Source organism: Hyperolius riggenbachi, chromosome 6, assembly GCF_040937935.1.
Source record: "Hyperolius riggenbachi isolate aHypRig1 chromosome 6, aHypRig1.pri, whole genome shotgun sequence".
NCBI lineage: Eukaryota > Metazoa > Chordata > Amphibia > Anura > Hyperoliidae > Hyperolius > Hyperolius riggenbachi.
This window is the reverse complement of record NC_090651.1, coordinates 97,149,106-97,372,692: the sequence shown is the minus strand read 5'-3', so window position 1 is coordinate 97,372,692 and position 223,587 is coordinate 97,149,106. Positions and strand designations below refer to the sequence as shown.

The following is a 223,587-nucleotide window of genomic DNA, read 5'->3' as shown; positions in this document are numbered from 1 at the left end:
TACAAGAAAACTATCCTTAATCTGTTTACATACCAGTTACTTAAGCCCTAAGGAAGCCTAATAGGGATCTACAGTATATTATACTTCCAGACCCCCGTAAATGGCTCCTATCTATTTGATGGAGCTGAAAGGATCATTGGTTATGAACAGGCACAAATAAGCCATTTACTAATGGTTGCAATATAATATTTCAGTCTGTGCAAAGCTAACAGGTTTTGCACCGACTCATATTTTTTGCTGCTAAAATATTGTACAGTTTAAAATAAAAAAAATGCATTTCCTATAGATATGGAACTTCCATATTCCATGATATGTAGTGACTTCATGCAGCACTTCAGAATTGGGCTGTCCTCTCATTGTTGACCACACCAGCATTGCAGGTAGTCCTGGATTTCAGCTTGATCTCATTCCCTCACTGGGATGATCTGTACATTATTATAATCCAGCCTCTTTCTTTTTATTGGGATTATGAAATCAATCAGTAATATTAAAAGCTGCATTAAGCCAGAGGCTGGGCTGCACACCAGATGCCAGGATGAAGCTGTATCTATGAGGAAAATAGACTGATGAGTACATCTGGGTATATCATGATTACAACTACAACTCCCATCATGAGTTTCTAGCAAATGATAGAACCGGAGGCTCACCTGACGGCAATCACCAAGTAAGAACATAATTGAATCTGCAGCTATACAGAGGTTCTTTTTGGTCTGGTAGTGTCTTTATAAAGAATCTATTTGATATGTATAACTGGATGTAAAGTTGCTGAATATTTAGTGCATTTTCTCTGTTCAGTAGGTATACAAGTGGGATTTTGATTTTATCTTTACGGATTTAGCTGTACAGTACGTGTATCTGCAGCATGTTGTGTTGTTATACAGTGGGATGCGAAAGTTTGGGCAACCTTGTTAATCGTCATGAGTTTCCTGTATAAATCGTTGGTTGTTACGATGAAAAATGTCAGTTAAATGTATCATATAGGAGACACACAGTGATATTTGAGACGTGAGATGAAGTTTATTGCATTTACAGAAAGTACACAATAATTGTTTAAATACAATTAGGCAGGAGCATACATTTGGGCACTGTTGTCATTTTATTGATTCCAAAACCTTTAGAACTAATTATTAAAACTCAAATTGGCTTGTTAAGCTCAGTGACCCATGACCTACATACACAGGTGAATCAAATTATGAGAGAGAGTATTTAAGGGGGTCAATTGCAAGTTTCCCTCCTCTTTTAATTTTCTCTGAAGAATAGCAACATGGGGGTCTCAAAACCACCCTCAAATGACCTGAAGACAAAGATTGCTCACCATCATGGTTTTGTGGAAGTATACAGAAAGCTGTCTCGGAGATTTCAGCTGTCTGTTTCCACAGTTAGGAACATATTGAGGAAATGGAATACCACAGGCTCAGTTCAAGTTAAGGCTCGAAGTGGCAGACCAAGAAAAATCTCGGATAAACAGAAGCGACGAATGGTTAGGTCAGTCAACCCACAGACCAGCACCAAAGACCTACAACATCATCTTGCTGCAGATGGAGTCACTGTGCATCGTTCAACCATTTGGCGCACTTTACACAAGGAGATGCTGTATGTGAGAGTGAAGCAGAGGAAGCCTTTTCTCCGCCCACAACACAAACACAGCCACTAAAGCACATTTGGACAAACCAGCTTCATTTTGGAATAAGGTGCTGTGGACTGATGAAACTAAAATTTAGTTATTTGGGTGTTGTGCATGGAGGACAAACAAAACCGCATTCCAAGAAAAACACCCGCTACATAAAGTAAAATATGGTGGTGGTTCCATCATGCTGTGGGGCTGTGTGGCCAGTGCAGGGACTGGGAATCTTGTCAAAGTTGAGGGACACATGGATTCCATTCAGTATCAGCAGATTCTGGAGACCAATGTCCAGGAATCGGTGACAAAGCTGAAGCCGTGTCGGGGCTGGATCCTTCAACAAGACAACAACCCTAAACACTGCTCAAATCCGCTAAGGCATTCATGCACAGAAACAAGTACAACGTTCTGGAATGGCCATCTCAGTCCTCAGACCTGAATATCTGTGGTGTGAGTTAGAGAGCTGTCCATGCTCGGAAGCCATCAAACCTGAATGAATTTCAGATGTTTTGTAAAGAGGAATGGTCTAAAATACCTTCAACCAAAATCCAGAATCTTATTGGAACTTACCGGAAGTGTTTAGAGGCTGTAACTTCTGCAAAAGGAGGATCTACTATATATTGATTTCATTTCTTTTTTGCGGTGCCCAAATTTATGCACCTGCCTAATTATGTTTTAACTATTGCGCACTTTCTGTAAATCCAATAAACTTCATTTCACTTCTCAACTATCACTGTGTGTGTCTCCTATATGGTATATTTAACTGACATTTTTTATTCTAACAACCAACGATTTATACAAGAAAATCATGACGATTACCAAGGTTGCCCAAAATGTTGCATCCCACTGTACATAGCTACAGCTTGATGAATACAGTTCACAGGGTAAACAGTCAGAAAAGTTAGACCTGCAGTTAGAAGTGGATTATCAAATTAACAGTGCACCTAATTTAAAAAAATGGATTTATAGTATTCTTATGTTTTTACAACTATTGCACTAAAATATTTTAAAAGATCCTTAAACCTGTCTCCAGATTTGTACAAATGTTACATTTGTTAAAATTCCTGTGATTTTTTTTCTTTTATTAATGAACAGTTGGTGACAAGATTATATACTCCATACAGTACTGCAGAAGATGTCAGCGCTATTTAAATACCTAATAATAATAATAATATAAATCAATAGTAATGTTGTATTCAGTTGCGTCTTAGATTTTACTGTGCAATTTTGTATGTGGCCACTAGAGGGTGAATCACAGCATAATAATCTACAATGTTCTGGCAGGCTGCATGCCTACACTCAACATTATCTCTGCTGCTATTACTAGCAGTGTGAAGAGAACTCTGAGCCACTCCTTTCACCTATTAACCTATATAATTTTGCGCTCCAATTGGATTAATGTACCAACATGTCATCAAGCTTGGGGGGGAAAAAAAACAAAAAACAAAGGCATTTGTTCTGCATTTAAAATAAACCTGTGACGTTTAGAAATTAAAGATTCCTCAGGAGAGAGAAGCTGCTGGATCCTCCTGAGGCTTCCCATGTCCTTCTCCAGGTCCCTCCTGGACCGCCTGGAACTTTGTGGCCACGCTCCTGTATGTGAATGGGCGTGACCGCACTGCACTTGCTGAGAAGCACAAACCGTCTTGGGCTTTGACAGAAGAAGTTGAGTTTGATCGGGTTCAAGCTGCTGCACAGGCGTGAGCCATTGACGAGGGCTTTTTGACTGTTTTCCATGGGTCCACCTGCCAAGCAAGACGAGTTGATGTATGCCATTCACAAACACCTGCACAGAATTCCCATATCTACTTCCCTGAAAGATAAAACTCTGCCATGACGACATGTACTAAGTTCTTCCAATTGCTGTTAAACACTGAAGAAGAACATTGGGCCACCTGCCATTCATAAACACCTGCACAGCATTCCCATATCTGCTTCCCTGAAAGAAAAACCAGGATGGTTTCATTATCCTTCAATCACCCCTCCTATTTCATTGATAATGTGTAAAAACATCTCATATGCGTTAACAAAGGAGAAAAGTTTATTAAATTAAGGCCACAGTCTCTGTACCTTAGCAAAATTATAGTATAACCAGGAAGGTTTTGGTGGGAGTCAAAAGGTTCACAACCCCTTCATTAGAACAATGAGATGAGCAGCTTTTTGCTGGATAGAAAGCTGTGACATTCATCTTGTAAACTGATACACCAGCCTATATTAGTCAAAACAATATTATGATGTTGAACCTTCCCTTGGTGGAGATTGACTTTCAGCAGTGCCAAGCTAATTAGGAATGTCACAGTCTGCTAATGGTGTGTGACAGCAGTGGGCTGAAGTGGATAGGCTGAGCTTTGTTGTAGGAGAAGGGAGATAAATATAGCATGACATGCCATGCTGCTTTCTTAGAATACATCATACATGGGCTCTGTTTCTGGGCCTTACAAGTGCTCACTTGTTTCAGATGACAATATTGGACTTATTTAATAAGGAAGTGTAATGATACGCTGTAATCCATAACAGACAGATTTCACTTTTCATCAGTTTACAGTAGGCTGAGACAAAGGAAGGTGATTCATTGCTTTGGATTGCCACGCATCCTCTAAATTAAGTGGAGTGGTGATGCTTCATATCCTGGAGCCTAACCGATCTCAAATCCAGGTAACTGTGAGCCCACCCTTGTGCTTCCCAAACTTAATTTAGATTATCATTATTTATATAGCGCTGACATCCTCTGCAGCGCTGTACAGAGTATTTTGTCTTGTAACTAACTGTCCCTCAGAGGGGCTCACAATCTAATCCTTACTATAGTCGTATGTCTTTGTATGTATCGTGTAGTGTATGTATTGTAGTCTAGGGTCAATTTCTTTTAGTGGCAAGCCAATTCACTTATCTGTATGTTTTGGGGATTTGGGAGGAAATCCTGAGACACAGGGAGAACATACAATCTCTGCAGATAATGCCCTAGCTGGGATTTGAACTCGGGACCCAGTGGTGCATGGTTAGAGCGCTAACCGCCACCGTGCTGCTCATGTAAACCATGCTGGAATTAGAGGATTAACGCAAGGCATGTTGTACAGTTCCAGATAATGTGCAGCATACAGTTGCAGTGAAGCATACTTTTCATGAACTGTATGCTTCATATCGCACATGCAGCACATGATGCAACTTTTTTCCTCCTCTGTTGTGATCCTGTTCTTACAGGGTATGCAACACAATGTCCAGTGTCATCTTAGCCCTTGAAGTGCCTGCTGTTTGTAGCCGCAGTTAGTATATCAGTCGGCCCCAACGCCCACTATTTTATCGGAGGCCGCCATCACCCAAATGACCTGTAATAGCTGCTACTCGCAGCTACTAAGATAGGCACCTATAGTGGTGCCCATATTGGTAAATAGGGTTGGGTATTGGCACGGGGGTTTCTTCAGGTAAAGATTACCAATATTTTACTATTGGAAATAAGTAGTGGAATATCAGTAATTTTATTGATATTCCATTAGCAGTTTTCTCCTACGCCCAAATTACCAAGGCACCCTTTTTAAATGTACGTAGTAAGTGGGCGTGAGCTAAGGTACATTATTCCATATTGATCAATGAAACCACCAATCACAAAAAATTACCAAAAGGCAGGTCCAAAAGGCTAAAAATGGTTATCACTGAAGGAAGCTACTGCATATTTGCCTCCTCATTGTGTGCTTACCTCATATCACTGTCACTATAAAGTAAGTCTCCAGTTAAAACTTTCATGTTGGTTTTGGGCAGAGAAGGGGGCTGTTGGAATCTCACTCAGGTCCCACTGAAGATCTTTCCCTTAATCCTCTTCTTCACTTGTGCGCGGCTGATCGAGTGTTCAGCAACGCGGTGTGTATGCAATCGAAGGACATCAGTGCATAGACTGCACTGTCTCTTTCCATCCATGTGTTATGATTCACTGCGAATCGCAGTGCATAGTTGCGTTCATTTTTGCGCAAATGCAGGGTGATTTCATCCATTATAAATTAATTGGATCGCAGCCACATTGGGGAGAATCGCACAGCAAAGTGCCACACATTGCGACAGCTGCCTGCGTTGCACGCAGCATGCGAGTGAGGAAGGGACCTTACTTCCTGCCTAAGGTGTCTCTTTTTTTTGTTTTTAAACTAATGTCCATCTTTAGTGGTCTTAATTGCTGTGATGCAGGTTGCTGTGTGTATGTATTTGGAGTGCAAAGGGATAATATTGGCAGGTTTTCATGCGTACGAGAAGTATCGGCGCAGGAGACTTGGGCGCAGTACACAGCCGGTATATGGCTGATCCTGCTGCTGCACAAGTCCCGGCCATGTTAAATACTATTCCCCCTCCAGGCCACCATGGATGGTGGGGAATGAAATAATTCCGCTTCCAGCAACTGGAAGCCGAATTATTGTGTTTTAAAAGTAACTTCAGCTCCGTTTTCTGACGGCGCCGAAGTTACTCCCTGTGCACCAAAGTCGTCTCTGCTGAAATGGCAATGTTCAGGTTTTTATTGCTGTCCCTGACTTCCTGCCCTGGTGACACCTGGGGCTCACAGTAGGTTGTAACATTTTATGTTCTTTCACAACCCCATGGGAAAAAAGTTTATTTTGCAATGTGAATTCAGATGATGATTGTATTAATGACGTACGCTAAGTCAAAAGAAAATCCCCTTCACCCAATAAGTAATGCAAGTACAACACATTACATTCAATGCATCCGGTGTTTTTGGTATGCTGCTACATTCGTGTCGTCAAGCAACACTGAGGAGACTACTATTACAAAAACAAAAAAAATGAAATATTGTATTGATGCAAATATTCATAGATCCTTTACACAGCACGCGTACATGCAAAAAGAGCGCCAAGGAATTTTGGGGCCCGAAAACCCAATAGTAGAATATCGGTAAATTTACAGATATTCTATTTCAGTGCAAATGACGATGGTAGTATATCGGTAAAAAATACTGATTTTACTACAGCCATTTACAACCCTGTTCTCATACGGAAACCTTCCACTACCGATGCCTCACCTTAACCACACACACACACACACCCCACACACATGCCTAACCTTAACCACTCCACCGCCCAACACACACACACATGCGCGCACACATGCCTAACCTTAACCCCCACCTCTACCCCACACACATGCCTAACTTTAAAGTGGATCCGAGATTAACTTTTACTCATTGCATAATTGTGTTCCTTTCATATAGTTTATAGGACATTCTTCAAGCCAAATACTTTTTGTTTTGTTTTAATACTCTAATTCCCTATACACTAAACAAGCCCCGCCCACAGCTCCTTTTGTGCCTTGTCACTGTAGCAAGGGCTTATGGGAGCCCAGTCGGGGCAGGAGGAGGATGAGGTTACTAGCCATTGATTTCAGAGGCAGAGTGGAGGAGGAGAGGGGACTGAATTTACACACAGGCAAGCTGATAGCATCTCCTGCCCTCAGCCTGTGACAATGTGAACATTGCTGCCCTCATTGTATCACAGGAATAAATAATCATAAACTTTTGAAGCTGTTTGCAGCTAGATATGATGTGTAAACTATCTAAACTTGAGATAAGATATATAGACAAGTTACTGGTTATAGTTAGTTTTTCATCTCCGATCCGCTTTAACACACACACGCCTAACCTTAACCACCCCCCCTCACACACACACACACACATACACACACCTAACCTTAACCACCCCCCCACCCCACACACATGCCTAACCTTAACCACCCTCCCCTCACACACACACACGCCTAACCTTAACCACCACCCTCCCCACACACATGCCTAACCTTAACCACCCCTCCCCCCCCCCACACACACACACATACCTAGCCTTAACCCCGCCCCCAACCCCACACTCATGCTTAACCCTAACCACCACGCCAACCTTAACCCATTCCCCACCACCTAATGCTGATCGGTGTTAAGATGGTGGCTCCCCCAGGACCACTTAACCCTGATCAGCATCAAGTCCTGGAGGCGGAAATTAGCTGGGATCGTGCATCCCCACTGAGTTAAGAAGCTCCGTTCAGTAAACAAGTCATTTTAATAGAAAAAAAGAACATTTAAATTAATAAAATAAGCAGCAATCAGATGCCACCAACAGAAAGCTGCTGGTGGCAAGGAAAAGGGGGCAAGATTAATTTGTGTGCGAAGTTGTGTGGCCGTGCAGCACACTGTTAAAGCTGCAGTGGCCTGAATTGTACAAAATGGCCTGTTCGCTAGGGAGGTGTAAGCCTGTGGTCCTCAAGCGGTTAACTAACTCAACACCTAACTTTATAAAGCAGGTGGTTTCAGCGCACAGATCTCCCCACAGGACACCAAAACCAGGCACCCCATAGCAACAATGTAATGCTGTGCGGGGCATGTAAGGGTAATTCTGGCGGTTGCCAGACCCCAAATTATATTTCCCTCCAAGTTGCGACAGCTCGTAGGGGGAATATTATTATTTATTATAAGTATTTATTATTTGTATTAGTGCTAACCTTAACTACCCACCCCCACACCTAACCTTAACCACCCCCCACCGCCAACTGCCGCAAAAAACACGGCCCCACCTTAGGTGCCCATTGAAATACCGGCATTGAGGGGTGATTTCTGGGATATGGCTAAATCGATACATGAGATTTCAAGCATATTAACCACTTCAGCCTACAGTGTTGTTCACCTTATGCATCCGAGCAACTTTCACCTCCCATTCATTCGCCAATAACTTTATAACTACTTATCACAATTAATTGATCTATATCTTGTTTTTTCCGCCACTGATTAGGCTTTCTTTGGGTGGTACATTTTGCTAAGAATAATTTTTTTCTAAATCCATTTCAACAGGAAGAGTAAGAAAGAAATGGAAAAAAATAATTATTTCTCAGATTTTGACCGTTAAAGTTTAAAATTAATGCATGCTACTGTAATTACAACTCATGTATTTTATTTGCCCATTTGTCCCGGTTATAACACAATTTAAATGATGTCCCTATCACAATTTATAGTGCCGATATTTTATTTAGAATTAAAGGGGCATTTTTTCAATCTGCGTCCATCACTATTTACAAGCTTATAATTAAAAAAATATATACTCTCTTGACATGCATCTTTAAAAAGTTCAGACCCTTAGGTAACTATTTATGATGTTGTTTTTTTAATTGTAATTTTTTAAATTATTTTTTTTCTTAAAAAATGTATTTGGGCAATTTTTGGTGTGGGAGGTAAACCGCTAATTTTAAATGTAATATAATGTAATTATTTAATAAAAAAAAATATGTGGGTGTAGTTTACTATTTGGCCACAAGATGGCCACAGTCAAAAAGTCCTGGAAGCGACGATCTCGCTTCCAGGAACTAGAAAGAGGATGGAAAACTTACTTTTTTTTATTTTTTTGCAGAAAGACCGGGGCCTGTGGGGGACTTAGATCGATGAATGGGAAGTATATTCCCATTCATTGATCGGGGGGCTATTGGCAAGCGGCGGTAGCACGCCTCAGGCAGCAGCAGCTGCACAGTCTATCTGGACGGATATATCCATCCAGATAGACTTAAGTGGTTAAAAAATTGTTCTATATTCCAGAAGATAGAGTTAATGTAACTTTATACAGTTAAAATGAAGGGAGTCAAATATTGTAAAACTAATATTTTTGTTGTATGTTACGTCAAAAAATATTATGAGGTGCCCAAATTTCCACTTCAGCCCCCGCTTGCTGCTACTTTTATATTGGTGTCAATGTCGGTGCCCATTATGTCCACTAGCCGCTGGCGTCCAAATTGTCAGCTTCCACTCAGCAATAAGTGTAAGCACCTCCAGCAGCAATTACAGCCTGGAGTCCTGCCCGGCTGATGCCAGAAGCTTTGCACACTTGGATTTGGGGATTTTCTGCTTCTTTCTCTGCAGATCCTTCTAAGATCTGTCTGGTTGGAAGGAGACCATTAATGAGCAGCTACTGTATACGCTTCAGTATAAGTTCAAGGAAACTCTGTGACCCCTGTAACTTGCAGATAGCAAAGACCAAAGAAAAATATGACATAGGAAACAGATATAGATATGCTCCCCTTTTTTTCCCCCTACCTTAATATAGGAAGTCTGTCCATGTCTCAACCTTTCTATAAAAATAATAGAGCAATGTCAGAGCCCTCATAACAGTTATAAACACATTCACTTCATAATTACTTTTGCCTCCCCCACCATACATAAAATGTTATTCCACTTCCCTTCCTCCCATAAGGAGTACAACCATATCCTTCATGCCTTCTCCCTCCGTTCTCTCACCATACTGCAGGGAGAGGCATCTAGCAGGGTATAGTTATCTGTTTTATATGTTTCCTGGTGATCCTTCTTAATGTGGCCATTTCCAACTGCAGTCAGCCATCTTGTGATGTCACATGACAGCCAACGGTAGCTGGGAATATATGCAGGAGAGAAGCTCACCACAAGGATCTGCACAGAACCAATAACTATAAATTGTTTAACACCTGAAACCCACTACAAAGCGCTATCGCTAATTGCAATCGCTAGCGTTTTTAATGGATGTTTTGTAAGCGATTTCATAAGTGTTTTCTGGTGATTTTGGCAGCGATTGTGTAGCGATTTGCGATTTTAATTCTGATTGGTCCTGTCAATTCGTTTTCATTTTATTTACAGTGTGCAGTAATTTAAAAACGTTAGCAAATCGCTCTGTGTAGGTTTTGACGAGCGATTACACCAGCATTTATATACTTTACATTGCAGAAACACTAACGCTAATTGCAAACGTTCCAGTGGAATTTGGCCCATCCATTAATTTTAGCTGAGAGTTTAGGGAAATCGCTAGCGTTTTGAAACCCCTCTTAAACGCCCAAAAAAATCGCTCTATCTAGTGGGTTCCAGCCCTGATGCATGGACAGGAGGTGCATGGACAGACACAACTGACAGACTAGAAGTAGAAACATTTAAATGACACAAATAGGATCTGGTCTTCCAATTCCTTATCGCCTTAGGCCTTGCTCACATCTACTAGCGCAGATGGCTGTGCGATCAGAATGCAGCGCGTACAATCGCACGCCATCTGCACCGCTTCCCGCTGCGCTGCTGATCCCATCCACTGACAGTGATGTGTCAGCTCTGTGATAGCGGGTAAAACTCAGGCAGAAATACGCAAGCGCATCGTACTGCTGCGCAGCGCAGTAGATGTGAACGTCAGAAGGGCTGTCACCATGTCATACGCACTTCCAAATGCGCACGGAAGCGTGTATGATGTGAACGAGGCCTTACAGTTTTCCTACCTGCCTATGTCCTCAAATACTGTAAAAAACCCAATTCTCCCACAAGTTTAATTCTGTTAGCAATTAAAACAAATGGTGAACTCATCCTGTTCAAGCACCTGTACATGTGAGGAAAATGGCAATCTGTTGCTTAGGACCAGTCCAGCTATCAGGCAAAATGTTCCTCCTTTGTAAGCAAACAAAAGCTTATCTTCTCCTCTCTACATATCAATGTGTATTTTCCTCTCAGCAGAAAGTGCTGGATGAGTGCTGGAGTTCTTGTTGGAGCAATCAAATGAAAGACCAATTTAAAAGTAAGCATATTGACAGTTTCAGACACTTTGTAATGAAAACTGTTTTTGTTCTTTGACTTGCTCTGGCAATAGATTGGCAGATGTGTCGGAGCAAAAGGGAAATTTTGACTGTTAGTCCCCTCGAGGCCCAGGACCCACAGGGGTGGAGTTTCCATTTTCAGAAAACACAACAATTTCTGGATTTGAATAGTACCACGATTTTCCAATAAAATTGCAATCGTTTCTGTGGGTTCACCTCCATTGGCTTTCATTAGCCCAGCGCTAATTGCCACTGACTCCAAAGCCTGGCAGAAAGCACTTCTGATGGCCCCAGCCCTTAAAGGACAACTCAAGTGAGAAGAATATGGAGGCTGCCATATTTTTCCTTTTAAACAATACCAGTTGCCTGCCAGCCCTGCTGATCTATTTGTCTGCAGTAGTGTCTGAATAACACCAGAAACAAGCATGCAGCTAATCTTGTCAGATCGGATAATAATGTCAGAAACACCTGATCTGCTGCATGCTTGTTCAGGGTCTATGGCTAATAGTATTAGAGGCAGAGGATCAGCAGGACTGTATGGGGCTGGAGGAAGCCCCAGGCAGGGCCGGCCCGCCCATGAGGTGGGGTGAGGCGGGTTCCTCAGGCGGCAGGAAGTGGAGGGGCGGCACCAGGCATTGAGAGGAAGTGCCTGCGCCTGGTTTTTGCCGCCTTTCCGGAGAGACTGACCGGTCACACTGGAGTGTGCTACCTACCGGCCACCGCCGCCGCCCGCCTCAATTTGCCTGCGCTGCAGACAGTGAAGTCTCCCTGCCTGGCAGTGGCAGCACGCAGCACACCGAATCGGTGAGTGACCCTCACCCTGTGTGCACAGTGACGCCAGCCCTGCCACTTGCGTGACGTGCCGCCCACGCCCACCCACCATGCCGGACTTCCGAGTCCGAGGTGAGCTCTGCCGCCTACTAGGCCTCTGTGAGGCTGTCCTGGCTGCTGCGCTGCCTCCCGCTCCGCCTGCAGAATCCGGGACCGGAAGTGACTGGAGGAGTCACGCTGCCTGCTGCCCGCCATCGCCATGATAGTCACGGTCACTGAGTGCTGCCGTGACCGTGACAATGATGAGCCCGCCGTTGCCCCCTGGCCTTGCCCGCCGGCGAGAGAGGGAGGAGCAAGCTCGCTGCCTTTTGCCCGCCAGCGCAAGATGGATGCTGGCTCGTGCCCGACGCCTGGCCTGCCCTCCGCCATCGTCGTCGCCGGACCCCACCATCCCCGGTGAGTCACTTTGCTGCGGCTGCCCCAGGCTCTGGCTCTGTCCTTTGGCTGCTCTTCACGGTCGGGTCGGTCGGATTCCTTTTTGTATGTTCTAATGTTATTTTATGTAGTCAGACTGACACTGACTGGTGGTATATTTATTTGGAATGTGGTAGTAGACTGCAGGGCCGGTTCTAGCTACAATGGGGCCCCTGGGCAAAAGTAACCTGCCCCCCCCCCCCCCCTCCAGACCCTGAGACAAGTCAGGAGGAGACCTAGCAGGGCCCAGCAGCACTTACAGGCTCTGGAGCATTTGCTCAATTTGCTCACTGCCCCCCTCCCCTAAGTATTATAGCCAAATGAACCCCTAATTACCCCCTACCAATATTATAGCTATATGTGCCCCTAATAACCACCCCTCCCACAGTATTATAGCCATATGCACCCCTAATTACCCCCCTCCCAATATTATAGCCATATGTGCCCCTAATGATCACCCCTCCTCCAGTATGATAGCCATATGTGTCCCTAACAAACAATGATAATTATATGTGCCCCTATTGTCCACTCCCCTTCCCCCAATATGATAGCCATATGTGCTCCTAATGCCCCCCCTCCCCACAATATGATAGCCGTATGTGCTCCTAATGCCCCCCCCTCCCCCAATATGATAGCCGTATGTGCTCCTAATGCCCCCCTCCCCCAATATGATAGCCATATGTGCTCCTAATGCCCCCCCTCCCCCAATATGATAGCCGTATGTGCTCCTAATGCCCCCTCCCCACAATATGATAGCCGTACGTGCTCCTAATGCCCCCCTCCCCCAATATGATATCCGTATGTGCTCCTAATGCCCCCCTCCCCCAATATGATAGCCGTATGTGCTCCTAATACCCCCCTCCCCACAATATGATAGCCGTATGTGCTCCTAATGCCCCCTCCCCCAATATGATAGCCGTATGTGCTCTAATGCCCCCTCCCCACAATATGATAGCCGTATGTGCTCCTAATACCCCCCTCCCCACAATATGATAGCCGTATGTGCTCCTAATGCCCCCCTCCCCCAATATGATAGCCGTATGTGCTCCTAATGCCCCCTCCCCACAATATGATAGCCGTATGTGCTCCTAATACCCCCCTCCCCACAATATGATAGCCGTATGTGCTCCTAATGCCCCCCTCCCCCAATATGATAGCCGTATGTGCTCCTAATGCCCCCCTCCCCCAATATGATAGCCGTATGTGCTCCTAATGCCCCCCTCCCCCAATATGATAGCCGTATGTGCTCCTAATGCCCCCCTCCCCCAATATGATATCCGTATGTGCTCCTAATGCCCCCCTCCCCACAATATGATATCCGTATGTGCTCCTAATGCCCCCCTCCCCCAATATGATAGCCGTATGTGCTCCTAATGCCCCCTCCCCACAATATGATAGCCGTATGTGCTCCTAATGCCCCCCTCCCCCAATATGATATCCGTATGTGCTCCTAATGCCCCCCTCCCCCAATATGATAGCCGTATGTGCTCCTAATGCCCCCCTCCCCCAATATGATATCCGTATGTGCTCCTAATGCCCCTCTCCCCCAATATGATAGCCGTATGTGCTCCTAATGCCCCCCTCCCCACAATATGATAGCCGTATGTGCTCCTAATGCCCCCCTCCCCCAATATGATAGCCGTATGTGCTCCTAATGCCCCCCTCCCCCAATATGATAGCCGTATGTGCTCCTAATGCCCCCCTCCCCACAATATGATAGCCGTATGTGCTCCTAATGCCCCCCTCCCCCAATATGATATCCGTATGTGCTCCTAATGCCCCCTCCCCACAATATGATAGCCGTATGTGCTCCTAATACCCCCCTCCCCCAATATGATAGCCGTATGTGCGGGGGAGGGGGGGGGCCCGGGGGGGGGGGCGCCTTCATGATCTTTGCCTCAGGCAGCAGAAAGTCCAGGACCAACAGTAAGTATGCATCGTTTCTAGTTTCCTTTAACCACTTCGTATCCAGACTTGTTTTCCCCTTCTGGACCAGAGCAGTTTTGACATTGTAGCTATGTCCCTATTTAAACAGCCATAACTTTATCCCTACTCACGACACCTAAATGATCTGGATATCTTTTTCTTTTTCAGTATAAACTAGACTTCCATTGGGGGATATTTTGTCCCGAGAATTTTTTTTTCGCCGCATTTTAGTGGGAAAAAAAGAGGGAAAACCGTTAAAATTGCATTATTTCTCAGGTTTTTTTTCCCCCCAATTCTAGTAAAAAATGAAAAGTGCTACAGTAGGTAAAATGCCATCAGTATTATGTCCCCCAAGGCCAGATGTGTGCCCAATATCACCCCCCCCCCCCCCCAGTATAGCCAGATGTGCCTCCCAATATTAGCCTCCATTATAGCCAGATGTGTCTCTGCATTTGCCACTATATATATATATATATATATATATATATATATATATATATATATATATATATATATATATATATATATATATATATATATATATATATACATACACCAAGGGATGAGCAGCACGAACCAAATTATATTCAATACTATGCAAAGTATGCACGCAGCCTGGAGATCCCCAGTCTCCCTCTCTCTCTCTCTCTGTATGTATATATATATATATATACACACACACACACACACACACACACACACACACACACACACACACACACACACACACACACACACACACACACACACACAGATGCGTACCCCAATAAAGCACCCCTCATTATAGCCAGATGTGTCCCCAGGATCAGTGTTCCCCATTATAGCCAGATGTGCCCACAGGATAAGCGCCCCACCCCATTATAGCCATGTGTGTCCCCAGTATTAAGTTATGTCCCTCAGGACCATCAGATGTGCCCTCCATTATGAAATCCCCCACCCCCGTTACCCTGATGGGCCCCAATAATCATTTAAAACCCCCCTTCCGATTTAGAATCCCCACCCTCTGTTATGGATAGCCAGATGACCCCCCCCCCTTCCCCCCATGGCCAGATTGTTCATAAAAATGACCCTGCAAGTTGAATATCTCACCTGAACTGGTTCCTGCGATCATCCTGCAGCAGCTCCAGCCTCCATTCACCAGGCACGCAGCCCTGTGATACCGAACACCCGGTTGACGTCATCAAGCCGGGACACGGATATTCAGCGTCACAGGGCTGAGTGAAGATCGGTGGACGGAGGCTGGAGCTGCAGCATGATCGCAGGAACCAGGTAAGGTGAGATATTCAACTTGCAGGGGCATTTTTTGAACGATCCAACCACGGAGGGGGAGAGATGAAGGGGGGGGGGGCGCTCTGAAGCGCACCCGATCGTGCACAGCAGGGCTGCAAGCAGGTCAGTATATCTACCTTATGGTGGCTTGGAGGGTGCCACAGATGACGTAGATATACTGTAGCAGCTAGCAGGGCAAAAAGTGGTTAAAGGGGCACTATCGCGAAAATCGTAAAATTTAAAGTACATGTAAACATATACAAATAAGTACTTTTTTTCTCTGAGTAAAATGAGCAATAAATTACTTTTCTCCTATTTTGCTGTCACAGTAGGAAATAGAAATCTGACAGAACCGACAGGTTTTAGACCAGCTCATCTCCTCATGGGGGATTTGCAGGGTTTTCTTTATTTTCAAGAGCACTTAGTGAATGGCAGTTGCTCCATCCAAATGCCAAAAAAGTGTGCAGCAAACGTTGAGGCTGTTCAGCATCTTTGTATAAATCTTTTTCAGGGAATCCTTTATACTAATCCCTAAGTGTCTCTGCGCCCCATGTCCATGTGTGTGTCCCTTTTGCGCTCTGCACATGTGCAGTGAGGCAGAGACACTAAGGGGGAGTGACGAGCAGCAAGCGATGGCGTGCGTGCGCGGCGGGCGCATGCGCAGTGACAGACCTAGCCCGTTTTTAAACAGGCTAAGGTCACTAGTGTCTTTATAAAGAATAAAGGCCATGCTGAGAATCCCCTATGGAGAGATAGACTAGCTGAAAACCTGTAAGTAATGTCAGATTTCTACTACTTATTGTAAGTGACAGCAACATCGGAGAAAGGTAGTTTATGTCTTCTACTCTGCAGGAAATGTACGTCTGTACAACTGATCATTTTTATTGAATTGCCATATAGTCAAATATTTTATTGTATCATGTGTTACCTTTAACTTCTTAGCGGTAATAAGCATACCTATGAAACTGCCACTGGGAGATTTGGGCGCAGGGTAAAGCCATTGAAAGGCGTACCCTGCAGCTGCACAAGTCGCGGGGGTATTAATCTCTATTTCCCCTCCAGGCTGCCATGGATTCAGTCACACAATGCAATCGCATACAAAAACTACAAACTTCACTGCAAACTGCACATGGCAGAAAACTCATAGTTTTCCTCACAGACAAGTGTGCTCCCAGTCTAATGCATCACTGATCAGGGGGCAGCTTGTGTGCAAGTTAACATATTTGATGCACATTCACAAATCCTGTATACAATCATTTACATTTCTGTACAACAGTAGGCTTTAGCAAAGGTAACCTCGATATTTGAAATCAACTATCACATTGCAGTCTATCTCTACTACTAAGATACAATGCAGTCTACAAAATTTACAAATAGTGCTTTTCCTTCTGCACGCAGAGCAGAGTGATCGTAAACTAAGGTACCATCTTTTTTTTTCCTTTTGAAGCTCCAGAGACATGTTAATATACAAATGTTCCTGTAGAAAATGATATAAATTGCAATTTGCTATTTGAACACTAGATGTCCTCATGGCTATTAGCTGCACTTCCATACATGAGGCGCCTGCAATCAGCAAGTGCTGTTGTATTTTCCCCTTCCCTTCAGTAGGTAGCTTGCACCAATCCTGAGAGTGAACTGAGGCTATTCAGGGCTGGGGTGTTGCCACGAGAATTGTTCTCAATAACTGGGAGATTGTGAGGTTTTCTCCTCCACAGGCTGGTATTGATTGCATGAGTTTTTGTGATTGTTATACCTGGGTATATCCATAGGGGAATCCCTGTATTTTTGCTATATTGCTGGATACAGTGCAGTATTGCAATAACTGCAGAGGGTGTTTTACGGCTTAATCTTTGCAAATTTTACCCCACCAGCAGATAGGTCTAGGCCACTACATAATTGATATGACCTGCTTACATTACTGCTGTTTTCTGATGCTTGTGAATGTATCCAAGTGTATCTGTGAGCAAAAGACTAATGGAGCTGACAGCGGTAGAACAGAGGGGTGTACTCTTTGGGAGAACAGTGTACTGGGAGCTAAAGGGGCCATCAGGTAAGTATAAATTATTTTGATTGCAATGTGTCGGGTTTACTTTAATAGCTCAGAGCATACCTCCCAACATTTTAAGCCCAGAAAACGGGACACTTAGGCCACACCCTAACCACACCCCCAATACCCCCTAGACACGCCCACCATTTTTTTTATTTTTTATTTATTTTTTTTAAATTTAATTTTTTATTTATTTATTTTTTACAAACATTTTTCTTTTAATTAATAGAACTCCTGAAAGGGGTGGAGGGGAGCGTGAGGGTGCCAGTGGGTGTGGGGGAGCGTGAGGGTGCCCATGGGTGTGGGGGGAGCGGCGAGAAAAAAACTGATCGAGGCACCAGCCCTGGGGATCTGTGTATGCAGGATGGATTGCCGCCGCTATTTCTCCCTCCCTCCCTCCTAATGTGCCCCCCAGTGTCGCCCCCACCTGCCTGCAGAGAGTTCAATGCGGAGCGGGCTGTCATTAAATGATCTTACTATTGCCGCTCCGTGCGTTTCATCTGCTCTTCTTGGCTTCCTGCTTCCTATGACGTCACAGGAAGCCAAGAGGAGCAGATGAAACGCACGGAAAGGCAATTGCCAGATCATTAATTTAATTAAATGACAGCCCGCTCCACATTGAACTCTCTGCAGGCAGGTGGGGGCGACACTGGGGGGCACATTAGGAGGGAGGGAGGGAGAAATAGCGGCGGCAATCTATGCTGCATACAGATCCCCGGGGCTGGTGCCTCGATCAGTTTTTTCTTTTCTTCTCTCTGCCCAGCGGCCGGGACAGAAGGGGGGCAGCGCGGGATGGCGGGAGGGGCCACCCAAATCGGTACAGTCCCGATCAAATCGGGACTGTTGGGGACTATGGCTCAGAGGAAGTGTGTAGCAATATATGTTACAGGCAAAGTTTGAAAGCAGGCGTTCTATAGAATGCCTAGGCAATGTATACAATGTCTGAAGTGTTTAGGCAAGGTATGAAATAGCTGTGTTGTTACATACATTAGGCATTCTATGCAATGCCAGAAGGTAAACCAGCAGAGTATAGAATACGACAGTCTCGTAAGTGATTGCCAAGGCATTCTATAGAATTCACGATGAACAAAGCAAAAATGTCAGTGAAGACCTGGATATTGAAGAGTCTTCCTTTTCTGCCACGTGTTGTGTCTGTTACTTTAAAGGGACTCCGAGCAGTGCAGAAACTATGGAAAGATGCATATCATTTTAAAGCTCTCTTTTTCCTCTTTCCAATGATCTATAAACCGCTGCCCTACGCCTTTTAGTTTTCGCTATTTCCGCGATTGAAATTGCCGCGGCCGTGATTTCAATCGCGAAAATAAAGAAAACTAAAAGGCGTAGGGAAACAATTTAGGTGTCGCCAGAAAGAGGAAAAAGAGAGCTTTAAAATGATATCCATCTTTCCATAGTTACAATGTATTACACAGGCCGACTTTTTCTGCTGAATGGAGCTGCTGACACTGGGGAAAGTGTCGTCCTGTGTAATACAAGCAGTGGCGTAGCTAAGGAGCTGTGGGCCCCCGATGCAAGTTTTACAATGGGGCCCCCCAGGCACTCTATACATAACAATTGATAAGGCGCACCAAAACCTGCCAATGGCAACTACAGTGTCAGAGGTGCAAGAAGGGGATGGGGAAGAGCTTGTTAATGTTTATCACTACTCAATGTATATGTTACGGCCAGAACCCGAAGTTTGGCCACTTTGCGTTCTGGCCGGCCACTTCGGGTTCTGGCCGGCCAATGTGCGAACTGGCTGCTGCGCTGCGGCCAATGTGAGGAATGAAATGATTGCAGTAAAGATGAATGTGTGTTCTGGCCGTCTCGCTGCGGCCAAATGTGTCAAAAGTGCATTCATTCATTTAATGAAATTAAGCCGGAGGCTTTCTCTCCTCCCCCCCCCCCCCCCCCCGCCTCTCTCTCTCTCTCTCTCTCTCTCTCTCTCGGTCAGCCGGCGGGGACACGCGTGTCCCCAAGATTCGTTCGTCGCGCCAGGGCAGCAGAGCGGGGAGGCTGCAGACATTTCTTCTGCCAGCACCCGCTCTGCAGAAACGAACAGCAGGATTCCCTGCTGCGACGAACGACTCCGGGGGGACACGCATGTCCCCGCCGGATGCCAGGAGAGAGAGAGAGAGGCAGGGGGGAGGAGAGAAAGCCGGCGGCTTCATTTGCTACATTGCCGCCGGCTTAATTTCATTAAAAATGAATGGACGCATTTTTGACACATTTGGCCGCAGCGAGACGGCCAGAACACACATTCATCTTTACTGCAATCATTTCATTCCTCACATTGGCCGCAGCGCAGCGGCCAGTTCGCACATTGACCGGCCAGAACCCGAAGTGGCCGGCCAGAACGCAAAGTGGCCAAACTTCGGGTTCTGGCCGTAACATATATATAGAAGTGATTATTATGAGCACAGGACCAATAGAGAGCTAATACTGTAGTTGAGGGAGGGCCCTTCGGGGCCCTTTTGGCCCAAGGGCCCTGATGCGGTCGCTACCGCTGCACCCCCTATTGCTACGCCCCTGAATACAAGTAACTATGGAAAGATGGATATCATTTTAAAGCTCTCTTTCTCCTCTTTCTGGCGACACCCAAATCGTCACTCTACGCCTTTTAGTTTTCTTTATTTTCGGCGGCCGCGGCAATTTCAATCACGAAAATAGCGAAAACTAAAAGGCGTAGGGCGGCGGTTTATTTATCATTGGAAAGAGGAGAAAGAGAGCTTTAAAATGAAATGCATCTTTCCATAGTTTCTGCACTGCTCGGAGTCCCTTTAAAGGAAAGCAGCGGTGCCCATGCATGCAGAGAGTGTGGGCGAATCATTCACACTATCTGTTGGCATTCTACTAAAGACGATGGAGGTGAGGAAATGGAAGGTTATGGGGCTCATGTTTTGTGCAACATTTGCTTCAACATTGAGAATGCTGTCGAAGGTAGAAGACAATCGACATTGAATCTGGAAGTACAGGCCAAAAAAATGAAAATTAACTGTGCGAGTTCCCATCCCTGACTTCAACAAGGGACGCGGCGACTCGCTCAATCTGTTGTCAGTTGTTATGAATGTGACAGAAGACGGCTTTTACCGACTTGGAACAGCACAAGGAATTTTAAACCAACTATATGCAAGATCACAATTCACAGTTTGTCCGAAGAGCTTACTGAGAGTTGAAGATGTTTCTGACCACGAAATACCTCTTCGATCTGTTGCTACCGCTCAGTCCACGGAAAGAGGGCAAGGGTTTCTGAGGTGTATGCGCAAAACTAAGTGCCAAAGTATGAAATGCCTTTGTGTAAAGAAGAAAATTAAGTACAATTCAAAATTCGTTCTCGCAAACTTTTTTTTTTTTAAATGTCCTTTCATTCTCAGGCATTTCGTTGGGGGAAAAAAAACCTCTCTGATATCCCATTTTACACTTTGCCAAATGAGTACTTGTCATTATTTAGAATGCTTAGGCATTGTATAGAATGCCTAGGAAAGGTATGTAACAACACAGGTATTTCATACCTTGCCAAAAAACTCCAGGTATTGTATATATTGCCTAGGCATTCTATAGAATGCCTGCTTTTCACACATCACCTGTAACATACACTCACACACTTGGGTACATTTTTACGATGTACAGTGGGTTGCAAAAGTATTCGGCCCCCTTGAAGTTTTCCACATTTTGTCATATTATTGCCACAAACATGAATCCATTTTATTGGAATTCCACGTGAAAGACCAGCACAAAGTGGTGTACACGTGAGAAGTGGAATGACAATCATACATGATTCTAAACATTTTTTAAAAAATAACTGCAAAGTGGGGTGTGCGTAATTATTCAGCCCCGAGTCAATACTTTGTAGAACCACCTTTTGCTACAATTACAGCTGCCAGTCTTTTAGGGTATGTCTCTACCAGCTTTGCACATCTAGAGACTGAAATCCTTGCCCATTCTTCTTTGCAAAACAGTTCCAGCTCCGTCAGATTAGATGGACAGCGTTTGTGAACAGCAGTTTTCAGATCTTGCCACAGATTCTCAATTGGATTTAGATGTGGACTTTGACTGGGCCATTCTAACACATGGATATGTTTTGTTTTAGACCATTCCATTGTTGCCCTGGCTTTATGTTTAGGGTCGTTGTCCTGCTGGAAGGTGAACCTCCACCCAAGTCTCAAGTCTTTTGCAGATTCCAAGAGGTTTTCTTTCAAGATTGCCCTGTATTTGGCTCCATCCATCTTCCCATCAACTCTGACCAGCTTCCCTGTCCCTGCTGAAGAGAAGCACCCCCAGAGCATGATGCTGCCACCACCATATGTGACAGTGGGGATGGTGTGTTCAGAGTGATGTGCAGTGTTAGTTTTCTGCCACACATAGTGTTTTGCATTTTGGCCAAAAAGTTCATTTTGGTCTCATCTGACCAGACCACCTTCTTCCAAATGGTTGCTGTGTCCCCCACATGGCTTGTGGCGAACTGGAAATGAGACTTCTTATGCTTTTCTGTTAACAATGGCTTTCTTCTTGCCACTCTTCCATAAAGACCAACTTTGTGCAGTGCACGACTAATAGTTGTCCTATGGGGTGTAAACTTTTGTTTAGGAGTAAACTCAGTTTGGCTCCCCATTTGGAAATTGGCAAGCATTTTTTCCGCTGGACTGTTTTTCGTGTTTGTGAAAGATAAGCATTCCACAGTGCTTCTAACTGAAACCGGTAGATATGAGGTGTCAACGTTTGCTGCCAGTTAATGGATTAGTGCAGACACTAAAAAAGAGTAACAAAGCCCCTTGCCCCATGCGGCTAATTACTGCTGCTGAAGGTGGGAATTTCTGGCCTGTCTCCTAGCAACAGTACTAACAGAGTACAGAGGTTACTGTTCCCAAGACTACAGAGATCAATCTGACCTCATTGTCAGTTTTGAAAATATTAAGCTGGCTGCAGATTGGATGGAAAGTTAATTTAATAACATTAGAACGCAACAAAAAGAAATGTGTACACTGATGTAGATTTGTCTTTTTTTTAAAAACAAAAGGAACATTTTTCCTTTAAGGTAGCCACAGATAAGGTTTGCCAAGAATGTGTGGAACAGCAGAAACACAACCTGAAGGATCAGTGATCTGATTGTAACAGCAACTCAGAAGTTACCACAAGTTAAACTTTACAGCCTACCAAACAAGTTTTTAATGTATTCACTCATTAACCCTTAGAGTGACACTCCTTTAAAAAAAAAAAAAAAAAAAAAAAGCTAAGTGCCTGTGCCAGTAATTTTGAAATACTGGTCTTAAAGTGTAACTGAGATAAAACTAACAAATTAATATATACTTACCTGGGGCTTCCTTCAGCCCCCTTCAGGCTGTGGGCTCCCTCTCCTTCTCTTGAGGCTGCTCCAATCCCCTGCTGGCCGCATTGGTAACATGCTTCAATTGCTATTTCCCACGCATGTGAGGACCATCGCGCTCCCGTAATCAGGAGCATTATGTGCCTTGCGAGGGAGCCCACAGCCGGAAGGGGACTGGAGGAAGCCCTGGGTAAGTATAAATTCATTCATTAGTTTTATCTCAGATTCAATTTAAGATGTTTATGAATCTTTGCCTCCTTTCATCACTGATGTCTAAAAGCACACCTGAAGTGAGATTATACATCAATAGTGTCTGAACTGCACACCTGAAACAAGCATGCAGCAAATCCAGTTAAACTTGAGGCAGAGAATCAGCAGGACAGCCAGACAACATGCATGGTTTAAAAGGAAATAAATATGACAGCCTCCATATCGCGTATCTATGAATCGGCCGCCGGGAGACTTGGGCACAGGATAAAGCCGATATAAGGCTTACTCTGCTCCTGCACAAGTCCTGGTGGCATTAATTACTATTGCCCCTCCAGGTCAACGTGGATAGTGGGGAATGACTATCACTGGCAAATTACAGTGTTTTAAAAGTAACTTAAAGTGGATCCGAGGTGAACTTTTACTCATGGCATAATTGAGTTCCTTTCCTATTGTTTGTAGGGCATTCCTCAAGCCAAATACTTTTTTGTTTTAACCTCCTGGGCGATAATCCCGAGCTGAACTCGGGGTAGGTCGCGTAGGAGGAGTTCTCAGGCCCTGGTGGGCCGATTTGCAGAATTTTTTTTTGTTACACGCAGCTAGCACTTTGCTAGCTGCATGTAACTTCCGATCCGCCGCTACCCGCCGTGCCGCACAGCCCCCCCTCCACGACCCCCTTGCGCAGCCTGGCCAATTAGTGCCAGGCAGCGCTGAGGGGTGAATCGGGACTCCCTCTGACGTCACGATGTCCATGACGTCATCCTGCCCCGTCGCCATGGCGACCGGGGAAGCCCAGCAGGAAATCCCGTTCTGAACGGGATTTCCTGCTTACTCTGATCGCCGAAGGCCATCGGAGTGGGTGGGGGGAGGCCGCTGCGCAGCGGCTATCATGTAGCGAGCCCAGGGCTCGCTACATGATTTAAAAAATTAAAAAAAATGGTGCTGCACCCCCTCCTGGGTGATGTAATTGTATCGCCCAGAGGGTTAATACTCTAATTCCCTATAAACTAAATAAACCACGCCCACAGGTTTTCAGAGAGCCTTGGCAGTAGCAAGGGCTCATGTGAGCTCAGTCTGGGCAGGAGGAGGAGGAGGAGATGTTACTAGCCATTGATTTCAGAGGCAGAGGGGAGGAGGGGGGTTAGTTTTTTTCCACAGGCTGAGTGCTCAAGATACAGATAAGCCTGCCTCTGTGTAATGTTTACAAACATGGCTGCTGTCATTTTATCACAGGAAGAAATAATCATTTTCTATTAAAGCTGTTTGCAGCTAGATTTGCTGTGTAAACTATCTAAACTTTAGATAAAATATATGGACAAGTTACATGTTATAGTTAGTTTTTCATCTCGCATCCGCTTTAACCACTTTCCCGAGCCAGTACAGTATATCTACGCCCTTTAAACTTTACTTTTGTTCCTGGGGAGTAGATATAGGTGCTCCCGCTAACTTTCTGACTTTAGGGGGAAGGGGGGGGATTTTGAATCACCCCAGCGCCAAATTGACTAAAGTTTATTTACAATTTGGATCACTTAGAGTATTTACTTTTAATTGTGTTTCTCTATGGAAAAGGGCCCTTACAAGTGGGTCCATCCCTTCGGCACGCCCTCCTCGAATATGGAGCAATATAGCAATAGTCTGAAAGTATATTCCCACCTCCAACAATCGTTCCTTCTCTGCTGTGCAGCGGCCGGCCTGCTGTTAATTTTATTTTTTTATTATTCCTATTTTTAATATAATGGGTTCATCGAGGGCCCGTTTCCACTAGCCACCACGCGCGGCTGCGAACCGTGCGGCGGCACTTCTGGGTCTGCAGGTACGCAGATGAATCCTAGAAGCCTTGCCATGCACGGCTATGGGATTCGCTGCCTCCTGCACAAAAACTGATGGCAATGTCGGCTGAGTCGCTAGGGCAAGCGATTTGGCAGGCGGCGCTATTATTTCCTATAGTAGAGTTTTCCTGAGCGATTCGCCTGCGGGGAAACTGCGGGTTCGGCCTGGTTTCTGCACTAGTGGAAATGGGCCCTAGAGGGAAACTGAAGGCAAGAGGTATATAGAGGCTGCCCTATTTATTTCTATTTAATTAATACCAGCTGCCTGGCAGCCCTGCTGATCCTCTGCCTCTAATATGTTTAGCCATAGACCCTGAAGAAGCATGCGGCAGATCAGCTGTTTCTGACATTTTTGTTAAATCTGGCAAGATTAGCTGCATGCTTGTTTCAGGTGTGCGATTCAGACACTACTGCAGCCAAATAGCTCCGCAGGGCTGCCAGGCAACTGGTATTGCTTAAAAGGAAATAAATATGGCAGCCTCCATATACTCACTTTAGGTTCCCTTTAAATGAATTCTGTAATAAAGTAAAAAAAAAGTTGAGTTGAACTTACCTGGGGCTTTTACCGGTCCCCTGCAGATGTCCTTTGCCTGCGTCGGGACGAAACGATCCTCCGGTCCCCCTTCGCGGCTCACTTTCGGGTTTCGCAGTCGGCGGGCCGCTGCGTCTGGAGGCCCTAGCTACGCGCATTCTCGCTCCTGCTGCTGGGGGCGAGGTTTTGCTCGTACTCCACCTGAGCAAGATGCTCCTGGCAACGGAAGCATGTGCCAGCCCAGCGGCCGTTGACTTGTAAGTCGGCAAAGCCGAAAGCATAGCTCCCAACTGTCCCTCTTTTGGAGCCCTGTCCGCATAGCCTTTGCATTGCTATGCGTCTCTCTTTCTTTCTCAATTGTCCCTCTTTCAGGACTTTGTCCCTCTTTCTATGTAAATATATATTTCTCTACTAAAAAAATGTTTAATTGACTCTAAACTTTATTCCCATCCTGTAAATTGATATATTACTAATTTTAAAATGTTGATATGAAGGAAAATGAACCAGGATAGAAAGGACCAGTGTGGTTTGAATTATAAAACATATTTTTCTTATGAAATCTTTATGGTATGCATGACTAGGGTTGTGTCAGGGGAGTGGTTAGAGGTGTGGCTTAAGAGTCCTTCTTTTTCTCATCTCAAAAAGTTGGGAGGTATGCGAAAGTAAGCCACTGCGTGGGACTGGAGGATCGTTTTGTCCCGCTGCGGGCACAGGACGTTTGTAGGGGGTCAGTAGAAGCTCCAGGTTAAGTTCAACTTTTTTAAATTATCTTATTACAGGTCTATTTCAAGTACCCCTTGTTCCACGGACAAGGTGCTGAGACCTAGCAGAGTAGCAGATGAATGCCCTGCCTGAGTGCCTGTGGGTGGGTGACACCATTATGGTAACTGAGGGGGAGGAAAAAAATATACCCCTATTCCTGTTCACACCACCACTCAATAAAGTTTCTAAAAAATCAATGGGAAATGTATAGCAATGTGGTAATAAACTTGTTTCAGGCAAATTTAATAATCTAGAATAATCTACCGCTTTGGCGGGCTTTACTGTCCTGATGAGGCCCTACTTCTGTATGACCGCCACAGCATAGTCTATATAGCGGATCGTCGCCTTCCAGCTGTGCCTTGTCTCTTCAGGCACTTCTAGCATTATTCAGCTGCCTAGAGAGTAGCTCCTCCCCCTAGCCTTTCCTCAGTGTGGAGACGCTGCCTGTAACCCCCTGTGTCCATGTGTCATAGGAAGAGCCCCCCCTCCAGCACTCTGCGGGCAGACAGCCTCCCTGAGCAAACTGCCTGGAGGACTGGTGGTTAGCTATTGACTGAGAAGAAGTGTAGCCAAACGGAGGGCAGAGGGGGGTGAGAGAGCTGCAGCCAGGCAGAGGAGGAGTGAGTGAGGGAGAGGAGGTCATACACTCATCATTCTGAGGAGGGAGGGAATAGTGGAGGAGAAAGGCAGAGTGGAACTGGGGGCTGCAGAGTGGAAGCTGGGGGGTCACACAGAAGAGGCATCAGCCACTGACAGAGGACAGTTACTCTTCCTCAACTTCCTGCAACATCTGGCAAGTTTAGTGCATTCCTGGAGCTGGGATGGGAAGAAACAGCTGAAACTGCCAAAGTTTAGAGAGAGCTTCAGAACAAGCAGCCCACTGTGTGCCCTCCTCCCTGAGATGTGACTGGCCCAGCACCCCACAACTGCAGCCAGGTGTGTGAATTGGGGTACAGGGGGCTGGGGAGGCCGCAGTGACACATGGAGACAGACAAGAGCTGCAGGGAGACTGGACTGCACTGCCAACAACTGGTAAGTGATATAACACTGCTGCCTTGGAATTAACCCCTCGGATGCTGCTTTATACCAGCTCCTTTTCAGCAGAGAGAAAGGCTGTGTGCCTTTCATATAGTACCGTTATATATTTATAGTGCTGACACTGGCTGCAGGGCTGCACAGATCAAATAATTTCATTCACCGTAATGCTGAGGAGCTCACAGTCTAATCCCTATCATAATCATAGTCTATTGTTCGTATCACTGTTAGGCTAATTTTGTGAGTCATCCACCATGCAGTATGTTTTCGGGATGTGAGATGAAAAAAAAAAAAAAGAGTACCTGGCGTAAACCCACAAGAAAAGGGGGTGAACATATTATTTATTAAGCAACAACCTCTTCCGTAACGTTGTACAGAGTATATTGTCTTGTCACTACTGTCCCCTCAGAAGGGCTCACAGTCTAATCCCTACCATAGTCGTGTGTCTAGATCAGCCTTTCTCAATCTTTTTACCTTGGAGGAACCCTGTAAATAACTTTTGGATCTCAAGGAACCCCTGCAAATAATTTTTTGGTCTCGAGGAACCCCTTCATTTATTTTTCAGGAGGCATGGTCTTTAAATAGGTTAGGGTGCTAATTTCACTATCTCCTATTACACTACCGCTCATTATACTGTCTCCTGACCCCCCAATTTAGTGCTTCTTGTTACAGTACCACCTATTATAGTGTGTTCTATTATACTTCCCCCACGATGGGGTAAAATGCCAAGGAACCCCTGCAGAGTCCTCAAGGAACCCTGGGGTTCCAGGGAACCCTGGTTCGAGAAAGCCTGGTCTAGATCGTGTAGTGCATGTATCGTAGTATATGGACATTTTTAGAGGGAAGCCAATTAACGTATCTGTATGTTTTTGGGATGTGGGAGGAAACCTGAGTGCCCAGAGGAAACCCACACAAACACGATATGAACATACAAATTCCGTGCAGACAATGCCCCGGCTGGGAACCGGGGACCCAGCACTGCAAGTCGAGGTTGCTATACACTACTATGCCACCGTGCTGCCTGTACATACAAACTTTATGCAGCTAATGTTTTGGCCAAGACTCCAACCAGGAATCCCCACTACGAGTGATTAGGAGCTGTAGCTGGATTTCAGTTGTCGCCCCCACAATACTTCTAGTGGGCCGTCCCATGATCACAGATGTTTGTGGCTCTACAGATCTATGCTTGTTTCCTGTATTTGGCATACTACAGTATATACAGGTATTCATATTAATACTTGCCCAAACTAATTTGCCTTCTCGCTCATACACAGATGAGAGCAAGCTTAGCCGGACACTAGTTATAGAGCCTGTAATCATTATTTTATTTTAAGACAGTGCTGCTGGGTCACATAAATTGGGCACAATACGCGCCGTTACATTTGGATGCAGAACTCTCCCAATAAAAAAAGCGGACACCAGGGCCACCCACAATGCAAATTAGGGCTATAAATAGCAGGCAGGGTTAAAGTTAGTGGTGCACCTAGGGTTAGGTGTGGAGCGACTTTAAGGTTGGGTGCCTACCAAGGGAGTTTTAGTATTAGGCACCACCTGGGGCGATCGGTTAGCTTTAGGCATCAAGAGAAAGGGTTCTAAGTAAGAGCAGAACTAGGTTAGGCAATAGTAAAATATTGGTAAAATTACCCATATTATACTATAGTGAATAATAGAATATTGGTAAAATTACCAAAACTCTATATTCTAAACTCTATATATTCTATACTCTATATATAAAATTATTTTCGGCTCATTTTTACTCACAGCACTATTGTAAGTATGCATGCTACTTGCCTATTTGTTGCGCTGATGCTTTGCCTCTGATACTGTCTGTCACTGAGCTAGAAAGGATGCAGATCAGGTAATCTGACCCCACTGACTGCATGCTGGTTCCAGGGTGTGACTATCACTACAGGTGCCAGAGAATTTGTATGACTGCCCAGCGACTGGCATTTTTAAAAGAAAATAATGCCGGTAGCCTTCATTTTTCTGTCCTTGTGAGGCTCCAACTCCACCTCACAAATATATTTCCATTTTGTGCTCTTGGTGGCATGTGAAAGCCTAACTGCCAAATCACCTCTTTTGGGGTTGAGTAGAGAAAAGAAGGGTTAGAATCTTTCTTGGTATTATTGCAGAAGGCAGGAAGTGAAAGGCCCTTTCCTAAGAGTACACAGACAACAATAACAAATGACCAATAGTTCTATTCTTTTCTCACTCTAACATAAAAAGGAAAATAAACAAGCAATTGTCTTTCAAAGTTGTAATGGCATGCTGATTTCTTGTATCACAAGAGTTTTGTCACCCAAGTGATCTTTTGTGATCATTTTGGATGACCGTTAATGAGGGATAGTCATACAGAGATGCTACTGCTGAGTAGACAGGCAAGTGGTATCGCTACATGGGATGTTATTGAAGAGGAATACACTGACTTTAGCACACACTTGTACCCCTAGAGTGTACGTATTAGTACGCCGCGGGTCAGTTGGGCACCGGGAGATACTACAGTGAATGGGATCTGCGCTGCGATTCCTGAAAATGCACAATAGCACATCACATTGCTGCGCAGCACATATGATGGGAAAGATAGAAGGGATGTCTATTCCCTTCTACCGTTCTTGCGCGTCGCACACTATGCACGCTGCCAAAATGCACACGGCAGCACGAATAGTCTGAACGAGCCCTAAATAGTATTCCCCCTCCAAGTTGTCTCTACTCGGAATGAAGTTTAATTTAGGGTCTGGCACCTGCTGGAGCCCCGTATTACCCTTATGTACCCCGCACAGCATTACATTGCCAAAAACACCTGCTTTGCCCATAGAGGCTATTGCCCTAAACAGTGTGTGTGTGTGGGGGGGGGGGGGGGGGGGGATGAATATTGTGTGTACATGGCTTAAAGCATATTTCTACTTTCCCCAACAAAAAAATAATCCTCGTCAGATTATCTCCATATTTCAATAGGATGTCCTGACATATATACTATTACTGTAGTGTTTTCGCCAGGTCTCTCTCTATTCTACAGTGAGTTTCTGGGAAAGCTTTCCTCCATCGCTTAGCTGTTACTGAGATGGGAGTTCCTGCCTCCAACCACTGCTTGCACAGACAGGAATCTGTTTAAATGTGAGGATCCCTCCACCTTGTGACAATGCCAGATTTTCACTTTTTGTGTCACTAGGGGTATCTTGGGGCACCCCTTTTTTGTGCAGCCCCCTCTTCTATGTGTATCATCCATGTACTAACAAGAGATCCTTTTTTGTTACCTGGGACTCATTCCCAACCATATTGAAACATATCATCCATGTACAGCAGGTCATTTCTGTACCGGCCTTTGCCCTTTCTGCCTTTTGACATTTGTGAAAGACAGACTGTAAATTAATGTTTTTTCATATTATGAACCAAGATGGCAATACAGAAACTTGAGAAGTTCTAATCCTTACCTGTGTGCCCTAACAGTTTGGGGTTTAGCAAGGCCACAAGTCCCTTGACATGTGATATTAAAAGGGACCCTGAACAGAAGAAATACATGGAATCTGGACTTGGCTCTGTTAACTCGGCATCTTCGGCTGAAGTCGCTCATGTGCGGCCTGTCCGCACACCCGTCGTGATTACGCACCTGTCGTTGCAAGCATCCTGTGCATGCGTGGATCAGGACCCTTACGGCAACCGGCACGGATGGGCTGCGCATGCGTGGCTTCAGCCTAAGTTACAGAGTTAACAGGGGAACAGAGGACGACGAGGGACCACGCAGGCCAGTGGGGGAGGGGTAGGGGCATTGGGCTGGAGGAAGCCTCAGGTAAGTTCAGATTCCATTTAATTCTTCTGTTCAGGGTCCCTTTAACTAGAGGCCACTCTTAAAGGGAACCTAAAGCAAGCAATACCAGTTGCCTGGCTATCCTGCTGATCTCTTTGGCTGCAATAGTATCTGAATCACACACCTGAAACACACATGCAGCTAATCCAGTCAGCTGCAGTCACAGCACCTGATCTGCATTTGTTCAGGGTCTATGGCTAAAATAATTAAAGACAGAGGATCAGCAGGGAAACAAGGCAATATGCACTGTTTAACCTCCCTGGCGGTTAATTTTTTTTTGCAAATGGGCAAAAATCCTTTTTTTTTTTAAATTTTTTTTTTTTGGTTTCATGTAAAGCTACCAGAGTGGTAGCTACATGAAACACCACTAGAGGGTGCATGTGTCCCTCTAGTGCGATCGTCGCCGGCATCAATAACAAACAGGGGAACGCGTATATAACGCGCTCCCCTGTTTGGCTTCTCCTGTCGCCATGGCGACGATCGGAATGACGTCATGGACGTCAGCCACACCAGATCCAGCCCATAGCGCTGCCGGGAACTCATTGGTCCGGGCAGCGCAGGGCTTTGGCGGGGGGGGGGGGCCTCTTCCGCCGCTGCGTGCGGACGATCGCCGCAGAGCGGCGGCAATCAAGCTGTGCGCGCGGCTAGCAAAGTGCTGGCTGCGCGCACAGCACTTTGAATGGTGAAAATCGCCCCACCAGGGGCTGAGATCTCCCCCTGCACGGCATAGCCCGAGCACCGCTCAGCTCGGGCTTACCGCCAGGGAGGTTAAAAGGAAATAAATACGGCAGGCTCTATATCTCTCTCGCTTTAAAACCCATAACACAAACCTAGCAGTCAAGGTTGGTGTGGGGCGCTAGCATAGCTTTGGTTTTAGTAAGGCCCCATTCACACTGCACGCGTTTCCAGCCGCGTTTTGGAAACGCGTGCAGGTGGCCGACACGCACGACATCAGACATTGCATAGAGTGCAATGTCTGATGTTCACACTGCATGCGTTCCGGACCTTTGCGGTCCGGGAACGCATGCTGCACGCATTTTTTGCAAAAACGCGTGGCTGTCCCATTCACTTTTCAGTGATGGGATCAGCCACGCAACGCATACAAACGCGGATGGCGTGCGTTCGTACGCGTTCCGTTTCGCGTGCGTGCCCGTCCGCGTTTGTAATGTGAACGGGGCCTAAGGGGGCTTTCGTTTTAGCCCCTTACAAAATTCTAGTGAATCTGGTCCAGCATGATTTATACTGGGTACTACTGTATATCCCAAGTCCTACCTACCGGTATAGAGCTCTACAGAGCCCAAAACAGCTGCTGTCTGCAAGTATGGCTCTGTAAAATGATTGCAGTTTTAGAAAGAAACATACTACATGCAGGCTGCATTGTTTATTTCACTGTAGTTCTGCTTTAATTATAATCTTTCTCAATCCTGAAAAATCTTCTAGGAATTGATTTATCTTCCTTCAGAAAAAGAAATAACTTGGTTAATGAATCCAGTTTCTCTCTCCTCTCCCCCCATATAATGCTGCTAAGGAGCGCCTACCTAGTGTTTACGGCCTTTCCACAGATCTACGTAAGCAGATTGACGAGTACTTTGCGTGTAATGTGTCTGTGCTTTTGCTTGGAATGGTTAGAGCTGCTGGCTCTGATCTTATGTGCATGAATGTGTCATGTGTGCATTATTGCCACTATCCAGGGCAGGTCAGGGCCTGGTCATGTGTGTGCAGCTCTCCTCTGTGTACTGCCATGCTGATACCAGAGTAATACCACTGCACAGGATTATTGCCTGCTTCATTCATTCTCTTTTCCTGCAGTCAGCCTGTTGCAGAAATTTGCTTCCTTCTTTGGGAATATATTGAGAGCTGCTGGATTTAAAGTGCAAGTTGCCTCTTATACGATATTTGTGAATACAAGCAACTTACTGCTTACTATTGTTTTCTTTTTTCACTTCACACTTTTAGCAGTTTATGCAACTTAAAAACTCTAGCACTCATGTCTTGTAACACCAGGGCCCTGGATTTCACTCCCACATTATGGGATATATGCAGAAAAGTCCAATAACGTTGCCATGCGTAGCTCATGACAATTTTACTGTTAGTTATATTTTGGACTATAAGACTAAATTTTTCTCCCCCAAAAGTGGGGGGAAAAAGTCATTACGTCTTATAGTTCAAATGCAGGGAATTCCTGACTTGTGAACGCCTTCCAATGCGAACCTCCAACCCGCCGCAATGTCGGGGACTCCCTGTACTGTGGTCATGCAGGGGAGGACACGGGGACAAACGGAGGACACAGGAGGACACAAAGGGGAATAGAGGAGGATACAAGGAGGACAAAAGGACAGTGGTGGACACATGGGGATACAGGATGACACAAGGAGGAAACAGGAGGGCACAGGGAGACACAAGATGTACAAGGGGGCATGAGATACAGTGGGGGCACAATCCACAAGTTGCCCCTTCACCATGGCACCAAGTTTAGTATATATTTTTTCCCCCTGGTTTTTGTCCTCTAAACCTAGGTGTGTCTTACGGTCAGGAGCATCTTATAGTCCAAAAAATACAGTAATTACGTAATGACTTGCGTTACCTAGATAGCACGATTATTGCTATGGTAATGTGCACTATGCTACTTGTGTAGCAGGCATTACGCTACCTATACTCCAGGTCACAATAATTGTGCAACGTTCACTACTTTGTCAGCATAATTAACAGTAAATACCGGTGTTTTATGCCCCTATCTGTAGTTATAAAGGCCTGTGGCTGGTGATATGGATTTCCTTCCACAACATAAGAACATTTAGATGTGAATGTCTATGCACTGTGTAAATTGCTTTATCAGGGACATTATGGGGCTTTTCATTTTTTTAGCCTTCATAAAGCATTGTACAGATGTTAGATAGCTGAGAGACTAGCATGTGTACAGTGGCAAGCAATCTGACTGGTGGATTGTTCTCCCTATGCTCCATCATACACCACATTATCCCTCCCCCCCCTTAGCAACAGAACATGCTGCTAGCCTGCAGGTTAACATCACATCTTTACGTTTAATTGCTGGTGATATGTATCACCTAACCCTGGGCCACAGCCTGCTGCCAGACAAGCATCCCCTGCTGACCTGCTTCACAGCTGTCTGTCCACAAATAACTTCAACATCCATCCTCGCCCCAACCTTATTCACTCCGGGCGCCACACGACAATTTCTCGACAACTTTGCCTCCTTGCTCCCACACATCCTTTTCTCTGACCTCCCCACCATCATCCTTGGGGTTTTCAATATTCCCATCGATGAACCCAAGAACTCTGTTGTGACCCAGCTACTCACCATAGCCAACTCACATGGTCTAGTACAACATACCAACGCCCCCACTCACACTGCAGGTCACACTCTCGACCTTATATTCACTAAATCCACCACCATTGCAGACCTCGACATCACACCATTTCCACCCTCATTACCTTCTCACCTTCAACCTCCTCACGGAAGGCACCTCCAAACTATCCGCCCACCCACCTAGTCGATGGCAGTGAGACCTATGCAAGCTCAACCCTGGCGTCCTTGCTGAATCTCTCTATGCCCTCTCCTCCACTCTCTCCACCCTAACCTGTCCTAATCTTGCTGCAGCTCCGTATCACCAAACTCTCTCATCAGCCCTAGGGAAAGCTGCTCCGCCAATATTCCGCCGCAACCGACCCCCTAACCCCCAGCCCTGGCGCACTACCCATACTCTCAACCTCCAGAGGGAAACACGTGCCACTGAACGAAAATGAAGGAAAACTCGACTAAACCAGGATTTCCTACAGTACAAGACTAACCTGCTGCAGTTCCACACCGCCCTTGCTCATGCGAAGCAGGAATACTTTACCAAGCTCATCGGAGCACAAGCTTCCAATCCCCGGCGTCTTTTTGGCACCTTCAACTCCCTGCTTAAACCCACCCCCCCACCTTCCTTTTCCTCCCTCTCTGTCACAGATTTAGCCACCCACTTCACCAAGAAAATAGTCTCCATCCGTCAGGAAATATCCAATCTTCACCTCCCACCCGCTCACAACCAACTCCTCCTCCACCCTATCCTCCCCTCACCTCCTTCACTCCTACTACCACTGAGGAAGTCAACCACCTACTGCAGACTTCCCATACCACTACTTCCCCCCTTGACCCCATCCCTTCTGATTTACTCCAGCCTCACTTCACAGATTTGGTCCCAGTCCTCACTACCCTGTTTAACCTCTCCTTATCCACAGGCACCTTCCCCTCAGACTTCAAGCAGGCAACTGTACTACCCCTGCTCAAGAAACCCTCCCTTGACCCCTCAATGCCCTCCAACTACTGCCCTATCTCCCTCCTCCCCTTTGCATCAAAACTCCTTGAGCATCTGGTTCACAAACGCCTGACCCAGTACCTCAATGCCAACTCACTACTAGACGCACTGCAATCTGGCTTTCGGCCTGCCCACTCAACCGAAACGGTTCTCACCAAAGTGGTCAATGACCTTGCCTTAGCTAAAGCTGAAGGTAAATACTCCATTCTCCTCCTCCTTGACCTTTCAGCAGCTTTTGACACAGTAGATCATCCCCTACTCCTCCAGTCCCTCGGCATTCACGATCTCGCCCTGACCTGGCTTTCATCCTACCTCTCCAACCGCTCTTTCACAACCTCCTTCAATGAGACCTCGTCCACCCCCAACCACCTCTCAGTGGGAGTCCCCCAAGGCTCGGTCCTTGGCCCCCTAGTGTTCTCCCTATACACATCCTCCATTGGCAAGGTTATCTCCTCCATGGGCTTTAACTATAATCTGTATGCAGATGACACCCAAATCTACCCCTGACATATCCACCACTACCATGGACAAGATCTCCTCCTGCCTATCTGCCATCTCCTCCTGGATGTCCGCTGATTTACTCCAGCCTCACTTCACGGATTTGGTCCAGCCAGCTACAGCCATGAATGGCTAGCAATGGATAATAACAGTGATCAATAGCACCTCTCCAGGGATCTTTATTGTGTGAAGGCTCATACACACGCTCAACAAAAGTCTTTTAAATACACGGTTATCAAACAACTTGGAGAAGTTGGACACCTTTTGTCAAGTAAAAGACGTGCAAACGACAAGGCGTTATCACTGATAAGAGGCAGCTCAAGTCAATCCAACAGTTGGGCTCAGTAGGGATGATCACAGATATGAGAATTCTTCCCAGTTGATACAATTTTATGCAAATTTTTTCGCAAATATGTGTCATCTATTTACATTGTACAACACTGCGATCTACTACAGCGCTGTACTGGGGACATCGGTGTCATTCGGCTCTCCCCTTGGGAAGCTCAGAGAGCGAGCGGTTCTCATAGGCTGATGTCTATGAGAGGTGATCGCTGTGATTGGCTGGCGGGAGGGAGGAGGGATTGGGGATATAAAAAAAAATCGTTATTTATATTAGTAAAACAAAAAAATTTAACTAAAAAAAGAACCACTGCCTGCAGCAGCGATCAGAGCCCACCAACAGAAAGCTCTGTTGGTGGGCAGAAAAGGAGGATGTGTCATTTGTGTGCACTGTTGTGTGGCTCTGCAGCGAGCCCTAATTTGAGAAAAATAGCCTGGTCACTGTGGTGTTAAGGCCTGTGGTCCTTAAGAGGCTAAAAGACTTTTGTTGAGCGTGTGTATGAGCCTTGAGTACACAGCTTATATACATTTTTATTTCATCATTCTACATTGTTCTGTGTTGTACTGCAATATGGGGCGGGGGAATGGGGGGAAATTACTTAATATGCAGTCCAGAAGAGAGTGATATTGGTGGGTTTGACCATGACCTCCCCCTCCCACTATGTCCAGTGATTTGTGTGACAAGACTTTACTTCCACTTTAAATCTCCCAATGGCTCTTTGCTTGATTACAGCAACGTTTTTTACTTTCAAATCCATGGTATTATGAGCAGTGGCTGTGCTCCTTGCCCATGGCCATATGGGAGCTAGATCCTAAAATATACTGTATACCAGGAAGGCCCATTGAGTAGATTGTGGTGACTTCATGGTAGATCCTGACCGCACTATATATTCCATTCTGTATATACAATTGTGCTCCTAAAATTGCACATAGGTAGATCATTCTGACTTGCTAATTTTTAAAGTAGCTCACAAGCCGAAAAAGTGTGGGCACCCCTGCTGTATACAGTGCAGTGCAAACACTGGGACAAGTGATAACCCCTTATCTGCAGTAGGTCAGTGAATTTCATTTGTCCTTCTAGTGCGAAGCTGACAGCTGACCCTCCCAAGTACACCACATCCGCTTTTTGCACCATTTCAACATTCATTCCATTGATTTTCAGACCCTTTCCTGCAATCCATACACTCCAATGACAAATGCTCCCACTGAACAAACATTCTTTTCAGTTTACCAAAGGCTGCAAGATGCGGAATGCTTTGATTGCTTTGATGCTCCATTCACAGCTCCGCCATTCACATGCTGTACAATGACTGGAGGTTTCTTCTTTGAAACAGCAAATAAACGGTTTTCTGGATCTGGCAGCACGGGAGACTTTATGACTTCTAATGTAACTATGAAAGTTACAATAAACAGACCTTCTCTGAGTTATTTCAGCAGAAAGTACATCTTGTATCTCTTCAGAGCTCAGCAGTTCATGAGGCGGGATTGTGACTTCCTGAAGTGCTGCTCCAGCAATCCACATGCCGCATATTCTATGTAACCTGTATATTGTGATAATCAAAAATGTGCTGACATTACAGAAAAGAATCACACAATGTTTGCATAATGTGGAGGAATCTTAAATGCTAATTCAGCCCAGAACTAGGAACTGCCTGGTATGGCTGGAATCTCCTGTGTGAGAAACCACAATGGAGCCTCACTTACTTCTAAAACTTGGCACACACAGTAGACTTTGGTCCTCCTAAATCACAGGTCTAAAGTTCAAGGATCGTGGGCTGAATGTGGCCCCATCACCATTTTACAGTGGCTTGCAAGACCTTCAAATGTGTGTGATTGTAAGCAGTAAAAGACAAAACACAGAACATTTATATTGTGCTTTTCTTCTTGTGGACTCAAAGCCCCAGAGTTGCAGCCACTAGTGCGCGCTCTATAGGCAGTAGCAGTGTTAGGGAGTCTTGCCCAATGTCTCCTGCTGGATATGTGCTGGCTTACTGAATAGGAAGAGCCAAGCTTTGAACCCAGGTCTCCTGTGTCAGAGGCAGAGCCCTTAACTAGTGCACTATCCAGCAAAAAATGACAGTACACTGTCTTCCCATCCAAAGGGCCACAGTGGTGACAATGTTGGTGGTTACAACTCTGCAAGAATGAGCAGGGGAGCAGCAACAACCCACTGGGGCCCACTCAGATCCAAACATCTCCTTTTCCTGTGTGGCTGATAAAACACTCACACCTTTTCTTTACCGGCACCCACTTCCCATGTTGCAGAGTTGCACAGTGTAATATTTACCGACTCCACTGCTGCGTTGGGTCTCTTCTGTAGGAATCTGTTGAAATTGATTTGACCTCTTTCAGAACGGAACTGATTATTTTGGAATAGTGGGTGGGAATCTATAGGTGGGCCCCATGCCTGGTACGTGTGTATGAGGCTAAATTCTGATGTCTCTGAACAGGGGTGTAACTAGAAATCACTGGGCCCCCCTGCAAAACTTTGGATTTGGATCTCCCCCCCCCCCCCCTGGATCTTTTGGATGGGGCCCCTTCCCCCCTAACCCCCCCCCCCCCCATGCTTCTGCACAGGTGAACTGAGAACCAATGTTATTCAGTTGGCTAGTGCACACTCAAATGTGTTTTCCCCATGCAGATAAAAACAGACAGCAGTGAAGCACTGCTTGCATTTTCTCTATCAATTACATTAACTTCTGTGATACAACGTGCATATTTTCACACATACAGACACACATGGAGTGCAGAAAATGCATACAAAAAAAACAGACAAGTGGACTCCCAGCCTCAGCTTGTTACACTCACTCTGTCCATGTCTGTGAGGGCTCGTTTCCACTATCGCGAATCCGCATGCGTCCAACGCATGCGGATTCGCACATGTAATGCAAGTGGATGAGCCTGTTTCCACTGTAACGTTGTTGAGGTGCGTTTTTTTCAGCGGTAAAAAACGCACAAAAAAGCCGCAGAATTCGCCTGCGAGTGGAATGCATGCGAATCGCATGCAATGTATTTAATAGGGAAATCGCATGCGATTTCCCCATGCGTTTTTTGCCGCGCATAGGTACCAATGTAATTTCACACAGGCAGTGACATGGTTAAAAAGCAGAACTGGCTCTGCAGGCTCCTCCAGCCTCACTACAGTACACTGCACTTGGGAAGGGTAGAGAGGTTGGGGGCAGGACGCTGTACTCAAGACCCTGCAGAACACTGAATCAGGGACTGCGTACAAATCTTTGTCTACAAAACTTTGTATGATTTGTTACCAGTGGCTGAGCAGATGCAGCCATCATAGAAATTGTGCAGAGAGCAGAAAGCTTTTTCTCTCCGTGCCCTTAGTTGACTGTCTCTCAAGACAGGCAAAATATACTTCTCCCGTCACAGGGCCCCCTGCTGCTTCTGGTCCCCCCTGCAGCTGCATCCCTTGCAGGATCTGTTACGCCTCTGTCTCTGAACCTGTAACTGACACATAACTTCTTGGGGCATTTTCAAGGCTTCCTTTATTCTCAAATGCACTCCCTGGCATGGCTTGCCTATACACCTGCACCTTACTTTGGCAGTTGGATTGTGCTACTGTCATTCTGGTAGTGCTTTGAAGGGTAAAAGAAACCTTGAGAAACCTCTAAGAGGCTCAGAGCCATGACATCAAATAATATGTACTGTAAGCAGGATGACAGGACACTCTGGACAACAGTAATCAGGTGTCTGTATGTAGCGTAATTGTAACATTTATCACTGAACTTCACTCTAATAATACTATTGGCTAAACTATGCCTGAGCAGAACCTGATGCTACTAAAAACTGTGCTAAGATCACACAGCACCAAACCCCAGTATTTGCTCAGCGGATTGTTCAGAAACAGCCTTATCAGTCCGCCGACAGCACGTACACACGCACTACTGTCGGCTGAACGTCCGCCCAGCAGGAGGGTCTGAAAGACCTGTCGTTGTTGGATGTAGTGCGGGTGTACGCATAGTGTATTCTCCACCTGCATAAGGCTAGTACACATGTCTGATGAAAGGCAACGACAGGTCTGTCGTCACCTCCCGCTGGGCGGGTTTTCAGCAGACAGTACAGCGTGTGTACAGTCTGTCGGTGGACTGATACGAGCCTTAAGATTGCATCTATTTGTCAACTAGGGGCTAATTTACAAGGGCGGGTGAAAAAGAGTGGGGAGAGGACTAAAAAGCACTGTCCAAACACTCTGGTTGCTGTGGGTAACTTCTCAGTTTCTGTTGTATCTAATCTTGGTCTCTGATCTCCATGGTTATTTAAAGGTTTACCATATACTTTCCTAGTTTCTTCACCACTTTCAGCTAACATTTACCATACAATGAGCCTAATCAATAAAACACAGAAGAAAGAAACATGGGAGGGTAGCCAATACCAATGAGTCATTAAGATTGTAATAAACAATGCTAGTATTTCTTTGCTTCTCCTCCCTGTTTTTACTCATGGCAATTCTGTCATTCTTTTCAGGTGAAATTTAAGTGTTGCAAAAATGGCAGCGGAGGTTAACACCAGAGAATATGTCCCACCCAGAGGTGACATGCAAGGTTTGGTGCGGTCTACCAAGTCTCCGCGGAGTGCAAGACCAGCGGGTGAGAGAGGCAGAAGCACAGAGCAGGTGGATAAGTCTGTGAAATGGGAACAGGAGGATGGGATGAGGACCACAGTGCTACAAAGCAAGGTGAATGCCTTGAAGGAAAAATACATGAAGGAGAGGAAGAGAGAGTCCAGAATATCAGAATGTTCTGGTGGAGAAGGAGATGGTGTTGAAGATACAGTGGTGACTCCTGAGCTTCGCACTTACTTGACAGAAGAGTTACTTGATTGTAGTAAACATGGGAGGCTTTCTGGTGCTCATCAAGAGGCCTGGAGAGATGAGGAGTCCTGGGGGACCTACAGCTCCAATGGGCCCTCCATCCCTCATTACAGTGACTGCAAAATGGCCGACCCGTCCAGCCACAGTCCCAGTACACAACACAGCTCTTCAGTTTGGCCGCAGGATCGGCTGCACTCTTCATCAGACAGTCTTGTAGGTGGTCTTCAGGAGAATAGTGATCAGGAAATTATCTCACTCACCCTGGCTGAGAGAGTGGAGAGGAACAGAAAGGAACTGAGGAATAAATTGGGCAAAACCAGCAGTCCGAGTGGAGAGGTCTCTCATGGTTGTGTTGTCAGCCAAGGACAGACAGGCAGAGATGGAAGTTGTGAGTATGGAAGTGGAAATGCTTTGTGAAGTGTGCTTCTCTCAGTATGTTTTATGAAGTAATAAGCACATTTCCCATGTAATTCTGTCTGTGCATTGCAGGGTTCATGGGTGATGGGGATGGAGAACTGGGCATGTCACTGTCTGTGACAGAAGACTGTGGGTAAGGAAACGCATCATATGTCTAAGGCCAAATGGTTAATTATATTAAAAATAGTTTAATGTATGCTGCGCTCCACTGAGAGGCTGTGAGGCTGTTTGCACACTAATATACCAGTCTCTTTAAAGCCCCTTTTAAACCTGCGTTGCATTACCCTATTTTGCTGCAAAAGCAATGACAGTCTAAGGAGACTTCCACACTTATTGCAGTTGGTTGCGGTGCACAAGAAGTATCCAATCTGATGCAAGGGCAACAGCGTGTTACTGCAATCACCGCGCTTAACGGGAGTCTGACGCCAATTGAAATACTTGTTTTTACCTGCTATTTGCCATAAGCAATATGACCAGTGCTGAAACGCCGCATTCCCGCAGCAGAACGAGGACTTTATACCCCCCAAATCTCGGGGCAAAGTTCCACGACTTTCCAGGTCGTGGATTTTGCTGCCAGGGGAGGCAGAGCTTTGCGCTGTAGCTCTGCCTCTACTGGAGTCAATCTCCATGGATCTCCGCCTCTCCCCACCCCTCTCAGTGAAAGAAGAAAGAGAGGGGCGGAGAGAGGCGGAGATTGACTCCAGTAGAGGTAGAGCTACAGTGCAAAGCTCTGCCTCTACCAGGAAGCGCTCCCCAATTTTTGCCCTGGGGATTTGGGGGGTATAAAGCCCTTGTTCTACTGCGGGAATGCGGCGTTTCAGCACTGCTCATATTCCTTAACACATATACCAGGTAAAAAGAAGTATTTAAATTGACTTCAGACTCTATTTAAAGCACAGTGCTTTGGTGAAAGTCTATAGGTGACATAGCGTAAATGACAGAGCACGGTGCGACACAGCATGCATGCACAGACTGACAGGAATCCCAGTGATGTAGTTCCTGCCCAGCAGGGAGTAAGTCACTGAGCAGAGAGCGATGCTATGCATATGACCCTGTCAGCGCACTCTGACAAAGACTCATATGTTTGTCATTTTTAGCGTTGCAGTGGAATGCGGAAGGGGAATCTCATCCTACCACAACGCAAAAAATCAGGTGCAAAACCATTTTAAAGGGAACCAGAAGTGAGAGGGATCTGGAGGCGGTCATGATGATCTCTTTAGCTACAGTAGTGTCTGAATCACACACCTGAAACAAGCATGCAGCTAATCCAGTCAGACTTCAGTCAGAGCACCTGATCTGCATGCTTGTTCAGGGTCTATGACTTTAAAGCATTAGAGGCAGAGAATCAGCAGGGCTGCCTGGCCACTGGTACTGTTTAAAAGGAAATACTGTAAATATATTTAGCCTCCATATACTGTATCTGTTACTTCAGGTTCCCTTTACAAAAAACAGAGGTCCAGAGACACTCCTAATCATGAATACGCCCAGGACCAATGAAGTTCTCACTCGGTGAGTGGACCTCCCTAATGGAGAAGATCTCAATAGCTGCACAGACTGTTTTCTATACTAAAGGAACCTTTTAGGATTTGTGACTGTGCACTAATATAGTATATCACCATTGGTACACATTTTAGGAGTGTATAGTACCCATCTTGGTACTCATCTGGGAGTGTCATCACTGGGATGGAGTAGGTGCACTACTTTCCTGGCACCACGATCCGCTCACCTCCCCCACGGCACGTACCTGCTCAACCTCCCCCGTGCCATGTCCCCGCTCACTTCCCCCACGCCACATCCTCGCTCACCTCCCCCACGCCACATACCCGCTCACCTTCTCCGCGACACATCCCCGCTCACCTCCCCCACGCCACATCCCCGCTCACCTTCTCTGCGACACATCCCTGCACCACTCCCCCGCTCACCTTCTCCATGCCACAACCCCGCTCACCTCCCCATGCCATGTACCTGCTAACCTCCCCCGCGCACCTTCTCCGCGACACATCCCCGCTCACCTCCCCCACGGCACGTACCTGCTCAACCACCCCGTGCCATGTCCCCGCTCACCTCCCCCACGCTACTCCCGCGCGCACCTTCTCCACGACACATCCCCGCTCACCTCCCCCACGCTACTCCCCCGCGCACCTTCTCCGCGACACATCCCCGCTCACCTCCCCCACGGCATGTACCTGCTCAACCTCCCCGCGCCACATCCCCGCTCACCTCCCCGCGCCACGTCCCCGCTCACCTCCCCCATGCCATGTTACCCGCTCACCTCCCCCGCGCTACTCCCCCGCTCACCTTCTCCGCGACACATCCCCGCTCACCTCCCCGCACCACTCCCCCGGTCACCTTCTCCGTGCCACAACCCCGCTCACCTCCCCCATGCCATGTACCCGCTCACCTCCCCCACGGCACGTACCTGCTCAACCTCCCCGTGCCATGTCCCCGCTCACCTCCCCCACACTACTCCCGCGCGCACCTTCTCCGCGACACATCCCCGCTCACCTCCCCCACGCTACTCCCCCGCGCATCTTCTCCGCGCACATCCCCGCTCACCTCCCCCATGGCATGTACCTGCTCAACCTCCCCGTGCCATGTCCCCGCTGACCTCCCCACGCCACATTCCCGCTCACCTCCCCCGCGCCACTCCCCCACTCATTTTCTCCACGCCACATCCCCGCTCACCTCCCCCACGCCACGTACCCGCTCAACCTTCCCTGTGCCAAATCCCCGCTCACCTTCCCCGAGCCACTCCCTCGCTCACCTTCTCCGCGCCACATCCCCGCTCCCCGCCTCCGCGCCACATCCCCGCTTCCCTCCCCCACGCCACGTACCCACTCAACCTCCCCCGTGCCACGTCCCCGCTCACCTCCCCCGCACCCCACTCACCTCCCCATGCCATGCCACCGCTCACCTCCCCCATGCCATTCCCCCTGCTCACCTCCCCATGCTACGCTCCCGCTCACCTCCCCGTGCCACGCCCCCGCTCACCTTCCCCACGCCACATCCCCGCTCACCTCCCCCGCACCCCACTCACCTCCCCATGCCATGCCCCCGCTCACCTCCCCCATGCCATTCCCCCTGCTCACCTCCCCATACCACGCTCCCGCTCACCTCCCCATGCCACGCCCCCGCTCACCTTCCCCACGCCACATCCCCACTCACCTCCCCATGCCATGCCCCCGCTTACCTCCCCCATGCCATTCCCCCTGCTCACCTCCCCATGCCACGCTCCCGCTCACCTCCCCTGTGCCATGCCCCCGCTCTCCTTCCCCACGCCACATACCCGCTCACCTTCTCCGCGACACATCCCCGCTCACCTCCCCCACGCCACATCCCCGCTCACCTTCTCCGCGACACATCCCTGCACCACTCCCCTGCTCACCTTCTCCATGCCACAACCCCGCTCACCTCCCCATGCCATGTACCTGCTAACCTCCCCCGCGCATCTTCTCCGCGACACATCCCCGCTCACCTCCCCCACGGCACGTACCTGCTCAACCACCCCGTGCCATGTCCCCGCTCACCTCCCCCACGCTACTCCCGCGCGCACCTTCTCCACGACACATCCCCGCTCACCTCCCCCACGCTACTCCCCCGCGCACCTTCTCCGCGACACATCCCCGCTCACCTCCCCCACGGCATGTACCTGCTCAACCTCCCCGTGCCATGTCCCCGCTCACCTCCCCGCTCACCTTCTGCGCGACACCTCCCCGCGCCACATCCCCGCTCACCTCCCCGCGCCACGTCCCCGCTCACCTCCCCCATGCCATGTACCCGCTCACCTCCCCCGCGCTACTCCCCCGCTCACCTTCTCCGCGACACATCCCCGCTCACCTCCCCGCACCACTCCCCCGGTCACCTTCTCTGTGCCACAACCCCGCTCACCTCCCCCATGCCATGTACCCGCTCACCTCCCCCACGGCACGTACCTGCTCAACCTCCCCGTGCCATGTCCCCGCTCACCTCCCCCACACTACTCCCGCGCGCACCTTCTCCGCGACACATCCCCGCTCACCTCCCCCACGCTACTCCCCCGCGCATCTTCTCCGCGCACATCCCCGCTCACCTCCCCCATGGCATGTACCTGCTCAACCTCCCCGTGCCATGTCCCCGCTGACCTCCCCACGCCACATTCCCGCTCACCTCCCCCGCGCCACTCCCCCACTCATTTTCTCCACGCCACATCCCCGCTCACCTCCCCCACGCCACGTACCCGCTCAACCTTCCCTGTGCCAAATCCCCGCTCACCTTCCCCGAGCCACTCCCTCGCTCACCTTCTCCGCGCCACATCCCCGCTCCCCGCCTCCGCGCCACATCCCCGCTTCCCTCCCCCACGCCACGTACCCACTCAACCTCCCCCGTGCCACGTCCCCGCTCACCTCCCCCGCACCCCACTCACCTCCCCATGCCATGCCACCGCTCACCTCCCCCATGCCATTCCCCCTGCTCACCTCCCCATGCTACGCTCCCGCTCACCTCCCCGTGCCACGCCCCCGCTCACCTTCCCCACGCCACATCCCCGCTCACCTCCCCCGCACCCCACTCACCTCCCCATGCCATGCCCCCGCTCACCTCCCCCATGCCATTCCCCCTGCTCACCTCCCCATACCACGCTCCCGCTCACCTCCCCATGCCACGCCCCCGCTCACCTTCCCCACGCCACATCCCCACTCACCTCCCCATGCCATGCCCCCGCTTACCTCCCCCATGCCATTCCCCCTGCTCACCTCCCCATGCCACGCTCCCGCTCACCTCCCCTGTGCCATGCCCCCGCTCTCCTTCCCCACGCCACATCCCCACTCATATCCCCCATATGATGTCCCCACTCACGTCCCGCGTGCCACATCCCTGCTCCCCTTCTCCACACCACGCCCCCGCTCACCTCCCCATGCCATGCCCCCGCTCACCTCCCCCCGTGCCACCCCCACTCACCTCCCCCGCGCCACATCCCCGCTCACCTTTCCTGCGCCATGACCCCGTTACCACTGTAGCCTGCACAGACCTTCCTAATTCCCCAACTCAACATTAATTACCTATTGGTAGGGTAATCCTGACAGTTAGTGTAGTTTCTCTCCACACTGCTGCAGAAAGTCAGAGGAATAAGGGCCTGTTTTCACTATACCTATGCGAATCCGCAGAGAAAAAAACGCTTGCAAATTCGCATGCGTATGTGAATTTACTTGCGTTTGCATGCGGTTTCTCTATGTTAATTCACATGCGTAAGCACATTTTTTTTTCCTATTTTACCATCGCAAATGCGTACGGGAAAATGCGTAAACGGCGTCACAGAGGCGGCTGGGTTTTTTTTTTCAACTGTGGGGAGAAGCAAATTTTGCCTGTAATGGAAACAAGCCCATTGAAGTATATAGAGTATGTGAATTCACGTATGGCTAATGCACGCAAATTTGCCATAGTGGAAACGGGCCCTAAGACACAGAGTGTTCACAAAGCTGCCTGTCAGAACTGTAAAGGTGGCCATACGTCTAGCCATTCTGCGGTACAATTGACCATTCAATCTAAGCATTTTAATGAATCCGGTGAGAATCGATTACCGTATCTTTCATTCTGAACAATCTATGAAACTGGCAAATATCAGGTTGAATCGACCAACTTCATCGATCGAGCAGGATGGAAGATATCGGTCGATCGTACAGGAATCTGCTAATGTTATCATGATTTCGATCAACACAGAATCGATTTTTGGCTTCAAAACATGGAGACACAACCAGGGCTGTGGGGTCGGTACAAAAATAATCTCATTCCGACTCCTCAGTTTATGAAACCTCCGACTCCAGGTACTCAAAATTGCTCCGACTCCTCATCTCCGACTCTGCAGTCCTCTGCACAACTTCCTTCAGATCGATTGTGAAGGAGACTCGCATAGGATCTCGTGTGTGTGAGCCACTAGTTGATCGACTGTTGATCAAACACACTGTAGTTAATTGCTCAATAAAGTCGGTTGCTTAGTCGCTCGATGCAAATCCACTGGATGTATGGCTAACTTAAAGGGCATCTGAATTGACACAACATTTTGCTTTACCTACCTGGGGTTTCTTCCAGCCCCTACAAGACTGTGTTCCTCGCTGCAGTTCAACTGCACTGCAGTCTTCCACTGTCCCCTCCATAAGCGTCAGGACCTCTTGCGTGGGTGCACAGTCACTGTGCATGTGCAAGTATGCTCCTGATTATGTGAGCGCAAGTCATGTGCATGCGCGGAAGCCGCTGACCTGCATTACTGATCGGACAGTGGAAGACTGCAGCACAGCAGAACTGTGGCAAGGGACACACAGACTAGAGGCTGGTAGAAGCCGAAAATAAGTATAGCATAATATTCTCTATGGGAAATATCCACAGAGAGGGAAAAAAAGGAATGCAGCGCATCTCAGACCAAGCTGCACCTGACAGACACCCGCTGTAGAGGGCTGCAAAGCCTCTTAAAGGCACAACTGTGGTCATTACAGCTATGTGAAAGCATGGACCCATTCACACATAAGTTCTCCCCAGAAATTTTTTTCAGCCGGGTGGCATGAAATAGTAGCCATGTGGGGCGAGATGACAGAATGCAGGGCTGGCGCTTCTCTGGTCACAGCATAGGAGGAGGTGAGCTGATGACAGCCGGGTGCTCACCAAAACTAGCCTGGGGAGAACACTGTCTCCAACTTGTCCAGGGTTGTTAATTGTGTTTCCACATCCCACAGAATGGCACATATCTGCTTGTCCTCTGCCATGGACCTCCGGAGTGGTACAGTGTAGCTGTACTATGCCGATATGCTCCCACTCCTATAGGGGTGTATGCACTAAACTGCATCAAGCCGAATATCAATCCTATTCTAGGCAGTGGCCATCTTGCCAAGCTAATGCGGACATCATATCCTCCCTGACTCTTGTTTTCCCCCCTCCCTTCTCTTGCTCATTGTGTATTCATTCCCACTGAGGTGTATGCTAGGAACTGCACTGTCTTATCCTCCAATCGCTGAGTCACCTCAGCCTTGCTTGTAAACACAAGTAATCAGAGGGTGTTTCAGATAAGCAGCTAGATAGGGAAATACATGGAAGAGGAGGAATATATTATAGATAAAAAGAGCTCCCAGCATGCAACTGGATGGCAATGGCTATTAAAGGGCCAGTGCTCCTAAAGTATGTGATAACGCCAAACCATAACAGCAGAAAAGGTTTTGCAAGTTTTGAATGCAGGATTAGCATCTTTATCACTTAATACACTCAGACCAGTTGCTGTTGAAATTTGATTTTTATGGTGACAATACCGCTTTAAAGTCTTACGCATGATGAGTTGAGTGCAATGCATTGCATGTAATGTATTGCATTCTGCTCTACTCATTGTGCGATAAGACTTTACACACCCTACTCTGCTTACCGCAGTTCAGTGCATTCGTTCCATAGCTTGAACTGAGTACCTGTTTCCATTACAAGCGGTGCGATGCGGCTACATAGACGCATCGCACCGCTGCTGTATAGTAACCAATGTATGGCAATGGCAGTTTCCATTGCTTGCTGGTGTGTGGAGCGTTGCAGAGCGATCTGAGAATCTGCAGCATGCTGTAGATTCTCGCACGGCCGCATCCGTCCGCCTTCTCCTCCAATACAGGTCCGCATCTGGAGATGCAAATGTGACGCGAATGGGAGTGGAACTGATGCGTAGCCGCATTGGCTGCCATTTGCAAGTGGATTTGCATTTTCACAGCGAATGGAGAAGTGTCAGTTTGCAGATGGGAAACATTTATCACCGCTTTAGAAGCAATGGACTCCGACAGTACAATAGTCAGTATTTTTAATCTTAGAAGGAGCTGAAAGTTGGAAGTACATTCTTATTAAATAACAGGACAAAAAGCAGTTCCATGCTTGAAAAGTTCATCTACCGGTAATCAGATTATTAGAAATGTTGATTAGTGGCTGGTTCTCTTAAATCCTGTAGAAATGCCTTTTCATGGAGGAAAATATTGCTTTTCTGGGACAGTCCTCATCAGTGTCTTCTTCTGTGCATGATCCTGCCTGCTTATCCACAGAGCAGTTGCTCCATCAGATCGCTCTCCAAGGACTCCCTGTCATTTCCTTGTTTTATGGGAAGAGCGTGACAAGTGTGTTGCCTGCCTGTCCCCAGCATTGGATTTTAATACAGTGTCAGAAGTGATTGCTGCTTTAATCTTTAAGCCTAAACCATATGTCACATATCAGTCTCAGCCTGTCATAGCTGTCCTGGTTTAATCATGCCTTAAAATGGGCTATGTCCTAATTTTACCTCTCAGGCATAGTTTGTTGCTGTGTGCAGTATTTTTCAGAAGGGGGCGCAGTAACATCCAGCATCTCTTCAGCCCCCCCCCCCTTAATGTTTCTACAGTGTGACGCTGTGTATGACACTCAGGGAAGTGGCGTCATTATTAAATCTCTTCTAATCCTCTCCCAGGGAGCTCAGTGTCCGCCACGAACAGGCCAAGCAGCTGCTGCAAAGAGCACGGATGAAAGCGAAGGGGGCCAGTCCCTTGCGAGCCTCCCACTGTGTCCTCTCGCATCCACACTCACAGCCCAATCTCCACCGGTAAGCTGGGACTGGGGTGGCAGGCAGAAAATAATGGGTAATTGAAGGCAGTAGAATGGGTGGATGAATGAATGAGCGGGACAACAATAACAGAGGGCTGGATTTAAGGGATTAAAAGATTCTGGAGAAAATCAGAAGCCGTGGCATGCATCAAAACAGAGGCGAGAGCCCTGCCAGGGATATATGTGTTTCGCTTACTCTGTTTTGCTTGTTTTTGTGTTATTTGTATGTATTGTGATTTGTGGTTACCTTCCCACTCCATCTTCTCTACTAACAATTCCACAGCCTAACAGATGTTGTGAGATTCAGGCACACACTGCCCGCTTCTGTGTCTCTGGACTCTATTGGAGATATGAGCGACACCTCAAGAACATTATTTGCAGGTCCTCATTCACCCTATAGCCATTACCAGGGTCCCTCACTTTTCTTATTGGTCTCTTCCTCCCTTATCTTACATGGCGGGACATGCAGCAGGTGGAGGGAGACTCCTTGGTCAGGTAGAGACAGAGCTGTGAATTCTGATAGAGGGTCATTGTTGTTGGAATCCATACAAATACAATAATCCACTAAGCAGTTCATCTCATAATGAGTATTACTGCTATTTTAGCTTTTTAGGGGACTGTCCCTTTAAACCAGCAGGGAATAATACAGAGTAGCCCTTCTAGACACTCCAAATAGTTTTAGTTATACTCTGCACACCAGCTCTGAAGCTGGTTACACACATACAATGAACAGATCGGTACTTAATCTCTCAGGCAGTAGTTCGGACTGAGATTTGCACAGACTTATTGCTAGCTTACAGGTTAGTGACGCATTCTAGGGAGAAGGGTCATTGAAATGGGTGGGAAGAGTGAGAAGAAAATGGGCTTGGCCCAGTCGAGCCAAGGTGCCCACCTGCAGACAAGACAAGGAACACTTATATTGCGCTTTTCTCCTGGCAGACTCAAAGCACCAGAGCTGCAGCCACTAGGGCTGGCTCTGTAGGCAGTAGCAGTGTAAGGCCTGGTGCACACCGAGCCCTTTTTGCAGTGATCCGCAAACCGCTTCTGCCTGTGAAAACGCTTGGCTAATGTATTTCAATGGGATGGTGCACACCAGCGGTTTACGTTTTTTAGCAAACCGCAATTGTGCCTCCTGCAGCTTGTTTGCGGTTTGCAGAAGCGTTTCTGCCTCAATGTAAAGTATAGGAAAAGCTCAAACCGCTCTGGAAAACGCTAGATCAGAGCGGTTTTCCAGGCGTTTTTGTTACAGTAGCTGTTCAGTAACAGCTTTTACTGTAACAATATGTGTAATCTGCTACACAAAAACGCTAGGCATGTTTAGAAAACGTCTCTAAACATGCCTAGAATCGCTCTGAAATCTGCTCCAAAAACCTCTAGCGTTTTGAGGATCTGCTAGCGGTTTTGGTGTGCACTGGGCCTTAGAGAGTCTTGCCCAAGATCACCTCAGTCAAGGATTGCCTGCTGTAGCTCCATCTCCTTTGTATCGGGATAAGTAAACTTTTGGCATATGTGTGAGCTTATAGCATGAAGCCAATGCATAAAATCTAGTTAAAGGACAACTGAAGTGAGAGGTATATGGAGGCTGCCATATTTATTTCCTTTTATACAATGCCGGTTGTCTGGCAGCCCTGCTGGTCTATTAGGATGCAGTAGAATAATGCCAGAAACAAGCATGCAGCTAATCTTTCAGATCTGACAATAATGTCAGAAACACCTGATCTGCTGCATGCTTGTTCAGGGTCTATGGCTAAAGGTATTAGCAGGACTGCCAGGCGACCTAAACTGAGAGGGATGTGGATGTTTCCTTTTAAACAATACCAGTTGCTTGGCAGTCCTGCTGATCTCATTGATTGCAGTAGTGGCTAAATCCCACACCTGAAACAAGAATGCAGCTAATCCAGTCTGACTTCAGTCAGAGCACCGGATCTGCATGCTTGTTGAGGGGCTGTGGCAAAAGTATTAGAGACACAGGATCAGCAGGAGAGTCAGGCAACTGGTATTATTTTAAAAGGAAAAATCCATATCCTTCTCAGTTTAGGTCCCCTTTAAAAGGAAATAAATATGGCAGCCTCCATATCCCTCTTGCTTCAGTTGCTCTTTAAAACACAGAGATCACTTTAACACACACAGAGGTATAACTGCCTGCGAGCGTCTTGCATGGCTCGCCCTGCAGGGTTTACGATGACGCTCGTGAAATGTGAATCTGTAGGCAGTCATTTGTACAGCAAGACATTTACTTGTAGGATATCAAAGAGAGGTATGAAGGTGACACATATATAAGATAGCTTCCCTTGTATTCTGTCCCACTGATGACATTTATAATAGGGTTGAGAGTTGTACTAGTATCAGCGTAAAAAATATAACTTGATTTGTCTTAAAAGTTTTTTTACAGGCCTTTTTTTTTTAATTTTTTTTTTTTTTATTGAATTTAGTACTAAGCATAGTTTGCTGTAAATATTATTTGTTTAATTAGGAAGATATGAAATATCAGAATGCTTCATTTTGGGGGTTCCAGCTGCTGGTTAGGCTTTTGTAAGCAGAAAAGCTTATTTATTTACTACTGCTGTAAACAAGTCTCTAATGGCCCATACTCACGGGCTACAATTGTCGCCGCAACACGCGGCGTGCGCGTGTTGCGGCGACAGGTCGCCCGTGAGTATGCGGCGTTGCACGGGCGCGCACCCCGAACTGTCGCTAGTCGCTGCTGTCGCCAGGCGATTGAACCGCTCAATCGCCTGGCGACAGTCGCCGCCGCAACTGTCGCTAGTCCGCGTGAGTACGCGGACTAGCGACAGCAACAAGATAGGATTACATTGGGCTTCCGGCGGGGGAAGGAGCAACAGCGACAGCTTCCGCCGCATCAGTTGCCAGGTCCCACCGCCGTGTGTATGCGGAGGGACCTTGCGACGAGCTGTCGCCGGCCTGTCGCGCACACGCTCACGTGTGCTGGCGACAGGCCAAACAGTTGCCCGTGAGTATGGGCCATAACACTGCGGAACAAAAGTCTCCTGACTTGATGACTAATAGATAAAGTGGAATTCCAGAGAACAGTTATAAACAAACAGAAGGCAGAGCGTACTGTGCCTGCGCTTGACGGTGGGGAAGGCGAAGAAGACGACGCGTTGCCGGGGGCCAACTGTCAGTCAACTGAAAACTAAACTAAGCCGTGGTGGGGGACCGAAGGACACTCGTGGAACTGTGAGGGCACAGGACAGTTGTAGGGACCTTGGGGAAGCCCCAGGTAAGTAAAACTTTTTTTCCCCCCAGGGTTAAGGTTTACGTTAACCCTAACCTCCTCTCCTAAAAGCACACCTGAACTGAGAAGGATAAGGAGGCTGCTATATCTATTTCCTTTTAATCAGTACCAGTTGCTTGGCAGTCCCGCTGATCTATTTTGCTGCAGTAGGTCCTGGATCACATACCTGAAACAAGCATGCAGCTAATACAGTCAGACTTCAGCCAGAAACATCTTATTTGCATGCTTGTTTAGGGTCTATGTGTAAAAGTATTAGAAGCAAATGATCAGCCTGACAGCCAGGCAACTGGTATTGTTTTAATGGAAATAAATATGGCAGCCTCCATATCCCTCTCGGTTCAGGTCTGCTTTAATTCAGTTAAAGTTGCCCCATAGAGCAGAATGCCGAAAGGAGTGGGACCACTGTCTTGGATTTGGTCTCCCCCAAGAACTTCACAGGCGGGGCAATGAGGGGGGGAGGGACCTGGAAGATAAGCAGCCTTCCCAGGGAGGTATCACATTTTCTCTACACAGGGTAGTTTTTAAAAAGATACTTTGAATTCTACTTTAGGCCCCATTGTTTACTATGGTTATACCGTACTTTTACTGCTCAAAAATCTAACAAGATTAGCTGCATGCTTGTTTCAGGTGTGTTATTCAGACACTACTGATGCCAGAATGATCATCAGGACTGCCAGGGAACTGATAGTGTTTATAAGGAAATACTTGTGGCAGCCTCCACACACCTCTCGCTTCAGGTTCCCTTGAACCCAAGGTGAGTGATATGGAGAATGCCATGTTTATTTCATTTTAAAAAATACCAGTTGCTTGGCAGTCCTGGTGATCTATTTGGCTGCAGTAGTGTCTGAATCACACCAGAAACAAGCATGCAGGTAATCTTGTCAGTTCTGACAATAATGTCAGAAACACCTGATCTACATGCTTGTTTAGGGGCTATGGATTAAAGTATTAGAGGCAGAGGATCAGCAGGACTGCCAGACAACTGGTTTTGCTTAAAAGGAAATAAATATGGCAGCCTCCATATCCCTCTCATCTCGGGTTCACATAAAGAGGTCAATTTAACTACTAGTTTATACAATGAGTTCTCAGAATTCTACAGAACTGAAACATTAATGTTCCAATACTTGCTTGGTTCACGGTTTCATTATTTGCATTCCCTCTGATGTTCTATATTTTTAATTTGTGTTGCAGTTCCAGGTTATGGCAGACAGGTGGGGTCCAACACATTTTGCATTATGAGCAATCAGTAATCTACCTCCCTCATCCTGCTTTCTCCTCCTCATTTATTTGGTCAACTCCGACTTTGTGTGACTTCCGCACACCAGATGTGTCTGTCAATCATGGCTTCCATTAGCTGCTGCAAACAAGATGAACAGAAACAACCTTCTGCTTATCGAGGGTTATTACAGCTCCTACCTTGTTACAGCTCACCTCTGGTATCCTCGCTGCAAATTCAAAAGTCATTACAGAACCATCTTTTGTAGCATGAACGACTCTCTTAAAACCAGGAAATATGGACATCTAAATGCAGAAAGAGCATCTAAAGGTGCTCATTAACGGTACAATTTTTCCTTCAGAATCGTTCTTTCGACGTGGTTTTAACAATCAAAACTAATCGGAAGGCAATTATCGATTGTTACCATTAACAAAACTATTTAAAGAAAACCTGTAACTAAAAATGTTCCCCGGGAGGGTACTCACCTTGGGTGGGGGAAGCCTCCGGATCCTATCGAGGTTTCCCCCGTCCTCCTGTGTCCTACGGCAGTCTTGCTGTGCCTCTCCGAACAGCGGGGAAGTAAATATTTACCTTCCCGGCTCCAGCGCAGGTGCAGTATCGGCTCTCCGCTCGGAGATAGGCGGAAATAGGCGATCGCTGTCGGGTCCACTCTACTGCGCAGGCGCAAGTTTCCTTCGCCTGCGTAGTAGTAGAGTGAACCCAACAGAGATCGGCTATTTCCGCCTATCTCTGTGCGGAGAGCCGCAACAGCCCCCCTGCTGGAGCCACGGAAGGTAAATATATCAAGCCTTGTCAGGCTTTTCGAGCCCGGATTGCGGGACACTTCGGCGGAGCCAGCGCTGAATTGCCTGCAGCTACAGGGGAGGGAGAAGCCTCATTGGGACCCTGATGCTTCTCCCTCCTGAGGCAAGTACCCTCCAGAGGAGGTTTTTTACAGTACAGAGTCTCTTTAATTAAGAAGGTTTTACATTTCAATTAAATCCTAAAACCTAACTTTCGGATCTATATTTTTTCCTTTTCCAATCGACCAAAGAATTGCTTCACATCGATTTGCACCCCACACAGTGCAGTTTTCTACATCATTTGATCATAACAATCACTTGAAAGGATCGAATCTGATAGAAAAATTGAACTGTTAATTGGCACCTTTAGATCCTTTGTATATATGTAAACACTAAATATATTGTACTGTCAGTTTTGGCAGTTACTTTAATCAAAGATCACAATTTTAACAGTTTTTTTTAAACAGGCATGTTTCAGTGACACTGAAGCGAAAAAAAAAAAACAACTTATAATTAATTGTATGTGTAGTACAGATAAGGAATAGAACATTAGTAGCAAAGAAAAGAGTCTCATATTTTTATTTTTAGTTATATAGCTTTTTTTTTTGTAACACTGCATCATTCTATCATATTTGCAAATACAAACCACACACTGTATTTTAAACTATGAAACCGCTAATGGCCCTTTCAACTTCCTGCAGTAAAACTTTATCTGAAGCTGCCTCTCACTGTTTCTTTGATGTATAAGTGCTTTAGAAATTAGAACGGTCTCTGACCCAAGCTGGGTCGGAGAGCTCAGAGAAGCTCTTTTGCATGCATAACAAGTGATGTTTCTTAACTCTTTCTGTACTGGAAACAATATCCGACTGTTCTTTGCTACTAATGTTCTGTTCTTAACTGTATTACACATACAATTCATTATCTCAGAAGTTTATTTTCACTTCAAATTCCCTTTAACTGCACTAGTGGTTCTGAATTATACATGAATAATAAGGTGTAATTATACTACTTTTTTTCTTATTCTCCACTGTTTTTTTGTACTTTTTAGAGGTCCCATTGTCTCGGGTGCATTGACAGACGGTGGATCCCTTAGTGACAGCTCCAGCAGTGACTACTGCTCTTGGCACAAAGGCTCTCGAGGGAGTTCACCATCTCATGTCCGCTTCCAGGATGAGTCTGAGCGGGAGGCGGAGGAGAGATACAGGGAACGACAGCAGGTTCCACAAGCCTCACCTGTGACTTCTACTCCACCATCAAAGAGACAGTCAAATGGTCTGGTTTCCTGGACAGAGCAATTGCCACCACCAGGACATGGACAATGTGGAGCTTGTGGCTCTTATCTCAAAGGACCAGGCACCAATGCAGCTGCAATACATGGTACAAACCTACGCAGTGCCCATTTGGGATCTAAGATCACTCAGGATGGCCCTGTTAACTGCCCCATGGGAGTCAAGCCTTCTCCACACTGGATTTTGCCTTCCCAGCCATGGCGGGTCCATACCGAGTTAATTCGTGAGACACACATTGGTGGTGATTCTACTGCAGATTCCTCCGGGGATGATGATCGGAATCACAGTAAGAAAAACGGTGACTGGGGTATGCACAAAAACTGCAGAAATAACACAATCGGCACAACTCCTAAGCAAGGAGCCAGACCACATCCATCAAACACTCTGGAGAGGGAAGAAAGTGTGACAAGATCACTCAGTGAAAAAAGTAATGAGAGCAAATTCGGTACTACAAATCATATACTAGAAGACAGAATGAAAAGTAACCCACACCTCTTAGCACCAGTAGTAAAAACATCACAGGCAAATCCAGAGGTAGCAACAACTGCTGTAGGCTTTTGTGTGGACTCAGTAAGGACTGGCTTAAGGGTTAGACAACAAGACTCAGGCGCTAAACACACAAGAAAACACAAAGCAACAACTTTAGAATATAATTCTGAGCTGAATCCAACTAATCAAGAAATCGGAGTAGGGAATATCATGTTAAATGTGGATACTAGAGAAGTAAACTGCAGAGTGGATTCCACAGATTGCAGAACTCTAGTTACTCCAGGGGTTCCGAGTGTGCCTCAGATGATTTCTCCAACGGGTATAACCGGCCATGTGCCAGTTCCACCATCTGGGAAAGCACCCACAATGGCACCGTCAAGAAACAGACTCGCACTACGATCCGGAGGCAGTAGCCAGCAGCTAAACCATTCTCTAGGAAGAGATGTGATGGAGCCCTCTCATGATAAAAAGGGAATTCAATCCAGCCCAGTGCCAAATACCAGGAACTTTGCTCCAGAAATTGTAGGGACTTTGGATGACCACCATCTTTCTGCCCATGGTATGAAATCTAAAGAACATAAGTCAAGAGAACCGACTCAGAAATTGAGAAAGCAGGCAGAAGACAAGAAAATGAGGGAAGTGAAGGAAAAAAGGGACTCTTTGAAGATCCAAATGCCAAAGGAACAAAGGGACATTGACCGGCACTACACCAGCAGTAAACAAAAAGACTGTGATAGACATCAGTCACCCAGAGACCAAAGGGACAGGGACAGTGGTCCAACACCTATTTTGAGGGAACAGGAAAATAATGATTTGAATTATTCAAAAAGGGATGAAAAATGCTTTGAGAAGTCGGGAATAAACGGACATCCAGCCTGCAGGAGCAATGCAGACACAGGTCAGAGTTTTCTTTGTAGGCTTTTAAGCAAGGTACAGAAAGACACCCAATGGAAGAGGGGCAGGCTAGACATGATCTAAAAAGCATTATGGTAGTTTGCAGAGATCAGGGTTCTTGATTAGGTAGAAGAAGGTGGATAGGAACAGGAAACTATTTGCTGTAGCTGAATCTGGAGGATCCTGAATTGTTTCAAGGATATAAGGCTGGGTGAAGCTACAGTACCCATTATAGTCTCTAGGCAGTGGCTTTCCCTTCCCTGATGCCTGCCTTAATCTTTGGCTTAGGGTCACAGTGCTGTTATCTAGTTGTGATAGTCTTATTTCCCTATAGGGTAACACTAGGTAAATGGGAACTAGGATTGCCAGAACTGGATGGCAGTGCTGCAGTCCTAGCCTGAAGACTAGGACAGGCAGCTGGGAGCAGGCGGAGACCACGCACCTGTAGCTACAGAGAATAGTGTCGAGGCTGGTAAGAGATGCAGGCCAGTGCTGAGCTAGTCATCACTAGCCCTTCTATTTGCTTTTTTTAATTTTAGGTGTAGTAGAGATTTATAGCTTCAAGGATAAGAAGATGCAGGCTAGTGCTGAGCTATTTATCACTAGCCCTTCTATTTGCTTTTTTTAATTTTAGCTGTAGTAGAGGTTTATAGCTTCAAGGGTATGAAGATGCAGGCCAGTCCTGAGTTAGTCACCACTAGCCCTTCTATTTGTTTTTGTTTATTTTAGATGTAGTAGAGGTTTATAGCTTCAAGACAGCTATGAATATATGAATATATTAATTCAAACTGCAAAATATTTATGAAGTACAGCAGATCTACAGGGTTTTCTATCATCAGTAGTCCAATTCCCATATAACAAATCCAGAAATTGCTGTTGTGTCTGGTTAAACACAATAGGTAAACTTTATTGGCTGCAAACAACAGTGGAAGTATATGCGTCTGAGACAGTAGTCTTCCCACCCCTCTACTTTTGTACAGCGTATGCTATCATTGTTTCCATAGTGATATCTGGCCTGGGGAGCTATGATGTGTGCCTTACGCAGATACTTAGCATGGCTGACAAAGATTTTCTTTTCCTGAACCATTGTGTGTGTTTATCATGCTGAAGTTGATTATTCAGAATGAATGTTTAGACCTGTGGTATGCTTCCTTTATTTGAATGTATTTAATTTATGCCCAAGCCTGTATGTATATAGGGTGTTATATACCATGCCATCTTGAATGGATCCTATATTAAGTGTAGGATATGTTTAGATATGTGATGGAATATCCATTCTGTCCATCCTTCATTGCGTCCATCACACTGACGGAACACAAAGTCCCACCCTGCACAATGTTTTGCATACAGACACACATGTCATAGATCTATGGTATCTATGGCATGTTCATTGCAACTGACACAACGGAAGTTCAGGGAACAAGTAGGTTGTGACATGGACGGTCACATCGGATCCGCGGTGACCGTCCATGGGACAAACCCGTTCTAGGGTGAACCCAGCCTTAAGGTGTGTACACACTCACAATAACTGTCGCTCTTAAAGGGTACCCAAATTGAAATAAAGGTGGTTCTTTTATCTTACCTGGGGCTTCTTCCAGCCCCCCTGTAGTCCTTCAGGGCACTCGCAGTCCTTCCGCTTTTCCTCCATTCAGCAGCTGTGCTCCTCTGAAATCTGCCCAACTGAGCTAGTCGTGGGATACTGCACATGTGTGGCCCCGGTCATGCTCTTACGTTGCATGCACAGTTGCAATTTTTAAGAACTACGTAAGAGCAGAATGCTCCCAGCCACCTGAATGCGAATGAGGTTTTTGGAGGAGCACAGCTGCTGAATGGTTTGCCACAGATTGTGTGTGAGGGAACAGAGGAACTACAAGGGGGCTGGAAGAAGCCCCAGGTAAGTTAAACTGGCCACCTTTTTTCACTTTAATACAAACACGTTAACTGGCTGTAGATGAGTGGTGTGTGCTGTCCAGTGGAGAGCGGAGGAGGGTTGACAGGGTAGTGCACGAGGGAATGGCTTCTATTGGTCAAGGTAAGTAAAAACACAGAGTGCTTGTTCATTAGTGTTGTTTATTGGCAGCTGTACATGTGCTTGATTTTCGACTAGGATGGTACTGAACATACATTGCATAGATGTGATACGATGGTCCAATCAAGATTGTGCAGTCATCACTTGGTTGCAGCTAATAGAAAAATACAGCATTGGTACTTCAATCCTGTGCAGCCAGAGAGGTTGTAATTACCAGACCCTTTAGCTGCTAGATGTTAGCGTGGGGAAGACAGAGGCAGCTTGGTTCATGGTTAATTCCTACTATCCTGAATAAAACAATCAAAATATCACAGCCTTTGTTCCATAGAGAATGGTGCACAATGAGATTTGTTGGTCAGAGCTTGAGTCACTGAGTTGTACTGTATACTTCTCCACATATATATGGTGGGCATATGTGGGGCCTGCATGGGAAAGGCTTCTCTCTAAAGTCCATAGAAAAGGGAGAATATGCATTACTTATGCAGATGTTTTCCAGCATACTGACTCGTGTCTTTACGCAATACTGAGTGCTTCTAGTTACTCAGCATGACTCTGTGGTTATCATTCTCGATACGTGGCTCACTGTCACATGCGATGCTCAGATCTATCTCACAGCTTGTCTTGCCACATTCTGCCAACCTGACTACAAGTCCAGGCCATTGCACAGATATGAAAATAGCGTGTTCTTTCTTTAAAGGAATGCTATCAAACCAGGGTCCATATGCAATTACATTTTTCTCTTAGGAGATAATTTTTTATCTTCTATTTTAAATAACTTTTCAGCACTTTGCACTTGAAAAAGTAACAAACGGTGAAAAAGTACTATCACATTTTCTTGCTTGCTGGTGCTTTAAAGGGCATTTTATTGACAATTTTGAAAATATCACCTAAGAAAAAACTAAGGAGAAAAATTGCATATGGGCCCAAGTGTTCTAAAATGACAATGTACAAATAATGTCTAAGTAGCTGTGTATACATCCTACTTGTAATGTTAAATATCAGAGGCAAAAGCTTTAATTAATTGTGTGTAGGATTTAGCTTTATAGGGACAAATCATTCTCATAAGGGGAGTCTGCTTCAATGCACAGCCAGTGTTGTTTTTTTTGCATATCAGACTACAGAGTATTATTCTCTGAAAGCAAAAAAAAAAAGTATGAAATGCTGTGGTGTCACAGACAATTACAAATGTTTATAACAAGTTACATTTCCTCTGCTATCCTCAAACACTTCAGTCAGAGACACAGGACACAGGAATTTCTCTCACACACACAGGATTAACAGATGCACTGTTAGGGAATTCCCCCGTCCCCTCATGGCCCACTCTGCCGTTGATGCAGTAAACAAAAGAGAAACAAGTGAATTGTATATATCATTATTTACCAGCACTTCAGGAACTCCCTCTATCCTAGGTTAAAAAAAATATGTTAGTCGATAGTGTTCCTTTAAGGAATAAATGTTCTTCAAAACAAAATAAATGATGAATAAATGTGATGTGCAGCAGTGATTCTGAATTATAATTATTATTATTTTGATTATTTAAGTAAAAACTTTACTTAAAGAGCTGTATAATCCAGCTTGCCGCCATGCTAGTCATTTTGTGGAATCTGGGTTTCCTGATAGTGAATGCATACCAGGAGGCACCCTGTGTAACACTGGCATAAATGGACAGATCACTAATTTCTCTGTATATGAGAAAGGTGGTCTGTCAGCCTTTATCAACATAGGCATAAAAATTAAAAATAAATCAATAGCTGATATAGGTAGGGATGGCGCTGCCTAAGAGGAGCATGTGATCAGTTTACTCAGCTGAGCCCTGGATTTGTAAGGTTCCGATTTGATGTGATGACTTCCTGGTTTTAATGCATGATCATGACCAGCAAGTCAAAACCTTACAAGTCAACCAGCTGATCAATCTTATCACATACTTCTTTGTCAGTCCTCCTAGGCAGAGCCATCGATAGATATAGGAATGTACACGGATATGATACACAAAGCTCCAAACTGACAGTACAACCAATTAATCAAAAATCTTAAAAGGTAAGTAAGATTGTTTCCTGCTATTTCTGCTGAAGTGTTAAGCTGCGTACACCCCTGTCACCCTCTCAGGGATCTGGACCCCCAAGGGCGACATCGCTGGCCAGCCTGTACAGACACGTGTCAACTATGTAGCGGACAACTCATTCTGTTGCTATGTGGGAGGGGTAGAAGGACACCGGAGCGACACATGCGTGAAGTCACACGGGGGATCAGCGCAGACAACACGATCGGTCATTGCAAGGGGAAGTTGATCCGCTGGGGGGGGAATCGCTTGGGGCTCAGGGCTCAACGGCTGCTGTACACCACCTGACCATCAGCTGAGGCGATCGTTATCAGGTGTGTGTACAGGCCTTTATATCAGGCGTGTGTATGGGCCTTTATATCAGGCGTGTGTATGGGCCTTTATATCAGGTGTGTGTACAGGCCTTTATATCAGGCGTGTGTATGGGCCTTTATATCAGGCGTGTGTATGGGCCTTTATATCAGGCGTGTGTATGGGCCTTTATATCAGGCGTGTGTATGGGCCTTTATATCAGGTGTGTGTACAGGCCTTTATATCAGGCGTGTGTATGGGCCTTTATATCAGGTGTGTGTACAGGCCTTTATATCAGGCGTGTGTATGGGCCTTTATATCAGGCGTGTGTATGGGCCTTTATATCAGGTGTGTGTACAGGCCTTTATATCAGGCGTGTGTATGGGCCTTTATATCAGGCGTGTGTATGGGCCTTTATATCAGGTGTGTGTACAGGCCTTTATATCAGGCGTGTGTACGGGCCTTTATATCAGGCGTGTGTATGGGCCTTTATATCAGGCGTGTGTATGGGCCTTTATATCAGGCGTGTGTATGGGCCTTTATATCAGGTGTGTGTACAGGCCTTTATATCAGGCGTGTGTATGGGCCTTTATATCAGGTGTGTGTACAGGCCTTTATATCAGGCGTGTGTATGGGCCTTTATATCAGGCGTGTGTATGGGCCTTTATATCAGGTGTGTGTACAGGCCTTTATATCAGGCGTGTGTATGGGCCTTTATATCAGGCGTGTGTATGGGCCTTTATATCAGGTGTGTGTACAGGCCTTTATATCAGGCGTGTGTATTGGCCTTTATATCAGGCGTGTGTATGGGCCTTTATATCAGGTGTGTGTACAGGCCTTTATATCAGGCGTGTGTATGGGCCTTTATATCAGGCGTGTGTATGGGCCTTTATATCAGGCGTGTGTATGGGCCTTTATATCAGGCGTGTGTATGGGCCTTTATATCAGGCGTGTGTACGGGCCTTTATATCAGGCGTGTGTACGGGCCTTTATATCAGGCGTGTGTACGGGCCTTTATATCAGGCGTGTGTACGGGCCTTTATATCAGGCGTGTGTATGGGCCTTTATATCAGGCGTGTGTATGGGCCTTTATATCAGGCGTGTGTATGGGCCTTTATATCAGGCGTGCTAAGGGCCTTTATATCAGGCGTGTGTACGGGCCTTTATATCAGGCGTGTGTACGGGCCTTTATATCAGGCGTGTGTACGGGCCTTTATATCAGGCGTGTGTATGGGCCTTTATATCAGGCGTGTGTATGGGCCTTTATATCAGGCGTGTGTATGGGCCTTTATATCAGGCGTGTGTATGGGCCTTTATATCAGGCGTGTGTACGGGCCTTTATATCAGGCGTGTGTATGGGCCTTTATATCAGGCGTGTGTATGGGCCTTTATATCAGGTGTGTGTATGGGCCTTTATATCAGGTGTGTGTACAGGCCTTTATATCAGGCGTGTGTATGGGCCTTTATATCAGGTGTGTGTACGGGCCTTTATATCAGGCGTGTGTATGGGCCTTTATATCAGGCGTGTGTATGGGCCTTTATATCAGGCGTGTGTACGGGCCTTTATATCAGGCGTGTGTATGGGCCTTTATATCAGGCGTGTGTATGGGCCTTTATATCAGGCGTGTGTACATGCCTTTATATCAGGTGTGTGTACAGGCCTTTATATCAGGCGTGTGTGTGGGCCTTTATATCAGGCGTGTGTATGGGCCTTTATATCAGGCGTGTGTACGGGCCTTTATATCAGGCGTGTGTATGGGCCTTTATATCAGGCGTGTGTAGTGGCCTTTATATCAGGCGTGTGTAGTGGCCTTTATATCAGGCGTGTGTATGGGCCTGTATATCAGGCGTGTGTATGGGCCTTTATATCAGGTGTGTGTACAGGCCTTTATATCAGGCGTGTGTATGGGCCTTTATATCAGGCGTGTGTATGGGCCTTTAAGCACAAGCACAACCAAATTTGTATGGACTGCCAGAGTCAAACGCAGGTGACACTGCAGGGCACTAATGCTGAACAGCCAAATAGTGTGTTCTGTGTCTTATGAAACAAGAAGGTAAAGGGAGGAGGACCAATGGCTTGGCACATGATGGAAGTACATCTGAACTGAGAGGGATATGGAAGCTGCCTTATTTATTTAGTTTTCAATATTTTTTATTGGAATTTTCAAAAAGTTTTAAACATATATGTCAAAGACATATTATTACACTTGACAAATGAATACTTTATACATAATAACATGTTGTAAGTAACCTTAATCTTAAGAACAAACTTTATAACTTATTTGTAGAGATGTACCTTAAACATATTTATACATCCTTAGAGTAGATATACAGTAATTCTACATATATCTGATGTAATATAGTTTATTTAAAGTCTGTCAAACTCTGTTCTAGATAATCTCTGAAAATTTTAATTTTTAGAATGGTTACATAAAGTCTATATATTGCTTAATCATTTTGATGTATACATTTTTATTCTTGTGAGCTAAATCAAATCCAATCTGTGTTTATAACTTACGTGTTGATTGTCTAGTGAATTTTACGCATAAGGGATTATCCCCATACGCATTTCCGCATGTATAACAATAAGCTGTTGATTTTACGCAAGTACACTTGAAAGTACGCATAACTGATTGAAAAAATTTGAAAAACGCGTACAAGCGTATGTCTATGCGTATTAACGACCATGAACGCGTACAAATGCGCAAAAACGGTAAACACCAAAATAAAGCGTGAAAACGTGTGAAAGACGCGAAACGCGCAAGATGCAATTTTCCTAAATTTAGCTAGAAATAAACACAATAATTAATCTAGATGGTATAAATAATGCGTATATTTGCCACAAATAGCAATTCTGCATGTGGGATATCAAAGGATGCACAACTCAAAATCTGATTTGAGGGAATCCAGGGAGCAGAACCTCTGGAGAATGGGGGCCCTAAGTCCTCCCTACAGAGACTCCAGAGGACGCAATCCCTATTATGATATCAAATCAACTTTGATAACAATTTTATCACCACAGAACCGCAGTACTTTTTTCCAGGAATATACCATATTAAGCTAGAAACAATTTGCATATATTTTCATATATGAATCATATATGTCTTACTAACTGCCAATTCCAATATGAGTTTGTAAATTTCCCACTGAAGTAGGCTGAGCCTTATTTATTTAAACATCTCATCTGCATCAGCAGACTAGCCAGGCAATTTGCATTGTTTAAAAGTATAGAAATATGTCAGCCTCCATATCCCTCTGTTTGGGTGTCCTTTAAAGATCCTGATCATTAAGCCTCCCTCTGGGTACACCTGTGTGATGCTGGATTCTCACCCGAGGTGGCCCTGATCAGACACCTCAGCTGAGATCAATCTATCGCTAATAACGACCTTGAAAGGGCACTATGGTGAAAAATTGTAAAATTTGAAATATGTGCAAACATATACAAATAAGTACATTTTTTCCAGAGTAAAATGAGCAATAAATTACTTTTCTCCTATGTTGCTGTCACTTACAGTAAGTAGTAGAAATCTGACAGAAGCGACAGGTTTTGGACTAGTCTATCTCTTCGTGGGGGATTCTCAGGGATTTATTTATTTTGAAATGCACTTAGTGAATGACGGTTGCTCTGTCCAACTTCCAAAAAACTGTGTAGCGAGCAGGGAAGCTGGCCAGCATCATTGTTTAAATCCCTTTTAGGGAATATCTTTATAAAGAATAAAAGCCTTGCTGAGAATCCCCTATGAAGAGATGGACTAGTCCTAAACCTGTCGCTTCTGTAAGATTTCTACTACCTACTGTAAGTGACAGCAACATAGGAGAAAAGTAATTTATGGCTCATTTTACTCTGAAAAAAAACATACTTCTTATTTGTCTATGTTTGCACATATTTTAATTTTTACAATTTTCGCCATAGTGCCATTTAAACAATTGGAATTGGGGGACTCAAACTGGACACAGACAAAAAAAAAATATTGAAAAAGAAAACCATACACAGGCGGTAGAGTATCCAATGCGCTGTACTCAATCCAGAAGTTCATTGGGGTGCTCACACTGTCTGCAGAGTGGTAGCATAACACCTTATACAATAATTATTGTGCAGGTCAAGAATGTCAGCTGCCAATGGTGAAAACTGATTTGTGAACAGGCCCATAGGAAAACATGCATCCGTTGTCTACTGCAAAACTAATATGTGGCTTTATTTTTAAAGGATCTGGCAAATGTTCGCGTGAAAACAGTTTCAACTGCCAAACAACCGGTCCGGTAATACTGACCAAGGACAGATATCTGGAGCTGGCAGAGGACAGGTGAGTGAGCCATACAATCTGACTAGTTGCATTTCCCTCCAGTTCAGTTGCCCAGTCTGTTGACATGTGGGAAAAGCAACACTTTCTTCTCTAGAACCTACATTCTGAACATGTAGTACACATATTCCAAGGAGTATAGTTAGGCTCAAGGGTACTGCAATTTGTCATAGTCAATGTGTTATAGTGCGTTTTAGATAATTAAAAAAAAAAAAAAAAAACTTGAACAAATACTTATTCCTAATTGAAAGCTACAAGGATTTATACGCAATTATGAACTACTCTGAACAATATGTGTATGTTAGGGGGTCCTTGAGATGTTTCCCACAATCGGAGGTCCTTGGCCACAGCAGTCATTAATGGGGTACATGCTATAATAATGGTGAGAAACACTAAAGCTTGGCAGTTTGGCAAGCAGTCACTTCTCAATCCAAAATCTACTGAATAGCAAAGATCTACTCTATCAAATCATTCACTCACTTGCAATGACATTTCACCAGATTTCAGATATATGAGAATCAATTAAACCACTAGTGTTCTTCCACTTAGAGACACTGAAGCGGAAAAAAATGATTTGTATGTGTAGTACAGCTAAGAGATAAAACATTAGGAGCAGAGACATAAGTCTAATATTGTTTCCAGTACAGGAGGAGTTAAGAAACTCCAGTTATCTATGCAAAAGAGCCATTGAGCTCTAGGACTTTCAAAGTCACAGAGAGCTCTGTCTTCTGCAGCTTGTTATCTCAACTGTCTGTCACTGTATTGTTTTTTCTTCTACAGAGGACAGTTCAAAAGCTCACGAGCCTGCTCTGTAAAAACATTTAGAATGCTGAGTAGTGTGTAAACTGCAAATAATAGAGACTAAGGCAATGTTATAAAAAAAAATAATAATCTATATAACTGAAAATAAAAATATGAGAATATTTTCTTTGCTACTAATGGTCTAGTAATTATCCATACTACACAACCAATTCATTATATCACAATTTTTTTCACTTCAGTGTCTCTTTAATGCATTACAATGCTATGCGGCCATCAGCGCTCATCTGCCCCTTCCCCCACCCACTCAACATTTGATGTCCCAATATGCCTTTTCATTGATAAACTACCCAAAATATGTTAACAAATGATGCCCGTCAGATCTAATCAAAGTTATACAATCAACCTGAACTATCATTAATTGTAGAACCACTCTTAAGGCAGAGTGTTGTTGCTTGTCACGGCCAAGCACATTGTTCCCTTCCTTCCTCCACCTGCAGGAGGCAGCTCCATCATTTGCCATGACAATGCACCTCTTTAAGAACGCATTATGAGGCTGTAGCCTTGCAACAAGCCTGTGCAGCTTTTGGCCCTGAATAGTCATCCAAGGGATTAATGAGCAGGTGACAAATCTTATATTAAGCATTTGTAATGGTGGTTGTCCATCTTTTGGAGTATGTAGAACGAGGTGGTTCCTCCCATGAAATTGCATGCCTGCTTTGCTTAGGGTTACCCGACAATTGGCACCTGCTTTAGTGCAGCTGACTCAGCTCTCTATGTAGGTTCTTTATTAATACTGTACAAATACCTGACCAACTACATGGAAAAAAAGTAGCAGTTAATACGGGGTAAAGAGGCAGTGCAATAACCATGACTATATTATTAATCTGAGTAAATCAACTAAAGGGCAATTAGGCCAGCGCTAACTGTTCAAGGCTCAGGACCGCTGCTGAATAAAAAGTCCCCACTTCTGACTTGAAACATCTAGCACTCTTTAAATTCTCTCTATCAGGCAAAATCGCAGCATACAAAATGTCGGTCTTCCCCAAAATTCTTTACTATTTTAGGACTCTCCCCATACCCATCCATTTTAAATTCTTCCAAAATCTTCGAAAAATAGTCCTGAATTTTCTCTGGAAAACAAAAAAACATAGAATCTCCTACCAAACCTTAATATCTCCGCCCCACCTAGGAGGATTTGGCCTTCCAGACCCTTTTCATTATTACACAGCAGCCATACTAGACATGTCTAAATTCTGGAATCCAGACTCCCCCACTAAAACATGGGTGACCCTAGAAAGAGAACAATCCAATATCCCACTTTTTGACCACCTAAACCTTATCTGGTCATCCCAACCTCTCCCCAGAATCTCCCACCCCACAATACTAGCAACAACTCAAGCTTGGAAAGCCGTAACCAAAATACAAGCTCAAGAAGTGGAAGGGATTCCAACTAACGTCCTGTTATCAGCACTGAAATCCACAATCCCCCACATCAATCTACAACAATGGACAAAAGCAGGCATTCTGTTACTTAATGACCTGCTCTCTCATTCCTCACTAAGCACCTTCTCCTTTCTAAAGTGGAAATACAAGCTCGACGACAGAGAGGTATATACATACCTACAAATAGCACACCTGCATAAATCGTCCCCAATTAATTTCAAGCCTCTTCCCAAGAAAATATGGGAATTAATCTCTCCACACAACCAGCCCATAAAGCCTAAGGGACAGATTTCCATTTACTATAAATTCTTAATATCCTCCACAGGAAACCCACTCCAACAACCATTAAAGAGGTGGGACTTAGACCCACAAGATTCAATAACACAAGACTGTCTTAGGAAAGCCTTATCGGATCTAAAACATAACTCTAAATGCATCACACATCTAGAAACCACAAAAAAAATATTGTTTAATTGGTATCTGACCCCAACAACATTGTCCAAATTCTCATCCCAGTACTCTCCATTATGCTGGAGATCATGTAACCAACAAGGTTCCTTAGTCCACATACTATGGGATTGCCCCTGCATCACACCATTCTGGTCCCAAATCTTCAAAATAATATCTCTAATTACATCCCAGGTCACCCCCCCCAAACCCTTTATTAGGATTGTTGCTAATTAAAGTGGAAACTTTCCCGGCTGCACATAGAACAAAAATCACCCACATTATTTGTGCAGCCCGTCAGCTAATACTCTCTAATTGGGGTAACAACCAAATTCCATCATTAGCCCAACTCCGTAACCTGGTGGACCATAACTTAAACATGGAAATCTTATTCATCAAGCGTTCCTCCCCTGGGAGACCAACTGATCACCTGCAGATTCCGTGGGAAGAGATATCCCCTCACCTGTCCTCAAGATAGCTCTCCAATCCCTCAGGAAGGATTGCCCCAGAAAGATAAGACACAGGAAAATTGGAAAACCCAAACTTCATTTATTAACTGAAAATAAAGTGAAATATGGATTCCAGGTCCCCCCCCCCCCCCTCTTCCTCCCCTGACTAGATAGACCAATCTAAAACGCTGCCGCTCGTGTCGGGTAAAGGACACGTCCTGGTGCAGCTTTTCTACTTACTCATAATGGTTGCTTCTATTTTCTAGCAGTAGTGATATTAGTTAACAGAGCTTAAACTGTCTTTGGTTATGTTTTGTAATATTCTTGGTACTGTATTCTCCATTATTGAGCTACCTTCTTATCCGCTTTCAAAGTTTGATGGTACAGCATGTCAGAACACTGACATGCCTTGTTGTATGTGATGATTACCCAACATGTAACTCGCTTATAGACCTATAAGACTGTGTTGGTACTGTTGTACTGTGTTGTATTGTTTTGTATTGTGTGACTTAAAAACTCAATAAAAACTATTGAAATTAAAAGTCCCCACTGTCCCAATAAATATATGGTCAAAATAAATATCTTCAAAACGTATCACCTAAAGGATCAGTTGAACCAATGCAAAAAGGGAGGCTAACCACCCCATAATATAATGTTAATTTGTTTCACAAGAAGGAAGCAACCTACTCATCTGTCAGTCCCCATAGAGTAGGGGTGTCAAACTCAAATACAAAGTGGGCCAAAATTGAACACTGGAACCAAGTTGCGGGCCAACCTTATTGTCTACTGGGCACCTTCCTCCCTTATAAAGTTCCCTGGTGTCTAATGGCTCCCCTCCAACCCCTATACAGTTTCCTGGTGTATAGTGGTCCTCCTCCCTCCCCTCTATAGTTCCCTGGTATCTAGTGGCCCCCACCCTCCCCTGTACAGTTCCCTGGTGCCTAATGCTTTCCCCCTACCTCCACCATATGGCTTTCCTGGTGTTCTAGGGCTTCACCTCCAATATAGCTTCCCTGGTAGTCTAGAGTAGGCCAAACATAATGCAAAGTGGGGAAACCACTTGGAGGCCAAATTGAATGGCTCTGAGAGCCAGATTTCGGCTACGGACCGGAGATTGACATGTATGCCATAGAGTGATCTCCCAACAGCAATCAAACTTCGGGAACAGATTGCCACCAAATGAAAAGGGCCGGTCCCCAACAGACCAAGATGTAGAAGGTCAATGACAGGTTTCCCTTAATTCCACTCACAATCCAAGAAATAAGTGACATGAATAGAAATAAGCAAGCAAGGGGATCTAACTTTAGACTAGGTTTAATACTTCAAGGGAAACAATAAAACTCACCTCTGGAGTCCCATGGGAACAGGTACCCCACAAATAAAAATATTATTCTATGTAAGCCCCAGTAACAACCTGTTAACAGGGTCTGTTATGGGCTGCTAAGCCTCCCTTTTTTATTTTAATTACTGAAGAAGGACTGATCCCTTGGGTGATACGTCTTGAAGATAGTTATTTATTGATCTACGCTGAATAATCTATTTATTGTTAACCATTTGAGTGAGCTCTAAATGCATGTCTGGGCAGTATTGATTTCTCTAATTTATATTTCACTATTGTGTTCCTTAGGCCTGTTCAGAGAACTGTATGTGCTTGCCATCTCTCCTCTAAAACTACCCATAGCCAATTATAATAGAAATGATAGATAATACACTCTATTTGATAGACACATTGCATCAAACGAGAACCTGTTACACAGCAAGGAACTCCTATTCATTCTAAATATAGAACATTGATTGGATGAACAACAGAATTCAGTAGGGACTGGAGAAGTGCCAAGCTGTTTTTTGGGAAGCCACATATGCCTCGATTCATCATTGTCTTTGAGATAACTTTTTCCAGTTTGTTAAATTACCGAATTCGAAGGTTTTTTCGCATTCGGTGTGAATTCGATAAAATATCGATAACAATTTGGTAACGTGTCGATATTTCCATTTTACAGCGGTAATTTAACATGAGGCCATAAAATTCCCATGGAATTGTGGGTAAAAGGCAGTCCTTTGAACACTACGTAGCAACATTCTGAATAGGGCTTAACACCTGGACCAGGATTCTGGAAGTGTCTTGGGACAATCCCACAATTTTGCCAGCTGCGGCTTGATAGGAACCTTTTCTAAAAAAAAAATATAGTGCAGCTAGCAAATTAGTTAACCCTGTCACTGCCTGTGTTCTCCTACAAGATGATTCAAGAGAAATGCAGATGTCCTGTTATAGCAAATAAATCTATTCTCTTGAAAATTGATATGGTTCTAGACCTTATTCTTGCCCTTCTGCACCTTTGAATCACTCTCAGCTGATACCTAACCACTTCAAATGGCTCCATCTTCTCTGTTAGCAATGATCTGACAGGAATAACGACAGAGCAGTGAAGGAGATAACGAATCCTAAATGTAACGCTAAACCCAGGGGCGTAACTAGGCCCCACCGGGCCCCCCTGCAGAATTTTAGAGCGGGCCCCCCCCCCTCCCCAGGGGCCCGCTCGTGGCCGTTTTGTGGGCTGGAGGGGTGGCAGCATGAGGGGAAAGCCTTGGCCACAGTCAGCGGGGAGAGGGGAAGTTCCCCCCTTCTCCCTCACCTCGGGGCTCTCCCCTCTGCGCTCCCCTCCAGCTAGCTACAATGTGTGGGCAGCGGGCAGATACAAACCTTCTTCCGTGAGTTCCATCACAGACTTCTCACTCTAGCGGCTGACGTCACTTCCGGAAGTGACGTCAGCCGCTAGAGCGAGAAGTCTGCGATGGAACGCACGGAAGAAGGTATGTATCTGCCCGCCGCTGCCCACACACTGTAGCTAGCTGGAGGGGAGCGCAGAGGGGAGAGCCCCGAGGTGAGGGAGAGGGGGGGGAACTTCCCCTCTCCCCGCCGACTGTGGCCAAGACTTTCCCCTCATGCTGCCACCCCTCCAGCCCCCACAAAACGGCCCCGAGCGGGCCCCGTGGGCGCAGGGGCTGCAGGGCCTATTGTTACGCCACTGGCTAAACCACGCCCACTTTCATTTTCATGAATTGCACTTTCTTCCGTTTGAACGCATCACTAACGAATGATTACCGAATTATTACCGAATGCTCGCTAACAGCTGTAGATAAATTTGATGAATCCTGAAATCAACTTAACGAATTTGGTATTTTACCCAACTGTCATTAACCAATTCGATAAGTCTTGATGAATCGAGGCCCTAGTAGTGTGTTACAGTAATCAAGACAGAAAATAAGAGCATGTACAAGTATTTTAGTAGCCTCTTGTGAAAGGAGGGGACAAATTCTGCAGATTTTTTTTGTAATGGAAGTAGGCCCAAATTGCTTTTTGTCTTACATTCATTGTCTAAAATTCAATTCACAACATTCAGACTGAGGCATTCATATCTGGCTGGTTTTTTGCTAAAGGGGCACTTGGCAAAAAATTGTAAACTGGAAAATATGTGCAAACATAGACAAATAAAAAGTTCATAGTTTCCAGAGTAAAATGAGCCATACATTACTTTTCTCCTATGTTGCTGTCACAGTAGGTAGTAGAAATCTGACAAGCAACAGATTTTGGACTAGTCCATCTCTTAATGGGGGATTCTCAGGGATTTATTTATTTTCAAATGCACTTAGTGAATGGCAGTTGCTCTGTCCAACTGCCAAAAAACTGTGTAGCGAGCAGGGAAGCTGGCCAGCATCATTGTTTAAATGCTTTTTAGAGAATATATTTATAAAGAATAAAAGCCTTGCTGAGAATCCCCTATGAAGAGATGGACTAGTCCAAAACGTTCTTCCTATTTGTCTATGTGTGCAAAATTTTTTACAATTTATAGTGCCCCTTTAAGCTTCCAGTATTGGCTGATGAAGCGGGATATTACCCGTGAAATGTGTTTTCTTGAATAAAACTATTTTTCAGTTTAAGTCGACTTTTCAGTCCAAGTGTGGGAGATAAGTTCACCACTACCTCCCTTTTAAGCAGTTTTTAACGGTATTACCAACTGTTCTTCATGTGATTCCACCTCTGGCGAAGTGGGGTTACCCCATTTCTTCACATCTACGAAGAGCGACATTTTTGACCCCATGTGGGGCGGGTTAAATCCCCCCACCTGCCATCACAGTGGTTACCAGTGGCAACCCACCTTTGTGAGTATATTACCACATTGAATTCACCACCACATATATTGAATCGACATATTCCCTATTGGGGCTCTCAATCTCTTTTGTCTTTCTACTAACATACATTTCTGTTATGCCCGTCAGATTACTGCAGCCTGTAATGAAGAAAGGAGACATCCGTAGTGGAATGAGGAAAATCTTCTCCAGTATTGGCCTGACCTCCCGACCCAGATTGGAACGTTTCCAATCCTCCAGTCTGGAGCAGATCTCTCTGTCAGACAGTCATGGCAGAAGCTCCTCAGCAGATGGAGACAGCGAATCACGTGATGGGTCCATGAATCCAGGGAAAATCAAGAAGAGTCCGTCACTTCAATCACTGAAGCTGGTGAGTAGAAGCAAATTGCTGGCTGAATAAACATCCATGAACACAGCTTGCTGTATATGCACAGCAGGCGACGAGTGATAAGTGCCTCTTGTGATACCTACTCACTGGCCCTCTGGCAGCTTATTATCTGCCTTCAGCACCTGCTTTATCTGCGTATGTGTACTGTCCACAGAGCACAGTGTTCTTCACTATTAACCAGATCCCTGCCAGTGACTGCTGCACAGAAAGTTGGAGAGGAAAGGACAGCCAGGCATCAGATCATTGTCATTATTACATGTGTGATTTGGATGCCACTAAGTGGTTTAAAGTCCATTACAGACATTTAACAGTCCGTTCATAATGATTTGGGCCAACAGTTTGGTTTCTATACAGGCTTCACGTTTTCTGCATCTTTCAGAACTGGTTGATCAACAATTAACCACAGCATATTTTTTTTGCCCAGTTGCTGTGTCCTCAGCTTCTTTTCCCTTCCCCTTTCCTTAGCACAGTACACAAACTCTCATGGATCTGCTGGCAAATTGTTGACCAAAACAATCACTTATTATTGTTTCATCCTTTTCGGTTCTGTAAGTGCCATTATCAACTGAAGGGTGATCCCCCATGCTGGTAAATCTCTGCCAGAATGGACGGGGAGGAGTCTGCATAGCTTTGTACTGTATCCAGTGGCTGCATAGCTTTGTACTGTATCCAATGGCTGCATAGCTTTGTTTGTACTGTATTCAATGGCTGCATAACTTTGTACTATATCCAATGGCTGCATAGCTTTGTACTGTATCCAATAGCTGATTAGCTTTATACTGTATCCAATGGCTTCATAGCTTTGTATCCAATGGCTGCATAGCACTGTATCCAATGGCTGCATAGCTTTGTACTGTATCCAATGGCTGCATAGCACTGTATCCAATGGCTGCATAGCTTTGTACTGTATCCAATGGCTGCATAGCTTTGTACTGTATCCAATGGCTGCATAGCTGTGTACTGTATCCAATGGTTGCATAGCTTCATACTGTATTCAATGACTGCATAGCATTTTACTGTATCCTAAGGCTGCAAAGCGTTTTACTGTAGCCTAAGGCTGCATAGCTTTTTACTGTATCCTAAGGCTGCATAACTTTGTACTGTATCCAAAAGTGGAGTGCTAGACTAGGTTTGAGTGATTCTCAGTTACATTTTTGCTTACATAGTACAGATAGCTCATGGTGACCCAGATCCACTTTACCTAAATCTAATGGAGTGGACAAGGTGGTAGAGTTGATAGTTACTACCCCAATCAACTGGTGAGGAATTGATCACTTGCTATATCTCGATAATACTGATTTGTATATGGGCCAGCTTGTACTTTGTACTGATTATCACCTTAATTGTAAATTACCGTATTTTTCGGACTATAAGACGCACTTTTTCTCCCCCAAAAGTGGGGGGAAAAAGTTGCTGCGTCTTATAGTCCAAATGTAACAATTTACCTGTCTGGGCGGGCACTGGGTCAGCAGCAGCAGAGTTATCCGGAGGTGTTCCAGCATAGCAGCAGCTGCTGCAATCTGTATGCCGGTGTCCATCATCTTGTACCCCGAGCTGCGGCAGTGGGATCAGCTGTACATCTCCCTGGGTGGCATAGCAGCAGCCGCTGCAATCATCTGCAATGCCTATGTGTATCTGCGGCTTGTCCCCCGAGCGGCTCCAGCAGCAGCGTAATCTGAGATAACTCCCCGGGTGGCATGGCTGTAAATGCTAATAAGATTGCTTATGCATTGCGCCTCTTCTGCCCCGCATCAGCCGCGCGTCATTGTAATACAGGCACAGCGGGACATCTTCAGCCACGTTACTATCAATGTCCGGCAGAGACCTCTGAACTGCTTCCTTATTGGCTCGCCACATGACCCCGGCGCACGTGCGACACAGGTCATCAGAGGGCACCAATAAGGAAGCAGTTCAGAGGTCTCTGCCAGACATTGATAGTAACGTGGCTGAAGATGTCCCGCTGTGCCTGTATTACAATGACGCGCGGCTGATACGGGGCAGAAGAGGCGCAATGCATAAGCAATCTTATTAGCATTTACAGCCATGCCACCCGGGGAGTTATCTCAGATTACGCTGCTGCTGGAGCCGCTCGGGGGACAAGCCGCAGATACACATAGGCATTGCAGATGATTGCAGCGGCTGCTGCTATGCCACCCAGGGAGATGTACAGCTGATCCCACTGCCGCAGCTCGGGGTACAAGATGATGGACACCGGCATACAGATTGCAGCAGCTGCTGCTATGCTGGAACATCTCCGGATAACTCTGCTGCCACGAACCTCCTCATTATGGGTGAGCTTTTAATTTAATAGTAATGGTTAATTAGTGTAGCTAGGTTCGAGGGGGGGGGGGGGGGGGTGACAGGGCTTTGTGAAGTGTAGTATAGTGTAGCTGGGAGGGGGGGATACATCAGTGGTTAGTGAAGTATAGTGTAGCTGGGTGGGGGGATACATCAGTGGTTAGTGAAGTATAGTGTAGCTGGGTGTGGGGGATATACATTAGTGGTTAGTGAAGTATACTGTAGCTGGGTGGGGGGATACATCAGTGGTTAGTGAAGTATAGTGTAGCTGCGTGGGGGGGATACATCAGTGGTTAGTGAAGTATAGTGTAACTGGGTGGGGGGATACATTAGTGGTTAGTGAAGTATAGTGTAGCTGGGTGGGGGGATACATTAGTGGTTAGTGAAGTATAGTGTAGCTGGGTGGGAGGATACATTAGTGGTTAGTGAAGTATAGTGTAGCTGGGGGTGAGGTATCAGTTGTTAGTGTAGTTGGTGGGGCAGAAGTGGTTAGTGTAGCTGGGCAGTATAACTTAGACAGAAACATCTTAGGGGGAGGTTAAAGGTCTATAGGAGACTCCTGGACCATAGAGGCACCTAGATTTAGTATTTTTTTTTATTTTTTCCTGGTTTTTGCCCTCTAAATCTAGGTGCGTCTTATAGTCCGGAGCGTCTTATAGTCCGAAAAATACGGTAGTTATTTACTTAAGACTTAGCCTTAACATTATAGACGTGAGACTTCTGTCTCCTGTTACAATATTTTATGGTCACATCTGGTGACAGTCAAATTTAATAGCTGCTGAATTTGCTGCTTAATTCCTAGTGTGTAGTCCTTCTGCTCCTCTTTGTTGCTAAAGGTGTGTACACACGCTCAATTTCTGCCACCGGCAGAGATCAGAACTCAGTTCATCGGCGACAGTTTTGGGCCCACTGCTGTTCTGTTACTATGGAGAGGGACAGAGGAGGTGACTGTGCGGCGCATAGCGGAGTGGCAAAGTCCGGCAGGGTGAGTTGCAGAACAGTACCCTCTGTCTGAGAAGATCCCCCAGGCTGAATGCTCACAGACTTATTGGGGAGGATTGGGGCCGCTGTACACATGCCACATTCTTGGCACAGACATCCACCATTGTCAGCACCCATCTAGTGTGTTAATAATTTAGTGGCACATTATTAAAGTCTCCCACGTCGTTTAGCTAAAAAGAAAAAAACTTCAGGTGTGTACATAAAACAGCTAAACCTTTTACAGTCAAACTGTATAATGATTATATATCTTATGCCTAATACACACAGTACGATTTTCCGTGCGATAGATGGATCTGACTGATAAAATCCATCATGTCCAATATTGCTCCCGATCGTTTCTGCGCTCGATTTCTCATAGCGGTGAATGGAAAAATAAAAGAAAAACGAAAGAAGATAAGAGAGTTGAGCACAGAATCGAGTGCAGAATCGTGCGGGAAAAACGATCGGGTCTGAAAATCTTACCGTGTGTACCCAGCATTATAGGTATCATTCAAGGTGGCCATACAATTAAAAATGGCCTTAAAATTGACCTTATAGAGGAATCTGACCAGAGAGGGATCTATAGCGCCCACACTTTGTACACAGATCTTCAATACATTCCAGCATGAAATCTATTGAAAATCTGTTGAGCTGCTTCCTGCCGCTCCCCCAACTTTAATGTATCCCCCGGTGTTGTCAGCAGAGCTGTTCTCTTCTCTCTGCCTCACATGTCCAGTGTCATCTCTCCATGCTGTGGCTCTCCTCCTGTGTCCTATCCTGGGGCACTTGTGTCATGTGACAAACACCGGACGTCTGGCATGTATGCCACGGTGCTGCTAGTGTTTTCATCTGCCATCTCCAATTCAAAAGCCGATATCGATGTGCCCAAATAATTTTGATAGCACTTTCCCAACTACTTTTTGTACTTTTTCAATTGCAGAGTGCTGAAATGTTATTTTAAATAGAAGATCCAAATGTATCTCCTGGGAGAAAAGTCAGGAGAAAAAGTGAATTGCATATTGGCCAATGTGTGCAAACATAAGCACATGTGCCCCTACATCCTTTCTCCCTATATAATAATAATAATAATCCAAACATTTGTATAGAGCGCTTTTCTCCTGTCGGACTCAAAGCGCTCAAGAGCTGCAGCCACTGGGACGCGCTCAGGAGGCCACCCTGCAGTGTTAGGGAGTCTTGCCTTGAACTCCTTACTGAATAGGAACTGACCTAGCCAGGATTTGAACCCTGGTCTCCCATGTCAAAGTTGGTGCCCTTAACCAGTACACTATTCAGCCATGTGTATGGGGATTCCATTAGTGACTAACATGTCAAATATTTTGCTAACAGAATTATAATAATAATACGACTATGTTGTTCCCTGAACAATGCAGGAGGTTGCATATTGTGGATCAGATCAGGTCACAAGACTTCGCTGGATGATGGAAAACAGACAAATGCACCAGCCTGAGCGCACATCTAGAGTACACACCACCATCACTCAGCAATTCTAATATAAATAGTTTACTATACAATAATATAAATCTGAGAACCCTAGACAGGTTTATAAAGTGATTCATAATTCCATGAGGCATACAGCAACAAACTGAACAGATAATGCAGCCAAATGAATCAGGCCAGTACATAGGCAGCAGGCAAGGGGTTAAGTCCATAAAGCAAACAGTGGTTGGGATATTAGACAGACTTCTATTTCAAGGCCTTATACACACTGTCACATCGTCAGCCAACCCTACAGGCAATCAATCATTCCGATTTCTTCAATCAGGAATTTGATTGGACAGAAACGCCAAATCCAGGTACTTGTGTACAATGGCTCTTCAGTCTGATCTTTGGATACAAAACAGACAAGAAATCACAGGGACACCAGGAGCCCAATCTGGTGTACTGCGTTCCAGGTCAAGGGAAACATGTAGATGTGTATATTTATATAAAAAAAAAAAATAATAAAGAGCAATAAATAATAAACAAAATCCATAGCCATGGAAGTACAAAAAGCACTCTAATGGCTCACACACAATATAAGCGCTTTTCTGAACGTTTGCGATTGATCTGCACTTTCTGAGCGCTTTTTAAAAATTGTTCCCATTCACTTGCATAAAAATCGTGTAAAAATCACAGCAATCGCATAAAAACGTATGCGATAACAGCTATTTTTACCGCGATTTTAAAGCAACTGAATGGGAGAGATTTTTTAAAAAGCGCTCAGAAAGCGCTGATCAATCGTAAACGCTCAGAAAGCGCCTTATAGTGTGTCTGAGCCCTAAGCCATCAGACAACTATGGCAAACCTATTCATAAACACACCACCTTATATCAAAATATAGTATGGTAGCTTTATGAAGAGATAAATACCATGTTAAAACCAAATTTAAAAAAAGGGGGGAGGGGGGCGGAAGTCATAAGAATGCAAGAAGTACATAATACATCAGACAATATTCAAATAATACCCTCTAAGTAAATGGCAACCGGAAAATCAAAATGCAATATACACTAACAGCAGTCACAAACACAGTCCAAAGGGCTGCAGCACGGCTGTGGCCCTAAATAGCGAGAGGCCACTGAGAGCAGAAATGCAAACTGCCAAAAGCCACTTACCCTGGGGTTACTCTAGTAGCACTCCGTGAACTGACCTCCACGCCATACTCACGCGTTCCGCACCCCAGTGCTTCCTCAGAATATTCACGGAGATGGTATTATTTGAGTATTGCCTGGTGTATTATGTGCTTCTTGCATTCTTATGACTGACGTCCGCCCCTTGTTTTTTGTTTTGGTTTTAACATGGGATATGTCCCTTGATTAAGATACCATATTATATTTTGATATCAGGTGGTGTATTTTTTTGAATATGTTTGCCATGGATGTCTGATGATTTAGTGTATAGTAATATTGTCATACTCACCGCAGTGGTTTCCTCCGGCGTTCCCATGCGCATGTCTTTACGCGCTCACGCGGGTGCACTGGGTTTTATGGTTCTTCCCAGGTCCTTATGGCGTTACACTGTGTGCGCACGCGCGTCAACTGTTGCGCACGCATGCGCAGGCGTTAGTTCCAGCACTGCACTCTACTGCAGTGCTGTTCGTTCTGACAGTTTTGGCGATTGTGCTAGCGCTCCTAGTGTATTATTCTATTGATTCTTGTTGTGACCCCGGCTATCCCCTGATCTCCGCCTGTCCTGACCTCGGCTTGTGACCTCGACTATCCTCTGATCTCCGCCTGTCCTGACCTCGGCTTGTGATCTCAACTATCCTCTGATCTCCGCTTGTCCTGACCTCGGCTTGTGACCTCGACTATCCTCTGATCTCCGCCTGCCCAGACCTTTGGCTTGTGACCCCGACCTCCGCTGATTGCCGCCTGTCCTGACCTTTGGCCTGTTACTGGAATACGTCTCAACCCACTCCGCTGAGCAGCGTCTCCTGTTCTCCAATCCACTGTGGGATTACCTCAAGCGCAACCTGATGGGCACTAGACAGCGAAGTTCCTGCACTCCCCTCAAGGGGGTGTGGGTGAAGACCCATGGTCACTTAGACTCTGTGCTTGGGTGGTCCGTATCGCAGTGGGGAGGTCAACAGTTCCTGCATCATAACAAATATACTAACATGCGTGGGTTGCTTTATCAGGCAACCACTTTAACCAGAATATGGGGAAGTAACTTCCCCACTCAGCCTTTTAGGTCCTCGTAAGAACCTAATGTGTGCAGCATAAAGTTCCAATAAACCCCCACAGGGGTAAGCTGGGATTCAAGTATCAACTGGAGGTGAGCAATCAACAGTAAATAGACTATAAAATTCTAAAAGTGTTTGCACATGTTAGACCACATGTGCAATACTTTTGGATAAAAAAAAATCTGAAATCGTTATAAGGGAATCATTGGGAAGGTAAGTTCGCACTTATCTTCCTACGTTCACTTGTTGGAATTGTATAGTCTATATACTGTTTATTGTGTGCTTCCAGTTGCTTCTTGAATCAGGCCTGATCTTTCGGTCCTAGTTAGGGCTAGTTCACACCAAAATCGTTTGTAGTGTGATCATAAACACTTAACGTAGCAATTTGCAGTAGTGATTCCCGGCATGTGCCTAGCAATTTTCTACTTCTGCCTAGCGATTTTGGAGCATTTGAGTTGAGCGATTTTGTAGTTCTTGTAGCAAAACAGAAAGTACACTGTGACCTGTAAGTGAACAGCTCTGGCCTATCCCCCCCACCCCCCACAAAAAAAACAAAACTTTGAAAATTGCTCCGTTCTGCAATTTTACAGTTTTCATATACAGTGGAACCTTGGTTTGCGAGCATAATTCGTTCCAGAAACATGCTTGTAGTTCAAAGCACTCTTATATCAAAGCGATTTGTTCCACAATCCAAAAACAGTTGTAGTAAAATAGTATAAAATAAAAATATAAACAAGACTTTCACTATAACTAACAGAATCATTGCCATCTGTTGGCTCGCCCCAACCTTTTTTGTGTGTGTGGCTTTAACAAGGAACTTATCCAGCGACAGTTACTTTTGAGGATTTCATGGAAATGTGACTTTGCACAGTCTCTGCACTCAGATTAAGTACAATTCTGCAACCCCAAAGGGAGAAGATTTAGCGGCTCATTTGTGATGACTTGACGCATTTATACTTTTTGTTTTGCTTGTATATCAAATCAAAATATCACAAACTTTTTTGTTTGTATTACAAAGTGCTCTTAAACCAAGTTACTCTCAATCCAAGGTTTTACTGTACTTTACATTCAGGCTGGATTTACACTTAGATGCATTGCTTTGAGTTACGTCGATTTGCAACCCATTGAAAAAGCGTGCTGCAATGCAACGCAATGCATCTAAGGCCTGGAATCCACTAAACAGCGTAAAGCGCTATTGCAATCGGTAGTGATTTGCGATAGCTTTTTTTGTAAGCCATTTTGGGAGCCATTTCCCTACTCCTATACAATTCATTAGCAATGTCCCATCCATTTCCACTGGAAGAGCGTTTAGGGAAATCGCTAGTGATTGAAAGCTAGTGCTCCTAGTGTATTATTGTAATGATATTCTAAGCCTATTCTAAGGCTTTGTTCACATCTAAAATCACAATCGCTGACGCCAGCGTTTTGTGATTTTGTGAGTGTTTTTAAGCGCTTACCTTCATGCTGCGATTTTTTGTAAAAGCGCTTCTCTAAGCGCTTTTGCAGAGCGATTTGATTTTACACTTCCTGACGCAAGTCAGGAAGCGAACTCTTTGACCCGGAAAATAATAAATACAATGTATTTATTCTTGCACTGGGTAAATCGCTATTCAAATCGATTTTTCAAGCGTTTCGCAATTTCCCTATACCTTCCATTAAGGCAAATCGCCTCAAAAATGGTACAGGCAGCACTTTGGTAAACGGTTTGGAATCAAACTGCTCAGATGTGAACACTCTCATAGGGAATCGTTGCACAAGCGCTTTTAGGGCGATTTTGAAAATCGATGGCACTTAGAAAAAGGCGAAAACGCCCTAGGTGTGAACACACCCTTAACGCTAAAAAAAAAAAAAGCTCTAGTGGGTTCCAGGCCTAAGTGTAAACCCAGCCTGAAGTGTAATCCTATCCAAAATGCCGCAGGACTTGTGTTTGAGAAAAAAAAAATCACATTGCTCGCTCTGGTGTGAACTAGCTCACACAAACTCATTAGCCAAGCGCTTTTCGAAACTCTGGCGTGCTTCAAAAGCTCTCTTGGTGTAAACCAGCCCTAAGTTATGTCACATATATCCACCAATGATGTTCACATCCACACAGTCTGATGTGCATGACCAATTACTGTTTATTGGTATTTCCGATAGGTCCACAGAAAAAATTATTCCTGATCATTGGACAATCCATTCATTTTGTTGAGATGTGAATGCTGTCTTGTGTGTACAAGGCCTAAGCAAACAATAAGCAAATGGATGTAATCAGTCAGGTAATACCTAGGCCATTATCAGCTGCTTTTGTGTGCAGAAGAAAATTTGGTGCTAGTCTAAATTTAGGGGACCCAGTAGGAAGCCTCATGAGGAATTTTTCTAACGGGATTTGGTGGACGGCACCCTCTCAACATTCAGGTTTTAGATAGGCTGTAATAAACTATGCTGTGTCCTCAAAACTATACTAGTGCTGAACATTCTAGGTAGATTTGACCAACATCACTGAATCTGTTTCCTGTCTGTTGGTGCGGTCTCTGAGTATATGGCTTGCAGTATGAGGGCTCAAACCCACTAGAAGCCTTTTCTAAGCACTAGTGATTTGAAAAAGCTCTTGCTAATGCAATGCTATGGGGGATTTTTATAAAATCACATCACTCAAGTGGAATCACACCCATAGCATTACATTAGCAAGAGCTTTTTAAAGAGAATCCGAGGTGGCATATGATAATCCTAATAGGACCCAGAGGCATGTCGTGTGCACAATGACATGCCTCTGGGTCATTGTACCGCCGCTGCCAGCCCCCCGCGCCGCGCTGCATCCCCTTAAAGATCGCAATCTGCTTGTGGCTAGCTGGCTTTATTTATGTGAGGCTGTCAGTCAGCCTTGTAGCATTTCCGCCTGGATTCCAGGCTCCCCCCACCGCTCTCCGCCTCTGTTAGCTTCCTCCACTAGGAAACTAAGCCGAAAAAATGGGCTTGGTCATGATGTCATGTGGGCGGGGCTAACTGTAATGTAGTTATACCAGCTAATGTAGTTACATTAAAAAAAATATGAAGTAAATGCACATAATGACAGACAACATTTCACCAGTAAATGCATGTAATGAGAGACAGCGTTTCACCAGTAAATTCACATAAGAGACAGACAGCCTTTCACCAATAAATGCATGTAATGAGAAACAGCCTTTCGCCAGTAAATGCGCATAATGAGAGACAGCCTTTCTCCAGTAAATGCACATAAGAGACAGTGTTTTACCAGTAAATGCACATAACAGACAGCGTTTCACCAGTAAATGCACATAACAGACAGCGTTTCACCAGTAAATGCACATAACAGACAGCGTTTCACCAGTAAATGCACATGACAGACAGCCTTTCACCAGTAAATGCATCTAATGAGAGACAGCGTTTCACCAGTAAATGCACATAAGAGACAGCGTTTCACCAGTAAATGCATTTACTGACAGACAGCCTTTCACCAGTAAATGCATGTAGAGACAGTGTTTCACCAGTAAATGCACGTAATGACAGACAGCCGTTGTCCCCAGTATATGTAGCCAGGTCTATAGGTGTCCCCAGTATATGTAGCCAGGTCTATAGGTGTCCCCAGTATATGTAGCCAGGTGTATAGCTGTCTCCAGTATATGTAGCCAGGTGTATAGCTGTCTCCAGTATATGAAGCAAGGTGTATAGCTGTCCCCAGTATATGTAGCCAGGTCTATAGGTGTCCCCAGTATATGTAGCCAGGACTTACCGTGTCCCCAGTATAGCCAGGTGTATAGATGTCCCCAGGAGGGGAGGCAGCACAGAGAAGAGGCAGGGTGGGCACAGTGTTGGGGAAGAGGGGACGTCTCCCCCTCTTCCCTCACCTGGGACTCCCCCCTCCAGATTTGAGCGGGCGACAGCAGAACACTTCCTATTCCCGACGTGCCTCTCCTCGCCGGCTCTGCGTTCCAGAACCAGGAAACAGGCGGAGGCGGCGGGCTGATTCCCTTTGAGCGCCTCAAAGTTTGAGTGGACAAAGTATTTATTTGAGGGGCGATGCTCCCTTTTGCCCCAGCGTATAGCCGGCTCTGGCAGGTGGTGCTGGCAGCGGTGGTACAATGACCCAGGGGCATGTCATTGTGCACACGACATGCCTCTGGGTCCTATTAGGATAATCATTAGCCACCTCGGGTTCTCTTTAAAACACAAAGCGCTCCTAAAGTGGGTTCCAGGCCTGAGACTGTTAGGGTCAGTATCCAAAAAGTACAAATTCATAATGCAATTGCATTAAAAATGCATAATTTTTGCCTTAAAAATGAAACCAATGCATGTCAATGGAGTCATTTCCATTGAATGCAAATTTTCGTATGCTGTGCAATGCAGACCAAATATGGATTGTATGCGGCAGATTTCTGCACCACGCATCCGCTTCCCATGTAAGGATTGTTGGACGCATATGAAAATTTGCATACAGGAAAACATATGCACATTGTAATAACTTGTAAAAATTGACCCTTATACATTGACTCGTTCTGTCAGACAATATAATTGCATAGCAAACGTGATTCAGTTATATTGTAGTGGTGTGTTCACATAGTGCATGTGGTGGTATTCTTAACAATAACGCAAGGCATGTTGTGTGTTGCTGGACAACGTGCTTATTAACAGTTTTGGTGAAGCATATTTTTCATGTACTGTACTTCTTCACTGTATGCATTGCATGGCATTCATAATGCACAATGTGACTTTTCCCCTCAGTTACATTCAATCCTGTTTTTACAGGGGTGTGCAGTGTAAAACTAGCCTAAGGCCTGTGATATGTCACTTTTTTACAACAACAACTAATATAATTTGTAAAGTGCTTCTCTCCCATAGGACTCAAAGTGCATAAGCACGGCTCAGACCAGTAATTGGTTGATTGGTAAATTGTGGTACAGAGGAAGAATTCTAGAAGTCCGCAAATGCCGGGCTAAACATGTGGCTTTTCAGTCTGGATTTGAATAGCTCCAGGGAAAGGGCTGTCTTTACTGGGTGTGATAGGGAATTCCAAAGAGTAGGGGCAGTATGACAGAAAGCTCTGGCTCCAAAGGTTTTGAGGTGGACTCTGGGGGTGACCAAGTTAATGGATCCTGCTGATCTGAGGTTGTGAGGGGCGTGGTGCAGTTTCAGCTAGTCCTTCGTGTATCCAGGAATGCCAACAGTCCAATCTTGAAGAGTATTTTACATTTTATAGGTAGCCAGTGCAGTGAGCAAAGAATTGGTGTAATGTGACAGTGGCAAAGCTGGTTTGTTAGTAATCTGGCAGCAGCATTCTGTACTAGTTGCAGGCGGTACAGGTCTTTGTTTGGGAGGCCTGCATAGAGGGCATTGCAGTAGTTCAGCCATGATGTGATGAAGATGTAAACTAGGGTTTGAAGCTCCTCTGGGGGAATGAGATGTTTAGTTTTTTGCAATGTTCCTCAGATAAAAGTAGGAAGTTTTGACTACAGTCGAGATTTGGTTTCTGAAACTCAGTTCACCATCTATTAGCACACCAAGGCTGCGCGCAATTTTACCACCTCCATGTAGTATGAGAGCTTGCCTACACAATCTTTTTATAGCATTTAAAATCTGTTGGCCTGCATACGATATGCAAGTGGTAAAACTGGCCAGTCAAAATTTGATGTGTGTATGCTCTCAAAAACGTATCGATTCCATTAATCTGATCAAATAAGCAAGTGGAAATTCGGCTGTTAATGGACAGACCAATCCAGGAAACGATGAATTGGCCGGGGAATTATCATTAATGGCCACCTTTAGAGTGCATACACACCTGCAATTTTGATTGACCAATCACTGACCAATTTTAACACTGCCATGTGGTGTGAGGGCCAACAGACTATGAGCACTTTGTGTAGGTAAGCTCTTGGAATAAATAGAAGTGGTGAAATTAGCCATTCAAAATGTGATGTGGGTACCAGGCTTCAGGCCTGGCACACACATGTTCAAATTTCATTGTTCAATAATTGGCAGTTTTACCACTCCATGTAGTATGAGCGGCATGTGTGGGTAAACTCTCATACTATATGGAAGTAGTAACATTTGTCAGTCATTGGCCAATAAAAATTGAAGGTGTGTACCAGGCTGGGCCACTTCTTCTGTGACATTGAGGCTGGGAGCACACTAGGCAGTGCAGAAAAACATGCGTTTTTAATTTTTTTGCTGCGTTGTTGTATGCGTTTATATTTTTACCATTTCCCCTAATCAATGGAGAAAAAAAAAAACGTATCATATTTGTATTTTCAAAATGCAAAGAAGGCAAATTTCACCAAGCTTTGCTTATTAGTAGGAGGGCTTTTCTGTCTGTTTTATCCCCCTATACATTCCTTGTGGGTTGGGTCACCCTGAGCTGCTTGGTTACTCTGTTGTACTGGTCCAAGCCCTATCCCATACAGCCATATCAATCCCTGCCATGTACTGATGAGGGCCACAAGCCCGAAACAGGCTGTCTACATGTGGGGTTGGTGTGGCTGTGTAATATTTAAAGCTATAGGCTTGCTATACACCAGCGGTTCTGGATGCTTGCCTTGCTTACAAGGGCGAAAAGGGATAATTTGCATATTCAGTAGTGGAGCATTGTGGGTAACCACAAATGTTCACTTATAGCTGAATTATTGTAAATTTCCTTCTGTTTTAAGAAAGCAAATTTCACCAAACTGCATGTAAAAGTGCATTCCTCTGCATCTCCATTGAGAGACATTATGTGCGTTTTACATGCGTTTTTGAAAATTATGCAGCAAGCTGTGCGTTTAAAAAAAAAAAAAACAATCTAAAACGCACATATGAGTTTTTACACGCGGCCCCCTAGCGCTTCTGCCTGGTGTGTTCCTAGCCTTTAGCATAAATCTGTCCTACATGTTCTCAGAGCCATTGCCATAGAAAGTGAAGCTCCTGTGACCCAAAAACCTTCATATATTCCTTGCTACATATGTAGCCACTTGATTTGGGCTAGAAGAAGCCTGATCCTGGTGCCACCTTACTTGACATGTGTGCCCATCAGTGTTTACTCAGTGACATGATCCAGGTCAGCAGTCTGTGCATGGTTGGGTGCTTAGAAAGATACAGAACTCATCACATATGCTAGTTATAGAGGATATTTCTGAATCATCCAGTAATTAGCATCCCCTTGAGATGCCATCCCTGTCACCCTGACTCCCGGGGGATTCATGGCTGCGGAGGAGCCCTGTGGGTATCAGTCTGGCAGAGGCAGCCTAGTAGTGATCCATACATTGTATGTGCAGACTCAGGCTAATACAGACAGGCAGTGGGGAAATATTAGCACAGCCTGCAGGGCTTTATTTCATCAGGGCATCTCTGCTGGGATGGCGGTGACAGCACGGGAGCTGCTCTGCCATAACTAGCTCAGCATTGCATTATATAGATTTCCTAGCTAATTGCATTAACTGGTAGAAATACACAGAGCTGTCCTGTGCTGCAGATGATGCACGTCACTTACTGAGTATTATGGCTACACCAAGCCCTTACTGCACAATTCAACAACTGAGCTGATTGGCTGACAATATAGTGTATGTGACTACTGAAGACTTTTTGGTTTTTAAGTTCCCTTTATTAAAAGGCTGAGTACAATAGGTAGTTTATTTTATAAAGAGAGTAGAGATAGCAGCCTCCATATTCCTCAGTTTGGCTACTTCTGCACTGTTGAGGTGTGATTTGTGGGACAATATAATCACATTGCTAATGTGATGCAATAATAATGTAACAGTATGTTCAAATTGGTGCGTTGCAGTGGGATGGATCTGTTGGCATAACTCAAGGCATGCAGTGCGGTGCCTCATAATGTGGGCCTTAAAAGTTGCAGTGAAGCATACTTTGTATGTATTGTATGCTTGTCCAGGCTTAAAGTGAACCAGAGACGAAGCACCCTCATGTATTTTACCATATAGATCAGTGGGAACATTAGAGAAAACACCTACCTTGCTCTCTGTTTCATTCTTCACTGCTCAGCCTGCTTCTTATCAGCCCTGATAAAATCCCCGACTGAGCATTCAGTCTGGCTTTGCTCAGGAATCCTTATAGCTGAGTCATTATAGCAGAGCTAGACGGGGGCAGGCTTGGGCTTCAAAAGACATCAGAGAAGACCGACTCAGCTATAATGATTCCTGAGCAAAGCCAAAATGAATGCTCAGTCAGGGATTTTATCAGGGCTGATTAGAAGCAAGCTGAGCAGTGAAGAATGAAACAGAGAGCAGGGTAGGTGTTTTCTCTAATGTTCCCACTGATAAATATATATGGTAAAATACATGAGGGTGCTTCATCTCTGGTTCTCTTTAAAGTGAGTCTGAAGCGTAATTATTAAAAAAAAAATAAAGTTAGGTCGTAGACTGCTAGCAGGGAGCCTGCGGGGAACGCAGGGAGCGTGAGGAGACTGGGAAGGCTCTATAGGACCCACAGCATTCCCTCTCCTTAGGTGAGTATCTGTTTTTTTGTTTGTTTGTTTTTTACACTTAAGTCTTCCTTTAAAGTTTTAAACCCACTAGCAGTGTTGTGCCAGCACTTTGAAAAAAGCTCTTCCATTCACTTGAAAGAGATTAGAGGTAAAATTGTGGCAAAATGGCTAATTTTTCAAAATCGCAGTAAAATAGTTTGTGACGATTTAACCGAAGTTCTCATTCAAGTGAATGGGAGAGCGTTTTCAAAACGCTGCTAGTGGGTTTCAGCCCTCCCAATGTGCCTTTAAAGAGAACCTGAGCCAAAGCTCTAATTCAGAAACACATACTTACCTAAGGACAAGGAAGCCTCTGGATCCTAATGAGCCTCCCCATAGCGTCCTCTGGTCCCCCGTTGCTGGTCTAGTTGATAGGGGCCATGCTTATCTTCTGCCACGGGTGTGCTTATAGAGGAGCGCTTTACTGATCAGATTACAGAAAAGTCATTGTCGGTAATCTTTGGAGTGTTCACAAGTGGCAACTAGGGACCAGAGGACAGCGAGGGAAGCCTCATTAGGATCCAAAGGTTTTCCTCTTAGGAAAGTTTGGGATTTTGTATCCATGCTTTGGCTCATGTACACTTCCCTTTAAAGAGAAGCCTAGCAGATGGGACACAGAGGCATGTTCTCTGCCTCATGACATGCCTCTGTGTCCCCACACCTCCACGCTATAGCCCCCCGAGATTAGCGACAATATTTGTCACCATCTCAGAGGTAAACATGTGGGAGAGGAATTCCCTGTTCAAAAAGCCCTCCAGGGGCGTTCCTGCAGGGTATCCAGAGCTGCCATTGGGCAGCTCTCTCTCCCTGGCCACGCCCCTTGCTGCTCCCCCGCCTCCCTGCACGCCGTGAATGAGAGAATAAATCTCTTATCCCAGCGTTGTGGAGCGGCGGTTTTGGAGGCTACCTGATCCGCTCACCCCCAGGATCAGGTAGCCTAGTTTTGTTTTGTTTTTTTCATTTCATGAGCCCTTCTTGGGCTCTCTTTAAGCTGCTGAACTGAGCAGAAAATGTACTGGATATGTAAATTTCAGCTCAACAGGAAAAGGAAATGGTTTCTGGCTATCAAAGAGAAATCCTGCCAAATAGTAGAATGCCACATATGTCCTCACTGTATCTATACCTAGTTTCGCTTGTAGGAAAGGGAAGAGGAGATTCTTACCCATTGGGCTCATATCTGGTAGTGTTTAGTAAATAATTACCTCATGGAACTGGGTTTACCTCATGAGGGAAATCAACTTTTGAATTCTGGTAGTTTAAGTAAAGTTTTACCTCATGTAATTTCATGAGGTAATTCATGTGGTAATTTTCTACTAAAAATGTGTGGTATTTAGTAGTGAAATACCTCACACTTGAATTCTGAAGTGAAATAAGGTGCGTGTTTGCATGTCTTTTACCTCACATAATTAGACCTACCTCTACCACATGATAAATGCAGTGTTGTGATAGAATTGTGATATCTGTCACATAAAATGGAGCCTTTTCAAGCTTGTTCTGTGTTCAGGGCCCCCATATTTTGCTGAAATAAGTAAAAGTGATCTGACCAACGAATCCCCCCCCCCCCCCAGCTTCCATTTTGTTTTAAAAAAGAAAAAGTGCTCCAAAACCTGTACAATCCTTCATCTCTCTCATCCCCCCCCCCCCCCCCCCCCCAACATTGCCATTCCCCAACTTCTAGTTGGAAAAAAAAAGTAAAAATGCTCCAACCCACCGCCTCTAATTTAAAAAAAAATTAAGTAAAACTGGGGCAAACACCGATTTCCCCCCCCCCTCCGGTTACCCCCAGCAGCCTCTAAAAGTTAAAGTGTTGTAACCCGCCTTCAAGACCCCCAGCCTCTAAAAGTAAAAGTACTCACACCCCCAGTCTCTAAAAGTGCTGACCCCTCCCCCAGCTTCTAAAAGTGCCCCTACCCCCTCCCCCCAGCCTCTAAAAGTGCTCCCCCCCCCCCCCCCTACCCCCAGCCTCTAAAGGTAAATGAGCTGGATTTTTTTTTTTTTTTTTATAATGGATGCCTATAAATTTACTTTTCATAGGTTGCTACATAATCAAATACACCTTCCCTCCTCAAAAACAAAAACAAAAAAAACACATCTTCCAAAGACTATCCTAACTTATGGAAGACAATTAAAGACGATTACTTGTTTGCTGCAGGCTTACCACTGAAATACCTCATGTTTTAACTCACTCTATGGGCCTGATTCACAAGCCCTTTATCACGCCTAAACTCAGTTAAGACATGATAAGTTTAGGTGTGATAAGTTTAGGCATGATAAGTTTAGGTGTGATAAGTTTTTAGGCGTGATAAGTTTAAGCACCAACTAGGTTAGCACCGCAGTGCACAGCTGATCAAAAGTTTTGCGCTAGCAAAGTCTGGTGCACTTTGCATAGAGTTTAATGGCGCTGCTTTGCGTGCGGGGCTTTGCGCGCGATCTAAACTTATCTAAACTTATCATGCCTAAACATATCATGCCTAAACATATCATGCCTAAACATATCATGCCTAAACATATCATGCCTAAACTGAGTTTAGGCATGATAAAATGGTTATCACGCCTAAAGTCTTTAACTGGGTTATCACCGCTTTGTGAATCGAGCCCTATGCATTTACCTCATGTTTTACCTTATGTTTTACCTCATGTTTGGAAATGGAGAACAATTTTTCAGAATTGATAAAAGAAGAGGAAAATACCTCATGAGGTATTTTACCTACAAAAAAATATTTACCTCATATAGCTACGAGAATTGAGCCCATTATATCTTGCTCCAGAGGGAGTTCTCGCCATTATGTTTTGCTCCGTGGTGTTGTCCCCCAGGCATCATAATGCTGTTTGGGGCAGCTGTTCATGGCTTTGATTCGCCAGCAGGAATTTTAATTTCTAATAGATATTTGTCTTTGGTGAATTTTCAACTCAATTCTCCTGTTGAGGATAGAAGAAGCACAACATTTGAATGGAGAATATTATATATATATATATATATATATATATATATATATATATATATATAAAACACTTTTTTTTACAAAGTAATTTTGATTAGATCAGGAATATGATTTTAAAAATATAGTTCTGAGCTAAAGTTGAAACCAATGCAAGGAGTTCAGACCTAAACTGTGGGGAGAAAACATTACACTCCCCTTCCAGGAGTGTCCTCCTGGTCTCTGGCCCTCCACTGGTTTGATTGAGACCCCTTTTCTCCCTGAACACCAAAAACCAATCCGTGGTAAACATTTGTGCTTGTTGCTCATTTCAAGTGGATAAATGACTGGTTTTGTTTGCAAATCAGCCTTGTGACAGTTGGAGGCGGGACAAACATTACAGCAGAACCACCAGTCATTCTCACATACACAGAGAAAGGCAAAAGCAGAGCACAGAGCAACAGACTTCTTGTTCCCACATGAGAGATGAAAACAAATAAAAAATGTACAAACCACAAATAAAAAATAAATAAAAAAAAGGCAATGGCTATCCCTGACTATGGATGGGTGCTAGTCTAGTTGAGAGAACTCACGGCTGCCTCCTGCTCATGGCAATTTGATTGTGACCACTAATTTGTAAGAAAGCAGGAAAGCAGCAGGAAACCCTATCCATGGATATGATGAGAGGATCAAAACGCTCATAACCCCCTACCAAATCAACCAATTGGTGCAGGATCTGGGAAGCCAAGCCAATGTAGAAATCTGCACAAAAGGATCCGCAAACCATCAGTGGTAGAAAAAATGCTGGTTATTCTTTATTCAGGTAATCCACATGGCAAGGGTAAAAAGTCACAAGGTTCAACTGACGCGTGTCGGGCTTACAGTCTGCCCTTAGTCATAGTTAAAAATGAACCTGCAAGGGGAGGGCTTTATGTAGGTGGGGGGAGAAGAAAACTCCACCCTATACCTCAACCAGCCCTCGCCTTAAAGGAGACATCACATATTTACAATATCTTTAAAAAATGTGCATAATGAATATACAAAATTACATAAATATGCTCAATTAATAACAGCTAACAGCAAGTGTAAAAAAGTGATATAAAACACCAATACTGGAAAAAACTTTGAACATGTATAGGGCCAGATATAGTAGCCTGGTTTACAGACAGGAAAGAACAGATAAATGCACAGAATCTTTGTTTGAGAGGGAATCAAAAATGGAACAAATATATAGTTAACAGTCATAAACAAGATTCAAATCCCAACGTGTATTGAGACCCATAGGAGTACGAGTATTCATCCTGTGGATCCAATACGCCTCCCGCCTGCGAAGTAATTTGATGGTATCCCCACCCCTTTTAGGGCTCACCAAACGCTCAACCCCCTGAAAAATAAAGGAGGAAAGGTTGCCCTCATGAGCATTTTTGAAGTGTTTGGATACTGCCGACTTTTTAAAAGTCTTCCAATTAGTACCACAAAAATGCTCAGCAATGCGGGCTCTCAAATTGCGAGTGGTGCATCCCACATATTGTAAACGACAAGATGTACAGGAAATAACATAAATAACACATTTTGTGTCACAATTTACGTATTGTTTAATGGGGACACTGTTACCAGTCGCAAAAGAGAGAACGGAGGAACCCCTCCTATGGCAGTGGCAATAATTGCATGTAGAAAAACCACACGGATAAGAACCTACCGTGGCAAGCCAGGTGGGGACCCGAGATGAGGAAGTGGATTGGAAGAGACTAGGAGAAAGGATCGACCCCAGAGTACGAGCTCTTCTAGCAGAGAAGCGACATCCTTGTTTAAGGATGGTTTTGAATTTGGGATCTGAATTCAGCACTGGAAGGTATTTCCTCACAATATCTGTGATTTTATTAAATTCCGGGCTGTATTCAGTGACAAAAGTAGTCCTCTCATCCTGATTCTCACCCTGGTTCCTGATGGTTAAGAGTTCGTTACGTGATCTCTTTGTGCCTTTGAGGCGTCCTCGAACTAGCTGACTCCTGGTATATCCCCTTTGCCTCAATCGATCCTCCACTAAATTGCATTCTAGCTCAAGTTCTGCAGGACTTGAACAATTGCGAGCAGCACGAGTGAATTCCCCAGTGGGAATGGCATTGATAGTGTGTCTGGGATGGCATGAGGTGGCAAGAAGTATGGAGTTGCCTGCTGTGGGCTTGCGGAAAGTCCTAGTGGAGACACAATGAAAATTAGTGTCTCCAGTAAGAGTCAGATCCAAATAATCAATACGAGTGTCATGATGACTCATCGTAAAATTTAAATTCAGATCATTGCAGTTGACATATGACAGAAAGTCATCGAGGAGGCCGGGAGGACCCCCCCACACCAAAAGCAAATCGTCTATAAATCTGCCATACCAAACTATGTGGGAGGCAAAGGGGTTCTCATCTCCAAAGATGCGGAGCTCCTCCCACCAACCCATATATAGGTTGGCGAGAGAGGGGGAAAATTTTGCCCCCATAGAGGCTCCGCACCTCTGGAGGAAGAACCCCGAATCAAACATAAAATAATTGTGCGTGAGGAGGTACTCCACGGCCCCCCCCCCGAGGAAAGACTGCAATGAAATGTCAAAAGTGGAATATTTTTCAAGATGAAAGTTAAGGGCTTTCGAAGCAAGATTGTGTGGGATTGAAGAATACAAAGAGGTGACATCTAAGGTCACCCAATGGAAATGATCCTCCCACACAAAATCAGTAAAGCTAGACAGGACATGTCGAGTGTCCTGTAGATAGCCTGGTAGTCTCAGAACAAGGGGCTGCAAGTGTGAATCGACCCACTCACCAAGGCGCTCGCCCACGGAGCCAATACCAGCCACGATGGGGCGGCCCCGCGGGGGAGCGCCCGGTTTATGTATCTTAGGGAGGTGGTGGAACACGGGGACTATAGGGTGTAAAGGATACAGAAATTCAAACATGTTCTTGGTAAGAACACCCATGTTCTGACCCCATTCCAACAGCCCCCGAAGATCAACGAGAAAATCCTGAGTAGGATCCCGGAGTAAGGGCCGATACACACTCGCATCCCCAAGCTGTCTGAGTGCCTCCAAACGATAGTCAACGGCGTCCAAGACAACGACAGCTCCCCCCTTGTCCGCCGAGCGGATGACAATATCAGCATTATCCCGTAAGGAATTTAAGGCCTGCCGCTCGGAGGCAGAGAGGTCCGACGGTGCCCTGGACGACCTCGACAAACTTGTAAGTTCACTCTCAATAAGATCCTGAAAGGTGTCTACTTCAGGGGACCTGGCATTTACTGGGTAAAAGGAGGGGTTGGAAATTCTGATAGGTATCACTTGGGCTGTATTAACCCCCACTGTATTATTATCATCCAGGGCCTGTAGCGCCAGAAAATTCCTGATGTCACGGAAAGGGGAAACATCCTCAATTTGATTCCGTGGCAAGGGAACTGGCGCTTGAGATTCGACTGTCTCCAGAGAATCATTCAAAAAGTGCCTCTTAACCACCAGATTTCTCACAAATTTGTTAAGATCTAAGATGGTCCGAAACAGATCAAAATGATTGGAGGGAGCGAAAGATAAGCCCCTAGACAGCAGCTTAATCTGTTCTGGGGAAAGAGTGTAACTAGAGAGATTGACCACATTACAAGGGATGGATTCTGTCTGAAGGGCTACCTGCTTTTCCGATTTTCTATGTTTGCGCCCTGCTCGTCTAACGCGTTTCTTTTTTGTTTTCGTTTTTTGGTTTTGTTGGATTTGCGTGGCGTTCTGTAGTAGGATGGTCGAGGAATGGGGACCCCTGACGTCTGAAGTAAGGGAGGGTCCACTGTCTGTTGGACAGTGCTGGAAAAAATGGTGGATTGTAGGGCCCTACGATTAAGATCCGAGGCCTCTGAAACATCCGACAAAGAGCCCGAGGTGTCTAGAGAGCTAAAGCTTACATTCTTCTTGGGGGTGGACTTTTTTAAAATAGATCTAGGGGACCTATAAAAAGACTCCCATCTCCCCCATTCGTAAACTACATTTCGATTGTAGTCGTTTGTATCTCTGAGAAATTTGACTCGTTTTGTTTCCATGATGATGGTTTCCAGTTTGTTAATATTATTTTTTAATTTAGAATGTAAATCATCATAGAGACTCAAAGAATCAAACTTTTTCAAATCCCGATTGGTTTTGTCTATCTGCAGCTTGAGATCTGTCAACTTTTGCTCCTCATATGAGACTATCAATCTCATAAGCTGCAGAGAACAGTCAGTCAGGACTTGATTCCACTCTAGAACAAATTTGTCAGAGTAGATAGTAGTAGGAACTTTTTTAATTCTTAAACCTCTAGGTATAATACCTTTACTGATATAGTGTTTCAAGCTGGTAACATCCCACCAGAGACGCACCTCTTTATCCATTAGACACTCTAAAGTGGTGTACAAGGAATGTAAGGTGAGTTCTGGTTGTAGGCTAGCTGCACCGCATTCTCCCGAGAACACAGACATAAATTTGTCTTTGCGTTCCGAGTTCTGCAGCAAGTCTCCATATGTACTGAGATTTGTATTTGGATCAAAATTATAACTAGATACATTAACCTCATCAATCTGTTTGGAAGATGCATTTTCATTGTGTCTCCACTAGGACTTTCCGCAAGCCCACAGCAGGCAACTCCATACTTCTTGCCACCTCATGCCATCCCAGACACACTATCAATGCCATTCCCACTGGGGAATTCACTCGTGCTGCTCGCAATTGTTCAAGTCCTGCAGAACTTGAGCTAGAATGCAATTTAGTGGAGGATCGATTGAGGCAAAGGGGATATACCAGGAGTCAGCTAGTTCGAGGACGCCTCAAAGGCACAAAGAGATCACGTAACGAACTCTTAACCATCAGGAACCAGGGTGAGAATCAGGATGAGAGGACTACTTTTGTCACTGAATACAGCCTGGAATTTAATAAAATCACAGATATTGTGAGGAAATACCTTCCAGTGCTAAATTCAGATCCCAAATTCAAAACCATCCTTAAACAAGGATGTCGCTTCTCTGCTAGAAGAGCTCGTACTCTGGGGTCGATCCTTTCTCCTAGTCTCTTCCAATCCACTTCCTCATCTCGGGTCCCCACCTGGCTTGCCACGGTAGGTTCTTATCCGTGTGGTTTTTCTACATGCAATTATTGCCACTGCCATAGGAGGGGTTCCTCCGTTCTCTCTTTTGCGACTGGTAACAGTGTCCCCATTAAACAATACGTAAATTGTGACACAAAATGTGTTATTTATGTTATTTCCTGTACATCTTGTCGTTTACAATATGTGGGATGCACCACTCGCAATTTGAGAGCCCGCATTGCTGAGCATTTTTGTGGTACTAATTGGAAGACTTTTAAAAAGTCGGCAGTATCCAAACACTTCAAAAATGCTCATGAGGGCAACCTTTCCTCCTTTATTTTTCAGGGGGTTGAGCGTTTGGTGAGCCCTAAAAGGGGTGGGGATACCATCAAATTACTTCGCAGGCGGGAGGCGTATTGGATCCACAGGATGAATACTCGTACTCCTATGGGTCTCAATACACGTTGGGATTTGAATCTTGTTTATGACTGTTAACTATATATTTGTTCCATTTTTGATTCCCTCTCAAACAAAGATTCTGTGCATTTATCTGTTCTTTCCTGTCTGTAAACCAGGCTACTATATCTGGCCCTATACATGTTCAAAGTTTTTTCCAGTATTGGTGTTTTATATCACTTTTTTACACTTGCTGTTAGCTGTTATTAATTGAGCATATTTATGTAATTTTGTATATTCATTATGCACATTTTTTAAAGATATTGTAAATATGTGATGTCTCCTTTAAGGCGAGGGCTGGTTGAGGTATAGGGTGGAGTTTTCTTCTCCCCCCACCTACATAAAGCCCTCCCCTTGCAGGTTCATTTTTAACTATGACTAAGGGCAGACTGTAAGCCCGACACGCGTCAGTTGAACCTTGTGACTTTTTACCCTTGCCATGTGGATTACCTGAATAAAGAATAACCAGCATTTTTTCTACCACTGATGGTTTGCGGATCCTTTTGTGCAAACCCTATCCATGCTAGCACCCGAATAGTTTTAGTAAAGTTGCGCGAGCAGATGGAGGAGCCAAAGTGAGTGCCATGCCCACGGCCCAGTAACCAAAGGCTGTGGGTGAAGGTTGTGGTGTGCAATTTTAGCGTAGTGTTTCTTGCTGAGCCCCTACTGCTTTCAAATTAGTGGACATGAACAAATTGCTGCAAGCAGAGAGCAGTCGTTGGTCTATGAGGATTCCCGCTGGGTCTCCTCAACTAAACTAGCTCCCTATATCTGTATATGCATCCAGCTTATTAATTGTTTAAAGAGAATCTGTATTGTTAAAATCGCACAAAAGTAAACATACCAGTGCGTTAGGGGACATCTCCTATTACCCTCTGTCACAATTTCGCCGCTCCTCGCCGCATTAAAAGTGGTTAAAAACAGTTTTTAAAAGTTTGTTTATAAACAAACAAAATGGCCACCAAAACAGGAAGTAGGTTGATGTACAGTATGTCCACACATAGAAAATACATCCATACACAAGCAGGCTGTATACAGCCTTCCTTTTTAATCTCAAGAGATCATTTGTGTGTTTCTTTCCCCCTGCAGCTATCTTCCACTGAAGTGTCAGGCTGTTTCTTCCTGCAGAGTGCAGACAGCTCTTCCTGTATGTAATTCCTCAGTATGTGAAAGCCCAGCCAGCTCAGAGGAGGATTTATCCAGCTTGTAAAAGATAATAGAGCAGAGAGAACCTGCTATAATCTAAATAACACACAGGCAGTGTGCAGAGAGGGGCCAGGAGGGGGGAGATGCATCACAGAACCACAACACTGAAGAACTTGGCAGCCTTCCAGACACAGGCTGACAAGTCTGACAAGAGAGAGATAAGTTGATTTATTACAGAGATGGTGATAGTAGAACGTGCTGCAGTAAGCCAGAACACATTAGAATAGCTTTTGGAACTTGTAGGATGATAAAAAAACAGGTTGCAATTTTTGTTACGGAGTCTCTTTAAGGTTTCAGGACGTAGATTCTACATCCTAATTCGTCCCCGTGTGTTCTAGGATGTAGAATCTACGTCCTGCATGAAATCCCGCCATTTGCCGTCGCTCGTGCACGGTCATGTGAATGGTCTTGTGAATGATTGTTGCTGTTAGCTAAATAAAAAAAAAATAGTTGTAAAAGTAAAAAAAAAAAAAAATTTTTTTTAAGTGACATGGGCCCAATAAAATAAAAAGTACAGGTAGTCCCCGGTTAACGAACGATATAGGGACTGTAGGCTCGTTCTTAACCTGAATCTGTTCTTAAGTCGGGATGCTGTGCCTTCTCTGTCCCCTGTCCGTCCAGCGTCCCCCCTCTGTGTCATCTCTGCCCCCCTCTGTGTCTCCTTATGCCTCCCGTGCCCCCTTTCCTAATGCAGAGTATGCGCAGCAGAAGCGATTACAAGTCTCACCTATTCCATGGTGGCTCTGGGCCAATCAGCGGCGTCCTCTCTCCCTTCACCATCCCTCCCAGTGGCTTCACTAGTAGCATTGCGTAATGACGCAATCAGAAGGAGCCGCAGGGGATCTTTTTGATTGCGTCATTACGCGACGCTAGGGATGCCGCTGGGAAGAGCATTGAGGGGAGAGAGGACGCCTCTGATTGGCCCGGAGCCACCATGGATGAGGTGAGACTTGTAGTCACTTCTGCTGCGCATACTCTGCTTTAGAAAAGGGGGCACAAGAGATAGTCCCCGGACTACCTGTATTTTTTTTAAATTCCCCATTAATTTTTAACTCAAACTTAGCCTATTAACCCATTATTAACCCCTGCAATACCTATGCCTGTTTATAAATGTTTAATGACTGCCGCCAGTAGCGATCGGATGCAACCCATATAGATCCAGATTAACATTCTGCCGTTTGTACTGCATTACATTGGTTTATGCACTGTATGTGATAGAGGAGCGCCCATAACCACAGTTAGCACTAGATCGGATGCAATTGCTAGAGGGAAAGTTTCAGGCCCCAATGCTCTACAGATGTAACGCTCTGCTATTTCCTAGTGATGCATCTGTACAGCTCTATGCCCCCTGAACTGTCGCCCTAGCGAACGCATTCGATCGCCACAGACGCGCAGACTGGGGATAACGGTCCGACACATGCTCAGCTAGAAGATAAATGTGGCATATGGGGTATCATTCTAATTGGGAAGGGCCAAATAATTTATTTGTAAAGGTTTTTATAACTGTGGGACGTGAGATGTGAAAATTAGGAATGGTGAAAAATGAAAAAAAAATTATCTGCATTTAGGGCTAATTTTTCCCCATAAATGGACTATAAAACAAAATAGTTTTGGAAGAAAAATATTACCCAAAGAAAGTCTAGATTGTACTAAAAAAAAAAAACAAGACATGTATCACCAAGATGGCATAGATAATTAAAAAGTTACTGCTGTATCAAAATGACACAGAATGTCAGGAACTTTAAGTTGTAAAAACCATGGAACGCGAAAGGGTTAAGCTAATTTTTGACAAAAGTACAAATTATTTGAACTTTAGAAAGGTGTTTGTTTTGGGCATGCAGATAAATGGGGAATATTTATGAAAGTATGTTATCAGTGCTTATGCTAGTTACTCAGTGGGCATTGAGCAGCTAGCACAATCGGTGTTACCTAGGTAATGTACACATTACCATAGCAACACATGCGTTGCCTAGGTAATGTAGGTAGTGCTAATTGTGCGCTGTGTAACTGGCATGAGTACTGGTAAAATAGCTATGCGCTGCTACTTACTATTGTGAATATACCCAAATGTCATTAGCATGTAAAGTTATTTATGACAGTCTGATACCTCTTGAAGATTGTGGTAAATAACGATTATAATTAATGCAAGTTGTATTTTCAAGATAGGGGCCTAGTTAGAGAAATGTATAATTGTGTTTCCTGTGTTTGTTTTATAAACACCGGAAATAAAAAAAATAAAAAAAACACTACTGTGATGTGATTAACATTCAAATTTTTCTTTCCTGAACTTGAAGGGCACCTGAAGCGAGAAGTACATTAAGGCTGCCATTTATATCCTTTTAAACAATACCAGTTACCTGGCAGCCCTGCTGATCTATTTGGCTGCAGTAGTGTCTGATTTACACAAAAACCAAGCATGCAGCTAATCTTATCAGATCTGTCAATAATGTCAGAAACACCTGATCTGCTGCATGCTTGTTCAGGGTCGATGGCTAAAAGTATTAGAGGCAGAGGGTCAGCAGGATAGCCGGGCAGCTGGTATTGCTTAAAAGTAGATAAAATATGTCAGCCTCCATATCCCTCTCACTTCAGGTTCCCTTTAATACTGCTGTATTTATAATGCAGTGATAAGTGTTGCCTCTGCTCTGCATTGCTCTCACTATCCTGAAGGACCAGTGCAAGACAGTGGCATCCCCTGCCAGCTGGTTATCTCTGCATTATTGAACTGTTATCCCTGACTCAGCACTGGAGATGATCAACAAGTCTCTAATAACTACAGCTTGCATGCCAGTGTAAATTAATTTGTATACAGCCTGAAACTTCACAAAATCAATGGAACCAAAAAGTGCATATGGTTGGCCCAATTCCAAGATGCATTAAATTTGCATGAAAGGTTGAATCGTTTATATCTCACTGATCACGTCTCTTTATTACTGATTGACTCCAATTATAAATAAAGCTTGCTTTATTAATTCATTGCGTTAACCAATACATGGGGCCATATGCAATTCACTTTTTCATCTTCTTTTTAAAATAACTTCCCAGCACTTTTTAACTAAAAAAGTACCAAAAAGTAAATTAAAAAGTATTATTACATTTATTTTGAGTCTTTTCTTGCTTTCTGGTGGCTTAAAGGGCATTTTATTGTCAAATTTAAAAATAACTCCTAGGAGAAAAAGTTAATTGCATATGGGCCATGGTGTCATTCTTTTTCAAAATAAAAACTCTTATTGCTAACGTGCAGTTTTTGTAATTTGCCACCAGATGTCACCCTTCCACCTACCAAGGAAATCCTCCTCAGTGCAGAACCTGACGGGAAAATCAGACCGATCTGCTGTTTACATTACGGAAGATGTCAACACGACTCCGAGGTAGGAAGCCGACGCGCTGTTGGCTGACATATACAGCCAAGGGGGAGTGTGACAGCATTGTGTAATGCATCATGTTCAGAGCAGGCACATGACAGCTACACAGCCCTGTGTTGTGTCACAGTGAAGGTCACAATAGCATAATAGCAGAGGAATGTAAACTACAGCATTGCATGTTTAGGCTGCAGCAGTCACTGCTTAGTATATTATGCACCTGAACTATGACTTATCAGTCCATTATAACGGCTACTCCATATTCTAAGCTGCCTGCTGCTGCCAAAGACAATGCACAGGTGTGATCCCCTGCCCATGTGTGTTATGTCAGTAGACTGACTTATATCTTGGGGTCTATTTATAAAGCTGAGAACCACACACACACAAAAAAAAATTATAAAAGTACATTATATATGTTGGCGCTTTATAAATCAATAATAATAATTATAAAAAAAACGTGATTTATTGCCATGGCACTAAGGAGCATATGTCATAATACAGATCGGCAAACCATAGTGAATGGAGTAACGTTCAATATCCGTGTTACTTCTCATGAGAAGAAGCCTCATATACAGCCCATAGACTTTCATGGTGGTCACATGCAGCTACTTTGTAACATACCTATCTGCAACAGGCTGGTTTCACATTGTAGCCTTAGGGCCCCTTTACACTCAATGCGTTGCATTTTAATGCATTTTTTCTCCATAGCAGTGCATTGTCTGTAAGCTTCAGTTTTCAGCATATAGTATGAAAGAGGCCATAGGGAAACATTGACAACGGACTGCATATCAGTTTCAGTTACAACTAACATCAACTGCTATAGTGTGAAAGGACCCATAGGCCTCAATACACTGTATGCTGAAAAATTGTTGGGTTGTGCCTGATCAGTTGTTCCATAGCTGCTCATTGTGAAAAATGTACCTTGCACATCAGTTTTAGCTGAAAGCAACGGATGCAGTGTAAAAGGAGCCTGTGCGGGTCTTTTTACACTGAATCAGTAGGTTTCAGTTATAACTGATGTGCAAGGTACACTTTTCACAATGTGCAGCTATGGAACAACTGATCAGATAAAACCCAACAGTTTTTCAGCGTACAGTGAATGGAACAAGTAATTTTTTAAAATGTATCTGCACATGGGGTCCAAGAGGAATTAACAGCTACACTTGGGTGCCTGGAGGAGTTATTGGCTGCACTACTAATCATTAACCCCCTCCTGATCCCCAAGTGCAGCTGTTAATTCTTCCTGGTCCCCAAGCGCTTCCATTAACTTTGCTGGGTAGACTTATACTTGAGTCAATAAAAAATTCAAACTTAGAGGGTCACATTTTGGGTTTGACTTAAACACAAGGTCAACTTATATTCAGGGATATATGGTATGTTTATTCTATAGTAAAATGAGCTATAAATTACCTTTTTCCTATGTTGCTGTCACTTAGAGTAATTAGAAATCTGACAGAATTGACACATTTTTGACTAGTCCATCTCTTCATGGGGCATTCATTTATTCTTCAAAGCACGCCCTAAAAAAATCTATACAAAGATACAGGCTGCCTCCCCTCACCACCCCCACAACTGTTTGAACACTATTCTGGCAGTTAGACTGAGAAACTGCCATTTACTAAATGCTTTTGAAAATAAAGAAAAAAAACTCTTAGAATCCCCCATTTGCAGATGGGCTAGTCCAAAACCTATCCCTTCTGTCAGATTTCTACTTCCTACTGTAGGTGACGGCAACATAGGAGAGAGTAATATTATAGCACATTTTACTCTGGGAGAAATGTACTTTTTATTTGTGTTTTCATGTATTTTAAGTTTTACAATTGTTTTTTATAGTGGTCCTTTAAGAAATATCTGGTGATTTCATACACAAATTGTTTAATGAACAATTGTCTGCAGATCAGATCCACCAAGATGGATTTGAGAGATTTAGCAATAGATATCTTTGGTCTTGTTCTTGGATGGATGGATGGATGTCTCTTGTAAACTTTTTTTTTTTACAACCATTATCCGCCGATTGGTTGTTAAATGTTCATTTTTCTAAGTCCGACACTTTGATCACCACTGGCTCCATGCTCCTCCACATTATTGAAATATTACATGGGCTCATTTGGGCCCGCCGCTAGGGGCGCCATTGCCGGATCTAGTCCAGTCGCGTCAGGCTATGTAGATCATTGGGTTCACTGATAGGTGCGCCATTGCCAGATCTAGTCCATCCGCATCAGGCTACGCGGATCATTGGGCTCATTGCTAGGGGCGCTGTTGCCAGATCTAGTCCAGCTGCGTCAGGCTATGTGGATCAAAGTGTCAGACAAAGTTTTAAAAATAATCGGTTAGCAACAAAATAGAGATAGTATTTTTGTGTCATTCAGCCAAATCAAGAGAACTAGTGATCTAACAGATGGAGAGGTTTAAACATTGTTAGTCTTTTCTTGTGTCAGCTATTTTTATCAACAGATTGATAATAGTTGTACTTTTACTTTATCATAATTGGCTAATTTTCTGCCAAGCAGCGGTGGTCATTTTGAAAATTACTCTCTATTCACACCACTGTTTTGAAATCTACAGTATCTGTGTGTGGCCAGTTTTTCTGTCTGGATTGCCCTCACATCACAAATCCCTCACAGATGTTCACCAGTAACACAGTTACATTAGTGTTTCACATTTACTGGAAAACCATAAAAAAAAAAACATTTATTGGATTCATCTGTTTCACTTGATACAATTCATTTGGTTTGCATGGAATCAGTGCAGATTGTGGTGCAGACTTGCATGATGGATGCCTGCTATGGACTGTACTGATTCTAGTTCTAGAAGCAGACAGACAGACAGACAAGCCATATACGGTAGTTATGACGTGACTCCAGAGCAGTCAGTGAAGCTGGCGTATGTATTATTAATGAGCTGTTTCTTGGCCCAGGCGTGCCCTCAGTGTGGAGGATATCGGATCGCCAGGAAAAGCCCGAGCTTTAGGAAAAGTGGCACAAGTTTACTCAGATGGTACGCGTCGCCTGGAATTGCAGCGCCCGGAAAATGGCACTTTTGGCTTCAAGATCTCATCCGGTGATGGAAGGCCAGACTCAGGTGAGTGAAACCTCCCAACGCAGGGCTCATTTGTTTGTAACACGTTTCCTGTGTGTTTTTCTAACTTCACACTTAATCAATGCTCAGTCTTAGGGCTCGGTTCCACTAGTGCGGCGTGCGTCTCGTAGACGCACACCGGCACTGAGCGGGTGGGTGGGATCGCAGGTGAATCCCATGAGCCGTACCATGCACGGCTATGGGAATCGCAGCCTCCGCCGCGAATTCTGTAGGGGGTTCCGGCCGAATCGCAACTGCAAGCGATTCGGCCGGCGGCGCCGTTATCCCTTGTGGCAGAGTTTCCCCGTGCGATTTGCCTGCGGGGAAACTCTGCGGATTCGCGCCCGTTTCCGCGACAGTGGAAACGGGCCCTTAATGCCAATCTAACGTTGATAAGGAAAGGTAGATGGGGAAAAACAGCATCAGAGGGAGGTTCCATAACGTGTTACAGCAGCAAGCCCTTCAAACTAGCAACTGCGGCAGAGAGAGAGATATTAGATCGGATCTCTGTTCCGATTCCATCTGATATCTTATGGTGTAATGTGGATCAACATCCAATAGATCATGTAGCATGGCATGTAGTATGTCATAATATACAGGAACTTCTAAAAAAAATTAGCATATTGTGATAAAGTTCATTATTTTCTGTAATGTACTGATAAACATTAGACTTTCATATATTTTAGATTCAAATACACACAACTGAAGTAGTTCACGCCTTTTATTGTTTTAATATTGATGATTTTGGCATACAGCTCATGAAAACCCAAATTTCCTATCTCAAAAAATTAGCATATTTCATTCGACCAATAAAAGAAAAGTGTTTTTAAAACAAAAAAGTCAACCTTCAAACAATGTTCAGTTATGCACTTAATACTTTGTGGGGAATCCTTTTGCAGAAATGATTGCTTCAATGCGGCGTGGCATGGAGGCAATCAGCCTGTGGCACTGCTCAGGTGTTATGGAGGCCCAGGATGCTTTCGATAGCGGCCTTAAAGTGGACCCAAATTAAAAATACAAGATTTCAGGAATTAAATCTATTTTCTAAATTATAATAATAACTAGCAGCCTTTTTTCAGCTGCATGATGACAAATATAAAATATTTTACATTTATTGGAGGAACTCCTCCCTTTCTTTCATATTGCCGGGACAGAATCCGGCAAAATGCTGGAGTAGGTGGTGTCCGGCAATGGAGGAATTGCTAATGGCTGCCACCTGTATAACCCTAGTTATGCAAAGATAAGTGTGAAAAGCATGCACTGAAATGCTCATAGGCTTGAAGGAGTGTTTATTTAGCTTTGTGTGTCAGAGTGGTGCAACTAAATATTTTGAATTAATAAAATGTTTGGTTTGGGCCCGCTTTAAGCTCATCCAGAGTGTTGGGTCTTGCGTCTCTCAACTTTCTCTTCACAATATCCCACAGATTCTCTATGGGGTTCAGGTCAGGAGAGTTGGCAGGCCAATTGAGCATAGTAATACCATGGTCAGTAAACAGTTTACCAGTGGTTTTGGCACTGTGAGCAGGTGCCAGGTCGTGCTGAAAAATGAAATCTTCATCTCCATAAAGCTTTTCAGCAGATGGAAGCATGAACCCACTTTTGAACCAGAAACAGCGGCAGAAGCACCTGAACTGGGCTACAGAGAAGCAGCACTGGACTGTTGCTCAGTGGTCCAAAGTACTTTTTTTGGATGAAAGCAACTTTTACATGTCATACGGAAATCAAGGTGCCAGAGTCTGGAGGAAGACTGGGGAGAGGGAAATGCCAAAATGCCTGAAGTCCAGTGTCAAGTACCCACAGTCAGTCATGGTCTGGGGTGCCATGTCAGCTGGCTGGTGTTGGTCCACTGTGTTTTATCAAGGGCATGGTCAATGCAGCTAGCTATCAGGAGATTTTGGAGCACTTCATGCTTCCATCTGCTGAAAAGCTTTATGGAGATGAAGATTTCATTTTTCAGCACGACCTGGCACCTGCTCACAGTGCCAAAACCACTGGTAAACGGTTTACTGACCATGGTATTACTGTGCTCAATTGGCCTGCCAACTCTCCTGACCTGAACCCCATAGAGAATCTGTGGGATATTGTGAAGAGAAAGTTGAGAGACGCAAGACCCAACACTCTGGATGAGTGTGCCCCCAGTATTAAGCTGCCCCCCTCCCTAGTTAGGTAGCCAGGAGTAGCGAGTGCAGCTTAAATTAAGTTACTCACCGGCTGTGAGCTTCCTGCAGCTCTCTAAGGCCACAGCGTGTCGCTTTTCATGTGATCTACTGACACATACTGGCAGCAGGTAACATGACGCCACTAGAACCATGGAGATGGAAAACTGGACACGCAGCTGCAGGGAGGTCATGGCTGAGAGCGGGTGAGTAACTTCATTTAAGCTCCGCCCACAACTGTATAGGGTGGGAGGCTGAATTCAGCCATGCATTGCATTGGGCCGTTCTTTGCCCATAGCTGCTCTAGAGTTTGGCTACAGCTGCCATTAAGCATAGATGTTTTTGTGCACCTTTATTCCTTTTACTATCCTGTACGTATTGTAGCATATTCCTCATAGGGGCTCAGTTCAGAAAGTATGTGAGATATTTGGAACAACAACTTTAAATTAAAAGATAACTGCTTAAAATTGCATTTACTTTATTACTAGCAAGTGGTAGGAACTCCAAGAGAAGAGACCCAGCACCGTCTTCAAGTGTATTATAAGCTCTTTTTATTTATTTAAGGCATCAAAAAGACAAAAAGGGCAAGTCTGTGCGACGTTTCGAGAGGCGACTCCTCTCTTTCTCAAGCTGACAAGCCCTCTGAATACATAAGACACAATCAGCCTTAAATAGTCATTGCTCCACTAGGGAGCCAATCAAAATGGTCTGGACGCCCTGTCATCAACCAATTAGGTTAAGTTCCTGCTTGCAGGCCCTCCCATCTGATGGAGGACCTGATGGGGAACTACATCTATTTATACACTCCAATCATTTTAAAATGGCCGCTAGAGGGCCGACCAATGGGGGTAGAGCATGTTCTAAATGGAAAAAACGTCATTCAACCGTCATGCGGAAATCCGCATTGAAAATCCGCATGTGGTTGCGTTCAATGCGTATGCGTAAAAACGTACGCGTAAAAACCATATTCCAATACTATGACCACGCGGAAATCCGCATTGGATATCCGCATATGGTTAAAATTAATGCGTATGCGTAAAAACGTACGCGTAAACACCCGGAAGCAAAAAATCGTCTAAACCATAGACGTTTCAATCCAATCGCCTATACCGGTTACGCATAAAATTGATCTTTACCGATTGAAAAATGTACATGCTCCTAACCCTAATAGGAATGAGTGTCAGCAATATATAATATATAATAAGAGAAATCTGAAAAAAATATAAAAAGGAAAAAATGACAAAACTCACGCTAGGTGTCTGGCGGCCACCCACAGCGGCGGCCAGACACCGAACGTCACAATACAAATAAATATAAACCACATCTCACCCTCCCAGACTGGCGTCCGTCTTAATCGCGGCGGCCAGTCTGGGCTAGCGAGAACAATATTACCAATTCTGTCCCGACTGGCGTCCATTCCTGGCGGCCACTCGGGAAAGAAACAGGCAAAAAATCAAAAAATATATGCTTTGAAGGCCAGCCCGGACTGGCGGCCACATATCAGCGGCGGCCAGTCCAGGAGAGCCAACAAATCAACAGTCAATAAATATATTTTTTTCAAAACAAATAATAAGTTATGCTATAAGCTCCTCTCCCCCCCGACCGGCGACCACCAAATGTGGCCGCAGGTCGGGAAGGATCAGGAAAAAAAGAAAACAGAACCAACCCAAAAAGAAGACTCCAGGCGTCCAGACCAAACAATAAACAACAAGACATCTATCTATAAACACATGGACCCAACTCGCACTCCCGGTTAAGACCCCCTGGACCAAGGGCATCCAGCTTCCTAATACAAAACAACTCCCGTCTCAATAATAATTTGACCCTATCACCCCCCCTGCGTGGTGGGGGGACAGAGTCAATCACCTGGACCCTCAACTGGCTAACACTATGGCGACAGGCAGAAAAATGGCTAGCAACCGCTTGTTCAGATGTGCCCGAGCGGATAGCTGACTTATGCGCAGAGATGCGCATTTTAAGTATCTGTGTGGTCATCCCCACATAAATCAATCCGCAAGGGCAGCGAAGAAGATATACAACATATGCAGAGTCACATGTGTAATAACCATTAATTGAAAAACGTTTCCCTGTAGTAGGGTGTGTAAAAGTATCTCCTTTAACAATGGAATTACACATATGACACGACAAACAGGGAAAAGTCCCTTTTCTTGTAGTAGTTAAATTGGCAGCTCGAGAGCCAATATCTGCCCTCACCAAAGTGTCACCAACTGTAGGAGCCCGTCTATATGACATAAGTGGATATTCCTGAAATTCCCTAACCTGTGGAAAACCTTGTTTTAATAAAGGCCAATGTTTCCTAACAATTTTCTCAATTTGTTTGGAATTGGTTGAAAAAGTAGTGACCAGAGGAATCCGATCGATCTGTCTGGAGCGTGATCTTTGAATTGGAGAGGGTCGGCTAAAGGGATTGCACAAATCTAGAGGATAATCTCTTTGAATAAATCTATTGGCCATTTCCTTCAGACGTGTATCTCTCAATGTAGCATCAGACACTATTCTATTAACACGTTCAAATTGATTTTTTGGAATGTTATTGGCAATATGGGAAGGATGGAAACTTCTATAATGAAGTAACGCATTTCTATCAGTAGATTTCCTAAATATATCGGTGGTCAATTTTCCACCGACTTTCGTGACCAACGTATCCAAGTATGATACAGAATGAGTGCTACAAGTATACGTTAGGGAAATGTATGGACAACATGCATGTAGATCTTTGATAAAGCATTCGAGGGTCGAACGTGGCCCCGCCCAAATCAAAAAAACATCATCAATGTATCTCCACCACCCCTTGGAGTGGCGGAGAAACAATTGATTCGTATACACAAATGAATCTTCGTAAAGACCCATGTATAAATTAGCATAAGTCGGGGCCACGTTCGACCCCATAGCTGTACCTCTACATTGTTCATAAAATGTGTCCTCAAACAAAAAGTAATTTCTCCTCAAAATCACCTCCAACAGATCGATAAGAAAACGTCTCTGTATAAACCACATCTCACCCTCCCAGACTGGCGTCCGTCTTAATCGCGGCGGCCAGTCTGGGCTAGCGAGAACAAAATTACCAATTCTGTCCCGACTGGCGTCCATTCCTGGCGGCCACTCGGGAAAGAAACAGGCAAAAAATCAAAAAATATATGCTTTGAAGGCCAGCCCGGACTGGCGGCCACATATCAGCGGCGGCCAGTCCAGGAGAGCCAACAAATCAACAGTCAATAAAGTAGTACACAAACGATTGGTCGATCCACCTGGTCGGCCAATCGTTGCAGGTGTAAATTCATTATTTTCTCCAATTGCTAAATATTTAGATTGTATTCTTAGACCTATGGTAGTAGCTTTACCGTCTTACCTCAGGGACACTCAAGTGTTCCTGGAGGTGATTGATAAATTTGAAAATTTAGATGATGATGACTTATTGGTTACAATTGATGTAGAGTCACTCTACACCTCCATCCCTCATGATGGAGGTGTGGAGGCGGTATCTCATTATTTGCAAACCTGTTCAGATGTTTTTGATGATCAGAGACGTTTTCTTATCGATCTGTTGGAGGTGATTTTGAGGAGAAATTACTTTTTGTTTGAGGACACATTTTATGAACAATGTAGAGGTACAGCTATGGGGTCGAACGTGGCCCCGACTTATGCTAATTTATACATGGGTCTTTACGAAGATTCATTTGTGTATACGAATCAATTGTTTCTCCGCCACTCCAAGGGGTGGTGGAGATACATTGATGATGTTTTTTTGATTTGGGCGGGGCCACGTTCGACCCTCGAATGCTTTATCAAAGATCTACATGCATGTTGTCCATACATTTCCCTAACGTATACTTGTAGCACTCATTCTGTATCATACTTGGATACGTTGGTCACGAAAGTCGGTGGAAAATTGACCACCGATATATTTAGGAAATCTACTGATAGAAATGCGTTACTTTATTATAGAAGTTTCCATCCTTCCCATATTGCCAATAACATTCCAAAAAATCAATTTGAACGTGTTAATAGAATAGTGTCTGATGCTACATTGAGAGATACACGTCTGAAGGAAATGGCCAATAGATTTATTCAAAGAGATTATCCTCTAGATTTGTGCAATCCCTTTAGCCGACCCTCTCCAATTCAAAGATCACGCTCCAGACAGATCGATCGGATTCCTCTGGTCACTACTTTTTCAACCAATTCCAAACAAATTGAGAAAATTGTTAGGAAACATTGGCCTTTATTAAAACAAGGTTTTCCACAGGTTAGGGAATTTCAGGAATATCCACTTATGTCATATAGACGGGCTCCTACAGTTGGTGACACTTTGGTGAGGGCAGATATTGGCTCTCGAGCTGCCAATTTAACTACTACAAGAAAAGGGACTTTTCCCTGTTTGTCGTGTCATATGTGTAATTCCATTGTTAAAGGAGATACTTTTACACACCCTACTACAGGGAAACGTTTTTCAATTAATGGTTATTACACATGTGACTCTGCATATGTTGTATATCTTCTTCGCTGCCCTTGCGGATTGATTTATGTGGGGATGACCACACAGATACTTAAAATGCGCATCTCTGCGCATAAGTCAGCTATCCGCTCGGGCACATCTGAACAAGCGGTTGCTAGCCATTTTTCTGCCTGTCGCCATAGTGTTAGCCAGTTGAGGGTCCAGGTGATTGACTCTGTCCCCCCACCACGCAGGGGGGGTGATAGGGTCAAATTATTATTGAGACGGGAGTTGTTTTGTATTAGGAAGCTGGATGCCCTTGGTCCAGGGGGTCTTAACCGGGAGTGCGAGTTGGGTCCATGTGTTTATAGATAGATGTCTTGTTGTTTATTGTTTGGTCTGGACGCCTGGAGTCTTCTTTTTGGGTTGGTTCTGTTTTCTTTTTTTCCTGATCCTTCCCGACCTGCGGCCACATTTGGTGGTCGCCGGTCGGGGGGGAGAGGAGCTTATAGCATAACTTATTATTTGTTTTGAAAAAAATATATTTATTGACTGTTGATTTGTTGGCTCTCCTGGACTGGCCGCCGCTGATATGTGGCCGCCAGTCCGGGCTGGCCTTCAAAGCATATATTTTTTGATTTTTTGCCTGTTTCTTTCCCGAGTGGCCGCCAGGAATGGACGCCAGTCGGGACAGAATTGGTAATTTTGTTCTCGCTAGCCCAGACTGGCCGCCGCGATTAAGACGGACGCCAGTCTGGGAAGGTGAGATGTGGTTTATATTTATTTGTATTGTGACGTTCGGTGTCTGGCCGCCGCTGTGGGTGGCCGCCAGACACCTAGCGTGAGTTTTGTCATTTTTTCCTTTTATATTTTTTTTCAGATTTCTCTATTATATATTATATATTGCTGACACTCATTCCTATTAGGGTTAGGAGCATGTACATTTTTCAATCGGTAAAAGATCAATTTTATGCGTAACCGGTATAGGCGATTGGATTGAAACGTCTATGGTTTAGACGATTTTTTGCTTCCGGGTGTTTACGCGTACGTTTTTACGCATACGCATTAATTTTAACCATATGCGGATATCCAATGCGGATTTCCGCGTGGTCATAGTATTGGAATATGGTTTTTACGCGTACGTTTTTACGCATACGCATTGAACGCAACCACATGCGGATTTTCAATGCGGATTTCCGCATGACGGTTGAATGACGTTTTTTTCCATTTAGAACATGCTCTACCCCCATTGGTCGGCCCTCTAGCGGCCATTTTAAAATGATTGGAGTGTATAAATAGATGTAGTTCCCCATCAGGTCCTCCATCAGATGGGGAGGGCCTGCAAGCAGGAACTTAACCTAATTGGTTGATGACAGGGCGTCCAGACCATTTTGATTGGCTCCCTAGTGGAGCAATGACTATTTAAGGCTGATTGTGTCTTATGTATTCAGAGGGCTTGTCAGCTTGAGAAAGAGAGGAGTCGCCTCTCGAAACGTCGCACAGACTTGCCCTTTTTGTCTTTTTGATGCCTTAAATAAATAAAAAGAGCTTATAATACACTTGAAGACGGTGCTGGGTCTCTTCTCTTGGAGTTCCTGCTTGCTGTTCCTGGAGACAGAGGGACAACGACCAATAGCACGTCGCATCTAGATGGTTGGGTGCTGCCTGTAACCACTTGTTCACCAGTGGTAGGACATAAAATAAAATAGTCATGAGGTGACTGGAAACAGCTGGGATTATGGACCAGTTACAATGTAATATTTGAATTAAATGCAACATTTACCTTGGGGAAGTAGAAGAATATCTATTATAATGTCAATTCCAGCAGAGGCAGAATTCCCTCATGTTCCTGTTCAGTGACACGTTTGTCCCCACACAGGTATATATGTACAGGAGATGAGTGACGCCAACACTGCCAAGCTTTACTCTGGTCTTCTCCGTGTGGGAGACGAGATCTTAGAGGTGAATGGTACTAAAGTATCCACTCTGGACAAGCTTACCTGACTGAGATTATGAACCGTGACCCCAAGGTGTTATCACTACGCGTTTTACATCAGCGACGGACCATGTGCTGAGCCAGCCAACGGGGCTCTCAAATCTGAAATCCTTTCTATAAGGAATTATGTGAACATTCGTCTGGTGAGTTGCTCATCTGTGGTAAGGTAGAAGTGAATCATCCTCGACTGACGCCATCCCGTTCCATCATGCAGTGCAAGGCTGGGATCACCATGAGGGACAGGATGAGCTGCTGAACTCTGTCATATGTGTCGAGAAGCCTCCTTTGTTTACCAAACCATTTTGCACTTTTCTTTTGACATCACGTTTTGTTTAGCCGGCAACATTGGTGTGACGTTCAGAAGGAAAGGCCATCCCGGTACGAGAAACCTCAGTGTGAATATGGAACGCTCATACCAAACAGTATTATGCTGAATGAAATGGACTTTCATTGTCCCGGACCGGGAACGTGTCCCATTTGCACAGGTCACACTCCTTGTCTGTATTGTGTATTTATAAGTCCTATGCTTCTCACTGCCTGATTTTAATATATTAAATATTTCTATGTACAAAATTATTTGTTATGTTTTTCATGCTGTGTATCAAAATACTGACATAACCTAAAAAGTAAATATACTATATAAGCCATCTTAACTTTACAAGGGTAACTGAAGGGCAGTGCTGTTAGTACAAGAATACTGTCTCTCTCCAAGAAAGTGGGCAGTCCTGCAATTGCCCAATCCATTTTCTGGATCACCGATTTTTATCTGGTTGGGGGTGGGGGGGGGGGGAGAGTGTTGGCGACTCACATGGCAAGTGCTGCTGCGGTGCAAAAAGGTGACCCATCAATTAGCAGGGCTGGTGTGAGCTTATGCAGAGTAGCTTCAACCCACCCTTAATTACATGGTGCCAGAGGGTATCAGAGGACTTTGTCTGACACTGATTTAAGTAGCCTGACTAGATCTGGTGGCGCGGAGCCCAAATATGCTCACATAGTATACTTCATGGAGGGGGTGGAGCATGGGCTAGTGGTGATCAAAGTGTTGAACTGAGACTGACATATTAATCTCATGGGGCTGACACTATGCTGGACTAGATCTGTTGAGGGCGCCTCTAGCAGAACTCATATATTTCTCCTTATCGGACCATGTCCAACATTGGAGCTGAAGGGGAAAGCTCCAGTGTCGGACACAGTTACAACCCAATTCTAGGAAAAAAAAGTATGCAGGTGAATGGCCCATGAGGTTGGGCTCATGGGAATAGTAACAATTGAACCCAGGTCACAAAAGGAAGCAAAAGACATTCTGTTGAAAGCACTCCAAAGTACAGCACTGCCTTCTAGAATAAAAACAAAAACTGAATTTTCAGGATATCACAAATCACATGACTGAAAAGCAACGCATGTGCTGGAAATGACAACCTACAATTACCTTCAGGCAGTGCTGTCGTTTGCAGTGCCGACAGGAGAGGAGATTTTGGTTCTTTTTAGACAGCTACCAATAGCTCTTAAGGTGGCCATACATCAGACGATATAGGGGCAGATCAACCACGAGACAGATCTCTCTCTGATCAGAGAGGGATCTGTTGGGGGCCATAAACCACAGGCCAATTCCTGATCGATTTCAGCATGAAATCTTTTGAGAATAGACCTAGTAATGCCGCATCAGCCCCTGGCACTGCCCCCCTAGTGCTTATTCAGTTTCAATTAAATATCAGCTTAACGGCAGCGTTTGTAACACCATACATACAATCGCTTGATGTGAGGTGGCGTTATGCAGCTGTAGCGAAAACTATGTCGCATTTGAGACTCTGTGAATGGGGAGGGGGGCACCTCTTGTACACTCAACAGGAAAAACTCAGTATAAGCATCACCATAAACTTGGAATAACAGTGTACTGCAGTACTTTCTGTCCAGAACTGGTACGCTTTAAAACTTGTGAAAAATAAACCTTGCCATTTCTACATCACGGCACTTACGCAGTTATCGGTTTGCCTCCTGAAGTGCTTCAAAAACTAAAATTAAATTGTTCTCTCTACCCAATTGTCTAAATGTAGAAATCTGGTTGCTGGGGCCAATCCATGTTCAGAAGGCCCTCCCTTGCTTGCATAGTGACCACCCAAAATCCTGCCTCCTCTCTGCGATCACCCCCTAGCGTGAAGCAACCCTAAGCTGCGGAATGTGCTGGAGAGAGGCGTCTCTGCCACATTTCTCCAGCCTTCTGTCTCCGAGTGTCCCATCTCCCTCCATGGCTCCCCATCACAGCCTCATCCCAGTTCATGTAACCTGCAACCATGTTTTGTCAATTTGTACATGTGGGTGGGAAGCAGTGGTTGGCTGGAAGAGGGAGCACAACGGCAGGACAGATTACTTACTTCATTATGCTTTGCCACTGCTTACGCTACATGGCTACCTAATACCACTATCTTGGGGGCACACATGCAAAGCGCTAGTGCAGTGTCATCCTATGAGAGTGTTCTTACAGTGACTTTTCGTTTTTAGAAAATTGAAGTCTTGCCACATGTATCATTTTTCAGAGTAATTCATCTTAGAGGACTGTGCAAAAAGCGCATGTTCCTTTAAAAATCGCTCTAAAGAATCGCATTGCAAAATTTTAAACACTTAGCGACTGCATTTTGCAGTGTGAACTAAGCCTTGCTCTGCATTTCCCAGTCGCACATGATCCTTCCAGGAGCGCAGGCCTGCCTGCAATTGCAACCCCTGCACCTTTGCCATTGGGCAATAAGTATATCCAGGCCTGGCCAGTCCATACACACCATATTAACACTATACACACAATGCAATTTTCCCATCAGGTCAGATTAATCAATCATTTCTGACATGTCCGTTCTTCTCCCAATCAAAATAGAAATTGATTTCCAGATCAGTACTGCACAAAATTGATCTCTTTATCGGTCAGGAGCAGATTGGACATTAGGGAAATTATGGATCAACCAGTCAATCTTATAAAAAAAAAATTGCACCGTTTGTACCAGGCATTACAAGCCAAACAAAATCGCTAATCATACTACATAATGGGTCAGAGCCTCATTTTAGGTTATTTTGAGCATCTTAAATGGATATTTAAGTAAAAAAAAAAAAAAAAAAAAAAAGACCAGTTCAACTTACCTGGGGCTTCTTGCAGCCCTTGGAGTCATGCTGTGCCCTGTAAGAAACCCCAGGTAAGTTAAACTGTTTTTTCTTTTTCACTTAAGATTTCCTTAAAGAGAACCCAAGGTGGGTTTGAAGAATATTATCTGCATACAGAGGCTGGATCTGCCTATACAGCCCAGCCTCTATTGCTATCCCAAACCCCCCTAAGATCCCCCTGCACTCTGCAATCCCTCATAAATCACAGCCATGCTGCTGACAAACAGCTTGTCAGAGCTGGCTGTGTTTATCTCTATAGTGTCAGTCTGCTGCTCTCCCCGCCTCCTGCAGAACTCCTGTCCCCACCTGCCTCCCTTCCCTCCCTGCTGATTGGACGGAAGGGACAGGGGCAGAGACCGGAGCTATGCAGGAGGCGGGGGAGCAGCTGAGACTGACACTACAGATGTAAACACAGCCTCACAGCACGGCTGTGATTTATGAGAGAGAGTGCAGAGGGACCTTAGTGGGGTTTGGAATAGCAACAGAGTCTGGGCTGTATAGGCAGATCCAGCCTCTGTATGCAGATCACATTCTTTAAACCCACCTCGGGTTCTCTTTAAACCATACATACTAAAGCAGTAGTTTTTATAAGATAATTGTAATAATCGCCAGTATTGGTTTATAATCATGCTACCACTACATTATATTATTCTTGGCTTCAGTGTTTCATTCATTCTTTTCAGATTTCCATTGCCATAGCTCACAGGCTGCACATCACAAGCTTGCAGGCTGCTGACTGATTTACTCTGCAGTTTCCTCCCATAAACCTCTATTTGTTTTATTTTGCGGTCACAATTCAAACTGACACCTTCAGAGAGATTCATATCCTGGCTACAAGTTCAGGTGTCTTTCCAGCAATAACACACTGACTGCGGCGGTGGAAGCTGATCGCACAATGCTAGGAAGAGGTGGAATCTTTTATCTGAATAAAGAAATAGAAGGAATCTCTGCAACGTTCTCTAACTGACATGTCTTAAAAATGCAGCAGTTTGTTTTGCCACCCTGTGGGCACAGCACAAGATCTCTGGGGCTCCAATAGAATGAATGGGGCACTTAAGGTTTTGAATGGAGATTCTCAGCACTGGTTACACACAGCAAAGCTGGGTACACACTTGAGATTACTGTTTTAAAAGGGATCAGGACATGATATCTGTCTGTTATTCGTAATATGTGTGTGTGTGGCAATATGAATAGGTGTGTGTATTCCCATTTGCATTTTTACAGGTCTAAGGCTGGTTTCACAGTGGGACGTTACAGGCGCACGTTAGAGCAGCCTGTAACGCACCCCACCGCACAGCAATGAAAAATCAATGGGCTGTTCACAGTGCCCACGTTGCGTTACTTAGTAACACTGCGCCATAAAACAACGTACTGCATGCAGTACTTTATAAGCGGCAGAGCCGCGTTAGACTGCTTGCACATGCTCAGTAATGTTGGGGAGGAGCGGAGAGCGGCCAGGCACATGGCTAATTAATATTCACTGCACTTAGTGACGTGCAGTGTTTACTTCCTGGAGCGGCCGCTCTGTGCAGCGATTGGCCGGGAGGGACCACGTGATGCCGCATGCGTCCAAGAGTACGCATCACGGACGCCAGAGTGAGCTGCACAACGCAGCTCACTCTGACGTCCACATCAGAGAGCACCAGGCATTGCGTTAGGGGCACGTTATGCGACCTTAACGTCCCCTAAAACGCAACGTCCTGGTGTGAAACCAGCCTAATGACATTGGGCATATTACACACATGCTTGCTTGAGGACCAGAAATATAGTTGCAAGGCCTCATTCATACATAAAATCGCAAACACAAGCGTTGTGTGCTTTTTTTTCACCCCCCTCCCGACGCTCCACTGCGCGCTGCGTTTCTGGTAAAAGCACTTTTCTAAGCGCTTTTCCAGAGTGGTTTTGTAATTCACTCCCTGATACAAGTCCGGAAGTGAACGCTTTGACCCAGAAAATACTAAATACAATGTATTTATTCTTAAAAACAAAAGCTCACGCAAATCGCTGCACAAAGCAATTTTGTGAGTGTTTTGCGTTTTACCTATACCCTCCATTATAGCAAAAACACCCCAAAAATGGTAAAGGGCACCGCTTTACAAACTGCAAAGCGGGCGCAACGCACTGATATGAACCTTCTCATAGAGATTCATTGCACAAACGTTTTATGGGCGATTCTGAAAATCACCTGCGCTTGAAAAAAGGGCAAAAATGCCCTTAGTGTGAATGAGCCCTAAAAGGGAGTCTGGCACACTAATACAGTGCACACAGAATACAAGCTAGGTTCACATACTTTTGTTTTACCCAATATTTGGCCCCACCCACACTTTTTGCGGTTCCATAATCATTCATACCCCTGGCAAATTTTGACTTAAAGTTACTTTTATTCAACCAGCAAGTTATTTTTTGACGGGAAATGACATAGGTGTCTCCCAAAAGATAATAAGACAATGTACAAGAGGCATTATTATTGTGGAAAAAAAAAACACCATTTCTCAGATTTTATTTACATTTGAGCTAAAAGTGCCCAGTCCAAATTTATTTATACCCTTCTCAATCAATAGAAAATCCTTTATTGGCTATTACAGCAATCAAACACTACCTATAATTGCAGACTAGCTTTTTGCATGTCGCCACAGGTATTTTTGCCCATTCATCTTAAGCAATGAGCCCTCCACAGATTCCCAATTGGATTCAAGTCATGACTCTGGCTGGGCCACTCCCAAAACATTAATGTTGTCTGCTAACCATTTCTTCACCACTTTTGCTGTGTGTTTTGGGTCATTGTCATGCTGAAATGTCCACTGGTGAGAAAGGCCACGTTTCTGTGTTGTCGTTCAGAATCCTCATGTATTGCTCTTTTGTCATGGTGCCATTTACTGTGATTAGGTTCCCTGGTCCATTGGCTGAAAAACGTCCCCAAAGCATTAGGTTCTCATGACCATGTCTGACAGTGAGGATGGTGTTCTTTGGGTTGAAGGCTTCTCCTTTTTTTATGCCAAATGAAGGAAACATTATTGTGACCAAATAAATCAATTTCTGTTTCACCTGACCATCACACAGAAGACAAGAAGTCCTCTTCTTTGTCCAGATGAGCATTTGCAAAGGCCAAGCAAGCTTTTGTGTGCCTTATCTGGAGAAGTGATGTCCTCCTTGGTCTGCAGCCGAGGAACCCAGCAGTGTGCAGTGTCCATTGGATTGTCTGCCTTGAGACATTGCCACCAGCAGAGCCCAGACTCACCAGGATGGCTTTGGTGGTGATCCTTGGATTCTTTTTCACTCCTATCACTATCCTCCTGGCCAGCACAGGTGTCACTTTTGGCTTCCGACCACGTCCTCTGATTTTCCACAGTGCAGAACATCTTGGGCTTGATTCACAAAGCGGTGCTAACCTACTTAGCACGTCTAAAGTCTTTAGACGCGCTAACCTGGGTGCTAAGTAGGTTAGCACCGGATTTCTCAATCAGATCGTGCGCTAACTTTGCGCGCGCAAAGTTTTACGTGCGCAAAGTTTTACGCGCGAAAAGTCCCATAGGCTTTAATGTGCACTTCGCGCGGAGCGCCCTGCGCTCTGTGCAGTATGCGCGTAAAGTTTTACGCGCATAAAGTTTTGCGCGCATAAAGTTTTATGCGCGAAAAGCTTGTTTAGACGTGCTAAGGGGGTTTTCACAGGCGTGCTAACAGTTAGCACCGCTTTGTGAATCAAGCCCCTTGTATTTTTCAATAATACTTTTTACTGTAGCCACTGGAACTTGAAAACATTTAGAAATTACCTTGTAGCCTTTCCTGACTTGTGAGCAGCTACAATGCGCAGCCTCAGGTCCTCACTGAGCTCCTTTGTCTTAGCCATGACTGTCCTCAAATCAACTGCAGAGAGCTGCTGTTTTTCGCCTATTAGGGCCCATTCACACTAGAACGTTTTGCCACGATCTCTGCAAAATGCTCAAACGCTAGCGCTTTTTAAAAGCGCTAGTGTAATAAAAGTGTATGGGCCGTTCTTACATGGGCGATTTGTGGTAATCCAAAAACGTGAAACGCAAACGCGTCGCCGTCACCATTTTCAGGTGATTTCCTGACAATCGCGTTTCAGTGCTATAGAAGTGCTAAACGCGATTGCGGAAAAATCGCCGCAGTGTTCAGTGATTTTTTTTCCGCGTGAAATCTGATAAAATCACTACTGCAAAAGGCTGGCAAAAATCGCCAGCGTTTTGCAACCGCAAGTGTGAATGGGCCCTCAAGTTGATTAAGCAGCTGTTCCCACTTAATCAGGGTAATTAGGATGCTTTAGAACAGCTTGGACTATTTGGAATGGGATAGAACTTTGGATTTTCCCACAGACTATGATAGTTTGTGAAAGGGATGAATAATTTTGGACTGGACACTTTTTGCTCAAATGTAAATAAAAGCTGAGAATTTTTTTTCTACACTAATGCCTCTTGTACATCGACACCTATGTCATTTCCCGTCAAAAAATGACTTGCTGGTTGAATAAAAGTAACTTTAAGTCAAAATTTGCCAGGGGTATGAATAATTATGGGCAGCACTGTAGTTAGAATATTTTATCCTATAGAAATTCAGTTTTTATAATTAACCAGCTGAGCGGTCTGGACGAGCTCAGCTCGTCCAACACCGCCAGCGGCTGCCGCTCAGGCCCTGCTGGGCCGATTTTGATGAAATAAAAAGCAGCACACGCAGCCGGCACTTTGCCAGCCGCGTGTGCTGCCTGATCGCCGCCGCTCTGCGGCGATTCGCCGCGAGCAGCGGCGAAAGAGGGTCCCCCCAGCCGCCTGAGCCCAGCGTAGCCGGAACAAAAAGTTCCGGCCAGCGCTAAGGGCTGGATCGGAGGCGGCTGACGTCACGACGTCGGCTGACGTCGATGACGTCACTCCGCTCGTCGCTATGGCGACGATATAAGCAAAACAAGGAAGGCCGCTCATTGCGGCCTTCCTTGTTTATTCTGGGCGCCGGAGGCGATCGGAAGATCGCCTCCGGAGCGCCCTCTAGTGGGCTTTCATGCAGCCAACTTTCAGTTGGCTGCATGAAATAGTTTTTTTTTTATTTAAAAAAAACCCTCCCGCAGCCACCCTGGCGATTTAATCAGAACGCCAGGGTGGTTAAATAAGTAATTGCTCTGTATTAGCAGCAAAAAGTGTCCGTGTCTTGGTGGGGGAAGGAGACGCAGGTTATATTGCCTGGAGCACCACATAGGCCAGAAACAGCCCTGAGGTTCTGCATCTGTCTCTGAGAGCAGTCAAGCAAGGCATGTATGGGGGACCTGTCCTCATGGTCATCGCTCCCCCCCCCCCTCCTTACCTAAAGACCCCCTGGCAGCCTCTTCCGGGCCGTCGGAGTTGGGCCTTACTGCGCAGGTGCTAGTCCGGCTTGCACACGTCCCTCACCTCACAATTACATCATGCGCAGAGCACTTCCGGCCTGGGCTGCGCACTGAGGGACGCAAGTGGAACAGTCGTTTACAGGTTAAAGTGATCCGGAGGTGAGTGGGATATGGAGGCTAATATGTTTAATTCCTTTTAAATAATGCTAGTTGCCCGGCTATCCTGCTGATCCTCTGCCTCTAATATTTAAGCCAGACCCTGAACAAGCATGTAGCAGATCAGGTGTTTCTGACATTGTCAGATCTGACAAGATTAGCCACATGCTTGTTTCTGGTACCTGACCCAGATCATGCTCTATAAATTAAGCACAGAGGTATGTTTGTAAGAAGGGTACATATGCCTCTGTGCGCTTAGTTACCTCCATTCCACTGCCCCGGTCTCTGTAATAGCCTCCAGAAAAGCTCGACTTTCTCTGAACTTAGAAACCTTGATTCTGAACAGATTGCACATTGCATTTAAGAGGGACCACTGACCCGAAAGTAGTTCTGGGGTCGGCGCCATTTTGAGGCTGGAGATACCGTTTTTTCAGACGTGCTGCGGTGGAACAGGACCCTAATGATATGGAAAGAGAAGGCAGCGGAAAATTGGGGTGGGGATGTAGGTAATGCAGCCATATGTTTATTTGCTTAAATCTTTGGGTCAGGTGTTAAGACCCTCAACCAGTGTAACTATAAATGACAGAACAGTCAGATGTCTCCTCTGTGGCTGCTCTGCTATGGTGAGTCTTGCCTCATATGTGGAGACTGTTGCAGAGGTTACACATAGCAAGGGTGTGTGTGGAAAGTGTGCTGAATCACATGATTGTGGTATTTCTCATAGCCAAAGATTCTCTTGGCTGCCGTCTTTTGTTTAATTTGCCACGGTTCTCGGAAATGTGAGACATTTAATGGGAATAAAGCAGATATGGGAATTAATGTGGCATTCTTGTAAAACAAAAAGCGCTGGATAGTTTCATAGTGAAATGACTCCCTGAATAGTGAAATGGCTGAGGCTGGATAGACGCTAGGAGGGGGTGTTATACCGGAAACCTAATACACTTCATGGGTCGGGTATCAGGCTGTTTATTTTTGGGTGTAGAGACATTTAGTCAGTTCCTGCCAAATGGATTACTAGCAGGGATGTTATGCTGTGTCACTGAGGACACATTACAGCTTTAAAGGGAACCTGAACTGAAAAATAAAAGTCAAAATAAACACACACGTCATACTTACCTACCGTGCAGTCTACTTATCAATCGCTTTCTCCTCTCCCACAGCCTGTTTGTTTACTGTGATTGATGGACTTCTCTGTCCTCCATTTTAAGGTTAGCACACAGTTCAGGTTAGCACACAGTTAAATTGTAATATCGCCCACTTGAGCCATAATGTCCTCGTGGCTGAGCATACCTCCCCCCCAACTCCCCAAAGGATTAGCAACAAGGCCTTGTCGCTAATCATTGGGGGCCGCACAGTAGACGTGAGCGCAGCCACACTGCAGGAAGAGGAGCTGCGCGGCCCTGATCTTATTACCAACAATGCCTTGTCGCCTATCTTCTGGGGGGCCTCTCTCAGCGACAGGGGACATCAGAAGACAGAGGGGAGCCTCAATAAGATCCCGAGGCTTCCCTCTCTTTCGGCAAGTATCTAATTTTGTATCAGAGTTTTGGCTCAGGTACACTTAAAGTTCCTCTTTAAAGTGAACCGAGCATCATTTTTAACACCCAGTGCAGCTCTGTAGCAAATTAAAAATGCATTCTAAAAATGTGGTTTATTATTTTAAAAAAAACTTTCGTTTTACCTCATCTTTTTACATTTAAAGCCAATGGGTACCGGTAAAAAAAAGAAAAGGTCAGATACTCACCTAAGGAGAGGGAAGGCTCGGTCCTAATGAGCCTTCCCTCTCCTCTCCCGGTGCCCTCGGTGCTGCGCTGGCTCCCCCGTTCGCGTCCGCCGCCGCAGGGACTTCGGAGGTACTCGGGCTTCCGAAGACGAGCCGCTCCATACTGCGTACGCGCAAGCGCGTCATAGAGGGCGCTCGCGCATGCGTAGTATGGAGCGGCCCCGTCATCGGGAGCCCGAGTGCTCCCGAAGGCTTCCGAAAGCTCCCGAAGGCATGCGGAAGTGGCAGTATTTGACCGAACTGGTCGAATACTGCCACGGGGGATCCTGCGCGGGACCGGGCACTGGGAGAGGAGAGGGAAGGCTCATTAGGACCGAGCCTTCCCTCTCCTTAGGTGAGTATCTGACTTTTTCTTTTTTTTACCGGTAAACATTCACTTTAAGGGTTAAAATACATACTTCTTGCGTCTGTGAAAGGACCTGCAGACGGAGATCAACAGATGATGGAAGGCTGATAAGAAATCACCTCATTAGACTTAATTGACCACAAACAAACCCTGAGCCTTCTCCATTGTACTTCAAACAGAAAACATAAGACGCACTTGAAGAATTTCACACCTAGCCTGGATAAAACATTGTAAAAGCAGCAGGAGTTTTTGAACTCCTGAAACATGGCAGCCCTTTCAGCTATTTGAAGCCAGAAGCTGCTTAGATCACTTTAAGGGACAGTAGGTAACACAACTATGGACTGCAGAAGATGTCATAAATACACAATAATTACACAGTATGTACTGTCAATCCTTTATTTTTATAAAGCTAGTTTCAGGTGTATTTTAACAATTCCAGCAGGGCTATTGTGAGAAAACGCGGAAAAGCCGCCGCGTGTACTAGCAGCAAGGCGGCTGATTCCGCGTCCAACGCGGCAGTCTGCACGCGGAAACGTGCATCTAGTGACATGGCAGAACGCGGAAAAGCCGCCGCATGTATTGATGGCGAGGCGGCTGGTTCCGCGGCGTCCAGCGCGGTGGTTTGCACGCAGTAGCGTGCAGCTGGGGTGGCTGAGCCTGTTAGTTCACATAGGTTTAGGAATACACACGCGCGCGCTGAAAGGCAGAGCTTTATGATGGCCGGGGGGGGGGGGGGGGGGATCAGCTGACCAGGCTGGTCAGCTGACCTCAGAGCTGGTAACCATTGGTTGATCACTTTAGGGCGGCGCCAGTGAGCACTGCTCTATATATGGTTACTGCTGGCCACTCTCAAATTGTCTGCCGATGCGATCACTACGTGGAAGCACTTAGACCTTAGTCAGATCCAACAGTGTTTGAACCAGGAGGACCTGGGAATTCACACTGAGACAGATTACTTGTGTTATTATTCTGTTATACATCAGACTAGTTCCAGGGTGTAGAGACCACGGACCTCACACCCAAGACTAGGAATTGTTTGATATTTGTTATGACCTGTTGCTTTCCTGACTATCCCTCTGCTTTCTGATTCGGTACCACGCATATCTGATATACCGTTGCCAAACCCTGCCTGCCCCGGATACCGAATCAGCCTTCTGTCTTTTGTACTTCGTCTGTCCGTGTGTTGCCGACCTGGCTTGCCCGACCTCGAGAGCTCTCTCTCTCTCCACTTGAGATAGTCTCCAGATCTGTCAGTGACATCCACCTCCAGGTGTCACTCACTCTCTGGTCCTTCCTACCTTCAGCCTTTGAGAGTCTCAGGCTGCTGGAAGGTTTCTGTACTCTCTATACAGTACTCCCTGTACTGCCTAGGGCCACCTGCTCTTCAGGTGGGCTACTCAGTCATACTGTTACACCAAACACTCACTATTTACTTTATTAGAGGTGTCCAGAGGTTAGTACTATATGTGATTCTGCAGATCATCCATAATCAGGTATAAATCTGTATTCTTGGTGATACTGCAAATCACCAATAATCAGATTCTCTCTGGAAGCTGACACCGATCGTTACAGCTATTACTCAAAAGAACTACAAACGCCAAAGCTTGTTCAATTTCTGTTGAACAAGCATTGGTGTCATTCCTGCCACTTCCTCTTCTGGCTCTGGGTTATAGAACAATAATGGCCCTCCATGGCAGATGTTCCTTTTATGTACAGTTAGTGAGGGGGTTGGACCTGGACTGAACAAGTGGTCTTTCCTCATATGAAGGTCTGGCATTGAATGAGCAAACTGCAGCAGATGACCATTACAAATGGCTGTAGCACATTTTATTGAATTACTTATAAGGGGAATATTAATCTGGCCTATAAGCGTTGGAACGGTTTCAAGGAAAAGCAGTTCTGGGCAAATAGTACAGCTGTGTTATATTAGGAAAAATGAAAATAAGAACCCAATCCTGACAATTCTGAGGAGCACAAGAGGAAGTCGTAGAAATAAAGCGAAGCGTGGTGACTGTTAGAGGAGGAAATATTTTACGTGAGTCATTGATCATTCTACAGAATTATGTAAGCAGTCACATGGATTACTCATCTGCTACTGTTCCTCTTTCTGGAGCATGAGGAACCTCCAAATTATAAAGTGTTGTATACTTTAAACTTCCTCTTTGGTATCTAAATTTAGATCTACAACCAGAAGATAAAATGAAAGCATGCACTGGTCAAACACTATAAATTCTAATTACTTGTATGAATGCATCAGGAAAAGTCTACAGTAATTTCCAATTTTTGTGTAATGAGTTGAAGAGGACCATCTTTATAGTTCATCTATTCTCACTCTGTGGTAAATCATCACTAGGTCCTTTTCCACTGCTTTTTGATGTGTGTGTTTGTGTTTTTCTGATTGGCGTGTATTGAATTGTATTGATTGAAGTGTTCTTTATTTTTGAAAATAGTGGTTAAATCAATACAAAACAAAAACGCTTTTCATGCATTCCTATACTTTACATTGAAACGCAAACCGCATCATAATCGCACAGACATGCGTTTGTGTTTATTTTTTAAATCGGAACGCAGCAGTGGAAAAGGCCACCCAAGATTCTTTTTTTTAACAGGCTGCACTTAAATCAACTTTATAGTTTGGAGGTTCCTCATCCTCCAAAAAGGGGAACAGTAGCAGATGAGTAAGGCATGTGACTGCTTACATAATTCTGTAGAATGACCAATGACTCACAAAATCAGCAAATGCATGCGTTTTGCGTTTTTGGCGTAAAACACAGCTAGTGGAAAAGGGCCCTACTTCAGCGCACTACCTAATGGCAGATAGACAGGCACCCATAGAATGCCCATGATATCACAGGTCAGGTCTGGCCCCTGGGCTCAATATCTCATATTTACAGTTTTAGGTCACCATATAATGTGACTGGGAACAATTATCTGTTATAATGGAATTCCCGTGAAGTAAAGCTTTTGTGATTTCCCGTCTCCCCAGTGCCTAATGCCTCATACACATGCTATATAAAACTTTGATGAGGTAGCCAATAACAGCCTCTGCTAAGAATCTATTGTAAGTAAAGCAGCCACCGCGGCCACCCGACGCCTCAGCTAGCGATCAGCCCAGCTGATTGATTCGGCCTATCACTGACAGAGAGCCTTGTGCTCCTCACTTACCGTAACTGCTACATGAAGTCAATCCCCCGCTGTTCCATCAGCCCTCTGTCGCATTATCCCAACCCCCACCTGCACCTTGTCCCAACCTCCCCCTTGTCCTGCAACTTGCCCAAACCTCCAGCCTCTCCAGTGCCCTGTCCCAACCTCCAGCCTCTCCAGCGCCGTTTCCCAACCTCCATCCTTCTGAGCCTTTTCCCAACCTCCTTCCTTCTGCGCCGAATCTGAACCTCCCCTCTCCCTAGTCCCAACCACCACCCTCTCCTGCGCCTAGTCCCAAACTCCACCCTCTCCTGCGCCTAGTCCCAAACTCCACCCTCTCCTGCGCCTTGTCCCAACCTCCACCCTCTCCTGCGCCTAGTCCCAACCTCCACCCTCTCCAGCGCCTAGTCCCAACCTCCACCCTCTCCAGCGCCTAGTCCCAACCTCCACCCTCTCCAGCGCCTAGTCCCAACCTCCACCCTCTCCAGCGCCTTGTCCCAACCTCCACCCTCTCCAGCGCCTTGTCCCAACCTCCACCCTCTCCAGCGCCTTGTCCCAACCTCCACCCTCTCCTGCACCTAGTCCCAACCTCCACCCTCTCCTGCACCTAGTCCCAACCTTCACCCTCTCCTGCACCTAGTCCCAACCTTCACCCTCTCCTGCACCTAGTCCCAACCTTCACCCTCTCCTGCACCTAGTCCCAACCTCCACCCTCTCCAGAGCCTTGTCCTAACCTCCACCCTCTCCTGCACCTAGTCCCAACCTTCACCCTCTCCTGCACCTAGTCCCAACCTCCACCCTCTCCTGTGCCTTGTCTCAACCTCCACCCTCTCCACCCCAATCCTAACCTCCTGAATGTATTCACAACGTCCACAGTTTCAAAAGGTGTTCCTCCTTGGAGTTACATCTGAGCACAGCATTTGCCTTTTTGTGCCTCTGGGCAACCCTGCTGCGTGTCAAACAATGGCAAGCGCGGTGTTGAAAGCGCTGCCATTCTGCTGCCAAAAGGCTCTGCTAGCTGTGAGGCTGAACTGCCTTGATAAGCGCACAGTTTAACCTCTTGTGGAAAAGGGGCCTAATGGTTCCCAAGAACTGGAACCCAACCCTAAAAAAAAACAAAAACAAAAAAACTTTCTGACGCTGGGTTGTGGAGTCAGAGTAGGGGAGATAGGGGAGCAGTTTTATACCAATGGGTAAATGTTCACTGCAACATGCTGTGCCAGCAAGACTCATTATATGATCACTACATATAGCCGCTGTAGTTGCATTGAATGCTGCTGTGGGTACAGGTGCATATATGACTGCTATTATTTATTTGAATCAGATTTACATAGCTACATGCAGTGTCCTCAAAGTGCACACTTTTTCCTCCAGCATTATATAGTGCCACATAATTATGTTTATTGTTACAGTTGGCTACTATATGTTTGAAGTGCAAGCTTTTTCCCAGCACCTCACGGCCCCTCCCCCCAGCATCATCATTAGAGGAGACACTTGCTGTCAAGTCTAATGAGCATGCAGTATATGTGTAGCATGAAGCTGATGTACATTTTCTAGCATATCTATCTATAATGCATTGCAATACATAATGCATACTTATATGGGGGACTGCCATAAAGTATGGCACTTTCCCTAAAGGCTGCCTTTACACAGGGTTTATAAATCCAGGGCTGTGTGTAGCACTAGCAAGAAAACATAGCGAGAAATATTCTGTGTTTTCTTCATTCTTTACAGAGTAGCAAAAAGCGACATGTAACACAAATGTATAGATATAGCACTAATCGTACATGCCTGTGTTGAAGCAGGTCATTTCACAGCACGCTGTAACCCGCGCTGCGTCTGACCTGGGCACCACCAAAGACATAATGTTATTATGTCTATGGGAACAGGGAGAAATTATTTCTCCCTGTTCCCCAAACAAATGTGTAAACCATTTTATGGCCAACTGCCCCCAAATTCACACTATGTATTTTTATTAATTAGTGGTTAGGGTCTCTTTCATGAGGATACCTCAACGCGCTGAAAGAGTCTATCAAGGAACTCTGCACGCAAACTGTTTTTGGATGCCAACATCCTCTATCTTGTTCCATCTGTTTTGAATGCAGTTGTGTAACCAGCCTTTATTTAGGCTCTGCACATCCATGCAGTTGGTCATTCAGATGCAGCCTGCCTTGTGAAGCGCTGCCACCTACTACTGCTGCTATTAGGTCTATGGCCATGCAGCAGTGCCGTCAATCGCCGGGACCCCAAATTACTTCTCCCTCCGAGTTGCTACGACTCGGAGGGGGAATGGTTTGTGCAGGAGCAGGGCAAGTAATCATTCGGCTCACCCTGCTCCAAAATGACGAGTGGCAAGAACAAATGTACGCATCTGTATTCCCTTCTTGTTTTGAATTCCTCCAATCTCTTTGCAGTCAGATGGAAAGGACTAACAGCATAAACTTTATCCTATGCTTCTCAACAACTCTATTGACCAAAACTTTGCTCCATCCATCAGCCTGGATGCAGCACAAATGCATGCAACACCCATTCAGCCATCTCATAAAGATGGTCAATGGAAGCTAATAATTCTGAGCTGGTGCAAATTGTATACAGCTTGGAAGCAGACCATTCAAACTTGGATGTACTTAGAATTATCTAGGAGAACTCCTGGAGATGCATGTGATCAGTTTGATGATCAGCTGACAGATGTGTAAGTTTGTGATTTGCTGGTCATGATCATGAGTTAAGGGATACAGCTGGAAAATAATAATAATAAAAAAAAATCTACTGTACTTAACTAGGGCTTCCTCCAGCCCCTGGCAGCCTATCTGTCCCTCGTTGCAGCTCCCTTGTCCCCAGATCCTCTCTGTTGCAGGCCAGGTCGGCATCTACTGCGCCTGTGCATGGCTGCACCGCTCGCGATCACGTTCCCGTAGCCAGGAGCGTTCTGCGCAGGCGCAGTACTTTTGAACCTGCGCAGATTACGTGGCCGCGAGCGATGCAGACCTGGTGAGCTCAGCATTTGCAACGGAGGGGATCCAGGGACAGATAGGTTGCCAGGGGCTGGAGGAAGCCCCAGTAAGTAGATCTTGTTTTTTTCATGTTTGGATGTAGCCTTTAAACCTAGAAAGTCATCACAGCAAATCAGAACCTCACAAATCTATTAGCTGATCAAATTGCATGCTTCTCAGCGAGTTCTCCTAGGCAAGGGCATCCCTACAGGCATTCAAAGTACTGGCTGCCATCAAAACATATATTACCCCTTTCTTCACATGGAACAAATGGCTGTCAAAGAAGTGGCAGAAATCAGATCAGCGCTTCTTTAACTAGGCTCCATAGCTGTTTCACGTTCCCTCACCACAAGTCCCGGGGACCTCACTATGCTACACAGATGAATGACCGTCATTTTAAAAAAAGTGGACCTGAACTCTTGCACAGGACAGAAGGAAAAAACAGAAAGCACGTTGAATGTATTTAGAAGGTTAATCCTGTCTAATTTCCCCTGTTATGTGACTAATTACCACTGTAATTTGATCTCTCAGCTGTGTAAGCTCAGGAATCTCCTCTGCCATGACAGAGCTGCTAATTTGTAAACACAGGATGTTAACCCTATGCCTGCTTCCATTAAAGCAGGAAGTGGACACACTGCATATGTATAGCAGGATTTGTATTAGCTGAAACAAATGTTTTTTCTTTAAAGGTTGTTATGCTGTTGCATATGTTTTTGAGCAGAGAGGAAGTCCCGAGTTCAGGCCTGCTTTAATACAAGGGCCTTGTGTCTTGTGTCCATTCTCAACTAAATCATCCATTTTTCCATTGTGTGTGACCTTAGCCGCATCCTCTTGTCACACAGGAAGCATTAGATATGGGCTTCCAGCAATCCTGCTCATTTATGCTCCCCAAATGGCTTTGTGCTTGATGGCTGTGCGGCGCGCTTTCCAGCAAAGCTTATGGCTTTCTGCTACAATGATCATTTGTGAAGCCTGAGCTGTACAGCCAGCGCCTCCTCTCTGTTGTCCCAACTAGCCTCTAACCGCTCCTGTGACTGCGGCCAAAGCCGTCTAATGATTCGCTCCTGTTAGCAGGCATTAGCCAATGCATCCGCATGCAGGGAAATCAGCAGACCACAAGAATCGTTCTTAAGGGGAATTAGTCTATCATTTATATTCAGCACATGAAGAGCGCAGTTCTGAAAGAAGAAGTGCTGGATTAAATGTGGTGCTTACTTCTCTGCAGCAACTCGTGCTGTACCACATTGCACACCCTCCATTTCAGCGTGCAGTACACAGCTTATGTCACCCCACACACTACAACTGCTAATGAAACTAAAGTGCAGGCATTGTGTCCTACGTATGAAAATGGCACTCTTTACATTACCTGTATTAGATATAAAGGTGGCCACTAACAATCCAATTTCTAGCGAAAAGGCGTTTGAGCGATCAGATAATTCTGATCGGAAGAAAAATCGTTCACTACACCATCAACGAACCAATCTTTTCTTCCTATCTATCACAACCAGCAAGAAAAATCCAAATTTTGGTTTGACCAAAATCCAATCAAGCGACTATTTTTATAATCGTTCGTAATCGATTGTGCCCCTCAATAGAGATTTTTTACAACCAATCCGAGCAGAATTTCTGATCGCTCAAACGATTTTTCGCTAGAAATTGGATGGTTAGTAGCCACCTTCAGAGACAGAGCTGTGGCAGGCGTCATTTGTAATCCTCGTGAACTGCTGTGCAACCCTGATGGCGGCAGAAACAGCACTATAGCTTGCAATTCTAAGAACTATATCTGACAATTAGTGGGGCCTCTACACCTAGGTACACTTGAGTAATAGGGCCTCCCCCCAGTGGTATAACTAGGGAGCCTGGGGCCCCAGTGCGAGTTTTACATGCGACCCCAAGCGCTCTATTGATATGGAGCCCAAAGACCTAGGACACATGCATTTAGAGTAAAGAAAAAAAATTGTTAAGGATTACCACTGTGCAATGCACATATAGAGGTGTTCATAACCAGCATAGCAACAATGAAAAGCTAATAAGATGAATGAAGGAGGGCCCCAAGTGGGCTCCTCTGCGGTCGCAACCTATGCATCCACTATTGCTATGCCAGTGCCTTCCCCTACCCCATAGATACTGATAAACATGGCATGATTCACTTACATGCAATGAACAATGTATAGTGTATGAATAACATGGACAGGTGAAATCACAGGATGGAGAAATCCAGGAATATTAATAGGGTAATGAACACACTGAGGATCACTTGAGCCCCTCCTGCTCCAGGGCCCCATAGCAGGCACTAGGAACATTACCACACAACCGAGCAATCTAAGCAAGAAGAGATTAACACGGTACAATACTCTGCTGCTCTTATGTCTCTAGTGAGCCACTCAGATCCACATGCCCTAAGGAGGCTATAGGGTAGCTCTCCGTCATCTATACGGCTGCCCCAAAATCACTGATAAAATCAATGGGTTTCCACAGATGTGGAGCCTATAGACCAGGCATAGACAATCTATGGCCCACAGGCCACATCCATCCCATTTCATTTCTTCCATCCATTATAATAATCGAATTGGATGTACGATCGGCCACCAAGTCGCCGGATGTATGGCATCATTATTATCACCAGTATGATCTTAGTGAATTGAGGCTAATGTTTTTAACTGTAAACACTGTCACTGGCGTGCTCCTTTGGATGGGAAGACGGTGTAATTTTGTTATTTTACTGCTTACATTGATGCACATTTGAAGCTCTGGAGGGCCACATAACATGGCAAGGAGGGCCGCATGCCTTGTGTTTGACACCTGTGTACTAGACCGTGTTGGCTATGGCAGCATGTTTCCTAGATACGGTGAATGAACAGGATGGAGCTTCAATAATTCTTGTGTGGGAAGTAGTACCAATCACACAGAAGAAGGACTGGTATTCCCATCACTGTATTTGGATGCAGTGTACACCTTTGCTACCCTTCAGACTCTGCCTATATGAGCACTGCTGCACTAGCACATATAGAGGGTTGAACATGTTGGCTCATTAACATGCTGTATGTGGGAAGGAGGCCAACATAAATAAATTGAGCTAAAGTCTCATACATATGCGCAATAACCGTCGCCCACATAGATCTGGACTTAACACCATGACCTCTCACCTCATTACTCATTCATCCTCTACCATATCACTTATCTTAAAGGGGAACTTCAGCCTAAACAAACATAGTGTCATCAAGTTACATTAGTTATGTTAATTAGAATAGATAGGTAATATAATCTCTTACCCACCCTGTTTTAAAAGAACAGGCAAATGTTTGTGATTCATGGGGGCTGCCATCTTTGTCATGGGTACAGCCATCTTTTTGGTTGAAAGGAGGTGACAAGGAGCAGGAGACACAGTTCCAACTATCCTGTGTCCTGATTACCCCTCCCAGCTGCACACGCTAGGCTTCAAATGTCAAATTCAAAATGTCAAAAAAAAAAAAAAAAAATTGCACCAAAACAGCAGTATGAGAACAACAACATCAGAAATCCCATCATGCTTTGCACAGCATCAGGGGAAAAAAGCCCAGGCATTTTTCTTTTGTGCAGCTAAAAATGAGGCTTGTATAAGCGAAACAAAGTTCTGATGCTGTGAAACTGTTAAAGAAACACCAAGCCTTTTCAGTGCTGCTGAGTCAATTTTTAGTCCGGATGTTCACTTTAACCTCCCTCCTTTCTCTCACCAAAGGCATTGTTCCATCCTCAAACAAGCCCTTATAACGCCTATACTCAAAAAACCTTCTCTTGACCAGTCTTCCCTGTCCAACTACCGACCTATTTCTCTCCTCTCCTTCTCTTCCAAACTACTTGAGCACCACGTCTACTGTATACTGACTTAGTCCAATCACCTCACTGCTAATTCTCTGTTTAATGACCTCCAATCTGAATTCTGCCCCAACCTCTCAACCGAAACTGCCCTACTTACAGTAACCAATGACCTGGCAACTGCTAAATCTAAAAGGCCTCTACTCTTCTTATCCTCCTAGACCTCTCTCTTCTGCTTTTGACACAGTGGACCACCCTCTACTTCTCCAAATCCTCTCATCCATGGGCATTCACGGTCTTGCTCTCTCCTTGCTTTCCTCCTACCTCTCAGATATAACCTTCAGAGGAGTTGCCCACTCTGGCACTACCTCCTCTCCACGTCCCCTCACTGTTGGAGTTCCAGAAGGCTCAGTCCTCAGACCTCTCCTTTTCTCTATCTACACGTATGGTCTTGGTCAGCTCATCAGCTCCTTTGGCTTCCAATATCACCAATATGCTGACGATACCCAGATCAACATTTCAGCACCTGACTTGGATACCTTAACAGCTCGTGTCCCTAACTGTCTCCATGCAATCGCCTCCATGTCCTCACGTTTTCTAAAACTCAATATGGACAAGACTGAAATTGTAATCTTTAAACCTCACAACTCAATACCCCTGCCTGACATCACTCTGTCAATCCCTTCACTGGCTGTCAGTTACACAAAGGATACAATTTAAAATCCGTACTCTTGCCTACAAAGCTCTCCACAACCTAGCTCCTTCCTATCTAAGGCTGGGCATACATGGCTTGATTTTGCCTCTCGATTCTCCCGCTTGATAGATTCCCCGCTCGATTCTCTTATCTTACGCTCGTTTTTCTTATATTTTTCCATTGTGTTCAATGTGGAATCGACCAGTGAAACGATTGGGCGGGAGATTGGATATGTTGGAAATTCTTTTGAGCCATCTAAATGGCTCAAAAACAAACTGTGTATTCCCAGCATAAGTCAACTCATTTTCAGATACCATCCTACACGCAATCTCCGCTCTACTAACAATATCCTTCTGTCTTCTTCCCTGGTCACCTCTTCTCACTCCCGCTTACAAGACTTCTCTCGATCCTCTCCCCTCCTCTAGAACATTCTCCCTCAACACATCCACCACTCACCCACACTTTTTAGGCGTAATCTGAAAATTCACCTCTTCAGGCAAACATACTCTCTTACCTAGGACACTGCCCACCATTTCTACCACCCCATACACTGCTTCCCTTTACCTACTGTCCTATACCTTAAGCTCAATCTACACGATACGATTCTTTGTGCGATTCGATTAGATTCTATTTACAATCCGATTAAATCCGACATGTCTGATGAGGATTCAATTCGATTCAATTCGATTCAATTCGATTTTGCCATTTGCAAAACAATGTATTAGCGGTTGTCCACTCTTGTCTTAACTGTTGTAATGTTTATTTTGTAGTGTTATACCCTGTATGCTGTTGTAATAGCGCCACGGAAGATGCCGGCGCTATATAAATCAATAATATTCTTCCAGGCAACAATTCCAGGCCGAGTCTATGGAGAGGGGAAGAATAACAATGTGCGACATAATGGACAGAACAGCTTCCGGCGGGTGTGCCGAGGAGAACAATGTGCTCAAGAGTCGGGCGTCACTAAAGTCCAGCATGCCTCCTTTAGCTATGCGCTGGATTAAACCTGACAGCGCATGTACATAGCTGAAGCCAGGAGCTCATCGACATTTTGCTATGCAGTCCCATGATTTGCAGGCTTTACATTTGGAAAAATACCACCTCATTCTGTGCTAACCATCAGTAAAGTGCCAATTTCTAGCATAGTGTATAGTAGAGTCATGATGCAAAGCCCCTCTGCCCCCTCCCACCTCTGCCTGAATTTTGCCCACTGCCCCTGCAGGGAGCTTGTGCTGCTAATGAGCCCAGGTGGTCTCAGGCTGTTCCTCTGGGGGACAGAGCACATTATGTGACTGAGGGGAGGGGGAAACAAGCAGCTCTCAGCTGTGAATTCAGACACAGAGCCTGGACAGTCTGTCTGATGTCCCCAGCAGCTCACTCAGCCTCTGTCACTTACCCTTCCCAGGCTTATTTAGCATCAAGCACATTGCATCCTTGGCTCTGAAAGCAATCAGTACGTGTCACTCAGAGGCGGCACAATGCGTATCCCTTCACTGCATCCAGACAGCTTGGAGAAATTAGAAGGACACAAGTCTGTCGGGTGATGGGCAGGAGCGATGGGCTCTGAATATGGATATTCTTGTGTGTACCATGCAGGGTGGCCGCTACATTTGTCTCATACCCTGAAAGTTGTATAGTTTGGCTTTTACAAGTTTATAGTTTGGCTTTTGCATTTTATACTTCTAGAAAAAAAGGTTATATATGTGATAGACTGTTCTAGCATGAGGCAGCTGTTGGCATCCCCATAGATGGCACCAAGCCAAACAATATGAAATGGCTCTATGCTGAACACACTCACTTTTGTCGCCAGTAGCAGGGAGCATCCTTGGCACATGTCAACCAATGAAATTTAGCTGGTTCAAAAGGATAACGTGGTGTTCCAGCCAGATATAAATACACCATCTCATAGCTTTGAGTAATCATGACGTTATCATTATTATCCAACATGGCTTCTACAGCCTAAAATCTTGTTGAAAAACATTTGATTGCAAGACCTAAAGCAGCCTCACAGGAAGAGTTCACGGCAGGCTCAGTGGGCAGATTTGCTGCTGATTGGCTGATCAGACTATAAGGGGATGGGGCACTGACAGAGGAGATAGCCGTCTGTGGCTCTGATAGTCTCCCGGATATTGCCTTTGGTGTAGGGTTTGAGCCTTTTACCAAGGTTCAAATCCCAGCCCAAGCTAGTATGTAAACAGTAAGGAGTCATTGGGCAAGGCTCCCTAATGACCCTGGTCGCCGGGTGGAACACGCCCTAAGTGGCTGCAGCTCTGAAGCGCTGAGTCCACCAGGAGACAAGCGCGATATAAATGTTATGCGTTTGTGTCTGATCTATGAAGTGGCCTTCAAAGACCAACAGTGAATAGTTTGACAAGCAGCTAATCAAGCAGCTTATACATGGATGGAAAGAATTGCTGAACGGCACTAGGCTACATTTGTGTCTGGAACCAGGATTAAAAACCTGATAGCAAACAGCTTCATACAATCCATCCTGGATGTGAAGAGAACAGAGCAGTGCCGAAATGACCTCAAGCGGATCATTTCCCATTTCCTCTCCGAACCTTTTGTAATAAAATGGCAGCGGAGATAATTCCGAGCCGGCGTGATGTTTAGGAAGAAGCGTGGCTTAGACCTCGTTCTATTTCTCTGTTCCGCTGGCCAGGAATATAGGATATTATACATTCAGTGACCCCTTTTCATGAGGAAGTGGCAGAGGCGCAGGGAGGCGGTGTGGCGGGAATGATGGCCTCAGCATGCTGAATACAGCTGTGAATTAAGTTGCTGGGCTCATGACAGAAAAGGTGTTTGCACATCAAGGCTGTGCAGAACGGTGCTGATTAATGGATTCAGGAACTCGCAAAGGTCTACCGTGAACTGATGGATTTGGAAATAGTCTGAAGGTCTTGTAGAGATGATGAATACAGCAATGCTCCAATGATCTACGGCGGAGGAACAATGAATCTGCTCTGGCAGGCTGCGGGTAATTTGCAGTTGCTCCTAGGGCAGAACCTCACCCCCCCCGTGATCTTTAAAGGGAATGATGAAAGAGAATGGGAAGCGGAGGCGCTCGGGCGGCAATGCTCGCGGCATGCAAATTGGCCGGATTCCAGTGCGCACGCTTATTATCACAGTCATTTTTATTTTGGTATCTTGGACGAGGGAGGTTGCATTATCATAAAGCTGGCTGTAATTGCCATATTTATTTTGCCTTTGAATTAACAATTCCTGTTTGGCACAGTACATTGATTTTAGGTGGATTTCAAGTGAACCTGAAAGGAGAGAGAAATGGCAGCTGCCACCACTAAGAGTGTCCTGAAAGTGGAATGTCCAAAGAAAAAAAAAATTCAAAGTCAAAATCCTAACCTTTAAAATTTGCTTATGCTTATTCAGGGGAGTCAAACTCAATTACCTAAGTGGACAAAAATACAACATAGTTAAAGAGACACTGAAGCGGAAAAAAAAATGATATTGATTTGTACATGTAGCACAGCTTAAGAAATAAAACATTAAGGATCAGATACATCAGTGTAATTGTTTCCAGTACAGGAAGAGTTGAGAAACTCCAGTTGTTATCTCTATGCAAACAAGCCATTAAGCTCTCCGACTAAGTTAGTGGTGGAGAGGGCTGTTATCTGACTTTTATTATCTCAACTGTTCCTGGACTATTTACTTTTCCTCTGCTAGAGGAGAGGTCATTACTTCACAGACTGCTCTGAGAGACTCTATTTTGAATGCTGAGTGTTGTGTAATCTGCACATATTATAGAATGATGCAATGTTAGAAAAAAACACTATATACCTGAAAATAAAGTATGAGAATATTTTCTTTGCTGCTAATCTTCTAGTAATTATTCATAGTACACAACCAATTCACTTATATCATATTTTTTTTTCGCTTCAGTGTCTCTTTAAGTCACAGGCCCCAAATGGTTTATTAACATGTATTGAACAATCTCAAACTACTGTAAGTGATGTAACTATGTTGACTGAGTGGCCTTTCCACAGATATCTACCTGCTTCAGCGCTGCTTCGAGTTTCTTCTCTTCGATCTTCCAGACAGCCACACGCTCTTATGCAGCACACCTCTGGAGCCTGAGGAACGTGGATGGACGAGAAGTATGGAAGCACAGAGCATTTCACTGCAGAAAAAAACAGAAGAGAACATCACTGGAGCAGGAAAACATTACACTGCTCCGCTGCACTGCTCTATGTAAAGGGGGGGGGGGGGGTGTAGTAGGTATGGGTATGCTTTACCAGTTCCTAGGAGGGGGGGGGGGGGGCATGATAATTTTGCTTGAGGTCCTGTGGGTTATTCTGACACCCAGACTCAAACTGACGATGTTTCAGTCCGAAACACTGTATCGGTGTGCTCCTTCGGATAGGAGTCTTTCTGTTGCTACGTACAAAGATGGACAGCTCTCGAGGGCCACATAAAATGGCAAGGAGGGCAGCATTCGACCTTGTGTTTGATACCTGTGTGCTAAATACTCGCCAAGGTAACCATTTGTGGCAAACTAGCAAGAGGTTGTTTGGCTCAAACCCTACTGTTCTCCATTGTTGCCTATGCCATTCACCACTGTGAAAATGGCAAAAGCATATTTGGTAATGTAAAGGGCTGATTAGGCAGACTGGATCTTTATAAATACGGAGATCACCACTAATACTGTATGTGGAAATCATATTACAATGGTGGTGGCAAAGGGGATCAGTCTAAAAATAGCAACTGCTACTTTCATAAATGTGGCCATCAGCAGATCACCTCCACATTCTAGAAAGAGGCTCGCTGATTTTCATAAAGTATGTATGAGTGGACATTGAATTACATTATGCTTGAGAGACATGGAAAGATTTGAATGGTTCTGTTCTCTACACAGGGTATAACTAGCTGGTGGGAGCCCAAACTGCCTCCATACAAGGGCTGCCCTGTAGGGCAATTAAGGTCACATATGACATTGTGTGTGGGGGTGTGTCATCAGCCAGGGGTTGGGGGGGGGGGGGGGGCGGTAATCAAAGCCACAGGTCACGCTGTGTGTGTGTGTGTGGTGTGGGGGGGGGGGGGTTGGGGCAATCTAGGCCACATGTCATGTTGTGGGGGAAGGGGGGTAGAGGCCACATGTCATGTTGTGAGCAGGGGGGGGGGGGTACTATTTTCTTTATTTTAATGTGAAATATGGTTTTTGGTTCATAATATGATATGTTTTTTTCTATGTTAGTAGCTAGTTGTTTAAGCGGACTCCTCTAAACATGTCTGAACGCAATTTGGCTCTCAAAAGGAATTTTCATTGGTGTAATGCTATTCGGCTCTTTTGATGAAAACAGACCCCTTGTCTAACGCAATAAACACAGCACAAAATGAATAGCAAAAGAGATCTGTATAGTTTACAAGTTACTGGAAGGGTTGATACTAAAAAACTTTGACTACACCCAGCTCATAATATTGGTCTTTTACGGTTTTCTCTTGGTTTTTGTGTTTTGTTTTTTTTGCTCTATTTAATGATGTAAAAGAAAAATGTATTTTTGAGTTCCATAGCACATGTGGTGTTGTGGCCACACTTGTTTACAGCAGTGGAAAGTCATGGTGGTCATAGGGGGGGTCACCACAGGTAAAGTGGGCATTAAAGTTTTGCTGAGGAGGCTCATGATTTGTAGCTGTGCCACTGGTACAGAGGAAAAAAAAGTGTAACCATGTTCTGCAGAGTTGCTTAAAAGAGGATTTATGCCTGAGTTGTTCTCTTGTAACACATACACCTTTTTCAACGCTACCCTATTTTTTCATTGGTCTGACAGTTAGTGTTCTGTCCACAAGATGGTGCATAGAGTATTCCTAGTTGCACTAAGGCTTACATCCCTTTTGCAATAATGGTACTCCGAAAGGATAGAGATATGGAGGCTGCCATATTTATTTCCTTTTAAGCAATCCTAGTTGCCTGGCTATCCTGCTGATCCTCTGCCCTCTAATGTCAGAAACACCTGTGTTTATGGCTAAAAGTATTATTGTCAGATCTGAAAAGATTAGCTGCATGTTTGTTTCTGGTGTTATTCAAGTGGCTGGATAGGGCACTGGTAAGGGCTTTGCCTTTGAAATGGGGAGACCAGGGTTCGAATCCTGGCTAGGAACTGTACCAATTCAGTAAGACAGTCTTGGGCAAGACTTCCTAACACTGCAGGATGGCCCCTTGAGCGGCACGCTTAGTGATTGCATCTCTTGAGCGCTTTGAGTCCAACCGGAAAAAAAAGTGCTATACAAATGTTAGAATAATATTCAGACACTACTGCAGCCAAATAGATCAGCAGGCCTGCCAGGCAACTGGTATTGTTCAAAAGGGAATAAATATGGCGGTTTCCCATATTCTTCTCCCTTCAGTTGTCTTAAGCTTTTTACATTGCCTTTTGCTCTACAAACATGCTACTCAGATATATGTTCTGTTCTATGGTGGGGGGACAGGGAACAGGCAGGAAGGTGAGTACAGTTTTTCAGCATGCTCAATGATTAACAAGCTGTTGGCCGACTTTTGAACATACCTGTGCAGTTGTTGAGTCTCTGGTATGCTCTATATTAGTAGTTTAGGAATAAGTGACTTCCGCTAAGAGCCATTTTCTCACCTATCAGTGCTCCCTCATTTATTTGGCCATAACTTTATCACTGCTTATCACACCCTAAATGATCCATATCTTGTTTTTTTCACCACAAATTAGTTTTCTTTGTGGGCGATACTTGTTTTCAGTAATTACTTTATTTTCTATGCACTGTAAAGTGGAAAACAGAGAGAAAAAAATTACACTATTTCTCCAATTCCATCCTCTATCATTTTTAAAATAAAAACAATGCTACTGTAGATAAGACACACCCATTTTATTTGCCCATTTATCCCGGCTATAACATCATTTCAATCCTACTAAGAATCTGTGGGGGGTGCTCAACGTGAACATTCCATGCTTAGAAACCATGCAATGTGGACCAGCTAGAAGTTTGCAATGGAAGAATGGGCCAGAATCCTTCACGAGACCAGCACCAACCTAGTAAATAACTACTCTTATGCTGGGAATACATGGTGTGTTTTTTCCGCGGCTCGATTATGCCGCCGGATCAATTCCCGCTCGTCCCTGCGGGCGATTCTCTTATCTTTCGCTCGTTTTCCTTATCTTTTTCCATTGTCCCGCCCGCGGTATCGAGCGCAGAATCGATCTGGCTGGTGATCGACATGTCGGAAATTATCAATCGAGGCATCTAATGGCTCGATCGAGCGGTACAAACATACCGTGTATTCCCAGCATAAGAGACTGTGGTCAGTTGTAGCTCAGAAAGCGTACACTATATGAGTATATATAGCCGGGAGGGGGGGTAATTATTTTGGATGTCTAATTTTCTCCTTTCTTGTTTCAACTTCGTGTATCAACAAAATACCCTAATTAAAGTTAGTGGACATCGTTAACACTTGTTAATGGTAATTTTCATGGAGACATCAAGAATGTTGTCTAATTTCATAAGAGGGGCTAATAATTTTGGCAACTGTATAATGCAGAAATGTCCATAAACACAGGCACCAACAGAATAAGATTGACTAAAATCCAGTTAGAAAATGGAGGGTAGTGGTGGTCTTACCTCCAGGTATACAGCACAGATTTTGCGAAACACTTAATTAAGACATTAAAACTCCACATTGCAACGCGTTTCACAGGAATCTCCTGCTTCTCCAGGCAAAAGAGTGGGAGTATCTGTGACAGTGGGATATGGCATTGCGCCTCCATCAATATTCAGAGACCTTTTCAGTAAGTCAGCACCTGTTCAGTGAGGAGAGCTTGGGCAAGACTCCCCAACACTTCTACTGCCTATAGAGCGCGCCCTAGTGGCTGCAGCTCTGGCGCTTTGAGTCCACCAGGAAAAAAGCACAGTAAGAATGTTCTATGTCTTGTCTGTCAACATAGCAGTTCATGCTTTGAAAATGATGTGCGCGTTTTAACGTGTACAGCATGCATGGCATTATACCTGGGTTCATGCAAGGCCCCAGGGCGATAGATTAGCCCAATGCCTCCAGAACTTGCATCCCAAGGACTACAGTAGTGAGGACTCCTAGGCATATGGTACAGGACAGTATATTAATGATTATCACCATAAAGATGTAATCATCAGTATAAACACCTATAAATGCAGGTTCCTAAGTGCGCCCATATGTGACTGCAACCTCTTCAACTCGTATCTCTATGCCTGCAGGTGCTTCTACATTGCACAAAACCAGGCCTGCACTAATGAATGTGCATGAGAAGTTGTGGTTGTAGCTTTGCTAATGATTAATTACTGTTAACTATAAACACATGACATTAGGTTTAGTGAATTTGCAAAGTAGTAAAGCATAATGTCAATTAAATCATCAAGTAGCACATTCAAGTGATAAGGTTAATTCTGATTCCACAGTAGCAGAAATTCCCAGAGATAATCCCCTTCCCAGAGGCACCAATCCCCCCCCCCCCCCCCCCCCCCCCAGCACACACACACAGGGAGGACCCCCCTCTCACTTTCTATAGTGTACAGCCCACACACAGCGGGAAGCACTGAGGCCAGACCTGGCTCTGTGACACTATAAAGGAGCCACTTCCCATCTCCTGCACATATACACAGCGACCCCCCCCCCCCTCCTCCCCCTCCTCGCCTACAGCACACCCAGGAAGACAAGCACAACACATCTATGTTGTCTGTCCCTTCCCCCACCTGCAAGACAACTACACTCCTCTGCCCCCAGGCCCAGGAACTCAGGAAACAAGATTCCTGTCACACACTGCTTGAGATGTTATTGATGGGAATCTGCAGACACCCATGTCTGAATACCTCATGAGGACCTTTCAGCAAGAATAATTAGGCTAAAATTTTGGCGTGAAGTTAACACTGCACCATATTTATCCGGACAGACATTTTTGGTGTGAAATTTTTGTACATTATGGATTTTTTGGAATATTGGCACATATTTTTAACAATGGTGGTTTTGAGGACTGGTTTATAAAATCCGCAATCTGAAATAAAATAAGGGTTGCCATATTTATAACTGGCGATAAAGTGAATTTACAGATTGCCAAATAGTGATCTCATCATTAAAAGTAGAGCGCATCATAGGTTTCAATGAATGACCGAAGTGATCTCAGATATTTTGAAATGGTTTTCAAACACAAGCAGGGCCGGTGCTTCCATAGGGGCAAACAGGGCAAGTACCCAGGTCCCCAAAGCTCAAAAGGGGCTCCACATGGGACAGTAGAGGTCACCAGTATACGGTTAGTACAATATGAACACGAGGGGCCCCGTATTCCTTATTACCCACAGCCCCCATTTTACATGAAAGGGTCCCTGAATGCAAGGCTGAGGGCCAAGGATTACTATTGTTTTGGTGAATGGTAAGTTTAGCACTTGTTATCCAAATCCTGTACTCCCTCTATGGAGATGGGAGGAGAGCTGACTGCGTGGGCATGATGGAGTGGCTTCTGGTGAGTGGGGGTGAGGAGGGGAGCAATGTGCTATGAGATCTAGCACTCCTGAACTTTTTCCTGACATATTGGGCTCCAGTCCACCAAGCATTACTGCGTGCTGTAAAGCAGAAAATAGTCGATTGTACCAAACCTTTTATGAAATGTCAATTCACTAAGACAGTTATTGCACGGAAAACTAACAGACTAGTGAAGTAATTTACCTCATACATTTTTAAATTCACAAAGAACAGAGCATGCAGAGATATGTTTGGTATTTTACCTCCAGCCTGGGGATGCTGGTAACTGTCAAACAGCTATTCAGAAGGTTGTAAAAAGGAGGAAACAGAGCAGATAAAAGGTGAAAACCAGTTGGTCGATCTGGTGGCCATTAATTAGTGTATGGCCACCTTTAATATTAGAGTATATTTCCCAATATTATTAGTAGTTAAAAAAAAAGGTAAATAAGATGCTAATGGTTTTGAAATAATACAAATTTTATGTTAATTTTATGCACCTTGGACACTTTACTTTCCAGTATAATAATAAAAAAAATATACTTTCTGTATCATACCCTTAGATTGTAAGCCTTTGGCAGGGTCCTCCCTTCCCTAGTGTAATCTAAAGGATTGTGTGCTCCTTTCCTACGACAGCCTCGTACTTGTGTTATTGGGCCTACCTAACCAGCCCCATAATCGCAATGATCATGTATCTTGTGCCGTTTGCCTTGTATAACTTTGTTCTATGTTGTATAACAGTGTTATGTCTGTCATCTTGTGTCCAGAGCTGCGTAATATGTTGGTGCTTTATAAATACAATAAATAATAATAATAAATAATATTTCTTTCCCTACACTGCAATCAGTCATCAAATATGGAATGAAATACAGCATGAGGTAAAAACTCTTAGTGAATTGTCGTGCAGTTTTTCAGCATATTAGGTGTAATTTGCCTTCTTAAAACAGAAGGATATTTGCAATAATTCAGCTACAAGTAAACATTTGTGGTTCCTCACAATGCACCACTACTGAATATTCAAATTATCTTTCGCCCCTATTCAGTAGTGGTGCATTGTGGGTAACCACCAATTTTCACTTATAGCTGAATTATTGCAAATTTCCTTCTGTTTTAAGAGGACAAATTACACCAAGCATTGCTTTTTAATAGGAGGGCTTTTTGGTCTCTTATCTCCCTATACATTCCTAGTGGTTTAGGTCAACCAGAGCTGCTTGGTTACTCTGCACATTAGCAAACTTATTACAGTAAATATGTGAAAATCTTAGTGAATTAAAAAAAAAAAAAAAAAAAAAAAAGTGTAAAACACAGAATGCGAAAATTTTACAATTTTTTTTTTTTTTTTTTACCAAAGTGTGTCTTAGTGAATTGAAGCTATTGTGGCAGCTGTGCATGCTCTCGCCTAAGGTTGCCCCAAATAGCTAAGAGCCATTTAGCGTGTGTAGATCTGATTGAAGTTTTCCACTTCTTTATAAATAGGCCCTATGATTTAAAGTGGAACTTTGAAAAGGTGAAAAGGGGGGGGGGGGGGGGAATCAAATTGCAAAGTGAGAAATTAAATAGAAGAGAAATGAAGAAATTGATATTTGCCATGTTATTTGTTCATAATCAGGCTGCATGTCATCTTTACTACTGGCAGACATGGGGAAAAAAAAAACCCAGCACAAACTGCCATTATCTATAACCACACCCCTAACACTGCGATAGGCTAAAAGGTTGTTTTTTTTATAGATATACATATGCACAGAGGGGATACTGGTTGCATGGCAGTTGGAAATAGTTTCACCACAATATCACCCATACAGACCTCCCTGCTGATCTATTTGAGAAAAGGTAAAGATTTCCTATGGGAAAAGGGGGTATCAGCTACTAATTGGGATGAAGTTCAATCCTTAGTTACAGTTCCTCTTTAAGGCAGGGAACATACTAGACGTGTTTGTAAACGTTTTGCCGCAATCAGCAAAATGCGCACGATTCTACAGGCTATTGAAGTCAATAGCCTTGCACGGAAAACACGCGCGTTGCGTCTGTACATTCGCGTTTGCTTTGCGTTTTCCAAACACAGTTTTCTGCTTTTACCTGCACGTTCGCATACAGTGCATGCTGCCACAAACGCGACAATGTATGCGGAATTTTCAATGCGCTAAACGTGAACGCAAAAATCAGACGGAAACCTGGGAATCGCAGGGGAAAACGGCCCTGCAAGTGTGTTCCCTGCCCAAAGTATCTTTATAAAAATAGGCCTTATGTGCCTTAATTGACAATGTAATCAAGGACCTTATGCACATCTAGAATCATGAGTACCTCTCCGAAACAAGTAAAATATTCATACCTGGAGATTGGAATACTACTGCTTACATTATATACAGTGGTGTGAAAAACTATTTGCCCCCTTCCTGATTTCTTATTCTTTTGCATGTTTGTCACACTTAAATGTTTCTGCTCATCAAAAACCGTTAATTATTAGTCAAAGATAACATAATTGAACACAAAATGTAGTTTTAAATGATAGTTTTTATTATTTAGTGAGAAAATAAAACTCAAAACCTACATGGAGCTGTGTGAAAAAGAAATTGCCTCCTGAACCTAATAACTGGTTGGGCCACCCTTAGCAGCAATAACTGCAATCAAGTGTTTGCGATAACTTGCAACAAGTCTTTTACAGCGCTCTGGAGGAATTTTGGCCTACTCGTCTTTGCAGAATTGTTGTAATTCAACTTTGAGGGTTATCTAACATGAACCGCCTTTTTAAGGTCATGCCACAACATCTCAATAGGATTCAGGTCAGGACTTTGACTAGGCCACTCCAAAGTCTTCATTTTGTTTTTCTTCAGCCATTCAGAGGTGGATTTGCTGGTGTGTTTTGGGTCATTGTCCTGCTTCAGCACCCAAGATCGCTTCAGCTTGAGTTGACAAACAGATGGCCGGACATTCTCCTTCAGGATTTTTTGGTAAACAGTAGAATTCATAGTTCCATCACAGCAAGCCTTCCAGGTCCTGAAGCAGCAAAACAACCCCAGACCATCACACTACCACCACCATATTTTACTGTTGGTATGATGTTCTTTTGCTGAAATGCTGTGTTACTTCTACGCCAGATGTAACGGGACACGCACCTTCCAAAAAGTTCAACTTTTGTCTCGTCGGTCCAGGTATTTTCCCAAAAGTCTTGGCAATCATTGAGATGTTTTTTAGCAAAATTGAGACGAGCCTTAATGTTCTTTTTGCTTAACCACTTGAGGACCTAGGGCTTTCTACCCCTTAAGGACCGGCCACTTTTTCTCCATTCAGACCACTGCAGCTTTCACGGTTTATTGCTCGCTCATACAACCTACCACCTAAATGAATTTTGGCTCCTTTTCTTGTCACTAATAAAGCTTTCTTTTGCTGCTATTTGATTGCTCCTGCGATTTTTACTTTTTATTATATTCATCAAAAAAGACATGAATTTTGGCAAAAAAATGATTTTTTTAACTTTCTGTGCTGACATTTTTCAAATAAAGTAAAATTTCTGTATACATGCAGCGCGAAAAATGTGGACAAACATGTTTTTGATTAAAAAAAACCCATTCAGTGTATATTTATTGGTTTGGGTAAAAGTTATAGCGTTTACAAACTCTGGTGCAAAAAGTGAATTTTCCCATTTTCAAGCATCTCTGACTTTTCTGACCCCCTGTCATGTTTCATGAGGGGCTAGAATTCCAGGATAGTATAAATACCCCCCAAATGACCCCATTTTGGAAAGAAGACATCCCAAAGTATTCATTGAGAGGCATAGTGAGTTCATAGAAGATATTGTTTTTTGTCACAAGTAAGCGGAAAATGACACTTTGTGAGAAAAAAAAAAAAAGTTTCCATTTCTTCTAACTTGCGACATAAAAAAATGAAATCTGCCACGGACTCACCATGCCCCTCTCTGAATACCTTGAAGGGTCTACTTTCCAAAATGGGGTCATTTGTGGGGTGTGTTTACTGTCCTGACATTTTGGGGGGTGCTAAATTGTAAGCACCCCTGTAAAGCCTAAAGGTGCTCATTGGACTTTGGACCCCTTAGCGCAGTTAGGCTGCAAAAAAGTGCCACACATGTGGTATTGCCGTACTCAGAAGTAGTATAATGTGTTTTGGGGTGTATTTTTACACATACCCATGCTGGGTGGGAGAAATATCTCTGTAAATGACAATTTGTTAATTTTTTTTACACACAATTGTCCATTTACAGAGATCTTTCTCCCACTCAGCATGGGTATGTGTAAAAATACACCACAAAACACATTATACTACTTCTCCTGAGTACGGCGATACCACATGTGTGGCACTTTTTTGCACCCTAACTGCGCTAAAGGGTCCAAAGTCCAATGAGTACCTTTAGGATTTCACAGGTCATTTTGAGAAATTTCGTTTCAAGACTACTCCTCACGGTTTAGGGCCCCTAAAATGCCAGGGCAGTATAGGAACCCCACAAATGACCCTATTTTAGAAAGAAGACACCCCAAGGTATTCCGTTAGGAGTATGGTGAGTTCATAGAAGATTTAATTTTTTGTCAAAAGTTAGCGGAAAATGACACTTTGTGAAAAAACACAATTAAAATCAATTTCCGCTAACTTGTGACAAAAAATAAAATCTTCTATGAACTCGCCATACTACTAACGGAATACCTTGGGGTGTCTTCTTTCTAAAATGGGGTCATTTGTGGGGTTCCTATACTGCCCTGGCATTTTAGGGGCCCTAAACCGTGAGGAGTAGTCTTGAAACGAAATTTCTCAAAAATGACCTGTGAAATCCTAAAGGTACTCATTGGACTTTGGGCCCTTTAGCGCAGTTAGGGTGCAAAAAAGTGCCACACATGTGGTATCGCCATACTCGGGAGAAGTAGTACAATGTGTTTTGGGGTGTATTTTTACACATACCCATGCTGGGTGGGAGAAATACCTCTGTAAATGGACAATTGTGTGTAAAAAAAATCAAAAGATTGTCATTTACAGAGGTATTTCTCCCACCCAGCATGGGTATGTGTAAAAATACACCCCAAAACACATTATACTACTTCTCCCGAGTACGGCGATACCACATGTGTGGCACTTTTTTGCACCCTAACTGCACTAAGGGGCCCAAAGTCCAATGCGTACCTTTAGGATTTCACAGGTCATTTTTGTTTCAAGACTACTCCTCGCGGTTTAGGGCCCCTAAAATGCCAGGGCAGTATAGGAACCCCACTAATGACCCCATTTTAGAAGGAAGACACCCCAAGGTATTCCGTTAGGAGTATGGTGAGTTCATAGAAGTTTTTATTTTTTTGTCACAAGTTAGTGGAAATTGATTTTAATAGTTTTTTTTCACAAAGTGTCATTTTCCGCTAACTTGTGACAAAAAATAAAATCTTCTATGAACTCACCATACTCCGTACGGAATACCTTTGGGTGTCTTCTTTCTAGAATGGGGTCATTTGTGGGGTTCCTATACTGCCCTGGCATTTTAGGGGCCCTAAACCGTGAGTAGTAGTCTTGAAACCAAATGTCGCAAAATGACCTGTGAAATCCTAAAGGTACTCATTGGACTTTGGGCCCCTTAGCGTACTTAGGGTGTAAAAAAGTGCCACACATGTGGTACCGCCGTACTCAGGAGAAGTAGTATAATGCGTTTTGGGGTGTATTTTTACACATACCCATGCTAAGTGGGAGAAATATCTCTGTAAATGACAATTGTTTGGTTTTTTTTACACACAATTGTCCATTTACATAGAAATTTCTCCCACCCAGCATGGGTATGTGTAAAAATACACCCCAAAACACATTATACTACTTTTCCTGAGTACGGCGGTACCACATGTGTGACACTTTTTTGCAGCCTAGGTGCGCTAAGGGGCCCAACGTCCTATTCACAGGTCATTTTGAGGCATTTGTTTTCTAGACTACTCCTCGCGGTTTAGGGCCCCTAAAATGCCAGGGCAGTATAGGAACCCCACAAGTGACCCCATTTTAGAAAGAAGACACCCCAAGGTATTCTGTTAGGTGTATGACGAGTTCATAGAAGATTTTATTTTTTTGTCAAAAGTTAGCGGAAAGTGACACTTTGTGGAAAAAAAACAATAAAAATCAATTTCCGCTAACTTTTGACAAAAAATAAAATCTTCTATGAACTCGTCATACACCTAACAGAATACCTTGGGGTGTCTTTTTTTCTAAAATGGGGACACTTGTGGGGTTCCTATACCGCCCTGGCATTTTACGGGCCCAAAACCGTGAGTAGTCTGGAAACCAAATGTCTCAAAATGACTGTTCAGGGGTATAAGCATCTGCAAATTTTGATGACAGGTGGTCTATGAGGGGGCGAATTTTGTGGAACCGGTCATAAGCAGGGTGGCCTTTTAGATGACAGGTTGTATTGGGCCTGATCTGATGGATAGGAGTGCTAGGGGGGTGACAGGAGGTGATTGATGGGTGTCTCAGGGGGTGGTTAGAGGGGAAAATAGATGCAATCAATGCACTGGGGAGGTGATCGGAAGGGGGTCTGAGGGGGATCTGAGGGTTTGGCCGAGTGATCAGGAGCCCACACGGGGCAAATTAGGGCCTGATCTGATGGGTAGGTGTGCTAGGGGGTGACAGGAGGTGATTGATGGGTGTCTCAAGGTGTGATTAGAGGGGGGAATAGATGCAAGCAATGCACTGGCGAGGTGATCAGGGCTGGGGTCTGAGGGCATTCTGAGGGTGTGGGCGGGTGATAGAGTGCCCCAGGGGCAGATAGGGGTCTAATCTGATAGGTAGCAGTGACAGGGGGTGATTGATGGGTAATTAGTGGGTGTTTAGGGTAGAGAACAGATGTAAACACTGCACTTGGGAGGTGATCGGACGTCGGATCTGCGAGCGATCTATTGGTGTGGGTGGGTGATCAGATTGCCCGCAAGGGGCAGGTTAGGGGCTGATTGATGGGTGGCAGTGACAGCGGGTGATTGATGGGTGGCAGTGACAGGGGGCGATTGATGGGTGGCAGTGACAGGGGGTGATTGATGGGTGATTGACAGGTGATTGACAGGTGATTGACAGGTAATCAGTGGGTTATTACAGGGGAGAACAGATGTAAATATTGCACTGGCGAATTGATAAGGGGGGGTCTGAGGGTAATCTGAGCGTGTAGGCGGGTGATTGGGTGCCCGCAAGGGGCAGATTAGGGTCTGATCTGATGGGTAACAGTGACAGGTGGTGATAGGGGGTGATTGATGAGTGATTGATGGGTAATTAGTGGGTGTTTAGAGGAGAGTAAACGCTGCGCTTGGGTGGTGATCTGATGTCGGATCTGCGGGCGATCTATTGGTGTGGGTGGGTAATCAGATTGCCCGCAAGGGGCAGGTTAGGGGCTGATTGTTGGGTGGCAGTGACAGGGGGTGATTGATGGGTGGCAGTGACAGGGGGTGATTGATGGGTGATTGACAGGTGATTGACAGGTGATCAGTGGGTTATTACAGGGAAGGATAGATGTAAATAATGCCCTGGCGAATTGATAAGGGGGGGGTCTGAGGGTAATCTGAGCGTGTAGGCGGGTGATTGGGTGCCCGCAAGGGGCAGATTAGGATCTGATCTGATAGGTAACAGTGATAGGGGGTGATTGATGGGTAATTAGTGGGTGTTTAGAGAAGATAACAGATGTAAACAATACATTTGGGAGGTAATCTGACGGCGGGTTTGCGGGCGATCTAATGGTGTGGGTGGGTGATCAGATTGCCCGCAAGGGGCAGGTTAGGGGCTGATTGATGGGTGGCAGTGACAGGGGGTGATTGATGGGTGATAGGTGATTGACAGGTGATCAGTGGGTTATTACAGGGAAGAACAGATGTAATGAATGCACTGGTGAATTGATAAGGGGGGGTCTGAGGGCAATCTGAGCGTGTGGGCGGGTGATTAGGTGCCCGCAAGGGGCAGATTAGGGTCTGATCTGATAGGTAAAAGTGACAGGTGGTGATAGGGGGTGATTGATGGGTAATTAGTGTGTGTTTAGAGGAGAGAATAGATGTAAACAATGGATTTGGGAGGTGATCTGATGTCGGATCTGCGGGCGATCTATTGGTGTGGGGGGGTGATCAGATTGCCCGCAAGGGGCAGGTTAGGGGCTGATTGATGGGTGGCAGTGACAGGGGGTGATTGACAGGTGATTGACAGGTGATCAGGGGGGATAGATGCATACAGTGCATGGGGGGGGGGGGGTCTGGGGAGAATCTGGGGGGTGGGGGGGTGATCAGGAGGGAGCAGGGGGGGGTATAAAAAAAAATAGCGTTGACAGATAGTGACAGGGAGTGATTGATGGGTGATTAGGGGGGTGATTGGGTGCAAACAGGGGTCTGGGGGGTGGGCAGGGGGGGGTCTGATGGGTGCTGTGGGCGATCTGGGGCGGGGGGGGGAGAAAATCAGTGTGCTTGGTGCAGACTAGGGTGGCTGCAGCCTGCCCTGGTGGTCCCTCGGACATTGGGACCACCAGGGCAGGAGGCAGCCTGTATAATACACTTTGTAAACATTACAAAGTGTATTATACACTTTGTATGCGGCGATCGTCGGGTTAACATCCCGCCGGCGCTTCCGTATGGCCGGCGGGATGTTGCGGCGAGTGAGCGGCGACAGGCGGAGGATCGCGTCACGGATGACGCGATCGCTCCGCCCATGCCCAAACAAGGACCGCCGCCATTTGTCAATACGGCGGTCCTTGCGGCGTCTGCTTCCCGGCCGCCATTTGTCTATACGGCGGTCGGGAAGTAGTTAAAAGTGGTTTGCGCCTTGGAGATCTGCCATGCAGGCGTTTTTTGCCCAGTCTCTTTCTTATGGTGGAGTCGTGAACACTGACCTTAATTGAGGCAAGTGAGGCCTGCAGTTCTTTAGATGTTGTCCTGGGGTCTTTTGTGGCCTCTCGGATGAGTTTTCTCTGCGCTCTTGGGGTAATATTGGTCGGCCAGCCACTCCTGGGAAGGTTCATCACTGTTCCACGTTTTTGCCATTTGTGGATAATGGCTCTCACTGTGGTCTGCTGGAGTCCCAAAGCTTTAGAAATGGCTTTATAACCTTTACCAGACTGATAGATCTCAATTACAGTACTTTTGTTCTCATTTGTTCCTGAATTTCTTTGGATCTTGGCATGATGTCTAGCTTTTGAGGTGCTTTTGGTCTACTTCTCTGTGTTAGATAGCTCCTATTTAAGTGATTTCTTGATTGAAACAGGTGTGGCAGTAATCAGGCATGGGGGTGACTACAGAAATTGAACTCAGGTGTGATAAACCACAGTTAAGTTATTTTTTAACAAGGGGGGCAATCACTTTTTCACACAGGGCCATGTAGATTTGGAGGGTTTTTTTCTCACTAAATAATAAAAACCATCATTTAAAACTGCATTTTGTGTTCAATTATGTCTTCTTTGACTAATAGTTAACGGTTTTTGATGAGCAGAAACATTTAAGTGTGACAAACATGCAAATCAGGAGGGGGCAAATAGTTTTTCACACCACTGTATATTGTCAGCTAATAAAAGGCATCTCCTGCTACAGTATATACCGTAGTATGTGACATTAGTAGACTGTAAGTTTCCCTTCTGCTGCTTTCACTTTCCTGGTGTGTAGCCACACTGGCATGCTAATGAATGCTGTCAGTCCACCATGCAGGGAAGAGTGTTTTTATTTTATGCGCATTACTTATTGCTGAAAGTGATGAGCCAAAAACACATTTGCCAAAAGAAACAGAGGTCTGTACAGTGAATCTGCATTCCAACAGACACAGGCCTCATTTCCACATCTCCCAGCAGGTTCACCCAGGAAAGCTCCTTGTGAATTACTGATAAACCTCATCCATTAGTGAGGTGAGATGTGCCTTGTGCATAATGTAGTGGAGAGCCCTAATTGCTGTGTTGAATTGTAAATAAGGGGTCACCCTGTATTCAGTGGCCAGAATAGACTTCTCACATGTATTATGCATCCTTGCAGACAGCTGCTCCACCCTGTGTGATGTGGGAGCAGCAGTGTGGAATGCTCTCACTATAAACAAGGCTGTACTGATTGAATACATGTGTGGGAAATGCCAGGGCAGGGTCATGACAGATTCCCATCCTCGCCATTTCCTCCACAGGAAACTGTCTGACCCTGGAAACCCCCCTCCCCAAAACAATCTGCATTGCTTCCTCTCATGTGACAGGCCCACAGAATTCAGGTGCATGATGGGTGCTGAAACATTAGATGGACCGGCGTGACCCCATCGCCTATCAATTCCAAGACAACAGCGGAGCGTTCCATAAACTTGGCTTCTTTGAGATGTGTGTCCAGCTACAGAGCCAAGGGCCCCTGCTGACACTGTACAATGGTCTGTGCCAAGCAGCATGTACAGAAAGGGGAAATGAGCTACAAGATTAGTGCTGTTGGTGAATAAAGAAGAAATCACTCAAATATATACAATAATAGTGTACTGCTCCCACCCCCTAAAGCAGGTTGAAACAGTTGAGAATTGAGGAAAGGGAGATGAGATAGAAAGCTGTAGGAACAACACAGAGAGGCAGAAATAAGAGTGAGAGGAAGGACAAAGGGTGAGAGTGTTGCAAGGTGGAAGATGGAGGTCAGTTGGGCACCGAACGATGGCTCGCCCTGCTGCCACTGAAACACCGGGCTGTGTTAGATACTATTCCCCTGAGACGTAGCAACTCTGAAATAAACGTGATTCGGGGTCTGGCTGACGCCGGCACCCACATTATATTTAAAATCCTGCTGCGCGGCCATAGACGTTTTAGCATTACGTCTATGGTGTGCCCAGGTCAGGCGTAGCGGAGGGAACAGTGACCTGCTTCAGATAAAGAAATGTAAGACTGGGAGAACGCTTGTCTTTTGCAGAAAAGCATGACCTCTCTGTCTTGTGTGTTTCTGCATTTTTTTTTTTACATTTGGTTGTGCATTATAGTATCCTTTTGCAATTTTTTTTTTATAATCTCTTTTAAATGGACAAAAATACAATATCGTATTTATTTTATACAACAACAAAAAGTGCTTTATCTCTCTTCTTACTCCACCTGCCAGAAACTGCTCTATTGTATGTCAGGCCATTGTCTCTCCTCCCCTTCCATTGCAACAGAGTGAACTGCTGGGCTATAGCCTATGGACAGGTCTGTATAGCACTCGGCTCTGAACGGTCAATTGAGGAATTGAGTCTCTTTTTCTACACTTATGATCGCAACTGGTTTCAATATCAGGAATAACTTGGAATCTTTAATACAGTGGATCGATTGATACCACTGATCTGAATGGTTTTATCAAAAAATATGTTCATTTGTCAAAAAAATACTGTAATAATTTGGCAAAAAAAAATAAAAAGTGCACTGCTTCCAACTGGGAAGAGCAGTGATTATTATTATTATTTATTGCATTTGTAAAGCACTAACATATTACGCAGCGCTGGACAATATGAACAAGAAGCAAATTTTGGTAAAACTTGTATGCTATGAAAGGATATCCGAGTTGAAAAATTAAATGAAGCTTTACTTACCTGGGGCGTCTTCCAGCCCTTAGAAGTCATTTGTGTCCCTCACCGCAGCTCCGGTCCTCTCCTGGGTCTCGCTGGCACCCTCTGAGGGACGTCATGAGCATATTGTGCAGGTGCTCAACAATCTTTAGAGGCTGCCAGCGGGATACCGGAGATGGGGTGAGGGACACAAATGACTTCTAGGAGCTGGAAGAAGCCCCAAGTAAGGCTACATTATTCACCTCGGCAATCCGGTGCCCATGTACCAATTTCCCAGCAGATTTGATCATTAAATCTGCGGGAGAATAACGTTCCAACATGGCCGTCCAATCATAATTTTCATCCAAAATCAGTTGAAATAGATTGCTCCGGATGGAAAAATTGTGCTCAAAAAAGGGCACATCGGTACTTTGATGGGCAACTGACAGACACCCCCACCATTGAAAATAGAACACTCCCGGGGCTCCTGCAGAGCATTGGCAGCAGAGCACACTAACCCGTCTGTCAGCGCACTCCGTCCAGTGTCCTTTCCAGGGCTGTGGAGTCGGAGTTGGAGTCGGAGAGTCAGAGTCTGAGCAATTTTGGGTACCTGGAGTCGGAGTCGTGGTTCCATAAACTAAGGAGTCGGGAGTCGGATGATTTTTGTACAAAATCCACTGCCCTGGTAAGTATTAGAATAAGGAGTCGGAGTCGAGCCATTTTGGGTACCTGGAGTCGGAGTCGGTGGTTTCAAAAACTGAGGAGTCGGAGTCAGATGATTTTTGTACCGACTCCACAGCCCTGGTCCTTTCTCCATCCCCGCTGGGGGCACATATATGTTGCGTGACTATGTATATGTTACTGGGAACAGGCGGCCCATGGGGATGGAGAGAGGACACAGGAGGGAGCACACTGGCAGACAGGCTGAGTGCACTCTGCAGGGTCTCCGGGGGACCACAAGATGTGGGAGGGCCTGCCTGTCCACCCTGTACTGCGGCGGTTCTATAGAATAGATTTCAAGCTAAAATTTGCAGTGTGGCCAAAATCTGATCAGAGAGGCATCTAATACTATCAGAAGTATCTATCAATGGGTCAGATCAGGTGATCATCTGCAAGTGTATGGCCACCTTAAAGCCAAGTGCACACATCCATCTTGATCAGTCAATGACTGGTAAATTATACTCCCTCCATGTAGTTTTTGGAGCTTACCTACACAATCTGTACAAAGTATTTAAAATCTGGCCTTATATTACATAGAAGTGGTAAAATTAACCAATCAAGATTGGATTGTGTACTGGGCTTAAGAAATGGGCCAATCCAGAGCAGCAGCAATTGGCCCAATAGCTGAGCAGTGTCCACTGTCAGTGGAGAGGAAAGGAGGGATGACAGACTGGCACATGAGCAAGCAGTTTCCAGGTAAGCACGATTGACATTCCTCACTTTCCGTCTAGCCATCTGATCGTACAGTTCGCTAAATAATGCTGGGAGTAGCTGCACACAGACACACACTAGAGTCTAATCGGAGACAGCGTCCAATTACTCAGATGGGGATCATCTAATGTGTTTGAGGCTTCATACAACCCGCAGAAATGAACCAGTTTTGCCATAGATCTTTCTGGACGACGGGTTTGTAGATAGTGCCACAGACAATGAGGATGCCATAGTAAATCAGGCCAGAAGCATTATAGTAAGGGAATCTGCATTAGAAGCTGGCATTTTCAGCAAGCAGATCAGCAGCTTTCCCTCTTTCCATATGACAGGTGCACTTTCAGTCACCCTGCCTGGAAGCTGAAAACACATTCAGTGAGTCACCCGTGAAATGATGGGGATGCAGTAGATGACGCCAGTGACTAATTCTCAATTAGCAATGAACACAATTAGCAGACAGCCACTTCTTCCGAGGCAGCCAGAATACAGCATATAATTTACTAACAAAGGACGTGGCTGCCAGGATAGGCAGCAGCCAATCAGCACACGTATACATACACGCATTCACTGCCACGCAGCACAACCCCTTCCACTCGCTAAATACAGAAGAACTGCATCTCCTTAGGAAACATGTAAAAGAAATACATTTTATTTCACCACTTGCATCTCACAGATTCAGACTCAAATCAATAATTTAAAAAAAAAAAAAAATTGTGAAAGAAATGGAAGTCGTCTTAGTCCTGGGTTATCATCCATAATGTAGCCATGGAGAAATGCGAAAGCGTCAGAAGGAAGCCATGGCAACCAGAAGACTGCTTTGTTTTTTCTTGTGAAATGACAGGTAAGCTCTGATTGGCTGCCGTGGTACACACCTCCACTTTATGCACACCTAGTAAAATGAGCATTTTAAATGTGGATGTCTTTTACTGTAATTCTCTTTTCCCCAGGAATGGTGCGATAACGCAAGATAATTCTGGGACTTTATCAGCAGTGTTTCTGTAGATCTATCAATCTGATATATGATATCTTGGGACTGTCACTTCTACACAGGTTTTGTAGCCATGGAGGCCAGTTGGAACTTTATAAAAAATAAATTGGGTTTAAACTAAGCTAGATTTAGGCCTCGTTCACACTATACGCGTTGCTGTGCGCATTTCGGCAACGCGTATGGTGTGCTGACATGCAGGAACATCAGAACGGCATATACAGCACTGTCTGATGTTCACACTATATGCGTGGCGCTATCACACTGCTGCATGCATTTGTAGGCAAGGCGCTGGGCTGACCCATTCACTGTGCAACGCAGTGGCGAAGATGGCGTATGCGATCACACGTGTTGCATTTTCATCAAGACAAAGAACATTTATATCGTGCTTTTCTCCTCGCAGACTCAAAAGCGCCAGAGCTGCAGCCACAAGGACGCACTCTATAGGCAGTAGCAGTGTTAGGGAAAGGATTCCTTACTGAAAAGGTGCTGAATAAAGCTTTTTTTCCATGGACTGTTGAACCGTGTGCTCAGCAAGCAGTTACCAGGCAACAGTGAGCAGTTGTGAGAGTTTGAGAGGCATTTCACTGCCTATCACCTGTCTGTGGAAATGAGGCCTAAGAGCCGAGATTCAAACCGAGGTCTCCTGTGTCAGAGGCAGAGCCCATAAGCAGTAAACTATCCCGCCACTGCAATCATCTGCATTTCACTATGTGAACAAGGCCTTGCCCCATTATGGTACAACTTGCAAACCTGGTGTTATGCTTAAAATATGGTAAATAAAATCACAGGAAACAGAAAAAACTGCAGTGGAAATTTTAGCAGTGGTTATGGAGCTACATTACAGGCAGTAAAAATAAATACCATAGGAAGAAAGAGGTATCAAATTGTACCTGAATATTGGACTAAAATGCATTTTACATTCTCTCCATAATTATCTACATACCTTCACTTTGTCTCTGTGCAGTCACACTGCCTGACTCTGCTCGTATAGAACAATTATTAATTTTTGATAAAATGATCCTGCAACAAACAGAAATCCACAGACAATCAGGTGGTGGAAGTTTAAGGTCATACAATTGTTCAGCTTTTATAAAGGCGGACAATCATAACAGTCCTGATGGTATAATCGTGTTCAGTCTCTCCACATCTGTGTAGTGTGAAAATCCTGTAAAAAGTATCTTTGATTGGCCAAAACAGCAATTATGAGGAGTCTTTAGTGACCTTCTGCTACAAGAACGATTGGTGCTGCACCCAAAACACAACTGATGCTCTTGTACAGTCTTTTTAAATCTATAGCAGTGATCCCAGTCAGTGAATGCAGGTTCTCCATTCTCTGATTTTTACCGGCCAGATCTTTCCTGCTCAGCGTTTGTGCTGTGTATGGGATTCTCTGCAGATACTAGTGTAAAGGAACTCCAAGACACACGGCTGGCAAATCATCCTTTCAAATATTGACACATCTAAGTTATGCAGGTTCTGGGGCTACTCACACAATCAGTGCTTCAACTGCATCTAACTAGCCTCAAGAGCTGTATAATTGATAGGTGTCGGTAAAAGGGGCGAGTTGGCAACACAGCCTCGGCATCGCCTAAAGATATGTGCCGCCAACTATACCCGAGTGCATGGTTCTCCTTCTTACTGGCTGCAAGCTGCTCAGTCACATGCCATGTGCTGTCCCTCCTCCCCCTCCTGGCCTCACCATGTGTGTACAACACTCAGCCACAAACTTGCTTGAGGGACTGAGTCTCAATCCCTGCGAGCGGCAGTAACCGTGCATGCGTACCAAATTTAAGGCCTCTTTTCCATGGACTTTTGAGCTGTGTGCTCAGCAAACAGTTGCCAGGCAGGAACAAGCAGTTACCAGGCAGCAGTGAGCAGTTGTGAGAGTTTGAGAGGCATTTCACTACCTATCAACAGTCTGTGGAAAAGAGACCTTAGTCTGCTAAGGCCTCTTTTCCACTGAAAATGTAACTGTGTGCTTAGCAAGCAGTTACCAGGCAGCAGTAAGCAGTTACCAGGCACAACAAGCATTTGTGAGTGTTTGGGAGACATTTCACTGCCTATCAACTGTCCGTGGAAAAGAGGCCTAACAGTGTTTACCTTGCAGTTATCTGCAGACAAGAGTATCAGGTCTATGGGAACATGTGAAAGATCTCTTCAAAACATATTCAAGTTGTTGACCTTTATGCTACATAGATGTCATGTGTGACAGATAAAAAACAAAAACAAAACACTACACCAATGTGACAAGAGAAAACAGGATTATAAAGTATATGACTATATTGAGGCCTCTTTCCCACGAACATCTGAACTGCTTGGTTGACGAGCAGTTCGGTGTCCCGAACCATCTCATGTCACGCAATTGCCGTGCTCAAATGCACCTGCATGATGGGGGAGGGGGATACACCCCTGTATGTCTGTCAGGAGCATCTTAAAGGACAATGGTAGGGAGAGGTATGTGGAGGCTCCCATATTTATTTCCTTTTAAACAATACCAGTTGTCTGGCAGCTCTGCTGATCTATTTGGCTGCAGTAGTGTGTGAGTAACACCAGAAACAAGCATGTAGATAATCTTGTCAAATAATGTCAGAAACACCTGGTCTGCTGCATCCTTGTTCAAGATCTATGGATAAAAGTATTAAAGGCAGAGGATCAGCAGGTCAGACAGGCTACTGGTATTGCTTAAAAGGATATAAATATGGCAGCCTCCACATAGCCCTTGCAAGAGTTGTCCGACCATAAATTATGTTACAGGAGCCCAGCAACTGATCAGGGCTGTTTCATACTACACTCAATTTTGCTGCCCTTTACGATCGCATGCAAATTGCAAACACAAACAAATCAGTAATCACAGGAACCCTTTTATACTAGTGCCGAGGTCAATTTGGAATTTTATTTGATGTTTTTAGCGAAGTGCACATCTAATCAATTAAATTCACATAGTGAACAACCTGCAATAGAAAAAGAACCACCATGCACCTGCCAGTATTACGGATAGAATTGGTCATGCACAGGTCAATAACATCCCGATCTAACCAACAAATGATGCTCCATGAGTACAATTCTGAATATCCACAAGCGTCAGTCTGTACATTACATATCTGCTAACTTACGATAAGTACAAACACTCTGCATACATTTATACTGCTGGCTGCCTTACTGTTCCCCAGGTCTCATACACACAAGTAGATCCCTGGTCAACCTTTCAGGCAGTTAGTCATTTCAGTGAATTTCCCATCTGGTTATTGACCAGACAGGAAAGCCACATCAACATATACACGTGTACATTGGCTCTTCAGTACAATTTATCATTCCTGGCAAGTTTCACTGATTCCAGTCAATGCAGACAGGCGGCTGAACTGCGCACGCAGCAAACAGTTGCCAGGCAGCAGCAAGCAGTTGTGAGAGTTCGACCGTCTTTTCACTGTATCAACTGCCCATTGAAAAGGTTCCTTCTAATTAGATCATTTGTTGAATGAAATATTGGCTTGTGTATAAGGCCTCAGATCTTCGGCTATGTTCACTTTACAAATCGCCAGCGCTATTGCTGAGGTATTTATTGCATTTTTAAAGCGCTTTTCCCTGCACTTTGAGCTTAGAAAAGCGCTTTTGTAAGTGCTTTCTACACGCTTTTGAGATGTTCACTTCCGTGAACTCTTTGACCTGGAAAAGAATAAATACAATAGGCTCTATTCACAAAACCATGTGCGGTAATGTTTTTTTGGTCGAAAACACTGAAAAATTTCCACATTCACTAAAAATGTTCCGCATGTTTCCTGCATGCGGGAACAATGCGTAAAAAATTTTGGGGGAAACATAGTAAACATTCGGAAACCATGCGGAAAAAAAGTTGCATAAAAAAACTTGTCCAAAAAAAAAAATAAAAAAAAAAATTAAAGTCCACCAAACAGCACTCAAGGCTCCAGACTCCATTTAAGTCAAGCAAAATAGATCACCAAGTACTAGTAGGTGATAAAAATTCAGTAGTTAAGTCAGAAATAAGGCGCCTCTTTTTTTGTGAATTTGGATTTTTTTTGCGGAAACTACCGACTTTTACCGCATTTTTTACGCATGCGGGTAATTAATGCGTAAAATTTTACGCATGCTGTAAATTTCATGCGTAAACATTTGTGAATGTCAAGATGTTTTTTTTTTCAGTCGGGAATTTACCGCAAGTGCATTTCCGCATGCGGAAAATCATTGAGAATAGAGCCCAATGTATTTATTCTTAAAAGCGTTTGGGAAATCGATATACAAAGCCCTTTTTCAAGCGCTTCGCGATTTCCCTATACCTTCCATTGAGCCAAAGCGCTCGGAAAATGGTACATGTAGTGCATTTGCAATTTTCTAAAATCGCCAGCGCTTAAAAAAACCTGCAAACGCTCATAGTGTAAAAGAGCCCTTCCACCTGATCCAGTCTAGATTTTCTACTACACCATATTGAATTGATCAGCCAACCAGTAAGCATTTATGAAATAAAATGTTTTAGGACTCAAAATGCACCTAGCAGATTGTCAATCCCTATGTCTATGAGTAATCTCATGCCTCGGTTTCTAAGCTTGGAGCATAGAATGCTATACCCAGAATATGCAATATGTAATATTGTGCTTTCAAAGAACCGTCACTGTGACAGAAGGCTTACATTTTATTGGCTGAAAGGAGGCCTCATGTATTATTCACACACTCTCATGAGGGAAGAGCAAATCAGATTCACTAGCAACCTGCCAAATGTAACAAGGTATTGCAACAACCATTAAATGGGACTTACATGTTTCAGCAGGTTCAGAGCAAATGTATGTTAATGGCTTATTTATACCTGCCTGCCAATCTGCTCCTCCCTGCGCGCAACAGTGAAGCAGCATGCAGAATGATCACATGCCTGTATAGGGAAGCCAGAGAATATAAAGGTAATCATTTGTGGGCAGCTCACATAATGCAGACACAGAGCAATACAGCAATCAGCACAAGGGAATGAATGCAGAATCAATCTGTAAAGGACACTATACAATCCAACATAACCTGTGTAGCACAGTTTAAAGCAGCAAGCTATGCAACATACAGATGTATCACTTCATACAATATTGAGGAATTAAAGCAAACCATACAATCAATAACCTCTACTGCACTACCCGGTGCTTCCTGCAGCTCTCCTTCCCCCTACACCCTCTGATCAGGGATGATCAATGAGATGCAAATTGTTCCAAAATTATGCAATTATTCTTCTATTGGTGTTGATGCAAATATATGCAATTTTTTATGCAAATGTATGCAGTTTGAAAATGTACCAATCAATTTAAACCCAGGTTTAAATGGATTGGTCCGTGTTCAAGCTGCATATATTTGCATAAAAATGTGCATACATTTGCATCAACATCAAGAATTTGCATATCTGTAATCATCCCTATCTCTGATGCACACTGTGCAATTAGGCCTGAATGGGAATGGTCAAGATGCAAATAACTTGGTGATGAAGCAGGATAATGCAAATTTGTGCAGCTTGAAAATCCCACCAAACTGGGCTCCCCCCACTAAAAAGCATAGCTAATGAGGGTGAACCTTGCTAGTAATCTTGCTGCCTGTGTTTATTTAGGATTAACCACTTGCCGACCGCACGCTTATACCGTGCGTCGGCAAAGTGGCAGCTGCAGGACCAGCGACGCAGTACTGCGTCGCCAGCTGCAGGCTGATTAATCAGGAAGCAGCCGCTCGCGCGAGCGGCTGCTTCCTGTCAAATCACGGCGGGGGGCTCCGTGAATAGCCTGCGGGCCGCCGATGGCGGCTCGCAGGATAAATGTAAACACAAGCGGAAATAATCCGCTTTGTTTACATTGTACGGCGCTGCTGCGCAGCAGCGCCGTAAGGCAGATCGGCGATCCCCGGCCAATCAGCGGCCGGGGATCGCCGCCATGTGACAGGGGACGTCCTGTCACTGGCTGCACAGGACGGATAGCGTCCTGTGCAGCCCGGATCACCGGGGAGGGGACAGGTAGGAGAGGGAGGGGGGAATTTCACCGCGGAGGGGGGCTTTGAGGTGCCCCCCCCGCAACACCCAGCAGGCAGGAGCGATCAGACCCCCCCAGCACATCATCCCCCTAATGGGGAAAAAAGGGGGGCGATCTGATCGCTCTGTCTGCTACCTGATCTGTGCTGGGGGCTGCAGAGCCCACCCAGCACAGATCACAACAAACAGCGCTGGTCCTTAAAGAGGAACTGTAACATAAAAATATCCCCTGGGGGGTACTCACCTCGGGTGGGGGAAGCCTCCGGATCCTAATGAGGCTTCCCACGCCGTCCTCCATCCGTCAGGGGTCTCGCTGCAGCCCTCCGTGGAGTCCGGGCAGCGGTGACGTCATTATTTACCTTCCTGGCTCCTGCGCAGGCGCTCTGACGGCTTTCCATTCCGAACTACACGGAAATACCCGATCGCCGTCGGGTCCGCTCTACTGCGCAGGCGCAAGTCTCCTGCGCCTGCGCAGTAGAGCGGACCCGAATGAGATCGGGTATTTCCGTGTAGTTCGGAATGGAAAGCCGCCACAGCGCCCCCGCTGGAGCCAGCAAAGGTAAATATTGAAATGACAGTCGGCACAGTCGCCGGCTGTTCGGAGGGCTGCGGAGAGACCCCCGTGGGACAGAGGACGGCGTGGGAAGCCTCATTAGGATCCGGAGGCTTCCCCCACCCGAGGTGAGTACCCCCCAGGGGATGTTTTTAATGTTACAGAGTCTCTTTAACCCCCTTGGCGGTATGAAAAATACCGCCAGGGGGCAGCGCAGCAGTTTTTTTTAAATTTTTTTTTTTTAAAATCATGTAGCGAGCCCAGGGCTCGCTACATGATAGCCGCTGCTCAGCGGCATCCCCCCGCCCGCTTCGATCGCCTTCGGCGATCTCCGATCAGGAAATCCCGTTCAAAGAACGGGATTTCCTGGAGGGCTTCCCCCGTCGCCATGGCGACGGGGCGGGATGACGTCGGCGACGTCGGGACATCATTGGGAGACCCGATCCACCCCTTGGCGCTGCCTGGCACTGATTGGCCAGGCAGCGCAGGGGTCTGGGGGGCGGGGGGGGCCGCGCGCCGCACCGGATAGCGGCGATCGGGCGCGCGGCGGCGGCGATCGGGGTGCTGGCGCAGCTAGCAAAGTGCTAGCTGCGTCCAGCAAAAAAAAATTATTGAAATCGGCCCAGCAGGGCCTGAGCGGCAACCTCCGGCGGCTTACCCCGTGTCACACACGGGGTTACCGCTAAGGAGGTTAAGGGGGGGGGGGTAAAGGGTGGGTCCTCAAGTGGTTAAAGGGAACCCAGGGTGAGAGAGATATGCACATAATGCAAGTCAATGGGCCAAATGAAAAAACAAATATGGTTGCATTCTGAAATATGCGTTTTATAGATGTGAACCGCAAACGCATTAAAATGCATGCAAAACACAAGAAACCGCATGTGCGGAACGAGAAATGCAAAACGCACTTAAAATGCACAAACGCATATGCAGGAAAATGCTACCTTTCACGCAATGCCTAGCGTGTTCCCAGCTATAGGCCTGGAACCCACTTGAGCGTTTTTTTGAGCATTTAGGGAGCGCTTTCAATCGCTAGTAATTTCCCTAAACGCACTGCCAATGTAAATGGATGGGACTGATTCCACTAGAGCGATTGCGATTAAGGAAATCCCAATCGCAGGACATGCAGCATTTTGGGAGCGTTTCCATTCTAATAAATTTTATAAGAGCAAGGAAATCGCTCCCAAAATCGCTTGCAAAACGCTATCACAAATCGCTAGCAAAGTCGATAGCGTTTTGCGCTTTCTAGTGGGTCCTAGGCCTCAGACAGCTATCCACTATGTCTGTGACACACAGAGGCCCTTATTAAAATTTGTGTTTTCTCCTTGGAGATATTTTATCAAAATCAGTAAAATCGCGATCGCGCTAAAATTGAGTGATTGTAATGGAAGTCAATGGGAGAGTTTTTTTAAAAAGCTCTCAGAAAGCTCTGGAGGCCAAAAAGTGCTCAGAAAAGAGCTTACAGTGTGTCTTGCACTCTTGCACACTACATGCGATTCCGATTTTTTTTTTATATGATCCAATTTTTGATTTACTGCATTACTGCATGTTGCTAAATTTTTTAATCAGAATCAAAAATCGGATCGTATGATAAAAAAAAAAAAAAAATCAAATCGGAATTGCATGTAGTGTGCAAGAGGCCTGAGCCCTGTTTTCTGTATTAGGACAGCTTCCTTGGCAGAGCTCCTGCAGTCTATTCACAGCTGCCAAGAACTAATTAGACCCTTTGATCTGGCTAAACCAACACAAAACTCAGAGCAGTTAATGTCTTCAGCAACTACATATGGAATAGCAACTTTTCTTTGTGTGCTGTGCAAGAGTTCGGGTCCAAAACGTTTAATCTTCTCTTATTTATTGATGAAAGTAAATTTTTCAAATGACATTTATATGCATATGTTTTATTATCAGTCCCTCTAGCAGATAGGGCAGCTCTACAGCAGGACTCTGGTCCTAATACTGATAACAAAGCAAGAGACATAATAAAAAAAACAACACAAAACTCTTTCTGACAAATAAAACCACTCTATTATAAAAAGCTGAAAGTTGATATTTCAGATTATAGCAATATCCATCATGTAAATATGCATTTGACAGGTTCTCTTTAAGACTTGGTCATTTTCATCTAATAAAAAAAAATCCACACTATAGTTAAAAAGAACAAAAGAAAAAAAATCAATATATATCAAATATTGAAATTCCAGTGAAATCCACCACATTTCCAGAATGTGTACCATTTTGTTAAATAAATAATACAAATAAGAGTGGTGTGGATGTAAGCCAGTAAAGTCTCAGGTGACGCTTCATTCAAAACCGCCAGCGACGTGCCCCCCCCCCCCCCCCCTTCAACGGCTCACAGAATGATTTACATAGCGGATGCTGCCAACTTTCCAGAGCCGTTCCCATAGCCTGGGATCGATGTGGCGTTTGGTTCAACAGAACGTGGTTAATTACGACACATATGGTACCAACAGACAAGGACAAAACACATTCAGTCAAGACAGTTCATGGCAGGCAGTAGACAAATGCTGGGGACAAAAGACAGGGATGTGGGTGGGGACATCGGGGGATTAGACAACACAGACACCTGCCTATCATCAGAGCAAATACAAAAATAAAATCAGTAGTGTGCACACAAGATTCAGTTCAAATTCTATTCACAAGTCTAAATAACAGTTGCTGGAACTGTTATCTCCTAGAATGGCACTCTCTAGCGAAGTATCATCCCAGACCGCCAGCATCTTCATTTAATAAGCCCATCCAGAGGCAAAGCTGTTGTGTAAACCTTCAGTGGTATATCTGCCCAGATTTCTAGTTTATGCTTTTGCACGGTATTGACAAAGCCTTTGCCTCTGCAGCCGTGATTGAGGAAAGCAGCCTGTTCAGCAGATGAAGACCTCTCGCCACAGATGTACAAGAAGGAGCAGCAGATGAATGAAGGCTTTGTTATAAAACCCACTGTACAGTTCTGCAAAAAAAGAAAGCAGTCAACCGCAGTGTTACTAGCGCTATGCAGATCTTGTGGCTGCGTTCAGGCTAGGTTGTGCCGGAAGCAGGAGCGCGACTGTAATGTATTCCAGATGCCAAGGTTTCCTGGCCAGGCTGTTGTGCCATACCGTCATCTCATGTGGTTTAAAGTTTCCCCTTAGAAAGCTGCACAGCCCTGAGTCTATGGTTCCTTCCTCTACTGATGGTCCAGGGGGCAGCCAAGCTCAGACTGGCCTTCTCTCTCACTAGGGATGATGAAGCAGAGAGGCAGCAGTATTCCAGGGGTCAAACTGCTGGGAGGAAATGCAGAAAGGTGAAGATCACTCCATAGGTGTTCCATGAAGCTGGACACCACATAGTTCTGTGCCTGCTGAAGAGAGTAACATGGCCTGGAGGCATTTTGTTATCACAAATGGCCATTTGTCACAGCAATGCCACTTCAAACATCAAAAGGTTCCTGTTCTTTGTGATAACTGTAAAATGTGGTGTGAAAATCCCATGGAAGGAGTCACAGAGTGAAAAACAGAATCAGCACCACCAACAGCAGAGCGAGGAGGATGACAATGGCGCACCACTGCCGCCGATCTGCAGGTAGAACAGCAACACAGTTATACAGCTCATCTGGTTTAAAAAAAAAAAGAAAAGTTCAGCCTCTGACAAACACCAGCAAGTGTGGTTTGATGGAAAGCTAAACAGAACCCCCTTAGCTACTATGGCCAGCAAGATCACACAGGGGTGGGGAAGCCAAGTATACATCTGCTTCCTGCTGGTTATCTTGGTGGAAATTATTGAGGTAAACCTTTTAACCCCAAGACCTCACGTACTTAAGGTGGCCATACACTTATAGATTTGCAGCAGTTTCGACCATCAGATTTCTGTCAGATGCCTGTCAAGTAGAATCTGACAGGAATCTATCTGATGTGTGCCACACACTAGGAACATATTTCCAATAGATTTCAGAATGAGCTGGAGCTGCCTCCCCCCCCCCCCCCCCCATCCCCTTCTAGCTGCCCTTATTTTTCCTGAGGCAAGTGTGAAGATAGCATCTGTGACTTTTTTAAACTCTTTGAAAAAGTGTCCTAACCCCCACTGCTGTTAAAAACTTGTGTTTGCTCCTTGCTAATGAGTGCAATAAAATAGTTACAGCAGTCCTTATCTGCCTGAAATTTCTGTGGTAGGGCAGGCCCTACCTTCCACATAAGTAAAGTAATAAAAGCCTTTGCTACATTTTTAAATGTAAAAAGAAGAGTTAAAATGGAAGGATTTTTTTTATTAATGAGCCATATTGTTAGCATTCATTTTTAATGTGCTATTGAGAGATCCTGGGTGCTAAAAATGGGGCTCGGCTCCCTTTAAAGAGACACTGAAGCGGAAAAAAAAAATTATGATATGATTTGTATGTGTACTACAGCTAAGAAATAAAACATTAGGAGCAGAGACATAAGTCTAATATTGTTTCCAGTACAGGAAGAGTTAATAAACTCCAGTTCTTATTTATGCAAAAGAGCCATTGAGCTCCATGACTTTACAAAGTCACAGAGTTCTGTCTTCTGAAGCTTGTTATCTCAACTGTCATTTATTGTATTTTATTTTTCTCTGTAGAGAAGGGGTTCAAAAGTTCAGTAGGCTGCTCTGTAAAATCATTTAGAATGCTGTGTAGTGTGTAACCTGCAAATATTACAGAATGATGCAATGGTATAAAAAAACACTATATAACTGAACTGAACTGAACTAACTTTGCTACTAATGTTCTAGTAATTATCCGTACTACACAACCAATTCATTATATAATCATTTTTATTTTCGCTTCAGTGTCTCTTTAACCTCCCTGGCCATAATCCTGAGTGTAGCTCGGGCTAGCCGCCGGGAGCTCAATGCAGAGTATAGCATGCAGTGGGCGCTTTTACTCACCTCCCGGTGGGATCTAGACGTCGGTAGCCGTTGGAGGCACTGAATCACTCTGCTGAGATCGCAGTCTTTGATTTCACTACAGAGTTACAGCACCACCCGGAGGACGGAGGGAAAATTGCAGCGCTGGAACCCAGGGAGGTGAGTGAGAGCAGGGGCTGCTGCAGACTCTTGTGGTATGATTTGTCTCCTGATTTTAGGGTCAGAAACGTTTTAAAAAGACCCTAAAATCAGGAAGTAATCATACCGCCAGGGAGGTTAAAGGGTAACAGACATGTAGCACGGGAATGTACAGGGTGGGCCATTTATATGGATACACCTTAATAAAATGGGAATGGTTGGTGATATTAACTTCCTGCTTGTGGCACATTAGTATATATGAGGGGGAAAACTTTTCAAGATGGATGGTGACCATGGTGGTCATTTTGAAGTCGGCCATTTTGAATCCAACTTTTGTTTGTTCAATAGGAAGAGGGTCATCAAACTTATTGGGAATTTCACGCGAAAAGCAATGGTGTCATTGGTTTTAAAGTAACTTTACTCTTTCATGAGTTATTTACAAGTTTCTCTTTGTTTACAGCCATTAACCTGTCGCCGAGGTTAACACGTGAGGAGCGGATAGAAATTGTGTTGATGTCTGGTGAACGCAGTAACCGGGTCATTGCAGCAGATTTCAATACAAGACACCCTACGAGACCACCCATCTCCCATGCTACAAAAACTGACTGCTAAGTTTCGTGAAACTGGTTCAGTGTTGGATTTGCCAAAATGTGGACACAAGAAATCTGTCACTAATTAAGAAACATCAGTGGCTGTCCTAGCTTCATTCAGCAAGAGCCCACAGCGTAGAACTCGCCGCATGTCACTGGAGAGTGGCATTAGTTGAACATCCCTTCGGATATTAGATACTTAAAAATGGCACCCTTACAAACTCCAGCTACTGCAGCATCTCAACGTGGATGACCCAGATCGGTGCACTGAATTTGCAGGATGGGCAAAACAAAAATTGGAGCAGGACCCTCAGTTTACGCAGAAGATTTTGTTCAGTGATGAGGCAAACTTTTATGTGAATGGTGAAGTTAACAAACAAAACCACCGCCATTGGTGTAACACTAACCCACATTAGGAAGATCCCTCCAAGACTGCTGGAACAAAAAAATTGATGGTATGGTGTGGTATATGGGGTACAAAGATAGTGGGGCCATTCTTCATCAGTGGAACCCTCAAGGCCACTGGATATGCGAAATTGCTACATGGTGATGTGTTTCCCTCTTTCTGCACTGAAGCTGGCAGATTCCCTGAGTTTTTCCAGCAAGATGGTGCACCACCACATTATGGGTGTCAGGTCCGAGCATTCCTAGATGAACAGTTTCCTGGAAAGTGGATTGGTCATCGTGGGCCAGTTGAATGGCTCCCAAGGTCTCCCGATCTGACCCCCTTAGACTTTTATCTTTGGTGTCATCTGAAGGCAATTGTCTATGCTGTGAAAATACAAGATGTGCAGCACCTGAAACTACGGATACTGGAAGCCTATGCAAGCATTTCTCCTGCGGTGTTGCTATCACTGTGTGAAGAGTGGGAGAAGAGTGTTGCATTGACAATCCAACACAATGGGCAGCACATTGAACACATTTTATAAGTGGTTAGAAACTTGTAAATAACTCATGAAAGAATAAAATTACATTAAAACCAAGCACACCATTGTTTTTCTTGTGAAATTCCCAATAAGTTTGATGTGTCACATGACCCTATTCCTAGTGAAAAAACAAAAGTTGGATTCAAAATGGCCGCCATGGTCACCACCCATCTTGAAAAGTTTTCCCCTTCACATATACTAATATGCCACAAACAGGAAGTTAATATCACCAACCATTCCCATTTTATTAAGGTGTATCCATATAAATGGCCCATCCTGTATTCACTATCCAGCTGTGACTTTGCCATGCGCAGTAAGAACAAGTCACTTTTACCAGTAGTTCAAACAGGTACATAGTATGCATTGCATAATTAGCGTGCCACATGTTACCTAGGTAACACATACCTTGCCTAGGTACAGCGTGCCACGCTAACTGCACAGAGTGTGCTACACACTTGTCAGAAATACTGGTAAAATTTACATGCACTCCCTTCTCATGCCAATTTTAATGCTGCCTGGCGAATACAACCCTTGATGAGACAAACGTCTGTACCGTAAAAGCCTCCAAATACTAAAGCCTGGCAGATTGAGAATGTTTGATAAGCTAGCTCAGAGGAGCATTCTAGCAGCTCTAGCAGACTAATGAGCACATCTCTGTGCTGCAAAACCCATATGATGCTTCACTCACCACTGGTCATGTGAGACACCTTTGCCAATTTCTTCAAGACGTTGTCCATGCGGGACTGTGCTGTGTCCAGTTCATGAGAAAAGTCATCCAGCATCCTGCAGGGGCAGAGAAACAATCGCCATTTCTACTTACTGTGAACATTTCAAATGCATTGTACACAATAAGATAACATGCTCCCTACATTTCTTTAGATTGTAAGCTCGCAAGTGCAGGGCTCTCTCTCACCCTTGTTATTCATTTCATCAGCGCCGCGTAATATATTGGCGCTTTATAAATACAATAAATAAATCTGTTTAAATATTGGTACGTTTACCTTTTGGGTATGTATTCATGTATACATATCAATGTGTTGTATTTGTTTTGTTTTTTTTTGCAAAACTCATTAAAACTTATTTGTTATAAAATAAAGAAAGAAAGAAATATATAAAAATAGCTTACATCCTGCTATACATTTTATTAATCGTGTTAATCTGTCATTGTAATCACCAGTTCTGTATTTTGTTCCAGTGCCCATATTTGATGTATATCATTGTCTGTATCATTATGAACCCCTTGTTGTTTTCCTACTTTGTAAAGCGCCACTGAATATGTTGGTGCTAAATAAGGCCCAATTCACATTAGAAAGTATGAGCCAAGCGCGTCACCAGATCCGGATTGGCAAACGGATTCTGAAAACTTATCTCATCACTGATAGATTGGATAGGTTTTCACTCCGTTTGCCAGCAAATACATACATAATGTCAGCGGCAGAGGCTTCCTATTCTTGCATTACACAGCGCGTCATGTGACTAGTCACATGACGTGGAAGAAGACGGAAGCATCTACCGCTGGCCTTTAGGTACAGTATGTATTTAAGGCCCGGTTACCCTCGCTCACTCACCCGGCCTGCTGCTGCACCCTCCCTCACCCTCCCGGCGTTCAGGTTCGCGTCCCCACATCCCCCGTGGAATGGTCTGTTTCTTCACTAGTGTAAAGAAACGTTCCGTTTTCCACTGCCCTAAGCCTCCCTGCATACGATTCCGATTTTTAATCGTTTTTTACATCCAATTCCGATTTTTAATTGTTACTGCATGCTGCGTTTTTACCTCCGTTTTTCTGTTGATTGCATTCAGGGAAAATCGGAATTGCAAATCGAAAACAGAATCGCAAAACAGATTCGCAGTGTGCAGGGAGCCTTATGAATCGCAGCACCAATCTTGTCATGAAGAACCAGTTATTTCCCACCATTTGCAACAGCAATCAAGAATGATAAAAGCTATGTGCTGCAACCAATCCAAATTTACTGAGCTGCTAATCTGCATTTATTTATGTAACAAAGTCCCTCCTGTAATTGTATAGCTACCTGCATCAATAAGACCTCTAATGCTTCGTACACACTAAGCAATTTCCCATCAGACTGACTGGTCAAACCATTAATTTATGACATTTTAGATCTGCTCCCAATCGAGTATGATTTTGAGCAGCACCGATCTGAAAATCGATACCATTTTTCATTCCCACTTTCTCTGTTCTTCTCTCCATTTTCTTCTCCCCTCCCTCCCCCGGTCTCACCCTTCCTTCTGTCCCAGTGCCTCTCCCTCTTCTTCCTCCTTGTGTCTCAGTGCCTCTTCCTCTTCTCCCTCCTTGTGTCCCAGTGCCTCTTCTTCCTCCTTGTGTCCCAGTGCCTCTCCCTCTTCTTCCTCCTTGTGTCTCAGTGCCTCTCCCTCTTCTCCCTCCTTGTGTCCCAGTGCCTCTTCTTCCTCCTTGTGTCTTAGTGCCTCTCCCTCTTCTCCTTGTGTCCCAGTGCCTCTCCCTCTTCTTCCTCCTTGTGTCCCTGTGCCCCTCCCTCTTCTTCCTCCTTGTGTCCCAGTGCCTCTCCCGCCTCGTGTCCCAGTGCCCCTACCTCCTTATGTCCCAGTGCCTCTTCCTGTCTTCCTCCTTGTGTCCCAGTGCCTCTACCGCCTCTTCTTCCTCGTGTCCCAGTGCCTCTCCCTCTTCTTCCTCGTTTCCCAGTGCCTCTCCCTCCTTCTGTTCCAGTGCCTCTCCCTCTTCTTCCTCCTTGTGTCCCAGTGCTTCTCCCTCTTCTTCCTCCTTGTGTCCCAGTGCCTCTCCCTCCTCTTCCTCCTTGTGTCCCAGTGCCTCTCCCTCCTTATTTCCCAGTGCTTCTCCCTGTCTTCCTCCTTGTGTCCCAGTGCCTCTACCTCCTCTCCCTCCTTGTATCCTAGTGCATCTCCCTCTTCTTCCTCGTGTCCCAGTGCTTCTCCCTCCTTGTGTCCCAGTGCCTCCCCCTTTTCTTCCTTCTTGTGTCCCAGTGCCTCTCCCTCCTTGTGCCCCAGTGCCTCTCCCTCCTCTTCCTCCTAGTGTCCCAGTGCCTCTCCCTCCTTGTGTCCCAGTGCATTTCCCTCTTCTTCCTCCTTCTGTCCCAGTGCCTCTCCCTCTTCTTCCTCCTTGTGTCCCAGTGCCTCTCCCTCTTCTTCCTCCTTGTGTCCCAGTGCCTCTCCCTCCTCTTCCTCCTTGTGTCCCAGTGCCTCTCCCTGTCTTCCTCCTTGTGTCCCAGTGCCTCTACCTCCTCTCCCTCCTTGTATCCTGGTGCCTCTCTGTCTTCTTCCTCCTTGTGTGCCAGTGCCTCCCCCTCTTTTTTCTTCTTGTGTCCCAGTGCCTCCCCCTCTTCTTCCTCCTTGTGTCCCAGTGCCTTCCCCTCTTCTTCCTCCTTGTTTCCTAGTGCCTCTCCCTCTTCTTCCTCCTTGTGTCCCAGTGCTTCTCCTTCTTCTCCCTCCTTGTGTCCCAGTGCCTCCCCCTCTTTTTCCTCCTTGTGTCCCAGTGCCTCTCCCTCTTCTCCCTCCTTGTGTCCCAGTGCTTCTCCTTCTTCCTCCTTGTGTCCCAGTGCCTTTCCTTCCTTATGTTCCAGTGCCTCTCCCTTTTCTTCCTCCTTGTGTCCCTGTGCATCTCCCTCTTCTTCCTCCTTGTGTCCCAGTGCATCTCCCTCTTCTTCCTCCTGGTGTCCCAGTGTCTCTCCCTTTCTTGTGTCCCAGCGCCTCTCCCTCCTTGTATACCAGTGTTTCTCCCTCTTCTTCCTTGTGTCCCAGTGCTTCTCCCTCTTATTCCTCCTTGTATCCCAGTGCCTCTCCCTCCTCCTTGTGTTCAAATGAGTCTATATTTGGACTCCCATATAATCTGTCTACACTGCACCCTGTACAGCACTATAGAATATGATGGTGCTATACAAGTAAAGCACAATTATAACTGTGACTGTGCTGTATTTTCTTAGCTTCAGGGGAAAAACTGGAGACAAGAAATAAGCAAGAGAGTGAAGCTACTGTGTGGGAAGTAACGGGTTTCACTGCAAAACCTTCTCTGTTCACAACTTTTTCAGATCAAAGTTCCCCAGGAACTACTTTCAGAATCTGATGCCTGCCTCATTTCTTCAAATGTCAGCAGCCAGGGAATACACCTCGCTGATTCCTTTCTGAAGTCGAGGCGCTCGTGAGGAATGGTTAGAAGTGATGTCTTGGGAACCTTGCTGCCTCCACTAGTCTCTTCACAGCCGTCTGAAGTGCTGCTTTAACAAACTTCTCACTAGCTGCAAAATTGGAGCCATCAGTTGCTGTCCGAGAGCATCCACGGCACAGCTCATCGCTGGCATCAAAATGTCCTCTTTGAAATCATGGAGCCGCCAGAAAAAACACCAACTTCCCTGGAGCTTCATACCCGCAATGCACTGAAGTGACTGCTTTTCAGTAAAGTCTCAAACAAACAGGTTTGGTTTTGATGACTTGAAGAAGCCATTGCTTCTCTGTCCGCAATAGATTCAGTCATCGTATTGTTTCAATTTTTTAAGGAAGGATGAGAATACAGCACAGTCTAAGGCGTCATTCACACTTGCAGACGCATATGGCTGTGCAAACAGAAAGCAATGCATGCAATCACACACCATGCAGGGGAAGTTACTATAGGTGGTGCTCTCTTGTGTTTCCCCCTTCCTCATCAGTATATGCTAATCGGTAAAGATCACTTCAAGATTTATGGAGAAATAAAAATCCAATCCCCTCATATTAGAGCTAAAGTATTACAAGGTTTGTGCAAACATTAGCTTGTTTAGCCTTGTTTTTAGGTGTATAAACAAAGGCATTCCGAAGGCACCTTGAAATGCTGGTGTGCCCAGAGTTTGCTGCAGTCCCAACACAGGGTGCAACAAGGCTAGCAGCTGCATCACGAAAAGCCCATACTCACTACAACAATTTTTCCAATGACCGGCGATTTTTTGAGCAACGAGCGATTGTTTAAATTATCTCACAATGTGGGTACAGGGGCACGATCATGCAATAACATCATGCAGCGATAACGACCGTCACAGTGGATCGGATCTTTAAGATCCACAACGACTAAGTGTAAAGTACCGCCACTGCTTGACTTCCCATTTACGCACATCATGTTATGTTGTGCGCACCCACTGCTTGGATCAGGGAACGCTTGTCACCGAGGGACGTCACTGGATCCATCTTCCTGCGTTGTTGCCATGGTGAGTATTCAGCTTTGCTTGTCACCGAGGGACGTCACTGGATCCATCTTCCTGCGTTGTTGCCATGGTGAGTATTCAGCTTTAAAATCTGTGAGGTATTCCAGAGTTCTGCATACCTGGAGTCCCACACAGGTCCATGGAATAGAATATAGTGCAAACATGCTCTCCATGGATGGCACTGTTTGGTAGCTGCCCGCCTTATTTATCAAATAAATGTGTGGTGGTCCTACAATATGATCTGTAAAGATCCCTTTTATCACAGCACTGTAAAAACAGGCACAGCTAGTAAAAAACAAACAAACAAACAAACAAAACAGTGTCGCCACCTCCCTCCTTTTTTGTTTAGTAAGTTTTGACCAATGTAATAGCTATGGCTGAGCATGTCATAGCACTTAAATTGGCATTTTATATAAAAGCTATGCAACAAAGAGATTGGTAGCCTCAGCATTCCTCTAGCAAGTTTCAAACACCCTTGCTGTTAAGCTGCCCACTAACCATACAATCTTCATTGTACAATCTTGCCATTTTCAGGTACAGTAGTGTGACTGTCTACCTGCAAAAACTTGTTTAGATTATTCTCAATCTGTTAGCCCTTATATTACATAGCAGTAGTAAGATTGTACAATCAAGATTGTATTATTAATGGTCAGCTTTAATGTTATCCAATGGCACTACTAATAACTGTATCACCCCAGCAGCAATTTGGAGCCCTGCAGACATGTGAGTATGTGTTGTCAGATGAGCAAAGGAGATAAAATAAGAATTCTAAAAAGTAGCATTGTCACGATATTACGTAGTGGAGAAGCTCCCTCTACTGCGATACTCACACAGCCTGTTCATCCAGCTCGTTGCCAATGCGCTGTGACATATTCTTCAGTACCCCGATACTGCCCGACACCAGCTCCAGCTCCTCATCCTGCTGCTCCATGATCAGCTAATGGAAAACAGGAAGTGGTAATGTTACCGAAATACACAGGTGAGAACTGCTGCAGCAAAACAAATCGAAGAAGAAATGCCACTATAATTACATGGCTACGTCACATATAACCAAACACACACTAAACTGCCTACAACAAACATGTTTCTTCTGCATCTGGACTAGGGGGACTACGGCCCATACATACCTATCATTTTTTCCTCAATAAAGTTGTAAAGGGTCAAAGTGAACGGCAATCAACTAGTGACTGTAAAAATCCTGCTTATGAGCCAATGCCATATCTCTATTATGTAGAAAAACCTCAATGCTCTCAGTTCCACTGTGTATTCAAAGGATTAATGGTAAACATTGTGCTTCAGCTTGTTTGCATTGTTTTTTCATACGCATATAAAATACATCCATTCCACAGTGTTGCTAAGGGAAACGTCAGATAGGGTTGTCTAGATTTGCTGCTACTACTCTTTGTACCTAATTACTTCTGCAGGAAGGTAGGAGGGCCTGGGCAGTCTCATGGTAGAAGTACTCTAAACGGAGTACAGTTGCCATGGTAACCACATTTCAGGCCCAAATGTCTTCCTAGCGAGCTTGTTTTTGTCTGTACGCTCCTTGATTAGATGATGTCACAGAAATCACTCGTACATTACCAGGTCAAAAGCTGTAGGGACTGGCTACATTAAATTCTAAATTCAGGGGGGGGGGTCATATAATAATTATGCTATAGTGGCTGGATGTTGTACTGGTTAAGGCCTCTATCTCTGACACAGGAGACCAGGGTTCGGCTCTTCCTGTTCAGCAAGCCAGCACCTACTCAGTAGGAGACCTTGGGCAAGACTCCCTAACACTGCTAATGCCTACAGAGCGCACCCTAATGGCTGCAGCTCTCGTGCCTTGTGTCTGCCAGGAGAAAAGCGTGCTATAAATGTTCTGTGTCTGTCTACTACGTTTTCTGGATCCACTTGTGTACGGCCAGTGATGTTGCAGAGTCATAGGATAACCATACATTACTTGATTTTCACCACAACACGGTCACTCGATCAATTTGCGACCGAAATCGCTTGAAAGGATCAAATCGAGCATGCTGGAAATTCTAGGTCACAAGGGCTCAATCAGGTGCATGGTGGTAACGCATTTGATTTCCCAAGGACCGCTAGACCCCGTCAGTCTCTCCAAGTGTATCTGTATCCTTCTGTCACGCCAGTGTGAATACTAGCCTCCTTCTGTGTCCGGTGTCTTTCTGAATTATCAACATGAGGCACTGACCGCCACAGGCACTGACATCACTACATGTGGCATTGTCACGTGGTACAAGCGTAAGCAGTGACAATTCAAAAATACGCTAGGAGGAGGCGTGACGTTGCACCAGCACGACAGGTAAGCCTACAACACTCACCACAGGCCCGAGTCGAACCACACATTACAGGGGGGCTTTAGGCAGAGGCGCTAGGATGATTTACAATAGATTTCATGCGGAAATCTGTCTGCAGTTTCGATCAGAGGCGGATCTATCTGATGGTCGATCTTTTAGCAGATTGAGAGATGTATACAGATGACATGGAGAGCTGTGCAGCTGAAATAGTAAATAGTGGTGTCATCTGCCTACGTGTTGGCATGGTAGGGGTGCCCGAATCCCAATACTGGCTAGGCAGCATTGCAACTCCTCAGACAGCTGAAAAGCTGTACATTTTGCCAGCCGTTTACCTGCAGTTCAGCTTTAAGCATGACATCTGTGTGCTGCCCCTAGGTTGTATCCTGTACTGAACATGAAATATTGCTAAAAGAAAAAAAATAATAATTGCAATTCCTGATGGCAATGCTCCAGACATCTGGAACAGTGGTATTATAGCCGCAGGCAGTCAATCCGAGTATGATCATTATGATCTGGATGGAATTACGTATTTAGCCCAATGCCCATCTGACAATGCAGCCATTGCTGGCACACCACAGGTGTTGTAATCTGCAGAAAAGTGGCGGATTTACACTGTGTGATACAAAACCATTCTTCCGAGCATTCATTAGCCCAGCGGTGTGTGAGACTCATGTCCTTCCTGCTCTGCTTCTATAGTCAGAGCACAGAGGATGTCACGGTGCTGGGCAGCACACAACTGCAGCCACATGCTCCGGGATAATGAGCCCAGCGATGGGAGATCACCCCTTCTATTCTCCAGCACTCTCTCTCATCAAAAGCTTTGGAAACAGCTGGATCTCTCATTCCGGTTCATACACTGAGGTTTATGACTGTCCCTCTGGTAGCCGGTACACAACAGGCAATATTCATGCCAATCAACAAAACAATCAAAATGGTCAAACCGGCCACTGATCAGAAGTGAATTCTTCTACCTACAAATCAGAAATGAAACAATGAAACATGGTGGCCAGCAGAGCTGGGACAAGGTCCTCCAGCACCCAAGGCTCAGACACCAAAGTGCACCTCTCCATTTCTCCCACTCCAGCTGTCACACACTGATAAGATTTATTTAATAGTCAGAGTTTTCTGCATAAACCAAGAAGGGTATTTTAGTATAAGGGTGTAACTTCCTACTGGATATATATACATTATGGTGACAAGGGGATTTGAGTAGACAGCTGATTCCCAAGGAACTAGCTGACATTAGAGACACTGACTAGTGATCTACTATGGTAATGCACTGTGTTTTGTATTTTTAGCTGTCACGTAAGCTCTAGCACTGGAATGTATAAAAGCTGTGTAACTTATTTTACGTGTTAGTAAACCTTCACTATTAGACACTCTATTGTCAATTGTGATCCTTTACTCCAGGCCTGAAAACATGTATTATATATGTACTGAAAGCAATTGGTTTTGAATGTATTGAGATAGACTCTTACATTTCTTGGTGTCATGAAGTGAGATAATAAGAAGGGAGATCTAAGTGGAAAGGCTGAATATGGGTAAGTAGAAAATCTTTTCTGACTGCTCACATCAGTGTCCCCACATAGCTCCCTGTGTCTTTAGTAACGAACCCTAAATTTAAGGTGTGCTGTGGGAGCACCCAGTGAGGACAATTTGCGAAGGTGTGCTGAATGGGCACCCTGCGGAAAATATATATTTTTATGTCTAGGAGTCTCTGGGAGACATATGTAGAAAATTGTAAAGGTGTGCTTAGGTAGCACCCAGTAATGGATATACATATATATATATATTGTGCCACGGGTCTCTGGGAGACATATGTAGGAAATGCTTTAAAGTACATATATGATATTTTGTTGAATCTTTTTCTTGCTTCTAAATTACTAATGCTTTTTTCTTTCCACTATTAACACTTTGTAATATGTGACTGTGCATATATGTATTTTCTTTCACTATTGTGTTGATTGCATGGGTGCTCGCACCTGCCTGTTCTCTTGAATATGGAAAATTGACAGGTTTTTATCTGTAAGCAACATTCTTTTTCTTTGTCTGAACTAAGATTCTACTCTGATTTCATCTGTGTTGGAAAGCATTGAACGGAGTTTACTTGACAAGCTGGTATTTTTTTTTTTCTTTAAGAGGTTAACACTTCACGTTGTTTTTCTTTTGTTTTTTCTGACCAGTTGTCATTTCTTTGCTTAGACCAAATTTTCTTTCTGCTTGTGTTTATTTTTAGACACACTATTTACCAGCTGCCTAAAATGTCTTCTGCCTTAAGAGATATATATATATATATATATATTTCTTCTTTCTTTGGTTTTTTGGTTTAATTGCTTTCACATAGGACTGAGATTTGAGTAGAATTCCACTCTTTGTGTATATACATATATATTTTATCTGCACATAGCATTGAGTAAGTTTTGTTCTCTAAGCATTTTTTTCTTTTACAGGATAAGTAAGTATATTTGTAAGTATATGTTTTATTGTTCATCATTTTGCAAAGATTGTTTTGTATGTATATTAGGGAGTAAAGGTAAATGGTTATTTCATGAAATGTATTGATTGAACATAATGTCAACTTTTTGGTATTGGGTATCATATCTGCTTTCCCATTTAAAATTATATATTTTCAGTATGTCCACAATTTTATTTTGGGCCTACTAGGTTGGATATGTAATTCTCATATCTCTGTAAAGGATATGATAGATAAAGATAAGTAACATTTATATAGCGCTTTTCTCCTGGCGGACTCAAAGCGCCAGAGCTGCAGCCACTGGGGCGCGCTCTATGGACAGTAGCAGTGTTGGGGAGACTTGCCTAGGGTCTCCTACTGAATGGGTGCTGGCTTATTGAACGGGCAGAGCTGAGATTCGAACCCTGGTCTCCTGCGTCAGAGGCAGAGCCCTTAGCCATTACACCATCCAGCCACATATGAGAAAGCATATATGTATTGTGATTTTAGTGTACTGACTATTGTAGTATCTGTATACTGTATGTTGTATATTATAGTTGTTGTGGCCACTATGTTTGTCTGGTTTTGAAAACAAAACAAAACCGTGTGGTTGTAGTTTGCAAGACAATGTTGTTCTAGCATAGGTGGCAATGTTACACCTAACAGTTTATGTATGTTGTCAGATGAATGAATAGACATATATCTGTTTCTGTTCATAGGTTCTTGGGGACTTTTCCCCTTACAATACTGTATTGTTTCCTCAGGACATGATAATGGGACACTAGAAATAAGCCCGGAATTGATAGATAGATCAAATATGAGTCGGTATTAGAATATCAGACACAGTATAAACAGTACATGTCATAAACTGGTAATCTATGTCTCCCATTTGTAAGTCCTGACAGATATGTATACCTTTATTGTTAAACAGAAACACATATATACATTGATAATAGCCATACATTTTATTATTCCAATGGATGACTGGTGTTTATGGTTCCCAGCGTAGGACAGTAATGAGCAGGTTAAAAAAAATAATAAATAAAATAAAAATAAAAAAGTGACCCCTCTCTCATAGATAATGTTTTTTTTTTGGGATATACCCTGCTCTAATGATATCCTTTTGATTATTTCCAATGCAGTTTTATTTTATTTTACAACAATGGTGATTGGTTTACATTGCATCAACAATAATATAAATTACTTGCAATGTAGGTTAAAAAAAAATAAAAAATAAAATAAAAACATGTTGTTTTGATATTAAATTAGCAAACTGCATGGAGTCCACTGACTTTGCTTGGATGATGCCAGGCGCTATACGTGTATGTTTTATTTTTGTTTTGTTTTTTTTTCTCTCGGATCAGTTTTTTATTTTTTGTGCTGTGACTCCTGTCTGTAGCTTTATTGTGACATACTCAGCTGTCTCAGCTCTCTCCCTGAATCAGCAAGTTTTGGAATGGACATGCGGCCGCCAAGTAAGATTTTATTTCCTGTTCCTCCCATTCATTCTGATTCATGGAGTTTGTGTTGGGGACATTATGCTGACTATAAGCCAACCTCTTTGGCTCCTCTTTCTGTCCATGGATATGTCGGTCTATCTTTTGTGGAATTGTGATGTTGTTTGTTACACTTATTCCCTGATGTGCACTTGTAGTACACATCTCAAATGTCTGCTCTAAGTTCCCTTGATATTTTCTCTAGACTGTGTGATAAGGGACATTTTAAGGATTAGTTCGCAGTCTAGTGCCGGGGTACGAACTGGGTAATGGTGGACGTAGTTACCTTTTTCTATTCTGTATACACAGTTGTGTTCCTAAACTGGTACATTGGTAGATTATTACAAGTTTAAGTAGAATAAAAGTTTGCTTTCTTAACACGGAAAGAGTTTGCGATAATTCAGGTTGGAGTGAGCTTGCGATGTCTCCCAGTGCATCACTGCTGAATATATGCAAATTAACCATTGTACCCTTAGAAGCTAAACACATCTCCAGAACCGCTGGAATGCAATGATGTGTCAGCTTGTTAATTTGTGCAGAGCCATAATAATCCAACATGCATACAGACTGTTTCAGATTGTTTTATCCTCATCGGTGCAATATCAGTGATATTTGGGAGCAGGATGACACTCATTGGCTCCACAATCAGTGCATGGCATGGATTAATTTGGCTCTATGCAGTAGGGCTTGTAACACCGAGAGGTATAGACTAACCAGCAAGCTCATGGTGACCCAGAACTCATTGGAGTGTGTGAGGGACTACAATGGTCCTAACAGCCCCCTTACTAAGATGTTAAGTAAAACAAAAGTTTAAGTAGCTCACGAGTCAAAGGAGCATGGGCACCTCTAGTTTAGTGGGACAATAAATCCTTTTCCTCCTGCTTTAAGGAAGGGTTAATTGGTATGCTATTTATAGACCCTGGGGAGCTGTAGACTACCTTCTGTTCCAGTCTGAGACATATTAACTCTTAGTTTGGAGCTAATGGCTACTTTCCGTTACAGAGGGTCTGGTAAATCAGTGTTTTTCAACATTTTATTGGTATGTGCCCCTTGACAAATAAATATTAAATCATGGTACTTAATTTGTTCTACTCAATTTTCAAACATTTACTATTGCTTTTAATTTAGCTGACATACTAGTTTGGTGTTGTCTAAATGCGATTTAATATTTTCTAAAACACTATTTTTGATGTTTTGTTCACTATATCAAGCCTCAGTTCCCCCTGGCACCATCAGCAGTACCTCATGTAAGAATCTAGGTGGTACATAATGTGTGTGCTGGGAGATACTTGTCATAGTGTTGTGTTTGGGTGCAGGTCGCTACTCCACACCACTAGTGCTGGTTTACCTATGTCATCAATGCTTACGATAAAAAATAAATAAATAAATACAGTTTGCAGATCAGACAGTCTGTGCTGCAAGGACTGCTGGAATAGGAGTTTCTGATCAACCATCCTGATAATGTTTTTCTCGTACCATCAGTTGATCAATACCTTCTGTACAACAGTCATTAAGTCGGTCATTATCTAGTATTATAGTGTGGTGTGATTACAAAGCTGTATTTTGTTGGTTTTAAATAGATTAGGAATAGTTGGAATCTTCTCCAGGTTTTTATTGCTGTTTGTGTCTCTGCTGTGAAAAATTCCAAGCATTCCCATCTCCTTCTTACTATGCTAGATTGAAAGCCTTGGTAATTGAGGGTAGTTTAAAGCAAGGGGTCGGTCAAGTGACCTGACAGGGGTTCTCCACTCTTCCTACTGTTTTTAAAAAAAAAAAAAAAAAAAGGGGATGGAGTGGTTAGTTATGTTTATTATTGTAAGTTTTTATTATCAGTCTGAGCATATGTTTACCTTAACTAGAAACATGGAAGAAAGTCCAAAACTATTGACACAAAGATATTGAATGTTCCTAAGAAATGTCTTTGTGCCAATGAGTTTTAGGGGGATGCAAATATTTTTAATATAAACTAAATGCTGTCATTAAGCTAAAAACCATTGATTTGATTTCTTATTCCATGAGACATACTGTAGGCAGAAAATGTATGTTGCAGTATAATTAGATAGGAGGTGAGAGGTTTTATGGAAATATCCTAAAATCCTGAAAGGTGTAAATGTGCAGGTTGCTTTTTATGAAATCTGTGTTGGGGAAGTGATAAAGACGTTATTAAGCAAGGCTAAATAATGATTTTAAAGATGGGGTTTTAAGTTTATGAAATAAGGAAGTTATAATAATAAAATACAAATTGCATATAAGCTGCATGAAAATGAAAATATGAAGATATAAATGAGTAAGATATTTGTTTAATCATATATGTTTAATGGGAAATATCTGGTTTCCTCAGCGCTGTTTCACATCAAAAACACTGGAAAATCACCATGTCATGGGCAGCTAATCTCTTGTGGTGTGAAACAGTCCTGAGAGTTAAATATTATAATTATTGCCATTTAAAGACATCACACATAGCAGAATATGCTGATTAATTATGAGAGAAATAGATTCTATTCATTTTAGTCTTAAACGTATTTATACTGACAGATATATTTAGAGAGTGTAGTATATATGTGGGTGTTCTAGAATATTTCTGTTTTAGTTATGAAAACAATAACACTTATTTTAGGTTACATGTACTTGTTTATATTGCAATAAGTGACGCACATTACTATATGAATAATTGGTAGAATTGAAGAACTACACATGTGGTATTTAAGTTTTGCAATAAGCACACACCCTCCAAGCTAAAAATTTTTGATGGACATTCTATATCATTTTGAGAGTTTTTGTTCTACCTCTTTGGCTCATATAATTTGATGAACTTTGAACTCTTGTCTTAAATATCAATTACTCATTTGCCTGTACAAGTGTTGTTGATAGACTTGTCCACTTGAAGATTCATCTATGATGTCACCTGCTTTTCTGCAAGACTTGGAGATTGTTTGCTTTGATTCCATTTTGCTGGGATGCGGCAGCCTTAGCGGGATGATTCTTTGCTTTGAGGATGAGCCTACATGCCCTGGTCTGCTCCTGTGGTGGTAATGGCTGCATCCTTCCTTTCTCATGTGTCATGCTTTGGAAGAAACTCCGCCTCTAACAGCTGTGATGTGAGGTCTCTTTCCCAACTACCATCTGGGATGAGAAGTGAGTTCACCTTTCCCTGCTTTCTACAACCTGGCTGCAAGTTCTTCACCTGAAGCTTTTGTTGCAAGTTTGATTCCTTGTGGGTGCTCAGGCCACAATAATGCCTCCCACAGGACTTAGTGCAACCACGCAGGCTGCACGTCAGGCTCTTGACTCCCATTGTTATTTCAAGAGCTTGACAGAAGAATATTTGTGTTCATTATGAGGATGGATTGTTTCCATCACCTTCTGTCATCATCCAGATGGACAATACTCTTTCATCATACTATGAATATGAATAAACCGGATTACCGAATATCAGCGGACAAGAACCATTTTATTTTTGTTTTATTCTTTTTGTTTTATGAGCTTGGAGGAAAAGTGATGAACTGATATTTTGACATCACCTAAACCTAAAGAACATTGCTAGTTGGAGTGTGTTGTTGTACTTAATGTATGTGTAGTGTATTAATCTAGTTTAAAATGTTTCCGATGCCTCACTTTAGACAATAATAATTTCTTGTAGATAAACACCTTTAGTTAGTATTAGGTTTTATGAGTAACTTTTAGTATTGATTTATCCTTTCAGAATTAATGAGGAAATTGATAGGAAAAAAGGATCAACCTCTCAGTGACCATTTTTGTTTCTGTGGGCGCTCTGTTATTTTCAGGAACTGATTTTGTTACTGAGATGTATGAATATTATTATAATTGCATAAAATTGTATGTATTCTTATCACCCACTAGATAGTGATGAATAATATTATATTGGAATTACAGTCCTTCCTAGGTTTATGTTGTACCATGGTATATCTGTCACATAGTTTAGATAAAGATTGATGTTAGAATAGACTACTTTTTAGATTATCCCTATATGGGGATAATAAGGAGGGAATTGATAAGATTTATTTAATAGTCAGAGTTTTCTGCATAAACCAAGAAGGGTATTTTAGTATAAGGGTGTAACTTCCTACTGGATATATATACATTATGGTGACAAGGGGATTTGAGTAGACAGCTGATTCCCAAGGAACTAGCTGACATTAGAGACACTGACTAGTGATCTACTATGGTAATGCACTGTGTTTTGTTTTTTTAGCTGTCACGTAAGCTCTAGCACTGGAATGTATAAAAGCTGTGTAACTTATTTTACGTGTTAGTAAACCTTCACTATTAGACACTCTATTGTCAATTGTGATCCTTTACTCCAGGCCTGAAAACATGTATTATATATGTACTGAAAGCAATTGGTTTTGAATGTATTGAGATAGACTCTTACACACACTGATTTCTATTACACTAAGAGGCGCCCCAGGCCCCCCCCCCCCCCCCCCCAACACCTTCATCTCTAGTTATCTGGCTTGCAGTCCCTTCCATGCATCTCTTTTTCTTATTTCTCTCTGCTTCCAACAAAGTAGGGGAATAATAGCTGAATGGGTCATGTGCCCCCTCCTAATCTGCACCCTGAAGCTAGAGCCTCTCTTGCCTCTGCCTGGCCCTGGTGGCCAGTATCATATCAGTCCTGCATTTAAAGTGAACTAAGCACCTTTTTTTTAGCACCCAGTGTATCTCAACAGACAGCACATTAAATATGCATGCCAACAATGTGGCTCATTACTAAATAAAACTTACATTTTTTATCTCTTCTTTTCACATTTTAAAGTTTAGCAGAGGCCTTTATTACCCTACTTCCAAGGCCTGCCCGACCACAGACATTTCAGGCAGGTAAGGACTGATGTAATTATTATATTGCACACATTAACAGAGAGCAAACAAAAGATTTCATCAGCAAGGGGGTGGAGAGATAGGATACTGTTCGTCAAACAATTTAGAGATGCCACAGATGCTATCTTTACACCCTTCCCTGGATAGATAATAGGCAGCTGGAAGGTGGAGGGGGAAGAGGGGGGGGGGCATGGCAGCTCCTATAGCTGATAGAAAACCAGGACAAACTTGAGGAAAAAAAGTGGTGTTTGGTTCCCTTTAAAGTGTACCCAAGCCCAAGCTTGTGAAAAAGGAAATACTTATATAAGAAGAGGGAAGCCTCTGAGACCTGCAGGCAATCTCCGGTCCCTGGAAAAAGGCTTAAGTAGGTAAGTATTTCCTATTTGACCTGTGCCGTGGCTCGTGTTCACTTTAAAGGACACCTGAAGTGAGAGGGATATGGAGGCTGCCATATATTTTTTTTTTTTTTAAACAATGCCAATTGACTGTCTGCCCTGCTGATCCTCTGCCTCAAATACATTTAAGGTGCCCATACATCAGACGATGTATGGGCAGATCGACCAAGAGACAGATCAATCTCTGATCAAATGTGATCGGAGAGAGATCTGTTGTCTGCTCATAACCACACTCTCTCAGGAATTGGCCTTGTTACAATGCCCCAGCGATGTTCCCCCTAATGTAAAATGTGCCCCCACCCCCGTGCAGTATACTTTACTTGTCCGCAATCCGCACACACGCCCCCCACGTTGTTGCTGGAATATACGTGGGCACATGTGTGACATCACCCACATGCCCGCGTTATGCCGGCAATCACATGGGGCGCATGCATGTGGATTGCGGACAGAGCCAGTGGCGGATACAGGCAGGTAAAGTACTGCTGGGGGGGGGGGCATATTTTACATTAGGGGGGACAGCGCTGGAGGTACCATCGCATTCGTTGCTCACACACTGTTACCGCCACAAACCAGATGGAGCATGTCAGCCCTACATCTTGCAGCATGAAATTGGTAGCACCGTCGATCGGGCATGCTCTTGCCGGCAACGATTTTCATCTGATTATAATATTCAAATCGGATGGTCGATCGGCTGCCAAGTCCCCTGATGTATGGCCACCTTTAGACCTAGACCCTAAACAAGCATGCAGAGCAGGTATTTTTTACATGAAGACTGACTGGATTAGCCGCATGCTTGTTTCAGGTCTGTGAGTAAGACACCACTGATACCTGAAGGATCAACAGGATGTTTAAAATGAAATAAGTATTGCAGCCTTCATGTCCCACTCACTTCAGTTGTCCTTTAACACACTGACCGATCGATATAGGTGAAAACGCAACACAAGATTGGACGGGAGAGCCATTGTACACACACGTACGCTGGCTTGGCTTTCCCGGAAGATTGTCTATCAACCAGAAAATTGTTTGATACATTCACCCGAAAAGGTTGGCTAGAAATCCACAAGTCTGTAACAGGTCTAAAGGTGCCAATTAACGATCCAATTTCCCAGATGACTGACCATCTTATTTGATTATTGCAATCAATTAGAAGCAGTCATTCAGGTAAGAAAATCAGACAGAAAAATGTTTTGAAATTTGAAATCGGCACAACGATTAATAGAATGATCATTCGTTGTCATTTGGTACTCGATCTGATCGATTGAGATTGTGCCGTTGATGAGCACCATAAAGGACTTACGAGGCCAAAATCGTTATAAAAGTCAAGTACCTGGAAGATGTTTAAATGCACGGAGGACGCCGTCTGCGTCTGCGGCCATATTAGGAGCGGCATGAGAGCCCGACCCGGCCTGTGGGGTCGTGATCGGCACGGGGGGCGCTTTCAGAAAGGGGCCCCGGCGGAACTGCACGGAGGGCGCGGACGGCGTCCTCCGTGCATTTAAACATCTTCCAGGTACTGGACTTTTATAACGATTTTGGCCTCGTAAGTCCTTTAAAGTGAATGGGAACCGCATTTAAAAAAATGAGACAGATACTTACCCAAGGAGAGGGAAGGCTCTGGGTCCTATAAAGCCTTCCCGCTCCTCTCCTGGTCCCCTCGTTCCAGTGCTGGCTCGCCCGTTAACATTATTTGACTAATTTAGTCAAATACTGCTTTATCCGGCCGAAGGAGGCTTCAGAAGTCTTCAGGGAGCCCGAGTGCTCCTGAAGAAGGGCGGCCCTGTACTGCACCTGCGCAAGCACGCTCTCTTGCACGCTCACGTGTGTGCAGTATGGAGCCAGTACAGGATAGAGAGCACAGAGAGAGGAGACAGAAGGCTCTATACGACCCAGAGCCTTCCCTCTCCTTAGGTAAGTATTTGCTTCATTTTTTAAAAAATGTGGTTCCCATTCACTTTAATAGTTGCTTACAAGTCAGTGGTGGGCGTTTTAGGCAGGTGGAGGAGTCTCCTTATGAAACGTGGAAAACTCCTGACAATGTTTCCTGCAGGATTGCCTCTGACATCCTAATATTTCATCTGCACATTACCCATTACCGGTATTTATTTAGTGTCAAAACAGTTTAAGAAACAAAGGCACATTGTAAGCCGTGGTGATTGCACGCTGAGGAATTTACTCTGCTGCCAGTTTTCCTGATCAAGAATACAAATGGCAGCAGAGTCAATTTTAATATTACATAAGAAAAAAAGAAAACACATGTAAAATGTTAAAGGGGGTTGCTCAGAAGTTCACTAAAGCTTAAAGTGTACCAGAGACGAAGCAACCTGCTTTAATTAATATTATATACTAGTAGGGACATGAGAACAGACACTTAAGGTGCGTACACACGCACTGCAGCAGCCAACGATGGGTCCGTCCGCACTGATCGCCGGTAGATTCGTTCAGGAACAGCCTTATCAGTCTGCCGACAGTGCGTACACACGCACTACAGTCTACTGAAAACCCGCCCAGCGGGAGGGTCCGACGGACCCGTCGTTGGCTTCTGTAGTGCGTGTGTACGCACCTTAACCCTGCTGCTTGTTTCATTCTGATCTGCACTGTCAGCTTGTAATCCTCCCTGTGAATACTACCGACTGAACTCTCAATCAGCTGCTTTATCAGGATGCTCTATAGCAGTGAGAGCAGTCTGCTCATGCCTGCCCCCCTCTCTGCCTGTGTTCTCCCTATCTGTGAGAGCAGTCTGCTCAAGCCCGCCCCACTCTCTGCCTGTAGTTCTCCCTATCTGTGCACCGCATCACAGAGAGCAATGCCTGTGAAGAGAAAAGCAGCTCAGAAAACAGATTTATTTATCTACCCACCTAATTAGTGTCCCGGGTTGAGTTAGACACTTAACTCTCCCCATCTGAGCCAGGAACATACAGGGACACTGCTCTACTGGGCAAAGTTGATTACAGCTTCATAACTCAATAATGTCCCTGCATACATTATTTGATGGAGAAGATGTCGGCGCCATATAAATACTAAATAATACAGGTAGTCACCGGTTTACAGACGCCCAACCCGCCAATACGAACGGCCCGATCCCGTCGCGATTATGTCATTTCCGTGGGGGAAGTTTGAAGAAATGGTTTCAAACATCCCGACTTAAGATCGGATTCAAGTTAAGAACAAATCTACAGTCCCTATCTCGTGGTAATAATAATTTTACATACAGTGACACTGACTCGGAAACGGGTGGCGGTCATCTTGAATTTTAGACAGGATAAAAATGAAAAATTAATAATGTAATGAGCACAGGAGAGCAACAAAAAATACAGGAATAGCCTGTATTTGGCATATGTTTTCGGGGGGGGGGGGGGGGGGGGGGGGGGAGGGGGGGGTATGTTTATTTTAAAGGTAGCTGATGATCTCAGGTTTCCTTTAAAGAGACACTGAAGTCTCTTTTTTTTTCAGTCTCTCTTTAAAAGCATGCAATCATGTGAAACCGGCCTCAGGTTTTTTTTTTTGCAAAGGGAGGCAAGTTTACTTTTACCTGCTCTAATTGTCTCTGTTTTTCATCATTTTATAGTGTATTTTAATTTGGGAAAGAATGTACTTCTTGTAGACATGTATTTCACTTTTTTTTTTCCACGATAGTGGTCCTTTAAATTTCCTCTTAGAGTAGAATTTATCTTTAAAAGGATACATGAAGCATTTTTAAAACTAAAAATTAGACACTTACTTAGCAGGAGGAAGTTCTATGGATGATCCAGAGGCTCCCCGTATCTTCTTACACTCCCTCCTAACGGGGCAGGTGCAAGTTAGGCCTGCACAAGCCCAGTAGAGCGAAGCCGCTCCTGTACAGAGGAAAGACTCTGATTTCTATTTTTAAAAACGCTTCATGGATACTTTGAAGGACAGATGCGAGGGGAAAAAAAAAATCTACTTTCGCGGGGCTTCCACCTGCCCCAGGCAGCTCCACTTCCAGCATCTACTGCGCATGTACGAGCGTGCGGCCACGGCACTCGCGGTCATGCTCACGTTGTCTGGAGTGTTCTGCGCATGAGCAGAACTACACAGCGGGGCTCGCACAGGCGCAGAAGATGCCGATCTGGTGAGGGGACCCCCGGCTGGAAGCGGAGCTGCAGCGAGGAACATAACGGCTGCCAGGGACTGGAGGAAGCCCCAGATAAGTAGATTTTTTTTTATTTGCTTGGACCTTCCTTTTAAGGACTTTTCTGAGTTGTTCTTGGGATGTTCTTGCGTGCTTCAGTTGTGGGCTTAAGCCAAGTATGAGCCAATAATAGCTGCACCCTCCCAAGTTGTGTCACACTTCTTACCTGTTGCTGCACAACCTGGCCCTCTAGGAACTGAGAATTGGCTGACTGGATCTCCTGGTCCAGCCCTTTATACTTGTCTGGTTCGCTGTTCCAGCCCTGTCTGGTCCCTTCTCCTAGCAGTGCCTGAAATGACATTAGAAACGATTAGTATGTGGAACTCTATGTTCTCTGTTGCCGTGCCGCTGATTCACACACACGTATCTCAGAGTAACATTTCCTGTGGTCTAAACCTGATTGTTAAATCTTAAAAGTGAAGGGAAAACAAATACACTGCAATAATTCCTCGCTGCCTTGTGATCAATAATTCAATTCTAACGCATTACGGATTTTGCCGCACAAAGATCTCAGCAAAGACTGCCCTGCCCGTTGCTTAGAAACACTACATTACCAGCACTGCGTACGCATGCAACAGAAGCAATGTACCTGTAGCCTGCAGGTCTGGCAGCTTCTTCTGCACCCTGCAGCATCGCTACCATTTGTGTTTCTATGGAAACCATGGTCAGTGGTGAATGGAGAGATGCAGTTCATTCTGCATTATCACAACTTCAACCAACATTTGCCAGCAATAACAAGGCCAATCTATCTCTGCAGACATTGCTCTGCTGAGGTTTGGGCTATTCTGCAGATGGCAAGCTGTATGTAGATGATGAACACGTGTAGACTTTTTGTCTAACTCACCCTCCGAGACCTCATGTGCGTCGACAACCGAAACTTAGACCCGCCCCCTTACAGATGAGCGCCGCGGCGCTTCTGTGACACTTTCTTTCTCCGATACAGGTAACACCATGGTGTTTAACTGCAAGGGGGCAGGGCTTAGCGCTGTAGACGCACACAGGGTCTCTGACTGATAGACAAAAAACACTGGTAAAGTCATAACTTTTTGGGAGAACGCGATACATGGAATGTTATTTTAGACTTTATAGTCACTTTAAGGTACCCATTAACAGTACAATTTTTAGTGAATAATCTTATTTTCGATCAGATTATTCAGATCGTATTTCATGAAAACAGCGAAGCTAGTGTGCTTACTCGATCCTGAATGATCGCATTACCTATTATTTCCTTATGGCTTACATGTTAAACTCTGGCCAACAGGCCAAATAAGGCCCACAGAGGCTTATAATTTGGCCCGCAAGTGGTTTCCCCCGATTTGCATTATGTTTCGCCCACTCTAGACCACCAGGGAGGCTATATTGGAGGTTAAGCCGTATTTCACCAGGGAAGCCATTAAAGGGAGAAACGGGGATTCGTTTAATTAGCTTTCACCATTAGGGCTGGGACCAACTAGGCACGCTTTGGTAGTGCTTGCTGAAGCGCTATGCCAGCAGAATCCTATGGGGGCAGTCCCACTTGCAGCGTTGCAATCGCAGAGTGATCAGTGGGTACAGTAGCCAAATCACTTTGGGAAATGGCAGCACTTCTGCAGTTTAGAAAAGCGTGGGTGAATTAGAAAGTCGTGGGCCCTTCGCGATTCCGCAAAGAATCCACAAAGTGCCCATAGTGGGCCCTGGACCTTTCTCTGCTTCTGTATCCTTACCGAAGGGCTGTACATTACCGAGAGGCTGAAGATAAAGTACCAAACATCTCACTTGGTTTTATCACATGCTGTAATCTTTGCGAATTAACATTTACTGAGGTATTTACCTCACAAGTCGGTAATTTACCTAATTAGTCAGTAATTTTCATTTTCATGCGGTAACAGCCTTAGTTAATTAACGTCTCACAAGCTGTGTGCTAAAATCAGCTTTGTACTGAATTACCGAATGCGGTATTGCTTTATGAAGCCATAGTGTTGTCTCCTACCAAATATAGAATAACCCTCGAAAAGGCTATCCACCTCAAAGCATACTGTTTTGAAAAGAAAAAGTTTAAAGATTCATGCACAAATTTCAGTTCAAATCTGATATAAATTGATGGTGTGTTGCGGTAAAATGATTCCAGGCCCCCAATCGGTTTCCGATCATGGAGAGATTGACCGTTTGTGATTCTGGGTTCCCTCTGCACTGCGTAAGGCCACCTTACAGAAGGCAAGATGAGGACAGTATTGAGGAGGCTGAATAAGTCTAATCTGGTAATTCTAGTAATACGAGAGCGCGCACACTCTCCCCGCTCACCAAGGAGACAGGCACGTCACAGACACAAACAGCTGAGGCACAGCTCTCTCACCTGCCGGTTCTTCTTCTCAGCTAAGGCCTGAACAGATGGACTGGTCATCTGATCCTTCATTTCCTGTATCGGAGCACACAGAAAATAGTATTACCGTCTGGAAAGTTAAACCGGGGGAGGCAGAGTCTTAACTGAAAAGCTAAAGATGACCACACAGGAGAAAAAAAGGCTTATTTAGAAAACAACTTCGTAGAATGCAGTAAATTATTTAGAATAGCAAAGTTTACAATAATTTACCTGGTTTCAGGATCAGCAACACTTTCTGTATGTATATATTGCTGCACATTGAATGTAGCCGACCTCTCAGTGATGTTTAGCCTAGACTGATTAGCTATGCGGAAATCAGGGCCGGCGCTACCATTAAAGGTAAGGTTCAGGGAGGGTGGGCAAAAAATAAAAATCAAATTCCACTTACCTGGGGCTTCCTCCAGCCCGTGGCAGGCAGGAGGTGCCCTCGCCGCCGCTCCGCAGGCTCCCGGTGGTCTCCGGTGGCGCGCCCGACCTGGCCAGGCCGGCTGCCAGGTCGGGCTCTTCTGCGCTCCAAGGCCCGGAACTTCTGCGTCCCACGCCGGCGCTCTGACGTCATCGGACGTCCTCCGGGCTCTACTGCGCATGCGTAGAACTACTGCGCATGCGCAGTAGAGCACGGAGGACGTCCGATGACGTCAGAGCGCCGGCGTGGGACGCAGAAGTTCCGGGCCTTGGAGCGCAGAAGAGCCCGACCTGGCAGCCGGCCTGGCCAGGTCGGGCGCGCCACCGGAGACCACCGGGAGCCTGCGGAGCGGCGGCGAGGGCACCTCCTGCCTGCCACGGGCTGGAGGAAGCCCCAGGTAAGTGGAATTTGATTTTTATTTTTTGCCCACCCTCCCTGAACCTTTCCTTTAAGGCAAAGGAGGCAGCTGCCCCAGGGCCCCAGAGCTTGTAGGGGCCCCCAGTGGCTACAAGAGGGGAAATTTTTTTTTCAAATCGGCCTTATCGTTTTTGAGAAAATCGATTTTAAAGTTTCAAAGGAAAAAAAAAACACATTTAAAAACCTGCCGACTTTAATGGTTAATAGCAAATCCACCTTAAATGCTAGAAACCCTAAATTTGCAGGATATGTTAAGGAGATCATTAGGAATAAGAGGAAAAAACAATTTTTCAAAAAGACATTATAGTTTTTGAGAAAATCGATTTTAAAATTTAGAAGGAAAAAAGTATAGTTTTAAATGCGGTAAATGTAACTTTTAGTAGCAAACCTAACGGTAGTGTAATTTTACATGCATCAAACGAAAGCGCAATAAATTTCCTGACGGGGTTTCCAGGGGGTCTATACACAGCCGCAGCGCTTTGGCCAGGGATCGCTATACAGCCGCAATATGGCTGTATGAAGATCCCTGGCATTTTTTCTTATTTTCCCAATTTTTTTTTTATGTTTAGAGTGTGGGAATGTTTTTTTTAAAAAAAAAATTATGTGGGGTCCCTTCTCCTGAAACTTTTTAACCCCTTGTCCCCCATGCAGGTTGGGATAGCCAGAATGTGGAGCTCTGACCGATTGGGACTTCACACCCTGACTATACCAGCTGCAAAAAAGGTCCCCTAATGCCGATTTTTGTTCCGGGGTATATGTTGGGGGGGGGGGGGGGGGGGGGGGGGGGGCCCAGGTTTATTTTGCCCTTGGGCCCCATTGTTGCTTAAACCGGCCCTGGCGGAAATCTCCCCCCCCCCCCCCCCAGCATTCTGGGAAACCAGGTATATTTTAGACTGGTTTTGGAATTCTCAGGAACCATCGTGCAGAGATTGCATGATAGGACTAAAAATGTCGCCAAGTGTGATACATTTTGGACTGTAAATTAGGGTGAGGAAATATTTGACAATGGGCAAACACTGACTAAATAATTCATAATTGAATACTGGAAAGAAACTACACATATACATATGCACTATACATTACCTGTCCGCATCCACCGCTGGCTCCGGGGCAGTCCTTTGTCCATACACGTGCCCCACGTGGTTGCCGGCATACACTTGGGCGCGTGTGTGAGGTCACACATGCGCTGACGTGCACGCCACCAACCACGTTGGGCATGTGTATGGACAAAGCATGCCCGGAGCCAGCGGCAGACACGGACAGGTAACGTGTAGTGCACTGGGGGGGGCGCCTCATTGCTCGTTAGGGTGACAGCGACAGGCAGCAGATGTGGTGTCACAAGACCGATTCCAGATCGATTTCATGCTTAAATTGATTGTGAATCAGCCTGCGGTGTATGGGCAGCCGACAGATCTCTCTCTAATCAGTAGGGATGATCAAAAAGATGCAAATTCTTCTGAGATTATGCAAATTTATATGCAGCTTGAAAATAAACCAATCCATGTAAACTTGGGTTTAAATGGATTGGTCCATTTTCAAACTGCATACATTTGCATAAAAATGTGCATAATTTCAGAAAAATTTGCATCTCATTGATCATCCCTTCTAATCAGATTGTATTAGAGAGAGATTTGTCTCTTGGTCGAATCTGCCCATCATCACCAGATGTATGGATACCTAAGGGTGCGTACACACACACTACTATAGAGAACGACGGGTCCATCAGACCCTCCCGCTGGGCAGGCGTTCTCCCGACAGTAGTGCGTGTGTACAATCTGTCTGCAAACTGATAAGGCTGTTTTTGAACGATCCGCTAAAGGCCCATACACACGTCGGATTTTTACGAACGACAGGTCGTTTGAACGTCCTGTTGTTCAGTCGTCCGCACGCCAAATCGGGCGTGTGTACAGACTATCGTTCGGGTGATAAGACTAGTCTTGAGCGATCCGCCGGGCGAAGCCTCATCAGTCTGCAGACAGACTGTACACACGCACTACTGTCGGGAGAACGCCCGCCCGGCGGGAGGGTCTGATGGACCCGTTTTTCTCTATAGTAGTGCGTGTGTACGCACCTTTACAGCATCTCACTGACAATCCCTACAAAAGATAACATTGAGCAAATGCCTTAATATGTTTGGCACAAATGTTCCAGGTTTCCAGGGACAATAAACGGTGAAAAGTAAAGTAGTGCAGCTGTGTTTGCAGTTGGGATTGGAGCAGACAGCAGACACCTGTGGGAAATGGCTGTCCTCCATGTGATGCAGTCAGGACATACTGCGTGTCCACAAAGCTGACCTGCTGCTGAGATTCTCACCTTGACACACTGACGGGTTTCACTGATGAAGGCTTTTCTCTGCCTCATCTCTGCTGGATCCAGACTGAACTTGCGGGGGTTGGATTCCACAATACGTGAGCAGAATTAAGGAAAACACAGTGTTAAAAACAACTGAGCTTGTTTGTGTTGTTTGGCTTTACCTCTATTATAGCCTTGGTTGTGTTTATCCACAACAAAGGACAAGACTTTGCCTTCCCGTCGTCACAGCTCCTGTAACTAAACCATTGTTACAGGTTAAGCTGCTCCGCATGTTAGTGCAGCTCAGAGCCAGGAGCTCTTATCTAATTATTACCGCTAAGCATTGAGAAGCATGTACAAACTGAAAGTGCTAAAGGTGCCCATACATCTACTGGATAGTGTACTCGTTAAAGTGAACCTAAAGTAAAAAAAAAACAAAAAAACATAAAATCCCCATTTACTTACCCGGGGCTCCTTCCAGCCCACTGAAGTCTTCCTGGTTTCCCTCTGTCATCCTGCGCTCAGCCTCTCCTCTGCAGTCCCCCTCCATAATCTAAGCGCTTCTTCTATCGTGTTCCCACACCCGAGAGTGTTCTGCATATGCACAGTATCAATTTTTGCTTTCTGCACAAGCGCAGAGCGCTCCTGACCATGGGAGCGCGATAAGAGGGCGGGCATGGCATGGGGCCGCACATCCAGCATTGTAGGGGGACACTGGAGGAACAGCAAGGTGAAAGATGACGGCGAGGGGCCAGGAAGACTTCAGGGGGCTGGAAGACGCCCCAGGTAAATAAATGGGGACTTTCTTTTTATACTTTAGGCTTCCTTTAAAGAGTCTCTGAAGCGAGTCTAAATTCTCTTTTTGAACTTGTATTTATTTTAAGCCCCATAAGCCCCGCTAAACCGCCGCTATCCCGTGGCAAAACGAGGAGTTTATACCACCCAAATCCCCTCTGAAAAATCCACAACTTTCTTGATCGTGGATTTTGCTGCTCATAGAGGTAGAGCTTTGAGCTGCTGCTCTGCCTCCATGCGTGTCAATCTGACAACGGATCTCCGCCTCTCCCCGCCCCTCTCAGTGAAGGAAGACTGAGAGGGGCGGGAAGAGGCGACGATCAGCCGGGATTGACGCACTAAGAGGCAGAGCTACTGCAGAAAGCTCTGCCTCAATCAGGAAGCGCTCCCCGGACACAGGAGAGGGGATTTGGGGGGTATAAACCTCTCGTTTTGCCGCGGGGATGCGGCAGTTTAGCAGGGCTTAAAATAAATAAAAGTTCAAAAAGAGAATTTAGGCTCGCTTCAGAGTCTCTTGGGCTCTGTCTGACACAAGAGACCAGGGTTTCAATCTCAGCTCTTCCTGTTCAGTATGCCAGCCCTTATTGAGTAAGGGCCTTTTTCCACTAGCCTGAAATTTGCGATTTGCTTCTGATCGCAAATCGCAACGTACATTAAACTAATGGAAACTGCAGCAGCATTTTCCATTAGTGCGATCCGATTGCGATGCGATTTTGGTCAAAGCGCAATCGTCGTCCTGCCGCGTTTTGTATGCGATTGAGCTGGACTATAATGAATATAGTAGTTCAATCACAATCGCATGGTGGAAATTGAAACGCGATTGCGATCGCGATCGGAATCGCGATCGCAATCGCATTTCATAGTGGAAAAGAGCCCTAAGGCGGATCCCTAACACTGCTACTGCCTATAGAGTGCTCCCTAGTGGCTGCAGCACTGGTGCTTTGAGTCCACCAGGAGAAAAGCACAATATAAATGCTCTGTGTCTTGTCTTAACGATGTCAGGGCAGATCAACCACAAGACAGATCTCTCTCTGATCGGAGAGTAATTTGTTGTCTGCCCAAACACTGCAGGCCAATTCCAGATGGATTTCAGCATTAACAAATCATGAGAAGTAGAGATCAGCAGCACCACAAAGATGTATTTAAGCTCTTTATTGCATAAAGATAAAGCCCAGGGACAGCGACATACGCTGTTTCAGAGGTAAACTCCTTCCTCAAGCTGTATAGGCTCACTCAAATGATGGTCAAAAACAAAGAATACTAATGCTGTGGTACGGTAAGGCTGAGTGTCCATAGTGGATGACCACCCACAAATTAATTAAGCATTGTATTAGATGTAAAAATACAATAACAATAAAGAGACCCACACATCTAAAACAGCAGCTCCCAGTATACTCAAAGTGTAACCCAAGAGGGAAACACACATAACTGGACTCGGCAGTTAGCACGCCGCCAACGCGGCATAACAGACTGCACAAAAACATGTAAGGGCACAATATATGAATGAATCTTGCACTCAGTTTAAATACAAAAAAATAGGTCATAATCATGGTTGAGCCTATACAGCTTGAAGGAGTGAGCATATACAGCTTGAGGAAGGAGTTTACCCCCGAAACAGCGTCTGTCTGTCCCTGGGCTTTATCTTTATGCAATAAAGAGCTTAAATACATCTTTGTGTGCTGCTGATCTGCATGCTCTACTTCTCATGCTTTGGAGCTGCTGCGACATACAGCGCCATATCAGCTTAGCACACGTATACCCTCACTAGGGTGCCTATCGACTGTGGTGTAGCATTAACAAATCAGCATGAAATCTATCAGGAATCGGCCGATCGCTGCCTGACCACCCCCTGGTGAATGTCCCCCCGGTGCCCACGCAGTCTAAAATCTCACCTGTCCCGCTGCTGTGACTCCCATCCTGCATCGCCATCAGCCCCACGGCGCGTGTACCATGTGGAACAGGCACCATGTGATGACATCACATACGCGCGCCTGGTGCAACACAGGGGTGATAGCTGATGAGGCTGGGAGTCGCGGCAGTGGGACAGGTGAGATTTTACACTGCACGGGCACTGAGGAGGGCATTAACACTTGGGACCGCTAGGCAGGTAGTGTCCGTAGTGATATCGAGCGCCGTTACCACCATGCACGTAATCGAGCACTTTTGGCCAAGATATTTCCAGCATGTCTGATCAACGCATTCAGCCCAAAATTGGTTGAATCATCAATCGGGCATGCTGGGTGCAGCCAGGGCAGTGGAGTCGGAGTCAAAGCAATTTTTGGGTACCAGGGCTGTCGGAGTTATAAACTGACGTGTCACAGCCGGATGATTTTTGTACCGACTCCACAGCCCGGGTTGCCGCACAGATTTTCATCTGCTTCGATAAAACAACTGAATCGGATGGCTAATCGGCCCACAAAATTGGTAGATGTATGGGCACCTTAACCACTTGCCGACCGCGCACTCATACCGCGCGTCGGCAAACTGGCAGCTGCAGGACCAGCGACGCAGTATTGCGTCGCCAGCTGCAGGCTGATTAATCAGGAAGCAGCCGCTCACGCGAGCGGCTGCTTCCTGTCAATTCACGGCGGGGGGCTCCGTGAATAGCCTGCGGGCCGCCGATGGCGGCTCGCAGGCTAAATGTAAACACAAGCGGAAATAATCCGCTTTGTTTACATTGTACGGCGCTGCTGCGCAGCAGCGCCGTAAGGCAGATCGGCGATTCCCGGCCAATCAGCGGCCGGGGATCGCCGCCATGTGACAGGGGACGTCCTGTCACTGGCTGCACAGGACGGATAGCGTCCTGTGCAGCCCTGATCTCCGGGGGGGAGCAGGTAGGAGAGGGAGGGGGGAATTTCGCCACGGAGGGGGGCTTTGAGGTGCCCCCCCCGCCAGCAACATGCAGGCTGGAGAGATCGGACCCCCCCAGCACATCATCCCCCTAGTGGGGAAAAAAGGGGGGTGATCTGATCTCTCTGCCTGCTACATGATCTGTGCTGGGGGCTGCAGAGCCCACCCAGCACAGATCACTCAACACAGCGCTGGTCCTTAAGGGGGGGTAAAGGGTGGGTCCTCAAGTGGTCAAAGGACAGAAACAAAATGTTTTTTTTTCCTTGAAACTATGAGAAAGGAGACATCCCTAAATTCTCTTTACTCGTAGAAAGCTCATCCCTATATACCAACAGGAAGCATGCACATATACAGGGGAGCTCTGATGCTATCTTACGTAACACCCTGTTTTCAGAGAACCCCTGTGCCAATAAATAATAGGAAATACAAACCAACAGGGCTGCTAACAGGGCATTCAAAATACAGTACCATACATAAAGGCAAAAGGTAGTGATATGTATACAAATGAGAATACATTTGTTTCAGTCGTAGTTTTTTGTGTGTGTTCTAGATTCTTCTCCACTTATCAAATTTGCGTCATCAGTTCAAACGAGGTTATGAAATGGTATTCCTCCTCTATGCTTTCTCAAAGGGGACATTTTTCCGCACTGCTCTTGGAAAATTCATGTCGGTGATGTGAATGCTGGTGATCTCAGAAGTGAAGCAGAGGAATACAAAATGGATGGGGGTTCTAATTCTTCACTGAGAGCACAGAAAGCCCTAAAGTGCCCGCATGAGTGTATGTTTACTGTTCAGACTGCACCCACCTGATCCCTATGTGTGCGGATTATTAACTACTAAACTGCCTCTCTCCTGGCTAGAGAGAATTAACCCTCACCACACATAGGAGTACCGTTGCACCACAGGACGTGAGTGATGTACAATTGGATGACTAGCCTAGCAGCTAGAGACGCATCTGTTGCTATGGTGGGGGGAGGAGAGACTATGCGCGGCACACAATGCGGTGGCTTTTGGCGGGTGTGATGAGGAGAACAATGCACTCGAAGGTCAGTTGGACATCGGTGGTAACAAAGATCCAGCATGCCTGATCTTCAGCCAATGTCAGCAGACATCAGTATAAAATTGTTTTTTAGCTTCTAGATGTACAGAACATAGCCACACCCTCCAGCATCATTAGACCCACGAATAGGCTTGTGTCTGTGGTGAAATCTCAGGGAAGGGTAACACTGGGCACTGCTGCCAATGTATCCATATGGATACATTCTCACTGCAGCGATTGCGATCAATCGCAAACGAGCTACATACAGCACTGTGGTAATGATCCCGCTATGATTCTCATTCTATTGAATGGGAATTACAAGCGCAAATCGTGGCAGGATTTTGCAAGCAAAATTTGGTTCAGGGCTCAATGTGAACTTGCCCTCACACTACACAATTCATGGAATTTAAAGTACATGAACTGTACTGCCAAGCTCTTATGGACTATGAGCAGAATGGCGAGGTAAATGGATTTTAATATCCATTAAAAAAACATTTTACCCTTTCTTTGCATCTTTGTACAAGATGTTAGACTTGATAAGAAAATTGAATCTAATAAAAAAGGTAATAAAAAATGGAGGACCCATCGATCTATAATAATTTATTCTGTCCACAAAATGTTGATTGGGAAATGAATGTTCTTTCCCAAATATATGTGCCGGGAGGAAGGAGGGAGCTGCAGGCCCTGGCAGAACAAGAGTCAGGCTCCATAGCTTTGTAGTGCAGCGAGTGGTACAAAGCTAGCAGCTGCAGTAGGGTGAGGGTTATTAAATCAGATATGTGCGTCTACCTTACAGTATGACATGGTGTTAATTTAAAGTACAACTGAAGTGAGAAACATATGGAGGCTGCCATATTTATTTCCTTTTAAGCAATACCAGTTGCTTGGCAGCCCTGCTGATCTATTTGGCTGCAGTAGTGTCTGAATAACGCCAGAAACAAGCAGCTAATCTTGTCAGAGCTGGCAGTAATGTGCTGCTGCGTGCTTGTTCAAGGTCTATAGCTAAAAGTATTAGGAGGCAAAGGATCAGCAGGATAGCAAGGCAACTGGTATTGTTAAAAAGAAAATAAATATGGCAGCCCCCATATCCCTCTCATTACAGTTGTCCTTTAAATGATCGATGCCAAGTAGATAGCAATCACTTCCCACACATAGTATATACTTTGTTTAAGTTCGGCTCTATATATTGCAAATCATTAATGGCAAACATGATTTCAGCTTAACGTGTACCAGAGACGCTATAAAAGTGTTATACATACCTGGGGCTTCCTCCAGCCCCATGCACACGGATCACTCCCACGCCGCCGTCCTCAGCCTTCTGTATCGCTGGAACCGGGTCCCATAACTTCAGCTCAGAGAAGTGCGCTCTCTACGTATCTTTCCAGCAGCCGCCGGATCACTTGTGGATCACGAAACAATACAGTCGAATAAATGGAATTTGTGGTGAATGTTTCCATTAGTGTGATATAGGGCTGCACGATTAATGATTAAAAAATTACAATCGCGATGTGGGGCACAACGATTTCAAAATCACAAAAATCAACAATTTTTTTTTAACGCTTACATTTTTCTGCATCACGTCACAACCCGCCACTTTCCATGCGTATAACTATAGCGCAACTCACCTACCAGTCCGTTCCCCCGCAGCCTTTTCCTACTTCCTCTCTCAGGCGTCATTGTGTTGGTAACGGCGCCCCCTGTGATGACATAACCGCATGTCATCACAGGTCCCCTGTGACGTTGGTACTAACGTGAGGGACGGCTGGGAGAGGAAGAAGATAGAAGCTGCCGGTGTAATCCCGGAAGGTAAGTTGTTACTATACCCGCTCTCCTCTGCTGTTACACCTACACTGCCTGCCACCTACACTGGAGGCACCTTCCTAGCTAGCCTTTACTAGTGGCAATGATACTGGCTACCTATACTGGAGACACCTACTTAGCTAACCTATGGGTTAACTATATGGGGCACTTACCTGGCTAAACTATACTGGGGCATTGTGAATTTAGTGCTAACGCTTGATTTGAAGAAAATTGTGAAAAAATGGAAATCAACATTTTTGACAGAATGGGAAAAAAAAAAAAAAAAAAAAATCGCAATTCAATTTTTTCCTAAAATCGTGCAGCTCTGCGATTTTCTTGCCATTCGAAAATTCACATTATTTTCTTGGCAGGTTTTTTTTTCTCCTGTTGGAAAAATCACAAATGCACCGGAATTGCACTGTACACCCGCCGGATCGCGGAAGAATAAATTAAGTGGAAAATAGAGATAAACTTGATCACATTGAAGCATGATTGCGTTTCTTAGTGGAAAAGGGACCTTTTTAATTTGCCCTTCAGGAATTCTGCGATTACAGTGACCATAACAGGCAGCGGTGTAGCAATAAGGGGTGCAAAGGTTGCGCCTGCAGCAGGGCCCTTAGACCTGAGGTTCTCCTACAGCAACTGCATTAGCTCTTTATTATGTGGGTTATAAATAGTGCTGATCCTTAACAAAGCATTCCTTTTTCTCTGCAAACACCTCTCTCACACAGTGGTGGGCTGGAATATGCGATTATCATACACAAATGCCTTAATAGCAGAATGCAGATAGGCTGGCACCCGATGCTGGCTGCAGGCACTGTGACCAGGATCCTGGGAAGCTGCAATGCACTCCAGCCAACACAGTTCGTATGTTGCAAGTAGGTCTCTGAGGAAGCGGGTCAAAGTCCCGCGAAATGGCTGTTAGACTACCTTGTTTTTCTTTTGCATGTTCCCCTGTATGTGACCTGTGTTACCATTAAACTTTGGAAGCATCTGCCTTGGTGCACAGCGCTCTGTTTTCTACTTGCAACATCATACATGCAATGCTGGAAAGGTGGTACTGAATTTGCACTGGGGCCCATGGCTCTGTACCTACTAACTACAACACTGATAACAACTATACTGGCGTCCTGGCTCTTGGTTACCCAGCACTGGAATACAGAAACAGTAAAATCCATCCACCGCTCTGATAAAGGATATTGATAGTCTCATCGAGGTCCTCGAGATCCCACTCAACGCTCCTCAGATTGTTGCGTAGCTCATTAGTAGTCCAGTCCAGCTCCTCTCGGGTGGCAATGGAGGGGTCCTGGAGAAGATCCGTCCATCGCTGGAACAGGCCCTGTGCAGTGTTCACTGCCTTCTGCACCTCCCTGCAAAATAAGCCAATCTACATTCAGTTCTGTGCTAGATAGGCGTTTCCATCAGCAGGTTAATATGGCCTGATACACCTTCTCCCAGACAACATATCGGACACTAGTGTAGTTACCATCTTAAAAAAAAAATACAATGATTTCAGTTTGGCTGTGTATATTACAAGGGTTATGGAAAACAACATTTAAGCTTAACTGCTATGCTTTTACACCACAAAGCTTTAAAGGACACCGGAAGTGAGCAGTACATGGAGGCTGCCATATTGTTGCCTGGCATAGTATCTGGATCAAACACCTGAAACAAGCATGTGACAAATGCTTGCTTATTCAGGGTTTATGCCTAAAAGCTTGAGGCAGATGATCAGCAGGACAGCCAGGCAATTGGTATTGTTTTAAAGGAAACAAATATGGCAGCCTCCATATCCCTCTAACTTCAGAAGCTTTTTGGCTGGGAGAGCCATAAACGCCATATATTTCAAAATGTAATTCTGTGAGAGCCATACAATATATTTCAAACTGGCACAGTGTGTATGCCCAGCAGAGGGCTCACCTCCCTTGCCATGGTTACATGTATACAGTTGATCCTCAGCGGCAGCGGAAGTGTCAGACATGTCTTCAGCTTCTCTTGGGTTTCAGCAACATCAGCAATTTCCCGAGAGCCAGACAGGAGAAATACCAACTAACAGCTTGTGCAATTAGCTAGCTGACTTGGCGGTTGATTCACTTTGTAGGATGAGATCCCCGCACTTTGGCCCAATAGGCTGCCTGTCAAGTGACAGGCAGCCTATTGGGCAAATCAAAGTGCATGGATCTCGTCCTACAAAGTCACTGGACCTGACATGAGCCAGGGTGGGACAATTGGAGCGGCCGTTAATTTTGGGGGGGATCGCAAGTAAGTTAGTAGTGCATGCTACAGAAGTAGCATGCCTACTTTGAAAATGTGACTTGCTCTGCCACACTAACCTGCGCTGCTTGAGCAGTGTAACTTAGTGAATCAACCCCTACTGGTTTGTCTGTGAGCCAGATGTAGCCATCAAAAGAGCCATTTGGCTCCCGAGCCATAAATTCCCCTGGTGTAAACTGAAAGTACTGAAAATAAAAAATCAACAGGATTTGTGGGGCTAAACAACCACTAAATAATCAAAACATATTGGTTTTATGTACAATAGAATTGTTTTCTACAGAAGAGAGACCTGCAACATATACGTCACTCCTGCTGACCACAGATCTTATGTGTTGTTGCAGAACTTTGCTTCTGTCATTGGGATTACTCCATAGAAGTTCTGGGGGATCAGCTCCTGGTGACATATCAGGAACTTCCCCCCCAGTCACCAGGCACACCAATGCTTCTACCAATGTGACCCCTGTGGACACTTGCTTTTACTGATCTCGGTAATCCGGCATCCATCTCCTGAGCTCAGTTATTTTACCTTATTTGCTCCTTTTCATCTTGGATTATGTTCAGAAGCACTCCTGGTGCCTTTATCTTTTGTTGTGGTTTACTCTGTTGTGTACAATGAGTACATTTGACAAGGTCCTTTTTACACCGGCTGCGTTTCCAGACTGACGTAATGTGCCACAGACTAGGGCACTGCAAAAACATGATAACTGCTATACCCTTTTTACACCGGTGCATTTCTTTTATTTGTTCGCTCGCAGAAGTGCTGCATTTTGATGTTTGAACTATATCTCCCGTCTAAAATCGTGGCAGCAAACGCACTCGGTATAAATAGTGAAAATCATGATTGCATCACAGCCCGCTTGTGACGCAGATGGCAATTTTCACTGTAAAAGGGCCCTTGGAGCCTGTTCACACTATACTTGTACACAAACGTGATTTCGCGCACGCTTTTCCCAGCACACGGCAAGCACCGCGGCAAATGTTATAATGCGGATGCAAGCGGTGGCAATGCTATACAACTCGATGGGAAAGCGCGTGCTTCATCTGTTACTGTGAACATGAAAGTCATGGACTTATATGTTAACATGCAGATTGCACACTATGGGCTTGATTTACTAAGACAAATAGCATGCCTTATCAGAGTTAACATACTTTATCAGCGTTAACATGCCTTATCAGCGTTAACACCCCTTACCAGAGTGGCATAGCGAGTGCTATGAACTTATGCCTGCTAATTGGCAATGACGAGAGCTCCACTCGTCCTGTCCTGAGCCCCTGCGGGTCCAATCACTTTAAAGTACATTATCCCCGAACTTTGATTGGCCCAATAGGCTGCCTGTCAAGTTTCCTGTAAAGTGACAGGCAGCCTATTGGGCTAATCAAAGTGCGGGGATAATGACCTTTAAAGTGATTGGACCCGCAGGGGCTCAGGACAGGACGAGTGGAGCTCTCGTCATTGCCAATTAGCAGGCATAAGTTCATAGTGCTCGCTATGCTACTCTGATAAGGCATGTTAACTCTGATAAGGCGTGCTATTTGTCTTAGCGAATCAAGCTCCACCCGGCTAGTTTTGGTCAGCACCCGGCTGTCATCAGCTCACCTCCTCCTATGCTGTAAGCAAAGATGTGCTGAGAAGCGCCGGCCCTGCATTTTCTCATCGCACCCCACCCTGCTACTTTTTCATGCCACCCGGCTGGAAAAAAATTCTGGGGAGAATACTGAAGCCCTACATGTGGACATGGTGTGAACAAGCCCTTAGCAGAGGTTGGACAGAGTACCCATAAGCTCATGGTGTCCCAGAACCAATAGTTTGAAGAGTGCATTGGAAGCCTTGCCGAGTATAGAAATAAGCCAACACAGTTCAGAGTTTTACTTTTACCAAACTAAAAGGTGGAAGAAGACCTGTTTGTCCAGCCAGCTCAGTCAGAAAGATGATTACCGTATTATGCATGTTATATAGCATTGTCATCTTTGGCACTGCTTTCTAGGGTACATAGTTGCTGTTTCTCCAAAAGTGAGTACACCTCTCAGATTTTTGTAAATATTTAATTATATCTTTTCATAGGACAAAACTGAATATAGTGTATGACACTTTGATACAACGTAGTCAGTGTACAGATTGTATAACTGTAAATGTGCCGTACCATCATAACTCAACACACAGCTGGTTTACAGCAAATTTACACTGTTATACAAGTTGTACACTGACTACCTTACATTGTATCAAAGTGTCATATCTTTAGTGTTGTCCCTGGAAAGGATATAATGAAGTATGAGAGGTGCACTCACTTTTGTGAGATACTGTATGTCAACAGCTGTCCCTCAGAGAAGGTCACAATCTAATTATTATCCAATGTCCCGTCCATAGACTGAGGCCAATTTTTAGGGGTGAACCCAAATTACTTTTTCTCCTTGAAATGAAACTGGTCGTAGTGGTCAGTACAGGCAGACACAAAGGAGGATGGCTCATCTTTCTCCATTTCCCTAACGACTGATGCTCCGCTGCGCTCAAGACAGCATCCAGCATCGCACTGCCTCTAGTGTCAGGTCTTGGCTTGATGAGGTCATCAAGCCGGGGCTCAGTACTTGTGGCAGTGCGAGGTTGGATGTCGTCCTTAGGCGAGGGGAGCTGCTTGCCACTGGAACTAGGGGAGGTGAGTAATACTCCTGATGTTCTCTACATTTAGGGGAGAGAACCACTAGACACCAGGGAAAAAACTATAGGGGACCACTAGGTACCAGGGAAAAATATATAGGGCATCACTAGACACCAAGCACGACACAAAAGGGAAACTTATGGGGACCACATGACACCAGGGAAATGTGTAGTGCACCACTAGACACCAGGGAAACATATATTAGACCATTGCTCCACCCCCTGGATATTGTGATACATTGCTGTGTTAAGGTGGCCATTAACGATACGTTTCTTTGGTCGATCGATCGGAAACGATCATTCGGACCCACTAACGGAAGGATAGCTGCTATCCAATTCGGTCAGATTAATGGAATTGATCCAAAAAATTGATTAATGTGATTGATTTTGCCAGAGAAACGATTGTCTGAAGAATCGTATTATTAGTGGCCACTTTAAGATGCGGAAACAATCACTTGTCGCTCAAAAAAATTGTCGGTCGAGGGAAAATGGTCGTAGAAACCGCATAGAGGGTACAGTCATTTACATATCTGTGATCACAGAGGATTCCAGAAGCAAGAGTAGTGATGATGTGTAGATGAATATGTCAGTTATTACTGGGAGTGCACAGCACACTGTGGAGCAGACACTCCCACTAACAAGCCTTGTCATCACATTCACAAAAAAATAGGAGAATTCAGAAATGTGTATTTTGCTAATTGTTATCTAAAATCTAATATTGCAAAACACATTCAGTAAAAGGCCCAATATAAACAGGTTGTTGCTCTGCATGCTCAGTAAAATAAACCTATTCATGCTGTCTCACATCTCAGATTTATTTTTACTGCCACTTTCATCTGCATTCCACAGCATTGTGGTGTGACAAAACAGTCATCACTGCCTTCACTAGACTCACTGCCAAGACTCTCTCTATAAAGTATGCCATAAAAATCACAGGGAATCCACTTTCCCATGACAAAGATAAGGAGATATCGGCAGCTTGCAGCAAGGGATGTCATTAGGCGACTTGGCGGCCGATCCACCATCCGATTTGATTATTATAATCGAATTGGATGAAAATCGGTGCTGCTAAGTGCATGTTTGACCAACAATGCGACCAATTTCGGGATGAAAATTGGTCACACTGTCGATCGCGCATGCTGTAAGATGTTGGGCCGACTTGCTCGATTGGGCGCACGACGGGAACGGCCTGCAAATTCACGATGATCGAGAAACGCAACGAAATTTCCGTCGCTGTCCCTCCCAAATGTAAAAGTCCCCCTGGTGCCCCATGCAAGGAATACTTTGCCTGTCTGCGGCCTGCGGTTGTCCCCCTGCTGCTTCAGGCGCATTCCTCTGTCCATACATACGCGCCCCACATGGTTTCCTAGTAAGTGTATGCGTATGACGTCACACACACGCTCTTGCTAGGAAACCAAGTGGGGCGCATGTGTATATACAGCGGAATGTGCCCTGAGCAGCGGAGGGACAATCGTGGGCCGCAGACAGGTTATGTATATTTTTAGGGTATATACTATTATACTATTAGAGGACAGTGTCGGGGCGGCGGATGCAGCGCACAAAGCCGATTCCGGATCGACCTGTGGTGTATGGGCAGCCAACAGATCTCTCTCTAATCAGATTCGATTAGAGAGAGATTTGCCTCTTGGTCGAATTTGCCCATGATCGCTAAATGTATGGCCACCTTTAGATCTAGAGGTGCAGGTATACCAGGGGAGACGTCAGCTAAAGCCAATGACCTCCTGGATGCAATCAATCCCCAGCATCTCATGCTTGTCTAAAGGCCCATAGCCACCAAACGATTTTTTGCGAACAATTTTCTGCAGCAATTTTTTCGCAACATTGTGCAACATCATTTAATGAAAATTAGTTCATTGATGTTGACCGACAACCACAGCAATCGTTCATTTCTGAATGACCGACAAGTCCGATTCAGTCATTGAGGATTATTCCGATCCTCACTGACTTGCACAGGTTTGTCCCTGATTGTGTAAACATGATCCACCGCAAACAATTTCACCTGCGCCTGGGTGGATCGGGGAAATGATCGTTCGTTGGCGGTTATCCCTGATCCATCCGGCCGCATCTGCCGGTGGGTATTCAGCTTAAAGATGGAAGTCAGCAAAACAGTTTCTCAAGTGTCCACTTAGACAAAATATACAATTTACTGAATGATTGCGCACAGATGTAAAACTCCTCCCCCCAACCCAATAAAAATGACACACGGTCGTGTCTAAACGTCAGCTGAGGACAAATGGAACGACTGTGAACAATCAACTGCATCTACATACATAAGCAACATATCATCCACACATAAGCAATGCTAAGACGGAGAGTTTCATCGTATGATCTAATGCTAGGTACACACAATGAGATTTTCTAGTGGATTTGCTGTCTGATCGATTATTTCAACATGTCTGGTATGATTTCCCATCGATTTGCTATAGAAGTGAATGAAAAATCGATCGGAAAATCGTTCAGACATGTTGGAAATGATTGATCTGACAGTAGTGGCTGCCTAGTGTAATGGTTAAAGGCTCTGCCTCTTACACAGGAGTCCTGGGTTCGAATCTTGTCTCTTCCTGTTTAGTAAGCCAGCACCTATTTCAGTGAGGAGAGCTTGGGCAAGACTCCCTATCACTGCTACTGCCTATAGAGCGTGTCCTAGTGGCTGCAGCTCTGGCGCTATGAGTCCTCCAGGAGAAAAGCACAATATAAATGTTCTGTGTCTGTGTCTAAATCTGCCACAAAATCTCATTGTGTGTACCTAGCATTACAGACTAATGTCATAGTCCATGCTATAGTAGACTTGCAGGGACACAAAAGCCTCATATACACTATGCACAAAACTGCAGGCAGAGGGGCTCACAATCTAATTCCCTACCATAGTCCTATATCTATGTATGTATTGTGTAGTGTGTAGTGTATGTGTTGCAATCTAGGCCCAATTTAGGGGTAGCCAATTAACCTATCCGTATGTGTTTGGGATGTGGAAAGAAATCGGAGTGTCCGGAGGAACCCCACGCAGACACGGGGAGAACATACAAACTCCTTGCAGATGTTTACCTGGCTGGGATTTGAACCAGGGACCCAGCGCTGCAAGGCGAGAGCGCTAACCACTATGCCACAGGTCTCTCTCTCTGATCGGATTCAGTCACAGAGAGATCTGGATCTTGGTCAATTGGTCTTTACTGCTTGGCACTGTAATATTCCAGGCACCATTGTTTTTTATATCTATGTAGACACTCAGCTGTAGAGCTTGTTTATATCTGTGCAGAAGCTTTTTGATTAGCTGATGCCAAATAAATCACTTGTAAAGTATTTGGTCAGGAGCCCAGATACTGGCCACTTCCTCCAGCACTGACTGTCACTACCATAGGATGCAATCTTCTCTAAGGGCCCGTTTCCACTAGGAGCGGTGAGATGCGGCTACATAGCCGCATCGCACCGCGTGTTTGCTGAAACACATGCACGGCAATGGAAGAGTTTCCACTGCTTGCATCTTGTGCGGAGCGATCCGAAAATCTGCAGCATGCTGCAGATTATCGCACGGCCGCATCCACCCGCAGCTACGTCCCATCTCCCCCATGGACTTTCGCATCGGGAGATGCGGAAGTGATGCGGCCGGCAGCGGAAGTGATGCGATGCGGCTACGTAGCCGCATTCGCATTATTTACAAGTGGAAACCCGCCCTAAGAGATTCAGTCTGTGCCTTGCCTCTTCCAATTCAGGGTCTTTTTCCACAAGCATTTGAGAGGCAATGAAAAGACTGTTAAACTCTCACAACCAGGGCTGTGGAGTCGGAGTTGAGGAGTTGAAGTCGGAGCAATTTTGGGTACCTGGAGTCGGATGTTCCAATAAACTGAGGAGTCGGATGATTTTTGAACCAAATCCATAGCCTTTGTAAAAATTAGACTAAGCAGTCGGATTCTGGGCAATTTTGGGTACCTGGAGTCGGTGGTTTCACAAACTGAGGAGTTGGATGATTTTTGTATCAATTAAACAGCCCTGCTCACAACTGCTTGCTGCTGCCTGGCAACTGCTAGCTGCTGCTTGGTAACTGCTCACTGAGCCAACAGTTCAGCTGCCTGTGGAAAAGGGCCCTTTAAGGGCTCATTTCCATAAGCAACGCAGGAGCCGTACGTCAGTGCAGCTCTGCGTTGCACGCGATTCCCCCAGAGGTGGCGCTTGCAATCCCATTAATTTATTAAAACTAAAAGAAGATGGAGCGCGCCATAGTGCATTAAACCTTAAGAGAATTTTTATTGGCAATTAAAAGTTATACTCACAAACAATAGTTGTATAATTTGCATATCAGCGGACTGCCAACCGCTTGCCTCAGCAGTGGAGGATGACCAATTAATTAATTTATTAAGAATGGGATAGTGGCGCAAACAATGTGTGCCACCATGCACTGCGATTCAGTGGATGAATCCCAGCGCATGTATGGAAACATCAGAGTGCAGTCTATGCACTCTCTGATGTCCCTGCAATCGCGTTTCCATAAGGGCGGCTAAAAACGCGCATAGGGAAACGAGCCCTTAGGCAGCAGCAACTCTAGAGCCAACCCCCATGCTGTGCATTAACAGAGTAATGCATGCATTTACAGAGGCAGTAAAGCATACTTACACTGCACTGTACACTTCACGGCATAGTTGCACCGCACATATAGCTTGCGGTATGATTTTTCGGCAGAGTTGCTATGCGATAACAATGAACCCTGCAAAGTGTGAACGGGCCGCTGTAGCTGCAGGCAATCCAGCGCTGGCTCCCCCAAAGTGCGAAGTGTCCCGGAATCCTACCTCGACAGGCCTGACAAGCGCTAATTTATCTTTCCTGGCTCCTGCGGGGCGATCTCTGTCGGGCCCGCTGTACTGCGCAGGTGCAGGAGACTTGCGCCTGCGCAGTGGAGCGGCCCGACAACGATCGGCTATTTCCGCCTGTCTCCGAGCGGAGAGCTGATACTGCGCCTGCGCTGGAGCCGGGAAGGTAAATATTTACATCCCTGCCATTTCCGGAGCTTTTTCGCCGCCGCGGGACAGAGGAGGACGGGGGAAGCCTTGATCGGATCCGGAGGCTTCCCCCACCCGAGGCGAGTGCCCCACAGGTTTTCTTTAAAATACTTTTTCAGCACATTGCAACTGAAAACGTATCAAAAAGAAGGTCACAAGAACTATCAAAACTATGTTGAGTATTTTCTTGCTTGTTAGTTGTTTAAAAGGCATTATATATTGACAAACTGGGAAAATATCATCTAGAAGAAAACACAGGAGAAAAAGTGAAAAGTATATGGGCCCAAGTGAGTCCATCTACAATGTCTAAATGGTCCAAGTTATCTAAAATACAAGTTTAAGTGATCTCAATTAAGTTATCATTTTAATTACGCTATATTATGTTTGTAATTTCAATTGTTAAAGGGTACCTAAGACAGGGAAGAGAAAAATTATACATACCTGGATCTTCCTCCAGGCTGATCACTTCATTGCTGTCCTCCTCCGCCACATGGATCATCCGCTATTTGCCCCGGAAAGTCCTCCAGTCGAGGCTGGGATGCGCATGCTCATTACACTCCACACCAGAGGACTTTCCAGGGTAAATATCGATGATCCAGGAGGCGGAGAACGGCAGCAAGGGGATCAGCCTGGAGGGGGCTAGAGGAAGCCCCAGGTATGTATAGTTTTTTTTTTTCTCTACCCCCATCTCAGGTTTTCTTAAATTTGTGCCTAAAGGTGCGTACACACATGCGACTATAGTCATTTGAAACAGGGCTGTGGAGTCGGAGTCGTGGAGTCGGGCAATTTTGGGTGCCTGGAGTCGGAGTCGGAGTCGGGAAAAAATGCACCGACTCCGACTCCTAATGAATTTGTAACTGTAATTAAAATAGAAAATATGATAAAATGTTCTATTGCTCAGATAATAGTCATTAAAAATAATGTATATATACAGTATATATACAGTAATAGCTGTGCTTAGTCCACAAAAATGAAATAAACCAATCAAAATGAGTTACTTGTGCTGCTTCAATAAAGCAGTCCCCGTATTTTTAAGGTCAGATATACATATCTGATTGAGACTGTATATATGATGTGTACACAGGAATCTCTTATATATACTAAATAACATCTATGCTGTAAGAATAAAGCCTGATGTGTAGCTGTGTCACGAATAGAGATGGTCAATGAGATGGAAATAATTCTGCATTGATGCTGATTTATGCAAATGTACGCACTCTCTTTGCTGATGAAATCAAATAATTTGATATGTTGTTAAAATTTGGTTTGGTGACTACAAATTAAAGGGTAACTGAGACGGATGAAAAGTAAAGTTTTATACATACCTGGGGCTTCCTCCAGCCCCCTTCAGGCTAATCAGTCCCTCGCTGTCCTCCACCACCCGGATCTTCTGCTATGAGTCCTGGTAATTCAGCCAGTCAGCGCTGTCCGGCCGCATGCCGCTCCCACAGCCAGGAACATTCTGCACCTGCGCAATAGTGCTGCACAGGTGTAGTATGCTCCTGGCGGCGGAGTGTGTGCATGTACACTACACCCGACTGGTTCAAGTACCTGGATTAATAGCAGAAGATCCAGGTGGTGGAGGAGGACAACGAAGGACTGATTATCCTGAAGGCGGCTGGAGGAAGCCCCAGGTATGTATAAAACTTTAATTTCATCTGTCTCAGGTTTACTTTGTTACACAGTAGTACTATACTCTACATATGCACTCCCCACAGAGCTGCAGGGAATCCACTGAGAATGCTGTGCACATTGAACACAGAGGTGTTGTCTGTTTACAATCTCCTCATTCCCCTGCAGAGTACCTGCACATCATTCTTACATGTACCCACACTTACATTGCCTAGGGCCTGATAGATGTTCTTTGTTCCAGTTTGTACCTTTTACAAGTACTCTTACCAAGGACTAGTTTTAGTCTAAAGGGAATAAATATAGTAGTCTACATATCCTTCTCACTTCAGTTGTCTTGTAAAATTCCTAAGCGTTGGCAGTTAAGAGACGAATTTCATGTTACATACTTTTAATCAACAAAATTGTAATATGCAAATTAGAGGAGTCGGAGTCGAGGAGTCGGTGGAATCCTAAACTGAGGAGTCGGAGTCGGTGGATTTTTGGACCGACTCCACAGCCCTGATTTGAAACGATCGTTCCCCAATCATTTCAAACGACGATCGTTTAAAAAAAAGCAGCCAACGGCCATTAAGTCTAACGACGGACGAGCTAGATCGTTAAAAGCGAACAATCTAGCTTGGCGGATTTTTTCCAACGACGATCGTTTGCAAAAGTAGTACATCGTTGGAAAACGGTCATTCGTACTAGGCTTGACATGCACATTTTGTTATTTCTCCATGGAACTTTTCATTTTTATGCGCAAGCGCAATAGTTGCATTACGTGATGTAACATTAGTTCTAACGATCAGATCGCTACACACCTTTAAAAAATAACTTTACTTAGGTCGTTCTTTCGTCAATTAACAGTTTGTTCGCCGTTCACAACTAACGACAGTTGTCGTATGTGTGTACGTAGCTGTTTCACACGGATGGCTTCCAGCGGCTCGTTTCGTCTCACCCAGCCGCTTTTCTGCTACCGCACAGAAAAAGATTTTATGTTGTTTGTTATTACGTTTAGAGCCCTAGGAGGATAGAATGTAACCTAAGGGATACAATGCGGCTCTAGAAGATACATGTAGCGTCCTGGAATGAGTATTAACCCTCTGGGCGATACAATTATATCGCCCAAGAGGTGGCGCAGCACTATTTTTTAATTTTTTTTATTTTTTAAATCATGTAGCGAGCCCAGGGCTCGCTACATGATAGCCGCAGCGCAGCGGCATCCCCCCACCCACTCCGATCGCCTTCGGCGATCAGAGTAAGCAGGAAATCCCGTTCAGAACGGGATTTCCTGCTGGGCTTCCCTGGTCGCCATGGCGACGGGGCGGGATGACGTCACCGACGTCATGGACGTCGTGACGTCATAGGGAGTTCCGATCCACCCCTCAGCGCTGCCTGGCACTGATTGGCCAGGCTGCGCAAGGGGTTGGGGAGGGGGGGGCTGCGCGGAACGGCGGGTAGCGGCGGATCGGCGGCGAGCGGCGGCGATCGGAAGTTACACGCAGCTAGCAAAGTGCTAGCTGCATGTAACAAAAAAAAAATTATGCAAATCGGCCCAGCGGGGCCTGAGAAATCCTCCTGCGCGACATACCCCGAGCTCAGCTCGGGATTATCGCTCAGGAGGTTAAAGAGACTCTGAAGCGAGAATAAATCTCGCTTCAGAGCTCATAATTAGCAGGGGCATGTGTGCCCCTGCTAAACCGCCGCTATTGCGCCGCTAAACGGGGGTCCCTTCACCCCCAAACCCACCCCCGCAATAGTTGGTCGTAGAGTTGGTCGTTCGTGGAGGCAAGGCTAACGGCTGCAGCCCTGCCTCCAGTCGCGTCTATCAGCGGCGCATCGCCGCCTCTCCCCCGCCCCTCTCAGTGAAGGGAGACTGAGAGGGGCGGGGGAGAGGCGGAGATACGCGCTGACAGACGCGCATGGGGCAGGGCTGCGGCGGTTAGCCCTGCCCCAACCAGGAAGCGCTCCCCCGCTGCACCGAGGGGATTTGGGGGTGAATGGACCCCCGTTAAGCCGCGGGATAGCGGCGTTTTAGCAGGGGCACACATGACATGAGATTTATTCTTGCTTCAGACTCTCTTTAAATGATGGTAAACATTCTGAGATGACCGCTCTCACTCATCTCAATTCCGATGCGAAGGATCCCTAGCGATACACGCCAGGGACAAACGGCCGGCCATGAAACTGTAATATTCTAATACGGTTTTGTTCCAAGGGAAACTGAAACTCTGGTTTGCTAGGTTATTGTTGAATCGAAATAAAAATTTGGAAAATTGCAATCGAATTGCTAACAACCAGAACTATCAGAAGATCAGGAACTTTGCACAAGGCTTAGCCAATTAGGAAAGATGATTTATTACTTCACAGCTTCATCAGGTAATCATTCAGGCTAAGTTCACAGTGGGACGTTAAAGTCGCACGTTCAAACTAAATTTACTGCAGAATAGCGCACTGCAATCAATGCGCCGCTCACAGTGCACACGTTGCTTTGGTGTCTAACACTGCACGCTAAGTGAAAGTACTGCACGCTGTGCATTATACACGTTATTAGCTGCGTTATACTGTTTGCACAAGTAATGCTTTGGAAGGATACTTTTCATTGCCTGTATGCTCTACTGTATCTGCTATATGCAACGGTAAGGCTGCATGCAACTTTCTTGACGCGTTGTGTTGCAAGTTTGCATTGCGACTTTTTACAATGCATCAAACGCAACGTGCCACTGTGAATTTAGCCTCACTTTCCTTATCTGAATAGCCTATGCAAAGAAAGAAAAGTTGGATATTAGGCTGATTTCTAGACATGAGACTGTCACCTGATCTGATCATTAGGGGCACCTGCCATTTCCTGTGTATGGGCTCACTGGGCCCACTACCACCTCCTGCACACATTCATATAGGGATATGTTATACGTATGGCGAGAAGTAGTGGAGTGGACATGAGGACCACCATCTATGGCTGCCATAGCATCCTCTGCCGAGCACAGATAAGCGGCTCCTCATCCATTCTCTCGCTATACACCAAGCTGTGATATATCAGCAGAGAGACAAAGGGCGCCGCCATTCCTCACCCTTTCACCACGAAGAACGGATCCTCCATAGACATGGCGGCTCTCCTCTCCGCTATTCTTCTCTTCAGCGGGACTCCCCGATCCTCTCTCTCTGCCCCTAGTCAGGCAGAACAGTGCTCGGGCCGCCCCGAATGTCGTCACTTCCAGCCCCAGCCTGTGTTGCCGTCCAGCATAGTGGGAGTTCTGTGCTGCTGTGTCTCTCCTGTGCCATCTGCCAGCACTGGCTTCACTTCACTGCAGAGCAAATGTACTGCTTGTGTCTGTAGCATTTGTGTGAGCTATCCAGCTGTAGCTACCCGGTGCCTCTGTAATGTGTCCCAGCTTCTTGGTGCCTCAGTAATGTGTCCCAGCCTCCCAGTGCCTCTGTTATGTGTCCCAGCCTCCCGGTGCCTCTGTAATGTGTCCCAGCCTCCTGGTGCCTCTGTAATGTGTCCCAGCTACCCGGTGCCTCTGTAATGTGTTCCAGCTTCCCAGTGCCTCTGTAATGTGTCCCAGCTTCCCAGTGCCTCTGTAATGTGTCCCAGCTACCCGGTGCCTCTGTAATGTGTTCCAGCTTCCCAGTGCCTCTGTAATGTGTCCCAGCTTCCCAATGCCTCTGTAATGCCTTCTTTTACTATTGTTGCTCATTGGGTTTGGCCACTCGTGTTCCTGCACTGTCCCACCCAGTACGGTGTAGCGGTACTTCTGTCTACCTTTCTGCCTCTGTAATGTGTCCCAGCCTCCCGGTGCCTCTGTAATGTGTTCCAGCTTCTCGGTGCCTCTAATGTTTCCCAGCTTCTCAGTGCTCTGTAATGTTTCCCAGCTTCTTGGTGCTCTGTAATGTTTCCAAGCTTCCTGGTGCCTCTGAATGGTGCTTCTCATCGCCTCTGTATGGTGTCCCAGCTTCTCAGTGCCTCTGTATGGTGTCCCAGCTTCTCAGTGCCTCTGTATGGTGTCCCAGCCTCCCGGTGCCTCTGTAATGTGTCCCAGCCTCCCGGTGCCTCTGTAATGTGTCCCAGCCTCCCGGTGCCTCTGTAATGTGTCCCAGCCTCCCGGTGCCTCTGTAATGTGTCCCAGCTTCTCAGCGCCTCTGTAATGTGTCCCAACTTCCCAACGCCTCTGTAATGTGTCCAAACTTCCCAACGCCTCTGTAATGTGTCCAAACTTCCCAGTGCCTCTGTATGGTGTCCTAGCTTCTCAGTGCCTCTGTATGGTGTCCCAGCTTCTCGGTGCCTCTGTAATGTGTCCCAGCTTCCTGGTGCCTCTGTAATGTGTCCCAGCTTCCTCTGTAATGTGTCCCAGCTTCCCGGTGCCTCTGTAATGTGTCCCAGCTTCCCGGTGCCTCTGTAATGTGTCCCAGCTTCCTTTGTAATGTGTCCCAGCTTCCTGGTACCTCTGTAATGTGTCCCAGCTTCCTGGTGCCTCTGTAATGTGTCCCAGCTTCCTCTGTAATGTGTCCCAGCTTCCCGGTGCCTCTGTAATGTGTCCCAGCTTCCCGGTGCCTCTGTAATGTGTCCCAGCTTCCCGGGGCTTTAGTAATGTGTCCCAGCCTCCCGGTGCCTCTGTAATGTGTCCCAGCTACCCGGTGCCTCTGTAATGTGTTCCAGCTTCCCAGTGCCACTGTAATGTGTCCCAGCTTCCCAATGCCTCTGTAATGTGTCCCAGCTTCCCAATGCCTCTGTAATGTGTCCCAGCCTCCCGGTGCCTCTGTAATGTGTTCCAGCTTCTCGGTGCTCTGTAATGTTTCCAAGCTTCCTGGTGCCTCTGTATGGTGCTTCTCATCGCCTCTGTATGGTGTCCCAGCTTCTCAGTGCCTCTGCATGGTGTCCCAGCTTCTCAGTGCCTCTGTATGGTGTGCCAGCTTCTCAGTGCCTCTGTATGGTGTCCCAGCTTCTCAGTGCCTCTGTATGGTGTGCCGGCTTCTCAGTGCCTCTGTATGGTGTCCCAGCCTCCCGGTGCCTCTGTAATGTGTCCCAGCCTCCCGGTGCCTCTGTAATGTGTCCCAGCCTCCCGGTGCCTCTGTAATGTGTCCCAGCCTCCCGGTGCCTCTGTAATGTGTCCCAGCTTCTCGGCGCCTCTGCAATGTGTTACAGCTTCCCAGTGCCTCTGTATGGTGTCCTAGCTTCTCTATGCCTCTGTAATGGGTCCCAGCTTCTCGGTGCCTCTGTAATGTGTCCCAGCTTCTCGGCGCCTCTGCAATGTGTCCCAGCTTCCCAACGCCTCTGTAATGTGTCCAAACTTCCCAGTGCCTCTGTATGGTGTCCTAGCTTCTCTGTGCCTCTGTAATGGGTCCCAGCTTCTCGGTGCCTCTGTAATGTGTCCCAGCTTCCCAGTGCCTCTGTAATGTGTCCCAGCTGCCTCTGTAATGTGTCCCAGCCTCCCGTGCCTCTGTAATATGTCCCAGCTTCCCGGGGGCCTCTGTAATGTGTCCCAGCTTCCCAATGCCTGTGTAATGTGTTCCAGCTTCTCTGTGCCTCTGTAATGTGTTCCAGCTTCTCGGTGCCTCTGTAATGTTTCCCAGCTTCTCGGTGCCTCTGTAATGTTTCCCAGCTTCCCGGTGCCTCTGTATGGTGCTTCTCAGCGCATCTGTATGGTGTCCCAGCTTCCCAATGCCTCTGTATGGTGTCCCAGCTTCTCAGTGCCTCTGTATGGTGTCCCAGCTTCTCAGCGCCTCTGTAATGTTTCCCAGCGCCTCTGTAATGTGTCCAAACTTTCCAGTGCCTCTGTATGGTGTCCTAGGTTCCCGGTCCCTTTGTATGGTGTCCCAGCTTCTCGCTGCCTATGTAATGTGTCCCAGCTTCTCAGTGACTCTGTAATTTGTCCCAGCTTCCCAGTGCCTCTGTCGTGGATCGTGCCCTGTCCTCCTGGTGCCTCTGTATTGTGCCCCGGCTTCTTTGTGCCTCCATATCGTGCCCTGGCTTACCAGTGCCTCTGTATTATCCAGCTTCCTGGTGCCTCCGTATCTTTTCCCGGCTTATCAGTTCCACTGTATCGTGTACTAGCTTTCCGATGCCTCCTCTCTATCCTGCTCCGGCTTACCAGTGCCTCCGTCTCGTGCCCCAGCTTACAGTGCCTCTGTATTATCCAGCTTCTTGGTGCCTCTGTATCGTGTCCCGGCTTACCAGTTCCACTGTATCGTGTATGTCTCAGCTTCCCAGCACCCCAGCAGTGTGTCTCATGTTACCAGTCTCATGTCTCAGCTTCCCAGCACCCCAGTAGTGTGTCTCATGTTACCAGTGGCATGTCTCAGCTTCCCAGCGCCCCAGTAGTGTGTCTCATGTTACCAGTGGCATGTCTCAGCTTCCCAGCACCCCAGCAGTGTGTCTCATGTTACCAGTGGCATGTCTCAGCTTCCCAGCGCCCCAGTAGTGTGTCTCATGTTACCAGTGGCATGTCTCAGCTTCCCAGCGCCCCAGTAGTGTGTCTCATGTTACCAGTGGCATGTCTCAGCTTCCCAGCACCCCAGTAGTGTGTCTCGTGTTACCAGTGGCATGTCTCAGCTTCTCAGCACCCCAGTTGTGTGTCTCGTGTTACCAGTGGCATGTCTCAGCTTCCCAGCACCCCAGTAGTGTGTCTCATGTTACCAGTGGCATGTCTCAGCTTCCCAGCACCCCAGTATTGTGTCTCATGTTACCAGTGGCATGTCTCAGCTTCCCAGCACCCCAGTATTGTGTCTCATGTTACCAGTGGCATGTCTCAGCTTCCCAGCACCCTAGTAGTGTGTCTCATGTTACCAGTGGCATGTCTCAGCTTCCCAGCGCCCCAGTAGTGTGTCTCATGTTACCAGTGGCATGTCTCAGCTTCCCAGCACCCCAGTAGTGTGTCTCATGTTACCAGTGGCATGTCTCAGCTTCCCAGCACCCCAGTAGTGTGTCTCATGTTACCAATGGCACGTCTCAGCTTCCCAGCACCCCAGTTGTGTG

The 223,587-nt window shown here is 45.0% G+C and overlaps 2 protein-coding genes and 1 long non-coding RNA gene across 8 annotated transcripts; 1 reads left to right on the top strand and 2 right to left on the bottom strand.

The window, feature by feature from the left end:
• Positions 1-565: 565 nt before the first annotated feature.
• On the top strand, positions 566-115,058 carry KIAA1614 (KIAA1614 ortholog). Of its 2 annotated transcripts, none has more exons than XM_068239710.1 (10): positions 566-664; positions 40,792-41,525; positions 41,627-41,687; positions 49,980-50,111; positions 56,437-58,064; positions 66,647-66,743; positions 74,120-74,360; positions 102,702-102,808; positions 105,717-105,880; positions 114,369-115,058. In XM_068239710.1, exons 2-10 carry the CDS (start codon positions 40,814-40,816, stop codon positions 114,491-114,493), a joined length of 3,267 nt encoding a protein of 1,088 aa, XP_068095811.1. In that variant the 5' UTR covers positions 566-664; positions 40,792-40,813; the 3' UTR covers positions 114,494-115,058. The 2 variants fall into 2 exon arrangements, with proteins under 2 accessions (XP_068095811.1, XP_068095810.1); XM_068239709.1 differs by lacking the exon at positions 566-664 and adding an exon at positions 26,809-27,351.
• LOC137521011 (uncharacterized) lies at positions 60,008-139,916 on the bottom strand. The gene is made up of 3 exons (XR_011021991.1): positions 139,888-139,916; positions 92,508-92,701; positions 60,008-60,532 (listed from the first exon to the last, which is right to left on the bottom strand). It is a non-coding gene; the product is annotated as an uncharacterized lncRNA (long non-coding RNA).
• Positions 139,917-139,998: 82 nt separating this feature from the next.
• Positions 139,999-219,868, bottom strand: STX6 (syntaxin 6). 5 transcript variants are annotated; one of them, XM_068239706.1, is made up of 9 exons: positions 219,686-219,868; positions 206,265-206,434; positions 198,602-198,696; positions 195,439-195,501; positions 193,273-193,395; positions 178,299-178,405; positions 172,974-173,068; positions 160,149-160,225; positions 139,999-140,013 (listed from the first exon to the last, which is right to left on the bottom strand). In XM_068239706.1, exons 1-8 carry the CDS (start codon positions 219,718-219,720, stop codon positions 160,170-160,172), a joined length of 744 nt encoding a protein of 247 aa, XP_068095807.1. In that variant the 5' UTR covers positions 219,721-219,868; the 3' UTR covers positions 139,999-140,013; positions 160,149-160,169. The 5 variants fall into 5 exon arrangements, with proteins under 5 accessions (XP_068095807.1, XP_068095806.1, XP_068095808.1 ...); XM_068239707.1 differs by lacking the exon at positions 139,999-140,013 and adding an exon at positions 158,928-159,106; XM_068239705.1 differs by lacking the exon at positions 139,999-140,013 and having other exon boundaries at positions 158,909-160,225.
• Between the last annotated feature and the right edge of the window lie 3,719 nt (positions 219,869-223,587).

Excerpts from the sequence above, each read along its gene's own strand:
- KIAA1614 (XM_068239710.1), top strand. The coding sequence starts at position 40,814 with ATGGCAGCGGAGGTTAACACCAGAGAATATGTCCCACCCAGAGGTGAC. Across the intron at positions 74,361-102,701 it reads CACTTCAATCACTGAAGCTG|ATGTCACCCTTCCACCTACC; the intron begins GTGAGTAGAAGC and ends ATTTGCCACCAG. Across the intron at positions 102,809-105,716 it reads GATGTCAACACGACTCCGAG|GCGTGCCCTCAGTGTGGAGG; the intron begins GTAGGAAGCCGA and ends TTCTTGGCCCAG.
- STX6 (XM_068239704.1), bottom strand. The coding sequence starts at position 219,720 with ATGTCTATGGAGGATCCGTTCTTCGTGGTGAAAGG. Across the intron at positions 206,435-219,685 it reads CCGTTCTTCGTGGTGAAAGG|GGAGGTGCAGAAGGCAGTGA; the intron begins GTGAGGAATGGC and ends CTTATTTTGCAG. Across the intron at positions 173,069-178,298 it reads GAGCTGGATGAACAGGCTGT|GATGCTGGATGACTTTTCTC; the intron begins GTGAGTATCGCA and ends CTGCCCCTGCAG.